This window comes from Hippoglossus stenolepis, chromosome 2 (genome assembly GCF_022539355.2).
Source record: "Hippoglossus stenolepis isolate QCI-W04-F060 chromosome 2, HSTE1.2, whole genome shotgun sequence".
NCBI lineage: Eukaryota > Metazoa > Chordata > Actinopteri > Pleuronectiformes > Pleuronectidae > Hippoglossus > Hippoglossus stenolepis.
This window is the reverse complement of record NC_061484.1, coordinates 11160398-11432905: the sequence shown is the minus strand read 5'-3', so window position 1 is coordinate 11432905 and position 272508 is coordinate 11160398. Positions and strand designations below refer to the sequence as shown.

The following is a 272508-nucleotide window of genomic DNA, read 5'->3' as shown; positions in this document are numbered from 1 at the left end:
CACACACACACACACACACACACACACACACATATACACACACTCGTGCAAACACAAACAGAGAACAGGCTGGTTTGATTTAGTTTTTGCGGTCCCCTCCCGGAGCAGCCTCAGACAGGCAGAGAGGACCAGAGCGCAGTGAACTCAAGTCTAGCCAGAGCTCGGTTGTCTCTGCTATGCTTCAAGTCGAAACTCTCCAAATTGGGTTTAATCTGTGTTTTGCTTTGGCAATTATCGACCCGCAGAGCTGCATGGCAAATGGGGATGAATGAGCTTTAGATGGGCCCGGTTGAGAGGGAGGTCACAGGGTGATTAATGGCGATCGGTTGAATCTATGAATCGGCCGGTGAAGACGTAGCAGGGGATGACTTATCAGCTAATTCGCATTTGAAGCAAAATGCAGAAGGTGATGCAGCAGAAATGCAGTTTGAGTGATGGAAACTCTGAGAAAACAAAAAGAAAATAATGTCAAACTTTTACTCCGACCAAAGTTAAATTTACCAAAGAGTTTTCACATTTATTTGTGAAACAACATGGTTTGTATATGTATCCAGACATGAGGTCTGGTTTGTGTGTCATGTAACACCAGAGTTGTGGTATAAGTGTTTTTATGAAGATGAATATACTGTCTGTGAGCACACTGCTAATCAACATCATCACTTTTTATTGCAGTATGTTGACATCATGGTGACGGGAGTGCAAAAACATTTCTATAGCTTTGAGGAATTTCTTTTTATTGAGTTGTTAGATGGCTCACATTGTTGTCTTTTCCAAATTTGGCTTAATATAACTTGATTTTACACATGGAAATCAGTTTACTCATCACGAGACATTTTAAAGGAATTAGAGAAGACGTGAATTGTTTTTCGTAACTTACTGCTTTGATCTATAAATCATTAGATAGTAGTGAGGACTGTTGATTCCCGTGTCCAAGCTGATGCCTTAAAATAGCTTTTCTTTGGGATAAACAGACTAAAACAAATATATTCAGTTTTTAATAAGATGTAGAAAAGCAGCAAATCCTCTCATTTGAGCCGCTGGAACTCTGGAAATATTTTGCATTTATTATCAATATATAGATTCTCTTTTCTGATAATATGGTTCTTGTTTTCTGATATTCAACTAAAACATTATTTTAATACTTCCACTACAAGATAATCAGTTATTTAATTGTATCTATTGTCTGTATTCCAGCTATTTGTGATGCCACCACTGTTCAAATATCAACATGAATTTTACTGATGAAAAATGATTGTCTGAAATAGAGGATTTGTCTAAATAACATAATTTATATATATATACACTACCGTTCAAAAGTTTGGGGTCACCCAGACAATTTCGTGTTTTCCATGAAAACTCACACTTTTATTTATCAAATGAGTTGCAAAATGTATAGAAAATATAGTCAAGACATTGACAAGGTTAGAAATAAGGATTTTTATTTGAAATATTAATTTTGTTCTTCAAACTTTGCTTTCGTCAAAGAATGCTCCATTTGCAGCAATTACAGCATTGCAGACCTTTGGCATTCTAGCTGTTAATTTGTTGAGGTAATCTGTAGAAATTTCACCCCACGCTTCCTGAAGCACCTCCCACAAGTTGGATTGGCTTGATGGGCACTTCTTGCGTACCATACGGTCAAGCTGCTCCCACAACAGCTCAATGGGGTTGAGATCTGGTGACTGCGCTGGCCACTCCATTACAGACAGCATACCAGCTGCCTGCTTCTTCCCTAAATAGTTCTTGCATAATTTAGGTGTGCTTTGGGTCATTGTCCTGTTGTAGGAGGAAATTGGCTCCAATCAAGCGCTGTCCACAGGGTATGGCATGGCGTTGCAAAATGGAGTGATAGCCTTCCTTATTTAAAATCCCTTTTACCTTGTACAAATCTCCCACTTCAAGCACCAAAGCAGCCCCAGACCATCACATTACCTCCACCATGCTTGACAGATGGCGTCAGGCACTCTTCCAGCATCTTTTCACCTGTTCTGCGTCTCACAAATGTTCTTCTGTGTGATCCAAACACCTCAAACTTTGATTCGTCTGTCCATAACACTTTTTCCAATCTTCCTCTGTCCAATGTCTGTGTTCTTTTGCCCATATCAATCTTTTCTTTTTATTGGCCAGTCTCAGATATGGCTTTTTTTGCCACTCTGCCTAGAAGGCCAGCATCCCGGAGTCGCCTCTTCACTGTAGACGTTGACACTGGCATTTTGCGGGTACCATTTAAAGAAGCTGCCAGTTGAGGACCTGTGAGGCGTCTATTTCTCAAACTAGAGACTCTAATATACTTGTCTTCTTGCTGAGTTGTGCACCGGGCCTCCCACTTCTCTTTCTACTCTGGTTAGAGCCCGTTTGTGCTGTTCTCTGAAGGGAGTAGTACACACCGTTGTAGGAAATTTTCAGTTTCTTCGCAATTTCTCGCATTGGAATAGCCTTCATTTCTAAGAACAAGAATAGACTGGCGAGTTTCACATGAAAGTTCTCTTTTTCTGGCCATTTTGAGAGTATAATCGAACCCACAAATGTGATGCTCCAGATACTCATAAAGATAAAGGAAGGCCAGTTTTATAGCTTCTCTCACCAGCAAAACAGTTTTCAGCTGTGCTAACATAATTGCACAAGGGTTTTCAAGGGTTTTCTAATCATCCATTAGTCTTCTAAGGCGATTAGCAAACACAATGTACCATTAGAACACTGGAGTGATAGTTGCTGGAAATGGGCCTCTATACACCTATGTAGATATTTCATTAAAAACCAGACGTTTCCACCTAGAATAGTCATTTACCACATTAACAATGTATAGAGTGTATTTCTGATTAATTTAATGTTATCTTCATTGAAAAAAACAGTGCTTTTCTTTGAAAAATAAGGAAATTTCCAAGTGACCCCAAACTTTTGAACGGTAGTGTATATATTTGACCAGTGACTATATTGTTAAGAGTATTGTTTATGTATTGTGAGTTTCTATTGTTTAGTTTCTATCGCACAGTTTAGAGAACATTTTGTTAGGCTTCATTATCAGTTCATCATCATCACATCTCCTGTTCTCTCATGTTCCCCTTTTCTCTCCTCTCTGACTGAAAATACACAACAATTGTTTGACTGTAGCATCCCCTAATAAAATAACAAATTAATAATATGACTATTTCTCTCCCTCCAAATATTGACCACTTGTCTGCTTCTAATGTGCTTTACAAACTGACACTAAACTCCTCAGCTAAACATTTGTGTTGAAACTGAAATTTAATCTTTCAAATGAATCAAGTTTCTCCTTCTTTTTCTTCCTGCCTGTTAATTCAAGAGCAGTTTTGAGGGATAAGACAAGTTTACCAGGTCCAATGAGCAGGGCGGGTGCAGCTGCAGATTCTGGGACCTCTGACAACATCTGACAACATCTCACAACCCCCAATGAGTTTCTAATCCTTGACATGTTCCAGGGACCCGGTCCAGGATCTGGGCTTTCCCAAAAAAAACAAAAAAAAAAGACATATATCATCATAACCCATAAAAAAGGAATCACTGAAAACCATCAATGATCATTTATTTGTTTTACTTTTTTTAATGTCACTGTTAATACTGGAATAGCTGCCATGTTAAAGAAAAATGCAGTTTCAAGCTTCTATGGCAGCTGTTGTGTAGCTCATATTGTTACACTCCCAGTTTCATGACATGTGTGACCAAACAAATTCTACCTTTCATTTACTCCGCAAATACATTCAGTGTAATTTAGTTTTTCTGTGCTAATTTGAATGCTAATCAGGTTACCCACTATATTGAATCTAATCTTCCTCTTTTGAATTGTGTATGTTTATCCGTCTACTTTACTAATGCAAAAAAGTCAAATGCAAGTGAAATTGAAACAGGCTCAACAAATATACAAATAAATCGTGAGCCCGACATTAAGGGCGCGACAAAAAGGTCAACTGAGTAGAAAGCAGCAGCTGGAGAAAACATCTGTTGTGTGAGGATTGATGCGACGACTCTAACAATGGTATCTAAGTGATTGATTAAATGATTAATTCATAAGACAAACATAACCAAACACATTTCAACAATGTTTTCTAAACAGTTTTCTTAAGTCTCGAGTTATGCTCTCATAATGATGTCACTTTCATCTGCAATGCTTTAATGCAGCCAACTGGAGAACTAGCAGCAGAACCAACTGTTAATCTCAACAAGTTAAATATATATAAATTAATATATATAATCCACATTTTTTTTGCTGATTGTCTTTAAATTAGTTTGCACTACATTCAGGTTTGAGCCCAAACATTTTTTAATTGTAAGACTTTTTAATAGTTTCTGTGTAAGTATGCAAATTCATTTTTACAATGTTTTAATTTTTCTGATTCGCCATCGCTGGGAACTTGTTGTCCTAAAGTGTTTTCACTTTTCCACAGTTACTTCCCGTAAAGACCTCAAAGGCAGTGCACGCTGTCTTCAACCTTTATTGGAGGTGCGTTTAAATCCCACAGATCCTGCATGTAATTGCTACAAGGAGCCTGACTTAAAGGTCTTTCCCCCACCTGCAGCTTGTATTAAAAGCTTTTCCCACATCAGCAGGTGGGTCCACTTCACCACACCACGTTCAGAAGTGGTTGCACTTTGGAGAACACATCATCGGTTGCACCTCTGCTCCACATTGTCATTATCATGTAGAACCTCTCCTAACAGGCAGGACTTTTTGCAGGATTAACTCAGCTGACAGATTCCCCAGATTCCCTCAGAGGGGGGACCCTGGGCCACTCGCTCACCGAGCCGATACTCAGCGAACCCCACTGAGATTCAGTTAAACCTGACACAGAGCTGCACCGATAACTCACACTGCGCGGGACAGTCGTGGTTTTCTGTTATTAGATGGCAACAGCTACTCCACTGGATCTTCTTACATGATTAACCATTTACGTTACTCTGCTTTATAAAGGCTAATGAAAATGTCACTGTTGATTAGAGGTGGCGTTCCACGTCTCTGGTTCTGGTTAAATGGTGGAGCAGTGAAGAAAAAAGGGAAATAAATTCCGTTTAAAGGTTATTGATATTTATAGGAATGTCTCTTGAGGAAGATTCTCCCGAGGTCGGTTAGTATAAGAATCCCGCTTAACCTCACCATAAAAAAAGATGTCATGTCATGTGCTCATTGCCTCACAGTGGCCTAATTCTTGACATGTTTTCACCCCTCACTTCATTTGACAGTGGCGGAGGAAACAATGGAATACTTTCAGGAGAACTCCATAAATTTGGAGACGATGATGAGCAACTGTCAACAAATAATGACAGTCGCTATTAAAAACCGGAGTGACCCGCTCGCCACAAGCCTCTCTCAGGGGGGACGAGGGGAAGCCAAGAATAAATTGCCTGTCTGTAGCCATTTGAATGCAACATTTAGCTGTGATTTATGTGAAGGCAGAAAAGCATTATGAGAAAACATTTTCCAAATGCAGCAGCTTGCAGCAATTTACATTATATGGGGGGAAAACCGCTGAAACAAATATTTGGCCTCCATAATGAAATGGATATATTTATACACACTGAATTGAGTCAAAGGCCCTGTAACGAACGCATGGCTTCACCAGAGGACCTCGCTGTGTTCTCGTAGTAAACATTTTACTGATGCTACAGGGGCTTCGAATGAAAGTTATTAAGGCCATAATTCTCCCAGCGGGGCCAAAAGATACAGAGATAATGGACATGAAGAGAGAGAGAGACAGAGGATACGCTGGAGGGAAATCAGCGTCGTGTTTGTATCTCAGACAGAAAGAGATTGTGAGATCTAGGATTTCTATTTCAATTAGTTCCAGTTAAAAGAGGTAAAGCTGAAATCGATTTGCTTTTGCTTGGCTAGATAGCTTGCCAACTGTGGCACACTTTAATCTCCCACGAGTTTCTTCTCTGCAACAAGGTGGATTAGGAAAATAATAAATATATATTTGCAGTATATTTCCCCAGAGGAACCTCGATAACAGAATATAAATAGTATATGTCACTTTGCGACATCCAGTATTCAACCATCTAGAGAAAAATCGAAACTTTCTAAAATGTTCAAAATTCTTATAGTAAAATATTGTACTACTATAATGCAAATTTTGATGTTTAAACATTCTTAATTTTCCTTTTCAAGAATTAAAAACCTACTTTTTATACTGTACCTTTTTCTAAAGGTGTCTTGTAAGCCTGTTTTAGGCTGGACACATAATGTGCATGACACGATATAAAAAAATCAATCAATCAATGAAAACCTACAAATGATAAAGTAAATGTATGAGCTGCATCCAGTATATTTAGTGTGAAGCTGCACTATTCAATATGTTTATAATGATGAAAATAAAGATTATGTGCAACATGAGTGATGTATGTGACAACTTAAATGTATAAGGCAGTTGCTGGGGACCTTTTCCAGAACATCTCTTGCCAGCCCCCTAGTAAAATGTCCAGAAAATGTAAGCCCATGTGAGAATACAGCAGGAAAATATCTGGAAAATGTTCAGTGAGCGAATGGGCGTGTTGATGCCGTTTCAAAAGCAAATGAAGCAAAACTAGAAATATACAAATATTTCAGGATTAAAAAAGGAAGTAAACAGGTAAACGACACAGACGATGATGTCATCTTAGGAACAGCAGGAAAACTTGTGCTTTACGTGCTGCCTCCCGCGTGCTCTAACCAGACGCCACCCCTCGCTTGATTGTGCTGGATATATTTTTGTGTGTTTTTTATATGCGAATGGGAAATGTCTAGACCCAATTTCATTCTGGCGTTCACGTCTGAAAGCAGCTTCAGTTGAGAGCAGCAAGTAGCTATTTTAATCAAGAACTGCTACATGAGCTGTTCTGCACCAAACAGAATTCACAGAAAGAGACCTGATTTAGTATGACATTCAAAAATTCTTGATTGTTGCTTTTTCCTTTTTTTTCAGATCAACATTTTCTGATGATGTTTTGGGGGCCCCAGCGTTTCTAGTAGTTTTTAGTCATGAAGTTTATTACAGATATAGATAAACATCAGTAGACACCAATGAGCCAGTTGCAGATGGTTAAAATAAGTGTAGCGCTATCTTATCCCCGTTTAGCACAAAATCTTACCTGAACTATTCCACACAAAAACTCACAAACTCTTGTTACGAGCATGCAGAGCTTCAGTTCCCTTCACACACACGCAGGGCAAGGAGACACAGATGCAACAGCCAAATTAATATGTCACAAAGAAAATATTTTAATGACTTACAAATGGGGGTGACTGCACACTGCCCTGTGCCATTTATTTACAGTGAGGCTGAGACTTACTGGCATGAGGCAGCACATACGGCAAATTCTTAGACATCTAAATTAGAGGGGGCCTGGAGTGTCGTGGCTTCAGATACATGTGTGTAACCCCTGTGGTCTCCAAACTCCCTCCTTCAAATTTGCGTCTTCCCTAATCAGTGCCAAATGGTGAGATTTTTTTTTTTCTCCTCTCCTTCCCAGCTCGGGCGTCATAGGCAGCTAGAGAGAGAGAATGAGAGGAAGGAAGTCATTGAATTCAATGAGAGCATTCCATTTTTATTTTTTACGGCCACCTCATATTCACTCATCCCCCCCCCACCCCCCCCATAAACGCAGCAGCTCTTACAATTACCGACGCTTTCATGTGTCCCAGTCAGCGGTCGGAGGGGAAGGAGGGCCAATTGCTTTTAATTAAGAGGTATTTGTTTGGGAGCTGTGGGGTGCTAAACTCCTCATGCACATGGCACTTTTTCTTTGTCATGTTAGAAGCGCTGCAGGGCAAAACATCTCCTGAGTGAAAAACTGACCAAAAAACACTGTACGCTCTTTGTTTTCTCAGAGATAAGAAGGACTGATTTTGGTCTGTGTTCCAAGAGAAACAGGTCAAGGTGCAGTGAGAAGGGAACGTGTTGGATGCAGGGTCTGTGCTGCCATTACTGCACTTTTAATCTCATTTGCACCTAATGCCACAGTAAAAGAATTCCACACTTCAGCCAGCATATGCTTGTGATTATTAATTAGTGTTTTTGCCTGCATTTTAGGTAATAATAGAGAACCAGTAAAACTGCGAGCCCTCCTACTCAAGGCAAATGCCTACAATTAAAGTTTACTATGTGTTTGTTTTTCAAAAGGCTTTTTAACGTTGGACTGATGCAACAGCTTGGCAGACGCAGAGGTTCTTCGTGCAAGATAAACAGAGCTGCAGCGAGGCCGACTTGAGGACGGTGTCAGGACCAATATCTTCCTCACTCTGTCAAGGTGAGCAAGAGGAGGGTAAGATTGTGTAAGAAATGTCAGTTTAGTTGTGGAAAAATCTCCTTGTTTATGAATCTTTTGTGTATATGATGTTTTTATAATCAGGCAGTTTCATGCGAGGCAGCTTCCTGCATCTTTTGAACGGGAAACACAATAACTCAATTAAATCAGGAATTAAACTTTCATATCAAGGATAAATAAATCTGCTAACAAGTCTGTCTCTGTCTGTGTGACCATCCGAAAACCATGAAAACACATCAGGGAGCTACTGTCACACTGGCTGACATGTTCTTTCATTGCACTGAACATGGACACTGTTCTCATGTAGCTGATCGACAGAGAAGACATCTAATGTGTGTGTGTGTGTGTGTGTGTGTGTCTGTGTGTGTGTGTGAGAGAGAGAGAGAGAGAGAGAATGAGAGAGAGAGACAGGACATATTAGGACCCTCGCACTGTCATTTGGTCGTGCTGACATGGCAGAAAACCGTCTGGGTCACAGAGTCAGCTGGCACCAGAGTTAATGGGCCTGGCCTCTGTGTGTGTGTCTGTGTGTGTGTGTGTGCGTGTGTGCGTGTGCGTGCGTGTGTGTGTGTGCGCGTGTGTGTGTATCTGTGAACACACTAATGGTTTTGTTGCATGCACATCTATTCAAATTAATCGGTGAGTGTGCAGGCAGATACACATTAGTGGTCCTGTGCATATGTTGTGTGTGTGTGCATGTGTGTGTGCGTGTAGTTGTCCCTCCCCTGCCCCCCAGCTTTGCTCTCCGTCCACAATGAACCTCGCTCTGAAACGTGGAGCCGCGTGATGACAGGCCGATCGCCGGGGGACAATGCACTGTAATTTGTGAGGGGCCTTGCCACGAGAGGAATGATGGGTAATTAAGAGGAAGACACTGAGAGACACGGTGGGGACTTGGTGACAGGCGACAGGTCATTGGCTGTGTGCACTGACAAGCCAACAAACCCCTCTCTGGTTCTCCCATTCCAGGCTGGTCCCCCGCACTGCTGCATTCAAAAACACACACACACACACGCATGCACATGCACGCAGGCACACGCACACGCACACACACACACACACACACTTGCACACACACAAATAGTTTATAGCAACTATGTTCACAGTTTTGGCTCTAATAGTTCTGATAAAATTGGACAAACTACATCACGGTGACAATACTTTGTAACAATAATTTACAGAATGTACATGAAAAGTAATTAATAGTCCTGAATGCACAGAGAAAACTGTTGTGTCAATTCTGCAGACACTGAAGGTCCAAGCTGAATAAGGATGGTGGTCTGTGATGGATGTTCACAGTTATTGCAATAATTCTACAGTTCAGTATTATTTTATCTTAATAGATTTAACAAATCTCAAACATCTGATTGTCCGACATGTTCATTTGCTCATCTGAGGTCTGTTTCTTTTAGCGCTGCTGCCACTGGGAGATCTTAGCAATAGACTTGTTAAGCACAATGTTAATATTACAAATAGAACTGATGATAGATAGACATTTTAACGGAACAAGAAAAAAATGCCCTATCTTACAATGTTAAAGAAAGGGAACAAATTCCTGAATCCACCTGCTTATCCGGATCCACACCACCAAAAAAACAACATACAAATGGCCAGGGGTGAAAACATAACCCCCTTGATGGAGGTATTTACTCTTCAATATGTCAATTTTTATGTTGAATCATCAAAATATTATTGCATAATGCAATAGATAACTGAAGAAAATATGTTTTTGCATCTGGAAATAATTGAAACATACTCAGTTGTCACTTTTTTAGGTCTATATAACAAACACAGACTAATTTAACAGCCCTTCAATAAATTTTAACATCTGCAAAATTCAGTCTTATTGAAACAGTTTTGAAGAGGTGTTCATTCATTGACCATTTTGTGGCCGTGTTGCAGACTGTCATGCATCGTACTGAGGACTGTTTCTTTGTCTTCCCCATTTCAGAGTAGCTATTTGTACATAATAAACTAGTAATTGTGTGTGACTGTTGTCAACAGTTACAAGAAAAAATGTAAATTAAACTCAGGAAATATTTTTTCTTGTAAATTTCTTTATGGAAATATCTTTACAAAAATCAACACATCATTGTGTGTTAGTACTAAACAGTACACTACAGTAATTTATTGTAAACATCACTGTCGACTCCCTAACTTTGTCCACACTGTGTCTGTCTGTATGTGGGACTATGGCCACAAAAGAGGCTTTTGTATGAGGCTGGATGATGGACATATTAAAAGAGAAGAGGCCTTGTGTTACCTGCACCCTTCTGATAAATACACACCCATCTTTTTAACAAACCAGGTAACGGTGAGGTGAGTGGACGGTCACTGGACAGTGTCGAACAAGATGGTAAATGTCTATCACCTGTCTCCAGGGAAAAAATGTGTGTGTGTGTGTGTGCATGTAAATACATTGCAATATGAACCCACTGAATGCAAAAATGAATAAATATGATATAAAAAAGAGAAAAAGGAGATTTGCTTATATTAAGAACAATAGTTGGCATGTACAACTTGTCTTGTAGCATCATTATATGATCAGATTAATATCTTCCGTGATGAATTTCTGGTTTTAAAATTGTTGGAGTAAAATGTGAGTTTACAAAAAAATCATCACATCATCCAGAATTAGTCAGAAATGTAACAAATTTGATTTGAGTTGTATATTCTCTTTTAAAATCATCTTGTTGTATTTATATCTTATGTTTGTTTGATTTTTATCTTAAAGCAATTTTGTATGTGTATCAGAAGAATGCAGCGTTTGCACAGAGAAGCCTGTGGTTGAAATCCAATACATATGAAGAGAGGCATTTAGCCTTCCAGAAAATCTCAAACATTTTCTCGTTTTCATTTGCATTTCTTTTCCTCCTCTCTGAACCTTTTCATCTTATGGAGGTTTCACCGCATTACTACAGGGACCTTCCACCGCAGGACCAAATCCTCAAGGTGTACAGTACACAGGCTCCGTTCCCACAGACCCCCAAAAACCCATATCAGCCCCTGTCTGCACATCTCTCCCTTACATCTCCCTGGCAGCCTGTAAATCACCAAAGCTCACTCCCGGCCCCATTAAATAAATGTGCTGGGGTCGCTGACTAATTGATAGCGTTACAATCTGAACTGGTTCATAGTGGCGCTAAATTGAAAACATCGGGGGAGGAAGACAGGGGGATGTTGGTAGTAAAGAGAGGGAGGAAAGAGGCCTTTGAGGAGACAGACAGATCAAGGGGGGGCTGTGTGTGTTGGGGGAGGCCTGGGGAGGGAGAGGAAGAAGTTTTGATGATAGAGGCAGGAGAGGAGAAGGAGGAGGAGGAGAGGAAAAGACAGAGTGAAGAGGATGCCGATGGGAGAAAAGGGAGGAAAGGCTGAGGAGGAATTTCAAGGAGAAACACAGAGATAGAGTGAAAAAGAGGTAGGAGAGGGAGGTGCGGCAGTATGAAGGTGATAGAGAGGGAAAGAGAGTCAGACTAGTGTAGTGTAGTTTATGTGTGAAAACTACATTTCAGCTGTAATTTTCAGATGTTTTTTTTCTAGATTTCTGTGAACAAAGAATCCCCAATACACTGAAAACGTCATCTCTTCTTTTTCGACCTCATTGAGTCAGTTTGGAGGGTTTTTTTCTGTTCTTGGACAACTGAACATGAAAAAAAGATAAAGAGTTAGCCATATGTAAACAAGGACAAGTTGTCCAAACTAAACCATGGCAGTTCCTTCCAAAACTGTTATGGCATTTGCAGTAATTACTTATGATATTGTTTTGTGATCACTATGCTTACATTTGGTTCAGTTTAGGCCCAAAAAACACTGGTCAAACCCGGCCAAGGGAAAACCTTGTCAAACAGTATTTTATTTGAATATGTGCAGAGACACTGATCAAACCGATATTTTATGATTGTGAAAGTAATTGACAAATGAGTACAGGTTAATGACTGTTAAATTACCTTTACTGTTACACGGTCATATCAGAACAGACTTACAGGGGACCATGACCCTGTGGGGATACTGTCATTATTTATTGTTGGAAAGTAAATTAGATGAGGACAAAACAACTGAAAGGAGACATAAAATAACTACAAAGAGACAAAACTACAGTTAGGGGGGGGGGGTCTTGCTCCCTTATAGAAGGTACTGGGTTGTGTATTGGCAAGCTGAGAATACCTCTGTCAGCTGAATTATGTACATACCTTTTACTGCTGGTCCTATTACTGTGTTTCATTATTTTGTAATAGCTAATTTCTACATATTAACTACTTTTTACAGTGGAGCCTGTGATGCATGAATCTCCACTTAGTAAGAACTTATGTTATAACTATTGTACGTCTGGTGCAGCCGGCTCTTGTTTCCCATGTCCACGAACTAAAATGCGATGCTTGTGTTTCCTGATTCATGCACATTGGCGAGACAATTGTATTAAATGCTTAATTCCTAGGTTAGAATAACATCAGGTTAGTGGAGGGGGAGATGAAAAGATGCATTTTAAGTATAAAGTGGATAAACTCCTGGAGGATATAGGCAGAGAGAGAGAGAGCGCTGGATCCAGGGGGGAGGAGAAGAGGGAGGCGCGGGAGGAGAAAGGGGGAGGTTTGCCTTTGATCTCACTGCATGTCTGCCATGCTGTTTTCCTTCAAGGCTTCCTGGTAAGTTTCAGTAGACACCAGTGGGTTCACTCTCGGGGATCGGACGCTAATGGATCAGTTAAAGGGCCTATTCTTTATGGCTGGGCTAAGTGTTATCATCTGGGGTTAAAGACACTGACCATGGAGCAAACTCCTGCCAGATAGCAGCTCCTCTGGGGGATTACAGTAGGCCCTTTGCCAAAGTAAGGAGCCAATTGAGGGAAAGTGGTTCCCATTCTTTTTTTTTTGTTTTGGTTCACTTATCTCACTTAAACATCTCTCTCTTCTATCTCATTTTTTCTCTTTCTCTCTTTCTCTCTCTCTCGCTTCATCTCTTTGTTTCTCTCTCTTGTTCTATCTGCAGACGCACGTCAGGGAATACCTTTCTAAAGCTGCTGGAGACCATTTGTCAGTTGTGCGAGACAGAAAGTTGACGATGGATTCCAGAGGTTGAGGTGACCCCTTTCATACGGCAGTTTATCCGTGGGACCTGTCAGGGCCGACTGCCTCAAATAGGACGCAGGGCCCGTCAGATAAGGATCACAGAGACAGAGACATGCCTCCTAAAGTGATCATTCTCCGCCTGTGTTTTTGTTTAACGAGTTGGATTGACAACTCATAGACTCCCTCTAATTGAATGTGATAGATCCCGTCATTAAGTTAATTGGCAGCTGGTTTTGATCAGGACCTGTCACACTCACTCAGAGATTTTATGGCATCATTTTTTGCAGTCGAACTGGGAAAGCTCAGTGAATAACTGGTCTGTGAGAGCGGACCGGACCTCTCAGTCGCGACTTTTCATCACATCGTGTTCGCAGCACGTGTCGGCCCAACGTGTCGCTGTTGGCGCGAAGGTGACACGGATCAGTGAGTCAGGTTCAGGCCTTTTACAGCTCCTGTTAACTTAATGTGTTAGTTTAGCAAACCTTGTCCATATTTTTCCAATTAACTTTGGTATTATCTTTAATTATTCACTTAAAAAGAAATCAACCAATTGAATATCATGTGACAAGACTGGTGAGATGTAATTTATTGTCAGTAATTCAACAAAAAAGCAACAACAATCAAGCATGATGCACTGTATTTTATTTCTCTATAGACCTACAGTCAGTCCCATCTTCATACATACATAAAGACAGACAGATGTTTGTGGAGTAGGTGCCTTTATCATCTTTAGGTTATTTTTTTTATGTTTGCAAAATACTCAATACATTTATAGATCCATGTACCTGGTGAACAAAATACCACTCACCAATTGCAAATATAAAACAGACTCAAGACCTCTTGGCAGTAGACAAAGTATCAAGCGAAGGACACATTGTTAACATTGACCTTTTTCATAGTATTTGTTGACTGTAGCAAAAACACATTAAGAACAGACACTATAATCACTCTCTTTGAAAATTTGTCTTGGTCCAAACACTTTTCAAAAAAGAAGAAAAACACATTTTATTGTTGAATCGTGTGTTGTAATTACTAGTAACCCTAACAACAACTACTACTCTATAAAATAAATAGTCCCCATGTAAATAGTTGACATTGAGTTCTGTTGATTATCCAGAGAAATGAGCAGACAGTTTCTGGAAAGAAATGAAAAAATGCAACTCTTAGAACTTTAAGAGAATTCTTTTATCATAGCTGTGTTCATCTCTATTTTATTGGGATGCGAAAACACCAGACCAAACACTAGTGGCACAGGAAAGACAAACTATCTCCACACACACACACACACATGCACACACACATACACACACACACGTGCACACATTATTATGATTGGTTGCATTTCATCTCACACTGGCTTACTTCTTACCACCATGTCTGTACTTGTCAATGAGAGAGCGTTGCCGTGTGAACCTGAGAAGGTCTGTACATTACACCAAAACGTCTCAGTCAGGTAGATGACGGGACCTGTCGTAAAATAGCCAATAACACGTGTTTCAAATTGGCCATTGGTTATAGATTGGTTTACAAGGCTGGCTGGTTATCGGCCCAGTGGCATTTCCCCGCGTTGATAAAGCACCAGGGAGCTGTGGGTCAATTACTTTGCCACAGCAGAAATTCCTGCAGACGGCCAATTAAAGCTGTGGGCCTGTAGTCATGAAGCAGCCTCTTCCTGTTGATGGCTCACGCAGTTATTCTGAGCCCCGGGCAGCTCCTCGCTCTGCTGGTGTAAAACCTTATTCTAAGTCTTGAGCTATTATGAGAGCGCTTTAGGATGTTTCCATAGTTAGCTGAAATGACTTTGAAAAAAAGTCAAAGCGTGTGTATTTGTGAGTGGCTTGCACGCGGGTTATTCGGTACAGCGCGGCGATTGAGTTTCTAATTTGCAGCTTTTAAGTCGCCGTAAAGCATATGCAAAAAGATAAACACAGCATATGAAAGAAAATAAACAAAGTCAAAAAGGGTTAAAATGAGTTTGTCTGTTCAAAGGAGCGATCCACGCAGCGATGATTGGGGTGTGGGCCAAGGTGGTGCCAAGCGTAGACAAAAGACGACAGGAGATGATTGCAGGGAATCGGTTTTCCACTCTGCTCTGCCTGCCTTGTCACAATAGGCTCTTCTGCGACGAGGAGGATCAACTTTTATCTTTTTCCCTGCACTTCTTCGTCGGCAAGCCAAAACAAAAAAAAAGTTTGCCCGCTGTCACAAGCTTTTATTATGAAGTCTTTTGTTCATGTACGGCTGCAAATTGTTGTTTTTCTGACGTGACTCAAACGGAGCAGAACAGTAAACACTGGTCCATTGTGGGAAGTCGACAGAGGTTTGGAGATCATGTCTTTATGAAGGGCAGCAGCTGAGTCATACGTGTGTGTGTGTGTGTGTGTGTCAGAGTATATTGTACAAGTAGGCATTGAGCTCTTGTTCTGTAATTTTTTACTTTAATCATCAAAATCAAATCAAAATCAATGTTTACAAATAAGTAATACTTATGTAACGGTGCATTTTTTAACGTGAGGTTGACATTTTGATAAAAACTCAGTCACAACCATCACACACATCCATTCGGCACACAGTGTAAACCTTCAGCGATGAACCTGCACTTAGTCACAACCGTATAATTTGATCAGACTCGCACACCTACGAGGGGCCGCGCCTGTGTCTGTCTGTGTGCCAGGGGCCTCAAATAAAAGAGAGCTGCGTGGTCTGCGGGAACGCTATCATCCCTGCAGCTATACCACTACATGCACAACCACTTATGATCACTTATAACAAATCTATAGACACTACGGGTGTCAGCTGATCCTCGCCAACAGGCACGAGAAGCGGCACCCCGGGAGAATCCCCCCTTTAAAACACAATTATCCCGCGGAGCCGGTGTCGTTTCAAAGGCCAACGGTAGAAGATGTTGGCCCCCGATAAGGGACACATGTGTTCCATCACACTTAATTGAAGCAGGGTTCCTGAAAGAGAAACAGCCCCGGAGCATTATGACAAAACAAACAGATTTAAGGACATAACAACTGTATTTGTAATAGGAACGTTTTTCATGGTGCATGGAAATTGCTGTTCTGTGAAGCGTATTTCTTTTTTAAAGGAGCTTTTCTCCAGGACAAGCACATGTATACAAAACTATTTCTTCTCCCCCCTTGTTTTTTTTTACTGGACATCATTTTGTCTTGGAGAGCACACCATGACGATAGGTTTCCAAACCTTCCCAAATTTGATTACAGGTCTACAAAAACCTCAAACAATGCCGTGGCAAGCATGTCACTTATGGTCCCAAGCCAAAGTCTGTCTCTAAGAGTCTTTTTTTTTCTTTTCTTTCCTTCTCTTCTATTTATTTTCATCCTTATGATCTGAAGTTACGAATAAAGACTTAAGTCATGTGTTTTAAGAGGAAACACGCAGAACAAATTTACAGTAAAAAAAAAAAAAGAGCTGGGCTGCACGGAGGAAAAATCCTGATATAAACAAAAAAGCTGAATATAGTGGCTTTAATTTTGGATAAAGTTACTGAAATCCCTGTTGGGCAATTACATCATGTTTTTCTTGTTTAGATCCACATTTGAAAGTTCACATTTAGTAATCACGTGACAGAAGGAAAGTGAGAAAAGAAAGACTCAGCAATGTGGAGTCAATGTTGTTATTCTGCTTTTATATGTAAAGAACACAGAAGCCTCCTGGATGTGGATTCATATCCCTGCTCCCAGTCGGTTCCCATGATCTGTAGGATGTATTTAGCATTTGCAATTTCTCATTTATGGGGATATTATTACCTCCCTGGCACCGTGCCCCGCTTTTGGAATCCCCTCGCTTTAATGTTAAATCATGTGGACATTAAAGTCTTTCCCTGACTTACAAGACATGACATCTCTGGAAACATACAACCCAGGTCAAAGATGGAGCTCGTTAAAGGATTGCACACAACCACAAATTCACAGAGAGAGAAAAAGGGGATAAAAGAGGAAAAAAATGTTTAGTTAACTCCGACTTCAGCCGTCGGGGGGAAAGCTTGGCTTTGTAACTGGCCGCTTAAGATGAGAGACAAAGACAGTTCTGTGCAGTCTACTCAATAAGGCTCCCCCCCTCGTCTTACTCGGTTTATCACAGGAAAATTATATTTGTTATCGAAAATGGCTTTTAACAAGCACCGCAAGCAACAAGGGGATATGACTGTAAGGAGATAAAACTGCTGTACTTTTCCCTCTCTGATTCTAAATTAAGGCCATGTTTTTACAAAAAGGTCAGATATGATTAAAAGCTGCTGCAGCTCACAAACAGTTTTCCTCTGTTTTTACCCCTGGCACCTAACTGATGCAACATCAGCTATTCTCTCTTTTTTATCAAGCGTATCATCTCTTTTACCTCATCTCTTTGGTATTCATAATCCACCTTCAATTGCATGAAATACAGCAAAGTAAAACACTCATAACACACACGACTCTGCCGCTGGTTCTCAGCTTCAGAGTACAAAGAAATCTCAAATTGACTCGGCGTTGTCTTCGCATGTGTCGACAGCCAACAGCCAGCCAGGCGTAACTACAGCTAACTATTGTCTCATTAACTGCAGTTTGTATCCAATTAAAGTGAGCCAGGGAGACACTTAATGACCCCACAGACGAGCAAATTACAGAGTTAATACTGCGATCTTTAATTAGACTTTACTGGCTGCCGTCGGATTCGGAAAAGTTATTTTAAAGTCTTATATTTTTCCAACAGAAATCCAATAGGCCGGGCTGTAGCTGCATGAGACAAGTTTACACATCACCATAACTGGTCAATAATCCCCTTCGCTTCATTTGGAACGCTGTTTTTTTTTTTTTTTTACTGACTCTCTGCTAAATTGCCCAACATCATGATGCAATTTGGGTTTTTTAATCACCGTTTTAGCAGTTACAGTGCGGCTGTCCGATTTCCTGCAACAAAAGTGTGTAGCGCCATTAGCGCGAGTAATTCCCCACAGCAGGCCTCCAGTTGTGCATGTGATCGGACGAGAGGAAAACAACAGGCTTCACCATGGAAAACCTGAGCTAATGTCCTTGATTGTCCCACCTTGTTGTGGTTGTTTTCTGGGGCAATTACATTCTTGAGACATTATGGGAGAGAAATGCCCGCAGATGGGTTATAATCCCTTGGCCCTGTTGCTCTGTGGAGTGTGTGTGTGTGTGTGTGTGTGTGTGTGTGTGTGTGTGCAGGCTCATGCAGAATTTCAGGTGTGTTTAGCGTTATAAGAGCTCATATGGAGCACTGAAACATGTGACAGTCCCTTAAGATTTCCTAAATGGGTCTGGAGGAGTGCTGGAAAGTTATTTCAAGGTCATCGTTGAGTCATGCAGCTGATGAGAGACTGCTGGGGAGTGTGGTGCAGATAGTTTGCTACCGTGTCATCGTTACATTAAGAGATGTCAAGGCTGCAGCTTTTTAACTGCCTGCACAAAGAATCCCCTATTCTCTCTGTGCTGGGCTGCACGAGTCATTTTGTGGACAACCACGCACCTATAGTAAAGTGTATTTTTACACGTGCCGCAGTGCCATATGCCTGACTACATGGAGGCTAACCTCACAGTTTTGGCCCGCTGCACATTTCAGTCCGACGCAGAAGTCAAACAAGCAAAGCCACGCAGCGGGTCGGATATTGAAAACGGTGCACTTACAGAGTGAAAAGCAAAACAGAGAGAATTCTTGTCCTGTTTTAAACTTTGTCTTATATAAACGTAGCGGGGCCGGGGTGATATCTGATAAAATAGATCAAAATTACATTATTGGCTTTTATAGCCCACTGAAAACATAGCCCAAAGGTATGCTATTTGGCAGAGAGCAGCTCGTAATATGTCTAAGAATTGTTACCATCTGGCTTGACTGCAGGGAATGCTACTCTCTTAAAAACCTCAAAGTCAAAATGATACAAGGAAAACGCGGCATTCATAAGCAGGTTGGCTTTTTATGGACGCCTGTCCACATCGATTTGGCTCCACGACGTCTTGAAGACAACGTTTAGGAGCAATCTTTTTTTCTTTCTACACACTATGGCGTCCAAATACAATCTTATATACGTTCTTTGGGAAATGTGCTTTTCTTGTTCTAAAAAGTGACTTCCAGCCTTTCAGTCACAGACATAAAGTAGAAAGCAAAGGTCTGGTATCGGTGTTAAATACATCTGGTTGGTTTCATCAGCGCAACCTTCCAAGAACACAAACATACAATATGCAACATCCGTCTGTCTGACAGGGAAATGTTATCCCCTGACATTTTAACCCCCTTTTTTCACTTTCCTTCACTCTTCTAATCGCACTCCTGTACACAGTTTCAGCCTCCATTACCTTATTATGAGATTACTATGTCAATGTGCTCAGAATTGTGACAATTACAGTAAGTGGTGGAGTAATTTTCAGCATTAAATGGGCTCTTTGTGTACCATGTTGCTGTTTATTTCCGTGGCCTGTCATAGGTTGAAAGAGGGCGTCCTGGCAACGAGTCAGATACATTCTCATATGTATTACGAGATAAGCAGGTATATAGATACATGTGTATATAAACAGCAGTATATATATGTACAAGTCAAGGTGGAGTTTTTTAATATGACATGCTGCGATGGAGAAGGGATCATCCCTGCGTGTGTGCATGTGTGTGTGTGTGCGCGTGTGTGTGTGTGTGTGTGTGTGTGTGTGAGAGAGAGAGAGCACTGAGGCCTGTGGCATATGAAACATGAGTCCCTGTTTAGCAGTGTGAACCATGGGGAGAGGGAAGGGGAGGCTGTTTTCTCAATGCCTCCTTGACCTGTCACTATTGATGATGTGTGTATGTGTGCATGTGTGTGTACGTGCGTGTAAGTGTGTGTGCGTGTGTGTGCATGCGAGTGTGTGAGAATCCAGCAGACATCTACAGGGGGACAGGCACCCCCTCCGCCCTCCTCCCCTCCCCTGCTGCCGATATCCTCTCATGCCACCATCACCATCACCCCCCTCCCTCCCCCACCTCCCTGCCTCCTCTCCTCCCCTCTCCTGGCGCCCCGGTATGAGAGAGAAAGCTGTTGTTAATAAAAAGTTTTCAAAGAATGGGATGAAAAGGGAGGTGAAATTGAGCGGCCCTGGCCATATTATTTCTTCTCCGTATGGGAGCTGGCCTCTCGCGGTCCCTCCGACGCTCTCGGACCGGGAGGGGGTCGCTGGCTCGGTGACCATTACTGCCCCGGGGCCAAAGCAAATGATTTGCCTCTCTGAGGCTTCAAAGGGGAGCAATTACACTTAAGTAACCAAATGAATAGATAGCCCAGCTTGGCAGCAGTTTGGGGGAAACAGTGGAGGCCTTTGAGGGAAGAGGCACCACACCTCAGGAGTAATATGTAACAGCTCACATCACAGAGAGAGAAAAAAGAGAGAAGAAGAAAATAAACAAGAGCGTATTCTGCCACTGATTTCAGAGGAAGAAAGGTGCTGAAACATGCCCAAACCAAAACAACAACATCATTCAGAGCGGTTTACAGATCCAACCCATAGTTTCCAAAGTAATTGTGGCCTTATAGAAATACACCCTCAACCACTGGCTACTTTGGCCAGCCTATCACATAAACACAAACTGTGTACAGCAATATAGCATGACAAATTTGAAAGAAATTACAAAAAGTGTGTATTTAATTGTGCTCCTGTTTTTCCACAAATTTGCTTTTTGTTTATTGCAGATACGCCTCAGAAAATGTATCGTCTCTCCTGCCACAAAATGTGAGGCTTGTGTTTATTTGTGGATATTGTAATAACTGTATACACAAATTAAAAAAAACAACTAAATATGTGAACATCTTGCTTCCAAATGAGCTTTAGACAACGTTGCCCAAACAAGATATAAATCACGCCGACGCCAAATTGAACTGCGTGTGTAACACAATGAATAACGTTATTTGCAATCTTGAGGAGCATGAATTGCACTTCTGTGAGTGGCACACACATTAAGTCAGCCTCTCCCCACTGATAAAAGACTTGAAAAAGGCCCTATTGAGTGAAGTGGAGACTGGGAGTTTGGTAGGGGAGCTCACCTGTGGAGAGGAGTCTATAGCTGCATAGAAGGCCCAACAGCTGCCAGGGTTGTAAGTCTAGGCACCTAGCGGAGCCGCAGAATGGAAAATGCAAGGCGCTCTTTCAGTGCACTGCCACTTAGTAACAGAAGGCATGTGCCAAACTTGCAGAATGAGAATGAAAACTCCCCCTTCGGAGTTCACTAAATATCAGCAGCGACTCTTCCCCCTCCCCTCTTGTGCCCCCTCCTCTCTTTCTCTTTTCTTCTTCTCCTTTAGTCTATTATAATTCCTCCATAAAAGAACAATAGGTGACTGAAAGACCCCCAAACCACAGAGATATACCAACAATCGGCAGGGAGAAGGGAGAAGGGGGGGACTCGGCTGAAGTGTGGAAGCCATCAATTACTGAGGGCCTAAAGTTAACATCCCAGCAGGATATGTGCATTAGAATGCAGATATGGGCAGGCTATGGGCAACAGATGCCTAGCGGAGCGGTCAAAAGAGCACGTCGAGCTTGTGAGAGGACATATGCAATGTGGGAGACTCACGCTGCCGCAGCCTCGCCTCGCCACCTACAGAAGAATAGAAAATTAAATTGAATGATGATTGTAGTAGCGGCACAAAAGGGCCATTGTGTGGAGCTAACTGGAATTATGGGTTTGAAATGTGACAAACAACTGACATGTCACATAATGGGTGCCAATGCTCGTGGCTGTGGTGCAGACACATCAGCAGTGAGATTGCCATGGATCTGCAGGTCCACCGCCGCAACAAGTGGCCCTGTCGGCTCCGGCCGGCTCAAAAACCCACCGCGATTCCTCCACATGCACGGCCCTAACAGGATTTTCCCCCTCTCACGGCATCCCTCCATTCTGGCCGCTCAGCAAGACTCAACCCTCTGGGCTTCCTTGCGCTGCTAATTTACACTACAGCCTGCAGGCTACCTTCACAGTCAGAACACTGCAATTGTATTTTCAGGCTCATTAAGCAATGGCACAAAAAGGGGAGCTCTTACCCCCCATCTACTTTCCCGTCCACGCTCTGTTCAGCAGGAGAGAAAGGCGAGCACAAGAGGAGATAAAAGGTGGGATAGTGAAATGGAGCAAAGTGCTAAATTACAGTTGTGAGGCTCTATCAGGTTGTCTGTGTTTACTACATCAGTTTGTTTGGGAGCCGGTGGAGGAGGAGGTGGAGGAGGAGGAGAGCCTGCACAGTCCCTGCACTCACTCTTCTGAGAACCAATCCGGCTGCTCGGTCGCAGCCCTATTCAGGATCGACCCATGCTTGTTTATTTGAAAGAGACCCCGCTTTTTTAACTTCCCACCCTCTCCATTGTTCGACCTCTCATGGGGAGAACTTTGAAATTGTAATCTCAGGACATTCAAACACGCACATTTGTTCTGACCTCTGGTGCATGCAATAACATTATTGCTATGGGACAAGCACTGCCAGTTTGGGTCCATACAGTGCCTTGTGAGATGTATGTGACGAGTTAGACTTAGAAATGAGGCCTGAAACTAATGACTTATATTTGTTGACATAAAAATAATTAGAGGAAGTTGTGGTCTGAGCAAATTTAAACTCCATGTGCTCCAGATATGGGAGTCCTGTAACAAATAACATCACTTGATTGGATTTTTCAGACGTGCTTTGTAGCTGGAACCAATTCTCGAAGGAAAAATAAACCAATTCTGACTCTCGTATATTTAAATGTGCGTGGGAGAGCAGGATTTAGTCTTGTAATACAAGTTTATCATGTGGAACTAGTTTTTTGTCATTTGATGCTGATGATTATTGTTTTCGTGTATTTTCTGTGGCAAATCTTAAAATCTTAAAATCACTAATGTATGAGTCACTCAGTGGAATCTGATAATGTGAATACTTTAAATATGCCTGCACTCAACCATGAAGAGTCAATGATCATCTCAGTTATAGTCTCATTAAAGGTGATGATTAAATAACACAAAATAAGAAAATTGGCTGCAAAATTTTCAATTTTTCCTCAAATAGTTTAAATACACCTTAATATATATTTTATGATGTGAAAAAAGCACAGATTTCATATAATGCCTAGCAAATTGCTGTAATTTATATTGCTGGGATTTGAAGCCAGCAGTAAAAAGAAAATTGAAAATTGATGCTGCTGCGTTGGGTTTACTTTTTTTTTTTCTTCTCAAGTACACTGTATCAGGGCTTTGGCTGCAAAGAGCGTATGAGATTGCGGTGACATTCTTCGGTTTGTGAATGAGACCACAGAGTAGCCACACAAAGTTCCTCATCCCCAGCCCTCAACCCTAACTCGCCCACTCGCATTGTCTCTAGACTTTCCTCAAGAATGTGGATTTCTATGGCCGACGGCGAGCCAGACGGGATTGCCAATTGCATTGTCACCTCTCGTGGTTTTTTCCTCTGAACGATTTCTGTTGGCAAGCAGAGTTCAGGAGGAACATCTGTTTTTGAAGACGCTTTAAGAGGGTAACACTGTTGAAGATACTTTTTTTTTATTTACGTGGCCACCAGTGTATAAGCAATCATCGATTTCAGTCTGAAATGCAAATTCAACCACCACAGACAAATTAAATAAACTCTTGTTGTGTTTAGGTTTGAGTTTAAAAAAAAACAGCAGCTGTGAGGCCGCAGGACACTCCGTCCTCTGATTGCTTTTTTACACGATCCAAAGGCGAAGCCATGATGAAGGCAATTCGCTTCAGCGTGGCAGGAATATTTCCCTCATTACCCGGCGATCCAACACTGAGCACTCTGATGCCACAAGAGGAAGTGGCTTTGGCAGAAAATGTCAAACCAGCGTTTAAGTGCCGGATTGAAGCCAGTCTGATGTGGATTGGATCAACTTGTTAAGTCAAATGAAAGGTCAAAGATATTTTTCCACAGCGCTGCGGCAACCCAAAGAGCTGCTATTTAAACTGCTGTTAGATGGAGAGTGCCAGTCACCTTATGGGAGGAAAGGTGAACGACTAGAGGTGTAGACAGAAGCAGAACATTTCAATAATAAGCATTAAGATGGAAATTTGACTGCTTCTAAAATTTCCTGCAGAAATGTTGAAGCCTTCAGCAACTTAACCAGAAGTTTGGAGCCTCCCTCTGCTGATTTCAGGGAGAGCAAAGTGAGAGCGACATGTGGGGATGTTACTGAGAATACTACACTTGTCCCTACCTTCTCTGGGCTCATGTCATGTCAGCAAAGTGTCCATCTCACTGAGGCCTATTGCCACAGGTCTTTGTGCCGCTGTCGACACATCTCACAGGGATTGGGTTCCACAGCGCGCTCGCTTCCCCCAAATGATGTGTTTGTTTGTCAGAGGGCCTCGCTACAGCGGGCAATTCACACACTGTTGATGGAAGGCGGACACCGGCTCACCCCTGGACTCCCACAAAGTCCGAATTCATCAGCCGTCGCACCTGAAGAGCACAGAGCCTGGACTCGCTCAGAGATGGACTGGATCATCCTCGGACCTGGGAAACAAACGTGACAGAAGAACCATCTTAATGACAAAAGCATGAAATTGTCGTCTCTCATAGCTTGTCGTGCCGCCACTTGGCTCTTGCACTTTATGAACTGTCTAAGTGGTTTCATCGATGCATGAGAGTATTGGCCCCCTGCACATGCATGTGAGAAAGTTTTCATTTCTGGTGCCAGCGGAGGGGAATGTACTTCCCAGCTCGCTCGCACTGACCTTGAAGGACAGATCTGCTTTCAAACTCACTAACACCTTCTGACACAGTTCACTCGCCTGCATGCTGTTACAGAAATGTCTTTTGGGGTAGGGGTGAGGGGGCCCGAAGCTAAATACACTGGCCCAAACACCAGGGGAGGAGAGGTAACTGTACTTGTGTAGATTTATCTGTCCGTGTACCTGTATCGGATGAATGTCCGTGAGTCAGTGCACTCCACAGGGCTGACTCTCATCCCCCCTTTCTTTTGCACAACACTATGGAGATGAGATAGAGGGAAGGGGTACACGATCACTGGGATTTAAACCCAAACCAGCTGGGTGACGAGAGGCCCCCGCTGCGTGAGGGCCGGCTTTGTCGGATAGGAAATGAAGGAGCGGGCTCCACATCAGGATTCAGTCAAGCTGAATCATCAGCCAAACGTTTTGCCTCGTACTTGATGAGATGTAAACGTTTTTTTGCACCTGAGAGCTGTCAAGAAGCCAACCATCACTGATCACAATAAACAAAAGTTTCAAGTCAGTCGAACAATTTGATGTTTTATTATGAAACAGCTGCTAAATTGAGTAATTCGGGTGCTTGGTTGTAAGATGCTGCTGGATAGGGCTGTTAAACCTGACCAATTACTTGTGGTTCCTAGTCTAACAGGTTAATTATTCATTGTTTCACCCAATGACGCAATTAAGCATGAGGGGGGCTAATAAAGTAATTTGGTGGCATAAAAGTGGGGATGTTTGGTTCTCGGACTGATGAACATTGGATTATGTTTATGGTAGACTTTATTTTTACAAAACACATATGATCAGCTGATAAAATATGATTATTTATTATGAACATATATCCAATGGTATGTAAATTCAGCTTCAGCGTCTGCAATGGTTTATGGTTAGGTTAATTATTTATGTTCAGATTATCCAGAATGTAGTCTAACAAATATGATAATGTGACACTGAATGGAGCCATTCAGCAGAATTTTTTTATTTTAAAACTGGGACTATAATTTGATTAGAAATGCACTTTTGCTTTTGTTTTACTCAAAGTAAATTTATAATCCAAGATATTTAAACTGTAAAAGACTAATTTTACAAAGTGTTAATTGTGACAATCAGTCAATGGTAATTGTCTTGAAAAGTAACTTGTAGTCATTAAGTTAAAGTTCCTGAGAACAATAATGACAAAAACAACATGATTCTATTTCTCTCAGATAAATTCTCCTCACCTGAATTATTTCCAGACATAAACCTGTTTTCCTCCTTTGACTCCATGATGCTATTTAGCTTGTTTAATCATCTCTGTGGATGTTGTCCTTTTAATGAAAACATGTCAGGAGGAGTTAGATTGACTGGTGTGTTTGAGCCTGCAGACATGAAACAGTTAACTGTCAGCAGCTCCCTCACATGCAGCTCCACGCAGTGGACTATGAAATATTCGGAGGACAATTGGTTAAGTGGAGTTAACCGTTGCCTTTTTCTCCCCGAGGTATCTTCCTTTTTGATCCCGCCGAGCCTGGCGCCTCGCAAAACACAACTTGTCTGGCTTATTAAATAGTATGACCTGGAGAAAGAGAAAACGCCTGTTGCTTCTCAACCGAGGCCATTGTGAGGCGAGAAGAGCCTCTGACAGGCCTTAAATTGCAGTAATGCTGTGTGACCAACAGTCATACCTAATCAATTTCTATCCTGCCTGCGCACGTTTTCTTGTTTCATTTCATCTTCAGATCACTTATTCGACTCATGCGGCCTGTTTTTTTTAATTTTTACAATTCGATTCCCACTTTATTTTTACCTTCATCCTAAATGAGCGTTCTTCCCTGTCTTCTTTGATAAAGATATCACTCTGATATCGTCGTGACTCTTTAGTTCCTGCAGGTTTACAGTAGGTGAATAATTCAGCCAATAGTAGCTTAAGGATGGAGTGGCCAGCTAATGGATGTAAATGGTCAAGAGAATCCTCCCCACTGGTTAATTGCGCTAAAATTGGTCTAAGCTACTTTGTGAGGGGCATCATTAGCCCCGCGCCGCATGGGGTCTGTATGATTAACTTCTCCTTCCTTTCAAAGGCCTCTTGATGTTCCCTTCGAAGGCAGCAGGCCAATCAAAACCGCGCTCGCAGACGTCACGAGGCCAACCTGACGCGCTGATTGGTGGGAGCGGGGACGGAGGACAGCCCCTGTCGTTTTATAGACGACCCCGTCCGGCGCGTTAAAGCTACCGGGCACCGCTGACAGCGCGCAGAGACGCACACCTATTGGACACTGTTACACCTCAGCGTATCCCATATTCTTCCTGAACGGGCCACACGGACGTGCATGGCCCCATCCCCTTGCTCAGCGATGAATCCTGCGCAGGGGTCGCCGTCCCAGGACGCCAAACAGCTCCATCCGAAAGAGGAGACGGACACCGAGGGAGAGGAGCCGCAGCCCAAAGACATGACCACCGAGAAAGGATACAAACAGCAGCGGAGCAGCCTCCCGTTCAGCGTCGAGTCGCTGATTTCCAAGAAGCCCACCTGTCGGACTTCTTATCCCCCCTCAGATTTAGCGCTGGTCCTCCCCAAGCCCGCGGCGGGGCAGTTCTCTCCAAGGACTTTTTACGCGGAGAGCAAAGTGGCCGCGGAGAGCTCGCAGGGTGTTTCGAGTAGCTCCAGCGAAGACAGCCCGCAGTTCTGTGAGAAAGATCAGAGCACTTGGTACCAGCCGTCCTCCTTTTCTACACCTCCTCGTAAGTCCGTCCCTCCGCTGATGCCGGAGTTCACCGAGCTCCCAAACAAGGGCGCACAGCGTTCATCCGTCATTTTTACTGTCAGTTACAGAGGCTGCGAGAGTATCAACATGTTTTGATGCTGTATGATCACAAAACTATAATTTCCCCGTTGTGTCACGGTAACGTTAGTGTTAATGTCTCAAAGACTACGTGTATATTTTATAGAGAATTGTGCCACTCTGCGCGTAAAAATAATATTTGGATGCAGCAACTGTTGTTTTTTTGCCAGACATTTTTTTACCTTGTATTTTAGTTTATATTTTTCTTCTACTAATAATAAATGAAAGAAAAATAATAAAAGCATGTGATGATGATTGCGTTTTACGCAGTGGCACAGCAAATATACAGTAGGAGATTTTGTCAACAAAAATACAGTTACGCCTATTTATTGTTACTGAGTCGTGTTTGTGTTTACGTCTAATCTTTAAGGCTCATTACCAAGTTTAAATTGAGTCTGACCTTTTATTTTCTCTGTATTTTCCCCTCTAACAGGCAGCACAAGTCCACCTCCGTGTACTTTAAGGAAACACAAAAACAACAGGAAACCTCGGACACCCTTCACTACCTCCCAGCTGCTGGCGCTGGAGCGCAAGTTTCGCCAGAAACAGTACCTCTCCATCGCCGAGCGAGCCGAGTTCTCTAACTCACTCAACCTGACGGAGACTCAGGTGAAAATCTGGTTCCAAAACAGGAGGGCCAAGGCCAAGAGACTGCAGGAGGCCGAGCTGGAAAAGTATAAACTGGCCTCCAAGCCCGTGCTGCCCGCCTTCGCTCTGCCGTTCCCCATCGGTGCGCACATGGGCTCTCCAACGTGGGGCCCGTCGAACGCCTTCCATAGGCCCAGTCTGCCGGTCCCAGGACTGTTCAGTGGACCCGTCACTTATGGGATGTACTATTTGTCTTAGTTATCCTTTGTGTGTGCGTGCGTGAGTGTGTGTGTGGTTTTAAGAGAAAAACAAGTCTTCTGGTTGCAATACGCGCATGAGGATGGTGCGTCCTTAACACGTTGGAAATTTATATTTTATATTTGGAGTTTAAAGAAACATTTTCTAACATGCAGCATTGAAGACCATCCCAGTCTTGCGCACGTTTTGACATATACAACAAGTGTGTGCGTAATCGAACTGAGTGCGTTCACTTGCTCTGCGCATTTTGTGTCAAGTGCTGTGGCTTGAGGATCCACAGGCCTTTTCAGGCAATATTCCAAATGTAAATGTCAGGTTTTTAAACGACATGCCTTAAACGTCTCATTCCAGTCCCTTCACTTCAGCAGTGTGTGAAAGTGGATATTGAAAGTGTGATCAAACATGGAGGCAGTATTCTGCTCAAAAGTACTTAAATGGTGTCAGTGCCTTAAGACCAGTGTATCACTTGAAGTTTTCCCTGCTCATTCAGCACTGACTGTTTTCTGTCCACGCACAGTTGCTGTTTGAATGTCTGTATCTCCAGTGGTTCCTGTCACAGTTTCTACACAGGGCTATTTTATAAACTTGGAGCAAAATTATATTTTAGAAAAAAAGACGTGTATTAGATATTTTTTTTACCCTCAACGAGGCCTTTACGGGAGAGATCATAGATTTTCTTTGGGGAATGTTGCTGTAAATGTAAATAAAAGTGTGTAGTGTTCATAAAGCCCTGCAGCCTCGCTTCAAGAGCGGCAGGAAAAGTGGTATTTATTGAATATCTTTGTATCTGTACTGTGTACATACATCATTCTATATAAATGTTCAGTTACTTGTAAAGACTGATCTTAGAAAATAAACATTATACAAGGTCTGAAAGTTTCTCTGTTTTTCATATATGAATAATAAACTAATCTTTTTTAAGCCTATGGAAAGGAGTCTGGAAGTTTGTAGAACGTACTTCTCCAAGAAATATGACCTAGATTACTTTTAAAAAGTTGAGAATATAAACAATAAAAACTGGCAAAAATAAACTACTTTAGGCTAGATAATTGTAACCTGCAGACAATTGTATGGAAGTTTAGACAAAGTACTTCTCCAAGAAACATAGATTACATTCAAAAAGTGGAGAATATAAACAATTAAAAACTGGCATATATACCTAAGGCTAGATCATTGTAATCTGCAGACAATTGTTCTCTTGTTTGTTTTTATGTATTTAGTATGCCAAAGGAAATTATATTTCCTTGGTAAGCATGCCACAAAACTCAACCACTGTTGCCAAAAACCTCTGGGTCTGACCTGCTTTTACTTGACTGTTGTAATTATCTGATTCCAACATTGCCCAGCGATTGTGTAATTTTTTCAAATAATAAGTGCTCGTTTCTGCACGGGGTTAATAATCAATTTTCTTAAATACTTGGATGATTTTTGTGGAAAAGTAGAACTCAGTCAGACACTACAAGGGAATTTCAGGAAACTGCAGGTTTTGACACATTCTGCATATCCTCCTACGCACAGCGCACATTTTTCTACATTTCAACACCGTAACTGAAAATGCATTTTAATCCAACACAGTGTCTTGTGCTGAAAACCAACGCAAACATGTGTTTTCCTAGTGAACAAAACGCAAAGGTTGTAAAACGAAAACTTGAGCACACACACGTGCACGTCTACTTACTGTTCAGTTAATAAAATTCAAAAACAATCATCTTATTTCAACTATGACAAGCCACATAATAAAACTGGATGCGTACCAAGGCTATATTTACAGTAGATAATGCCAAAACGCATGGGGCTGAATACCGTTTCAGAAATAACTTTAGACGAGCACAAATCAACAGCTCGATAAATCTGGGCGAAATAACTGTTGACGGCCCTGACGATTTTTAAAGCGATGTATTTTATTGTTTCTAAATAACCGTCTACACGTGATTGTGTTGATCCCTTTTTATTTGTGTGTTAGGTTGAATATTAGTTTTAATAAACCATTATTGGATTAAATTTGGACAATTTTAATGCGACTGCATCATTATCATTTTCATTTCATTTCCCCAATTAAAGCAAACCGTTATGGAGATCCTTTTTCATCACCCAAACAGGATTTATAGTTAGTTTTCTGTATGCATTTACATCATTATTTCCTAACAAAGCAGTCAGATACAGATAAAGACCTATAGTGAGACACGCGGAGCAGATATAAAGTAGAAGATTAGAAGAAACACGTTGTCTAGTGTGTAACGTCAGCGCAGCTCGTTGTAGGTTCTCTTTCTGTCCTGCAGAGGGCAGTGGCGAGACTCGCTGCTGCTCCGGGCGCTGACGAAGAAAAGGCACTTCCGGTGTTCCGTTCTGTCAGACATCACTTGGTGCAGCGAGGTGAGTGCGCTACCGCAGCGGTTTATTGAATGAAAGGTTGTTCGCTGGCAGCAGCTGAGATGAGGATTTGTTCGCCCTGCTCATTTATACATGTGAACGAGGTAGAAATGTGACCTATCTGTTGACGCGGCGTCACGACTTGCAGAGAGACTTCTCTGACCTTGGCTAGCAAGCTAACGGAGCTAGCCGCCGTTAGCAGGCTTTGCCGAGGTCCTGAGTTGAACAAAATGTCAAGGACCCTGCGTCATTGGTTACTTTAAGACAAATTAGCTTCATTACGATGTTTTCTCCTCACATAGTTGTTAACAAGGATTTAGCCACTGCAGTCAGACCGTCGTATTAGCTCTAAATGTGAAGAAGCGCCTGCGCTGTTTCAATGTTCGCTTTAACGCACTACATATATACTATCATATCACGACCCAAATCCTAAAGTCATCCATTACAAGTTGAGTGAGTTACTACATTGAACAATGACAACTCAGAGTGGATTAAATTGGACATGGACGTGTTTGTCTTTCTCGAACTATACTAACTAACAAGGTTAACTTTAGGCCTCAGTGTTTTACAAAATGCAATCATGTACTTACTGTAAATTAAGGACATTCTCTTGGTTATGTGCATTTAAATATTGTGTCCCTGCACATTACGTCACAGTATTAACAACACAACAAAACAATCACCATTATTACACCTGTTTCACATGCACATATGGTCAGTGAAATGCAGAAGTGGCTACATTGGGAACATGCATTGTGATTTAGGTTCATGATTTCCTCCTCCCAGTTAATGTGAATGCAGTTTAATGCAGCAGTCAATAAATCACCTTTCTGGAGATTAGGGTTCAAATAATCTAGTCAAGTGGACCTTGAGTTTAGAGGTCTTTTCTAAATTCTAAACCTTGTGCATGCATGTGTGTAACCTGGCAATATATTCATCGTCTACTTGTCAGCCAAATGTAAGCTCAATGTTTTTATTTATTTGGGTGTTTAATTTCTGGACTAAACACAATTTTCTTCTGCCTTTCCTCGCAGACAGTTAGGATGGCAGGTCGTCGCGTAGCCCTCAAGGCCCTTGACTGGGTGGCTTTTGCCGAGCGGGTTCCACCCAACCAGAGGGGCATGTTCAATGCACTGAAGACTCGCAGTGATGCCATCGCTGCCAAGTTAGTTATACACACCATCTTTATTTAATGAAGAAATTAATCTTTTAGCATTATGTTGATTTACTTTCAGTAGTGCAATTTTTATACCAGTAATTTATTAATATGGTCTTCTTTCTGGTAAATAAGATGACATTCATCTAAAAAGTTGTATATAAAGCCTGATGAGAGAATGGTGCAGTACAGGGCTTCCGAGCTAGTTACTGTTGCTCACCTGTCTGAGAGGCTTTGCAAGATCCTGTTAGGGAATCACAACACTATCTGCACATGAGAATTTCAGTGCAGATGTTATTCTTTTGTATTTCCACATTTTGTCAGCTTTTAATGTTGTTAGTTTGCTTGAACATTTTTAGGTAGTAGTTTGACCAAATTGAAGTGCCCAATCTGCAGAGACTAAAATCTGCAGACACTGATAATGTAGTCTGCCTGTCAGTATTTTACCCCCTCTTTTATGCCTTGTATAAGACCCATACTATCAGCAACTGAATAGGGTTATTAGGGCGTGTCCTTGAAAATATATAATCTTTTTTCCTACACACACTTATCTCTTGCTATTAAGTTTCGCCCTTCAGTCTATCCTCCTCCTTTTTTTATTTTTTAAACCATCATATCAACTTATGAACACATTTACTCAGTCTAGATTTATTAACTCCATTTTCTCTCCCTATATCAGACTAACTTCCCTACCTGAGACTGCTGCAGTCATTGACTGGAGTTTCTACAAGGGTGCTGTGGCCAGAGCTGGGATGGTTGATGAGTTTGAGAAGAAGGTGAGCTCAACATTAAGAGGAACATTGTGAAAGTAGCCAGACAGGCATTGGTTCAGAAGCCCACTTCTGACATGACATAGCAACTTTTACTTCGATGAGTGTTGGCATATTCTTGAGCTGGCAAGCGGTTGCTCTCAGACTTTTCAAAATAATGGAATAACATTCCTCAGTCCAACTCTACAGTAAATATAATGGAACCTCCTGGAGTTCATTGTAGATGTCCGAATCTAACAGATCTCATCGAAATTCTTGTCATATTAGAACTCAGGATATAACTTTGAGGTTGTCATTGCTAGTAATGTCCTCTGGTATCAATCTACAAGACATAGGATTCCCTCTGCAACAGTAATATATCTTCCGTAGATATTTCATAGTTTTATTATTTGTTGGTTTGCCTGTCAGTGGTAACTCATGTTTTTTTTCTTACACGCAGTTCAGTGCCCTTCAGATCCCAGAGCCTGTTGACACACAGACTAGTACCATCAACGCACAGGAGGCTGAGTCTGTAAGTGATGACCTCAAACAGATCTATTCATTTCCTGAATTTTAATTTTAACCAATGAGAATACAATAAATTGCCAAGACAATTGGTCTTGGTCTGCACAATAAATAGAAATACAAAACTGCAGAACTGTAAATGTTCATAAATTCTCCCAAGAGCCCGGCTGATTTCAGTTTGTTTGCAGATATAGAAACTTTTACAGTACAAACAATATGTGCATTTGTAGATTTTGAATATTTTATTCATTTAAGTTTATATATATATATTTATTTTCCATAGATTTATATTCATTTATTACAGGGTTTATGGTTAAACTGTAAAATATCAAGTCTCAATTACGTTTTCTTCTCATAAGGGTTTGATAACGATTTCTTAGGCATCATTAAAAAATTTTTTTATAGTTATCATTATCAGAAATTCTTACCCCAATATGGATATTTGCATCATCTCCCAAAAATCCATATCAGTTGGGCTCTACTCCAAAAAACAAAATGTACCCAACACTATAAGTCATTCAGAATACACTAAATAGAGACAGAAATTATACTACTGAAAAAAACATACTGTAGTGATATGAACTGCTGCTGTCGTTGTTTTTCCTACCTAATTATCTCACTTTTCTCTAACAGGGCAAAAGTGCCTCCGCCTATGTGGAGGGATCGAAGGCCCGCATCACTCAGTATGAGCATGAGGTGAGATTGTAAAAGCATTAGTTGCTAAATTAGTTCATTAAGACTTTAAGGAAATTTACATTAAAGAACACGCTGGTCTTTGATTCTCATCCTGTTCTTTTTCCTGTGTTTTCAGTTGAATAAGTTTAAGAACATGATCCCCTTCGATCAGATGACCATTGACGACCTCAATGACACCTTCCCTGAGACCAAGTTGGACAAGGCCAAACATCCCTACTGGCCCCACAAGCCCATTTCTGAACTGTAATCCAATTACTGGGCCCTCACCTCACAATAAAGTTTATGTATTTTAAAGCGGAATGTTTGATGACTTCATTATTTTATAAAAAATGTGAACAGAATGTGTGCATCCAAGTAATAGTGGGGGTGTGATATTGTAGGTAGTGCCCACGAGGGGGCAGTATTGGAATAGTTTTATTTGAAGGGTAAACTTTGGAGGGTAATCCTGAACTTTTTAAAATAACTTCATATTTCTACAGTTCTGACTCACTTTTATTATTATCTACGCTTCCTGGTTATCTGTAACCACTGGAGGGTGGAATCTGATGCTGATGTGTTACTGTGGACATTCACTACGTCCTTCCTGATTAAATTAGCAGCAGTTTACAGATACAGACGAGCACAGAGATGAGAATAATGGAGATGACGTAATTATCTTACTGTATTAATGATAAATCTTCAATCACACGTTCACATACGAAATGTTTATCCGCCGGCATTTACAGGCTAACACATGTCAATCATTTCTCTTATCCAATCACGTCTCTACTGGTTCTCCCCCACCGCCCCATCGACTATTTATTTACATGAAGTGGGCGGGATATCAAGCCCCGTCCCCGGACCTGCTGTTCTCATTGGCCCAGCCCAGCAGCGTCTCGGGCGTTGATTGGTTTAAATTCCGGTGGAAATAAAAGCAGGAGGATCTTCCTGACAGATGAATTCCGTTCTATGTTATTTGACAGTCGCTGACGATTGACGAGTCCATCAGCTCAGGTAAACGTCTTTTTTATAAATAACGCGTTCATCGTTTACCCTCATATTTCCAGTGTTGTGTGTTGTGGCGCACGGACCCGGAGCTGTACGGAGGTTTCCCCCGCGGGGCTTGTGATTAAAGCGGCGTTGGAAGCAGGAGCTGTCCGCTCCCTGTGTGTGTGTGTGTCAATAACCGTAGAGGAGCTCAGTGCTCTTGCGGAGGTCAAACACAGAAAACAAGACCATTAGAAGCCATCGTTTGTTGAGACATTTGTGACGTGTTGTTGTTTTCACTCCCATATGCACGATGGTCAACACAGGAAACCGCCGTTCACCGCCTCGACAGCTAGCTAACATCAGCGGCAGCGTTAGCCGGCAGCTGAGGTTGCGTTATGGATGAGATAGTGAGCCAGGCAGCCTCTTTCCTGGATGGTGGAAAGATGTTTCACGGTAAACCACGAGAATTTAACCCCAAAACTCATTAATATCACCAGAAACCTTTCATATTCCTCTAAGTGGAGGTTTCACATCGCCCTGAGTCTAAACAACTGTGTTTATGTTGGTCAACCACCCGTATTGTTAATGTTTTATGTTGCTGTTAGCTAACAGTTCTCCTCTGCTTCCAAACTCCCTCCAGGGGAATTCATTCACTCTGTTTCGTTACAAGTTGTACGTGTTTTTTGTCGCTCTGTTGACAACACAAACAAACAAACATGCCAGGGGATGTAGGAGAAGTCAGTAAGGCAACACCTGGGTGCAAAACATGCAAAACTATTTTGGCTGGAGCGAAACCTGAGCTGATGTCCCCTTGGTCAGTGCCCTGCTGCTGGTTCCTTCAGGGCTTATAATATTACATCTGGATTTCTTTTTTGAAAGTCGAATTACTCAAACCTCAAGAGCTGTTTCTGTAAAAGCGAGTGAGAAGTGAAACCCATTAGTATGGCTTGAATTCAGGGGTCAAAGGTCACTGGTTGGCCTGTGGCTATTTCTCTGTAGTCGTCTTTTAAATCAGTATAAATATGACTGTCAAACATCCTACAACCAATCTTGATATATATTCAAACCCTTTATATAAAAGTGTATCGTTTACAGCCTATGATTCACCCACATTGTTTGGCCTAGTAACCCCACGGACTGGAGTGTGCATTGTGTCAGGTGAAAACAGACATGTCTGTGTTAGTAGTCAGGCCAGGTCTGCCCCTGGACAGTGGAGTCAACACTGGCTTGATTGTAAGTAGAGAACAATGGGAGCAGGCCTGCACCGAGGGAGGCACTGCTCCAAGGCTCGATGTTGGCTACTGTCTCATCTCCCGAGGGACGGACAGGCCAGTGCTGTTCTTAAAAGGGCTATTACCACACACAAGGCTGAGAGACCTCTCTCTCTGAGGCAACTTGTGGCAACACGTTTTGACACATGATGGTGGATCCTGATAGTCGTGGTGGATCATGATGATGTATTGTGGTGGTGGCAGCTGATCGTGGACTACGATTACAACAAGACTGCTTTACACCTACACCTACTCACATACTCTACCATTACTGACAATAACTCCTCAATTCATGTGTCATTGCTGCTCCCGTCATCTCTATCAGACATTTTGTTATGTATAAATGCTTTAATAACTGACACACTTTCCATTATGTTACAAACTGTTTCTTCTAATCAATTTGGTAAATCCCTTGTTTTGTTGATGTGTTCAGTTACATGCGGCATCTTTTGCACTTCGGCCCGTCCTGCAGGACAGGGATCCCTCCCATGTGGCTCTCTCTGAGGTTTCTACGTTTTTCCCCGGTTGATAGGTTTTCTTTTGGTAGTTTTTCCTCACTCTTGTTGAGGGTTAAGGACAAAGGATCTCACACCTTGTTAAGCCCTATGAGACAAATTGTGATTTGGGAATATGGGCTATACAAATATAATTTGATTGATTGATTGATTGACTTCTTGATCAACTTCCTTGTCTGGAATAATGAAAGTTCTGTCACAGAGGCTGCTGCACAGGAGACAGTCTACAGGGATGTTGTACAGCACCAGGGGCAATAATAACTGTCCCATCCGCAAATCCACAAGAGAGGATCAATATCTGAACAGGAAGAGAAAAATGACTCGCAAATGATGGCTGGCTAATTTGTCAAATATGTAGCTGGTGTTGATTTGCTACTCCACAAAGATTGGCATATAATAACAAATTTACATCAATTGACAACTGAATAATAATGATGTTTAAACATTTATTTCACATTTTCTGGAAAGAATGTATAACCTCTTATGGTGTATGAATACGAAGAGAACTGAGTCACATGATATAGTTTTACTAGGCACATCATTTAGTGTATTAAAATCTTATAAATAAAGATAACATAGGCTAAATCAATGCCAAAGATTTTCTTTTGCTACATTATGGTCCTGAAACAATGTGTCCCTTAGGGTTACTTCATGTAACATGACACTCCATCCTCAGCCTCTCACTGATTGAATTTGATCCATGCAGCAGCTCAGCCACTCCCTCCCGGTCACTGACGTTAAGCAGGAAATACATTAGACCCAAGATGCAGCTGATGTCAGTCTGTGTTGTTACCTTAAATACGGTCAGGACAATATTACTGAATCATTGTAGAGGTCAACACGGTTGGCACAAATGTAGTGGATGTTATTTCTGCCAAAACAATCAGAGATTAGACAACAGAGAAATAATTTAGAAGTATTTTGATCATTAATCATTCATTTCAGTTATTCATCATGCATAAATATTGTTATCATCAAACACTCTCAGGTTCCAGCTTCTTTTACAAGCTAATTTGCTGCGTCTCTTTGTTTCATATCACTGTAAACTGGATCTCTTCAGGTTAAATTCAGGTAAAACAAGACATTTGATATTTAAAGACTTCACCAAGGTCTCTTTTAAAGTTGTAATTGACACAGTTTAAACAATTTTTTAATTAGTCAATCATTAATTGACTAAATGATAAAGAATTGAACAAGATATGTCAAATTAAATGAAAATGAAAATAATGAATTACTGCTGCAACAAGACGTTATTTGCACTATGATTAATAGGGTGAATTATTAAAAGATTCGAAGCATTAGCATTAGTTTTGCAACTTATATCAAACGATCAATTTATGATCAACGGAGTAAATAAGCTTTGAGTCAATTATGTATCATTTAATTAACAACCAAATAATTTCAGCTCTAGTTACAGTCCAGTCCGATCATGACAATAATAATATATTAATAATAATTATAATAATAATAAACACTTTTGTGTAATAAGTAGATTTCTATTCAAGAATATTAATTAGAGTGGATTCATTCTTAAATGAGGCCATCAATCTTTGTATGTTACCTCTTCATGTGTCAGTGTTGATATTTGTACATTCAAATATGTTTCCAGGGAACAGAACAGTACGCCTAGTTATAGTCCATCCAAAGTCTTTTCACTAATGGTTGTGAAGTTATATCAGCCATGAGATATTTGGTTGTTCATACAGCTCTTTTGCTTGTGCAGAGGAACTACTTTGTATTCCCCCCAGCAAACACAGTCCATGTTGTCAGGCAGCTTGTTTTCCCTCCAGCCTCACTCTGCTAGAGTTGTCAAAGCGAGCTAACCTAGCATAGCTGTTTATCTGACCATAGACAGTGAATGGAGCTTGGTATCCTGGCTGCAGCTCACACGCCTGTGTCAGCTGAATCAGTGTGCACAGGCAGATGTGGGCAGGGAGGTGGTATGCAGCCGGCCTGGATGAACTTTAGGAGTAACTGCTTTAGTGCAGTACTTGATCATGCAGCCATCAACGGATTCTGGTTATACTGGGCCGCTCCCAGTAAAATTTACATGATTATATGATTGTAAAATAGGTTAAAAGTTACACTATTTAGTATTATTTGTGTTGTTGCAAGGACGGTGTTTAGAGAAGTGGTTGAAGAGAAGGATTTCGAAATCTTTTGTGTGGTAAATTACACAAAAATAAAAATAGTTTCTCAAAGGGTCTGGCAGTGCAGGTTCCTTTTTTTTAAAAAAAAAAAAAAAACTAAATGTTTTGGTCTTTTACAGCTTCCATGCATAGTCATCACAGTGTATGTTGGCAAAAACAGAAACTACACATAATAACAAACAAATATGAACTGACACGGTCAGTGACTTAAAATTTTCTGTCTGAAAGCTTTTCATCATATTGGGTTTCCTTAAATTGTCCGTCTTAATCCCCAGTCGAAGCGTCACCAATCTGTGGGGACAAGATCATCCCACAGGGAGGTTAACAGAGAGGGATGGATAAAAGAGGGGAAGGGGTGACCATCTGGACGGGTTTTTATCTGTTGTGTTTGTGATGGATGCAAAAGCCTGGACCAGTTGCCTTGGCAGAAGAGATGAAAAAGTATTATCATGGAATTGGTGAAATGTGCTCATACACACATTGAAATAATTTCATATCTTTTTCTAATCGTTGTTATTTTCTGTGTATTATTATTATTATTATTATTATTATTATCATTATTATTATTATTATAATCTCCTGTGTTGCATTTGAGTATATGCAGTGTCTCCATGCATAAATGAAATAAATAGAAATGAGTAAGAAGATGCTGAGACTACCACGACTGATATAATTGGATATAAAATATAGGAGTCTTGTACAGGAGAGTATCTACATCATTCATTGAAGTCAAAATTAACTTTGATCAAGTTTTCTTGTGCAATCTTAAAAACCAAAATACATTAACACAGACTGAAAAATCTCGGCAGTGCAGGCTCTGTCTTTGGTTTTCCAGTGTGGTGCTCAAACATGTTTGAGCACCACAGTCGTCACTCATCAGTTAAAGGAGAGATTAAGGGCTGTTACAAGCAGACAGTAAAGAATGCAAACACTTTAGTCAGGGACTTTCAAACCGTCTGCCTCAAGGTGAGGGCCTGCAGATGTTGGGCAGCAGCCACAAACAAACTCTCCTGACTGAGGTGTGAGACAGTGTTTAATAATGTTGAGTTCCTCAGGAAGGGGACATCTTTCAGCAGATGCAGATGAAAAGTCAGGAAAAAAGATTTTCTATACCTTTTGTGTTTGTGCATGATTGAACTTCAGAGGGTTTTCACCTGTAAGACGCTCTTTGGAAAGCTGACGTTTTTAGTTGTTATAGTAGGTGAAGCACAGATGTTGTAATACATTTAAACTGTCTGTAATGTATTTAAATAAACATGAACTATACAAGGGTCCTGAGAGCCATCATTGATTCTATTATTTATTTATACCTGTGCTTTCCCTGATGAGTGTGCATATCTGTCTGTGTTTCCAGTGGCCGTTGATGGACCATCCCTATGAAGAAACAGGGTTACAATGGGACAGAGTACCTCAGAACAAGAGGTCCAAGGCCACACCCCCGAGGTTGGTTTGTTCTCTGTTTCCATTTGCATCATGGTAAAACACACGAGGAACACCTAAGTATACAAGTACAGTAAATGTATAGTGTTCATGACTCATAACTGTGAAACACTTAAATAGATATGAGGGTCTAAAAATATAGATCCACTCTATTGTTTTTTTTCTGATGTGACATAACCTATAATTTCCTAAATGACAATGTCCTCATATGATTAGCAGCATGTGAAAGTTGTTTTTGACATGAAGAGTGTAGTTCTGATTGTTTAGTTTTTTTATTTTGCAGACTTTTGCACACTAATTTCTGTGCGCACACATGCTGCCTGCACTCACCATCTGCCAGCCCCATTGTCAATATCCCCAGTGTCCATCTTAGGCGTTTTACTGCTAAATAACCCTCAGCTACTCACACGCAAATCAATAACCTCTGATAACAGACATGCAATCCCATTGGCTGCTCAGCCAGAACACTAAAAACCTTTTACTCGTGCTCTGACAATACTGCGTCTGATGGCTATATAGGTTGTGAAGAACACACACACACACACACACACACACACACACACACACACACACACACACACACACACACACACACACACACACACACACACACACACACACACACACACACACACACACACACACACACACACACACACACACACAGTAAAACAAACAAGCTTATCTTGACCACAGGATCTTTACAATCCCTGCAAGGACAGTGTTGGTTTCCCCTAATCTGCTGTGTAACTATGTACTCTCTGATCTTGAACATGTGTACCCTCTTTCTTTCTTTCTTTCTTTTTTGGTGCATAGCTGCATACTCTGCACAAAGTCCAACTGTCTCAACAGCTTAAGTTAGAAGTCAAGGGAGCTGTTTCTGCTGAACTCCAGACCAGACTAGCCTGACGTTTTTTTTGCCAGAGCATCGTCTCTTTTTTTTCAGGCAGAGTTTGCATGTGCAAACATTAAGAATGAATTATTTTCAGTATCATCTTCATTCTTAGGATCTGTTGCAGCAAAATGAACTTGCCCCCCGCAGCTAACACTCATCCGATTGCTACATTTCTTTCGATAAATATCAGGCAACATTTCTCTTACGTGCGCTTTTTTCTTGCCTTTTCAGCGTTACATCTGGAATCCTGACTCTATGTGTTATACTCTTTCTAATTGCAAATCAAAGCCTGAGACACATAGTTGGATGACAAATGTAAGGGCATGAATGTGGGGAAGGTCAGAAAATGTACTACATCTTTATTTCTTTCTCTTCTTGCTTCGCGGGCACTGATGGCAGTCATGCCTCCAGGGCAAAGCCCTTATTCCCACATTCCATTACACTCCAGTGAAATTGAAGCCTTCAGGCCCAGCCTTACGCAGCATTTCAGTTTGGATAAACTGTATGAGGTCGCAGCCATGGAGTAAGCTTTGAAGCACTTACCATGCTAGCTGCAGGAGTTGTGAAATAGTTGCTCAGATTAAAAACTTGTCTCTTTATTTCTCTGTTACATTAGGTCGGGTTTAATGACATCAAGCCATTGGTGGAGGAGGAACTACAGACGAGCATGGTGAGTGTGCAATGAGCCTTCATTGAGAAAACGTCTTTTCAGTTTCATTCTGCTGCTGTTAAGTCATTCTAGCAGGAAATGATGTCACCACCACACGTTTCACAGCGTAAGTTAGAAAATGAGAAAATACATTTTGTTCACAGAGTAAAAGCAGGCAGGCAAAAAAGCATAGTTATAGCACAGGTATAGTTCTGCAGCCAGTACAGGCCATTACATTTAGTTTTTCATGCACCCTTTGACCCTGTACACTCATCAGCTCCCCTCCTTCTTTCTTCTTTTCTCATCAGATGATGGGGATGGTGATTGGTGCAGGCATCGCCATCGTTCTCATCGCCATCCTCATCTTCTTCATCCTGCGGAGGATCCAGCTTCGGAGTCAGTTACTGCTAAGAGGCATTTTTCAACATGTGCTTGGAAAATATAATGATAGTCATAAAAAATGGTAACGTGCTTATTTGTGATATTTATATTCATTCACAGATCGAGAAGCTCAGGAGGCTCCAAAATACCGCTTCCGCAAGAGGGACAAAGTCATGTTCTACGGACGAAAGATGTTGCGTAAAGTGAGTGTTGATTGACCCAATAGCCAGTATGCTGAGAGTAATTATGGGCTGGCTCTGACTCACAGTGAGTCATGTGTCATATCTACTTTTCCAAGATAGTACGTAATGCTGCAATTACACCATTGGAGTAATACTCAAACCAGTATGTTTCCCAACAGGTCTCCCAGTCTACCTCTTCCCTGGTGGGTACATCCTCTTCCTCTCGGCCGCGCCTCAAGAAGAAGCAGAAAATGCTCAATATTGCCAAAAAGTAAATCGGAATTCTCCTTCTCAACAGCCTCCATTACTCTCCTAACCATAATGAGTCGTGAGCACTCTGTCCCTTGTCGTCATATCTTACTGTCTCTGTGACTCTCACTTGTGCAGGATCCTGCGCTTTAAGAAGGAGGTGCCCATCCTTCAGGCTAAGGAGCCCCCTCCCTCAGTGCTGGAGGCGGACCTCACAGAATTTGATGTGGCCAACTCCCACCTCCCTTCCGAGGTGCTCTACATGCTCAAAAATGTCCGGTAGGTTCATTCTCTGTCTGATGTTTGTGTAATTGTGTTATCATGTACAGTAGCCTACATCCTTTGGGGCATCTGTAGCTCAGGAGGTAGAGAGGGTCCAGATGGTTGGTGGTTCGATCGCTCACTCTTCCAATCTGTATTCTGAAGTGTCCTTGTGCAAGATACTGATCCCCAAATTTTCCCTAACAGCTGTGCCGACATTGTATGAGCAGTGCGATAATAAAATGCTGTATGAATGTGCGTGTGAATGGGTGAATGCGACTTGTACTTTAAAGCACTCGAGTGGTCGATAAGACTGGAAAAGGTCTATATAAATACAATTCATTCACAGTGTATTTACAGTGTATAGAGCAGTTCTCAAAAGGCCCAAATATGTCCGTACATTGATTATTGATGTGCATGAGTAATACAACTTTGCATTGCTCCTACACACATACCTTTTTAGAGGTGAGCTTCCTCTGAGAAGCTGTACTTATACACTCATCTTTTGATTATTGATGATTGAAACCCATAGAGGTTAGCTGTGCAGTGCTGACAAACCAAGTGTGTACAGTGCTGTTGTGTGTTCACCTAACCACCATAACCTCTCCTCTGTTGACCTTTACTGCAGTGTGCTGGGTCACTTTGAGAAGCCCCTCTTCCTGGAGCTGTGTAAACACATGGTGTTTCTGCAGTTCCAACAAGGGGAGTACGTCTTCAGGCCAGGCCAGCCTGACAGCAGCATCTACGTGGTGCAGGACGGAAAACTAGAATTGTGCCTTACTGGGACGGTACGTCATGCATTTAGCATTTAACACTTGTTCTTGTATTTTAGGATTATGTGGTCTAGTAAGTTACACATACACACATACTGAACTTAATGCTCACAAATCTACAAACAGGCTTTACTATGGGAATTCAGGCTTTACCTACTCATTAGCATCTATTAACATCTGACTCAGATAATCTCATTAGGGAAGCAGGGGACAAATAATGACAAATAAGTTTGGTACAGCCAGTTTCATTGAGACTTTGACGTTTTACTGAGACTCAAACAAGTCTCACAGAGGATGTTTGTTCTCACAGAAATTTCAGTTCAAACTTTATCTGTAAAGATGAGTGTAGCTGCTCAAGTTCTAAGAAAAACATCTGACCACAAGACAGTTTCTTTTGCTTGATATGTGCGCTGCTGCTTCTCTCTGTCCTGTAGGATGGCAAAGAGAGTGTGGTGAAGGAGGTTTTCCCAGGAGACAGCGTCCACAGCCTCCTCAGCATCCTGGATGTCATCACAGTACGTTACACGCACTTCTCTCTACACAGACGAGGATGCTGCTTCAAACCTGTGTGCGCATGTTTCCCCCACAGACAGCCCATATACACTGTATATTATTCAAACACCTTGAGAAATGAGGTGTGGCTGCTGGGCCCCATTACTTCCAGTCACAAATTCATTGTTACTCATGTCATTCACATTCACCAGCTGACTCATCAAATCTTCTCTACTGGCTTACACATGAGTCATAAATCGATTGGATTTAGTTAGATTTCAGTGATTCAGTGTGAAATGAGGAGGGGGTAATGATGAATGATTCAGATTTTGTCCATAAAAAACATACAAATATTTTAAATCTTTAGGAAATATCAAATGTGTGGTATGTATGTGTGCAGGGCCACCAGAAGCCTTACAAAACGGTGTCAGCACGGGTCGCAGAGGTTTCCACTGTTCTCCGTTTACCTGTAGAGGCCTTCCTCGCTATATTTGCGAAGTACCCTGAGAGCCTCGTGCGAGTAGTACAGGTGAGTTGTGTGTGTGTTATCTGTTTTTGTTTCTATCTATCTGAACTGATGAAAGACATTAAGCTTAATTTAAAATGAAATATAACTTTTCTTCTGTTGCGTCTGTTCAGATTATCATGGTTCGTCTCCAAAGAGTAACAGTCCTAGCACTGCACAACTATCTGGGACTCACCAATGAGCTCTTCAGCCATGTAAGCTTAGCGCACACACACACACACACACACACACACACACACACACACACACACACACACACACACACACACACACACACACACACACACACACACACACACACACACTCTCATGGTCCTGTGCAAACATCTGTGTGTAATGTGTTTTAGTATTTATCAGACATCTGCACCTTTAGCCCAGCTCACATACTGAGCTGTACTGTACTTGCTCATAAACAAACTATGTTCCTCACACTAATCACACTACTCACCGCTTGCACTCATTTTATAGGAAATGCATCCCTCACGTCTGCCACCTCCGTCACCCCACCCAACTCGCACCAGTCCCATCCGCCATGGCAAGCGCTTTGGCAGCCTGACAGTGCCTGAGGAGCAAAGAGAAGCTGCCATTAGAGGAGAAGCTGCAGGTCAGGAAAAAAAACTGAAAGACTTTAAATCAATGAAATGCCACTTAAGTAATTCTGACTTCACTGTTGGGTGTCTCTATAAATGTTATGGTCTTGACCTATTATGTTATGATTTGGCGCTTAAAATGGAACTGAATTGAAAACCTTTTATTTTAGTTCATTCATTTATTGCCATGGATTTTTGTGAAGCACTTTGTAACCTTGTTTAGATAAGTGCTATACAAATAAAGTTATTATAATTATTAGTATTATTTTCCTAAGAGTTAGTTCTAAGTTTGTTGCTTGCTAAATTCCTCATATTTCACTCATTTACAGGAGGAGAACAGGGGAAGGATGGAGCAACAGTGCCAACTCTTAGCAGGACCATCTCCATGCCTGTGGACATCGCTGGTGAGGGTTTTCTCTCCTGTTAAGTTTCCTTAATGCTATTTAGTTTTACCAATTATGATTAAAGAATGCTAGCTGAATGTTGTCTCTGCAGGTATGCAGAAAAGTCTGAGGTCAGACTTTGACATGGCGTACGAAAGGGGACGGATCTCAGTCTCTGCAGAGGATGGCAACACTCCTCCCACCTTTACTCGGGTCAGTAATCTGGAGATGAGGTCGACTTTATTGACACCCTTAAGCCATTTTCAGACATCACCTTCGGTAAAATGCGGAGAATTGACTACGTAGTTTACCCAGAGTTTACCTTTCCCACATGCACAACACAGCAGGAGGTTCTCTGCAAAGACGCGTCCACAACAGCAACAAATCCTCTGCATTATTTAGGCGAGACATGGAGCAGCCGGGTGCAGCAGACAGAGGTAGGAAGTGACGTATTAACTCCGCTGCCAAGATCACATGATCTTCTTGACAACACAGACCAACTCTCTTGACATCTTCGTCTGCGTCTTCTATGTGTGTGTCACCGCGTTTTCAACCGGAGATATTTCTTTTCTTTTATGTTTTTTTGTTTTTGTGTTTAAAGCCCCCCCACACACACACACACACACACACACACACACACACACACCCCACCACACTGCCGCAGTGAATCCACAGGGGGTTTCCCTGCTGTGTTCTCACCTTAACTTCTCCTGAATTTCTACAAACATTATACTAGGGGGCCAGGTGGAGAAAGTCCACAGAAACAGAGGAGTGTCTCACTCGGACATTTGCTTTCACACATGCACCCCCTGTGAATAAAATACGGAGGGATTGCAGAGTTCAGTGCATATCTGAAAGCAGCTTTACATAGATGTGATAATTGCAGCAGTCACAGCAATTGCAACATAGATTAAATGTTTTCCACAGAGCATGAGCAACAACAAAGTAATCCAGTATATAAAGTACCTTTTAAATATGTAAAAATATGTGTCCTCTTTTCTTGTCTTGTTGACTATCAGTGATTATCTGTTAAAAAATATTTGCATTGTTCCAAAACACCCTTTGTGAGACTGACAGCAACAATTCTTAGTTGATTGTCTCATCATGCCAATTTGTCTTTTTCAGAGGCTGACGTCCTGTTTTACAATAACACTGTTTTCTTATATATACAAATGTATGTTGTTACAGTCTGTGTCCCAGGAACAGCGGGAGAGGAGGGTGACAGTAGATGAAGTTCCCTCAGGGATCTACCTGTATCCAGAAGAAGATCCGGGAGTGGACAATATTTTCACACCTTTAGCCAGTCGATCAAGTGCTGCTCTGTTTGAGGAAGCTCAGAAAGAGGTCCTCAAGCTCATGAAGATTGAGGTTTGTTAAATTAGGTTTTTTCTCTCAAACTGTGTTTTCTGATCGTTTGTAATGGTGTCAACTGACACAGTGTGTATAATATGACACAAAGTCTTAAACTTTGAACAAAAAAAGGAAGAAAATAAAGACATGCACTTAAAAGAACAAAAGTAGTGTTCACATCAGACAAAGATATATCAATAAAAGTAATTTACGGGACTCCACAGTCAGAGTTGAGATATCGTTAGGCTTTGTTTTTACAAAATCACTTGGACACGGAGCAGTTATATACCATATCTGACTGTACATTGTGCTGATGCCTGTTTAGATAGTGTTGCTTTCACTCGTGTTGGCTGTATTGAATTCTAGTGTGACAAATGTTTTTATCATACCTTTTTTCATATTATCATGTTTTCAATCAGGGTCAAAACAGGTTACACTGCAGTATAAACTGCACTGACCAAATTCTAGTGGATTAAGAAATAATAACAGGCTCATCACGTTATTCTTTCTTTGCATGAATGAACACATTGTCACAAATCTCCCTGGAGCATCTGTTAAGCGATTATGATGTGGAAAGGAGGTCAGACAGCGGGTCTTCTCTACAGGAGCCGGACTGTGTGTAAATGATGAGGGGGAGAGGGCTGCAGTGTCACGTCACAGTGTCTCACAGGCTGAGACACGAGTTACACCTATGTGTTTGGTAATATATAGGAGAAAGAAAATAATAGAACATGCATGCTAATTATTCTAACAATAATACTTCAAAATCCAGACTCATGACGGCAAACCTGAGTTCATTTCAACGTGATACCACTGTGGTGACAAATGAAACTCATTAAATGCTTCTGTGCTATACATGAAGTCATAGTGGGATCCAACGTAATACATGCATGTCGTAAACCCTTGGTTTGTGCTCTTAGAAGACATTGCTTCATGTTTCAAAACATCTTGATGTCGTAACTAGATCAAACCATGCTAAATGTTGCAGAACTGTCTTCATGCAAATGCAAACAAAGGAGCATGAAAACCTTTCCCTCACTTTGTTTCTCTACTTTGCCTGTGATCTCTTAACACTTAACTCTGTCTTCTCAGGACCCTTCTTTGTTAAATGGGAGAGTGACTCTGCACCATGCAAAAGCTGGAGCTGTCTTAGCCAGACAGGGAGACCAGGTACTTAACACACAGGACCCGTACGACCCCTTGAATACTGCCCCCTTTTGGCTGTATATTGCTTTACAAAGGCAGATGCAGTAACCCCGGACTCAGTGAAAAAGGGTTTAACATTGTCAGACTATAAAACTGTGTAACAGATCAAAGATTGTAATGAATTTGATTTAATTATAGGCTCATTAATTCACCCCTGAAAATCCCTGCCAGACAATCGAAATAGTACAATCAGATACTGCTCTCTGGCTTTTGATCATTACATACTCCAACAGGAAAATACAGTATCATACACAAATAAAAAAGAATACAAATAAATAATAAAGATAATACTTTGCGCTATTGTGACCATTTTCAGTTCAAAGCTAGTATTCATAAACTATATCAATTTACTTGGTCTCTGTCAGTATTTTCTTAATTCCTACTGTATTTTGTATGTTTAATATATTCTTATCCTCCTCTGTGTTTGCTTTCTCTCCTTCTTCCCCTTTTTGCTGCTCAAGGACGCGAGTCTGCACTTTGTCCTGTCAGGCTGTCTGCACGTCTACCAGCGGATGATCAACAAGCAGGAGGCTGTGTGCTTGTTTGTGACCCACCCGGGGGAGATGGTGGGCCAACTGGCCGTGCTCACCGGAGAACCCCTCATCTTCACCATCAAGGCTGTCAGAGACTGCACTTACCTCAAGATTTCAAAATCGGATTTCTACGAGTAAGACGATCATCTTTAATGTGGAAGAAACAAGAATGACAAATATTTATATGTAATTAGTCATATAACCGAGTTTAATATCATATATATAAGCTGTCATTAAGGCAATGGTGTCCCATTTCATTTCCTACAATGCAAATACACATTCATCCAAAGTCTTTCTGCTTACTATACGGACTCATGAATTGTAGTTTTGCATTAAAACATCTGCTGGTTAACAATGTAAGTATTACATCTCCAGTGTTACTCATGTCTGTGCCTGTGCTGTGTGTTGCCACCTGCAGGATCATGAGGGAACAGCCCAGCGTTGTGCTGAGTGCAGCCCACACAGTCGCCATTCGCATGTCTCCTTTTGTCAGGCAGATGGACTTTGCTATTGACTGGATGGCTGTGGAGGCCGGCAGAGCCCTCTACAGGTACTCTACTTAAGATTTTGTATTAAAAAAAAAATATGAGGACTAATTTTGCTTGTTTGCACAAACTATATTTACCTCAACATTACAGTATTTGTTATTTACTCATTTTGTATTATTGACTGTGAATATGTAATATTTACTGAGATGCCTGTGTTCACAGACAGGACGACCGATCAGACTGCACCTATATCGTTCTCAATGGACGTCTGCGTTCAGTCATCCGTAAAGCAAATGGCAAGAAAGAACTAGTTGGGGAATACGGCAGAGGAGACCTCATTGGAGTGGTGAGAACAAGTGATAAGCTGTATTCAGACATGAACTCCAGAAAATGTCTTGACAAGTGGGTCTGAGTCAGATGTGTTAACAACAACAGGAGAATGTCCAAAGCAATCAGGTGAGGCGTGGCGTCTGGTTAGAGCACGTAGGAGGCAGGACAGGACAAATCAATTTTGCTGTGGAAATCTTGTATTTATGCGTGAAGCACATAGACACCAGGGTCGGTTCTTATCATCAAATTCTCTTGAATCATGTTGTCTTTCGAAGTTGACATCATCGTTTGTGACTTTTATGAGGCACCACACTTTCATCCTTAGATGTTTGTATTCTTTTTAGTTTTTTCAGTTTGCGTCCGTCTAGAAATATTATCAACTGGCAGGGAACTCTCTGGACATTTTCCTATTGAATATCATTTTTTTTCCTCCAAAAATATGTCCACATTTTAGTGCATGTCTGCAAGCAGCATACATCTTATTTTAACAGTGTGTGAAAGATACCACGGCTATTATTAATAGTGAAATTTAGCTGAGAATCATGGGCTTTTACTGCAGTTTTTGTTTCTCAATGATCATAATGCAATATGAGGTTTGGACAGATTTTTTAAGGTGTCATTTTAATACTAAATTGGTTGAATTGATAATTTATTTTATATTTCATTAACTTTGATATCGTGGAATTGATCACCGTTCATCTTTCTGCTATCATTTTTTTTTTTTTTTAAACAGTGTCTTGTTTTGTTCTTCTTCATACTTCAGGTGGAGGCGTTGACCAGGCAGCCAAGAGCCACCACTGTCCATGCTGTGAGAGACACGGAGCTGGTCAAGCTGCCTGAGGGAACACTGAACAACATCAAAAGACGATATCCACAGGTTTGCGACTTCATCAGTGAAAACTTTTTGTCTGGTTGAGGTTTTGTGTACTAATGAAATTAAACTGATGCTTGTTGTCTCTGTTGTAGGTCGTGACAAGGTTGATCCACTTACTAGGCCAGAAGATCCTGGGGAATCTGCAGCAGGGCCGCGGGCCGTTCTCAGGTGAGCACAGATTTCTGTCGCTTATATTTCAGTGAGGTGCAGTATGACATCAGTGTAGGTCTGAAAGGAACCTAAAGCGAGGGGAATGAGGTGTGACACCGTGAGCACAGTGGCTATTTGACTATTAACTGTTATATGTAGACTGTAGGCTATTTGAAAGGTAGAAAGAAAGAAGTTAATGAGCCAAATGCAAATATTCATGTAGGTTAAAGATGTGTAGCTACACACTGTGCTCTTTTTCTCAGCAGCCTCAGCAGCATTTTTACGTGAAAATTTATGAGGGGTGACTCCTGAGTTTTCTATAAGCGCTGGTTCCTGGCCAAACAGCTGACTACCCAATAAAGTATTTGACCTTTTAGTACATTAATTTGACAATTATTAGAACATTAACTAATGACACAACACCATAAGAATTGCATTGACAGTGCATTAAATAGGCTCTAAAACACCAGTGGCAGCAACTTGAGGATTGTGTAGTCAATTAAAAGCACTGCGATCTTTAGATACGTTTATGGGTTTGATGACAGAACAGATGATCTTTATTTGCATTGTTCTTTTCTGTCTAGTAACAGGTCTCTGTCACATATGGACAATACAGAATATGCCTGTCGCATACTTTAATTTTACAATTTAAGATCTCCCAGAACTCTTCTGTATGTTTTGCCACTGTCTGATTATGCAAACATAACCAAATCATGTTTTAAAAGTGAAGTATGATATAATGGAACTTACTGCTATAATGAACTGTATATGATTAAGTGTATATGTTTTTCCACATCATATATTTTACCAATGCTTTAATTATTGTGTGAAGTTAAAGTTTGTTTTGCTGGCTACTTTTTGCTACTGCCTGGTTGCTCCATATATTCATGTAAGGTACCTGTGATTGCACAGTGGAACATTTTCCAATGCCAAACAAGTTAAATCGTCTTTACATTCTTGACATGCAAAAGTTATCTATAATACATTTTTGAGGTGATAATGATTTTAATTTGCACAGTAACAACTCCATGTCTTTGTCTGTCCGACCTAATGCATTTCTCACACACTGTGTTTGTGCTTCCCAGGCTCAGCTCTGAGTCTGCCCAGTATGACAACTAGTGCAGACGTAACCAACCCTGCCAGCAACCTCTCCACTGTGGCTGTGCTGCCTGTGTGTGATGAGGTGCCCATCAACGCGTTCAACCTGGAGCTCAGCCATGCCCTCAGTGCCATTGGTGGGTATTTATCTCGTCACAGCCTGGTTATAACAGAAGTACATGTACAACTGCTAGTAGAAGATGCATTAGTGTGTCTTTTACATTATTAACTGTTTCTTGTATTTACACATTTTGCACTGCCTCTGTCGGACATTTTCAGGGCCCACTCTGCTGTTAACCAGTGAAATTATCAGAGAACGTTTGGGAGCTTCTGCTTTGGACAGGTCAGTGTGACAATCACTCCTATCCTTTCAATTCTCAGACTCATCAACCATCATCATAAAAGTTTCCCATCTGTGACTTTTTTCCCCTCTTTTCTTTACCCAAAGTTTATTTTTATTGATCATTATCATTTCCACTCATTCTGTCTGTATCTAATTATCTTCTCAGTCAGTGTACGTGTATGTTGTGGTGAATTAAAAGGCCTTTTCTGTGTCCTTGTTTCTAATGTCCTCTCTGTCCATCAGTATCCACGAGTACCGTCTGTCCGGCTGGCTGGCCCAGCAGGAGGACATCAATCGGATCGTCCTGTACCAGACTGACAACACCATGACACCATGGACGCAGCGCTGCATCCGCCAGGCTGACTGTATCCTCATTGTTGGCCTGGGGGACCAGGAACCTGCCCTGGGACAGGTGTGTGTGTGTCATAGCAATGGGGAAATACAATACCAGTACAATAATTTCCCTGTCTTCATCTCTCTTCCTATTCATCTCTTGTCTGTCAGTTGGAGCAGATGCTGGAGAACACAGCAGTCCGTGCTCTGAAGCAGCTGATCCTGCTGCACAAAGAGGACGGGCCGGGCCCCTCGAGGACGGTGGAGTGGCTCAACATGCGTAGCTGGTGCTCTGGGCATCTTCACCTCAAGTGTCCTCGTAGGGTCTTCTCCAGACGCAGCCCCAGCAAACTGGTATTAAACCAAACTGCACAGTCATGTGTAGCTGTGTTTTTAACAAATATCTATCAAGTGTAGGAATATACTAAATATATAGGGTACTATGTTATGCTATACTTGCTATGCTAAACCTCTGTTTATTAATTTTGATGGAAAGTTAACGAGTTCCATGTGCATAATATTTCTGCAGAGGGATGTTTACGAGAAGGTGTTTGAGAAAACGGCAGACAGGCACAGTGATTTCTCTCGGCTGGCCCGAGTCCTGACTGGAAACAGCATCGCCCTGGTGCTGGGAGGAGGTGGAGCCAGGTGAGAACAGTTTACCACAAGTTGCCATAGAGACATGTAGAGTGCACTTTGTGTTTTGAGTTCAGTATTTTAAAATATTGTGATAGCAATATCGAATAAACACCTAATGTGAATATTAATGTCTCAGCCACCCTAAGAACCCCTTCAGTTTTCCATTATATACATTAATACAGATTTCTTGTGTGTTAAACACCTGTCTTATCACTCACATTTACAAAATAAAAAGATGAGCAAGAACACCAAGTCATTTTTTTAACCTCTGCGTATGTATCATGCACAGTTTGTGTCACTATCCTGGTATCTAACATGTTTGTTTTTCCCCGTGCAGAGGCTGCTCTCACGTTGGTGTTATCAAAGCTATGGAGGAAGCGGGGATTCCTATTGACATAGTGGGTGGGACCTCTATCGGCTCATTTATTGGTGCACTGTACGCTGAGGAGAGGAGTGCTGTCAGAACCAAACAGAGAGCAAGAGAGTGGTCCAAGGTACAAAACGCAGCTCTGGTCATTATTCAGTCATTTTAAGATGGCTGGTGAACTTTGCTCCTAGATGAAAACAGAAAGACAAACCTTATGACATGAAAAGAATTACCAATAATAAACAAGACCCATTTTCCTTCCTTTATTAGGCAATGAACTCTGTTTTTAAAACAGTCCTGGACCTGACCTACCCCATCACCTCCATGTTCTCTGGCTCTGCATTCAACACCAGCATCTATAAAGTGTTCCATGACAAACAAGCTGAGGTGGGGGTCAAATATACACTTTTTACACGGAATTGATTTACCACTGCAGGAGGTCTTGTCATTGGGAAATGAATAAAACAATTAAAATATGTCTTTCTCCCCAGGACCTGTGGCTGCCATACTTCAATGTCACCACTGACATCACTGCCTCCGCCATGCGTGTTCATCAGGATGGTGAGTGACAGCTGAGCGAACTGCAGTGGCTGCCATCCTGCTCTATTACAACACCATTTTGATACACTTTCATTTTTTAGATAAGCTCAAGACGGTAGTTTTGCACTTTGCTTTATTGTTATAGTACTTTATACTACAGAACGACCAGGATTATTTTCTATCTGTAGCACACATACATACACATGCACAATTTGCACGAGTTATTGCTTACGTCTTTCTTAGCCTTTAACACAACTCAATCCAATAATACTGCTCTGAATGAGGGAGAACTAATGTGGCATAATCATCAAAACAGGTTTCAAAAGTACTTAAACATTGAGTAATGCTTGCAGCAGCAGTCAGAAATAAAATGGCACATTTAGTAAAACTATCAACTATGTGTATATATATATAATGATTTTTTTTTGCACTCAGTCAACTGTCAGAAGTAACTTGATGTGCTGTTATATCTCGTATTCTGTATACGACAAGTCTATGAATTTTGTAATAGGAGCCACACAAACACTTAACTGGCTTATGCATCTTCTAGAGTTAGTACACTGAATGGATTCAGATTAATGCTTCAAGGCTGAATTGAACGTGATGTGTTCTGAAACTGCCGTTGAATATAACACTTAGAGCAAATGGTACTTTAGTCACTATGACTCTAGTTGTGGTGGTTTGATAGTGTCCACTCCAGCTGGAGAACCCTGTGGGTCCTGCTGCAAGTAGAGAAGTTGAAGCTTCACAAAAACAACAAGTATAATTTAATCTTAAACATGAGGCAGGAAACTGAAGCCGATCACATCACATCACATTATAGATGGCTGGCAAACAAGAGTATGTAAGTGAACAGTTAATAGGACCAAAATAAGTTTGAATGACCTGCCTGCATACATCAAAGCAATCAAAGCCAATTGAATTGCTCCACTTTACTTGCAAACCACCTATTTGCGTTCACAAACATTGCAGTTTCAATATTGCATTTCAATATAGTCTGGAGTCTGCTGCACTGCAAGTGCTTGTCTTTATTTACTGATACAGGGGTAAATGTGTTTTGTTTGACTTGCAAAAAAGTGCACCATCAATAACATTAGCTGAAACAAGTGGTCGGAAATGACCCCCCCACGAACCCTACGAATCCAGCGAGCCATTTTAAATGCAGTTTAACTTCATACGATACTCAGTGTAATGCTATCATTTCATTTACAGTGTTGTGCATTAAATGAAGACATAACTGGTGTTATTGTTAAATTTTATTTGACTATCATAGAGGCTTCTGAGTGGATTTGAGGGTTTACGGGTCTGACAGGTTTAGTTTGCATCTTGGCATGTGTACGAACTAACTGCTGGAGCAAAACCTTTCTCTCTCATGATTCCTATCATTTTCCTCAGTTTCTTCTTTCTTTTTCTTTCTTTCTTTCGTAAAATATCTTTCTGACTTCATCTATGTATTAATTCTATTAAATTCCTCCTTTACTTCCTTCTGACTTCTTCATCTTCACAAGCTAAATTGATAAAGCTGTAGCATTTTTGTCTGTAGTATTTGTGTTTTAAACTTATTAGGTTATATCATCATCTGACCACAGAGCTCTCTATCTATAGTTTACTGCGTAGACAAAATAACCGTAAAGTAGTCGCTGACCCCAAACTGCTGACTCCCCCTCCCCTGTCCATGTCAACATGTAGGATCCAGAACACTGCACCCCGCCTCCTCCCTCCTTGCTCTTTAATTACATCCCATGTTGCTTCCTTCACCTCCATTCTGTGCTTCCGGTAGTTTCTCTGGTCTGTGTTTGTCAAACATCACTAGTGTGGTACGACTCTCAACATGTCGCTCTGGCTTCAACGTAAACATGTGCCATTTTGATGAGAGAACAGGTACACAGTGTCATGTTACATCTTTTGGCTTCATCCACAGAGAGAGACTATACCAAGACAGAGACATTGAAACATGTAAAACCATTTAAAAAAAATTTTGTTTGGCGAATTCAGTTTGAGACCAAACAGTATTTCTCTATCTCTCTCCTTCTTTCTCTCTACTTGTCTTTCTTCCACTTTCCACTTGCTTGTTAAACCAGTCATCTAACAGCGCTAATATACTTTTAATACCCTTAATCAACACATCAAATGAACTTTGCATCACTGTTTTCAGGATATGAAGTTAATTGGGACACATCTGTTATAATTCATTCAACATACTTGTTATATGTAGCATTGATTGTATATTTATATCTCTTTATTTTTATCACAGTCACAGGATTATATTGGGTTCCTCTATATGAAAACGGCCTTGTACTAGAATTTTGGCTAGAAACCATAGACATAAGTTATTCTGTCAACATTGTTTTCCTCTTCCTCTCTGCCTTGCTCTTGGCAGCTTCTTGCACTCTTCCTCTCCTTGTTGCAATTATTTCTTCCTCTTTCTCTCCTCTACCCTCTCGTTTTCTGCATTCTTCCTCAACGCTTCTCTCTCTGTTATTGTCGCTCTCTTTTTCCATCTGTGACATGGAGCCCGGCCCATATTTGATGTGTTCCTCCTTCTCCATCTCCATTTCCTGACAGGTTGCGTCTGGCGCTATGTTAGAGCCAGCGCCTCCTACACCCCCTATTTACCTCCCCTGTGCGACCCCAAGGATGGCCACTTGCTTGTGGATGGTTGCTATGTTAACAATGTCCCAGGTCAGATTTTTAAACACCCACTCACCGGAACCTCCCCATCCCTAAGTCGACAGTCAACCTTTTGGCTCCCCTCCTCCTCTGTCTTCTCCTCTCACTAACTATCCTGACCAGATGGACATCGGGAGCCCATGGTTTGGAAGGAAAGACAAATTCCAATATATGAGGATCTGATCTGAATCAACACACAAATCATTGTTGGACCAAAAATATTCTTCATTAATTAATATCTTCATCTATGATTTCAGTGCAAAAACAGACAAAAACACAGTTAATTAGCAAAAATCCCAGAAAATAAAGCCCAGATTTAAAGGCCTAAGCTTTTATTTGAATATCTTCCTCTACATATTGACCAATAGGACATATTCTCTCTCCCATTGGCTTTGTTATTCACATGCACAACACACTTTCTCCAGATGACTTAGCCCTAACTCTGAATATAACTGCTGACCTTCATTTCTGTGAGGTGTTTCCAATGAATATCTGGACATCTACGGGTCATAGAGAGATCCATGGTGTTCTGTTTTTTTTAAGGACCTCTGTTTCTAGCCAAAATGTCCCTTCTTTAGATCTTTTGTTTACAAACAGACAGGCATTTGCTTGCTGTAAAGCTCTGTTTAGCTGATGCAAATCAGACTTGACTTGTTTGGATTTGGTTGGAATTTCAATGTGAGATCTTGTGCACGAGCTCAACAGCTCAGGAAGTTCATCAGTTCAGGAAGTGAAAATCCCATTTCATTATCTGAATAGAGACTTTCAGTGCTCCTGTAGTTGCCAAGTCGGTATGATATCAACTGCATTTTAAGAAAAAATTGTTTTCATTCGTGATTTCAGGAAGCACTATACTACCCACAATCATCAGTAATAGCAATGATTGGTGGAGGTCACTACTATTTTAACTGCATAACATGTTGCTATCGGATCGTTTAGCATTATGTTATGTTTACCACAGAGCAACCATGACTTCCCTTGGCTGCATTTAGGAACGAAGTACTGTAGCTTGTCAATGACGACATTATTGTTACACTACTACAGTAGGTTAGGAGATTATACACTGTATGAAATCCTATATACATACATACAAGACACTAATATATTGCAATACTACATTCTACTACTTAAATTCAAGCACTGGATGTCGAGGGATAATTTACAATGGATGTGTAGTTCCTTCCCTCTTAAAAACGTTTTGGGGACTGTAGATCCAATCTTTAATGGTCACGATTCATCTTGTAGCTGGTCGGCCTGGTTCCAAGCTCCAAGCTGTTTTCATTACACTCTAGAGGCAGCACAGTCTGTTTTGGATGATACTTCCTGGAGATAGTGAAGGGCTACACCATGTCACCATCACATCTGCCTGTTGTTGATGCTGTTGTAGTGAACATGGTGCGATTAAGTGAGCGCAAACCTTTTTTTGCTCTGGACTGAAGTGCAGCTTGTTTGACAATGTCTTTGTGAAGTTTCATTTCAGTCATCCCTACCAACAGGATCATGTTCAGTCTCTCCTACACAGCCCCTGTCCTTCCCCTGGCTTTGCTTGCTTTTATGTGCATACAGTGAGCCTATCTATATATTTCTTATCAATATACCATATATTGATGGCATATATTACCCTTTATTTATATTTATATTTTTTATTTTTTATTTAGGGATATGTGTTCTGGATCCTGCTGTTGTCCATCGTAGCCCCCTGTCAAAACCGAATAAAGCCTTTAAGTTAAATGTAGGGCAAAGAAATGGAAATAGGCAGTAGTATTTCCTCGACAACCTTATTCCAGTAGAATAATTCTACGTCAGTATTTACTCCACACACAGTTGCACCCCTTTCTTTTCTCTGCGGTGCTCCTTATCCTTCCAACCCATGCAGCGCCCAGCCTGCTCATGCCCCCTGCTGGCCCCGAATGTACTGCAGGACTGAGCAGGCTTGGCGCTTCCCTGCCATGTTCATGGTGACAACTGCTCCAAACATTGTCACAACACCGGCTGCTGCTCCTTCTCTTGACACAGTGGCCACTTTAAGCCACTGAATCTGATTGGTCTCTGTATCTGTGGATTCTGCAGAAACACAGGAGAATTCATTTGATTACATGCCTCAAAGCGCTGTTGTTGGGACATAGTTTGGAGATTCAAACAGCCTTGCTCTGCTCTGTGATGGTTGCCGTCTACTTACTTACCTTCTGCACAGGTCACAGGCTCTCTGTGCGAGGTAATGAGGTTTGCAGTGGTGCACAACAGAGTCTAAAGGTGAGCAGAGCCACAGTCCTACAAGCCTTTGCAGGGACCTGCTACCTTCTTTTAGCCAGCCTGGCCCAGCTGGCACTGGGATTGTGGTCTGTCAACACTAACTTAATAACATGTAGCAAACAATATTGAGCTGTTATCCCCCCTCCCCTTCCTCCTCCCTCCCTTCCTCCCTCCCCTCCCTGGTGTACCAGGCTCTCTGTGGCGCTATGTGCGGGCGAGCATGACCCTCTCAGGGTACCTGCCGCCTCTCTGCGACCCCAAAGATGGCAACTTGCTAATGGACGGTGGCTACATCAACAATCTGCCAGGCAAGTAGAGGTGGTACCCCCCCTCACCCCCTCCATCAATATACTATACAATCCTTAAGTGTCCACCTGACTCCTGTCCCCCAGAGGAGAGGGGCGGTGGAGCGGGGGATAAGGACAATTTTTAGGAGGGGTTTTAGATAAGATGGAAGTAATGATAGGTCGGGTAAGTATATATTCCTAATACTGGTGGAGGAAGGTCTGAGTTTTCCCCGACTGAAGATAAAGCTGGTTCAGATCATGAATTAATCAATTAATCTGCTGAGACATATTAATCAAATTGAAATAACATTATGATTATTATTATTATTATTAGAAGGGGAAAAGTCAGCATCCTGGCAATAATTCATGGTTGTAGGTTTTTAAAAATATTAAACACCGAAAGAATAAAATAAAACACTGCATATGGGGGATTTATTTGTCTTTCAAACAGCCTGGCGTCAGATACGTGTGAAATTTAAATTGGGGTTAGGGGGTTTCCTCTCGTATCACATTTGAACCTTGACGTGATGTTTTTTTTTTTCACAATAAACTATAGATTTTTAGAAAACGTTTAGAATTTTTGAGACACATGACACCAGTCTGCTTTGAGGTTAAAGTTCCCCTCATACTGAAATGAGCACTTATTGTGTCGGGCTGAGTGATAATTCGATGTTACCATTTATCGACTTTTAGCAGAATTATGTTTTGATTTTCTCATCATCATATAATTTCTGTTTTCCAAACGAATTGTTCGAAAGCAAGCTGTAATTTAAATATCCCCAAAACGAGTCGTTAAAGTTTACATACAATGAGTTTGGTCTGGTGTAACCTGCAAACATGTCCCATATTCTGATACATTTATTTGTCAATATCCCATAATATCTTAATTAACATTGTGATGAATGATTTCATCCTTATTGCCCAGCTCTACATCATTGTTATGCTGAAGCTCAGTTCTGAAATCAGTGTTTGCCTCTATAACCAGAGAGGACTGATGATTGCAGGCTGTTTTGAAAGAGGAGAGGGGAAGTGTTTTTGTCTGTGAACCATTATATACATCTACATTACCTGAAAGTATTTTTGAAGGATTTGCTGCAAACTGAATTTGAACATCTTTGTAATGTTTATGCAAAATAACAGTTACGTGAGATGAATTATATTTTGGTTTTCATTATGATGTGCAGACAAAACTCCCCTGAATGTCTGTGTGTGTATTCCTGATAAACATTGTTCTCTGTCCTGATGAAACAAAGCCATATTTCACCAAACTCTGTGCTGGGATATTGTAATTCTATGTTCGGTATGAGGATTGTGTCTCATTATCTCCTGAGCTGTACACGTCTCAGAGGTTTGTGAAATATGGTTCTTTCTGGGCCCAAAGATTGATCCAGGGAAAGGGAGCCTTGTAAAATCAGCATTCTTCATTTCTGAGGTTTGTTGCTGGGCTGTTTGTGCTTCATCAGCTTCATCTATAGTTGTTCTTGGCTCGCTGGATCAGTGCTTTGGGCCTGTGGGATGTCTTCCCATTTCTGACTTTGAATAGTCTCAGCACCACAAAAATGCTCACTGCCCCGAGGCTCTTTTTAACGCTAACAAGTCAGTGAGCGATATTATGACGTCAGGCCCTGTGCTTGTTGGCCAGAAAAACTTTACATTTATGTATATATTTTTAATTCCAGTACTCTCTGACACAAATTTACTATAAATGCCCTGAAGTGTCTGACAAGTTAAAAAAGTGATGTTTTTGTGTTGCTAGTCTGTTTGAACACTGTGGCTCTTTAAGTAAAGTGTTAAAGAAAGTGAGATGAGAAGTCGTTGTCTGACCATCTCTGCTGCTGGATTTTTTTTTTCGTGCTGTGTTTGTGTGTCTGTGCACGTGTGTGTGTGTGTGTGTGTGTGTGTGTGAATTTTGGTGTATATGCTACGCGCCAAACAGCGGACATTGCGAGGAACATGGGTGCCAGAACAGTCATTGCCATTGACGTGGGAAGCCAAGATGAGACTGACCTCTGTAACTATGGCGACAGCCTGTCCGGCTGGTGGTTGCTGTGGAAACGGATCAATCCCTGGGCAGAGAAAGTAAAGGTACAGTACTGGTGGGGTGCACAAAGCACTGGTCATTTTGATGACTCAGCAAGATGATAACTACAGAGTGCTCCATTTGAGTCTTTAACCGCTCTGACCGTTTCCTGTGGTGCCAATAGTGAATTTAGTTTTCCACTTCCATTTCTGCAGGTGCCAGACATGGCAGAGATCCAGTCTCGGCTGGCGTATGTGTCCTGTGTGCGACAGTTAGAGGTGGTGAAGAAGAGTGCCTACTGCGAGTACATCAGACCGCCCATCGACCGCTTCAAGACCATGGACTTTGGAAAATTTGATGAGATCTATGTGAGTTACATTCTAAATATGGCCTTAAGATTAATTTTGTTCATTAATTCACTCATTTATTTGAGTATGTTGGCAGTCAGTATTGACTATTGATTTCTGACACAATCATTATCTGCTGAGGGCTCCACATAGTGCATAAGATTACACACTGATACAATTCGGACACTCAATTTAAAAGAGTGGAGACTAAATGCAGTGCAAGTATATGTTGACTCAAAACACTTGAAATCATCTTTTACCCCAGGATGTGGGCTTCCAGCATGGCAAGCTGGTGTTCACTGGCTGGGCCCGAGGGGACATCATCGAGAACATGCTGAAGGACCACCGCTCAGCGGACTACAACAATAGCAAGAGAACTGACGTGAGACAAGCACACACACACACACACACACACTTATACCATAAATTACTAAGTACATAAATGTTTATACATAATAATATACACATTTCTTGCCTCGCAGTCCTGCACGTGCCCAGGAGCTGACTTCACTGACCTTGCAGAAATTGTGTCCAGGATAGAGCCGGTCCAAAGCTATGTAGCTGCAGATGGTGAGGAATCAGTTCCTTTTATTGTGGTTAAAATGTTTCTTCTCATTATTTCAGTCGACACTGGATTACTCTTAACACAAATTATTGGTCATAAGTACACATCGTGTAAGTAAGTCCCTGTTGCAGCTGTCTCCCTCTCTAGATGTGAACTTCTCCTTCAAAATCATGTTGGATTTAATACGTGTTATAAATAAGGGGTCATGTCTTTCACCTGGTTTGTTTTATTGAAATGTTGGAGGTGATGTCGCCAATATATTTTAGTCACTCAGACCCACAGTAAATCCTATGCGTAACAGCTCCCCTTAATCTTTCCATTCAGCAGAGGAGTCGGACTGTCTGACGGAGTACGAGGAAGACGGGATGGACACGGTGAGAGAGGAGGAGGGTGAGGAAGAGGAGGAAGAGGCAGAGGACCTTGACGACCACTCCCCTGGAGAGTGGGGGCAGAATGGAGTCTTCCAGACTGTAAGTGCTCACAAAAGGGAGTTTATTTTGACTCAGTCCCACCTACACTACCATCACTGTTGCAGTTCATATTTACCACAGCAGGGAGGTAGAGCAGGTGGTCCACTAAAGAGAAGGCTGGTGTTTCAACCTCTGAGTTCCTCAAATCTGCATGCTGAAGTGTCCTGGGGCAAGAACTGAATCCTGAATTGCCTCCATCAGCCGTGCCAGTAGTGTGTGTCTGGTGTGTGATAGAAAAAGTAGGAATGTGTTAATGTGTGTTAATGGATGAATGTTTCTTGCGCTGTAAAGTGCTTTGAGTTGTAGATAAAAGTCCACTTACCAGCTGGAAATGACTTAGCTCTTAAGAATGAAAGCCTTACACTTTTGACCGTCTGTTTTGCTCTGCAGGATGAGGAGAAATCTGTGAGGCAACGCAGGAAGCTCACCAGTGACACCTCTGAAGTGTCAGACTGCTGACAGAGGGCCGCTGAGAAGTAGACGGAGTTTAACCAAGGACAAGGGACAAATCACAGGCTCATGAATCGTCAAGGCCACAGGACGTTGCTCCTGCAACTTCTGAAACTCTGAACTACTGTTTTTGTTATTCTGTAGAGGATCCCAGTGGATTCTCTAAACTGTTGAACCTTAATTTCATCAAGTCTGGGATTGGCATCATCTGTCGCATTCTGACCACCGGGTCAGAAAGTTCATCCAAATGAGAAAGGTTGTCGCCACTCTGCGTTTTTCTCATCACTTCTACATCAACCAGACCTGTTGCCAGAATCCCTGCCTGCCAAAACGTGAACTCCCACAGCGACCAACTCAACCAATCCACTTCCAGTTCCCCACTTCAAATCGCCTGCATGTTCCATCTGCATCTCTGAATCGTCATGTGCATCTCTGTACGTACAGCTGTGTTGCACTTGATGGATTTCATGGTCCATTCATTTCTAGTGTGGGGTGTGTGTGTACTGCTTGTGTGTTAGAATGACTGGTACACAAACAAAGCTGTGATTTGCGGAAAATACTAGCAGGGCACTGAAAAGAAAAGTAAGAAACTCGTGCAGTTGAACTGTAGTTAGTAAGTTAGGTAAGTTTAGCGGGGAGTTTAGTAGGGGAAATTATAGGAGGAACAGTTCTCCATGTAGACACCAGAGTAGAGTTTAATATGAATGTACAGAGGCTGGACCAGTGTTTGGAAGCAGGACAAGGGGTTGATTCATATTTAAAGAGAAAGATGTTTTAATTTAATTTGTAGAAAGTTTTGAAAAGTGGGTTTATGAAAATAAAGAGATAGAGGTGTGCAGACTAGAAAAGAGACGGACCAGTGATTTCTACTGTAAAATGTGGCGAGAATGTGAGACACGGCGTCTGTGTGCTTGAAATCGTATGTTTCTGCTGTTTGAGATGATGCCAGATAAAGACGATGCCTTTTTGACCAGTGTTCGATGAACTGTGACTGCGGAGAAGAGGGCGATCATTCGACCAACACGACACGCCACCGGCTTCCGCTCGCACAAGGTCACACGTACAGAGCTCCTGTGTGACGAAGAAATGACAATCTCCAAAACCACTGCAAGAGATTCTTGTCATCTTGACGTGGATACGCAGAATTCTCGAGTGATCCTAAACTCCAAATGGACTGGACTTCACCTCATGTAATTATAAAAACACTTCATTAATAGGGACCTAATGTAGAAATTGTAACAAGATTATATAATATTATTCACAGTGTTAATATTAATATATGTATATGAAGTGGACATTTGTAAATCGAGGCTTTGCTGCAAAACAAGGGAACCTAATAAAAAAAAAAGGTTTCCTCTCAGAAAATCCATTCTGTTTTTATGGATGGTCACCAGATCAGCTTTGTGCTTTTCATTTATAAATCTCACCTACTGGCTTTTAAAAGATGATTTTCTTTTTTTTTTTAGATTTGGGGGTGGGGGGCTCTCCTATTTCAATTAACCTGGCTTTAGCTGTTTTGCACTGAAACATTTGAAGTATTCCTTGCTCAGAAGATGTTTGGTTTAGCAATTGCCATCCAACTTGATATGCCAAGGGAATCTAAAAGAAAAGTGATGCTAATGTAACATGCATATTGGAAAATAAATATGATATGCATCATGTTTTGTAGCGTTATCTGTTATTGTTTGTAGATGTCAAAGTTGGCCCCCGTGCTTGGTTCTCAGGAGCAAAGTCGCTATTTGCTCAGCTGGTGTTTGCTTTTCCAGCATGAATATGTTCAAAGCACGTGCAAACTGAAAAATGAGAGAGAGAGAGAGAGAGAGAGAGAGAGAGAGAGAGAGAGAGAGAGAGAGAGAGAGAGAGAGAGAGAGAGAGAGAGAGAGAGAGAGAGAGAGAGAGGAGAGAGAGAGAGAGAGAGAGAGAGAGAGAGAGAGAGAGAGAGAGAACAAATGCTCCAAAAAAACATCAAAACAAACCATATTCAATCAAAAATACGACCAAAAACCAGCTGATCGTTTTCCACAGAACATAAAACTTGTTTGAGGCACCACATCTTCTCAAAATCTTCTACATTGTTTGTCAAAATAAAGAAAGTGAAATCAGTTTTCAGTCTTGTCTTTAACATTCGTCTGAAAATGCACATCACGTCTACATCGAGTGAGTCTCCAAGTTTGTTTCTCCTGCAGAGATAGATCGCCATCTTTGCTTGACCCAAAACAAAGTTCAAGAGTTGACATTTTATCATATTTTTTCTGTTGTACTTGTAACCCAGGATGAACATTTGATTTGAAAAAACTTCATCAAACAAAGCAAATCCGTTACATTACGTCACGTCGCGTTGCGTTACTTTACGTGACGTTACATTACGTTAGGTTACGTTACGTGACGTTACATTACTTTACATTACTTTATGTTGCGTGACGTTACTTTATGTTAGGTTACGTCACGTCACTTTACATTACGTTACGTCATGTCACATCACGTTACGTTGCATTGCGTTACATTACGTTACGTTACGTTAGGTTACGTTACTTTACATTAGGTTACGTCGCTCGCCACTTTACGTTGCGTTACTTTACATAACGTCACGCTATGTTACTTTACGCGTTACATTACTTTACGTTGCGTGACGTTACTTTACGTTAGGTTACGTCGCGTCACTTTACGTTGCGTTACTTTACATAACGTCACGTTGCGTTACTTTACGTGACGTTACATTACGTGACGTTACATTACTTTACGTTGCGTGACGTTACTTTATGTTAGGTTACATCACGTCACGTCACGTTGCGTTACTTTACGTGACGTTACATTACTTTACGTTGCGTGACGTTACTTTATGTTAGGTTACATCACGTCACATCACGTCGCGTTACTTTACATTACGTTACGTTAGGTTACATTACGTTGCGTTACTTTACGTGACGTTACGTTGCGTGACGTTACTTTATGTTAGGTTACGTCACGTCACGTTACTTTACATTACGTCATGTCACATCACGTTACGTTGCGTTACATTACGTTAGGTTACGTTAGGTTAGGTTACGTTAGGTTACGTTACTTTACGTTAGGTTACGTCGCGTCGCGTCACTTTACGTTGCGTTACTTTACATAACGTCACGTCACGTTGCGTTACTTTACGTGACGTTACATTACTTTACGTTGCGTGACGTTACTTTATGTTAGGTTACGTCACGTCACTTTACATTACGTTACGTCATGTCACATCACGCTACGCTGCTATGCTACGTTACGTTAGGTTACGTTACTTTACGTTAGGTTACGTCGCATCACTTTACGTTGCGTTACTTTACATAACGTCACGTTACTTTACATAACGTCACGTTACTTTACGTGACGTTACATTACTTTACGTTGCGTGACGTTACTTTATGTAAGGTTACATCACATCACGTCGCGTTACTTTACATTACGTTACGTCACGTCACGTTACGTTACATTACGTTGCGTTACTTTACGTGACGTTACATTACTTTACGTTGCGTGACGTTACTTTATGTTAGGTTACGTCACGTCACGTTACTTTACATTACGTCATGTCACATCACGTTGCGTTACATTACGTTACGTTACGTTAGGTTAGGTTAGGTTACGTTAGGTTACGTTACTTTACGTTAGGTTACGTCGCGTCGCGTCACTTTACGTTGCGTTACTTTACATAACGTCACGTTGCTACTTTACGTGACGTTACATTACTTTACGTTGCGTGACGTTACTTTATGTTAGGTTACGTCACGTCACTTTACATTACGTTACGTCATGTCACATCACGTTACGTTGCATTGCGTTACGTTAGGTTACGTTACTTTACGTTAGGTTACGTCGCATCACTTTACGTTGCGTTACTTTACATAACGTCACGTTACTTTACATAACGCCACGAAGTAACGTGACGCTATGTAGTTACATTACTTTACGCTATGCGACGTTACTTTATGTAAGGTTACATCACGTCACATCACGTCGCGTTACTTTACATTACGTTACGTCACGTCACGTTACGTTACATTACGTTGCGTTACTTTACGTGACGTTACATTACTTTACATTACTTTACGTTGCGTGACGTTACTTTATGTTAGGTCACGTCACGTCACGTTACTTAACATTACGTTACGTCATGTCACATCACGTTACGTTGCATTGCGTTACATTACGTTACGTTACGTTACTTTACGTTAGGTTACGTCGCGTCACTTTACGTTGCGTTACTTTACATAACGTCACGTTGCGTTACTTTACGTGACGTGACTTTATGTTAGGTTACGTCATGTCACATCATGTTGCGCATTTACATTTCGCTACGTTAGCTACGCTATGTTACTTTACGTGACATTACGCGGACGTTACATCACGTCACATCACGTTACGTTGCATTGCGTTACATTACGTTACGTTGCGTTACGTTAGGTTAGGTTACTTTACATAACGTTACGTTACGTCAGGGTCACGTTACGTTGCGTTACTTTACGTGACGTTACTTTACGTGACGTGATGTTACGTTGCGTTACTTTACGTGACGTTACTTTACGTGACGTTACTTTACGTGACGTTAGGTTACGTTACATTACGTCACGTCACATCACGTTACGTTGCATTGCGTTACGTTACTTTACGTTACGTCGCGTCACTTTACGTTGCGTTACTTTACATAACGTCACGTCACGTTACTTTACGTGACGTTACTTTATGTTAGGTTACGTCACGTCACGTCATGTTGCGTTACTTTACATTTCGTTACGTTACGTTGCGTTACTTTACATAACGTCACGTCACGTTGCTTTACATAACGTTACAGGTACAGCTCAATCATCTTGATTTGACTCATCAAACTTTAACGCCACGTCACCGTCAAACCGCGTGATAAAATCAAATATACCGAGGTAGTTTACATCTCCATCTTGTTGAGATGACACTCATTTCAATATGAAGTTGATCTGATGAAAGCCCTACGACAAGTTCGTCAAAGTAAAAATGTGGAAAATGGCCAATATGGCCACTAAAGTCAAAATGGTGGGCTTCCTGTTTGTTCTACTTTATTGTTTGTTATGAGAAGACACATGTGCCTAACTAATTTTTTGTACATGTCCGCCGGGGCTGCCCTTTAGGGGGTGCTACTCAGTTATTTTGCCACGCCCATTCCTTAAAACCATATGAATGTCTGCAGGGGGGGGCTGTTGCTACACAAATGTACATTGAGGGAGATAGACCCATGAACACGGAAGTTACAGCAATTTCGTGTGTCACAGCGAGTCGATGAACTTTAACGCCATGCCATTAATATGGTGTTTGACGAAAAGTCACAGTAATCTTATGCCTTCATTATCAATGTCTTGAGACCCTTTTGACATAGGTTTGACATGGCTGCGGTCAGTAGATGAGGAGGAATACTTCCAAGTGTAAGACATGCAAAAAACAAGACATTTCCTGTTGCCACCAGGGGGCGCTGTGTTTTTAAGTCATGATTTCTGTGTAGATGTCATCAGGCCGGGACTTTTGTCTTACATGTCTAGTTTGGACTCGATTCGACCAAATATGTCTGAGATACAGAACCTCGTGTTTTGATGGCGTGTAATTAAAACTTTGACGCCACGCCACGGTCACACCGTGTGACGAAAAATCGATCTTTGAGGTAGTTTTCATCTCCATCTTGTTGTGATGACATGCATCTCCATATGAAGTTGATCTGATGAAAGCCCTGGGACAAGTACATCAAAGTAAAAATGTGGAAAATGGCCAATATGGCCACTAAAGTCAAAATGGCGGGCCTCCTGTTGCTTTTTCCCCATTGCACCTCTGACCTTTTTTGTTTGTCTTGTCATGATACACCTGGGCTACGATTTTTGTGAAGATCGGTGAAAGCTAACTGAGGGGCTTTTCCTTAGATGGCACTGTTGAGCCATTTTTCACGCTCATTTCAAATTACTCCAGAATACAATTAGTTTTTGGGGTTTTGAATTCCCTGCAAACTTTGGTAACAATTTGAGCATGTCTAGGCCCCGAAAAAGCCCCAAAAGGGAAATACAAATCCTTCGAAATACAATAGGGCCTTCCACCGGAGGTGCTCGGGCCCTAACAAGAAGAAGAATAAGAAGTATAAATCTAGTGTCAGTTTTTACTCATATGATTTTAGTAAATCCAATTAAAGTCAAGTTTGGGTTGGTTGGTTTGTAAGATTACACAAAAGAACGAGACATATTTACTTACTTATATTTATTTTTTAGTGGTACAGGTCGGGAGACCCTATTAAATGTTGGTGTGGATCCAGGAATATTTTTGTATTATATTCTTTTCCATTGTGAGACATTTTCACTGATTTCCCAGGGAACAACTAATGGGTCTTGATGAAAAGATTAGACACATTCAGGGAACTGAAATCTATGCGACTTGTTTGGAGTTGGGCCTCAGCGGAGGTTTGTGCCATTTTAGTTTTAGCTGGTAACATTTTTTTTTTCATTCTGTTATGTTGGTCGCCCTGCTTTTGATGATGCACATGTCATTTTTTTAATCTAGTCTCTGAAAATGGTTTTATCACTATGAAAAAAAAAAGTCTCCTTTTGACTGTTTAAACTAAACATATTGAAGTTTACAAAGTGTTTTGCGTCAAGGTTTATACGAGAATAAGATTCTCCTCCACAGTCAGCATACGTTAGCTCCACTTCACATCTTTAATTGTGTGTTTCAAAAGAAAAATGTTCAACAAAATGAAACGTCACAAGGACAATACTGAGATTTTTAAACCGACAATTTGTGTTTTCTCTGAATTGGAATTCATCCAGAAATCAAACTGTGACAGATCATATCAGTTGGTCTGACTGAATTTCATGAATAATGAGTGAACATGAAAGATTCCCACAGATAACATGGAGGCCATTTCGAGAAATTCCTTAACTTTCGACAGACTCATGAAGCCATTTGAAGTCATGGCTTGTGTCAATAATCCGTCTTGATTATATCATAAATATAATGTCTACTATCACTGTTATTATTGACTTGACTGTATCTCAGTGACTCTCTGAACCTGCAGATAAGACCAGTGCACCTGACTATGACTCCATTTTTATTCCATTACATTAACAACTTTCACATGATCCATGATATTTTTGACATCCTCACAAACCCTGCACACACTGTCTATTTCTATCAGTGAACAGACTCCAGAGAAATGTCACGGAACAAATCTACTTTGTTCAATCTATCAATACTTTGTTTGTTCGATAATTCAAGCTCTCGGCTAATTTAAGCAGCACTCTAACATAAGAAGGACTTTAGACAGCACTCAACAACAAAGAAAACCAGGCAGGACCGAGGGGTTTACTTTAAAACGTGTTAAGTAAACTCCTCACATGTGCAGCTCTGAAGGCTGAGAAAAAAGCAGATGGATGTTTCTGTAAAACGTGAATGTTCACAGCTGCATTCCAACCTGAAGCTGAAGTGGAATTTGCATGCTATGTCCCCTTTAACTGAAGGAAAGTTTCATGTAGAATAATGCTACATGCAAAGCAAATCAATTTGTTAATTAATTGTTCATAAAATATCTCCATATAATTAAATTGGAAGAAGATGGAGCATTTTGGGTCATGCTCCATCCCTCCACTAAATTTCATGGAAATTGTTTGAGTAGTTTTTGCATAATGCTGCTAAGAAACAACTCTTGGTGGAGGTAAAGGGTCATAAGGGCATTTTAAACAAAAGTGACTATAGTGCATCTACCATCTATTCACATTTTCAGAACATATTAAAAGTTAAATATATACATGTGGATTATTTTTGACCAAAAGTATTCATTTAAAAACAAAGGCTAATATAAAATCAGCGTTAGGCACAGCATCTAAAAATGCTTGCTCAGGGTAAAGGGCAAACATAACCATCTCCATAAAATCTGACGAGCTTAAACATAAAAACTAACATGTGATGGATTGCATAATCTTATCATATGTCAAACCAATTTCTACATAGGAGGGCGGTTCAATATTTGGTAGTGTTTGCCCTCACTGGGGGGGGGAGTCAGAAAAATGCAGAGGTGGGTGTGGTGTGAGCTCAGCCAGCTGTGAGCAGGTATATCTGCAGGTCTGAGTCCTTCCCTGGAACCAAAGCGCTCACAGCTTCTCCTCCTGCAGGCTCCTGCACCTCCTCATCATGAACTTCCTCAGCGTGCTGTCCTGCCTCGGCCTGCTGCTGGCAGCTGCCGTCGCCCAAGACCCAAAACCCTGCTGTGAGTATAAGGAAAACTCAGTGTATAGTTTTACATCATATCCTCGCCTTGTGTGAAACTGAATTTAAAAAAGCGAATTTAAAAGTTTGACTGTTGCTGCAGGGATGAGGAATAATAGAAATGTGTCCATAAGAGAGAAATAAAGTGTTTATAAGAGAGGAGGGGGAGGACAGTTTGTTATTATACTTTTTTTTTTCTTTGTGGATGAATTAATGATTGTAGATTTTACAGGTAAGTGTTGATTTGGAATTAAAAGTAAAATCTACATCTTTTCCAATTACTTAATGTATACATAATCCTTCAATTAACCAGGTTAAAGTGTCATTGAAATTAGAAGTTAGCCAAGAAGGCAGCAAAACTTTGCTACAGCCGTAAACACAATACAAACAGACAAAGACAGCTGCCATACACTACATACACAACTCAGGTAAACTCTTTCAAACAGATTTCGATACAAAGTTTAGACACACCCACAGTGATCATAAGAGCTACTTTCTCCATCCTTTAAAATGGACTTGAATTCCCTAATGACATAAGAATAACATAAAGAGAAAGTCTTCAGCGTTTTGATTCAGAAAACATTTTACCAGACGTGTGATGACAGGAGAGAGTGAAGGAAAGATTGAGCATCAGTCAGATCATTCCAGGAGGAGGGAGCAGCATATTTAAACTCTTTTTTGTCAAAAGTTGTGTTCTAACTCTGGGGACCAGCATCTGAAGCACATTGTGAGTGCGCAGGTCATGTTGATTTTGTTATATGAGCCTTAAGCTAGAATTTAAGGAAACCTAATTCAAGGTGTATGGCAAGAAGTTGATATACATTTTCTTCTTCTGTCTTATATGAAATCACCAAATGTACACATTTTTTAATAATTCAATGATTTCCTCATCCACAGTTTCTCCACCGCTGATGAGTGGAGGCTTCTCTGTGGTGAGTCACTGACCTGTCTCACTTCTGGGTGGAGCCATGTCCACGTATCGTCTTTCTCTTCACTCTTCGTCTCTTTGTCTCTATTTTTCAGATGAGTGGCAACGGCAACTTCATGACAACAGGAACAATCAGCTTCGATGCTTATGGTCAGAGGATGCGGGTTAGAAACTATGTGATGAACGGGAATCAGACCTATGGTGTGGACCAGCTCATGCTTTTCAACCAGGTATTTAATCCTGAATAAATGACACACTCAGTGGACTTTGTGTTTTTCCACCTTTGCTGTGAGACTGAAAGAAAATTGAAATGTTCATCTGTTACCAAGACTTAACTGGTACATATATATGTCCCATGAGCTGAGAAGCACCTCCCACATTTCCCAGCATCCCCTCTTTCATTCTCTGCTTCTGGAATACACTCCCATAACCACAAATGATGGTCTCTACTCAAATCTTAGTTTCTTAGCAGTGCACACACTGATGCCAATGTGGTGCTACACGCTTAACCGTTTTGTGCAAAGTATTTTCTACATTGTTTCCCAGCACATCAGATTAAAAGAAAATTACACCAAGGCATGGCTGCAACTAACTAATAGTAGTATTAGTATCAATGTATCCACTGGATTATTTACTTGTTTAGCCTAAAGATAAACAAAAAGTGAAATGTGCCCCATGTAATTGTATTTTTCAAATCACTTGTTTGTGTGACCAACATTAATAACTTTGCATTGATATGAGAGAATACCTGTGAATTCAAATTCAAAACAAGCAATTCAATAATTAATTATCAATATTGTTTCCAGTTAATTTACTCCCCTGATTAATCAACCGGTTCTTTCAGAAACAGCATAGTATAGCATAGAATTAGAAAACACAACATACCAAACAAGCTTTTTGTCTCATGTACACTCTACATGTCCCCAGTTTATCTCAAAGTATGACAATAATACTGATTATAATAATTCTGCATTCAATCAGTTATTGTCAATTAATAATAACAAATAATCATTTTAATTTTGAAAATAAATGGAAACAATAAATGAAAACTACTACAACCACTAACAGATTCTTGCAGAAAGCTTTGTTCAGTGCTCAGCAAATGAAACACAACGAAGACAACACAATACTAAAGACAAAAACCGTACACATGGAAAGTAAAAGTGTTACTGTTCATTCAAACATTTTTTTTATCCAGCAGGCAACAAAGATGGGAAGATCTGAGCATTCATTTCCCGTCTTTATCCTTTCAGAAAATCTATTACGAGATAGACTGGAGCAAAATGTCATGCAAGAAGATGATGCTGGATGACGCCTTCATTCCCATGCACGTGCCCTCTGATGCTAAACTCATGGGTCAGGTATTCCTGGGCTCCTCCTCCTCCTGGGGAATGGGTGTGCTGGTCAACAGTTGGTATGGAAGCCTGCCCAACCACGGTAAGAGGCACCATTGAATCCTATATAAAGAAATCTGTCCCTGTTTTGACATACATGTATCTGGGTTGGTGCTGTTGGACTCATCGGCCCCTGATGCTGAACCTCTGCACTACCAGCGACCAAACTCTGGACTCATGAATTGTACCAGCTGAGATCAGAAATCCCTTCTTAAAACATTGTAAAAACAAAGACAAAAGCTTCAATCTCTGGATGAATTTGAATTATTTTAGGATTTTCATATCATTTTAATGTTGTTTTGTTTTTGCTTTATACTATTTTAAAGATCTTAGTAACTTTATTAAGGAAACTGCTGTACAATTAAAATATATTATTATCTTTAAAATAAAAAGATCTTGACTGTAGCTGATGACAACAAATCCAGCCTTTAACATACTGTCCCACATGATGATGCCACAACTGAAAGCTATAAATTCAGACTGGGTCATAATCTAGAAGTCCAACATGTGTGTAACTATCCCTTGCTTGATCAGCGTTTCCCAACCTGAACCAGTATGACAAATACCTTCCACTCGGAACACAGCCCAGATGATCCCTGGAGGCTGAGCCGAGAGACAAAGCCTGCTGACAATTAGTAAATTGGTTTGGCTGCTCATTAAATTACAATTTCTCATGTCCTTTTTCAACTTGTTAAGTAATGACACCTCGGAAGGTGCTGGGCTTAGTAACGGAGCAAATAATGCCACTTATTTCCACTTCTGCTGAATAATTAGTAAACATTTATGAGTTGTAACTTCTTTTTCGATGTTGGTTGCCCAACATCAGCTCATAACATTATACAACATTGTAATATAAGAGACACAAAACTCTGAATTTATGAAATCAAACTAAAACTTTCTGAACTAGTTGATGTAAGAAAGGGGAAAAAACAGTGAGGAACAATTATGAAGCTTGTTTTGAACAAAACCTTTTTTTTTTGTATTCTTGTGAAGCTAAGAAAAGAGCAAATTCATATTTCTATGAAAATAAATTACATCACATATAACTTCTTGCCCTTAGGCCAGTATTCCACTGTCTTCACTGAGATTGGCTGCATCCCAATGGTCTACAACGCCTACACTCCAGCATCTGGATGGATCATCATCAGGTGAGAACGTCCACTGACAAACCACAGGAGCGAATACTTAACATCACCATTCAACACAATGCTAATGTTCATATTAACACTTTTCTGTCATGACCTTTGACACTCACCCTTTAGCAGCATTCCTTTAAAAACTAAATATTTAATTCCAAGCATTAAATATACAATATTAATATATAATGTATTTACTGAGCAAATTTAAAGTGATTTGCAGAGAAATAAGAATTATAATCAGATTTAAATAATTTGAAATTAAAAATCGATGATGAATGGAGATCTAATCGTGAATATTTTAAAAACAAACAGAATGAACAACATGTAAACAGTTCCACAATTTGTGATCACACACACAAATAATAAATCTGTCCTTGAACCTCAATTCAAAACGTCAATGTTGCAACATGATACACACTGTGCTGTTTGCAGTCTGCAATCCAGAAATGTCCCTTCCTGCATGTAGTTGATCTGAGACTTTTAACATGAAACTTGAACTCTGTGGTATTGGCCACATCAAACATCATTCAGTCATCTGTCTCACAAAGTTAAACTCTTGTTCATCTTTCAGCACCTTCAACTGGGTCGTGGGCAACACTAATCCCCAGGATTACGTCCCACCTTTCATCTGCGCTAGGGCTAAACTGGAGGAGACGGAGACACCACATACCATCTTCACTGCCTTGGAGTCTCTGGCCATGAAAACCAAGAAAGAGGAGTAAACATGTGGAGCAGCTCACCATGAATAATCACTAATACTGCTCCTAGAGCTAAACTTTAACCAAATGATCCAGTAATCATTAAAAAGAATATAAAGCAAATTGGATTGAAATGATTTCGAAGGTTGCTTTAGCCTGCTGAGCTGCTTTATAGCCACTGGTTGAACAACTACTCATATGTCTATTACACTCTAGACATGTCAAACAACAATGTTTGTATTGACAGAGAGAGAACCTCAATAAAAATCTATAAAAGCATTGAATGGTCCTGTACGTCTGTGGCATTTGAATGAATGAATGAATACGTCAGCAGTAATAACAGGAAAAACAAATGCAACTTAGAACAAATAGAACCAGAATAGAACTTGAATGCACCTCCACCAATTCATCTATTTCCTATGGAAGAATCATTCCACCAGGAATGGGACAAATTATTAAAAGTTAGGACCTTCTCTTCAGAGTTAACTTTTTCAAACCAGACCACAGAAATACTGTTTACAACAGTTTTAGTGTCGCTACACAACATTTCCCCTGACACACTTACAGTGCAGACAAATGTGTGAGACTAAACTTTATGTAGAATACTATGAAGCATGTCTATTTAATCTGACAAAAACATACATTTTAAAGTCACACAAAACTGATAGACGGATGGTTAGATAGACAGACAGACAGACAGACAGACAGACAGATAGATAGATAACTTCTCATTGAGAATTTACTGTAAATATGTACCATACATGTTAGGGTTGCTCATCAGACTTGCTGCTGTGTAATTTAAATGGCTGTTTATGTCTGTTTAAATCCTCCTGTGGCAAAGTGCAGTACTAATTGTCCTACAGCAGATGGCAGCAGCACAACTCTTACTTCATCAGTTCCCACTTTGATTTATGCCTCAAACAAAACTTGTCCTGCATTTTAAGTTAATCTGGAAACAATGTACTTAGTATATCAGTTACTTGAGTAAACTGCACAGCAATGCGTTGTAAAATCAACCCTTAACCACATTTATACACATCTATTCGCAGTATATATAAAAAGTAATATTGGTTTATCACATGCAATAACTCAGTATAATGTAGTTTTAGGTAGAGAATAGGACAATTTTATAGGGAGTTGTGTAAAATAAATATACTGCTTATGGTATTTATTATAACATATATGAACTATTATTTATGAATATTTCCTCACTGAAAGTCATTAGATGCACCTGAAAGCTCAGGTTGAATTCCAAAGTAGTTTTTCTAAGTAATATTTTGTGAATCAACATGCCATCATGAGTTGTTGTTTGTTTTCTGACACACCCAGGATTTGTTCAGGTGTGTCATCATATCATTATATGATTACAGCTATGTTACACTGTGTTCTCAGTCATTCAACAGTTTGAACACTGCCCATGCTTTAGTTTTATTTAAGCAAATATGTGATTTGCTGAAGAAAATAAAATGACAGCAGGATGATTGCAGATGCTGCTGAGCCTGTGTCCTCAGATGAAACCTCAGTTTGCCTGCAGTGACAGTTCCCCGCTGTCAAATTAGACACTTTACTCATCTAAATTTATAAATAACCATTTAAAAGTAAAATTTTCTTTGTTGTTCCATCTAAAATTAATTTGAGAACGGTGACTGAAATCACTCTTCTGTGTCACGGCTGACTTACCCACTGAGCATCAATAATAAGAGCATCCCACTTTATCATCAGAGGTTCTTCACACTTGTTTCTCCTTCGGGGATATGAGTCATTGTTTTTTAAAGATGAATGTCAAGGTGTTTGGAGGTGGCTACCTAAGCCCACAGTCAAAGATTATTCATCTGTCCTGTGTGATTAAAGAGATGAGGGACCGTTATGGGCGCTTTATTGGCAATAGCCTAGCTAGTCCTTCCAATTATCAGTCTAAATGATTTTCTGAGCATGCTGGGACTTTGGCGTACCTGCGCAGTGAGAGACGGGGCCCAACTGTTAAGCCCCTGTGGTGATAAGGAAATTACATTGTTAAAGTCAGTTGTACCCTCCAATTTCACCAGATTTAACTGAGCCTAAATGTGAAAGTAGAAGATGCTGTATGTAGATTTGTTAATTTTGTGCCTGACTGCCGGTCAATGACAAAGTCAGCAGAAAGTCGAGGCAATTTCAAACCCTGTTGCCTTAAAAATTGTCAGCAGTCAGATCCAGCACTTAGTGAGCTGTGTATTGTTGACAACCACAGCGAGAAAGATTTCAACCATACTGTAATGTCCTTTTGCCAAATATTCCTGAAATTTGTTGTGAAATAATGGGACAGAAATCCCATAATCCCATTTTGTTTGGTGATCATCCTCACCTTCCCTCTAGAACATGTCCTCATGTCCCCACATGACCGCCATCAACGTTCCTCTAGCACCTAGCATCATGGCGCACTTTTGTTTCGTCCCAAACAATCTAGACAATCAAAAGAATTAAATTGTTCTGTTCATCAATTAAAACTTTTGAACAATGGAGTGAAAAGACATGACTAATCACACAAGTTCCTCACGCACCTGAAAAAAAGTCAAAGCAAAGGCTCTTCCTAGAATGTATTTGCGGCCTTGTAATTGCAATCTCAGTTAGCATTGCAGTTTATTTATTCGTAGCTGAGTGTGTTAGCATGAAATAGGTTTTGGCCAAAACCTGTCATCAGATATTCTAGGACTTGGAAACAGGGCCGTGTTGCTAGCTTGGCTAAAAATGTCTACTTCCATTATCCACTTAACTGAGGGAACCTATAGGCCTATGCAACATCATTGTTCTGACCTGCCTGTATAAACGACTTCATCATCTATCTGTTTGAATGACTCAATAAGACCTAATTCTATACTACAGTATAATACAGAGTCTTTCTGAAACAGTATTCAAATTAATTCAGTTCTTAACAGATGCTGCAGTTTTGATTCAAACCTCAGAGAATTAATTAGTTGACTCTCTATTCATTTGGTGCAAATCAGTCTTATGCGACTGGAGTGTGAGGGTAAATCCAAGCAGAAACGTCCATATGTAAATTAATGAAACATTGTCATCAGGCTGTTTTAGTGACTTATTGAAAAGCCTGTGCATTTCCTCCATTAGAGCTCTGTAAAAGGGACAAAATCAACAGTGACAGCAGTTGGCAAAGGCAGCTGGGTTTAGCTTCGGAATTACGTAGGTGCGGTGATGGTGATCGTGAAAGTTTTTCCATCACAGAGTATTTGGCCGTTACATTACAGAAACATGTCATCTTTCGGCTGCGGTTCATGATGGATGATCCTCGAACACCGGCGTGAAATAGTGAGCGCACAGAGAAGCTTTTGCAGCTTGACGCCAACAACCAAACTGTGCATAGTTCCAGCAGTGCATGTTGGATTCAGACACTTCAGACAGTCTTTCTTTTCAAACCTGAATGTGTCTCATGTTGATGTTCCTTCAAAACTCCTCATTGCACAACACAGCTTAGTTAAACATTTCAGCCACAAACCCACAGTGCTATGAGATTTTAATATATTTGGATAATCCCTCAATATTACAAAACTCTGTCACATGAACCTGTCCCTTCATAATAACCTTGATTTGTTATTTTACTCTTAACTTTTCTGTTCTGAGCGGCATGCAGCAGGGAAGACAAAGCACATCAGTGAATGCACGAACCCACTCATTCACCCACCACACACACAAACCTCCTTTATTACTACACGGTGTACTTATTGAGTGCTCGTTCTGCCTGATCAAAGAGCCCTAATTACACGCATTAGTGGGTAATGACTCCAGTTGGTGGGCACTACAAATAAGACTCATATGTACAAGGCTGCAGATTGCGTGAATGTGGGTGTGTGTGTGTGTTTGCGTTTGGAAGCTGAACTGCTGTGTATATTGCAGCTTGTGTGCGCACGTGATGCAGCTGCTCTCTGTGCACCCAGAACAGTATTAGTCACTGTGCGTCCACCCTTCAGAGGGTCGGCCAGCAATTATCCTCTTTTCACTGACGAGAGAGGCGCCCCCCATCCATGGTTTCTCTCTCTCTCTCTCTCTCTCTCTCTCTCTCTCTCTCTCTCTCTCTCTCTCTCTCTCTCTCTCTCTCTCTCTCTCTCTCTCTCTCTCTCTCTCTCTCTCTCTCTCTCTCTCTCTCTCTCTCTCTCTCTCTCTCTCTCCTTCATCCCTTTGTTTCTCACAGTATATGTCTGATGAAAAAGAGCATGAGGAACCTTTTATAAATTTTTGTTTGTGGGGTTAGGATACGTCTTTACTTTTTATGCACCTGCAAGAATATATTTTGTTAGTAGCATTTGTTTACTTTAACTCTATTGAAATGATACAAGGTCGGGCACTTCAATTTTACAAAATCTGCCCAAAAGCAACCCTGATGCTCACTAAATAAAACATTCTGTCCTTTTTTTAAATGTATTTCTGCACAAGACTTAGAGCACCCTGGAGTTATGAAGTTATGAATAGTTGCTACATTTAATGATGAACTTCGGAGGTGTTGGTAAGTAGATTCTCTTGCCTTTGGACAGAGCCAGACCTTCTGTGTCTCCTGTCATTATGCGGACACAGAAACATTTCATGATTATGAAGAGGTGGAGGGATGAGCAGCAAAGGCCACTCACTCTGTAACACTTATGGTAAAGTAAACAACTGCTGCCACTTGCCGTCCCACTTAACGCTGTGAATTTGTACATTGTTTTGTGAGGGGGGGGGGTGAAAAGAAAAGCAGAAGTTAATGGGCAGTCACGCACTTTATGACTTTGCTCAGTGGCTCGCTCTGCGACACACGCTTGTTTAAACAGGCTCACACATATTGGCGCAGCATATGGCCATGAATATGTTTATGTACATAGAAGGGCAGAATCTCAGGCATACACACACCAACCTGACATATACAGTGTCTGCTGTCTGGGAAAAAGGTAAAGAACATCCTCATACATGATTTGCATCCCATGAACACTTACGTAAGGAGCTGGTGAAACAGGGACACGATGTATTGGTCGTACACTTCAGGAGTGACCGGAAGTGAAAAATGAGTTGTGAATCACACGAGGGAAGATTGGACCGCACAAATCGAGGACACCAAGCCATTAGCTGTTGTTGATTTCCAACATATGTCGCAGTTAATTAGCCGGGTTCCTACTGGCTGACAAAGGTACAAAACGTCCAAACAGCCCCCAAGAGGAAACATATTGCTCGCCTCTACAATTATCCAACAAAATCTCCACACATGGGTTCCCCATCTGAGCCTGTTCACTTCCCACAGAGAGTGACTTTTAGCAAAATGTTAAACGGGATTAAAAACAGCTTTTCCAAAACTCTATGATTAAATTTAGCCTCAGGCAAAACATGTTGTCAGAGGGTGTTAATCTAATTACATGCCTGTTTTTTAGGTCTGCCTCCCAGTGTGAACCAGAAGCTGAGAGTAGGAATTGGGGTAAACCAGCTCTGCAAGTACATTTGTTTCCTCTTATTTTTTCATGATCAAAAATATTGTTTTTATTTGTAAACTCAATTTAAGTCAGCTCTTTGTCACAAAAGTATGTGTATGTGTTCAAATTGTTATTTCTGTACAAGAACCACAACAAACTTCTGTATTAAGTGGTAATAAAATACAGTGGTTCTCAAACGCTTTGGTGTGTGACTTGTGTAAAACCAAAGCAAAGTCTACTTGTGATGTTTTATGTCTTCATCGTGGGTGAAAAAAGGTCGTTGACGAGTATTTCTCATCAAAATCTCCGGGAACAAAATTAAGGCTAAGAGTCTACAGCAACGGCAGCAGCGGCATAAGGACGTACTTGAAGCAACCCAATGTAAAGATTGCTGATGGGCACACTACAGGAAGGAGCCATGTTTCGCATTTTTATCAGTGTTGTGAATACAAGATGCGTTTTCAGCCTCTCCATGGACAGGAGGACACAAAAGCATTTGTTAGCAAGCTGACGGAAAACGAACCTGCAGCCTTAGAAGCCAAAGAACAAGTGTGTGTTGTCTGAAAATGTGGAGTGACGTTACAGGTTTTTAAACAAATATGATGCTTAGTTTGATTTGTCGTGAGTTCGAAGATGAGAACTAATGAAACAAAAGAATACAAAAGGGGGCGATGCATACCCTGTGCATGTGCTGTATGTAGGTTAATGTAAATACCCTATTCTATTTATTATAATTGTCCTACGAGAGTTTCATGAAGACACTAAATGTTTTTACACAAACATCAAGATCTCTTTTTCTCCGTTGCTCCAGTCTCATTAGATTCAATAAAATCCCTCAAATTACACAGTCCTAAATATCAGACCACTTAACATGGGGGATCCATGAATTATTGCCTGGGAAATTGGTGAAAACATAAAAAAATGCCTCATCAATGTCGAAAGACTAGCAACCGTTTCTGGGGGTCAGGTCATGTTAAATCTGGCTTGTTCTCATTTGCAGCCTGATTTTTTATTTCAGGACTTTATGGACCCTGACCTGTCTCTTCTCGTTAACACATCTAAAGACATGCCAGCACCATCAGCTGGCCCCAAAATGAATAGTCTAATTGGTTTGTGTGGAGGAGTTGCAGCAGACGGTGTCCTCGGCAGCCATCGCTACAAAAAGAGAGGCAAATGTGTAATTACTGAGGCACACTGCATGTCAGGAGAGGTCTACTCTAATCTACTCTAATTCTCTAAGCACTTGTGTCACTGTGTGTATGTGCAAGTGTAAGGGCATAATAGCCATGGAAATTAAAAAACAACTCTACTGCTGACTCTAATACGCAGCCCCACATGCAGGGGAATGCAGAGGGTTTCAACTTTGACAACCTAAACATTAGGAATTTAACAGATTTTTTCCACTTGTTAAAAGCCCATGTTGGTATTTAAACATCAGCGTTTTTTCCCCCTCTAGCTCCCAAAAGGTCACACAGCTGCAACGTCGTTCCCAGAGTCATTTGAATTGAACTCACTCTTGACAAGCCACCTTACAGCAACCTTTGTGGGTGATTTTGAGACTATATCATTTGTAACGTGAGGTTCCTTTTCACTCTCTTCTCTCATATTTACCTCATTTACACCTGGCATTAAAATGCAGATGTACATGCATTGCCAAGCCAAACACAATAACTAAATTGGCAACTAGATTGGCACTAAAAGACGATTACCTCCGCCAAGGCCCAACAGTCCCCTTATGAAACCACATTTAAATTCACTACATCCAAATTTTTATTTGGATCAGTGTCAAATTTCACAAACTTATAAATAGCAGTTGATATCTTAATATCCCAGATTTCATCAATTATTCTCTGGGAAATCAATGAAAATGTTGCACAATGCCCTATCTCTCAATGTCAAAGAAAAAAACTCCTGGACACTTCTTTCCTGATCCATCCTTCTTCCACCAAGATTCGTGGTAATCCACCCTGTAGTTTTTGCATAATCCTGCTAACAAACAAACAAACAAACAAACAAACGCAAACAAAGACATGATCTCTTTGGTGGATGTAACTACAACATCATATACACTATCATAAGAGTCCGCTGATGAAATCACATTTAAATTCACCAGATCCAACATTTTATTTTTATTTCCACATTTTTATTTGGAACTGCGCCAAATTGCACACACTCATAAATATTATCCAACGGTTATCCAAAACCTTTGTCCGCACCAACATTTAACGGCGTCTTCCCTGACCTATACTGCATCCTTCCACCAAGATACTGAGTAGTTTTTGCGAAATCTGCTTACAACCAAACAAATGCAGATGAAAACATAACTCCCTTGGCGGAGGTTGCAAACCAGCAGCCTGGCAGCTTGCAGCCTTTGGGTGGTAAACATGTGAAGTAGTCCTCTCCTCAGTCCTCAACTAGTGGCGTCATTCAACACTCTTCTATATTCAATAAGGACGAGTGCAATCGAGAAGCAAGCAAATAAATTAGCTCCAGGGTTGGCTGCAGTCTTCTTCTCTTCCTCTCTCTACATACATCTTCTAAGTGTTGTTTTATGTTTGGACCCACACTAACGAGAGCAGGATGTGACCAGAGCTGGATGGATGCAGATTGAATGCCAATGTGGACACTAGACACGTATTAATTGCAGGTGTAAATTTACCAAATACAACTGCTGCTGTTTTATTGCTTCCAAAGAAACATTCTTCAGCAGCACTACCTGTGATAACAAGGACAGGAAAGACTCAGTGTTCAATGTGACGCTCACTGTTGACCGTCCGTCATAAATGAACACGCTGTTCAGATGTTTGTGATCCTTGACGTGACGCTCTGAAGCTCGACATTAACCCGTGTGGTTCGTGGTTCACACGCTGTGCAGTTTCTGTTGATATACTATACCAGGGGTCGGCAACCTTTTTGGCAATAAGTGCCAATGTAAAATTTTCTTGTGAATTAGTGTGCCATCAACATTTTTTTATATTAAGTCTTATTATTGAACCACATTAACATGTCATTTTATTCCATCCATATTGGCTATATATAGAACAACACTTTAAAGAAACATGTTTATCTCATTATGGTTGCAATAATAAGTTTGTCATTAACCCCACCAACCACACTCATATTTAGAATTGCAAAAGCTTGCTTCAAAGACTTTGAGAGAGTTGGCTTCTCATACCTGGACACTGCGCGTTTGATTGATTCTCCCTTGTCTGCCTGATCTTTGAAACTTCTTTCGAGCCATGTTTCAAAGTTTCGCTTAACACTGGACGTTCGGCACACAACCTTTTCAAAACATAACGTGCACACAGCATGGTCCTTATGAAAAACAAAGCCACAGTCTTCTGCCCATGAGGGCGGAAATGCCCGTGCCTTCAGTTTTTTTAGCTAGCAGCATGCCATCACCAATACACCTGAACGGCTTCACTGAGATTCATGTGGGGAAATGCGAGCTGCGCTAGCTGGGAGGCTCCTTCTTCTTATTATTTAATGGCGATTGGCATCGAGCCTATGGCGCATTACTGGCACCTAGTGGCTGGGAGGTGTTAACATCAATCAAGCTAAATAATACAGGCTGCGTGACGGCAAAACCTTTGAACATTTCTTTAACAAGTGTGCCAATGATTATGGCGCCGCGTGCCATCATTGGCACACGTGCCTTAGGTTGCCGACCCCTGTACTATACTATATATATATTTTTTTTTTTCGTCCGTCTGTCCGTATTATATTTTGTTTTTTCGGACAGACAGACAGACGGATTTTATTTTTTTATATTTTTTTTCGTCCGTCTGTCTGTCCGTATAATTATTTTTTTTTTTCGGACGGACAGACAGACAGATTAAATTTTTTTATATTTTTTTTCGTCCGTCTGTCTGTCCGTATAATTTTTTGTTTTTTCGGACGGACAGACAGACAGATTTAATTTTTTAATATTTTTTCGTCCGTCTGTCTGTCCGGAATTTTTTTTTGTGGACGGACAGACGGACGGACGTCTGTCTGTCTGTCTGTATTTTTTTATTTTTTCGGACGGAAAGACAGACGGATTAAATTTTTTTTTAAAATTTCGTCCGTCTGTCTGTCCGTCTTATTTTTTATTTTTTTTGGACTGACAGACGGACGGACGTTTGTCTGTCTGTCCGTATTATTATTTATTTTTTGCGGACGGACAGACAGACGGATTTTTATTTTTTCTATTTTTTTTCGTCCGTCTGTCTGTCTGTCTGTATTTTTCGGACGGACAGACAGATGGATTTTATTTTTAATTTTTTTTTCGTCCGTCTGTCTGTCCGTATTTATTTGAATCTTTTTAAATTTTTTTATTCTTTTTTGGGACGGACAGACAGACGGACGAACATCTGTCTGTCTGTCTGTATTATTGTGAAGTATTTAACCTCCACTCCGCTGTTAGGTGGATTTCTGAAGATGGATAAAAATGTAATTGCCGGGAATCTTGTGTGAGAAAGGTAGTTTATCACAGCAAACATAATGCTGGATTTTATTGTCTTGCTGGGCTTGTAAAATCAGACTTGTAAATTCTTCACTGTCATGCAACAGCAATGGAAACAATGGATAATGATAAATCGTTTTTAATGGGTGGTGTGAAATATTCTCAATTTCTTGCTGTTAAACAAACAAGGAAAAGCCAACTTTAAAGGGGACATAGCATGCCCATTTTACCACAAGTTGATATGGTTCCTTGGGGTCTTAATGAAATGTCTGTAACATACTTCAAAATACCACAAGTATCATTTTAAAACAGCACTTACTCCTGTATAAAACAGCCCACAGAGTGACTTGTTTGAGTGCCTGTTCCTTTAAATGCAATGAGCCAGCTCCCCTCCCCTTCTCCCCCATGATTTTAAATGCAACGATATAAATTACATATTTTATATGATATAAATTATCAAATATGCATCCCATACTTTGTATTCCCTTCTGTTGTCCTGGAGTTTTAATTTTCCCAATCACATAATTAATGTCCCCTCTGCCCATCCACTACATAAGCACACAAGCAGACAGACAGAGAGAGAAAGAGAGTGTGGGGCTATGAAGACCATCATTTACCCCCGAACCCCGACATTCAACGGGTACAACAACAAGCGGAGAAAGCAGAATCGCGGGCTGACCTTATATATACAGTCTATAGGGCTGACCAGCGCGGAGAAATGCTCGTCCCGTGTGAACAGCCAGGCGGCTGCGTGCTTGACAATGGCGCTGCGCTGCGCGGCGTGGCGCTTCCGCGTCCGGTGTTAACCCCGCGTAACGAGTGTGGGGGGGCGGGGGGATGAGGTGGGGGGTGGGCCAAGGCCATGTAGGGAGACTTCCAGTGTATTGTGACGACACAATACACAGGAAGCTCATTCCAGTCACTCAAGCATGACGTTTCTGACTTAGAGGAACCATAACAAAACGCGCAAGTGTTTTTTTCCCAGAGTTTTTGGGTTGGTAGACATGCCAGATACCCAAATTAACATGTAGAAGCACTAACAAAGTGGAATTTTCATGATATGTCCCCTTTAAAGGTCTAACACTATGGGTTCTTCATAATCATCAAATCATATTTCAACATTTCACATGTCCTCATTGATTTTTGCCTATAAGAAAGAAACAGGGTTGGAGAACGTATATGTTTCTATATATATCTTTTATCTCAGCTGCCCAGATGGTATCTTGACCTTCAGTGAAGGCCCCTGGTCCAAACTAAAAACACCCACCATATCCGCGTGAATTATACAAACACCCAACAACACATGATGGAAGATATAATGGACCCAGCCCATCAACAACCCGCTGTTATCCACTCGTTAGTCCTCACATATCTGTTTTAAGTTCTGTTTTTCATGTGTATGTTTCTCCCTGTGCATGCAGCTGCTGAAATAGCCCATTGAGTGGATTTGTAATGGGGGGCGAGGTTAAGAACGGGTGGCCTCCATTACCTGCGTTGCTTCTGCTATGCTCATGTTCTCCACTGATGTGACGCATTTTTAACGTACATCCATTATGTGCTGCGCGGAAAGGAGGTGAGGGTTGAACGAGACCCTCATCAGCTGGTTTTCCGGACGACCCTTGCTCACCGTCTTCTAATATGTTGCCACGGTCTCCTAGCCGTCCTTTGCAAGTGTTTGTGAGATCCACAGTGTGCTGGTTCATTTCATATGTGCATTAGTTTGCATGATTCATACATGAGTCATCACAATTATCTCCTGGTGGAGTGGCTGCAAAGTCATTACCTGGGCCATGTCATGTGTATGCAGTTTAGTTGTTATCGGGTCAAAATGCAGATAGTGATGGCATCATAATGACAGTATTTCTACATCCTGCACTAAATTAAAACAAATGTTTATTTAAACATGTTTATTTACATTTAAAAACATGACTGTTACAAAGTTTGCACCCGAGGTGGATCCTCCATGACAGTGAAAGTCAGTAGCAACACTTCATGACAAATCAGATTAAGTCCTGCATTCACATTTTTATTTTAAAGATATAATATGTAACAGTTCTTCAATAAAATGTCCAAAAACATCTAGACCTATATTTGTTGACTTGTGTGTTTGCATTATCCAAAATTTCTCCAACAAACCCAGAGATATTAACAATTTTTTTTCAATGTCACGGGATGCTTAATTTTGGTCGCCTCTTAATTGCATCATATCCACTTTACCCGCGATGAAGGAAAAATACAGTGCTAGCCAATTTGCTGTTTTTCTTTCCACTGTTTGTATTGGTCAGCCGTAGTGGATCACGATGAGTCACTGCCGTTTGAGTCAACTTTAAAACATTACCTCATACGTGAACATATTTTGCGCCAGGTGAATCCCTCCAGGTGCATTGAATCAGTAATGTTGGCAAAGACAACAACTCCCATGATCCCACGCAACTTCACGGCGTCATCAAACTAAGTCTTTTGTTATTGTTTTGATTCAGAGACCCTCCAGTGGCCGAAGTTACACATATTGTACATTTCAATTAAAGTATTAAATTAAAAATGTATTTATATGATCAGAAGTAAAAGCACTCCATATGCAGAATGTGGCCTCTAAAGGTTCAGTGTGTAAGATTTAGGTGAAAGGGATCTATTGGCAGAAACTGAATATAAAATAATCCTAAACGTGTGTTTCATCTAAATAGAACAGATTGTAGTTTTCTTTACTCTAGAATGGGTCCTTTATATTTAAATACTTCATATATACATCAGGAGTGGGTCCTCTCTACGGAGGCCGCCATGTTTTTTACAGTCGTCCAAACTGGACAAACTAAACACCTTTTGAGTTTTTATGAGAACTAATGGATACCACAGGTTCTCTTTCATGTTTGGAAGGGGAGGGCGAGGTGAGGGGTTATCAGCTGCAATGCGCAACATCACCACTAGATGTACCTACATTCTACACACTGAACCTTTAAGAGCATAAAATAATAGTGATAGCATTATAAATTATTTTGAAGGATATTTATAAATGCTTTAATAATAAGACAATAATATATTGTGCGTTTGTTTGCTTACGTATTTAACAATGTTTGGACAGAGTGGTGGGTACGGGAAATAATTAAACCGTAGACCTTGTGTGACCTTATGTGCATCATGACACCCACACGGACACATTTGTACTGCATGCAAATTAAGCTGTGATTCCATCCTTTTATTGACGTTGTATACAATTGCAGTGCCTCCGAAATTCACTCTGATTTCCGTCTGAACACACAGTAAAACAGGTGTAATTGTGCCCGAGCTACTTCTTGAAATTAAATGGAAAAGGGCAACACCAATGTGTGCACTCCTGCCCGGTGCGATCATGATGAGAAGAGAGGAAGGCTGAGAATCCTGTCGCAGAATGTACACAGGAGTCTGAAAACAATTTCTCGCCCACTTAGTTTTTTAAAAACACAATACAAGCAGACCTCCTCCTAAGAATAAGAGTCCATCAGGAAGTTAAATACAATCCCCAAGCTCAAGCAAATCCCAACTCCTTCACAAATAATCATACTAAAAATCTCATCACTGCACACACACACACACTGACAGAAGGACGACTGACACTCTGCAGATGGCGTCCGGTCGTGCAGCAGAGCAACATCCATATGCAGGGTATAAGCAGCCAAACCTGGCAGAGCTCTGAAGGTCTGCAGCCAGCTGACTAACATTTACAGGGAAATCACCCACCTGCACCCACAATCCAGCCACAGATGGTGCAGAGTCTCTGTCGGGAGAAATCAGAGAGGATGTGACCACTGATTCTTTCTGCAGCCGCGTGTTTGCCAACAGTAGGGTTAGCTTTAGGGTCAGGGAAGAGAGGGGTCGGAGGTGACAGATGATTATGATGGAGTTGGAGTGTTTTCTTCCCAGGGACCCAGGCGCCTTGTGAACTGTTGCCTGTCAAGATGTTTTAAGTGATATAAATGAAAATGAAAACTATAATCAGAAGATGAAGGACTGTTGCCTTGAAATTTGTTTTAACAACAAAGAAATTCAACTTTTCACCAATCAGATGCAGCGAGAAATGCGTTCTAAATTCTCCAGCCAGTTTTATCTCATCACTGCCAAAATGGTTTCAAGGTAGAAGGCAAACATTACCTAACACAGACACACCGCTCTCTGCCAAGGTTACAAGTGTACTCACAGACTGTCAGTGACGTACGCCAGTAAATAGTGTGTGCTTCTTGTTATATTACTGTTTTTGTGTTTTTCCTTCAGTCAGTTCAGATACATACAAACAACGTTTTAGAAATCGAATCAGGGACGATTGCTGTGTTTCTGTTATATCATCATTTTAAAAAACATTCTGTATTTTCTAAAACAGCCAGACACTGTGGTTTTTAGCAACGGTTGCACACATGTGGGAAAATGGTGCCTTAATTGAGGATTATTTTCATCCAGATATTATTACACACTTTATGTGCTGGTGTAGCCTCTGGAATTACTTCCATGTTCTGCTTCTTTTGATTTGCATCCAGTGAAAATGCAAAGTGAAAATCAAGGGATTGAAGGTTGTGTTAAAGGTTCCATATGTGAAGCATCTGAGTTTCATGTAGGAGAACAGACCTTTAATATACATTTGCATTATTAACCAGAACCATGATCTTGTGTCTTGATAAAGTATTTGAGTCACCTAAACTTAACTTGACCCGAAATACATGTTAATGTATTATAACTTGTGAAATGTTGAAAAACAGCTTGTTTCACAATGTTAAAGAAAATTATTAAAAAAAAATATTGTCTCCGCCCCCTGATCTCGATCCGAACCACAATTTAATGGGTTCGTCATTGGGTTGTGCCCCACTTCTCCATTAAATGGTAGTTTTTAATTGGCACTTAGTAGAATATACCTCCACCAAGGCCAAACAGTCCCCTCATGAAACCCCATTAGTTTTGGGGATTTTTATTCAGCTCTAAATTGCACACACTTATAAATATCATTCCCTTGTATATGGAAGGTTTTTTAAATAAGATCCATGAATTATTCTCTGAGAAAATAAGGGAAACACAGAAAAATGCCGCAATTTTAATGACAGTGATAAAATAAAAATCCTGGATCTGCCTTTGTCCAGATCATCTCAAAAATGTAATATTCTTCTTCTTTCTTTGTCCATGTTTCATTCTTCCACCATGTTTTGTGGAGATCCCAGTAAACACTTTTGTGTAAGCCTGCTTACAAACAAACATACAAACGGACAAGGGTGAAAACATAATCTCCTTGGTGGAGGTAACTATTGTGTATTGTCCAATACTGATGTTCTTGCATAGCAATAGAGCTGGTGAGTGGGTATTTAGGACGCTGTATAAGGGATTTACTGTTTCTAATAGTTTTATACAGCAGAGATATTTGATAAACCAGGTTTTGGCTGCACATGTTATCTTTGTTACTAAAATCAGTGAATTATTGGCTTTAGTCTTTTCGTGGTATTTCTCGAGATTAAGAAAGGTATCTCCAACCTTAGGCTTAAATGCCACTGCAAACATCCAGTGAACGTCTGCACTAAGCCTTAGTCCATAAATCAACTTTAGTAGGAAAGATCATTACAGGAAGAATTAAAACGTGTGCTCACATATGATTGGCAGCTTTTAGTGTCTGTCACAGTGACTAATACAACCTCAGCACATCCAAATAAGCTTCAAATTAGATTTATTTACTATGGACCGACCAATACAGCAATTAATTGTCCAGCTGCTTGTTTAAGCCTTTTATCTGTGTGACTGACTGTGGCCATTTGTCATTGTTGATCCACTGAGACGAAAAAACAACACACAAAATTACTGTTGCTAAATCCTTTCTTTCAAAGTGTACTTCTTTGTCTTGTCAACCACAGGTGAACTTTCCTACTATACAAATGGTTCAGGCCTCCGCTGGTCAATGCTACCCACGGTCCCCTGAATATAAATAAGATGAATAAAGGACATTGTTAATTTAGGTAATGACGTAAAACTAGCTTCATTTTATCTGTGTAGCTCTCAGGAAAGTTTTTACAAGAATGAAGTTGTAAAAATACGAGAATAAAGTCATGAATTTAGGCTATGTGTCATGTGTTAGAGGAGGAATATCAGAGGATCAGCCTGTCGCCTGCATTACAAAGAGGAATGTGAAGCATCTTGTTAAGTTTAGATTTCACGAATAATGAAATGCTTCATCTTTTGTCTCCTCAGCATCACTTTATCATAAGAATCAGGACTTTTAACAGATTGTGGAAAAAACTGTGTCTATTATCTCGATCAACACAGATTTGGAGGAAGTTGTTTGAGTGGGAGGAATGTTTGGTAGAGGTCGTGATGATGATGGTTACATCTGCATGTTATTCATAGTTTTGTAATTTCTCAAGAAACAATAAAATTGGTTTAAGATTTTGGAACTCTAGCGAGCCCAGGTTCCCCTTGCTGATTTTTCTCTATTCTCAAGATATTACAACTTTTTTCTCTATAAATTACAACTTTATTGTAACATTACAACATTATTCTCGAAATCTCCCCAAAAACTACTTTAATATGGCCCTAGTACTTTGTAGCAAATTTGTTCAAATCATGATGATGATGATGATGATGATGATGATGATGATGATAATGATGATGATGATGATGATGATGGTAACAGCATTACTTTCTGTCATGTTTCATGATGGTGATCATGAAAAGGTGAAATGTTCTTTTTTCACAAACCACAGAAACAGCACCTTTTCAATAGCTTTTCAAGACTATGGACCAAAGGGAAACACGGTGCTGTGAATGCCCACATCTAATGTCACATTGTAAAAATAATTTGTTGTATATGTGCTTTATACCGATTTCTCTTGCACTGGGTTGGCAGTGTTTTTGCAACAATTCAACATAATCAAACAATTTGTTGTGTTTAATCAATCACATTCAACCACATATTCCAGGTTAGTTGGGGGACACTTGCCTGACTTATATCAAAATATATATGGCTTTACAATTTACAACTATTGGACTGGACTATTTCTAAGAGAAGGCAAATGTCCAACTGAGAAAGTATTGACGTTGTTGGATTATTAAAGCGTAATGATCGCACTTTCATCATCACCTTTTTCATTCAGTTCATATCAGATGAAAATGCTGGTTTGATCTAACTGGTTGTTGTTGTTGACTTCAGTGTGTGTTTGTTTCTCTAACTTGGTGGCTGTTATTGAACTCTGCTTGCAGTCATCCAGAACAGCCAACATATTGGCTCTTTAAAGGGTGAGGAATGTAGATATTGCTGTATAGTTAAATAATGGCATTCGTTAGGAGCTTTCCGAGGCCTCAGGCTGCCACATCAAACTGCATAAAGTCAATTTGAACCTCTCCTGCATGGTCGAAACTTCACTCGGGCATGTTTGATTTTTCGAAGGAGCGCAAAATATGTCATTGATGTGTGGGTTCTTTCTCAGCTATTCCTACCTGGAAATTGGAGCATGTTTTTGGAGCAAATATATCTGTCTAATCATCACTCATCATCATCCACAGCATCGAAATAGGAATAAACCCAGAGGATCAAAAATCCCTCTCCTGTCCCTCCACAACCTCAGATTTCAAGTGTCGGTAGCCAGGCAACCAACAGCAACATGATTACCATTCATGTGGTAAAACCACTTACTTTTACAGAACTACTATTTCTCTCGCTGGCCCGACTCGCTCAGCGCCCAAACATAAATGCTGAGGTTGAACAACGAGGCTGTCACTGTGGGAGAACAATGGTAAATACAATTTTCTTCTTCCGATACTCAATGATTTTTTTCTTGTATATATTAAACTGGGAAATGGAGAATGTTTTTACATTAATATGTGTTTGTTACGTCTATTGATTGTTATTTGGCCACGGTAGCTATGACCTTGTCTAACTTGATTGTGTTCATAGCAGCAATTACAGGAAGTCCTTTACTCTGTTAATAATGAGAACAATTCCTGGTGTAATAAACCTAATTGAAAATAAATTGTCCCCTTTCAAAACAAATTCAGTAAAAGAGATTTATATTCAGTGAAATATTTATTCGGTTCATTTATATTCATGCAAGTGCTTCCTCTGATTTCTCTGTTTTCATATTTACACTTGCTCTGAGCAAATTTGATCATTTTTCTCTTTCATCACGGTGGTTTCATTTGGTTCAGTGTGTTTAATTTTACAAATTGCACAAGTTACATCGTTGCTGATTATTTTTTTCCAGAGCGGTTTTTAAGATCGTTAATTTTCCTCCCAGGCAGCCGTTTCCCTTTTTATTTCAGTAAGCAATAAGAAAAATCCCCCTGCAAAGATTCAAAAACTTTCCTGAGATCATTTTAATATATTTATTACTTTTATTTTTGTCAAAGTTTTCTTCGTTACATGAGGAGCCTGCCGCTGTTGCAAGAATAGACCATTTTCAGAAATGAGTGTTTTATTAAGTGGACGTACGGATACATCACCACGGTCATCCCCCCAGGGCCTTCATTTTTGTGCCATAGTTGCATTATCATCATGTGATACTGCAGCTGCAAGGATGGATTGATTTTCTTAAATTCGTCCTGTTCACATGTTTAAGGACACCATGACATCTGAGGGTTGAGCGCGAGCAGCTGAAAAGCGAAAGCACACCGTGACCAAATACACAACGTCTATCAGCCTGCCTTTTGTAGATTTTATTCGATGGCACTATCATTCTTCAGTACAATACTGTTTGGCAGACGAAGGTTTGAAATCAAACATTCCTTGAATGCACCACGGATGCTTTGACAGTCTCTGCTCAAAGTTTTATGTTTTCTAGAAAGAGAGAGCCAGAATAATTAGTGTTTTTCCATGTGTGATGAAAATGGTACCACTTTCTGATAAGGCATCATTTCTTTAGGCTTTATAAGCTGCATGAATAAACCATTTAACAGTGGTTTTATTTTTGGTGAATTATTGATTTACTCAAGCCTAATAAATCAGTTGTAAGCCAACATAAGCATGACACTTACCTTGTCTTCATGGCTAGCATTAGGGAGTTACAACAGTCCCCACAATGGACTGTTGTAACTGTGCTGCAAAAACTGGTCACGTGATCATAAATATGGATAAATCATTAATAAAGACTGCAGTTGTAGATGTTGTTTCTAATTAGATTCTGATTCAGATGTGTTGCACCCCTCAAATGGTCAAAAAGTCAAAACCAGGTAATCCAAGAGTTGTTATTAATAATTATAATAATAATTGTATATACTTAATAAATTGGTTTATAAAAGATAGCCATTGACAGAAATATGAATTACATACTATAAACTCTTAATCTGTTTAATCAGAATTTGCTAACACTATAACCACAGGGTGTCTGTCCATACGTACATTAGTACGTACTTCCAATAACTCAAGAACGCAGAGAGGGAATTTCTACAAATTTGGTACAAACTTTCATTTGGATTAACGGATTTGAATTAAGAGGTCAAGGTCACTGTCGTCTTACAAAACCCCCTTTTTCCCTTTTGCCTTGTGAACTTGTTTTCTTAAGAACACCACAAGAGTATCCTTCCAAATTCAGCATTTATCTTCTCTTGCTCTCACAGATTAATTGATAGATAGATTTGGGCGGTCAAATGTCAAAGGTCAGAGTGGCCTCACAAAACATGGCCTTTTAATCATATCTCTACTCTGCTTTTCTAAAACGTCTTCAAAATTTGACCAGTTGTCACTGTTAAAGATTTACCAATTTTATTTCACTGTTCAAAAGTCAAAGGTCACAGTGACCATATATTAATGTGACTGCAATATATCACTGACACCTGGAGGGACTGAAACTGACCTGGTAGGTGGAGACATACAACAGCAGGGTGGTAATTCTACTTGTACCTTGAAGCTATAACTTCTCCTCTGCTGAAATATTGTTTTCTGACTGTTCATGCAGAACTTATAACTATATTTGTATTTGTTGTCCAGTAGAGTTTCCAGGATTCACTGAAAGAGCTTAACATTAATATCAGGATGTCCCATGGCTACTATAGGAATTAAGTGACTTTACTGTGTGACCTCCTCCCTCTACTGTACCTTTGTCTCCGTTCAGGGAGCTAATTGGGCTGTAAAGTTGACTCAAGTGGTGAAGCTCAAATAGAATTAGCCCCGTTCTGCCTCATTTGTCAGAGGCAGAATAATCCAGGGTCCCGTGTCTCCACCTCGCTCTGTGGGCCGACATTCCCTGCTCAAACAGCTGTGGGTAAACACGGAGGAGGCAGAAGCACAAACTCCTCCTACAACAACATCTTTCAGATGTTCAGTACCCTGCAGGCCGAGCTGCTCAGGTAACAGAGCTACTGGGTTAAAACCAGCACCTTCAGAGTCTCAATTATTTATTCTTTGTAATGTTGGTTGAACAGAATATCAATATCTGGCCAAAATAATCTGTTCACTCTGTCCTCTAAAAAAGATGTTTGAGCCATGACATCGAGTCCATAACATACAAAACAGTCATATTTCACAATGATCTGTCCCTGGAATTCATTCGTCGCACAAGGACAATTTTTTAGGAATTTAATTAGTGGGTTCAAATATTTTGAAGAAAGGTACTAAATATGATTATCTATCACAAAAGGCATACAACTGCTTTCCATTCACTTCGCTCAGCTTTTAGCTGGTTCACAATAAGCCAATACAAGTTAAATGCAATGCAATCATCAGCTGAGTAGAAGGGGTCCATGCATGAAGTATAATTCATCTGTATTTGTTCATGCTGCACAATGAAAAATGTTGATGGACATGATCTTATTGTTCAATATCTGATGCTGTCTAAACACTGTTAACGATTGCCTGTGCTGTCGGTGTATGGAATGAAGATGAGACAATTCAGCGTAACACAAAGTCTGATTGTTTTTCACCATTATCCAACTTGAACAATGGTAACTGAACAAGGAAATAAAGAAATGCAGACAGAGATGACTCACCTTCAAAGCTTTTAGACAGCATCGACAATAAGAGCACACCCATCAACAGTCATTTATATCTTCATTAAAGACCATACAATTAGGCAATACCCCCCCAAAGGGAAATTTTTTCATATATGACGTACATAACTGCAGGTCTTTTTACCTCATACACCAGCACACTGTGTTCTTTCAGGCTGAGATTATTACAGATCATTTTACTATTATTATTATGATTGATGTAGAAATGTGCAGGCAGTGATTTATTGCTGTAACATTTACAATTTCTTTTTTTAAATTCAGTTGAAAAGAAATATAAAGCAGCAAATAATGGACACACAATTATATATGAAGTACAAAATATCTCAAAATTGTGATCACTAAGTACAGCATGAGAGTAAGTGCACTTGCGTTCCACCAATTAATTATTTGCATAGAGGAGTTTCAGAGTGTTCTTCCATTTACACATCAGATAAACACGGTTAAGTGTGATGCCGTAATGTAGATTTAGATGTTTTCACAGGTTTCTACTGAATAAAGACAGTCATGTTTGTTCAGTCAGACTCGGTGTCCTTCTGGATCCGACTCCCGCTCAAGCTGAAATGAAGCGATGTCTCTGAGGACTCATTATACTTCACACTGACGGTTCTTCTCATCGCTTTCCTGGGACTTTTTTTTTTAAATCTGCTGTGCAGTCTAGCATTTTCTTACGACGTTGCCGATTTCACGGCCACGTCTCCCTTTCTGTATCCATTTTATTTTATTTCTCATCTGCACTAGCACTAGGTCATTTTAAAAAAAAAGAAAAGAAAATGAAAACAACACCAATACTCCACATTCTCTGCCTCGTTCTTCTGGGAATGCTCAGATCTTGGTTTGGGGAAAGAGATGAGGCACTGTGCGTTTGTGCGAGTCTGGAGGAACTGCCTCGTGGTGACACTGAGTGGGAGCAGGTTGTACTGTGTGGTGGAGTATTTGTAGGAAACACTATCCTGGAACATGAGGAGGAGGAAGAGGAGCGAGGGAAGGACAGAGGAGGCAGTACAAAGGTAAATAACGCTGGCCCATGTAATGAAGTGCAGGCTGAGCATAGACATCCTAAATTTCCCATTGATTTGGACACATCAGGCGGAGCTGGAACACTTCTGTCAAATCTGCAGGAACAATGATGAAACGTTTTGATTAAGTTTGCTACAACAACAGATTTTTTTCCCCTCTGGTTCATTGAGTCTCCGGGTTTAATAAAACCGGACAAATGTCACAGGGTAATGTGTCTGAATGAGACATCTGCTTTGTAAATCATTAACAATATTCCTTCTGCTCCAGTTTTCTTGAATACACTGTATTTCTACTATATCAATTCATCACACAATCACTGTACAACATGATAGGAGAAAAAACACAGCGAGAGTGTCGGAGACATTGTCTGTACCCTCCCAAACATTAATAACCTTTTGCATTGACACGGTCCCCGTTGTTCCAGTGGCTCTGTGGCCCTTGTTTACCATTTCACACCATTAATCTTGCTCTGTTTACTCTGGTTAAAATCACTCACCCAGACACCTGTGGGGAGGGTTTAATGACAGATCCCGTGGCGAGACTTGTGGGGTCAGCTGAGGTGGTTGATGGCCAACTAATGTGGTCACCATTATCCCACAGGGGTTGCCTCCATTTTCCTTTTTTTCTATCAAATTCTGACTCTGGTTGTGTCTGAAGTCACTCACTAATCACTATATAGTGCATTGTAGCGTCCAAAACTGTATTTTTCTTTTTCCGATGAGCTCACCATGTAGTGCTCTATATAGTCATCACTATATAGTGAAGTAGGGAATAGTGGTGATTTTGGAAACAGCCTCTGTGTGTGTGTGTCTCTTTTCTCATTTGTATTTGGCTTGTTTCCTTCAACCTGCAGCTTTTTCTCTTTCTTTTTTTTTCAAACAGGACACTGCCAGTATTCCTCTCTCTCTTGGTTTCTCTCGCTCTCTTCATCTCTATCTTTCTCTCTCATCCACACATTTTTCTTCCACCTCCATCTCCCCTCATCCACCCTCCCTCACACACACAGGTTCAAACTATTCATCTTGCCTGATGTCCTCTCAAGCTTTTGACACTTTTGCCAAGAGTATAGAAATTATACCTGATGGCAAAGTGAAAATGCTTTCCTCACTCTCTCTTCTTTCTCTGTTCCTTTCATGCTCTCCCACTCTCGACAATTCTTTTTCATTTGCTTGCTCTCCACATCCTCCTCCTAGTAGATGGTTCCCTGAAAAACTGTGACCCATTTTCCCCAAATCAAATTTTTCTAAATCAGGCGTTTCTCTGTCAAGAGCTCTCAAGAGGCAAACTGTGGGGAGCAGAATTCATCTCTTCTTGTTGAGTTGAAGACTTGTGTTAAGTTGTGGAACAGGTAAAGCAGTTTTGTATACATTTTTTCTTTTTTATCGTGGATCGTCATTGTGGCGGCTACTATCATTTGCAATACCTTTTTCATACAATCATCAGACCTTTTCTTTTGTATAAATAAATAAACATAGATACACCTCACCACTTATTTTTAAGACGCCATCTTTTCACATAAAGGTTGTAAATATTGTTATTTTGTTGACGTGCTCTGCTACTCGTGGCATCTGTTGCACTTCTCTGTCAAGTCTCTGTCCTAAGAGAGGGATCCCTCACATGTGGCTCTTTCTGGTTTTCTTCCTTGTTAATCAGGTCTTTCCTTACTCTTGTTGAGGGTTAAGGAGAAAGGAGGTCGCACCAACGAGACAAAGGTCGCATCATGATGTGACATCACAATGATGCGGAAGTAGTAGGTGTTTCAGGAGCTCCAGACGCAGTTACCCCCGATTCTCTCTATGGCATTAAAGCCATGAAACAGGGAGCTTAAAGAGACTATAGCGTTCTCTATAAACTATATCAAAGTCAATCTCAAGCCTTTCACATTACACAGTCACCTGATACATTGTTGATTTAAAATATCAATTAGTGCGGCTTTACATTTTTACATTTCCACTTGTTAATCACGGCAAGGTACAGGCTATAGATCACTTTGAGCTTATTTTAGGATTCTTATGAAAGTACAAACCCAAAAGGAATTCAGGATCTACTGGTACAAAGTAAGAACATGATTAAATAAAAGGAAGACTCAAATGAAAACCCACTTTGAAAACATGTGTTTATGCATATTCCTCTGGAGCTGCGTCATGTCGTCATGATTGTAAATTAAACATTTCCCTTCCTCCTCACACCGCGACAAAAGCAATCAAGAGGGCTTCATTGCCTGGAGGTGGGAGGAGACGGAGGAGGATGGCGATATATGAAAGTTCATTGTCAAGCTCCCTCTCATTTATCCCTTAAAAGTGCAACATTGTCATGGAAACCACCTCCGATAACTGTAGCAAGGGAGGTATGGAAATACTCCCGGCAGAGGCTCAGAGTAAAAGTCTCTTTGTGCACACACTTGGAGACTTATTTTGATTCATCGGAGTGTTAACGCCATTCTTTATTCCTGCAAATTAAATTTTCCTGCTGTGACAGAGACGGGTAGAGATAGACTGTTCGTTTTTGCCTGAGCCGCATTTAAGCAGGGAGCCGCACAGCAAACAGGAGAGAGGCAGTTTGGGGAATGGGTTTGTCTGCGGCGCCCGACCGTTTCAGAGTAAATATAAGTGTGTGAGACAGATGGGATCAGAGCGGCGAGTTTTCATCCGGCAGCACATCTCAGCCTCTGCTTTCAAAGGTTAACAACGTTATAGATGAGTTTGGCATGAACTCATATATGCATCATTGGATCTGACACACGTGAGTGTCAGACTCGTGAAATCTCACGATTATCCCATATTTACAGCCAATTACCCCCTGACCTCTTTAAAGGACCCTTTATGAATGCACATCCATCATGTCCCCTCAGTTTCCTGAACTGCCCGTTTTTAATTTGCATGATGATTCCATGTTAGAGTACATGTGAGCAAGAACATTATAGGCTTGAAGAGGATATCCATACTTCATACGTGCACCAAGTCATCGCTGTTAGTCACGGAGTACCTCTTCAACATGCAAATGACGGCTGAAAATAGCAAAGGGGCCAAGTCTTCCTTGCAAAGTTGTGGAAGGAGGAAAAAAGTGGTGTGACGTTTTCTAGTCATGGTAGTAGCATGGCTTTAGGGACAGTATAACTCAGGGGATTGATTCCTAACAGACATTCATGGTTTCCAGAGAATGTATCCAAGTGACTTCGTTGGTACCCTGCATTTTACTCCAGCACCATCATGAGGTTGTCATTTAGCTCAACAGATCCATCCATCAATCCACTATCTATCACATCACAGGGGGAGCTGGAGCCAATCTTAGCTGACAGTGGGCATCGGGTGGGGAACACTCTGGACAGGTCGCTAGAGTATCACAGAGATAGAGTTGTGAATTATGGCTCTTTGAAGGGAGCCAGATCTTATGGCTCCGGTGCTTTCTGAGAGCCTCGTTGTTTGGATCAGATCAAACTCGATATCCCACCAATGTAATTCCTTCTTGCACGTGTGGTTTAGCAGGACTAAATTACTGGTATTGCCAGACCTAATGTCAATAATCTGCATTGTAAACAACACACTAGGTGACGCCATGTCGCTTTGTCAGTGAATTTACTTTACTTTGAATGTATTAAATGTGTTATGCAAATAAAGTTGCATGTCTTGAATGCAATTCATGCACGAGTGTGTGTTTGACTGTGGGTGCGGCTGAGCCACATACACACGCACACACTCAGAGAAGACACGAAGAGGAAGCATGTGCTTCAGCAGTATTCAAGCAGAAACAAGGAGACTAATGTCAGCCAGATAACTAGTTATCATTTCATGCAAACTCTGCAATTTAAAAAGTTTAAGGTTATTTAAAAGTTTCCTTATAGCAGGCAACCCCCGACACTGGAGCACAGCCTGAATGAAAGTTTAATCTCTCAAAACCAGCTCACAAATTAAAAGCCATCATGGTAGTGATCACAACCACTCGCTGGTTATGTTAAATGACTTCAAATACACAATAAACAATCCTGAGAGGAACAATGTGGCATTATTACTGGGCAGGGGCTTACTCTGATATCAATGGATGAAGGGCGAGAAGTTCCCCCTCCCCCCCACCCTTCTCGTAGAGGGGAATTGTTCTCACTATTCATGTAAAAGGGAGCAGCGTCACTGGTGGGGATTTTATTCATTAAGGCCAGGCGGTGGAAGAAATGTGGGCACACTGATAAAAAAAGAACGGCTCTCAGACAAGTACGACTCGGCTCCCTTAGTTCATATCAAAGAGCTGTTGAAAAGCATCTGATTGTTCGTGAAAGGCACAACAATACACAAGGATATAGCTCATAGCTTTGGTACAAACATTAATGTTCCCTTCAGTATGAATAGTAATCAACCAACATTTTAATTTAGTCTTGTGCTTTGGTTTATGACCAAATGCCTCAAGTGAATTTTAATAGTTTGTCTGTTTCTGACATTCAGATACAAACATAACAAACTGTGTCTCATCCTCAACCAGAATAATTCAAAACACCTGCAATACTACAGGCACTCCTAAGGGTTAATGCATTTTTTACTGGCAGACGCTATTTGCGCCTCGGAGTCTATGGTTTATAGCCAACAATGCTTTTAGCACCTTATGATAGACAGCCAGTGTGACTGTTTACACCCAGGTTACAGTCTCTCCTGGACCACGACAATGAGTCACATGGGGGGATGTTCTTTCAGGAAAGTGGTTAATGTCGTGTAAGGGTTTATTTAACCTCACCAAGTAGTTCTGGTGCCTAGTGCTGGCCAAACTGTGACTGATAACTGAATATAATAAAAACAAATGGAAAATAAAAAGTTTACATCAACTTTCGATTGACAGTCCTGTGTCTGACCCATTCCTCCACCACAGTCTCTCTCCTATGCAGACTTTGTTCCTCCTCAGTCTACCTCACCTGAACGTCTATCTAAATATATCTCCCTGTGACGATCCTCAGCCGGGTGTAAATAGACACTGTTCCTTTCTTCTTTTCTTATTGGGGGCAGCATTACAAGTAAACAGCTGGGGCCTGTAGATCTAAAACAACGAACTGAAAGATGCTCGGCAGACTTGGAGGGAACTGCACTCCGGTGGTGAATCGTGTGGTTCACAACCACTTTGCCATCATGCATAATTTGATCCCTTATTAAGACATTCATTTGGATTATTGCAGCTGTAATGTCGTACGGGAATAAATATGCAATGAAGAGAGCTCCTGGCTGAACACACTGAGACAAACTCGAGACAGTAAATCATCTAGATGAAGTAAGAAAGGTCTTAAATTTGCAAAGTTTGTGCTGAGCACATTGAGCTCTACAGGCTAATGTGAATTTCATAGCTGTTAGGATTAGATAAGATCATCTGTCATCTGTCATGATCATCAATCATCCAACTGCTCTGTTATATTTATGGATTATACTGTTGTATTAACCCACTTACAAAACCAGCAACACATATTTAATATGTGATCAGAGGTCATTTCTTGAATAATAAGTTCTGCTTGGATATGCAGATGTTTTTGATCATACTTTGAAAATGTTATAATTTATAAAGCTGATTAATTGTAATAGTCTTAAAGGGGACATAGCATGCAAATTCCACTTTGTTAGTGCTTCTACAGGTTAATGTGGGTATCTGGCATGTCTACCAACCCAAAAACTCTGGGGAAAAAACACTCGCGCGTTTTGTTATAGTTCCTCTAAGTCAGAAACGTCATGCTTGAGCGACTCGACTGCGCTTCCTGGGTATTGTGTCGTAACAATACACTGGAAGTCTCCTACATGGTCTTGGCCCACCCCCGTCCCGTCCCCCACACTCGTTACTCCGGGTTTACACGGAGGCTGCGAGGCAGCGCAGCGCCGTTCCCAAGCACGCAGCCGGGCTGTTCATACGGGACGAGCATTTCTCCGCTGGTCAGCCCGCGATTCACTCACATGTGGCATTTGTGTGGATCGTTGGGACTGGGAGGCTGCAGCAGCTGCTCGGGAGCGACCGATCGCTCTCCCGTGCGTGAGCTGGAATTTGTGTCAGCGCCACACAGCCAACAGTGTGGAGGACTTCCGCAGTGTTCAGCGCTACTGTAACCCCGAACTCCGACATTCAACGGGTACAACAACAAGCGGAGAAAGCAGAATCGCGGGCTGACCTTATATGTACAGTCTATGGGGCTGACCAGCGCGAGAAATGCTCGTCCCGTGTGAACAGCCAGGCGGCTTTGAGAACGGCGCTGCGCTGCTCGCAGCGGTCTTCCACACTGCCAGCTGTGTGGAAGACTTCCGCAGTGTTCAGCTCTACTGTATGCCGGGTTACAGTAGTTCCGCCGGGTTACAGTAGTTCCGCCGGGTTACAGTAGTTACGCCGGGGTACACCGGACGCGGAAGTGCCGCTGCGAGGCAGCGCAGCGCCGTTCTCCAGCACGCAGCCGCCTGGCTGTTCACACGGGACGAGCATTTCTCCGCGCTGGTCAGCCCCATAGACTGTACATATAAGGTCAGCCCGCGATTCTGCTTTCTCCGCTTGTTGTTGTACCCGTTGAATGTCGGGGTTCGGGGGTAAATGATGGTCTTCATAGCCCCCACCTCTCTTTCTCTCTCTGTCTGTCTGCTTGTGTGCTTGTAGTGGATGGGCAGAGGGGACATTTAATTATGTGATTGGGAAAATTAAAACTCCAGGACAACAAGGGAATACAAAGTATGGGATGCATATTTGATAATTTATATCATATAAAATATGTAATTTATATCGTTTAAAATCATGGGGGGAGAGGGGGGAGGGGGGAGCTGGCTCATTAGCATTTAAAGGAACAGGCAGTCAAAACAGGTCGCTCTGTGGAGGGCTGTTTTATACAGGGTAAAAAGGGTGCTGTTTTAAATGATCCTTGTGGTATTTTGACCAAAGTATGTTACAGACATTTCATTAAGACCCCAAGGAACCATATCAACTTGTGGTAAAATGGGCATGCTATGTCCCCTTTAAAGGTTCAGCGTGAAGGATTTTGTGACATCTAGCATCGACTTCCCTTCCCCTTATCTTTCCTTTCCAAGTGTGTAGGAGAACCTAAGGTCGTCTTCAGCAAACTACCTCTCTTGAGCGAGCGTTCGGTTGGTCAGTTCTGGGCTACTGGAGAAACAGGAAGGTCCAACATGGAACACTGCGCGGAGGATTCCCCTTCCCCTTAAATCCTACACACTGGACCTTTACGTATCCATGTGAATATTGACCTGGGAGCCGAGGTGTCAGCTGCTGAAGATGATTGTGACACTGCTCATCTCTTATTACTGCTCCGTGTCAGTGAGACGACTCCTGATGGGAGTTTAATCCAGTGCATCTGAGAACAAATGTTTTGATGTTCTGCCAATGTTTTTTTGACACTTTGTAATTCAGTCAATGTTCTCCCCCATGTTCACCGTAGGTGAATGAAAAATTCATGAGCTGTTCAAGTGAACTCAATAGCCCTGATAAGTGATGACAGAGAAAAACAAAAGCGTTCAACAAAAATTCTAAGATGCAATAAAATTATTCATACTTCTATTTCATACCATACAAAGTTCCAGAACATTGGCCTGGGATTTTAAAAAAACTACAACACTGAAGCATGAGGAGTGTTTGAAAAACATTACGCGTCATTATCTCGAGTGTCATCATCATCATGCACAAATGTAGAGAGAAGAATGCATTGCATACTAAAAAGAAGAGATAGGACACAGAAGTAAACTACTTCTTCATCCAAACAATCCACCTCCACACAGATGTAAATCTATAACATCTATACTTATGCCACATGAGTGCATACCCAAAAGTGTATGTTTTTATATATGAGTGTATGTGACATTAGAGGTGGAGCAAACATACAAATATTTATTTTTCATAGATATCTGGTGTCTGAACAGCATATTTCATCGAATTATGATTATTGGAAAACATTTTATGCAACAGCTGTATGGCAACTGATGCTGTGCAGTTTATATGATACAAAAATCACATTACATACATTGGTTTCTTGTAGTTTCTTCAAATGCTTCATATCATTTTATTATGTACAACCTAAGCTAAAAGGTTATATAAGTCAATAAACCATACTACATGACATTAAAAACGGTTTCAAATGATTTCTATGTATAGAAACATAACCGTAATATTCATTAGCACTCCATAAGTCATTTGAACTTGTGTGCACTTTTTAGTTTTTGAGATATGCCCATTTTTCTCTGCTCCTCTGCCACCACTACGCATTATCAACACATTTCACCATGCATAATGAAATGTGATGACATCATCAGCAGCATACATCATCAGAAGCGTACACAAGTGTATGAATGACTATGGTGGTTTTAATTTTTAAACAATTTGAACATAATCATGCAAACAACAATCTCCCACGGCCGCTTTGGGGCAGCCCACAGGACGTTCCTTTTCAGAGAAAGTCTAACTTCCCAAGGATTTATTGCCATGTATAAAATTATGTATACTGTCTTCTCTTTTATATACAACTGAATAAAGGTTCACTACCCTTAAGGTGGAAAAACAGGAAAAATACAGAATTATGTTCTGTATTTCAGAATATCCTTCCACTTATTTTACTACGTCTAGTGTGTTTGCATAATAGGACTGATGTTATTAGTGTGTGGACAGAGAAAGAAAATATTCTGCATGCATGCGTTTCAGTGTGTTGTCAGTGGTTTGGATGTTGTAGGATGTTCATAACATTAGGGTGATTTTCCTGCACTCCATGTCTTCTATTTGAAAGCCTCTTTCTACTCTGATTTGCAGATGGAGCCTCCATCCTGCATGTCTGATTACGCTGCTTGTTGAAACAGTCTGCAGACTTTTCATTTTCAGATCCACTTTGGTGACTTCTCCAAAAAATTATCGAGCTACAGTCTTGACTTGTGGATAAACAAAGATGACGACAGCTGTGGCCTCAAAATGCATCAAATACATGAAAATAAAAAATGTATGGAAGAAAAGTGAGAGGAGGCATATTTTATTCACTTCAGTAAAAAAATCTACTGTTTTGAATCAACAGATTTAAAGTTTGGTGGCATCGATATGATTGGCTCATTGAGATCATGGAAAAATGTCATTGAATTACCGTAATCACCCAACACCCAAGGGCTGATTAGAAGAGGCAGGGGAGAGAATTGTGAATGAATGAAACATGGAAGAGTCTTCCTGTAGAACTAAAGCCAAGCTTCATAAAGATGTCAGGTATGTTACTGAAAGACACAAGTGTTCTAAAATGTCTCAAAGCCAAACCAAATTAAAACTGGATCAAACAACACAGAAGGGACATGTTTGCATCAACACTCTCAAAGTAAAAGTTCGAGCTTCTCTTCGGATTTTGAGGACATCATCATCAGTTCACAACAACAGCTGATTTTTTTTTTCTCAAGTGAATGCAAATGCTTCCGTAGCGACTCGCATGACGACAACTGCAGTTTTCATTAACAAACAACGTACAGTAAGTTTCCGTCTACTAATAATTTACACTAAAACCCAACAAAAATCAAATGACTAAAACTTTGACTAAATCTAACACATTTTTTGTCAAAAGACTCAACAGAAAACTTTAATCAAACTCGGCTGCCAAAAATAACACTAGAAAGTTTTCTCAAACTTCCTCCGAAGTCCACTTCCATCAAAGCTTTCCAAACAAAACTTGTTCCATCTCAGGATCATTAGTCCGGACACGTTCTTTGTATCCTCTCCCTGAGCAACCCACAGTTCACAATAACCCTGTACATCTCTCCTCTGATACTCACCTCTGAGAAACTCAAAGCTTCTTACAACACAACAAGCTCATAATATAGTGATGGGTAGGATTTGGTGTCCTGCAGAGCTGACAGAGAGAGAGAGTAGAGCCACCCGGCAACGAGTGAGGGACCTGCATCCCAATATTTTACGTTTCTAGGTTCATGAAACCATGATGAACCTTCTTTTTCTCTCACCTTCTTTTCTAGTCTCTGTGATCCCTCTGCTCCTCTGATCTGCTCCTCCCTCCTCTCTGAGATCGAATACAGGCGTTCCTGGCAGACCCGTGGCACTGACCCACTCCCTAGTCACAATGGAGTTCGCCACCATCCTGATTAAAATCATAAAAGAATACATAAAATGCCATTTGGCCTTTCTTAAAGAAATAAAACCCTTGGTTATATGTGTTTATCATGCCTTTATTCACAACGTCATACTTTTCGTGGCGCCATATACTGTAGGTCGTGTTTCTAGTGGAATCTGGGTCATATCTAATCACGAATGACAACATGAAAGTGTCAACGTCTATTAAGAAATGTTCAGGTTTTACAGGCAGTTAACCTTCTGGAAAGGAAGACAGACAGAGAGGCAGAGATCAGCCAACACAAGTGATGAAGAGGAAGTTCCTGCCAAAGTACAAGGGTAGACGTATTGACATAATTAAAAGGCACTTGGTGGATGTCTCCTGTCTCGCTGCCAACAATCCACAGCAAGGCCATATTGGACATATCGAGCGCCACTGGAGCCAAATCTGATCAAATACAGACTTGTGGAATTTCTGCCAGACACGTATTTGATAGAGAAACATGCAGCATTAACTGTGCCCTCCAATCAACAATCATGTTTGAGTGATTCAACGTATGGAGGAGCAAATAAAGGGCAGACTGATGGAACTCATTCTGAATACTGCTGCGGAAAATGTCTCCCTGGGTAATTTAATCATTACTGCTGCTTAACAACACAACGTTCCACATGCTGAGACGTAACACAAACGTCAGTGACACAGCTGGGCAGTTGTGACGGACAAGTTTCCGAGAGCATCACGGAGACACAAATAGATTTTGGTCATTAAAGCTGCATTAATCAATCTCTCGCCTCCATGTCAGAAACACAGATATTTACCTTATAACTAATGTGTTGGCAAACAATTTGGTCATGCAGCAGAAACGAAGCAATTTTATCATCCCAGCAGAAATGTATTTCTGGCCACCTGACGAATGTGAGTTCAATATTCATGTAGCTGTTGTTTGGTCTCTCCCAGTTCCCAAACATTACTTTGCATTAAATTTCATCTCATTGGCCACAAACCAGTGAAATCAAATAAAGCAAGTAATGACTGCAGCCTCCTCACTGGGAAAAGCAATCTGCAAAAAACTGTCGGACTGTGACTGTTTATATTCCCTCATTCAAATTCAAAGTTTCTTCCTCCAATGTTTTGTAAGCTCACTGATGCGGCTCTCGTCTTGTTTTTAGAAAACTCAAAAAAAACCACTAAGAGAAATATAAATTTGAGAGACGGACAGATCACGGATCATGTATGGTGCTGTATGAAATCAATTAGCATGTGATTAGGATGTGAAACCCCTCAAAATAAAAATGCGACATGACATTATGTGAAATGAGCATGCTAACGCTAGCGTGCAAGTGATCAGAACCTCGTTTGTTGACCAAATGGCACATATTACTATCTTGATAAGGCGTCCTTCAAATAACAGTGAAATCCAGTTTTTTTTAAGACGCTTTCCGCCGCCTCAAGCAACATATTCTCATGAAGCGGTTCGGCAACAATGTGCCTGACCACACCTAATTTAGACCAACACACCCATGGGTGCTCACGAGTACATTATATATACAACTGTGTCGGTCTGAAATTGACAGAGACTTGTTTAATGTTTGGAGCGGCTTTGTGCTCAGTGTAAGATGCCGTCTTGTTTTATGTTTAGCATATATGCCGTCTGTTTTCCTAACAGTTCAACTATGACAACTACACACAGTATGCTGTGCTGAGGCTTTTTTTTTTAATGTTTTTGTTTGCTGTGCTGATTTGAAATAATCGTGCCCTGCAGCTGTACAGATTATATTCATCTCTGAAGTTTAATTCTTGATGTATGACTATTGTGCAGAGCAGAGATTATTTTAAATAATAAGTAAAATTCAGACCATAGCTTGTGCCCCTTTTCTGCCTCATTTTTCAGCCGTGACGAGAAATCGTTTAGCGATTTTAGAAATGTGAGTTTTGTGTGATTGAAACATTCAAACCAGGACCGTCTCCCTCTCCTGTGGAACATGTGCAGGAACATGCTGCTTCTTCCTTGGATCGCTGTGCAACACTACAAGAGCTCCGAGAAATACATGATGCATCATGTCCGATGATCACATCTTTCTGTGCGCTGTCAGGCTTCGACAGTAGCTGGGCAGGAATTGTAGCAGAAAAAGGAGCATTTGTGTGGGTGGAGACATCTGGAGTCAAGGGGCAGATGTATAACCAACATTTGTTGTCAGTGTAAAAACATTTGAAAAAACGTTCAGGCATACAGGCAAGGAGATTGGTAAAAAAAAGTTGTAAATCACATAAAAGACCGATAAAACACCCTGCAGAGGAAGACGAGGGGCCGGGGAGCAAAACAAGCAGCAGATGAAGCAGCGAGGCTAACAACTGGAAAAAAGAGATGGTCGATCAGCAGCAAACGCACAAGCAGAACAAGACCACAGAATGAAAGGAGCAGCACAAGACGTCTCCCACAAGTACGAATAATCTGAGAAGCCGTTTTACACCTAAGGGGGAAAAATGTTTGTTTATGACATACGGAGAGCAGCAGGAGCAAACAGAGCCGGCACACAGTGAAACACATGAGCACTGAAGCATTCATCACTAATTACACCTGCTTAGCATTACACACAGTTGTTGCAGGGATTTCAGCTGCTGTTTTGATAGTGTGGAAGTTTTTCTCCCTCTTAGTTTTTAGAACAGATTGGTACAGTGCATCAGTGTCAGGGCTTCGATGATTACGTTGAGGTGGAAGTCAAATTAATTTCCCCAGTGAATCACAGCTATACAGAAGCTATTCGCTCATATCTGCTCACCCCTGTAGCCCGTATGAATCACTCTGGCGTTGATTAAAAATGACTTCTTCCTGCTTCCATTCGTCAAATATTTACGTCCTTTTTCTGCGATTAGTGTTTTCAAAGCGCTACATCTCTGCTCTCTTAATGCGGCCGCTGCCGTTTAAAACGATTCGAGGGGCAGGTTTATTACTCGAAAGGCAGACTTTGATTTCACATAAAAGCGAACAAAAGCAGACGTCTCATTTCAGCCAATGACCATCCGCATTAACTGCTTTAAAGTCCCTGATGGATTTTGTCGGCTGTAACTAGTCAAGGAGGTTGTGTTTTAACCTGTGACTGTTTATTCCCCGAAGGATTAAGGAAATTCTTCTAAATCGATCTAAACTGAATTTGGATAAGGCATGAACCAAAGAAGAACACTGTGGGGTGGACCCAGATAATTTATTATAAATAAGATTGTTTTCCTTTAAGTCTGATCTATGTTTTTTTAATAGACCTTGGTGGAGGTCTGCACTGGACCCTACTAGTAAAAGCAGAGTTCACAGAGTGTCCATCTGGCTCATTTCAACTAAATCTGCAGTATATCAATGTATCTGAGAAATGTAAATTTATTTTGATTAACTCTGGATCAGAGGTCATCCGCCTCCACAACCACCTCTGAACGTGGTCTGAGTAATTGGATTCTCAGAACGCATTTGGGTGCAGCAGGCAACTCTCTACAAACAACCTATCAACACTCCAATGTAAACCACAAAAGGCTGGGTAGCTACCGGTAGCTTAGCTATGATTGGCCGTTCATTTAGTGGATGGCCATTTGGAGATCAGTACTACCGTTTATAAAAGCCAAAGTAAAATTTTACAAGATAATGAGATCGTAGTTTTCTCATGACAACTCCTCTTGAAGCATCAAGCTTTAACCTGAGCCTCTCCATTGCCTCAGCCCAGCGTCTGATAGTGACATATCAACTCTGAGGCTTCCCCTGGCTGCCTCACATAACCACAGCTGCCTTCTTAGCCAAGCGGAGCAGATACCCAGCTCCCTGTTGTCTTCGCATTAATTAATTGCGCTAAATGTCAGTTGCTGCTGGCAAGAGTGCAGGGGATTAAAGACAGCCATCATTTAGCAGGTCGTGATTTTGATAATGGCAATTAGCCCACAAGCTGCACGCCGGAGATATTCCCAGAGCTGAGTTTCGCAAGCGGTAGAAGAAGAGGAGCAAGAAGCAGAGGAAGAGAGAGCATCACCGCAACACTCACCGAATAGAGACGGATACAGGTGAACCACGAGGCGTCGTCATCATCTCCCGGAGAGCTTTAAAAAGAACATTTAGAAAAGTGAATATTTATGAAAAAAAGGCCAACACATTGTAATTCAAAAGCGCTTATGGAAGATTAAAGCTGGGACATGACCTTTGTAAACTTTGTTAAAGTTAAACTTGGATGAAAGAAGCTTGTATCTGATGAAAGCCCAGTTTTCATACGAAGTCCAATAAAAAAGTGCGCTTTCATTGGTTTCAAATCATCCGGCAGTTTCAGAAGCCATTAACCAGTCACAATAAAACCCTGCGGTGCTGAATGTCAGAGCATAATTGATTCATTTCTATGCTTAAATAATAACAGTCGTTCCCTGAAAAGACTTGATATGTCAATAACAGGCTTTCCCCTCTCTCCTCCTTTGAATATTCATCTCAGTTGCTCTGATTATGTGCCCACTGGCCGCTATGATTCACATGCATATGAGCGATGGAGAGTGCAGATAAACCCTCTAATGAATGAGACACTCGGCAGCTGACAAACAGCAGTCTTCACAGCTCAGGGCTTATTGGGGTTCGACCTCTTTGAATGGCTCAGAGAAAACTTTACTTTCATGTGTGAGGTGCTCAGCACAGACTAAATTCTAGGGTATTAGTTTTACTCATCCTCACAGAAGCGGCGGGCTGCTGCTGTCTGCCTGTCAGGTGAAAAGCCTTCACCTCCCACAGCCATTTTCTCCGGCTTCGAACAGCTACGTGCTCATATTGATGTATGGCTGAAATTTCACTGTGACATTTACAGTCTCCCACACAGAGGCAGTAATATTGACATTCTGTGTCGGGTACGAGAATGTGTCAGCTATAGCGTGATGTACAGTGTTAAAAGGATGATGGAAAAGATTTCATTTGTCAGTTATTGTGTGTCACGCAGGCCCCCGGCCCACAAAAAGTTCCCCAGCACACAAGAGAAAAGGGAGAGAGACAAAAAAAAAAAGGGGTTTCGTAGTAGTGGTACAATCAGACGTTGTTTGTACAGGATGTTTCTTGACATTTTAAAATGTTATATGTTAATTTTCTTCAGCAGGCTTTTAGTCACATTGTGTGGAAAGTCTTTTCCTAGTTTTGTTGGTTCCCATTAAGTGTCCTTTTCACTTAACTTCATGAACACAAAGATTTTCTGTTGCATAAGTACAACCCTAAAGTAATTTCAAATTTAAACAAGGTCAAGAAATATTCATATGAACAGGCGTGTTGCAGCTGTTCTACCGACCAGATCCATTTACCTCTGCCAAGGTAACCAGTCTGTCTGTTTGTTTGCTTGTAAGCAAGATTACACAAAAACAACAGAACGGATTTCCAGTAAAGTAGGTGGAAGGATGTGGCAGCGGATTTATCACTTTCTTTAACATCGTTAGATACGGTGTGTTTCAACATTTGCACTGTTTTTCCCTGGAATATATCTTAGATCTCGATTAAAAATTTAAAATCTGCCACATTTAGAGAACTGATATCTATGTGTGTGAAATTTGGTGCAGCTTGATTGAAGGGGACTGTTGGGCCTTGGCTGAGTGCTATTCTGTTTAAAATACAATTAAATTATCAATTTCATTGTATTGACTATCTGGTCTGTTAGAAATGAAAGTAGTTATGTATTTATCAATATAGTGAAGAGTCAGATTATTGGATATTGTGTCCAAATGGTAAGTATCCCAGTGTAATTTATATATGTAGAGGAATGGGATCGTAAACAAGAAGCTGACTATCATAGAATTCATGGAGGGCAGGACACAGCCTTTAATATTTCAGTTTGCTTCATCTGGAAATCATTTGACCCAACATGAACGATTATAGCTTAATGTGAAGTTACATCAGGGAATCACTGCAGGGAGGTTGAGAGAACCTTTGGTCCCTGGAAACCCAGTACTGTACTGACTCACCTGCACATGTGAGAAATGTCTCTATAAATTAAATAAGTAGTATAACACACATACACATGTATCAAGCTTAGAAACACTACTTTAAAATCGAATTAAATAAACAGAAAATATCTCAAATTAACAAAAACTGTTCATGTACAAACAACCAAACCTCATCATCATCACACACAGTCCATGTAAATGACTCCAGCTCAGAACTGTCACACTGTCTTGATGGTTTGTTTACCCACCTCCACCTGTGTGGTTCAGCTTTTATGCTCTATACAAGGACAATCTGCCGTCTGACCAAAGTCTAACGCACGTACACCAACGAGCCATAAAAGGGAATCTGGAGGGTCCAAACAAAACCTATCACCATGTCATAAACAGCAGTAAACAAACACTGTCCTCAGTTAATTTCCATTATCGTCCTGAGATCGTCTGAGGGTAAAACACCAGCTGAGTGGATGACTCACAAATGACAGAGAACAGAGGGTTTCTTCTAATCAGCCTCATAGAAACAGTTTATGATCTATTTCAGAGGCTTTTTTCCATCTGAGCGTCCATTTTCTGGTGCCTGTTACCCAGAAGTCCCAGAACGTGTGTTACTACAAACACACGATTTGTATGAACCTGTTGTGGATTCAGCTCATATACAACCAACCCTAAACCAAATAGCGCTCATTGGGCGATGGACAGGGAGGAAACCACTACTGGGGAAAAAGGCACAAAAAGAAATAATTATGTTTGTAAAAAATGTTTTTTATTAAACAGTAGACCATTTTAAAATGCAGTTTAAAAATAAATGAATAACTTTATTCATAAATGAAGACAGATTTTAATCAGGCAAGGGCAAATTTGTTTTACCCGGAGCTTCTCAGAGTATTTTCTCTTCCCCTTCTCCAATCAGCCTTTCCACGACACTTGGGCCTTGGGCTGGTTAAACAAGGCAAAGCAACACAAGTTAGTCAAGGGACGAAGCAAGCTCTCTGATTGGTTTAAGAGCTGAGCCCCCTCCTACATTAGCTTTGTCTCTTTTTCACTTCCAATTAGTGATACATTCATGAAAGGCTTTCTCTTTACTGTTGTGGGGACTGATGTAACCAACGTAGAGTTCGTTGGAAGGGCAGAGCATCGGGTTTTAATATATGCAATGACCATGAGGTCTTAAGTAAACCATAGAGGTGTGTCTATCAAGCTGTGGTGCTGCTCTGCTGCCTCTTCTGGAGGCACTGAGGGAAAGATGAAATCAGAAGATCAGAGGGGTCTCTTCAGCAGGAGAAAGAGCCAAAGCTCACACCCTACAGCACAAATATTTGAAAAGGAAAAGATGGGCTGTTTGAAATTGTCCAGCAATGAGTCCTGACTTAAATCGGAAGAGTGGACCTACCAGCATTCAAGTGCAACAGGCTGCTTGGCCACAAGAAACATGGCTACTTTCTGCAACAAATATAGTGAAGGGAGCAGATAACTGTATCCATGTTTATCTTGTGCTCGTATTATTTCAGTAAAATGCAGTAACAAGTAACAATTTCGGTCAATTCATATTTATTTCTGGAGATATTTAAATTTCTCCAGAAATTTAAAATAATATAATTAAAGATTGTTGAGAAGTAAAATATTAAATAAACATTGAATGACGGCTACTAACACCAATGTGAATGCGTTCGATACGTAATTTTTCTAATTAAAGAGATTTTAGTGTTTTAGATCCTGTGTCTTTTATTCTTTCTTAAAGTCAGTTTTGACTCGATCTCCCTCAACAGTGGTTCAATGTTAAGATGGGTTTCAAACAACATTCAGACCTTTATGCTGGGAAAGTAAGAGATGAGAAAATAGAGATCTGAAGTCTGTTCAGAATAAGTTGTTGAAGCATTTCCTCTGCTCCATTTAAATGAAACCTATATAGCTATGAATAAATATTAGAGGGGCTTCAGCTCATGACCTTTACTTTCATAAATGGCTCTGGTGTTAACCTTCAGGGATAATAACCCTAAAATGGCAGGATTATGATAATGTTTTTTTATACATATCTATATTTATATCTTCTATAGGATGGTAGGTTTATGATTTGACTGTTTTTAAAGGCAGAATTTTTTTCTGGTTTTTCTTTCTATAATAAACCAAGATCAGACATTTTGGCCCATTTTCTATAATTTCTTTTGTTACATTCAGTATCAACATGTTTGCCCTTTGCATATATTTAACATTTCCTGATTACAGGAAGTATAATATAATCCAAATGACATCATCTTATGAATGTATTTGCTGTTATAAATTAGTTGTATAAACTTAATTGTTTGTCATTATTCACAGAAGCTATTGTTATCGTGATTTTCTGTGAAACCGACAACTGCCATCTCCTCGTTTCTGTTAAATCTCATTGTTCTTCTAAATCTCAGCTATTAATACATCATTCCACTGGGATCCATGCTCTCTTAATAATCATCAAACTTCTTCTCTTTTCAGAAGAAAATAGAAGGAGTCTGCTTTTGTCTCTGCAGCTTTCAGCCCACATATCAAAGAGCAACCCTTTAATCTCCAACCTATTCAATCTTCTTTCAGAGCCCACCTCTCCACTGAAACTACACCTGCTAAAGTGGTACATGATCTCCTACTTTCTATGGAATCAGGTTTGCTTCTCTGACTCAGTCTCGCTGCAGCTTTTGAAACCATTGATCACAACATATTTCTGGAGAGATTGGAAAAGCAATTTCTGGTTATTGTCTAAATTATCTGAAAGAACATAGTGCGTTTCCTACAATGATGATAAATACATTCTGATGTGAAATGTGCAGTACCCCGGGCTTTTTTCTTCAGATTGTCTCCCTTTATATTTCACTGTTAGGCTGATGCTAATCCTCTGTATCTTAAAGCCGACGACTCTACGCAAATGATCAAATTAGAGAACTTCATGTTTACTGGGAAAAGGTGGGTGTCAAAAAGATGTCCTGCTAAATTCTGAAAACTGAGATGCTGGTCATTGTTCTGGCTCAATGCAGACTTCAGCTGGAGCAAAAAACATTAACCCTTAACAGGTTGTGATTTCTCATGCCCTGTCCACACTGGGGAGAGATATTTTCCTCTGCGGTTGGGCCTCTCGTCTATAGAGTTTAACAAACACCATCCAAAGTGCATATTCTCTGATTTCTGTGTGTACATCCAAAACTGAGTGTTTGGAAAACGATGACATCACAGCTTACTTCCCACATGGCCACAGTGTAATGAGCATGCGCCAGAAACAACAACAACAACGTCTATATATGTTTCTCTACGCTTTGTTAGCACTTCTAGGTCTAATTACAGGTTTGCAGCTTACTGCACCTTACTACGGACGTTCGCCTCGCCCATACTCTGACCACAGCGTTCTTCTTTGACAAATTGTTGATGTAGACTTTATCGCCACCTACAGGTCCGGCATGCTTGTGTAAGCATTTCAAGTTGTTTTTGATTATTCTGGGAAAGAGATATTTTGTAAAACGAAGGTTGTGTGGAGGGAGATAATATCTGTTCATTAAAATATCAGCAGGACAAAACTTCAGAGACCGACAGCCAGAACCTTCGAGACACATTACGCTCTGTTTCCACCAACATATCGAAGACATCCCCAAGACATTATCAACTGGCACATTGTAAATTAGCCAACTAGCTTGTCTGTGGTGGATGCTGAGACTCCATGTTTTTGTGTCATTCTAATTGGGTAATTGTAATGTTTTGTTTTCAGGTCTGACACAGGTTGTCTGCTCGTTTTACTCTTCCTCTTCTCCTACCTGTCCTCTCTTTTCAGTCAGGCTCTCTGACGACAATCGTCCGTCCTGGGACCTCTCTCCCACTCCTGTTTCTCTGTGCGTCATGTTACCTGATTTTGGGATCTGGATCTCTGTCCTCCAGGAATACAAGCCTCCTCCTCGTCTCCCTCTTCCTAGATGTGTGAATGATGTGCATGATTTGTAATACTAGTAATAAAATTTGAATTAACGCGACAATTTATTTTCAGTTTTACAGAAAAACAAAAAGCTGTGAAGCTGTGCTCAGAGTAAAAAACACCCTGTTACTCTTCTAGGATTAATACGTCACAATCTTTTTCTTTGTTGCCCTCCATTTCATTTTCATTTCTCAGTCTCAACAAAAAAGCCATACATTTATAAAATGGCCTCTCATCCCATTAAAAGGGGGAAACGATCTGTGTAAAGCTGTGGGAGGATCGGTTTCCTCTCGTTCTGGCTCCATCTCTGTGCATCATGACAACTTTTCCATTTAAAAGCAAAGCATTGGAGTGATTCATCCGGCTGTTGCTTTTTTTACATAACAAGGTGTTTTATTAGTATTTCCTCTGTGCACACTGCGGAGATTAAGTGAGGTCGGGGTGGTGGGGGGCTGCTAAAGCTGGGAGCAATCACTAACTAAAAATCTCCCATGGGAGGGGTTGAATGAAACACAACACATCAAGTGGCAAGCGGATATTGCAAAGGCCAAAGTATTACAAGATGAACCCATTTCTGCAAATTAGATATTTACTCATCTTTGAGAGAGAAACGGAAGCGGGCGGAGAGGTAGGGGCTGATGTAATGTGGATTCACAGCACAGAGCAGACAGTGTTTAACGATAATGTCTAAATTCAGAACAGACTGGGGTTTGGGTTGCTCTAGACAACAGAGTTTTTGTGGCCCAAAAACATGAAAACCATAACCAACAAATTATTGCCATCAATAAAAGTACAGAGACCATTTTCTTGTGTTTGGAGAACGAAATGACGGCACAAGATGTTCATGCCAGCTCAGAAAACACAGCAGAGTTGCATTCACTTTGTTTTATCATGTAACAGCCACAATATGAAGGAGAAGAACATTGTGAGAAACCTAGGATCTTAAAATTGGACAATTCAACTGGATGCTACAGTCCACTTAATAAGATTCACAAAAGTAATACAACTTTAACATTTTTATGTGAGGTGGGTGCAGCTCTGTTACTTTTGTCAACAGTTTTATTTTTGACAGACAGTGAGTTCAGTGACTATGACCCAGAAGTCCTACACTTGCATCTCAAAACCACAGTCTGTGGATTCATGGCGGACCAGAGGACACCCAGCAAAATGCAAACAGAAAGCAAAATAACTGCTGCGTATAAGACTGTGCAAAATCCAGAGCAAAGTGAGAAGTGTGAGTTGTAGTTTCAGTAAAAATGAAAGGAAGCATTGTATGTCCATCTCAAGGGAAAAAGCTTCAGTTGCTACATTTTCTTTCTGTACAAATCAGATGCAAATAAGATGTTTTGACAAATTAGTGACAGTTAACTTGCCAAACAGATATTTGACAACCAAATCCAGAGATTATATATATCTTCCACCTGGCTAAAAACCTAAAGTAATATTTAATGTAATACAATTATATTCAATTTGTGTATGTTGTGTGTAACAGAGCCACTTTTTGCCCCAGGAATTGGGAGAGACGAAAATAGAGCTCAAATAAAGACTGAACATTTGGACTAGGTGTACACCTCCAAATCAGGACATGACATTAATTCCTGTGTGGAAATCACGTGTTTTTGACACCATCGTCAGCCCTGATCTTCAAAAGCTCTCAAATCTGGTTGACCTTCCAAGCTGACATCTTTTGGAGCGTGTTGTAAGTGAATGGCCCCTGTTTTTCATCGTAAGATATTCATATTCTTTTTGTTTTTTTCTTTTTCTTTTTGTGTGTGTCTCTCCCGGATTAGAAACATCATCAGGAAAAGGAAATGTTTTTTATGCAGCAACTGACTCTGACATTTGCATTCAGAATTAAGAGCAAGTCTGAAAGCAGCTGCAGAGCAGATTAGAAATTTTATAAAATGTAAAGTTGTACGAAAAGTACAGTTTCAAAATAGTTTTCATGCGTAAATGTAGATACTAGCCAAGCAGCTGCAGCTTATCTATTTTATATTTAAGTGAAGAAAGAAACAGAAATGAATCACGTCCTCTCATTTTAAGCGTTAAGTATGCAAAAGTTTGCTTTTAACCAAGGCCCTCGGTACAGCTGCTGCAGTTCATCTGCACACCTCTGCTCAAATCCCTCCCCTGCCAGTTATTATTCCTTTAATAGAATTTCAGCGTGCAGAGTGAAAGTGCACGTTGCATGAATACTCAATTTTGTACTTCAGTGATTTTCTTCACACACACTTCATGGAGTCATGTATAACAGCACTAATAACCTTAGGCGAAAAGCACACAAAAGTATTAAAAAATATTAAAAACCATTGGATGAACAGTGAAATTAAACAACCTTAAAAAGAAAATTTGTTTTTTTGAAGCAGGACTTTTGTTATAGATTCAGATACACACACTGTCACACTGACAGGAAAACACTCCTTTACATCAATGCAAACATCCATATTCACTCCAATATATATGCACTCACACACACACACACACGCTTCCTGTTAGTGTCAGTGATGAGGCCCACCACCAAGGACCGACCTTCCTCAGAGTAAACACAGCAATTTCACGCCTGCAGGCTGAGACCGAAGAAGATACCACCACACTCTGAAACTGCTGTGTCCACCCATGTTCATTTGCTTTTTGTTTTCAACTAATATCCCCGGTTTACTGTGACGCGTCGCAATATTAATTGTAATGTTTGTGAATGTTCCTGTCGGTGCTGCATTTCCCCAGCGTCACATCAGAATGAAAAGTGAAAGTTCATCATCACCCCCTGCAAAATAAATCTGTAATCGGAGTAGAGATGCAGCACCTTTGGAAGGCCCCGAGAAATTACGCACAAGGTCCCTGCAATTCAATCCCCCTCTGGTAATAATATAATTCCAGTCCACCGAAATGCACCAGCCATTACCTGTCTGCTGCCGTACGTATGGGAGACAGGGGTTGAGGTTGTGTGTGTGTGTGTGTGCGTGTGCATGTGCGAGAGAGCGAGTAGAGGACGGACTCCAAAAATCATAGGCAGTTTTCTGCTTATCTCCAGGCAGCAGTCACATCCCTCGGCCTTGTGTCTGTCTTGTTGTTTTCATATTTCTGCTGCAAGTTCCCACTTAGTGAAACGGTCACAGGGGAGGAGAGGTCACCAGATGGAAGCGGAGGAATAGGAGGAGGCGAAAGGAAAGGAAAAATGAAAAGGATAGGTGAAAGGATAGGAAATGAGAGAGGAAAAGAGAGGGCACAGGAAAAGGAATGGGGGAAAGAAAAGAGGAAAGGTAGAAAGGGAAGAAAGGGAGGAGGGGAAAGGATAAAAGGAAAGGAAACAGAAAGGAAGGAGTGAAGAGATAGGGGGAAATGATAGGAGGGTAGCAAATAACTGGAGAGAAGAGGAGAAGAGTAGAGATAAGTTTAAAGGAAATAAGATAGAAAGGAAATAAGCTGTGAAAATATGCATAGAGAAGGAGAGGAGGAAAGGAACACGGAAGAGGGGAGGTTGGGAATTAAGATGGAAAGAAGAGGAAAGCAAAGGAGCAGAATAGAAAAGGAAGTGAAGGACCAGAGTGATGAGAAGAGGAGGAAACAGTGGGCAGGAGAAGATTAAATGAAAGGTGAGAAGAGAAAAATTAGAAAGGAGGAAAAACGAAGAGTAGAGATAAGGCTAAAGGAAAAAAGATGGAAAGAAAAGAGGATGAGAAAAGGCAGAGGGAAGGTGAAGAGAAAAGAAGAGGGCTGTTGACATGTTAGTGAAACGCGAGAAGAAATTAGAAAGGAGGAAAGGAGAATTAAGGAGATAGACAAGTAAAGGACAAGGAGAGGAAAGGAAAGAAGACAAGACGGGGAAGAGGGGAGATGGAGGTGGGGCCTGTACCGGAATAAGTTTGACTGTTTACCACTTAATCCCATGAGGAGAGTTCAAACCCTGTGAGAACTGACTACTGTTGAACCCTGAACAGATTCCATGTGGAGACACACACACACACAAACACAACTCAGCAGGATGCTAAGTGTTGAGGACTAATACACAGCACTTCGCCACCTGCTCAGTCAAAGTCCATTGTGACAGCAGAGTCGTTCAGTGTGTTCACAGACAGTTTTATCGCTGTCAGGAACTTGATGATGAATAATGATGACTGACGGCCAGAATATAAACATCCGCTCCCTGGTAGAGTTGTGACCGTTTAATCAAGCGGGATCAGAGTTTCTGAACCGTTTCCCATGTGTTTGTAGGGTAAGAGCCTAATATCCCATAATTCTTGGCTGAAAAAGAGCTGAAATCAAGTCTCTGATGTGTTTCTATTTCTCCTGCATGTTATGGGAGATTGATGTCTGTATTTCCCTCACATAACTCCCCCATGGCCTGAGCAAATCCCCCAGAAACAAACATATCCCAAAGAACATGAGGAGGAGACAGCAAGCGACCACGCCAGATGTTGTCCTCCCCCGAAAAGCTTCTTTTTTTTCCCTTTCAGAACCAACGCCGACTAGTTTTTTCATGCACAATTGAATCTCAAATGATTATCCCATCAGTATTCACAGCCAGGCCCTTTTCCCTGCTGCCGTCTACCTCTCCGCTGCCCATGCGGAGCCGTCTCTTTCTGTCTCATTTTTCACATTCTGCATCTCTTCTTCAGCCCACCTCCGACGTCCCTCTGAAAGGCCTCGGTAAATTGAAGTATGAGGGAATTGGATTAAATTAAAAGCAGGCGTCTCATATGAAATCTGTGCTCGTGTGCGTCGAGTATATTTTCTACAAAAATACATCCACATGGGATGAGAAGGGAGGAGGCAGCTGGGGGAGAGGTTAAAGGGGAAATACCTTGAGGAGCAGCTGAAATGTGGAGCTTTCAGCAGCAGAGTTTTCTGTATTTAACTAACTACTGAGATCAAAATATGTGGCAGACGGACTCCTACACATAAAGACAAACGTTTGTACTTCAATCTTAATGAGGACACTCATCGTCTAACCCTAAAACCGGGTCTTAACCCTCAAACAGCCCTTTGAAAAAGTGTGGGCCGACCAAAGTGTCCCAACTTTCCAAAAAAGTCCTCAGTCTGGAGGTTGTATGCTTCAAAGGGTCCCCACAAAGGTATAAGTACACACACACACACACACACACACCATGACATGGATGGATTGACAATCACACACGACACTGGGTTGTCATTAACGAAACTGTGAGAAAATAATCTGGCTCCATGCAGACTGCAGAGTAGTTTCAAGGCCGACCTTTGTTGGGAAGAGATGCTGTGAGCAGAGTTTCTGCTCAACAAAAACTTAAGCAGAGGCTTCATACACTTACATTTCTCAGGTATTGTTAGGATTGGGTATTGTTTGGGTGTTTTTCTACACCGAGTCGATATTGTTAAAGCTGTCAAAAAAAAGCCCAAAACAACAGTCGTCGATAAAAACGGCAAATTGGAGAATGAAAATTAACATAACTGGCAACAGATTAAAGTCTAGTTAAATATACAAATGTAAATAAGTGAAAAACTCTTAAAAGCCAAGTACAGTAATTTCACATTTACAGTTTCAGAACTTAATACAACAAAACACTCCAAACTCATCATGAATTGTCTCTTCACCACCGGGGCCAGGCACGTCCACACTGCCGGCTGGTGTGCTTGACATGGGCTCACACAAACAGTACAACATGGAGCATCCCTCTGCTTTTGTGCTTTGCCAGGTGCTTCATTTAGTTTGTTGTGTTCCTTTCTTCCCTCTTCTTCTCCTCTCAGTTTATAAGTGGATCGCACACAACAAGGTGCAAACTGCCACCAACTCCACACACTGTTGCTCCCAGGACCCAGCAGAAGGTTCCTGGCTCTCGACTGCCCACCCAGTGTCCCAATTCTTTCACGTGAAACACAGCCACACTTTCAGCCGTTTAGGCAGTTTGTTGTTCGCGTAGACGCCAGATTGAAGTACTGTGGGCTAACTTAACATGATGAAGGAGCCATGTACAGAGTGTAGATAAGTGTAATGTTAACTAGATGTGCAGTGATGTTTATGTTGCATGTAAGCACAACAACTATTCCAGGACAGAGCTCAGGCCCCAAAACGGGACATTGAAAGGGCCCAACTCTTGGTATTGTTGTGTCAAAGCATAAATAATGAGGTTAGAAGATTATTGTTTAATAATAGTCCCTCTTTTTGTATTTTTGTCACAATGCTTTATGTTTACTTCACAAATAACGACCTACTATTAATAGCCTGCAATTGAATGCAATCTAATGTGCTGCAACAAACCCGTGTTATCACCTTATGTGATGGAACAATGCCGACACGGTCGCAAAGTCCAGCTGTAGCTGCCACTTTCCCCCCCTTGATCCAACAAGCAATATTTGTCTCCCACCTGATTTCTGTTGAGCAATTATGTTTCACGTTTCGCGGGGGGGGATGTGCTGCAGGAGAGAGGGAAAGAAAAGGAGGTAAAAAAACAGAACAGGCATTGTGTGTTAAAGTAGGTAATGAAGTGAGGAAGCAACGAACAATATTAATTATGTATCCATTCACACAGAACACAGAATTTACATATATGCGCCCCCAGCCCCAGAACAACGCACCAAACCCCGTCGATAACTCCCCTCCCTCGAGCCTGTCCCTCCAGGATTGGAGTGCAGCAGAGTCTTATTTCACACACGGAGGGCTATCATAAAATAATAATAGATGAATAAATAGTGAGAGAAATAACACAGACAAAGCCTCTCCTGAGTATTCAGCCATCAGTCCTTGAAGTGGCTTCCAGAATATACTAGATGTAGCAGGTCCAAGGAATACAATCATGATATAATCGAGGAATGAAGCCTATATATGATGAACAGTTTTATCTTTATCAGATCAGTCACATTGTTGAAAAATCTGTTTTAGTAGTTTGCTTTTACATGCAGCACAGGTTTATCACATTTGACAATTTTTGACTGTAACTTTCTTTATTGTTTGTTGCAAACAAACAAAAAAACACAACCTTCATTTTGCAAAGAATTTCTCATCCAGACAAGAAGACACAAATGACTATAAAGGCTCAAACAAGGATGCCAGGCCAAGCAATTAAGTTTTCATCAACAATCTGTCAAATACCAGAAGCGAGCGCTGTGGTCTGAGAAACACTGGGTGAGGCAGACGCCTGTAAATTCCGGTAAAGTGGTTCAGTGATACTAAATCTAAAACAAACAACCTCCTTGCTACACTAACAAAGAGAGCTGACCTCTTTGGGTCCATTTGAGGCGAAGCAGTATGCGAAGCTGGTGCAGCAGCCTGAATCGTACTTCCTTTTCTCGATGAATATGTTTAAGTGCTAGTACCATATCCCCGTCTCTACATGTTCATCTCTCTTCCCTAAGGTCATGACTCCATATTCGCAGGAATGCTTCATTAACTTTACTGGCCGTGTAAAGAACCTCTGAGCATTGTCTGACTATAAACCTGTTGCTATACATTTTATAGATTAACGACTCAGTTGCGGATATTTTTGAAGATCAAATTTATGTCCTGTTAAATTCTTAAATTTTTAACTTGAATGAACCCATAAAATGTGTTTGAGTTGGTTTATATTTCACCCTTAAAAGCTCAAATTACATCATCCTTCGAATGAGTCGTCCAAAATTTTAAAGACCTGCAGTTCGCCACAGAAAAAACCCCTGATATCCATTATTCCTGGAGGGAAATCTGTTTGGAGTGTTTTAATGACTGAACATCAACTGCCCCCTCCCCACATTTCTTAATCAAACCACAAGTCTTTAGTGTGGTGCATTATTCTCTTTGCAATCTCAGATTCCTTCTGCTTCAAAACAAACAGGAGATTATACTTGTAATGGTTTATCCAGAATGTTTCTACTTTCTTACCACTCATTTAGCCACTCTGGAACATTATGTACCAAAACTACCAGCCATGGGAAATGAGACACAAGCTGATTTAAAGATATAATATGGAACAATTCTTCATTAAAATGTCGATAAACATCTAGACGTATGTTATGTATTTGGTTGACTTGTGTACTCTCTTTGTCCAAAATGTTTTCAAACATTGTTCAAACCCAGGGAAATCCCCAATTTGTTTTCAAGGTAATGGAACATATATTTTAGTTATCTTTTAATTTGCATCATATCTGTTTTAGCCATGGCTTTGTCATAATTACAACTTTGCAAATTTGAGTTGTAGTCTCTTACGGTACCAAATAAATGGAAGAGAGAGGATTGGGATCATATAGAATTAACAGAACAGACTCAGTACAATACTCATCTAGATCGGAGTGACTCTTCCTATTGAAAGTAGTAGAGGCCCAAGTCATTATGGATGTGGGTACCATAAATATTGGTGTGGGTCTTAAAGGTTTCCACTAATGATTAAATCGCAAACCGGCCGCGTGCTCTTGCCCAGTGCCATAGTTCCGGCTATGAACCCTGTTTGGTCATTATTGAAAATATGAAGGATGGTTATCTCTAAAGGCCAGCTAGTTGGTATAGGACAAACATTGGTTCCCTGGTTTATCCTTCCCAAGCATCAGGCTGATGTTTGCTTCTGTAAGTGTTTTGGGAAGAGACAATCACTCAAGGGACATGATGAGAGAGAGGTTTCATTATCAAGGTTTTCAATATTCAGAGTTCACACAGTAATGAGCTGAGGCTTTTCCTGATTTTGAGACACAGACAGCTTCACCGTCTTTCATGTTATTTTGACGTGTCCCCTGCCAGCTGCAGCTTTTGTAGTTTTCACTGACTTTCTGAGAATCCGGCCTCCTCATCCCTAAATACTTTAACATTCATACAGTTTTTGTTGCGAGAATCTTATAAATCTTGCTCTGCCTTTAAAGTGAGCAGTGAACCACATGTCCGGAGTTGGGGCCAGAGTTGTTTTTAAATTAGTCTCGGTTGGCTTCTGCTTATGTGCCCTTTCACATTCAGAGGCCTATTAAAGAAAACAGGCAGAACAAACTGTGAACCTGACCCTGAACTCTCAGTGGATGAACCCTGAGCTGAGAAACTCCAGAACAACTGATCTGAGTTTGTTCAATAAACTCTGGGTATGTTTACTTTAAATCAAGTGTGGGCCTGGTGAATGAAAAAAGCCATCATCAAAGAAGCTCTGATATATTGTGATTCACCTTGGTGATGGGTAAAGAGCAGAGTGTACATTTTAATTCAGGAAGCTGGAAAGATTGAGTGACACTGAACATTTATCTCTGTAAATATTACAACAGCAGCTGTAAAATTAGGAGAAAATAGACAATAAGTTAACACCATTACATTGTATTACCATAGTCCATTAGAATACATTATTTAGCAGACTTTAATTTCCTTAATGGATGCTAAGTGCTGACATCCTGTTCAGTAGATTCAAATTTATGCAGCTGGAACCTCAAACAGATAAATCATAAATTTACGGATCTATCATTGTAACCTCACAGTCAGTAACAGACTAATGATTTAGTGAGTTGCAGTTTAAAGTCAGGATAAAACTGCATGAGTGTAAAATTTCAGATGTTTATTTTACATTTAAAAATATAGCTCAACATTTAATGACCATCTTAAAGACCATCGACAGAAATAATGCTAAAACAAGACTCTATGCAGGCTTTGTTCAAAACCACACTTGAAAGTCTGAACCAAGGTCTTTGTTACATCATTTACAGCAGACTAAAACATTTTGTTTGACATATGCATGTCCTGTCATCATCGTCTGTGTGGGCTGCATCTACCTGAACTTGACTTAACATTGATTGGTTTGTAGACGGACGGACGTCACATGTTGATGTGCTGTCAGTTCAGAAGGTATTCATTCATTTCAATTGAATGGAGAAAATATTAATTTTGTTTTGTTGCCACAGTAATATCATAGCTGCTTCCGCTTCTTTTTCTTCATCTATGTTTAATGCTGTCTCAATTTCTTACAATTGTTCAGAAAGTCCAAATATAAAAGTGTTTTCACACTGCAAGTGAACCAAACCATGGTTCAGTTTGGTTTGCACCGAGACTGAACTTGTGATCGGACTAAACCATGAGTCCGGATCAGGGTCCGGGGGACTTTTCAGATCGGTTATTTTGGTCCAGACTAAACGGAAAAGTCTGAATATCAGGACCAAACAAGGCAGGTGTGAAACTCACCCTTAAAGCACATGTTATCTAGCTTCTCAAGTCTTTTCAGCTTCACTATCATCTTCACTGTATCAACTGTTGTTCAAGCCTGTTTAATAAGAACATTGAATTATTTTCAGACACAAGCAAAGTCATAGCACAACTGTGGTAGTAATGTTCTTTTCAAGAGTCTTACTTGCGGTGCTGGAAGCAATTTTTAAAAGCGGTTTGCCGCAGAAGTGTTCCCAGAGAATCACACCGACATCTAATCACATTTATGTCAATTTGGACAGATTCAGACGTGAAAGTCGTTTTTATTTATTTATAGGCTACAAACCCGTACTGCCTCAGCCGCTCCACTGTTTTATGTACACACTACTTGGCTGCCGCTGCCTTCTGATTTGCCGGGAGCGTTCCACAGAGAATACCGGTGGTTTTCTTCCTTTTGTATTTGCTGGCCACATAACCCAATTCAGCTGTAAATATGGGCTATCATGTCCATTTTCCATACCTGGGCCACAAACTAATTTACCAGTGGCAGTGATATGAAAGATGAGCCTTTTGTCTCAGGGAAAATGGGATTATTCCCATCGGAGGAAGGAGGCAGAATCACATCAGCTTCGAGGGAGTAAGGGGGCTGCTACATGAGAAGATGACAGTCTGAATGCAGTTTGGGTGAGAGTGAGTATACACAGGGTTTAGCAGCTTTAAGGATCTTGTCATGCAATTAGAGCTTGTACATGAGATGGACTCTGTGTTACCCCCCAAAGTGGCCAGTGTACTCACTGTCTCTCTCCATCTCTTACTGAGACACGACTCACACCTGCTGCCGGCAAACCTCAGACTCTAATCTCAATTAGCCGTTTGTTTGCACAAATTCAGATCATCATCCGGTGTTACCCTGTTACTATCTTGTCCTTTCCACTGTCTCCTTTTCATCAGTAATATATTTCCACTAACACCTCCATCCATCCACCCATCGCTCATAAAGCAAATGGAATCTGTCACGATAACACCCACGTGTCCGATCATATTCTGGATTCATGCTCACCGACACACCCCTTCCAGTATTTTCCACGAAACTGATAATAACCTGTAACCGATTTACTTTTCCGATTTGCGCGCTGCCAGTGCTGCTTTTATTTCTAGTGAAAGGATAAAACTCGACATAAAAAAGCATGCTTCTGAATTATTCATATTTACCAGGTGCTGACGTGGCCACTATTGTACTGGTGTTGTATTTATAATAAGCACCTATGCAGAAACATGGCTCGGGTGTTAGGGGGGGGGATGATACGTGGACGGATGAGAGGTGGGTGTATCGTTGAGATAATGAGGGGACTCGTTCACCTGACATGAAATGACACGTTGGATTGTTTCTACAAGTGAGCATAATTACATTCTTATAATGTGCTGTTTCAATGAAGATTACCACTCAAATTAAGATTGCAGCTCGGATAAAGATGCAGGAGGGAGTCCATGAGAAAACTCTGGCTGCTGCCTGTCAGAGGAAAACCACGAGAAGATTGTAGCAGAGGAAGAAAGCACAGAGAGCCTGTTACAGAGCTGAGAGCTGTATAGGGAACCTAATATTGTCACTCTTTGTTTTGTAAAGCTTATCTAAAGTGAGGGTCAAAGGATTCAAAAGCATCAGAATTTGTGGTTTGACATTTTTGGCTGAGGATGGATGGACACCATAATATCATATTACTGAAGAGCCACAGAGGAAATACTCTCGGACGCTGGGAACAAAAGATGCTTGACAGAGCTTATGGGGTTACAGTACATAAGGCCTTCAGTCTGTGGAGTCTTCAAGATTTACAACCTCAGTTTGAACAATGAACAAGGGACAAACAATGAAGAATAAAAGTGATTGTACAAAACAATCGCTGCTATGGCAACTTTTGTCAGCCTGTTTTTTTATGCTTCTATACAATCATGAGTGGCTGCACCGTCGAGGCCCTCAGACTTTCTTACTATGAATGATGTAGTAAGAACTCACAACCTCCTACAAAGGTGAAGGAGGTTTCATCAGAGATTCCTGTCGTCAGCTGTACACCACAGCCTCTCATGCAGCTCTATATATCAGATAACTGGAAACCATTCACAACTCCAGTCAATTTAGATTCTCCAATTAACCAAACCCCAATATGAATGTATTTGGACCCATAGAAAACCCATGTATACAAGAGGGGAACACCCAACTCCACTCAGAAAGACCCCAGTAAAACCAGGACTCGAACCAAGAACCTTCTTGCTGTGAGGCGACAGTCACTGTCGGACTGGCCTCGGGTGACCCAGTTGCTCTGTGGGCCACTAACACCCTTGTTTGTGTTTTTTTTTTTGCTTGAGCAGCCTACAGATGCATCGCCAGCCCAATTTGATTTGGCACCAGCCCACACCCTGTATGGCCACGCTTTCTCATTCCCCATAAATGGGCTGATATCATACAAGACTGAGTAGTGTTACCGTAGCTGGTTGCTCTGTGGACGTCCTGTCCGGACGGCCCGTCCCCACACACTGCACCATTCATGCAAATATTTATTTTCAAATCTATACCAGGTTGCATTGGCTCACTTTTCAGTTGTATTTAAATAAGGACACCTACATTTTTATGTTACAGTCCAAAATCGGAGAAGTATAAGAAAGTGTGTTTGCAGATGTCACAATTAAACAGGACACCATCTGACGTATATAAATATAAATAATTGTAAACACTGATCAACAACATGTACTATAACTACTGCTACTACTCTACACTTGCATTGCATTCTCTCAATCTCTCCACACCGGCACACATTGTTGTAATGAGCTGCAGAGCTCTGAAAAAACAGAAAATCCAATACAAATATTTAAAGCACATCAGATTTACCGTGCTGGAGTTTATGGACATTTGTGATCACACAGAACAAATGTGTGACAGATCAAATAGTAAAAGGTCTTTAGCCTTTTTTCCCCATTTGGTTGTATACACTGTGCAGTTTACATACAACAACTCACTGGAGATCTGGAAGCTGGAGTTCATTTTTAGTTGCATGCCCTTTAAATGCACTGGTGTATAATTGCTTGTTATGGTCTATTTGAATCTGAATGGCGTGAAGTTGTGGCTCTGCACAGAAAATGCTGCTTATTTGTGTTAATCAATAAGCAGAAATGACTTTCTGTTCCCAGTGTTCATTAGATTCTCCTTATGAAGGAATCTGCACACAGCAGACATCACAAGGTTAAGACATGTTAATCAACACTCCACCAAACTGTGACTTGTGGTTGGATCATATTATCACATTGAGTTTTAAAACAAAAATAAATACTTTAGCAATGGTCATGTGATTAAAAGCTAAAAAAAAAAAATTTAAAAAAAAAATTAAGTCACATGCTTCCAGAGAAGTCTGTTTACTGGCACACACAAATACCAACGCACAGACATTACACAGGCCGGTTTTTAATAGGTTTTATGAATATAAACATCAAAAACAGATTACATTTGTTTTGTCTCTTTAAAAAAACAAAAAATCATGACAAACACAACAAACTGTTATTCATGAACCATCTGCTTTCACACAATCACCATTATTAAAACCGCAGCGATGTGACAGTGTGCTCAGGTATAATCTCCTCCTAAACGCCCACCGGCCCGTCCGTCAGCACACACTAGACCATCATTACAGACACTACAGCAGCCCACTTCTGCTGCCCTCTGTGCCTTACGCTCACTTAGCTGTTCCCATGTCACCCAACAGGTATTCTTCTCTGCTGTCCGACAAACAAACTCTGAAGACGGACAGAAAAGTCTGTGGCTTTTATCTGTGATCATTAGAGAGCCGCACGGCTGCTGGAGGCTGGAAATGTGTAGGAAGGTCCCTTTAATCATCCACCTCCGATTAACGCGCCATCATAATACTCACGGTGCCAAAACACCAGCGGGGATGTGTCAGCTGGTTGACTCATGAATGATATGTGACAGGCACGTGCTGTGTGTCCATTAGGGTGATTGGCTCTTTAACAGGATGCAGTATTGGGACAGATAATCTGCATTAATGTGGTGCTGTAAAGATTATGTAGTTGACAACTATAGATTTGGTTGTTTATTCTGTCGATGCGTTTTGATTCAGCATAGCTTTTCTATGTGTGCTGGGAAAACCATGTTACTCCATCGTTCCTTTTTGTTTTTCACGTGAACTGAAGAATTCAAAGAAAATTGGGAACTTCTCATTAATGTGACCATTGTGCTTCTGACTTTATATTTACTGAATAGAGATTTATATCTGAGGCAACATGTGACCGGGTCACCCTGCAGATTCACGTACACCAGTCTATGACGTACATCCAGTATTAAGATAATAAGAAGCAAGAACTAAATTTCAGTCGGCTAAGATCGGGCTGTAAACTACACTTAGGAGTGTCTAGGCAACCACATACTGTCATCATTCATCACTAATGCAGTCACAGCAACACACACGCACACGCACACATGCGCACGCGCACGCACATGCAGGAAAAAGCTGACCCACTCATGAAAACCATGAAAACCATGAAGGGAGACTTATCCTCCTCAGTCCACAGACACTTAGCTCCACTGAATAAGTTAAAGTAAAAAGGAACTAAAGAGCTATACCCTATTTACCATGTCGTTAAAATGCTGTATAGTGTTTTATGATGGTAACAAAAAGCTGTTTTCTAAAATTGGAATGTCACTCAGCAGAGTTAATAACTCTGCCAAGGCCCAACAGTCGCCTAAAATTCAATCAAGCCTCACCAAATTGCACACACACATAAATATCAGTCCCCTAAAAAGTCAGATTTTTTCATCAAGATTCAAACATTAATTAATCAATGAAAAATTGACACATCACATCCTTCCACCAAGTTTCCTATTCAGTAGTATTTGTGCAATGCCGCTAAATATCAGACAACAAACAAAGAAACATGGATGAAAACATAACGTCCTTGGCGGAGGTGAATATGACAAACAACACTGGGTAAGAGCAGCAGCAGACAGGGGCCGAGTAAGTTACTCAATAAATAACAGTGGTTCAGTCTGTCCTCACTAACATGGTGAAAAAATACTCACTTAAATACTCTGGTAAGGAAGCTAAACCAGTGACCCCAGTTAGTTACTTCATCATAATTCAGCTTTAACTTGATATAAACCAAGTGTGGGGCTCCATACCTGTGCAGTTTGAATGAGGGGAACTACAGCCTCAGAACATGGCAGCAGAAAGAGGAAGTCAGGAAGCAGGTGTCTTAAAGGGATAGTTCACCTAAAAAATGAAAATTCACTCATTATCTACTCACCACTATGCCGATGTAGGGACGGGTGGAAGTGTTTAACTCCACAAAACACTTCTGGAGTCTCAGGGGTAAACAGCGATGCAGCCAAATCCAATCCAATTTAAGTAAATGGTGACTACTTCTTCAAATGTAAAAAAACAACCGAAAAAAAACCAAATGTCCTCTGTTATCCTCCTCCGGAGCCGCGTTCACTTATGGATCACAGAGGACATTTAGGCTAAAACACGATGTAAATCACCTAATTTCGAGTTGAATTTGAATGTCAGGGCTTACAGACACTTGGATGACACCACAGGAGCAGGATGGAGGCATTTTATGTGTTTTTTATGTGTTGTTTTTTATATTGGAAGAATTGGTCTCCATTTACTTCATTTGTATTGAATTTAGCTGCAACGCTGTTTACTTCTCAAACTCCAAAAGTGTTTTGTGGACTCAAACACTTCACCCACCCCTCCATCGGCATTGTGGTGAGTGGATAATGGGGGAATTTTAATTTTGGGGTTAACTATCCCCTTTAAATATCACTGGTCCTTCTTGGTGGGAGAGGAGGAGCTAGTGAAAGGCCACGATGAAAAGCTTTAAGGGTAAAGGAGATCAGGGCTGCGGTCGGAAAGTCCATTAGCTCAGGAAGGTTCCAAACTGAGTGACTAGACTGTCACTCAGTTTCCGTTTGTTTTGTTTTCATTTTTAATAAAAATATTTTTTTTTGTATCAGGAAACTTTTCTTGAATTGTTGGTGTACAGCAGTTTATCTTCTGTGATAAATAAAGTTGTCGTGTATAAGTGGAGTTGGATTTTCTTCTCACCGCAGTTCTCTTTTTCTAACTCTAAGCCATATTTTAATGCTGTTGTTTGAAAGGCTGCATGTGAACCAGGGGCGTGCGTCATTGTTACTTTCAAAGTTGTTTAAATGGCCCTAGAGTTCAAGACTGTTTCTTGGTTATCTCGCATTCAATGCAAATTTCCAATCCAGTTTGCAAACCAAACATATTTCAGGTACAAAATTGTTCATTTGGTAAATCAAGCTCCTGCTGCTCCAGCTCCCAAATGTTTATACATGCAAGACACTGGAACATCCAGACCTGCGCCATCTTCTTTCTTCGGCCACAGCAAATTACCTCGCAGGTCTAATAATCATGTGCCATAATGCTGTGTGGTCTCTGGGATGATGGGAGCTGATTGCTCTCAATCATAATGAGCTCATGGAAAATAGATTTGTCTAGACAAATTATTTTCAAGGGAAATATCCATTGCCCGGCATTGTTTTGCATTTCCAATCAGACCCAGAGGCCTGACAGCTAATCAGTCCGCAGTTAATAAGGCCGAGACTCTGTTTTAAATGAGACCTCTGAAACACTTTTAGGAGTCCACTGTAAAGAGGAGCCATCAAACAATGAGCCGGCTGTTAGAAAATATATCCCTAGTTCCATAATATGTCCTCGGTGGTGTAGAGTAGTGTTTAGATTGCAAATACAGACGTCCTGTGAAAGTGCTAGATTGAAGACGGCAAATAAAAGTGGGAGAAAACAACAGTGAGTCATCAGTAACACAGTGGGTAATTATGTATTCTGCAGCCACCTCAAATAGGCGGATGTCACTGTGGTAAAAAAAAAAACTGTGCAGGTTGTAATATGTGGGTGCCTCAGTCAATATTCATCGTCATGGTGACCTTTTCACCCCGGCCACCTACAGTTACAGATGCACAAAGCAGACACACCCATGACACTCCCACGTCCATATGTAAAAACAACCCCCACACACTCAAACACACTTACAGAAACAAACACTTGAATGCGAGGCAGTCGAGTCAAATGCAACTTCATTTTTCCTGTTGGATTTTGGCTGCTTCTGACATTTTGTCCCTGTCTGTGTGAATGGTAGCTGCACTTAGCCGCCATGCTTCGCCTTTTGGAGATGGATGTGCACTCTAACCTGATGATCCATGCCCCGATTCCCAGAGGCGAAGTGTGTGTGTGTGTGTCTGTTTGTGTGTGCTTTTGTGTGTGTGTGGGTGTGTGTGCGAGGGGGGTCTGCTGACTTCAACAGCTGGCTTCTTCCAATAGGCTGTCAGCAAGCACATCCGCCTAATGATATCACTGCTGCTTGTTGATGTGTGAGATAGAGAGAGGGAGGAGGACAAAACAAGACAAACATAAACATATTTATCAGTTCACGTCCACTGAAAAACCCTGTCACAGTTCATATTTGTTTAAGTCTGTCTTAGGCTACGTCCACACTAATATCTTTTTACTTTAAAACATCCAGACAAGCATTCAATCTTCATCCATACTAACACCTGGCTGAAAATGTATATCACATGACCATTAGCATGCACTGATCATGCACAGCATGGTGGTAAAAGGGAGCCTATTTGCAGTTGGTTGCTAAGATACAGAAAGTACAAGCCACGAGGATCAAGGCAAGGGGCGAAAAGCAAGAGCAGGGTTTCCTTTTCTTGGACCAACATTGAAGTGAAACTGAAATTATGAGTACATTTTAAATGTTCATTGTTTTCAAAACGCTCAGTGTCTGCCTGTCCAGACTTCATCACAACCCCGGAGTTGACAAGGGGCCAGTAGAATGTGGTCCTTTTGCTGAAAAAAAGTCCAAGAGCAAAAACACAAGTGTGCAAGTACACGGTTTGAGCACAAGCAGAGCAAATCTAAACACAAGTGTTACAAAATCTGAGCGTGAAATCAAGAAATCCTGCTCTTAAACTGAAAGACCAACCTTTTGAATACAGATAGGGAAAAAAAACCAAAACAGAAGCATTTCCAGAAGTCTCTGAAGTAGCGTGGACGCCAGGTGAAAACATAGCCAAAGACTAAACGTATACATATAAGTGTAGAAGCAACCTCAAAGCAATCACTGCAGAAAATACCCGTTACAATAGAGTGGCATTTGGAAGAAGAGATTATTTTATTTTACGACAAAGATGGAGAGAAAGAAGGATCAGACCGACCAGTAACTGGTCCGATGTAATTCAAAATATGTGGGTATTATATCATTACAGACGTTGAAATGGCAGGTTTGTAGGCAAAGGTATCAATTTTAAAGGCTTCACTTTTGTTGATGTTTCTCAGAGGGGGTCTCATGTTTGAATTTTTAACTCGACCAAGGACGTTATGTTTTCACGTCTGTTTGTAGGTTTCTTAGCAGAATTATGCAAAAACTACTGAATGGATTTCCATGAAACTGGGTGGAAGGATGTGACATGGGCGAAACCGTGGATCCAGGACTTTCTGTCTTTTTTCCCACAATTTCATAAATATCCCAGAGAATTTGAATAAACCTGGATGAAAAAAACTATCATTCTTCCACAGTGGCGGAGGAATGCGCTCTACTGTGCCATTCGGGTTTGTTGAGAAATCTTGGAATTTTTTTTGACAACCTCTCGCAGTCTCCCACGAAACGTCTCCTCTAATTGCAGCTGAATATGGGGCATCAGCACGACTCCAGCAATCCCGTGTGTCCACAGGGAGCTCCCCCTCCGTGTGTTTATATGTGCTGCAAATACAGACGCACATTCTCACACACATCCACTCCCCTCTTTTCTCACAGGCTCGCCACACTTACACATTTTGTAAACGTGCAGGGAAACACTCCGCCAGCTGAATGCGAGCGCACACCACGGCTCCGCTGGACGGGCTGCTGAAACTCCCAGAAGAGCCATTTAGCTTTCTGAGGATAGCACTGCTCGGCTGTCGTCCTGACTGTCAAAAGGAATCCATTTACTTACACTTAGTCCACTGGGAAAAAAGCTGTATCCTCTGTATTCACCACACAGATTCACCACTCCCTTGCTCTATTTACTCAGTCTCCTCAGAGTTGATATAGCGAGGGCGGGAGTATAAGACGGGCAGAGAGACCAGTCAATCAGGTTCTGGTTTGACGAGCTCCATGTCTTTACTTAATGAAGCATACTGTGATAACACAAAACGGCAAATGAACCGTTACGTCTCCACTTCTCGTGCCTCGCATAACAACTGTATTCATCATTCGTTGTTGATTCATGACCTGACCGTAAAATCTGTGCGCAAAAACACACACATGAAAGAAAACAAAACAAAATGATTTTATATCCCAGATAATCTCCGTCTAATCAGCAGCGTGATTAAAGAGCATTTGAAGATGTTCCATTCAGGCTCATTAGGAGCTAAACTCCTTGTTAATCTCCTGCAAAGGTCACATTTAACAGACCATTGAAATGACAGCTGAAGGCCTGACTCCGCTCTCAAATCCCAACCACTGCACACGAGGACCAGTGTGTTCGTCCTCCTCATCCACCTTTTCACTTCTTCACATGGACCCCAACAGCTTTTCATTAGTCTGAGGGAACTCACCCTAAACACTTGTTCATGTTCTGAGAGCAAATTCCCATTCAAGTGTTTTATATAATTCAGTTCATTTCAATTTTATTTGGGCCCTTCGCCCTTCTGTCCTTTTCTCTCTGTGTGTGTGTGTGTGTGTGTGTGTGTGTGTGTGTGTGTGTGTGTGTGTGTGTGTGTGTGTGTGTGTGTGTGACTACAAACAATGTTACAGGCAAAAAGCTTTAGCTGGCTTTGGAGTACTGGGACCAGTTAATGTAATGGGTTTTATTCTTGAAAGAGCCATCATCACCATCATCATCACTTTCATCATCATCCTCAAAATAGAGACAAATATTGAGACAGTTCATTTTGTACAACATACTGTCGTTAAAAATACAACACATATCACTTTGTTGGTTTTATAAAAATAAAAATAACATTTAAATAAAAGCATTTAAATGGAAGCTGTGGGTGGTGGACGCTGCATGTAAAGATCGTCCTGGGAAAGCCTTTTCAAGCAGTTACACCTATAGAGCGTTCATGAGTCAGTGATCTATGTACAATATACTTTATCATTAATGTACAACATGGTAACAAAAAGAGGTATGTACACAAAGATGGAGTCCGTCATACGTATCTTCTCGTGTCCCTCTTGCACAGTATCTTTTTGAACGACCTCCTAAAGTCATTGTTGAAGATGGTGTAGATGATGGGATTCAGCGCGCTGTTGCAATAACCGAACCAGAAGAAGAACTTAAACAGGGTGTCAGGCACGGGGCAGGACTCGCACAACGTCATCAGCATGTAGGTAAAGAAGAAGGGAAACCAGCAGATGACAAACACTCCAATGACCACGGCTAGGACGAAGGTGAACCGTTTCTCCCGGTTCTGGCGGCCCTTCCAGCGGCTGCCTTTGGTGCTCTGCCTCCGCTTTGGGACATTGTCCTCCTCACCTGGTTTGATTTGGCTCAGTTTGGTTTTCCCCTTGGCCGATTTCTTTTTGATTGAGCAGGGATTCTTAACTTTGTGGTCAGACGACGACGACTCCTCAATGTCCACCCCATTCACGTCTCCTTTCTCCTCGTCTGGCCCTTCTTCTCCTTCCACTCCCTCCTTCAGCTCGATGTCCCTCTTGCCATTTAGGTTTTCGTGGCAGAGGTGGTCCTCAGCTCCTACGCCGTTCTCCTTTGGGTTGACAGCAGCGATGGTGGCCATTTTCAGCATCACCTTCCGCTTCCTGTCTCCTGGAGGCGCCCGCGTCCGCTTCTTGGCGATCTGGTAGATCCGCACGTAGACCAGCACCATGATGACGCAAGGGAGGAAGAAGGAGCCGATGCAGGAGGAGATGACGTACCACTTATCATTGTTTATCTTACACACAGGGTCCTCCTCCCTGTTTTCTTTCTCCATGGTGATGAGTGGCGGGAAAGAGATAACCGCTGCAATGACCCACACGATGAAGATGATGCACTTGATGCGGCGCGGCGTCCTCTTTAGGTTGTACTCGATGGCCTGTGTGATGGACCAGTAGCGATCTAAGCTGATGGCACAGAGGTGGGCGATAGAGGCAGTGCAGAACAGAACATCGAGTGCCAGATAGATTTCGCACCACACCTCGCCAAAGTACCAGTATCCCATGAGCTCATTGGCCAAGGAGAAGGGCATCACGAGGGTGGCCACCAAAATGTCCGCTGACGCCAGGGACACCAGGAACAAGTTCTGCGGAGCCCTAAGGGCCCGGCTTGTAAACACAGCTATGACCACCAGCACATTACCGAACACTGTGAGCAGGATCATCATCCCCACCAGCACGGTGAGCGGCAGGGACATGTGGAGTTTGTACCGGGCCACCTCTGGAAGAGTCTGGTTGGTGTCGTTGATAAACTCCATCGGAGCAGGTCGGCCCACTTCTTATAAGTGAGTTCAGCTGAGGTTAATAAAATATCATCCACCAGGAAGGACAGAGCTCGTAGCTCAGAGCCGCAGCAGAGAGAGGAAGCGACTGAATCACTCCTGTGAGGCTTCTCTGGCTGGATGTTTCTCTTTCATCGTGCACTGCTGGCTCCACAAGGAGAAGCTCTAATTATTTATCAGTCTGTCAGGAAACAAAAGCCAAAAATCAGATCTTTCAACATACTTACACTTTCTACAACCAATTAGAACAAGTCATTTATTACAGGAGCTCCCTCCCTTCACCAACACTGAGAGAGAATAAGCCTTATAAAGTGTGAGTTGATCTTACCTGAGGCAACAAGCGTCGACGCAGCCTCTCCAGTGCCAGAGACGCACGGGCATTAAGACGCAGAGAGTGGGTAAGTTCTTTACGCAGATCCAGACGCGGAGCGGATCCATGGGGCAGATGAGGCGTCAAGTCTTCCCCCGGTGTCTCACCCGCTCTCCCCCCGCACTGTGATCCCTGCGCTGCATCTACAGCCGCTGCTCGGCGGCGGAGCTAATAGAGCGATAATCATGTTATCCCGGGCGCTGCCGTGCTGCCTCTGTCTGTGTGTGCGCGTCTGTGCGTGTGGAGCGAGTCTCTCTCCTTCACCAGTGCGCGCCACTCCCTCTCTTTATAGCCCGCACGCTGCAAAAAGTGTCCCGCGCACCGGGTCACTGTGCGTCCACGGGGTGTCAACATGCGGGTCTGACATAACACGGTGCGTAATAACGCACAGAATGACTGGAGGGGGAGCAGCGGAGGAAAATGACATGGATAAATAAAATGTTTATCTAGAAAGCACATGTTGTGCACTGCGAGGTGCTAAAAACAACACAGAGACCAAAATGTACATCAAGATGGTATGACCTTAGATTTCGTAAAATAGTTTAGTTAAAGGCTCTCGTGAGTTTAAAAAAGTTTTCTGGATTTAAAAGCTGCAAAATGGGGAGAAGAAATAACAGAGAGAGGAGAAGAAATTGATCATCATAAGTCTGTTTAATTTATATTTAATGATGTATTTAATTTAATAAATGGAAATGAAATGAAATGTGTTTGCATGTGCAATACTGACATAAACGATAAGGATTATATGTAAGTTTCCATAAAATAGTTACTTTTTGACAGTATCAGTTTTCATTAAAGTGATAATATCTGAGCTCATATTTGTTGTTAAAGTGTTTAGTTTTATTTGTTATTGTAGTCTCTGTTCAGTTCTGTCTTAGTCCCTTGGTCCATGGTCAAAGTGAATAATTTCACCACAGAGAGATAATGAGATGATGGGGGGGAAGTTTGTTTCTAAACAGAGGTCATTTCAAGTGCAGCAGAGTCACAGGGAAAATAGAATCAGTGACAGTCAGTGAGGTGAATAACAGAGCAGTAGAGAAATTCATCAATTAAAGGTGCAACAGCACTCCTTTCAGTTTTTCCCCTTTTTTTTAAATGTTATCTCTACATTTTCTGCTTTTGTATTTGTTTGGGGTTTTTTTCCAATAAAGATTATATCAGCTTATCAAATGATATCAAGAGTTTTGATATTGATTGTCCAGTTATCAGTCAGTTGCCTCACATTGTGTTCACTTCCATCCTTAAGCCTGATTGTTGGTTTCATAGCAAATATTAAAAGATGAAGAAATTAATTAATATCTAATCTCTACTCTACATTCCCTTTGACTTAATCCTGCCTTCAGTTTTACTGAAACTTAAAACTGGATTCATATCAGAAACATTCCATCTACTTTTAGTCTATTGCCTGACTTAATGTGGACATATTACTTAAAGAGTAGTGTGTTGGGGGGTGCAGACACTTTTTGCAGTGCAGCAGCTGGACTCGGTTGCTAAGCAGCAGCCATCAGAGCCACACCACGTGGATATCAGCAGAGGCGTTTTTATTACTTTGTCCAAACTTAATGTATTGATCCTCCTCTCACACCTCGTGTGCAGAGGGAGAGGGAGTCCCCCCCCGTCAGGAGCAGACCTCAGCTCCATCACGTTTACTCTCCTTACATAATTAAGACGTGTCATGTAATAGAAGACATAAAGAGTTTAAGTAAGCTGATTAGCTGTCATTTCCACGAGCTGATGAAGTGATTACGTTTGATATGACTGAAATGTAATTAACCAGCTGTAAGAGGGACAATGTGCAGGAGATGTATGCTTATATAAAACTGAGAGTATCACAGAGTGTAAAACAAAGTCAATATTTAATGGTTTTATTAGACTAGTCATGATACATGGCAAAGTTTTGCGTACCATCATTTAACTGCTCTAGCTTGTGGCCAATTTCACTTAGAAATCACAATCATACTCCAGTGCCCTGCCCTTTTATGGCCGTACACCACTGATGGATATTTCGCATCATTTCGGCAAACCGACGAAAAGTCAAAAGGACATTTCTTCAGATTTCGTCCATCAGGGGATTCATCATTTCCCAAACTCACAGAGTCTTCCAGGAACCGGGGCCCCAGCTCCACCACAAAGGCTCCGGCTCTGGCTCTCACAGCTTAATGTATTGTTTGTGTTCGTCGTCTGTGGTGAAGTTAAAACTCACTGTGGGAGGTTTGGTCTTGGAGGAGGACATTTCTCAGACATTGTGGAGGGACACAGAGTACACTCCTCGTCCTCGGTGTGTGCTGGACCTAACTGGATGGAAGTGATTCTGACTCTGTGATGATGTTCACTCTAGTGTCCGCCACTCTCACACACATGGTTTGGGTTTGTAACTGATACATGTCCTACATTTAGAGGTGACTCGGTGGTGTTTGGTGTCTGTGTTTGCCCTAATGACTTTGAGATTAAAAATTCTGTCTGGGTTTAATTATGAATCTTTAATACTACAATTACTATGTTCAGCCGTCAGTATTTTTGAATTGATAACGAGAATTGAGAAGTAAATGTGTCTTTTAGATCATGTGAAATCTCTATTAACTCACACTATAGGTCTGTAATTTCCAAACTAGTCCAAGATGTCCCCTTTATAAAGATGGTGTTCAAGTATTTGATTCCAGTTAATCTTCTAGTCAGACAAGATGTTAGGTCAATATGTAAAAACCTTCAATTGGGAAATAACGAAATCCAACTCAAATGAGGAATAAATCCCAATAGATTTATATTTACTTTGTCTTTACCGATAATTTCAGACCTTTGGACCATGTATATATTTCCCTAGAAATTTTCTTTATAATAATTAATTTTTTATCTGATTTTAAGATTATTTGCTGGTTCCAGTGAGGAGCAGCTGAGGTCACAAACCTGTAAGTATATGTGGGTGTGCGCGCGTGCGTTCGTATGTGTCTGTCTTGTATAGTAAACACCAACTCCTCTTCCTCCTCTTGTCGCTTGTTGATGCACGAGGCCTGAGACAAAAGCGCGAGGATACAGTGACACCTGTCGTCTCCTGCAGGAGCCTCCCAGCTGCACGAGCACGAGCACGAGAGACAGCGTGGGAGGGAGGAGAAAACCAAACCTGGTGTTTACAGAGAGATGTGATGAGGATGAGGATGAGGAGGTCACTGATCTCTGGGTTCTCTCTCTTCTTCTGGGACCTAGTTTACACAGGGGGTTTTGTAGAGGAGTCAACAACTCTACAAATCAGTGAAACAAGACAAACACTAGTTCATTTTACTCACATTAAATGGAAAATTAAAAACAAATCAGAAGTGTTCAGTGTTCTATGAGGCGGCAAAACTCAGTATTAGAGAAATGGACTAAAGGCAGCTTCAACCTTTCAATACTAATGATATTTTAATTCTCCAGCAGGGGGCGGTGTTGCACTGGAGCAGAACCACAGCTCAGGACACTGCTGAGAAATAATGTTAAAAATAAATACGCTAAGAAATTGATGTATTTAAAATACACCTGAGGCCTACTGCCCCTTAAACTGTTTGTCATTACATATTCTGTATTGATCAAGTGATATAAGTGAGAGCAAATAAATCATGGAATACTAGATCAATAAATGGAGCAGGGTTATTGACACACTGTGAGATGATGTACGAAAATATGACCAATCTGTGATAAGGTTTAAAGACAAAGTGCAGAAACACACGTTCCTTTTTCATTTCAAATCACACCTTCAAAATAGCTATATTTATTGAGCTGTAAAATATACGAGGGACATGTTGGACAGACAGAACAGGAGCCGTCTCTATTTCTCCATGTGATCCCCAGCAGTGTTTGCAGGTTTATTCCCTGAAGGATATTTTCGTAACTGCACAGGAAAAAAACAATGTTTCACACCAATATTTCAGAGAGCAGATGCAGAGAAGAACACGTTTAGCTCTATTTTAACAAAAGCATATTTTGAGGTATGTTCTTTAGATTTTCAGCCTCGTTTGTGTTTTACAGTTGAAATCCCTCTGAAACAAACCATAATGATAATTAGAAACAATTTTTCTATGTATTTATTGTTATAGAATATTTATCGATGTGTAAATTTCCTCTCGGTTTCTGTTTCAATGCTCCAAGGTTTTTGTTTTGTTTATTTTGTATATTTTTCTATGATGGCAATGCTACAAGAAATTTAAAATTGCAATATAAAGTTGAGACCATTTATAAGAATAATGAAGCATACTTTTTTTTTTGGAATATCAGAATACTTTACCAAAAATAAAACTGAAAAAAAATGTATACGTATCATTCAACCCTTGGAAGTTGAATATCATCTTTACTAATAATTATAATCTATGATAAAATGTGAATTCCTTTTGTTTTAAACAACCAAAACAAAAATACATAGTCTCTTATGCACTTAGGTCAGTATTGAGGTTTCCATAGTAACAGAGATGTTTGGTGAAACTGAATTATCACACACACACACACACACACACACACACACACACACACACACACACACACACACACACACACACACACACACACACACACACACACACACACACACACACACACACACACACACACACACACACGATAAATTTGTAAATATTTATCAGTTTATTACAGTTAAAAAGATGTATGTACATACAGAACATCACCAAACATGGTCATTTTCACTCAGCTGCAAAGTAGCTCTCTGCAGCCAGTTGGTTTCAGGGTAACTGTCTTACAATGGGGCGGCATTGATAAAGTTTGTCATTTACAACCAAGCACACAAATCAGTGGATGTTTTATCTCCTCCATTTGCCAAATAATACTTTGTAAAGGCATAAAACCAAAAGTCAAAACAACAGAAGGATGCTTCATAAACAAACTGTTAATTGAATTTGCTGGTCCGAATCCAAGCTCCTGCTGCCAACCTGCAGCTCTGTACAGTATGTACACAGGTAGAAACACGTCACACTGGATCTTGGTCACTGTGGTTAGCAATGGAGACTCACATAGAGGTAGTCATGTCTGCATCTGCTCGTCCAAGAGACAACTGACCCAAAAACTCTGCTTCAATCCGTGGACCCAGATCCCTTTACGGACATTAAAGGAAGAAATAAAAAGGAAAAAGCGAATGATTATCTGTCAGTGTTGATTAAATCAAACGGTCATAAAGGTTCTGCTTGGTGCGCGTAAAGGCAGTCAAGTACATGTGTGGAGATAGTATAGAGGTGTGTGAGCTCTTGAGTCGGTGTGGGTGGGATTTAGGGTTTCAGGTATGGGAACGCAGTGGGTAACCCCAGGCGGCTCCTCATTAAAGGGCTATTCCACCAAAACTGGCTCATTTTAATTGGGGAGAAGTTGACATTTATGTAGTTATGTGCTCTCAAGATGTTTTTTTAACAATTTCAGACAATTAAAAGTTGATGTCGCATAATTTAATGTCCCCTGATCTCATGACTTGAATCTGATATGACTCAAAGAAAAACAATTTAAAAAAGCTAAATATCTTGGTGATTTCTGTCAAAAAAGGATCTGCTTTAGCAGAAAAACAATGCAAGTCAGTTTTAGTGGAATTCCCCTTTAATGCCAAAGACAAGTGAGACGCAAGCTAATGCACATCCACTTGGTAGCATAATGGCATCATCTTCCATTGCACTATTTGTCTTTTTTTGTAAAACTCATCACATTACAGATTTTTGTAATACTGAGTCTACCGTTTACTGTACAGAGTAAAAGGAAAAAATAAGACAGAAATAAACTCAATCCAAATTTACATTGTAACGGCCAGTTGCTTGTCATCGAGTACAGTCAGTGGCCATAGTCACAAGAAATAGCCAAACAAACACATAGAAAAGACCATTAAGGCTGCTTGTCAATGTAGATTAAGTAGGAGAAGCATTGCCACACAATGCTTCAACACCCTTTGCAATATACAAAAAGGGAGCGTTTGCAGAAACACCAAATAGCCACTAAATCCAAGTCCTTTATGCAAAAACGCCTGATTCTGACCCAGACAAAATCATGTCAAAGATGTGTTCAACATGCTTGGTTCCTGTACAAAACAACCAGGCAGGAAAAAGACAAGTTGTACGATCCAGAGGGAGGAAAAAAAAGAAGAAAGCTTAAGGTGCAAAATTACTTTGATTCTGTGATGCTCGCCATGGCCTTAAAGTCACAGACGATAGAAAAATAAACACCAACGATTATTCAGGATGCACCAGTGCGCAATACATAGTCATCACTTTGATCCAACAGGTCACACCTTCAACTGAACGGCCCAGTCGCTGTTCTCCACCCCCTCCACAGCACGTTTTTACTACATTCCAGGATCTGATAAATGCTCTCCGGGCGCTTAGCCCTGTTCAGTTTCTGCCTTTAACCCCCCCTCCATCATCATCATCATCATCATCATCATCCTCATCCTCCTCTGCGTCTTCATACACTGGCATTCTCAACCTCACAGGATGGCACATGATAAAAGTATAAACAGAGACTGAATGTAAAAATGGGTCACAGCACTCTCGCTGCACACCTAATGCACATCTCACCCTTGAGTACTCATTGAAGGCATTTTCACACAATTGTTTACAGCTAAAAGTAAATCAAATACACAAAAGAAACTTCAAAAGCTTTTATATAAAACCCAGGAATGCAATGCCTCCGGTGTGTTGTTGAGCATGAACACAGAAAAAGCCCTTTTTACAATTTTTTTTGTCTTTTACCGACAGTCTTGTACTGTAACTGCGTTAAGCCCAAATATGCACCTTGTTGTGTCGTCTTATCGTTGTCTCCGAACGATTTGATCTGTGTGAAAACCACCGGGCGAAATCGAGAAAGAAAAAAAAAGGTCAGTGGATTCATTCCTCGTCAGGGGTTTTATGTTTTCCAAATGAAAGTCTGCATCAGTGTTGGGGTGGATGGTTTCCCACCTCCTGCTCTCCCCCAGTCCCCCCCCCGCCCTGTCTCATACAGCATAAGTCCACAAACAAGCAGCAATATGTTCTGCTGGTAAATTAGAAGCAGCGGTACATGGTTTCCCACCAGCCATACCCGACCCCACACAGAGGTGAGTCGTGGTGCGCTCATCGCTCAGGCCTCCCGTGCAGGAGACCGGGCCAACACACACACACACACACACACACACACACACACACACACACACACACACACACACACACACACACACACACACACACACACACACACACACACACACACACACACACACACACACACACACACACACACACACACACACACACACAGCTGCAAGGGAAAAAAGTAGACCCACACATCTCAATGCAAAAACAGAACCATGATTGAATATAGTCAGGATGCAACACATTTTTAAGAAGAAAATAAAAATGTTTGGTTTGATTACCTTTTGTTGGGACTTTTAATGTACAGTCACTTGAAATAATACTAACTGAATACACTAAATAAACAATACAATAAACAATTAAACGTAAATTGATTTCAAATTATCTGAACTGCGATAAGCCGTTTCACTTGCAATAGAGAAAGCAGGATATGGGAATTTGGAACCATATCATATCCACACAGACCCTTTTACAGTTTGACAGGATAAAACTTCCCCCAAAGAAAATTATTATATTCTGTCCCGAGAAACTCAACATTAATATTTAAATTGATACAAATTTACATGATAAACCGTTACCAAATAAAATACTTCATGAAACAAAAAAATGCCCCCATTCTAAATAACCAATGAGCGGCTACTGTGTTTTTGCCAAAATATAGAGGGTGCCAATGTCTTTTTGAAAAAAAAAAAAAAAGTGCATGAGCAGCAGCATTGCCAGGACAGTGTGGGACAAATATGAGATATAAAAAAAAAAAAAAAAAAAAAACTATTAAAATCAAGGGAATATTTTCTATCATGTCATTAAGATTCTTGGGGAGACCCGGTTTTAAAAAATGTTTAAGGTACTAACAAAAAAAGAATTGTCAAGAAGAATTTACCTGTCAATGTTTTATTATGAAACCTTGATTGAAGCTCTGATACACTCACCGTGCGCTTCAAACCAGATAACGTTTGATATGTTGGTCAACTGGATTACAGCTCTGCAGCCCAACACTGAAGATAATGTAAAACAAGTAAACGGAACTAAAAACTGCACTCAAGGCAACAACCAGGATTTGTATACATATATAAAAGCGTCTCCGAGCACTTACCCCATCACCTACGCATGTTTGACTTGTTTCCAACACCATGTTGTCACACAGACGGAGGGGTCACAGCGCCGCCCGTTCAAGTCCAACCTACTTTTTTTTTTCTCTCCTCCCCAAGCATGTATGATTGGCATTTCTCATATGTATACATTACTAGCTTAATGCTGAACAACTACTGCTGCTATTTGTTAAAAAGATGTCCAATCACCCTATTTTACATCTGATATCGCCTGTTTGAACAGATTAATGCAACAGCAAAAAGAAACATCGAAAAATAAAAGTAAAAACAGCAGTAATAAAAAAAATATTGAAATAATTTATATCTTTGTATTCTCATGGACAATTGTGTTTAGACATGAACCACTGGATCACTCTAAACATAGGCACAGTTTTTAAAAAGAAAACATAAAAGATTTTAAAAAATGAAAATGAAAATAAGAAATTAACACACCATCATTAGACCTTTGTTCTCTATGGTCAAGAAGCAATTAACATAAGTTATCTCGAGGAAGATGATAAAAAAAAAGGAATATCAAAAGAAAATATAACAAGATGACAGTTAAAATTACGGCAGCAGCAGTAAATGTGAAGTTCAAAAGACTTTTTTTGTTTGTTTTTGCATACAATTGTATCCTTGCTCACATAATAGATGCTTGTAATTACTGTAAATACATTGGCAATGGGAGCATGGTTTATATGGTTAAAAGACTTGCCACTTAGCTCACAGTTACTCAATATATATAATTTTATAGATCTTCAGTTTTGGCAAAGAGATGGAAATATTTTTCCTCTTGTATGATTCGGAATGAAAGATGAGCAGGGGGGGGTGGCTGGGGTCCTAAAATGACTGTGATAAACTCTGGAGGAACACATGAGTCAAGTCTCCAAAGATTCACCTCGTTTCTGCCTGAGGATGGAGAAAGAAATGTTTTCCTCTTCTTCCTCCTCCTCCTTTCGCTTCCCCTCTCGACGCTGATTGTGGCGAGTCTGTTTTCTTTACAGTGTATGATACACGTAATGGGGAGGCGCCAGGCGAGAGGGTGCAGAGCAACTGAAGGGTTTGGGGGATAAGTGGGACTGGGATTGAGCTGCTCTTGGCTCAGACCATGGCACGGTACGGTCCCTGCATCTTGAGGAACTGGATGATGAAGGAGGGGCCTCCCGCCACGATCTGCGGAGGCAGGTGGCTGAGGGGACAGTTCTCGATGCTCATGATGGACAGCTTGCTGCAGAGGGCCAGCTCGAACGGGAGGCTGTGCAGGTTGGGGTTGTCGTTGAGGTACAGTTCCTCCAGGTTCTCCAGTGTACCTGAGGATAGACGGCAGGCAGTGTTAAGATATAAACTATCATCCAGGGAAACAGTCTGAAACATACAGCCTCCAGACGGCATGAATAAAGTAGAATGACACTCAGTAGATCACATACCTCAGCCAAGGCCCAACAGTCCCCTTAATTTCATTTAAGGTGGACCACATTGTACACACTCATAGATACACTATAAGTACAAAAGTATTGGGACAGACCTCTATCATTGAATTCAGGGCCATTGGTTGGACTGGGCCCCTTTGATCCAGTGAAGGGAAATCTTAATGCTTCAGCTTACCAAGACATTTTGGACAATTATATGCTTCCAACTTTGTGATAACAGTTTGGGGAAGGCCCTGTTTTGTTTCAGCATGACTCTGCTGCAGTGCACAAAGCAAGGTCCATAGAGGCATGGTTGGGCGAGTTTGGTGTGGAAGAAGTTGACTGGCCCGCACAGAGCACTGACCTCAACCCCATCCAACATGTCTATGGATTTAGAATGGAATGTCATAAAAGCTCTGGTAGGTGTAATGTGTAGGTGTCTCAATACCTTTGTCAATATAGTGTATCAGTTCCCTAAATGTCCCAGATATATATTTCATCAAGATCCATTAATTGTTCCCTGTGAAAATGTTTGATTAAGATTTACATAATTCTGAGAGAAATCAACAGAAATGTTGAAAATGTTTTTTTCTTGCAAAGTTAAAAAGGAGATATTAAAATAGGATTTTTGGGAACAAGAAAGTGCCTCTTACTACTACTCTACTGTTACAGTCACACCACATGTTTTGATGCATCACAACAGAAGTTATAATACTACTTTAAAATAGAAATATATCTTAATACATACATCAAAGAAATGATGATACTCAGGTCTGAAAAAAAAAAGTCACTATTGATTATTTTCTTTGGTTTATTATTTAATCTATGATAGGATTTTAAAAAACTGAAATAAAATGACCATGATTCTTTGGACACAAGTTGACGTATCCAAATTCCTCATCATATCTGACCGTCAGTCAAAAATATTTAGGATTTTTCCTTTTAAACTGATTAAAATTAGTATAATTGACAATCAGAATAGCCTGGGGTTGATTGACAAACCATTCCAGCTCCAATCTACTAAAATTGTTGGATCAATTATTTGTCCTACCCCTGGCTGCGTGGATGAGATCTTAAAGACAGATGAACAACACGCAACCAGTACAAAGTTCTGGGTCCAGTGTGAATACTCTAAAAATACAACCACCTTCAGCTCCTTCCGCCAGCCTTTTTAAGCTGCATCTAAACTTTTGACCTCAGCAGTAAACAGCCTAACCAGGTTGGACCAATCACTCAGAGGAAAGTAGAGGTGGGACATACTGTCGACTGCTAAGCTCTTAAATCCTTATGGATAAGTTTAGCTTTTATTGGTGAACAACGTTACAGTTAAAATAAAAAATGCTACGGTGTATTTATGTTTTTGGAGAATACGATTTTCTTAAATGTTTATAACAAATACTAATAATGTGTGTTAACAGGCGAGTAAACTTTGGCAAAAGAAGAATTATGGAAAATTATTTTATTTTGCTTCCTTTTCAAGCATACAGTATTTCTTCTATATGAGAGCAACTGAATACTTTAAAAGAATATTGAAAAAGAATTGTGTTTAGTTTAAATTGAACAAGAGTTTTAAATTAATTATAATTTTTGACAGAATTCTGTGCCAAAAGTCACAATTGTGTTTTTAGAGCTAAGTTGCAGAATTTTCCAATTCCCACCAATCTCCCAGAAGTTGAATCAAGTTCATACACAGTTGTGATCAGCTCTGGTTCCCTACCACCACTTAAAGACACTGCTATTGTGTGAAGCAGTGAGGAGTAAAGTAATATTTTTCAAGCCCCGAACATGTAGAGGAAGAAATTAGTATTTACCAATCTCCTCGGGAAGGTGTTGCAGCAGGTTCTCTCCCAAACCCAGGTGAGTCAGGTTGGTGAGGTGGCCGATGCCTCTGGGTAACGTAGTCAGCTGATTATTTGTCAACACCAATTTCTAATGAAAGAGTGAGAACACAGGATGTTGAGTGAGAAAATTAATCAAGTAAATTCACAGGCAAAAATAAATAAAACCTTTGTTGAAACAAGACAGACATTTACCACTAACTGTTAAACAGAGTGGACATTAAAATGATCGCTTAGATTGTCAAGATATTCAAACCATTTATCGTTGACTAAGATACAAAATCACTGACCATTCCTCATATCTAATGGCCAGGAACTTCTTCCATGAAGCTTAAATAATTGTAAATACACAGAGGAATAAAGCTTTACATTTTAACTTGATTTAGTGACACTTCACAACTTTGAGTATATCTCCAACCTGTAACCTATAAGGATTATGTATTATTTAAATTTGACTGATATCTAATCCGATGTTTACTGTTTCAGGGTCTCATTTGTTCTTGGATGAAAGTCTTGGACTGTTTTTGGAGTAAGAAAATAACCGGGGAAAAAAAAACTCATCTGCTTTGTCTTTTATGATATCACCACTGGGAGTTATTGACATCCGAATTGTCCAAATCCACTAACAGGTGTCTCAGTCCTAAGCTTTGACTTGAAAATAGGCCTTATGTAAATGTAAATGTAATAAGAAGCAACAAAGACTGGAGCAGTGAGAAGTAAAGGTGGATACAAATAAAAGACATCATTAGTTGTTGGCTACATATGAAAATCTGATTCTACGAAAAACAAAAGTGAAATATTCTGTAAAAAACAATTACTAAGCGCCAAAGGAGAGAAGTAGAAAAACTTACCTGTAAATCTTTAAGATAAGCGATTTCATTCGGCAGAGATTCCAACTTGTTTTCCTCCAAGTCGAGCTCTCGTAGCTTCCTCAAATTTCCAATACTATGTGGTAACTTCTTGAGAAGATTATTGGACAATATTAACACCTGTGAAGACAATGACGTTTGTGTATTTATTGTTTTTTACATCTTGGGAACAACACTGAACAGAGATTTCTTTCCTCTATCGTGCAAGATGCAACACCGGAAAGACAGCAAAGTTCCTGGCACATTGGTTTTCAAAACATTTGTGGTGTTGAGCACGACTCACTGAGGGAAAAGACTGAAAGGCAAACTCTGTGTCTGGCAATGGGAAAGGAGCATTTTTTAGCTGGTTTACCTGCATTTAAAATCCCATGTATACCTGCTGATTGTTGGTGTAAAAGGAGGTATTATATATCTACAGGTTTGAGGAAACAGGTCTGTGCGATAGTAGCTTTTAACCAAACCCAAAACCTATTGGCATGAGTCAGTATCCATGTTTATAACATCAGCGAACGTCCCCAAGATGAGGGATGAAATGTGTTAAGATAATGGCTCTTTCACCTCTATTCAAATTCTTAGCACAAAATATACAATTTATCTAGCGAGACTTTCAACCTCTTCATTGAGGTAGCTAAATCCCTACTCTACACTGTGTGTGTACGCGAGGCTCACCTCTAGAGAGACGAGACCACAGACGTCCTCAGGGATCTTTGTCAGCTGATTCGTGGCCAGGTTGAGCTCAACCATGCTCGTCCATGTGCCAAAGTCCAGTGGCAGAGATGTTAACTGGTTGTCCTGGGGAAGACAATGAAATACCTTTATAAGCAAAATAACTGACATTTTCACAGGGACCATGCTGTGTGAGAGGCTGAGCAGAGCAGTGCACTATGTCAGCTATGTTACTTTGTGCTACAATAAATGGAGATATAAATCCAAACTACAGCCAGGGTGGAAATACAACAAGTAAGGAGTTAAGGACTTTTGAATGTCTGTACTGGTTGCACACCAACACAGACTTTGATGGAGGCGCTGTTATGAGCAAAAGTCAACAGTAGTTCTCTCAATGCAGTTTCACTGTTAGTATTTAATGTACATCAGGAGCTTCAGATTCCTGTGTGCTACATTTAAATGCTGTCTTTTATTTCGGAATGTCCATCATGTCTCATAATGACAATGATAATTTAGCCTAACCAGCTGCTTTTAAAAATGTATGAACAGCTTAACTTTTTAATAAATAAATGAAGATGCATCATCGGACTGTTTTCGGTTTAGGCGTTTTACATCCACCTTTACAGTGCCAGCTCAGTTATATTAGAAATTGATCCAAGACCAACAAGACAGTGGATTTATCACCTCAGATTTAAATTTATCAGAAAATATGATTTGTTAAGGATTTAAAAATTCTATATTTCTAATAATTTTACTTTTTGACACAGAGGTTAAATTCATAGGCCTTTTCACTAAAGATAGTTTGACATGTCACAGTAGGAAAACACAGATGTAGAAATAAATCAATATATTCATGGTTATTTTCAATTTAGATGCTACAGTTTCGGGATCCTGTTATTGTCCTCACTGTCAGAGTGCCATGACGTACTGGGACATTGATAAAAATGTCCTACTATGAAAAGTCAAAATGTCCGGAGTGAGAGTTTTACTGTCTTGCGATACTGTGATAATACTTGATTTTGATGAAGAATAAATCACACAACAGACAGTGTAAAGGGGGTCATGCATCAATCTATCTTATGGAGATAAATATGCACACGTTCATACCTTCATGTTAAGCTTGCTTAACACTTTGGCCCTGGAGAAGATACCAAAAGGTATCTTATTGATTCTGTTGTGCTCCATGTTGAGGGAGTAGATGGTGGAGAACTGGGATGGTCCACCCACAGGGTAAGACTGGAAGCAGTTCCTCGCCAGTGTTAGACTCGTCAGGTTGACCAAACTTGAAAGCAGGCCCTGGTCAAGTACAGAAACAGAGGCATTATTGAGACAATATAAGAAGAGGACTATATCACTATAGGCTGTGATTATTACACTGGATGCATTAGTAACCATAAACCACACCCATGGTTAACAACAAGCATTCAAGACAGCCCTTTCTGTAAAACTGTTTCTGCACAGTCCTTGGTGCAAAAATATATTTAAAGGACTGTGTGTTGTGGTGTACCAATGCATAAATTAATTTAAAAAACATACATTTCAATGCATTTGGGAGCACAGGTACAGCAGGGGTTGAAGTTCCAAAATGAATTTTATGTTTGTCAATTTGTTTTTCCATTTTTCAAACGCAGAAATAAAAAAAGATATTAGCTAAAAAACTAAGTAAGCTTGGAACTAATTGTTATTTCTATTTTTCAGTATCATTCTGCAATCATATTTGAGATTAAATTCCAAGTTCTACTTACCTCTGGCAACACTGAAATGTTGTTGTTTTCAAGGTTTAGCTCCTCCAGTTCTCGACATTTGGCTAATGATCTGGGGATGGCTGATAATCTATTGTATCTCAGACCCAAGCGATTTATGCTGGCCAGATTCCCTGAGACAACACAAAAAACCTTGCTGTTACATTTTTACATTTGTAACTTTTATAAAACTCTAGTAGGAGTCAGACTGGTACAATTAAACAAAAATAATGCCTTAATGCCTGAGTCAGTGAGTCATACTGAGTTCAGTTACCTATAGTCTCTGGTAGGTCCAAGAGCTCATTGTGCTGCAGGTCGAGGTTGGTTATCTGTGTGCAATTCCCAATCTCTTTCGGTAAGTGTTCCAACTGGTTATGGGCAACATCTAGAGTAATAAGGCTGCAAAGCTCCCCTGCAGAAAGAAGCAAACAAAACTCAGATGTTTAATTACTTTGAGATGAAAGTGCTTTCAGTAACCCAGCCTCAGTACAAAGGACCAACAACTTTTCAGAACTTTTTTCATTCCTGATTCAGAAAATCTAAATATTCAATATTCACAGCATCTTGTCAAAGACAAATTTCTCTTGGTGGTATCTTTGCAGAGTTTTATAACCAGAACATTCTCTTACAGTAAAATTAGACAGTGTACAATATACTTGATCCAGCTGGATCCATAGTATGTGAATTACTGATATTACATTGATGACCTTATAAGCACAATATGATTTGCACTGCACAATAACTTGTGGTTACCGTGAAGAATGGTTGGCTTCTTGATCCACCTACATATATTTTGTACCATCTTTACACATTGGTCTTACTCACCGATCTCTGCAGGCAGCTGTTTAATCTTGTTCTCTCTGATGCTGAGCATAGTGAGCTTGGACAGGTTTCTGATGTCCTTCTCTACTGTTGTGATGCGGTTGAAGCGCAGGTACAGCGTGGCGAGAGACATCAGCCGGTAGACGACAGCCGGTATCTCTCTCAGCTTGTTGTGCCGCAGGTCGAGCATTCGAAGCATCTTAAGGGAGTCCAGGGAGTCGGGTAAACTGGTCAGGGAGTTCTCACTCAGGGCCAGTGTGACCAAGCCTGATAGGCAACCCACCTCAGCTGGCAGGCTCTGCAGCTTGTTGCTGTATAAGTAGAGTTCAGCGAGCTGCGTCAACTCCTTGATGGAAGTGGGTAGCATATGAATGGACCGTTTAGATAGGTCCAGTCTCATTGAGTTCTCCTCCCTGCACTTGTTAAGTTCTTTGATCACCTCGGCATTACTGGACTTCTTGCGAGTACCTGCTGCCGGGTTTGGCCGCTTTATCGTATTGTCAACTGAGAAGGCAACACCCGGTGTTGAACTGCTGGTGTCCTTCTTTCCTTCTTTGGCATCTTTCCCTTTGGTCTTCGATTCTTTGCCTCCATCCTTGACCAAACCGGCCAGAGCCTTGGTCTCCTTTTCCCTTTCTTTCCCTGCTGGACCACCTTTGGGGTCCTTTTCTTTTGAATCTTTTTCTTTGCCTAAAGTACTACTCATGTCGACGTTATCGGGCCCCTTGCAGAGTTGCTCATGGGAGTCTCTTCTGTCAGGTTACTTATTTGGGAAAAAAGGGACACACACAGCCAAGGAGGCCTTTAAAGAAAACATCCCTGTGCAGGCCCACACATTTATGATTATCCTTGAAATAAAGGCCCAGTGATCCAAGGGTTTTTGGATACTTTTATATTTTGTTGTTTTGTTAAAATGCCATGGAAGAAAAAATCCTTTTAAGTAGCAGGATTGTGACATCCATGGTCCACATGCTTAAGTTTTTGAACTGCATACAATCTCAGGACCTTCAGACAGAAGTTCTTTCAGGCTGCAAAGGTCATCAAAGTTGTTTTTTTTTAATCCCTCGAAGATTTGCTGTTGGGGAGGGAAAAAAGAAATATAATTTTCACACACAAAAATTCTCAGTATTATTAATTTCAACAGTTGACTGGTCCGTCTGAAAGTTTCTGATCTTAAAAGTCCAATTCAATTTCAATACTTCGTTTGTTTGTTCTGGTGGGCAGCATTCACAAATTCCTCACTTCACCCTGTCAAATAACTGGCGCTGCACACTGAGAACAATGGGTGAGTGAGCTCCAACAGAAGTAAGCAATTTAAAAAACTTAAGACCATGACATGTCGCAGAAGGCAATGTATGTGGGAACATGCGGTGGGCAGCTTCCTTGTTTTACGTGTGTTTCAGTGACATTTTGCAGGGAAACCACACCTCTAATAAACTGCTGTTAGTTGAAAACTTGTATTGTTCTAGAAAGACAGAGGGCCTAAAAAGAGACACTCAGAGCTTTCCTGCCACTACAAATCCATACAGAAAACCCCTCTTGGAACAGAAATCGTGCATTTTCCATAGGAAACAATGCAAAAGAACACCAATATATTTGAACGATCGATTATGGGAACAAATTTTAAGGAGGGCCTGGTGTGTGCTAAAAGTGAAATGTAAGCTGCATGTAAAATAACCAAACAGAAACCAACAAATGAAAAAGGAGCCTTGATAATATTCTTCCTTAAAGGCTAAGACATGAAACACTTCTAACAGGTTTGGTGGGTTGTTCATACAATGAGTTAAGCAGTACTGCGTGTGCCAGTCCACACAAATTTGCTGAATGTACTGAGCATAACCTCACTCCAACTTGCTCCTACTAAACAAACATGCCCAAGCGGGTGTTGACATTACTTTAAGCTTTCAAGCCCCACCTAGACCATGCATTCAGCTATTTAGCATTCACCTATAAAGTCTGAAATGCAACAATCACACTGCAAATTGACATCTCAAAAAGGCAGCCAGATGAAACAAACAACCCTTTAGATGACGAACTGAGCCAGAATGTCTCTGTTTAGCCTCCACTTCTGTTGTACCTCAGTGACTGTGTAATGCTCTCTAGAACTAGTACAAGCTAAGCTGTGGTGAAAAAGAGAGGCAGGTTTGGCTGAGGATCAGAGCTAAGTGAAAAGGTTAGGACTGCTGAGAGTAATCTTTAGAAGTGGCCTTCAAAGCATGAAGTCCCCACAACAACAGGTCATATGACCTTTTGGTTGAAAAAAATGTTGGGTCAACAGCAGCACCCCATGCATGATAGAAAGCCTACTAGTGTGTTCTGTAAATAAAAGAAAATGTATCCACTGTTCTTTCAAATCATAAATAAGGAGATGCAAGTCTAATACAGGCTAGAATAGGCATAGCCACGTACAAAATAATCATTAACATAAAATGAGAATAGCCAGGCCAGCCTCATTGCTGGGCCAATCCAAACTGTGCAGGCAACTTCCTTTTATGGTTGTACTCTCCATGTGCCTGGCCTGATCTCTGTTTATAACAAACTGAATGTAAATGGTATCTGTATAAATTCATCCCTGTATTTCACAACTAACTTTTTATCTTCAACCTAATAAAAGAACAAATGAGACCAGAGGGAAAAGTTGAAGATCAAACTGAGCAAGTTCAGTTCTTACATAATTCTTATGAACATACTTTTGGTTTTCATGTTATTCTTGATATTTTACCAACGATAACAAGCTTTGTAGGCCCTGCAATAACCCTTTGTATTTGTTTGTCCAGATCATGCAGATGCATCTAATGCAACTTTCAAATGAATGCAGTGGTTTCTGAAAACAAAAAGAAAGAAAAAAGGAAAGCAGGGAAGGTTTAGTCTTCAGCAGACCAAAAAAGCAAGAGTGAGAGGAAAAGAATAAACTATGGGTAATAATTATGTTAGAAAACCACAGAACAAGGAATTCATGAGATTCAGTGACTTATCCCATACATGACAAGCTTAAGAAAGGGCTCACTAGTTGTTCATGAATGTAATGACTGGATTGCATCAACACGCGAACCCCAATGGTTATACAGAGATGTAAATAACTTGTTGTGCACGAAATGTTAGAATAAATTTGTAGCCATATTAAATGTCTTTAATTAAATGTCAAAAAGTGCACCACTGATGGGCAGACTCTGTTTAAAGGTCCTCACATCTGTCTACCGTACAGGTGTGAGGGAATCAATTTACAGGCGTCATTGGAAATAGCTATCGACAGACAGGTCAGTTCTGACAAAACTTTTTTGTGACTTACATTGAGTTAGCAGGACTCATTCAGTAGATGCAAATAATATGAATCCTGACTCGTATACAGCTTTGAAGAAAATCTAATGCAGGAGACTAATGAATTTTCCATTAAGGATATCTTGAAACCATCTGATGCCAGTGCATTAGACCCAAGTAGAACAGTCTAATGTTCTCCAGTTTGTGTTGATCCATTACAATGGATTCTGGATCAAAGTAGAAACGCAACAATGTTGAGAATACAACACAGCACGTTTGTGTGAAGCAAATATAAAAATGTGTGATATAAAAATAACACTACAGATTCAGGAAATGACTAAAATCCAGCTCATGTTGCTGCTTGACAGTTTGTTACTGCTCAAGAATCAACAACAACAAGGACTGACCATGGCCTGTTAATGTTAAAGGTTAATGTTTGAGACTAAACAGCCTGACATAGGTGAGGTGGCAGCTCCCAGCTGCTAAACAGCACAGCACCGGACGAAGCTAGCTTCATGGCTACGTGAGCCAGTGACAAATCCTTGAAAACAGATTAAACGACCAAAAGGGTGAATGTTCGAAAAGTCAGGTCACCTTCCGAGACGAATCAACCAACCTAATACCGAGGAAAACACAGCAAGGCTGCCGATGCTGTGCAGTCACTGGTTAGCCTACATTGACGCGGACAGTGCTACATGATAAGGTTTGACCGTTAACCCAGCATCTACTAGATAACTAATGGTCGTTAGCTAACTCCCGCTGGATGAAAATATCGAATATTAGCAAAGTCAGCCTTGAAGCTGAAACAAGGGGAATGTCTCCGTCTAATATCCCCAGCCCGAGAAGAGAGAAACACACAAGCTATTCCTGCTAACCACTGACAACAAGGCAGGAAATAAAAGCAGCTAAGCTAAACGTCAACAGCAAAGCAAACGTCAGTTGTGCCAGACTGCTAACTTGCTAACGTCAGCTAGCGGACAAGTTAGCACCGCCGGCTAACAAGATTTCAGCGAGAGGACTCACATCACGGTCCGGGAGGGGAGATAAATCAAACAGCTGTGATTGTGCGTGGGAGACGGTGCCGTGGGAGTGGAGGTTTCCCCCTGACACGTTTACTTCCACCCAGCGGTGAGATTTGTCTTTCAGCACGGCTAACTGTGCGAGTGTAGGCCCGAGCAGAGCGGCAGTCGGACCGAGCCGTCGGCCGTGAGTGCGACCGAGGAGGGGGAAGCCTCTGCTGCAGCCAGCTGAGCGCAAACGGGCAGGAGACACCGGAGGAGCCCAGCCCGGCGCAGGCGCTACGTATCCCGGCAGAGCGGCCACCGAGCGCAGCCTGGGTGCCACTAACTGTACCGGGGTGTCCGAGCGGTGTTTGCGTGGTGAACATTAGCGGAGGAAAAAAAGAAAACACAGTGAAAAACAGCGGCCATTCCGAAGCTGAACAAAAGAGTGCGTTCGTACTCGCCACCGCGAAATGACACTTTATGCGTTTCACACGCGCCGCAACGAGAGGCTGACTGCGTGCGTGAGCTGCGGGGAGGTGCGTGACCATGCCACGGGGGGCGGGCGGGGTCGGAGGCGACATAGCGTCCACTACTAATGTGATAATAAAAGTGTTTTACCTTCAGAGGTGTGACTCCGCCATCCTCGCTGCTTCCTCCTCTTTCCTACACTGCTGCTCGCTCCGCTCCCTCCCCTCACACCAAACTGCGTCATTCGCACGCCTAGCCCCTGTTATCACGAGACTTAGGAACGAGACTTCTACACATAAACAAAAAGACTGTGTTTGAGAGAGTGTTTGAGAGAGAGAGAGAGAGAGTGTGTGTGTGTGTGTGTGTGTGTGTTTGTGCTTCAGCAGATTTCTTTGTAACCTCAGGACCTCACTTTGTGACCCACTTTTAATCAATCAATCAAGTGTTATTTCTATAGGCCATATTCACAAATCAGTATTTGTCTCATAGGGCTTAACAAGGTGTGACATCCTGCGTCCTTATCCCTCAACTAGGGTAAGGAAAAACGACCCCAAAAAACCTATAAAGAGAGGAAATAGACGTAGAAACCTCAGAGAGAGCCACATGTGAGGGATCCGTCTCCCAGGACGCACAGGAGTGCAACAGATGATGTGTGTAACTGAGCACATCGAAAAAATAACAGTATTTACAACATTTATTAGAATTAACAATTTGTAGCATAATGGAGAAGTGTGTAAATGTTTTTAATATTAATATTATATTATAATAATAATAAGTATTTTAATGAGCTGTTTGAGGATTAACACTTGCTCTTAAGAGTTAGGGTTAGGTCAGGTCAGGCATTTAGTTTTGATGGTTCAGGTAAGTGATAAGATGTGAATTTTGGTTAGTGTTATAGGCATTAACAGGTCCCGGTTAAGTCTACTAAGGTTTTTGGTTAGGCTGTGTACAATGAATGGAAGTCACTGGTCATTCAGGTCATAGTATCTTCACAAGTTGTGCAAGTGGACGTCGGAGACTGGCAACTCAAGCGAGTCCAATTGCTTATGTACACATGTGCAACCTCTGAAGAACTCAATGGATAATCCGATGTGTGTGTGTGTGTGTGTGTGTGTGTGTGTGTGTGTGTGTGTGTGTGTGTGTGTGTGTGTGTGTGTGTGTGTGTGTGTGTGTGTGTGTGTGTGGTCCCGTTATTACGAATGTTGTGGGGACCTAAATCTCTTCACATTATAAGGACTTGTATTCCTTATGGGGACAGAAAGTAAGTCCCCATAAAGCAAAGATATGTTTCAGGGGTAAATCTCTAGGAAATCAATGTAAATCAATGTAGTATGTGTGGTCCATGTATTACCCATGTTGTGGGATCCTACATCTGTTTACACAGTCACGTTATGGGGATTTGACTTCCTTTCCCTGGTAGTGACTATGGTTAAGTTTCCAGTAAGACTCCAGGAAATCTATGTGACGTAAGTTAAAGGTTCAGTGTGTAGAATTTAGTGACATCTAGTGGTAAAGTTGCATGTTGCAACACCTCACCTCACCCTCCCCTTCCAAACATGAAAGAGAACCTGACTGTAAAAAATATGGTGAACTCCGTACAGAGGACCCTCTCCTGATGTATATATGAAGTATTTCAATATAAAGGAACCATTCTAGGGTAAAGAAAACAACAACGCACACACCAGTGAACACATCACTAGGATTATTTTATATTCAATAGATCTCTTTCACCTAAATCTTACACACTGAGACACAAGGAGACACAACAGTGGGCGTTTGTGCACGAATATGGATATATGTGTGTGTGTGTGTGTGTGTGTGTGTGTGTGTGTGTGTGTGTGTGTGTGAGAGAGAGTTTATTTACTTACATACCAATTCAAACTCCTAGATAAGTGTACAATGGTTGAAGAAAGTATGATAAGTGTTAAACAGTGTATTTCCTGCTGTATTTGTCTGTATTCACATAAAGAGTATTACTAGGACAGTCCTCCAAAGCTCCTACTTTAAGCAGATGAATTTGTGTCTGAGCTCTGCAGGTGTCAGTGGGTGAAGGAAGAGGAAGGTCACGTGACTCTCGCGGACTCGTTGGCTTGACAACCGCTGTTGATCCTCGGCCGGTGCTAAAGGTGCGTCACTAAATGTTGTTCTGTGTTGTGTTATCCGCGGAGTTTTTGATTTAACGTGGTCAGACACGAGGGGGAGAACACGTCGCAGTGTGCGGATAGAGGCGGTGACTCCATCTGACCGCGGAAAGGTGCCGTCTCTTTAGCAGGGCCCACGTAGCTAGCCGATGTTTGCTCTTGCATGCTAACCCATGCTAACCCATGCTAACCCTCAGGCGGATGAGATAGATCGAAAAGGTTCGCGATGGTAGATTCGGTCATTAGAGAAGTGACGCTGATTGAGAACTGAACACAATGAAAACGTGAACAAATCCGACACACTGCAAAAGCTGCATTTCACACGTTGCCACAGAATGAGCTAATGCTAACTTATATTTCCCCTCAGGAGGATCTGGTGTTATCAGTGGTGGATGTTATTGAATGACGCCTGACTGCAAATCCAGAGTTTAATATAATTTCTTCTGTATCACTGAAACTCCAGTGTTATCGCTCTGCATGTAAATATGTTCCTCACAAAGCTCGTGGCACAGATTATTTATTGTGACTGATTCATGCGTCACATCTCACCTGTTATGATCAGCTGAGAAAACACCTATTATTCATTGGCAGCAGCTATTTTCTTTCTGATCCCACAGCGTCATCGTTTTGAAGCTTTTCTTTCTTTCTGCGTTTTGCATTCGTATTCATGAATCTGTGCTGAATTCAATTTAGTTAAATGAAGTCAACTAATATATATTTACCTTTCAGCAGGCACTTTGGAGACACAATGCCAGAAGTCAAGTCCATATTCAGAGAAGTTCTGCCTAAACAAGGTTTGTGCCGAAGCCATTAGCTCTTTGGCAGCAGTGGTTTCAAACAAAAGGCTGTTTGTGGAGCCTGATACAACATGTGAACTGTTCAGAAATCTGCAAAAGCTTGCAAAATCAGTCAGTGGGTGCTCTGTGCTGTGTGCTCCCCCTCTGCAGTCCCTTGTGCAGCGCAGCATCATTGACTTTGTCGCAATATAAAGCTGGATAATAATGGATTTCTAGAGTAATGGCTTTGAATGTGTACCGGCTGTTCAGAGGCAGAGCAGCAGAGGTCTAAACTGTCCACATGTTTCATGCAGGGAGACTGACCCCAGTGCAACATGCATTTAAAAACTGGCATGTGATGGGCCACAACTTAGAGCCTACAAATATAACATGCATACAGATTTTTATTTTGATCTAAAACTAGTCGCACACTATGTCAGTGCCCTAAACATGTCTGATTTGTTTTTCATAAAGATCCATGAATTATTCTCTGATAAATCAATCAAAATGTGGAAAAAAGTCCTATCTTGCACTGTTAAAATTAAAGATGTTCCTGGATCCACACCAAAATATGATGGGTTCTTTCCTGATCCGTACCACATCTTTCCACCAAGTTTCGTGGTAATCGGTCCTGTAGTTTTTGTGTAATCCTGTTAACTACCAGACAAAAAAACTGAAAACATCCCCTCCTTGGTAGAAGTAAAAAATAGCAACACTGCACCTCAGTTTCCTCATTTATCTTCACATTTAAACCTAGATCAGTTGACGTAATGTGAGAATTATGGTTGAGGTTAAGGGATTCTTCTTTCTTTACATCCACAGGGCAGCTTTCCATGGAAGACGTCCCTACCATGATTCTCTGTAAGCCAAAGCTGCTCCCACTCAAATCCGTCACCCTGGAGAAACTGGAGAAGATGCAGATGGAGGCTCAAGAGGCCGTCAAACAGCAGGAGCTGTCGATGAAGGAGCAGCCACAGTAGACGCCCTATGGAGGACTTGCCACAGCATGAAGCGGCCAGACTGGTTGAACATTCCTTTAGATGGAGGGCAGTGTCTTCAAGCACTAATAGATTAAGTATTTTTATGGACAGTGACATGCAACATGAAGAGCTTGATGTTTGGAGCTGAGCGGTGAAGTGGTGAGAGTAGTCAACGTAAGCTTCATCACTACACACCTCTTCTTAGTGCTCATGATTTAATGCATGTAATCAATAATCATTACGTTTATGGCACGCCAGTTAAATTCAATATGGTTGGTCGCAGAGACATTTGCAACTGTATTGTTCCTGTAATTTGACCTTAATTCATACAACACAATGTTACCCACCTCCTGATGAATGTAGGGTAGAATGAATGTGTTAGAGACAAGAGTTTAGTTCCAACATGTGGTTGGTTGCGTGTGTTAATATTGTGACATTCACAAAAGCAGTCTTGGATTATTTAATAGTGGTTTAATGAACAAACAAGAAGAAATACGCAGTACATTTCACAAACCAGTATTCCTGATATATAAAAATAAACACTCTCAACACCACTTTGTGAAGTTACCCGACTGGTATTTGTTTTTTGTTAAGTCCTAAACCTTCAGAAATGATATCTTTGTGTGATATTAAAGGGTATACAGACGAAAAAGAGACAAGCACAGCATAGAAGGAGCAGCTAGTTAGGGAGCCAGTATTATACCAAACTCACAACCTTTATTTTTTTTTTCAAAACCCTTTGTAAAGCTCTTGACACAAAGCAGTCATCTCTGTACAAACACTGCGTTCTAGAAAACACAGGAGTGGCAGTGAAATCAAGAAAATACTGTACAAAACAACATGGAATGATGGACACTGAGAGGTGTGGCACTTCAAGGGTTAGCTTATGTAAATGTTTATATTGAAAAACCTTGGAGAAAGTCATCTTCAGTCTTAATGGGAAAGTGCAGATTTTTATTTTTTTTTAGCCCACCTCAGTTTCAAAAATGTAGATTCTTTTGACTGTTAGAAGGAGAAATATTGTACCCAACTATCTTGAAAAATACGTCAGTAAAAAAGTAGCTTCTTCCTCTTGTGGCACATATAGTAAAAAGGGCGCCTCAGTAGCTTTCAAGTTTGACGACACCACCGTCCCCCTCGCTGACGAATCTCTTCCGGCCTCTGAACGAGAGACAGATCACATAATGAAGACCTTCCTTCAGAGGTCAAATGAAGGTGCGTGTCTGAGAGAGCCAGGGCACTTACCGACAGGGACAGAGATCTCTTAACTTTACATCAATGACTCCCATACTGAGGCTCATATCCACAAATTGCTCCAGTACGAAGTACGCACGAGGGACATCGATGTTGATTTCAGCAATGTCCATGTAAATTCTTTCATAGCCCTGTGAAAGAAAAAAAAATGGATAAGAAACAATCTCAAAGACAAACAAATGGTGAAGTAAAACATTTGAACACCAGGTGGCAGCATACCCTTCTCATTTGGTCCACAGTGATGATGGAGGAAGCGGAGAGTGACTTCAGTAGCTGCAGAACCATTTTGGAAGTCTTCTCTCCTTTGGACTCCAGAACCATCACTACAGCCTGAGGGAAGAGGCAGCCATATTTACAGCCTTGTATTAGCACTAACAGCTTTCTATAGTGGCTACAGCATATTTTTCAGGTTGAAAAAAGGTTTTACTCTACTTCTTTACCATCCTGTACACCTGTAGTGCCTCACAGTATTTACCTCATACACAAACTCATGGTGGAAATGTGGCACCTCCAGATCCCTCAGGCATCTCTCAGCCTCCTTACTGTCTCCAGACAGAATGTACTCCTTCAGCAGCAGGTTCATCTGGATGAGGAGAGATTCAATGACCATTATTAACCTGTGGTGTTTCATTTTCTTATAGCTACAAAAAGAGTTTTAGGCAACAAACATCTTTGGGAATTGTTGGGAGAAACAACAGATGGATTTTACAATTACTAACAGAGGACATTACTATTATCATTATTAAGAGGAGTCTAATCTACAAGAAACTATTTACCTCTTTGATGAGCTGTGTGACAGGTCTCTGGCCCCCACCTGACCCCCACTGGTTGTCGATGCGAAGCCCACCCATACTCATCTTCAGCAGCACGGCAGCCCGGTCCAGTGCCGCCCTGAGAGATAAAAAACAAAAAACAGGCATGATTTGGGGGTTTAGGTTGTCACACTGCAACACTAACTTTTATTTACATGCAAGTTCAGTTAAGATTCTCCTGCTGTGTCATGCCTTCCTCACTGAAGTCTCAAAGAGTAGTTTTTTATAGTAAAAACTAAAATATGTACTTGTTTCGTCTCACTCAGACTTTTTTACTATGAATGACGTCTTTGTTGTGGATATTGTTCCTCATCTCACATTCAACTCAGTACTATATATATATATATAGTAAGCTTCCACTTATAATTACTGACTGAATCCCCTCTTATCATTAGCAGTGATTCTAATCTCTTGCACACACACCCTGACATAAAAACGGAGCATGACACAGGAAGTGACATGTTTTTAAAAAAAGTTCATGATAGAACATAAAAGACAGGAAACTCTAATCACAAGCAGCAGAGCTTTGCTTACAGTCACATACCGTGTGTATTCACTGTCAACTTTGCCCTTGTAACCTTCAATGTAGCCCTTGGACAATATTTGGTCGCTAACAGCACGAGCAATAAACCGACCCACCAACTGGAGGAGAAACACAAAAGAGGAACAAAATGTAAAACAAACAAATTACACAGCACCACATTGTGCTGAACAGTTTGATAGACACTCCATCCACCGGTGTTCTCATTAGACCTGTGGTTCTGTCCACTGAAATCAGAGGGGGTTTGGGAGTCAACAAGTTGTTTGTAGGGTTTGATGTTTTTTTGCTTTCATTTTTATTTTTGAAATCTGGTAATTTGTGTAGATTTTCTATATTATGAAAAGTGAAAATCAGATTTAACAAAACAATGATTATTTTACTTTCATTACTTCGAGGAACAGCCTACTCTTGCAGCAGGAAACAATAGCAGTGATGAGGAGACATTAATTTAAACTAATTTAATTTAAACATTTCTTTAAAAATGTTTAATTTTAGGACAAAAAACTTGCTGCATCACTGCTTTTACACATTACAGGGTCAAAGTTACGAAACTCTTTCAGTTTGAAAAAACCAGAGGCCATGAAAATACTGACCCGACAGGCCGTGGCCTCAGGGGCACGTGCACGAGTTTGTTTACAGTAGTTTGAGTGCATGATTTAGAGAAAACTAAAGAGCTGGCTTTGCTCTTCTGGCCTCCACAAAGCCTGCGCTCATCACCGATCATTGTTTCTGCACAGACAACAAGCAGCTCCATCTCATCTGATCTGTGGCTCTGACTAGACTGGCAGGCATAAGAGGAGAAAGAGAGCAGAGAGTGTGTGTGTGTGTCTGGGAAACAGAGAGAGTGAAAGGGTGAAGCGAAGTAGGTGGGGGCAGGGCAGAGTCATAATGCCCCTTTATCTGTGGGACAGAAATGACCAGTGAGACTGAATGAGACAGTGAAAGGAGGGGTTGTGTGTGTGTGTGTGTGTGTGTGTGTGTGTGATGACCAATAACCCTTTGAGCTTCCTTTGCTGAGCTTGCATTTTGTGAGAACAGGCAGACAATGGCCAGAGATCTCATGTCTGTGCAGACTGAAAAGGGAAGAGCTCAAATACACACACACACTTGTCTCTCTATAGTTGTGAGGACCCTCATCGGTATAATGCCTTTCCTAGCCCCTTACTCTAACCTTAACCATCACAACTAAATGCCTAACCCAGCCCAATTCTATCCCTAAAACCAAGTCTTAACCCTCAAACAGCCCTTGGAATTTGTAAGGACCAGCCAAAATGTCCTCACAATTATGGTATTGAACCAAAATTAGGACACACACACACACACACACACACACACACACACACACACACACACACACACACACACACACACACACACACACACACACACACACACACACACACACACACACACACACACACACACACACACACACACACACACACACACACACACACACACACACACACACACTGTGTAGAAAACTCAAACACCACAAACAGAAACTATACTTTCAGGTGAAGAGTCTTTTGGTTCTGCAGATCAGTTTGTCTACATGTTCTAGATGGAAACAAAAGTTTCTTACAGGTTCTTTTCAATCTCCAGAATTTTCACTATTATCTGGAGTTCTGAAAGCAACTTATGATTTAAGGTCATTTTAAAATCTATATTGATAACTTTAACACCCTTTCATTCATTAAGCTGGAAACTGGGCTACAGGTGCACACATACACACACTCTCATCTCCACTCACATGTGGGGCTCCGGGGGTGTCCAGGACCAAGTCGGGCAGCTCTCGGAGAAGTTTGTCGAAGGAGTTTTCCACGTCGCCATGTGACAGAACTGGTCCACATAAGTCGGCCAACAACCTGGAGGTGAGCTCCCGTTGGCTGGCTTTGGCCTCCAGGGCCAGCGACACAGCCAACGAGGGCACCTCACTGCACATGGGCCCCAGGTTCAGTTCTGCAAGTAGCTCCTGGACATGGAGAGAAGCGTTAACTTGTCACAGGTCCGTGCAAGTGCACCGTCTTTTAATGTTACTTTTTACAGCTCTTTGTAAAAATGTGTTGCGACACATAAGCACATCCACTGTCAGTCAGGCATGATGTCGGGACACTTACAGCCACTTCATTTGTGTCCCCATGTTCAAAGTACTCCTGCACTATGGGGGCGACAGTCTTCTCAAAGTCCCTCTCTTGCAGTGGAGGGACCACAGTCTCATACACACAGTTTTCCTGTCAAAACACAATCACAATTAGTCTCCCATACGACAATAATATGACATTTTTCTAATTGTATCCACTGCATAAATTATCGAAACTGTACATTAGGATCAAATTTATTTACAGTACATGTTATCATCTACACAACATAAAGTCCTTAACATGTAACATAAGATCCAAATGAGAGATGAGTTTAATGGACGCCTGCGCACTGGATTTTACATGTGATCATTCGACACTGGTGTTGTTACCTGAGCTTCGTCATAATTGGGGTCTTTCGCATTCACCTGCTCCAGCTCATAAACTTCACCAGATCGGCCCCAGACACCTTTTCCTCCAGCACCACCTGCGGCAGCAACAATGTTAGACATGATATCTGACAGCATGACAAGCCATTGTGTAAAAACAATATGGCCGTGTCCTTTTGAAAATATTTACTGGCCCACATATCCTGGATACCTGAAACATGAGTTGTCTTGTTTGAAAAAAAAAAATAATAAATAAAAGTTAAGTAAATTATAATACTTGTGTGGTCAATGTTAAAGCATTCTCAATGGGTGTTGATGTTGAGTGTTGCACAGCATAATGTCATGTACCAAACAGAAAGATTGTGCTGGTCTCATTAAATGTTTTTATTATTTATAAGATGATCATAGATGTGTTAATGATCTACTAGTGAAACGTATCATTCACAATCACATTTGTTTAGTTTTATTAATCGATAGGCCCGGACCATAAATCCGGATCGTTGCTGTCACTGTAACGACAACGTCCTGGCTGTGTGCGCCTCGTGTTGTGTGTGTCAGGTGAACTGTGTGCACACAAATTATTGGACCTTTTCTCAGTGTGCTTATGGGAAATGTGAATCAACCGAACACAAAGTAAACCTAATTAATTAGAAAAAATACAACAACAATTTTTCTACCTGATTTCCTATTTCCCAACGGAATTTCTTTTTAAGCTTTGAGTTAGATTCAGAAAGGTCTTGTCCAGTGGTCAAAACAGTAATAACACAGTTGTTATAATAATGTTACTAATGTTCCATGGATCATTAACTTTGGGTGATGTTTACCATTTCTCATGTTAAATTTTTACCCAGAGGAGGAAAAACATACACACATAATCCCTGTATTTGGGGAGGTGACACCTCAGTGATGCATGTTATACAAACAAACATCTGCTGGCTCTGAGGCAAAGCCCCAACAGATTGCAGACAGTTTAAGAAGCCCAATTCCAAAAGCAGCTTGTGCAACATGCTTTAAACCCCCATTAGTCCCACACAGTATGTCACATTTATCGTGCCACTATATTTAGCGCAGCCCTCATCGGTTGTGGGAACCACCTGTCCTACTTCTGCAGTTGTCTTTCAAAACCTGCCATGCATGGAGGACAGCACGCAGCTAATGTTACACTGGGCACCACTGACGGTGCAGTTTTGTTATGTAACCACAAAAAAAAAAACAGACACAGGCACAGGGCCAAGAGAAAACACACTTGCTCCAGTTTTACTGCCCATGAGAAGAGCAAAGTGAACATACTGTACTGCAAGGACATGTGTACTCTTCCACCACTGAAGGAAGATCTGCAGTGAGATGTTACATTCTGATCTACTTGTGCATCTCTGGTGTGTATTCATGTTGTATACAACAGACAGTTGGGAGCAGGATGACAGCAGATTACAGGATCTATCTTAAGGCTTGAAATATAAATGGGATAAGGAATCACAGTAAGCCATTATGCAACATTTTCAGCTGAATGCCTGATGCTATAAAAAGTGGCGTCACGTACACTGACAAATGTCTCACACAAGATCATGTAACTTCAGCAGACAACAAATCAAATCCAAACACATAACTGGACCTCCAGCAACAACTACATTACCTTAAATTAATAACTGCCTTTATGTATCTGTAGGTAAGTGTGGTAATAAGTCACATCGTATACATTGGTAAAATATCACTTACACAAGCAACTTCTGTTCCACATTTATTTAACCTCTCATGGAAATTTCCACAAAAGCCTGGCCAGGCAAATGGCAAGAAGAAAAAACCCTGAGGCTCTTTAAATGGGTGCGAGCTGCTCCAGATCACACAGCGATTTGTTTACAAGGTAATTGGTTTATGGCTCAGAGATGGAAAACCACCAGACGAAGACAACTGTGGGTCACACAGTGATGAGGGTCTTTTCCCCTTTGAAGCACCCCCCCAAGGTAATGACCAGCAAGAAAAACATTACCCTTTGAGATTCCAGGGAAACTGAAACATCTGATGTATTTGGTGTCATATTGTTGCACGATCGTACCTTTCTTTGGCAGGCCTCTGCCCTTTCCCAGTCTGGATTTCCTGTCCAGCAGCTTGCTCTTGGGGCTGGTGGGAGCCGCAGAGGATCCCCTGACCACGTCCCCATTGTCGCTGAGTGAGTCTCCTCGGCCAGAGTCCCTGGAGGAGTTCTTCCTCAGCCTCCGCTTGGCCTTCGCCTTGAGTCGGGCCTCCTGGATGCTGTTGCTTGACGACAACAGCCAGTTGCCGTTGATCTCACTGCTGGCGATTTTGTTGGAGACAGCCGGCCCGCCGTTGTCTTCGTCACCAGATAAGAAGGAGTCACTCAGGTCCCCGGCCTCTGTTGGATTACAAGCAAAAAAGATATGGCAGAAAGTTAATGTTTGCATGTGTTAAATTGACAAACAGCAAATGAGCAGCTCTTGGAGCATTCATACTTGTGTGGGGGGCCACGTTCAATTTCTGTCTGCAGTCACTGATGCAGGATGATCAGCAGAAGGAAATCAAGGCTGTATGCAGGATCACTAAACCCACAGGAAGTAATGAACCACATCCGCGTAAAAAAAACAGTCCCGGTGCCTCACATCGCATTGAGCTCATGGAGCATTTGAATCTCTGTCACTGACACACACACACACACACACACACACACACACACACACACACACACACACACACACACTCTCTCTTACTCACCGACGGGGTTTGCGTTCAGCCAGGCCTCACAGTCAGCTGCCATGTTTGTGCAGAAGGAAATAAGAGTTTGCAGAAACACAAAGAGAGAGAAACCTGCGGCGTGGAAGAGGAGACGGGACATCAATGATCAGACATGCGTTAATAACAACAAGTCCAGACATGCTGCGACGCAACACGCTCCCCATCCCCCCCATTCATTCATAAGTCACACTGTTGACAAACAATGGCTGACGCTGCGTTAGCTCCAATGCTCAGTGTCAGAAAGGAAGGAGCTGCGTCACAAGGCCAAACTCCACGATTTAACTGCGACAACACGAGTGATGATCGTGTGCACGAACAGAACCTGCACTTTACACTTAGTTTGTCTCCATCACACACTCGGTAACTACACAACACGTCAATGAAAAGGAGAAATAACACTACACACAGCGCGTAAGCTCGGTCAACAACTGTCCGGCTACGTCGATTAAATCCGTCAACTGCGTAACAACACGGTGAGAATAGGATCGTGTGGATGAAAAGAGTCGTAGTGAGATTCACTGACCGTCTGTTGCGCTCGAGCTGCGACCACCGACTCACACTTGTGTTGTTTGATCGACCCAGCAACTCGCACACGCAGCTCCGTGTTTTTCTTCTCTGATTGGCTGGAGGGGGCGTAGGTTTTTAAACCACGGGCCAATGACAACGCCACACGGGATTTTCCTTTTGGTATTTTCTGTGTTGGCTGTGAGCGGCTGCCCCCTGTCGTTACTACTGCAGAACTGCACTCATTATTATGGGAGATTACTGCAGCTACAACATGGTTGTTCATTGATGACAATAACAACAACAATAATATTAACAATAATAATAATAATGATGATAGTAATAATGATAATAATAATAATCAGTATACTTTAATAAAGAGATGGTAGTTTATGTCAGTATATTTGTGTTTAGTTTATTATAAGGGTTACTGCTTAAATACTACTATAATAACAACAACAACAGAAATAAACTAATAATAACAATAATAATAATAATAATAATAATAATAATAATACTTGTGTGGTCAATGTGCAAATGCAGTTCAGTCAGTATAGTTGAATAAAGAGATGGTAGTATATGCCAGTATGTTTATGTTTAGTTTATTACTAATTTTACTGCTTCAATACTACTACTAAAAATAACATTATTATTATTATTATTATTATTATTATTATTATCATCATTATTATTATATAACAGCAACAGTTCCAAAAAAATATTATTATATGATAGTAAATATGAACAATTATTAAGAATCATGTATCTTCATTAAACTGCAATACCTTTTATGTTCCATATGTGCAATTCAATGCATACATAGGGTGTTTTATATTATATTTGGATTATATATTATATTATTTATTTTACATTTGTTACATATGTCCTTCTGTCTCTATTGCATAGTTACTTATTCATTACTTTAAAAGATGCCTCTATTTTGATTGTGCTCTCTGCTGCTGTTACACAGCAAATGTCCCCGTTGTGGGACTAATAATGGATTATCTCTTCTTTACACTAAATGTTTGAAAATAAAAATTGTACACAATTTTTTACAAAGAAAACACACCTCAATGTCAATTGTCCATTCAAACAAAAACATCCAAACTAAGTTATAGATTCATTTACATGTTAATTTTTTTTTTCTTTTGCCTCAACACTTGGGGGCGCTCTTTTACAACAGTCCCAGAATAAGTCAAATGTCCTAAATGAAATAAGCCTGTGTAGAAAATGGACGGTGTTTTGTGCAATGTCATTGGGGGTGTTCATGACCGTATAACCATTTAACCACTTTCATACACACTAAGTTTGATATGAATACAAAGTCACAATGCTAGAAATAAAGAAATACCTTTGGAAACCAGTTCCAGGCTCTATTGTGTGAATTTACACTCGTTGAAATATTGATGAGGCACCTGAAACATTTGAAACATTTATTGAAGTTGTTTTCCTCATCAAAAAAAGTCACATGAAAAATCATATGAAAACAGCATCAACACTGATGTCACAGGATTATGGTTCACAGTATACAAAAACAGAGTCTGGCTTGATAATACTGCATGTTTAACTCTGATAAATTAAACACATGGTCCAGCTTAAGGTCTCCAGTATTTAAGGCATTATCGCGTTGGCAGGTATGACTGCGATTGTTTAATGAATTAAATCCAACATTTAACCTTAAGAAAATAAAGATCTTTGCTTAGTTACTTTATTCTTAGTTGAAATTATTTACATTTTTACCTGACAGACAATGCAGTGCACAAAAAGGCACATGGTGGTAATAGTAAGAAAAACTGCAAGCGCATTTAAAGCCCCAGATATAAATTAAAATTAAAATCTTTAACACACTGAAATACAACAAACCTGAGAATCTGCCTCAGCTTTTAAACTGAGTGAAAAACGTTTCAATGTCGATCATTTCATTTTAGAGCTGTAAGTTTGTCATTGTTACAAAGACAATGTACAGACCAAATTCAAAATCTCATTAGAATTCAACCACATTTAAATGGAGTAATATGAGCCCATACTAAAGAAATCTGTCTTCTTATTAATCACATTGTTGCAAATACATTTCAATTCCAAAAAGAACAAATCAATTCACACACAATCCAATAAAATAAACTGTAATAAAATTGTAAACCAAAAAAAACAAACAAAACCAACAACCAAAAAAAAACTATACATTTTAGGTACGTACAAAATTGATAGCATCCATAACTGGGATTGTCAATGCAATCATCCCTCTCACCAAAATACCCAAAACCAGTGCAACTGTCCACATACTCTATTTTCATTGTATCATATTATCTGTGCTGTAGCTGGTCAGAGCCAGGCACAGACAGCTCACACACACACACACACACACACACACACGCAAATCTTTACTCCGCTGTTCGCTGTACAAGAGGTGAGAGGTCAAGCTGATGTCACTTTGCAGCTGTGGGTCCAGAAAGTGCATCCGACAGACTTTCCACCGCCAGCTGGGATAGATATTTCTGGGGAAGAGAGAAGAGTAAAAATCTACAATCCAAAATACGTTGAAATATTTATAACATGACATATATAACAAAACCAGTAAATAAAACATATTAAAAGTGTTATACATATACAAATATATTTTGAAAAGATTTTCAACAAATACAATTGTGAAGTGACGAATTAAAGTTAAATTTGTGTATTGCTTTATGCATAACATTCGATATCAGCAAATACCAGCTTTGTCCAAATATCAGCATTAGTCTGAAAAAAACCCCCACGTCTACCAGCCAGAGTCTAAATATTGTTATTTTTTTGCATAATATGTTAAAAACAGTAGCTGATTTGTTAAAAACAAAGCATTAATTATCATATTTGATTTTTAAAACTATTACCAGAGGCATTGTAAAATGTTAAATAAGACAAAATGTCACTAACATAATAAATATCTAACAAATTATACTTGTTATTACTTCTTTTAAAAATCAGAAAGAAATCCACAACCGCAAATTATATTGAGTGTTGAGGTTCAGCTATGTATATAAATCAGTAAATATGGCCGTAAGATGACTAAAGTAAAACTGTAAAACAACAGGACACATACAGACGCGGAGGCTTTGACAGACAGAACAACTGTTAAAAACTAAAACTGTTTTCTTCTTGGAACGTAATCCATCAAATGTGAGGGAATCGCTGCTCCTCTGCTTTGCCTCAGCTGTGCTGTCGGGGAAGAGAAACGCAAGACGGCCCGCTGCTGAACAGCCGATATTCAGAAACCTAATACAGTCACAGGCACGGATGGATCCGTATTGTGTTCGCCCATATGACTGCAATCAAGTGTTTTTGTTTTGGATAAATCTGTCTTCTTTTTTTTGTTTATGTTTTACTGCTCTTTGAGATGCATTTTACATATAAAGGTGCTCTATAAATAAAAATTACTGCTGATATTATTATTATTACTCTATAAAATGTCTGGGGGGAAAAGTAAAAATAAAATCCAGAGCAACAAGATGATGTTTTTAAATAGTTTTGTCCAACAACAATACACAGCATGAAGACATTGCATTTAAAGCCATGAACATTTAAAAAATGTACAAATTTACAGTAATTAGAACTGATGACGTTAATCAATTATCAAAATTAATATCATACAAAAAAACTCAAAATGTTCTGAAAATTGAGTCGTCAACAATCAAACTAGTTATTTTAGCAATATTGTTCATTTTGCCAAATTAAAATAATAACAGTTGAGTGTATAAGAGTATAGAGTGTTTCAATAAAAAACTATTTTTGAGAACAGAATAATTTCTGATTTTAATACTATTTTCAGAGCCGATATTAAAACATTTCTCAGGCTAAATAAACATATACACCTGAACACTGTTGTACGATGCTAAACTAAACAATCTTCAGTAGGCTATTACAAACCTATTTAAAATTAAATTGATATCAAATTAAAATGCAGAAACGGACAGAAATTTGAGATTTGATTTGACATTTCGATCTACACTTATATATTAGAATAAGTATTTGCTTAATGCAAACACTGTATTTAATCAAAACAAGTCAAATTCATCCCAAAAATAGGACAAATATTTGAGGAGAGACTGAAAGAAAAACTTGCATGTGTTGAATGTGCTGAATATGAAACACACATTACTCATCGACCCACAAACAGGTGGTGTAATCTCTTAAATCTTGCTACCAGAACACAATGACTGTTAACCAGCGGAGCTTTCAGTACAGACCAGTGCACAGACAGATAGATTTGAACTTTGACACTAAACTCACTGGTTTAAAAGCAGTGACATCAAATACACACAGAGCGCATATCCATTCTTCAGACACAGCATTACTGAGGGTTGGTTCATATATGCTCATATAATTGTGAGAGGAAGGACTGAAGTCGAGGTTAGTGTCGTATCACTGTGCAGTGTGTACCTGTAGGTTCCTGTAGTGCACAGTGCTGCGGCAGTGGCTCGTCTTTGCATTCTCCTCACTGGTATAGAACAATCCACACAGTTTGCAGTAGAAGCCCGTTCTTGGTACGATGAACTCCACTCCTGTGCGACAGCGAACACAACGGTTAGAATTTATTTCAAGAAATCAGTACAACAGATGAGGATTCTCACGAATGGTCTGTCCAACAAATAATACACCGGCCAATATTGGAACCTGTGAGTTTGAAAAAATGTTTTACACCAAATCCAAGTTTGTAAAGCAAAAGCAAGTATTTTAATTTATTCTTTATTCTTTTTTCCTCATTCACTCATATTTTTCGTCCTTCCTATTTATTTAAATTACAACCTGTCTCTACCACTGGTCAGATGAATAATGTAACCTCTCTACACAAACACAACATTGGGGCAATGTGACTAATTTGGGTCTTCTCTTCTCTTATCGGATCATATCTTTTCTTATTGTAATGTATCTTTTCATATCTTATCTTATCATATATCGTATCTTATCGTACTGTATGACAATCTTAAGTGATAATTAAAAAAATAAAATAATCGACAACAACCATATGACCCTTCAGTTTTTTATGTATCTCAGCAACAGTGTCGATTGGACGCAGTTCGCTCTGGACACACACACTCACTCTTGGGACGTGATACAACAGAAATAGCCGCACAGCTCATGGCACACACAGCTCTGGAGTCTGTGCTGTGGTCTATTGTTGCCACACTGCATCAGAGCTTATGTAAGTCTCCATGCAGCCGGCCCAGCCCAGACAGGCCCTGTCATTCCAGCACCAATGATAATATAAATACTCGTCTCTCTGGGGTTCGTTTCACAACCTGCTCACAGAAATAGGTCAGCAAGTGGCCAAGCAATGTCAATGTCAATTAGAGTGCTAATGCAACAGGTTGTCAGTGCACCCATTAATGGTGCACATGATAACACTGGACTGAGACCACAGGCTCAAGACTCCATGAACTTCCTGGTCTTTGATTAAATATAGAAAGAGTTCGCTGGAACGAATCCAGCAACAGACACATGATTCAATTTTTATAATTTTTTCTACTGCAATTATCTGTTTCATGTAAGATGATATTAGCTGACAAAATAAGAACCATCGTAACTGTGCTTTAAAATCTTGCATCATGTATGATTTTATCTTTTCTCTCACTCATTCATCATGCTAATAAAATGTGTTAGACTGACCTAGAGGGATGCTGTGTTCACTGACAGCTTTGTCTTGCTCAGGAGTCGGCGAACAGGCCTCAATCTCTGTGAAAGACATATCAATTATAATTATAACCTTAGAAATTGTACATACTTTTACCTGATAATATAATATGTGTAGCAAAATTACAAGCACACCATACAAAGCTGCAGAAAAAACATCGTCATCAGTTTGCAATAGTTATCCATGTAAGTGGTGTATACACAATGTTATATTGCTCTATCAAAAGCTAGTGTCCATGGTGCTCTAGGGTTTAGGGCTGCACACAAAATAAACGTTATCAGTTATCAGAGAAGATGACTTTGCTCAACAGATATAGAAAAGGAATCCCATTTTACAAAGTAGAGTTCAAGTGGAATTCCCATCAAAAGAAACGCCAGTGGTGTGTCAGCACGTCTAAAGCAACGATATGTTTTATCAGCATCGACTCCAACCTCAGTTTGTGCGTCTCTATCCTCAGAGCCAGCTGTCTGTCAGCAGCACAGCCCCCGAGCAGAGAGACAGGGGCTGAACAGACTGTCTGCAGCTGGACTGACGTCACGTCATGATGTCACAAACATCATCCATTCACCGAAACGCTATAAGCGAGGTCAAGTGATGGGAAGGGTGCAGGACATTTGACTTCTGCTCTCTAGTTAGGAGTTTTTAGGTATCTGTTTTATGCATTCACCACAAAGACAATTTTTAAAAGACCAATATTTCATATAAGAAAAGGTTCCCACATAAATTAGGAATATATATGAATAATACAGCTCTGTTTACATTTATCTGCAGTTGGGAATGTGACCTGTCAAAGGTTGTAACCGCCTCTTGCACAAGGTCAGCTGGGGTTGGCTCCTCAAAGGATAAGATCTATAGATAATACATAGATGTACGGATGGATGTTTATATTTATGGAGATTTTATTTTATTTTATTCCATCTTAATTTTGTATTATCTATTAGACTGGTGGTGATGACGGGGGCCTTGATTAATCAATATTGACTTAATTGATAAGTTCAGATTTGTTTAAATCGGCATGCAAGAGGAAAAACATCGATTTGAAGGCATTAGCTTCTGAGACGGTGTGAACTGCTTAATTTGATATAAGAGAAGTATGAGACAAACACTGACGGACATAAAAAAACTGCTTTCTGAAGGATGTTTGTGCAATGGACCATCCTGAGAGGAAATCAATATATTTTATGTGAGTATATGACTTGTCATATGGACAGTACCTTTTTTCAGAATGCCATCCTTGAGTTGTGCCCCGTTGGTGATTGTTTCCATGACCTCTTCTACTTCCTGAGTCTTTCTGTCCTCTAGTACTGTAACATGATTTTCCATTGGCTCTTCTAAAGGCTCACTGTTGGTTACTTTATCCTCTAAATGCGTCACTTCCAGTGCGGCTTTGAACTCCTCACTGGGGAAGTCACTCAGGTTAGTGACCGGCAGTTCAGGAGCCACTTGACTGAGTTTCTCTTCTTCAGGACTGACTTCAGCTAAAACCCTCTCTAGCTTCTCAGTAACAGGTGTTTCTGCCTGGTCTCCAGCATCAACACAAGACTTTTCCTGGTTCTTGTTCGTCTCCTGCACCTCCAAGGAAGGGGTAGGTGCTGGCTGTGACGTGTGCTGCATTACTGCGTCTTCCTGTGCTGTCTCTTTGGGGCAGGATGCATCTTCTTCCAACTCAGGAAGGTCTGGTTCAATAATGGAATCATCTTCTCCTCCCACTTCATCAACAGTGACCAGTTCCTCCATGTTCTTAGGATACCAACACTCCTCATCAGTGTCAGCTCCACTTTCCCTCTCCTTCTCCTGGGAAAATGAACCAAGAGAAGAGCCGTTAAGAAGGTTTACAGAGCTTATCTGTGAGGTTAAATAAAGTTGTGAAGGTTTGAATGTGTTGTTCAGATCTAAATGCTCACTCACAGTGTCTTTGTCTTTATTAGATTCCACAGCAGCCTCTTTTGGTTTACTGCTTTGCTGAGGTGAAACAGATTTTTCTTTCAACTGGCGATCCTGAGAGAAGAATTGACTTAGTTATTAGAAGAGTGTGTCACATTAAGCAGTGTCACATAAATAATGTATATTTACCAAAGGTACTCACAGTGTTTTCAGAAGTATTTTCTCTCTCGTGTTTTTCTGCAGTGTGCCTCCTACTTGTCTTTTTGCTGTGGCTCCTGCCGGGGGAACTATGCCTCTTTTCTTCTGGTGTTCGGCAAAGTGGCTCCTCACTCATCTCAAACTCATTATGCCTCGACCTGCTGTGGTAGTCACCACAATCCCTCCTCTTTGACTTTGTGTCATGCCTTTGGTACGGAGGTCTGGGCGGCTTGTCAGATTTGTACGCCTGTTCTTTCATGTAGAAGTCGTCCTCCATATTCCTGTAAGAGTTGAAGGACCCGCCTTGAGGGCTGCCTCGTGGGTGCCAGTCTCTGTTGCCCCTCATCCCTTCACCTCCGCCACCTCCTCCTCGCTCATCTGCAGATCTGGAGCTCATATGATCCATGGGTTTCTGGTAGGCCTTACGACGGTCTGCCGCGCGTCCATTAGGCCTATCGTCATCCACGCTTCCCCCATTCCTCCATGGGTCATCCCTCTCCCTTTCGTCCTCACTCCTCCTTATGTGTGATGACCACTCCCAAGAGCCCCGGCAGGGGCCAAGGCCATTACTGCTTCTCTCCGGACCCCTGCCTGCTGCTGCCTGAGGGCTGGGGGCTGAGCTGCAGGATGTAAAACTGGGGCTGTGGGAATGAGGACTCAGAGAGCGGGTGATAGGGCTGCGGGAGCGTGGTCTCTCTGGCATGTACCTGCAGGAAGATGAAAGGTAGATTACATAGTGGAATTGGAAATCCCACTGATTCGACACAAGTAATGATTTGTGTCATTTTCACTGAACTGGATTTTCATTTTTCTTTCCTCTTAAAGGGGACATATCATGCAAATTCCACTTTGTTAGTGCTTCTACAGGTTAATGTGGGTATCTGGCATGTCTACCAACCCAAAAACTCTGGAAAAAAACACTTGCGCATTTGTTATGGTTCCTCTAAGTCAGAAACGTCATGCTTGAGTGACTGGAATGAGCTTCCTGTGTATTGTGTCGTAACAATACACTGGAAGTCTCCCTACATGGCCTTGGCCCACCCCCCACCTCATCCCCCCCACCTCTCTTTCTCTCTCTGTCTGTCTGCTTGTGTGCTTGTAGTGGATGGGCAGATGGGGACATTTAATTATGTGATTGGGAAAATTAAAACTCCAGGACAACAGAAGGGGAATACAAAGTATGGGATGCATATTTGATAATTTATATCATATAAAATATGTAATTTATATCGTTTAAAATCATGGGGGGAGAGGGGGGAGCTGGCTCATTAGCATTTAAAGGAACAGGCACTCAAAACAGGTCACTCTGTGGAGGGCTGTTTTAGACAGGGTAAAAAGGGTGCTGTTTTAAATGATCCTTGTGGTATTTTGACCAAAGTATGTTACAGACATTTCATTAAGACCCCAAGGAACCATATCAACTTGTGGTAAAATGGGCATACAATGTCCCCTTTAATGGTTTTAAGAATAGAGCTACAGAAAAACCAACAATTTGAGACTGAAAAGTGAATAGAAGTTTGGCTTACTGCTCAAGTTCTTGCATCTCATCCCTTTCCCTCTGAGAGGTGATATCATGGATGATCGTCTGAACATCTTTACCTGGTTTCTAAACAGAAAACATCTATTAAGTTATCAGCTAAAACAGTGCCACTAAAACAATAACCTGCTGTTCCCTTTGAGCCTTACCTTGAGCTGAAGCTCCTTGTACCTCTTTGACATTCGTATGAGAAGTTTCTGATCGCTAATCGTAGCTGGAGTAAGTTGGTAGTACTGAACCATGGCCTGAGCTGCTTCAATATACGCCATCTCCAGAAACGCCTGATGGGAGAACAGTTATTTGTTGTAAATACATAATCCCCTCCTGACACATATACGGTCTTTCTTGCAATGCATACAACATATGGATGAAAAACCACAGGGTATCAAATCACCAATAACTACACCCTGTAACCTATACTATAATTTTAGTGGGAGTGCCTTCAATGTGAAAGGGCTGGTTTTAATGGTGTAGTTCAGTTCTGATGAATGTAACCAGAGAGCCTGAGTGACACATCACATACTGGTAGTTAAACCGCCAGCAAGTTATGACAAAGTACATGATACCTCATAACAGTCACAGCTGAAAAAGTTGTAGATAGTCGTTAAAATACATGTTGATAATTCACACGTTCTTTCCAAGGGGAAATATTCCCAGCATTAGATTACATCAGGATGAAGATAATGTCTTGATGTAATCAAATTAATCCTCCTGTCCAAGTTTTATACAGCTAACATGAATTAAACCTGCTGTAACATATTATATTTGGTCACTAGGAGGCAGCAGAAACAAGTCGTGAAGAGAGCGTTGACATTAAACAGCTGTAGCAAAAATGTTAGCAAATCTCCTCAGGATTCTGGCTCTAATTACAAGTGACTTGTTTTGTCATTTGATAGATAAATATCATAGCTATAGTAGAATCATCAATTTATAAATGCATGTTTATGGGTCGGATTTTAAATGCTCCCATTGGTGGTCAAAGCCCTCTGACTTCTTGTGGAAAGCCTGGCAAGTGTAAGTAAGAAGATGGCGGTGACCTTTGACCCTACATTTAGCTTATTTTAATGCTTGGTGTTTCAGCCGAGTACCAAACACTTCACATGTACTGTAAAACATTTCTAATGTGCAACCAAGGGAGAACATTTCAAAATGTCTCCAGAATGTATTGACAAACAACAATGTTATTTTAGAATGAAGGACTAGATGGTGACTATCCCTTGTACGTTTGAAGGTCTTTTATTGTACCTGATGGGTGGAGCGCATCAGGATGTAGTTGGTGACTTTGCCAAATGGTAGCCCGAGGTTGATGACATCATTCTCTGTGCAGCTGCCTTCAGGGAGGTTGCAGATGTGAACGACTCGCCCTACGGTTTCTTTTCTGGGTGGAAATGGCTGCAAGAAAATAAGTACAAACTTTGAGTAACCATGAATATTGCAGGATGTATAACTTGTACATATTTATAAACACATAAAACAGCTGAGCTGCTGTGTGCACTCACTACAGCTGTTATCTTACAAGAAATCTAGTTGGAGTGTGGGTCACCTTTTCTCTTTGTACATGGGTAAAGATATACCATGTAACTACAAAAGCTGTGGAGTTATTGACATAACTGTAATTATGTAAAGATAGGTTTAACCCTGACTGTTAACAAAAAATATAATACCAACAATGTTTACATGATCTTTTGACAATCAGTTTAGCACATCAGAGTGAAACACCCTGCAGGCACAGGACACTAGTCTGTCTAACATCGGTGTAACACTATCAGACAGGATGCCATGTCACTTTCCCTCCTTGATACAGCCCACGTCATTGCATCTATTAATATTCCATTGGCTGAGTTGCAGAAGTGATAATGAAAGTTTTCTTGTTGGATTTAGAGACTTGTCAGATGACTGGCCCCACACACATTTGAGACAAGTCCTCCCGGTCTGCCAAGTACAGTGACCTGCATTGCTCAACATCCATCTTTCTCCCCCTTTTTTATTGTAAAGAAGAATTAATACACGGGTCAAATTTAAGATAATCTGTTGTTCTAACTTGAAAATACAAGTGTATTATAACACAGATATATGGACAGAGACAATTCTTGGTAAAGCTTACATGCAGTCACCAAAAACCTTGAAGAACAAGCTGAAAAACATCTCAGTATTTCACTATAGGGCAGGCAACAGATAATAAAAGTCTACATAAGCATTGTTCATCTTATCCTAATGCAGGGACACAATGGCAACTCCAATTCTAAATATAAAACATCCTAATTCCTGCAGAATTAGTTAACCACCTGTGAAAAATCTATTTGTCAGCCATAATAAAGGATGCATGAGGTCACAAATTCCCTGACAGCACTTTTATTGTGATGATGAGCTAAATTACCAACTTCTAATGCTTTCATCTTTCCCATTAGCCTCCCGGAAACTTTACCTACAACATGAACCACCCTAAAAACACACCATCTGTCTATCTGCTGTGTATTCATTATCGAATTAGCTGCTGCACATACTATCTGATACCTTGTGTTTCTTTGACATCACTGCAGAGAGTGGTTGTAAATTCAGCTCATTATATCACGGAGTCTGATTTCTGCTGCCATTATGCTGCAGCTGCACTTTTCCCAGAGCCCCTCCTCCTCTTCCTGCTCCTCGGGCTGACAGACCTGACGGACAGTCCCATGTGCAGGGCAGACTGTGGCTCCTAATTCCACCTTGGAACCAGCAGCCAGGGGCTTTGTTTTTACAGAGAATTTGTTCAGGGAAAACCCAACCCTAACTAACACTTCACACTGGGTCCAATAGCCATGGAGTGTAAGACGTAGAAAGGGCAGGAGGAGGCTTGAATATGCATGTTGAAACATAATCAGAGGGACCTGTATCAGTATTCAAAGAGTACATGAAGCACTAATTACAAATAATCTATAAACAGCATCTGATTCTATGTCACAAGATCCCAATTTATAACTTGAAACGAAACAGTAAAGTGATTAATGAATGCGGTGAATGTTCGTTAGACTCTAACAAATCAGATGTGCTGGATTTTGAACAGTTATCTCATGTAAAACAAGAGACCTGGATGATCTCACTGTGGATGAGCCAGATTCCTGGCTATGCCACAACCTAATGGTTTCTGAGTTGACGTTAAGAGCTTTAGATGCAACCGTGATAATTCTACTAACATCTCTGTGCCACTGGCACCACCAGAATACACGAAGGTCAACACAGGTCGGCCTCAATAAACAGATCCAGGAATAGGCTGTTTATGCCTGTGGAATATTAGAAAGAACAACCGTCTTGTTCACTGCTCGCTGTGTTCACTAATGTCTGAGCTATAAAATGTTGTCTGTGCCTGAAAGCCCCGGCACTTTAAGCAAAGCGCTGATATCGCTGCGAGGTTGGCTCAGGCTTTCAACAGTAGCTGTTTCTTGTGTCCGCAGAGCAGGAGTGCAGAGTTATGCTATGTCACGGTGTAATCACAAGTGTGTGGAGTCACGACACACACGGCCAGTGCCTCCATAGAAATGGTCAGATGGGATTTTCAATATGAGGAAAAACTTTGATTAAATGGACATTTTCAGGTCATAGAATTAGTCTAATAATGAAAAACTACAGGAGGAAATACATATGAGAAAGTCGGATTTTTAATTCATATTGAAGCCAACTTCCTTGGTCAACTCCAAATTACCATCAGAAAATATTTTAATTAAACAGGGAATTATATGACTCAAATATATCTTATATAATTAAACCTATCTACGATTATTGCAGTTTCTCATGAATGTAGCTTTATCACTAAATTTGACTTTTTAATTTTCATTCTTTATATATAAGTCATAATTTATTTTAAAAATGTACAGTGGCATTTTTCGGCCTTTAATGCATTTCTTACTTATCAGACCATTTACACCCTGAGACCACAGCCTACAGTCAACAGGGTAAAGTAATGACTTTACCAGCCACAGTGTGTTCCACCATATGTGTTGTTACTGAAAACCTCACACTCTCAACAACATGACCTGGAGAACTGGGGCCAAATGGTGTAAAGAATAACAACCATTTCACATGGTGCTTTCCTGTTTCCACTGACAGCACGTTGACTGACATCAACTCTGAGGCTGTGACTGTTTATTTGTACAAATCAGTGTCTGTGTTGGAGGATCCAAGAAGGTGGTCAGTTGGGTTTCACAGTTTTACCCCACGTTCCTACACAGAGTGCTCACACGCCGATTCCTCAGATCATTTTACCAGTCTCTCAACAGTCCTGAAACTTTACACCGCGGCCGGGTGTGTAACTCAGGGGTCTTTGGGTCTGATCTCCGTACAGCAGTTAGCTGTAATCCTGTGTTTATCTGCGTCTGAGTTCTGTTTTCACATGAAGCTACTGGGTTACTGACACTAACAGTCTGCACTCCAGAGTAAGGAACACTTGTGTTTGAATAATCATACTCATGTGTACTGTTTGTGCTTTGACTTGTGTGTGTGTGAGCTACTTGATGTTGTTATTTTTCATTATTGAAATTTATGTGAAAATCTACTTTACTAAATAAGTTTTCTTTTAGTTTAATTTCTACGGTAAATTTTTATAATTGTTATAATGTGTCTAACTTAATTTTCATGTTGTACGTACACAAATACAACACAACTACAGTTCACAAATTGTCCCTATTTGTGTTTGTGGTTTGTGTGCTCTGCGCAACACAGGGATTTGAAACAATAAAACCCACCTGTTCTGCTTAGACAGGTGTGTGTTTATAGCAACTAACATTAGCTCATGTAGCACCGCCTGTAAATATTTTTCCACTGATACAATAAAACTGTTGTCAAAAACCAAGCATGACTGTCTCATCCCCAAGAAGGCTCCTGTTAAATAAAGTAGGTTCCTCTGACAATGATGAAAAGAAAAAATGCTTGATATAAAAAAATCTGCGTCACAAATCAACATTTGTTGGAAGAACTGAATTAATTTACACAACATGGCCTCAGAATCTGTTACAGCCCCTTGTTGATCATGCAGATCTTAATCACATTTCTTTATGTGGCCTGAATTGTTGTGTATGTTTTCATTTCACATATTTCACATCATAAATTCCCCCTTTTTTTATTAATATTGTTTAGTTTTTTTGCTTTTTCCAATTTTCTTATTTTACCATAAAAACATTATCAACAGTTTAAACTATTTATTCACTTTTTAAGTTCAGTGTTTTTACATTTTAAAAATGCACAGCATTGCATGAATATATGAATAGTATACATTATGCCTTAAGTTTAAGAACTGCTGTGAGTTTTGTTAGAATTAAATCAAATTAGTTACTTCAATTGATACCTTCAAATTAAAATCTTAATTATTTGTGTTGTTAATCTTAGTTTTGTTAATATCTATTTTACATTTCTCCACATGCCTAAAATGACTTTGCAGTGTCTTTGCAGTTGTATCCTATAACAAATGAAACAAATAGTTTATTACTACTTAATATGGTGAAATTAAATAAACCATAAACCATTTCAGATAGCATTGCAGTTACATGTGTATGATGCAGCTGGACCATGGCCCTGAGCTACATGAAACTTCTTCTGTTCTGAAAGGCAGAAAATTAAAGACATAACTGAGTTGTGTCTGGTCTAAACAAACTTCTACAGTAGGATGCACCTAAAAATGTGAACATGGATGTTAAAACTGTTAATGCAATTAACTAAAAGGACAAAAAAGTTCACTGTTAGACAACCTTTTCCTCAATATAGAAGCTCTTCTCGTATATATAGACATTTTATCACCTCAATTGGATCCAGGGGCTGGTTAATCATGAAGTGGCAAATATCTCGACACCAAGTTTCTAGCCAATACTTAACGACACCGTTTTATTTTCTAGTTCAGTGGAAAAGAGATGTGAAGCCCAGACTCACTGCTGGGCCCCGGCAGCTGTCAACTAGTGGATCTGGGTCCATTTATTTTATACAAAACTAATTTAGCTTGTTCCTGCTACAGAGCAAATATACATTGAAGAATTTAAGTATATAGAGGGCAAATACAGTGGAAACTTAATTACTTATTATCTAAATAAACATAATAGTCTGACCTTTAGTGAAAAGAATACTTAATACTTACAACTGTCCAGTGCTCTTACATTACAAGAGACATTGAGTGGAACATTATTAATGACTCTTTCATTAAGCAGGACATAATCAAAATACAACCGTATCCATGTCAGAGTGTGACAGATGTTCCTTTACAACTGACATTTTCAGAACTTGATTTAAAAACGTGATTTACATGCCAAGGTCAGCCTCTAATGATTCTGAGAAAAATAATCCAAACATTTGTCTGACCTTTGACTCGGGCTGGTGCGAGGCAAATCCTGAGTCTGACATGGGATAAGTCTTCATGGCTGCAGCTGGCAAGTAGGATGCACTGGCTCCTGAGGATACATCTGTGGAAAGAATTAGACATTTGGATTTGAAATTGCCGTCATGCAGTCAAACTAATGGGGCGGGGTGATTACATAAATTGACTTCCATGAAATTAAAATATTTCCAACAAAATGTCTCATTCAAAAGTATTCGTTTTTTCACCGGGTTGAAAGAAAAGGGCTCAATACATGCATCTGTGCTGAGAACGGACATCGGAGAAGTGTAATGATACTGTATTGTGATATGAATGTACGCTCAGTTTCTCAGTTATAATCTATTGCTTGTTCCAGCAGTGGTTCGGTGTTTACAATAGACAATTTGAAAACAAATTTTAAAGTCGAATTTAGGATGCTTCCATAAGTTTATTTAGAGTTCAAATCTAAAGACAATATTTTCTTAACTTACAATAATCTGAATGCACTGTGATTAAAATGGTGTGTCTTCAAGTTTTCTGTAAAATGGACCATTCTGTTATGCACATAAACCTTGCACGCTGAGTCCAATGAATTTCATTTTTATTTTTGTTCTGAAAATTCCCAGTAGGAGATGAAATGGTCGAGCAGTGAGGATGATTTTGTGGCGCTCACACTTCTTAAAAAAAAACATCCAATACTGAAACGCTGTCAGGAACAATAAACGGCCTCAAACAAATCTCTGGATCAGCTTTGACAGATGCGAAAACAAGCAAATCGAACCTGTTCTGAAAAATATAATGACTCAGACCCGATTTGCAACTATGATTGACTCGTGGGGCCATATTTATTTTCAAGCAATAAACATGCAACAATTTTGGAGAAAAAATACGGACATGGTGTGCAAATACCTTAACAGTCCTGACTTATTAGCTCAAAAGAAAAAACTTCTTATTTACAGCAATTCTGCACCAAGCTTTCTAAACACTAAATACTTAACATAAAGGCAAAGAACCAATACAATTTTACATATCTTACCAGAGTAAACAATCTTACCAGAGTAGACAATCTTTCCAACTCCATGAAAACATTGAATAAAAGAGGTGACAAGTAAAAGGCCCCCCACTGGTCGTGCGTCTAATATATCATTATACGTAAGGGAATACTTATGGGATATGCAATACAGTGGAATGATACTATGGCTTTGATAGAGAACAGGTGCTCCGTATTTTATGTTACGGAAGTCATTCGATTTGTCCGTTTGGAGCAATAACATGTGCACCAAAAGTCATAAATGCCAAGTTTGATTTGTGGTCGCTATATTTTGGATTCCAAACAATTTATTCTAACATTATAAATCAATGTATCAAACTACACTGTGTGGAGTTATAAAAATAAGCTGCCTCATTCTCTCGCGCCACTCTATATATACTCCCCCACCACCCTTCTATCACTCCGTTCCACATATTCCAGCAATCATAAAAACCTCACGCGAACATCACCGGTGAAAAAAAAGGGAACAGTCGGCTGGTCGGTGGGTGATCCTACCTTGACTTGAGGCAGAGTAGACCATGGAGTTCGTCCCTCCGGGGTTCAGAGCTCCATCAGAAGGCCTGCCGGCACTGTAGTGAACAGCTCCAGCTGATACCACGGTGGAGCTGCAACAATCAGAGAAGGCTGATTTTAGCTGCCTCTCCCCTGCCTTGCTCGCTCATATCTTGTGACAGAGCTGATATTCATAGAAACATTAAGACAGCTGTTTATAGAGCGAGGAAAAAGAAAATAAAATGCTTCCAATTCTCAAGAAAAAGTTGTCCTGAAATGATGGATGGACTGCACAACTGGTTAGGTGCTGGATTACCAAACCATGGTCTGGGATAAAAATAAAAGCAAACATTTACTTGCATTTTTTTCTACAAAACCAGAACAAAGTAGCTTGGGGAATATCTGAAGTAGTCTCTCAGAAGTAAATTGTCATGGAAGAGCAACCATTGTAATCACAGCCTACTCCTGTGAATCAAAGAGTTGCAAATGTCTCACCATTCATTTGAGTACAATGTTCGATTCTGCAGGTGTAGTTTTCCCTTCACGTGCTGGTCCCAGTCCTAGAAAGACACACACACACAAACCGTCCCAACACGGACTCAATCAACACTCTGGAAGCTCAGAACATGCGCTCCCATGTGCTTGTACAAGCTCATCGCTGAGAGCAATTAAAGAAACAACATTACAGGGGCTGCCCTTCAAAATAAAACATTTAGCTATCATCAGTTATCAGGCTGAAAGGACATCTTTTAGGTTTTTGAAAATCTTGTTACCATGTGAAATATGGTCATGATTTAATATATACTTAAAAGTTCAACCTTAATCTTGAAATCTCAAATTTATTCTTGACATTTTTACTTAATTCTTGTTATGTAAAATGAAAAGAAAAAGGTCTCCCATGATTTAGTTCAATTGTTTCTCATTTGGACTTTTTCTTAACATTTCAACTTTATTCTCAAAATGCTTAAAACACTTTTCACTTGTGCTTGGCCTGAATATTTTTCCATAGCTCACTGTATGTATAGATATATATATAGATATGTATAGAAGTGAGCAAGAGCATCTGAGTTTGTCTCATTTTACTAAACAAAAGTTGCTCTAATGACATAAATAATCTGCAAAAAGCCAGAGAGATAGACATAGACAGTTTTTTAAATAATAATAATAATTTTATTTGCGTATTTTATTTAGAGAAAACTACTTAGGTTGCCGTATTTTTTAATTCTCAATTGTTTATGTTAAATAATGAGCTGACAAATGTAACACTAATTGTGTTTTGGCTCTGTTGTACAAAACAAGCATGTATTTAGGTTTCAACCGATCACTTAACTCACCTTAAGGTTGTAGACCTTCTTGTCACAGATGCTACACTGATGTGGCAGTTGAGTGGGCGTGACTGCGTGGTAGTCATTGACCTGATAAGGTTGAAGTTTCCTGGTACCTGAGGACAAGGTTTCCTCGTTTCCGTGCAGGGTCTGGTAGCCCCCAAATCCCTGCATGCCACTTAAAGCCAGAGAGGAAACCCCACTAGTGTGATTGAACTTGGGGTCAGAGGTTGGCTCCTCTGGGTTGTACAGTTCAGTTCGGGAGCGAATCGGCTGCCCGGCTGATGTCCACACGTTGGCGGCATTGGAAACCATATCCCCCTTTCCAGTGTGATTGAAGCCAGCAGGGCTTTTCCATTGCTCCTTATGCCCAGTGGAGTTATAAACATGCATGTTCTGATCAACAGCTTGTTGTCCCTGCATATCCTGCCTATAGAAATCGCTCTGAAAACCTACATTGTTCATGTTTTTAGCCTGAGTGTTAATCACTGTGAACTGTCCATCACCAGCAGTGGCTGATGCTGCAGACGTCCCTCCAACTTGGTTATACTGAAGACGCCTGTCAGTATCAGATGGGTAAGCTGACCCTGTCTTTTTACCGTACTCCACACCCTGCTGGCCCACTGTCCCCCCCCCACCAGGATGGTTCAGTCTCACACTCTCTGGATTTTGGTGGAACCCCCCAGCCACCAAGGCCCCCAAGGCTGAATTTGAAGAGGGGAAACCTAGCACCCCTGTGGGGAAGGCACCCTGCTGATTCCCAACCATAGCTGAAGTCCGTAGCTGATTGAAAAGCGGTTGGGACATGGCGACATTGGAGAGAACCTGATTGAGAAGAGCGGCGGCAGTGGCTGTATTCCCCCCCTGAGCCAGTTTAAGGCGCTGGAGGGTGAGCTGAGCCTGGAGCTGAGCGAGCTGGAGGCTGGCTGGAGTCAGGAGGAGCTGCTGGTTATACTGCTGGGGCCCCGTGGGCACACAGCCTGGAAATTGACCACCCACCTGAAGGCCTTTCTTATCGGTGGGGTCCACAGGTACCACACTGAGGCTGTAAGAACAAAAAACATCTGTCATTCTCTAGAAGTGGGATTCAGGCACTTTCAACAGACACAGAAACATCAGTCAGATCAGGTGGCTGATGGAGTCTGCAGACGGTCGTACCGGCTGCATGAATCCAGCCAATGGTGCTGGAGGAAACATGAATTCATAGAAAATACCAGAAGGAACCAGTGAGAAAAAGGATATGAAAGCGTTGATTAAGGAGAAGGAGCAGGCGTCCATTAGACTTTTAAACACTTATACTGCCTACAAAGAGAATTAGTTGAAGGGGACTGTGACCAGCTTTTGATTTTCAATTACAAGGTAAGAAAACTGGTATGGACAACAATACATGGCCATTATTGTGAATGTTATATGAATCTCAATTGTCACTTGTGTATGAAGCAACAACATTTTTCCTTCACATTAATCCCATTGTTCTTCTTGAAGTTCACTCACACCACTTTCAACAATTTTTGACCGGTAATGGAAAAATAGAGGCCCTGCAAACAGTTGTAGCATGTCACTGACTGTCTCACAGGTGTCTTTGGTGGAGAAAGTGTTTGTTCATTATCAAACTATCCATTATTCACACATACGGTCAATTTAGAACCTCAAATCAACCTAACCCCAATCGGCATGTGTTTGGAGTGTGGGATGAAGACAGAGTACCCAGAGAAAACCCACGAAAACACGGGGAGAACATGCAAACTTCACCACTGCAACAACGTGCCGCTCTTTATTCTTTATGCAAACACACTTTAAATGTTTGTATAATATTATAAAAACATTAAACCACATGTATACTGTGGAAAAGGATTGTGGAGCACAGAAGACTGCTGACTAGCCGTCACCTGCAGCTATCAATCAATCATCAATCAATCATTAAAATTTTATGCAAAAAAATTTAAAAAATAACAAGGGGGTAAAAACCTAGAAACCTCAGAGAGAGGTGAGGGATCCCTCCTGCTGGATGGACAGAAATGCAATAGATGCAAAGAAGACATCAACAAAATAACAATATTTACAACACTGATTAGAAGACACAGTTTTCAACATGGAGAAGTGTGTCAATGTTTAAAGTGTTTTACACAAGAAATGTCTGATATAAATGAAGGGAGCAGCAATCACAATCGAAATGGAGGAGTTATTGTCAGATATGGTAGAATATGTGAGTAAGCATATTGTATATCAGGCAGTCTTGTTGTAATCATGGACCATGATGTGTTAAAGGGGACATAGCATGCAAATTCCACTTTGTTAGTGCTTCTACAGGTTAATGTGGGTATCTGGCATGTCTACCAACCCAAAAACTCTGGGAAAAAAACACTCGCGCGTGTTGTTATGGTTCCTCTAAGTCAGAAACGTCATGCTTGAGTGACTCGATTGAGCTTCCTGGGTTTTGTGTCGTAACAAGGCACTGGAAGTCTCCCTACATGGCCTTGCCCCCCCCGTCCCCCGACACTCGTTACGCCGGGTTTACACCGGACGCAGCGAGGCAGCGCAGCACCGTTCCCAAGCGCGCAGCCGCCTGGCTGTTCACACGGGACAAGCATTTCTCCGCTGGTCAGCCCGCGATTCACTCACATGTGGCATTTGTCTGGATCGTTGGGACTGGGAGGCTGCAGCAGTTGCTCGGGCGCGACCGCTCGCTCTCCCATGCATGAGCTGGAATTTGTTTCAACGCCACACAGCCAGTAGTGTGGAAGACTTCCGCAGTGTTCAGAACTACTGTAACACTGGCACAAACACACAGAGCCCCCCACTCGTTACGCCGGGTTTACACCGGACACGGAAGCGCCGCTGCGAGGCAGCGCAGCGCCGTTCTCCAGCGCGCAGCCGCCTGGCTGTTCACACGGGACGAGCATTTCTCCGCGCTGGTCAGCCCCATAGACTGTATATATAAGGTCAGCCCGCGATTCTGCTTTCTCCGCTTGTTGTTGTACCCGTTGAATGTCGGGGTTCGGGGGTAAATGATGGTCTTCATAGCCCCCCACCTCTCTTTCTCTCTCTGTCTGTCTGCTTGTGTGCTTGTAGTGGATGGGCAGAGGGGGACATTTAATTATGTGATTGGGAAAATTAAAACTCCAGGACAACAGAAGGGGAATACAAAGTATGGGATGCATATTTGATAATTTATATCATATAAAATATGTAATTTATATCGTTTAAAATCATGGGGGGAGAGGGGGGAGGGGGGAGCTGGCTCATTAGCATTTAAAGGAACAGGCACTCAAAACAGGTCACTCTGTGGAGGGCTGTTTTATACAGGGTAAAAAGGGTGCTGTTTTATATGATCCTTGTGGTATTTTGACCAAAGTATGTTACAGACATTTCATTAAGACCCCAAGGAACCATATCAACTTGTGGTAAAATGGGCATGCTATGTCCCCTTTAAGTTATTTACGTTCATTTACCATAAAACTATACATAAAAATAATATATTAATGGTATTTTAAACAAAGATTTACACTGTTGACACAAGTTTCAGCTCCTTGTGGTCACACAACTGTTTTTGCAGCGAACAAGTCAAATCTTACAAGTGATCCACCGGCAGATGGCTCGCAGTTGGGCACAGCCATCAGTTGTCTGTCAGTGCTGCCGGTTTCAGGATAAACCAAAGGAAGTTGTCTGTGCCAAGACGTATTACACAAGTGTTTGCTGCTGATGAAGGTGTTCTCGAACCTTAAATGCATTTTGTTAAGTGTCACCAAATACATTTTGGTGGTATGGCTGATGAAAGTAGCAAGAGAAAAGGCAAATGTTCATGATTACCACTTCTATTGTACCCAGATTATTTTTATACTGTATAATTTCATGTTTTCTCTTTTCTACAGGAGTTGTACAAGTGTACGTAGGCAACTGGACTTCTTCAGTTCTTTGAATAACTTCTTAAGATACCATCACCTCGATGACTGAGAAACTTCACAGACATGTTTTCTATTTGTATTCACGATCAGGTAAGTCTATCAACCACATGAGCGTAAAGCCTAGGACTAAGTTTGAGGTAAACTAAACTGGGATGAGGTGAATATTCAGGGTATAACACATCTGTATGTCTCCTGGTTTCACAGAGATGATTATCCAGTTTACTGAGAAAGAAAATCCCATGTGAACCCCGAGAGAGACGTAGATCGTAGATATAAGCAGACGGCAGCCTCCGTGTACAAACTACGTTGTGTTTCCAGATTGGACAGACTCTATCTCTCCTCACTTCTTAAGTCTGACTACTTTTAACTCAGCAGAAACACAGAAATCAACACATAAAAAAACAAAACTCAACTCTATTCTCATGTGAGTGTTATGAAGGGTAAAAATATATTATTTTTGTACATCAAAACATTTACAAGTGCTCAGCAAACATGCTGATAGGTGACTTTTCAGATATTTCCCCCTATATTTTAAAAATGAAGCTTTTTTTCATCGTGGCATAAGTCAATTACTTTTGACCACTGATGAGAAGTCACAGCATCTCTACTGTGGGCAGGCGATGAAACATATGTTTAATTTATCTGATAAATGGGGAGGTTGAAATAAACAGTGGACAGCTGTACGATTCAAACATCCAAAGGCTACAGAGCCCAAGTGCCTGTTTTACTGCCAGTTAAATGTGTTCACCACCTTCATACAACACAAGCTGCTGTCATAGAGCCGCTTCCAACCACAGGACTCCCTGATGCTGTGACCCTGTTTGACTGGTCGGTCCTGTCCTCAATTTTTGATGAATGCTCTCTCACATGCTGTCTAAACTTAGTCCACTCAACTATTCATCACATCATCTATGTTAAGCAGCCAACACCACGCCTCCTATCTAGCTACTGCTGCGACTGACCCTGCTGAAAGGTGACGGGTCGATCAGATAATCCACAGTGAATTTTTATTGATCAGCAAATCATAATACTGACACATTAGAGTTATTTTAAAGCGATCCTTCATGTGGAAAGATGGGTTAGACAATGGGTCTTGGTCCTTCTTACAAATGAAGTTCAATTGAGATAAATATGAACTTATGCAACGGAATCATGCTTGAGATTATCACCTCCAGGCCTGTGTTCCTACTGACTCATTTATCATCATATCACAAGCATCACTCATGCTCCTACTGAGCTACAGTATAAATCTTCCCACGTGACACGTGGTCTGAAATTCAAACTCAATGAAACTACGTACGTTTGTTTTGAGCAGCTTCAGTTGATTCCTATGACTGACCTCTACCACATACGTGCTATTCTAAACATTAGCAGAATCAAATGATCCAACACTAAACTTGAGGTGACTAATAACGACTTACATCTTTATAACTTTCATATTTCATACTCTTTACTTGTCATTTTTAGAGTTATGGTTAACTAGTATTATTACATACTTGCAGCCAGGCTGCTAACCAGTCAAGACTTTAAGTGTAAACACAATTTGACTCACTTAGCTTCAGATAGCAAATTCATTTTGAACACTGCTGCTCTAAATTCTAAAAACAAAAAAAATATTTGAGGGCATCAGTGAAAATTAAATCTGCAGGATTATAAAGAAAATATGCTTTCTAATTTCTTATTTCATTAATTTTATAATTATTTAGATTTTTTCATCATTTTTTGCAACTGTTTACAATCAGTTTTTTCACAATTGTATCACTGTCACGCTGTTGTTTCACTAATTTCACACAGATAAAGTCATAACGCACACTGGATTAGAAAATAACTAATCTAATTTCATGCTTCAGTCACTAACCTGATACCTGTATAACTGTATACAAGCTTAATGCTTAAAATACATCAAAATGTATGTAATGTTATGTAAAAATGTTTCAAGTTACATTTAAAATGTCAATCCAAGTGTTTTGCACTGTAAGGGGCTGTATTAAAAAATAAATCAATAAAAATGAATATGAATTAAGGTAAAGGATCACATGGGTAATTTTGCACGGTCTGGGTTTTATGTACTGTATTTGTAATAAATACAATAGTTACAGGTTAAAACCGACCTATATGCTCATGCTTTATTCAGGTTTCACGTTACTAATAACACAGTAATGTTGGGCAATTGACCATCCATAGTTTTGCTGCTGAATGTACACACTCTTAAGTGAACAAGCACGTTGATGGAGATAGACTTACCCCGTTCCAACTTATGACTCAAAGCTATAAATACTAGAGTTGCCCTCGCCATCCCGAGACACTGTGTCCCTAATATACTAATATGGACTCTCGGGCAGCTGGCAGAGTGTGCTAGACACTTCAAACCGGTCTTGTGATGGCGACAGGGAATATAGGTGTCAAACTAAGTGCAACCAGGTGTATCAGGGAAGAAGAGTTTAAAAGAGTCACACAGGAGATCCTGTAGACAGGGATGACAAGAGAGAGAAACGTGCTAGTCTCACTCTGTTTTAAAAGAACCACGGCACCAGGAGACCTCACAGGACACACATAAGATGTGCTTTTACATTTTATATTTAATAATAATAAAACAAAAAAATATATTCACTAACGGAGCGTATCAGAAAGAGCGGCTGAGTGTGAGTAATTTGTATGAATGTAAGTTGTAACAAGCACAGAAATGAATGACATAATATTTCGGTACATAATTTGTTGTTCTTTCTGCTAAATGACAAATTGATAAACCCAGTGATTTACAAATTGGCTGAGATGGACTCTTCTTCAAACAGACCACAGATCTGCTGAATCAGGAGCTTTAACACCTCCGCCAAGGAAATTGTTTTCACTGTTTGTCAGCAGGATCATGCAAAAAAAACAACTGAACAGATTTCCACAAAACATATTGGATGGATGGGATACATGCCGAGACTGAACCCATTACATTTTGAAACGGCTCTGGATTCATGATTTTGTTTTTCATTTGTTTGACACAAATGTTTTTGAAATTTTAACTGATTTCACAGAGAATAATTCATGGATCTTGATGACAAAGATCCGGCACATTTAGGGGACTAATATTTAGTTTGTGCAATTCAATGTGGACCCAGACAAAAATCTGATCTAGTGAATTGAAATGTGGTTTAATAAGGGGACTGTTTGCACTCCACTTAGGGCCTTTATGGGTTGATATCTGCATCTGGGCAGAGAAGCAGGGCAGCAACAGTTATTTATGTATGATCTACTCTTTTTATCCCAACTAGGAATACATACAGCTTTTTGAAAACTAAAAAATTACCATCAATGACATGTCAAATGTTGAGCAACCAGAAAACACAGACTATACAATATTTTCTAATTATGCAAGTTTAGCTTTCTGTAGCAGATGAAAAGAAGCATTTGCTGAAGAATGGAACCTATTAGCAGTAATTATGAGCGGAAACAAGCTTATTTGAACATCTTCTGTACTAAAGAAGTGTCTAAAGGATCAACACAAAACCTAAATATACTTAACTCTTTGCAGATGCTACCAAATATCCATTTAAAAAAACATAAATTGTACCAGAGAGCTTGGATTGAGGTCTATTTATGTGTGCAAGCGTCACTACCACTGTTGCAGGACAAAGACAAAGAATATCAGAATATCAGAAAATGAGATCAGACTAAATCTTTTTTACGAGACCTATTTGTGGCTGTGATGCTCTGAACCATATTTTTACAAATATAACAGCAGTCTGTTTTTCATGCATTCCTACTCTTCATCATTGTACCTCAAAGTCTTATCATGGCAGAGCCTCGATGTCATCAGACAGTATTGGCTCATTCGCAAGAATAGCCACTGGTGCTCTTTTAAAAACTCATGCACCGTAACACAGTTTTGTGGTGTTTTACAATAAATAAGCAATAGGGCATATACACCACACATCACTTTTTAAAAGATAATAGCTAATCAGGCTTAGAAAAAAATTATAAGCCAAGTCAAAATATTTATAACAAAGCCTGTGTTTAAAAGTAATGTCTGACTCATATCTATTCATATTCTGGCTTTAATGTAGAGGACAGATGTCAATCAGTAGATTCTCCGACACAAGTGACACTTTGTTCTATCTGCATTGGTCCCTGTCTTCCTTCTTTGCCTCAAACACCACATTTATCTCACAGACCCTCAGATTATAAAGATAACCTGCACGACGTATTAGAGATACTGCACCGGAGCTCCGTTGTAGGACTACTGATCAGTTTGTGAAAACAACTTCCTATTATTTTCGGAACCTTTTTCAGCAAATGATCGATGAATATTTGAATCGACTTCCTCCTAACTTGCCCGTGAGTCAAGTGTTTGTCATCTAGCGTTAAGCCTGATGTCAGGTGTAAAGCCTGACGAGAAAGGGTGATAGTCCTAGTGTCCAACTTTAACCGTGTGAACGCATGCTTTCTTTTCCCGCTCAACAAAGTGCCCATCGTCCGCAAATCATTCATTATTATATATTTAAAAAACACTCTCCATTTTAACTTTAAATAAATGAAGTAAAACCACAAAATGTCATTTGTTAATATAATAAAGCATGAGAAGTATGTTTATATGGAAAAAAAATACTTTTTAGCATGAAGCCTTTTCATAAAATTCTACACCTTCATAACTCTACAATTAACTAGACAAGAGTTGCTAAAAATTGACAACAACTTGCATGATTAAGTTTGGAAGGTAAAATTTGTTAACTTTTTACTGAGTTAGTTAAAAAAAACAGTGTGAATGCTGACTTTACAGTTAAACATGCATTTACACAGAACTAAACTGAACTAAACGAACAGTCTAAAATATCAGCAATTCTCTGCAGACATTTTAAACAACATATATCTGGTGGCCCAACAGGACCTCTGAAGTAATCGGATAATACTTGTGGCAAACTGCATGAAATATGTTCAGGACAGCTTTGGATAACACACCTTCTGGTTTAAAAGTCCACGTCCAAGCTTCATCCAGGTCCATTGAATAGAAAACACTACATGGGTCCAAAGAGTCTCAACAGGGGAAGTAACAAATTAGAGGAGGGATTCAAATCCAGCTACAGAGCAGCCCTCCACTGAGTCCAATAAAACATCCAACATAGTGTCCCGCCACAGCGCCTCAGACAACCACAAATCCTGCGCCCAACACGGTGCAGCTGACCAGACTTACCACCACATTAACTACACTTCTACAGGCTTTATGTCGATAAGCGCACCTGGTGATAAAGGAAGGAACACACAAACCTTGAGAAGACAGCGGAGCAGCTGAGATCCAAGTTACACCTCTTACACTATCGCTCTGCACCACTTCTCTGACCTCCATCTGGCCAGCAGCTGAGATTGACATATGTCTCTGCCCTCTAACATGACGACTAATGCTGGCACATGTACACGACCATAACATCCCTGCCAGTGGTCCTTTCCCTATGTGAGTGACACTGTGTTAACCGGACGGGCAGAGGAGACACCATGTGATGAAAAGTCACAAGTGGTCGGCATGTGTGTGTGAGGACATGGTTAGACCAACACACACACTGTATGTATTTACAGCAGAGGCCTGCAAATACAGTAAGTACCTGCTTCAACTTCCACACAGGCAGTAGATTGGCCCCAGTAAAGATGAATATAGACAAGAATGTAAAGTCAGAAAACAACCATTAAACCAGACCATTAATAACGAATAATAAAATTTCACGGATGAAGCCTCATTTAGTCTCAGAGAGAGAATGTTTTTTTTCTGGATCGCAGTCTTGGCACAGATGTTTCTTTTCAGTGTGCCTGGTAATTGACAGGCAGAGCCCGAACGTAAAGTCTGCACTCATGTCTGTAAATGAGAAATACTGCCTGCAGCTTTGAGCATGGAGCAGTGTGGATTTAGAAGCTGAGCGAGAGTGTTTACTGAACATTTCCAAATGTTCATGCTGATATCCTTGTATTGGATTGTTTTATCTTGTCTGTGTGGACTTGGTCTATCTATTGCTCGTATTTCTTTAGTCCTCTGTTGAATGGTGCTTGGAGTATGTGGTGTTTTTGCATTGCGAAAATATGAAAACTAATAAAACTAAAGTAATAAAAAAGGAAGTGGCATTCATCTTTGTGGGTTAAACAACATTGAGGTTTTTTTTTACTTTACAAATGGTTGAATTACGATACATCCTCATACGTTATTTGCAGCTGCTATAATTTAACTTTTAAGTTGTGTTTCTTTTGGAGATTAAATGAAACAAAGAAAAAAAATACTTACTTACTACTTTGATAAACTATAAATAATAGTCAGACAAAACTTCAAATGGTACAATTTCTGAGTTGAATTATTTAAAGCAAAGGTAAACAATATGTTGACTCTTCTGTATGAATGACTTAACAAAATACTTCTTTAATGTTCATATGAATGTTGGACCACATTTAATATGTTTTTATATGAGAAGTTATTTTACATATCACAGGCTACACACTAGACAAACTGAAGCTATAAAAGGCTTTTTGTAGAACGCCTACAACATTTCTACTGAATATAATGATGTGAACAAATGTTTCTGATCTTAAGAGATGTTGTTTAAAGGAGCACAGCAAGCTTCAAATAAACTGCAACAACAGTAACTGCTGTTTTAACCCTTGGTTTGTGCTTGTTATGTCTCTTAATTACCTCCACTTTATAAAGGGATCGAGCAAATTTGTGTTCTTTCTTACATAAAGATTTTTTTTTTTTAACAACATGTAAATATATATGTTAATATAAGTAAGAATATGTATGTGTTATAATCAAAATCTGTTAATATGTAATAATTACACAAATATGTATGTAATTAATTTCTCTTTCCTGTTTTAATAGCACTTTATGAAGTTTGTCTGTTTGTTTGTCTACATTGTAGTTTGTTGAGGTGTGTGGCACAAAAAAAGTATGTACAGTAAAATACATGTAGCCTAAGCCTACAGTTTTATATTGTTTTTCTTTCCTGCTGTCTTCCAAAGAGCTGTAGATTCCTAGCAGCTGTAAATGTAAAACTTTATCTAAGCACATAAGCATTCAACTCCCAGGCAGGCATCACACTGACAGATTTACAATCAATCCATCTGTTCCTATCACACCCACACAGCACAGCTATAAGTCACTTTCTTATCCTGGGACACTAATGTAATTGCTATAGGATAATCCCCTGACTTTTAATATTATGATTATGATTATGATTATTATGATAATCATGATTATTAGTGTGCTCATTAATGCAGTGAACTAAATGTTTAGGAAACAACATATGGGTCAAATGTATGCTCCAATACTAACACCTAAGTTAAAACAACTCAAATGTATGAACAAGACTATAACAAGTCTATAATTATATGTATTTATGTATGCCAGGATATATAAATAAATTACAGAAATTAACACCGATAAGATTTGTGGTGATGATACTGTTTTGCCATATAGTATTAAAGTATATACATATTATTTTATTATAAGCCAGAAATCATAGATGTGGGAAAGTTAAACCTTTGAACTGTGCTGATTTGCTTCTATGAAGCTGTAGAAACTGCACTTAATGTTTTACTTTTTTTTTTTTAAATTTGTTAATTTGTTGTTGTTGTTTATCATATCAGCTGTTTCCTGTTTCCTCTTGGGTGGCTTGTGATCAAGAGAAGAGGAAAAGAGGCACACACGCACTATACACTACAGTGTGTGTGTGCCTCTTTTTCCATCGGCCACTAGGTGGTGCCACATATTGCCATAACGGGCCCCTCAGATCTTGTGTGTCGACCTTATATATACAGTCTATGGTGTCGACCTGCCATATGAGGGCACTGTTTTCATTTCAATCTCCAGGTCCTGCTGAAGTGGAGAAGAGTCACGATGTTCACATTTGAATAGAATGATCATATTTGTCACCTTTGGAATACAATAAAAGTGACTGAGGAAAACCTTTTTCAAGAGCTGGGTAAAACTTTACCTCACAGCCACGAAAACTTAACACTAAAGGCACACAGCAACAAATGTGGATCCTTTCATTCATACACACATGGACAGACATGCATGAACTTCAGAATACGTGACTCGAGACACTAATCAAAAGGAGACCATGAGACCCCTGACTCTCCCAATATGGCGTAAAGTGTTACTGACATTCCAGAGCCTTAATTTAACTTTTCGACAAATCAGACACGTATAGCCACGGCCTGCAAAGTCAACACATAGCCACCATCATGCCATGAGAGACGCTTGGGGCGAGGTATGGGTGAGGATGCGGGGTCAGCTTGCCTTGCTCCACATTTGGCATGGTTGGAAGGGGGGAGTGGTTCCTGATTTATGGCGTCCCAGCAATGGGTGTAATATCTTGGCCCCAGAGACATGGGGTCTGGCCCCTTACGACCCCCATAAGACTGTCCCGTCCACAGTAAAGCATCACTTGGATTCATGCCGTGTTTCTCTGAAGATGCTTGTAAAGTGGTCAGATTTATGTTTGGGGTAAACCACAGGGTTTTATGAAGTGGTATCAAAAGGGAAACTAAAGTTTGCGAGTTAACTATTATCACATTATGCCTGTGGTCATTTACTCTCAAATCATTCTGTGAGTTTGCAAGCCTGACGCTAAGTGACTGACTGAGTCGGACATAAACACACATCAGTCAGACAACTAAACCCTGAGAGGACTAAGCTGAAGAGATGTTTCTCTCCACTTCTGTCTCACATACACATATTAAATGTAGTTGATCTTGTTTCAACCGTAGGGGATGGTGTAGTTTTGGTTATTGGGGTCAAAGAGAAACGCACAGGTCAAAAGAAACCTTCTGACTTGACAGCTGCCTCCCAACTGTGGAACTTTAAGACCTTTCCTGCAAATATGTCCCCGAGCGGAAAACAGCAATTAGTCTTGAGAGCTCTGCTGACAAAGTGCCCACTAGAGGACTTCAGCGTGACACCTGTTTAAGGCATTTGTAAGGCGTTAAAATATCACTGGAAGCTTGGTGGCAAAGCTACGGAAGAGGATTAGAGACATGCAGGCATAATAAAAATAATTTTGTTTTGTTTTTTTTCTATTTCCATTTCGAGAATAAAGTTGAGATGTCGTTATATTTGACATCTAAATATAAAAAAAATACTAAACTAAATTAGAGGATGAATATACCTTTTTAAGTATATAAAAAGTTATTATCGTGAGAATCAAGTCATAATTTAATGAAAAAAGTCATTATGATCAGATTAACGAAAAAGAAAAAATTTGATGAAGAAAGCAGCAAGGAGAAAACATGCTCATCTGAGTTCCTCTACATCTGAAGACAAAATCTTAAACCAGATTCTTTGTTCCTTGAGAAACTACGAAACCCTTTTAATTAAAATGCGGGTGTAACCAACGTTTTATCAGTTTTACAGTCGACCACTACCAAACATTTCCTCCTCCATTAAAGAGGCAATTTCTTTCAAGTCTGTGTGGTTCTTTCTTCAGAATAGGCCCAGTTTCTAACACAATCTTTTCAAAGACCTGATACTTATGATCACGAGGAGCTGAAGAGCCAAAAAATGAAGTATTTTATTATAGATGAAACCTTAACAAAAGTATAATTTAACATTATGCTCCACATTCCTCATTTTTTAACGCAGGTGACAGGCTTGGCTTCTAATATTCCCCTCTACCATTACACATAGCCTAAAATTATGACTTTATTCCCATAAATTCACTTTTTCTCATAAAATTACGACTTTGTTCTTGAAGTCTCCCATTTCTTTCCCTTGAAGTGGCCCAAATTCTCTGTTGTAGAGAATAAAGTCGAAATGTCGAGAATAAAATCAAGACTGATGTTGCAATTTTAAGAATATATAAAAATAATAATATAAGCGTGAACAACTTCCTCTACAAAATCTTGTGTAGATGACTTCAGAATCAGTTTTAGTAACAAGGATATTTCTTTCTCTAACACAAACACAGTGTGGTAACCGGTATTTGAAGAGAGTGTGCTGAAAACGGTCTGTTAGGAAGGAGGTGGCTGCATCGGTGCTGAAGCTGAAATAGCTTGTAGTGGACAAATGCAAGATATACATACATCCTTGGAGTGTATGGTTACACCGAGGTTGTAACACTGTGGCGGCTTGCAAAGCTGTCAGTGGCTCATCTAACTGGATTTCATGGACCAGAGGGGTTGACTATATTCTCAACATTTCTGTTTAATTCTTAACTAAATAATAATTATATTAATTCTAATTTAATAATAGACTTACAAAATTAAAACAAGTCCTCCTCCTCTCGTTGTTTCTCTTCTGCATGGCCCTAATACTCCTCCATACAGAGATACAAAGACAATAAGGGGCATGGCTCAAAAAAGCTTTTGCAACGATCTTAAATATTTGTAGGATTCATATCTGGACTTCAAATGTTCATGATGCGCTTTTCTATAGTAAATAAGGAATGTTTTCAAATGTAAACCATAGATTCCAATTCTGACAGATTATCAACACTTGCTCCTCTTTTCTTATCAGGTGGTCTGTGGTCGCATTTGATGTAACAGTGGTGACAAGAGCTAGGAAAAGCCCCCATTTACCTGTGATCTTCTGACACTGAGTGTCAAACTGGGTGATGAGAGCTGGGGGCCAGGTGACTGAATCTCTGAACAGCTTGCTTGGACTTTGGACAGGGTGACATCAGAGATCCATCTGGCTTGTGAAGGACGGCGACCGCACAGGCTGCAGTGAAAGTCTAAAGTTACAGCAGCTAAGCTCCTGTCACAGTAGCCACAAGTTTGACAGAAAACCAGTCCCTGTCCCTTAATCCTCCAGTCAGACAAAAAAAGAAAAACTGAGAGACTATATTCGAGGGAGATTTACAGGAAATGGTGAACCCACATCAAGTAAAACAAATGAACGGAATTGTCCATGGCCAGATTGTTTCCCCTTGGCAAGATAAAGTTGTTTTAATTGGATTAGAGAAATATTTGTATTCTAGCAGAGAAGCGTCACAAGCCTCAGAGGTGAAGTAATACGAGGAGTGGGTTGGGATTGTGTTGGCTTTGACGACTGAGCCTGACCAGCCATTTTTCCTGCTGCTCTGAAATAGTTATTTATAGCTGCTGCCGGGTGTAGACAGTACATTTTTCACTGGCTGCTGCCGAGCTGCCCAGTGACAAATTAAAACTCAAAAAGTTTTCTTTGTGAATCCTGAACATTTAAACATTTCAAATGGAGTGTTGTGTATTGTAAAGCCTTACTGTACACGAGTGACTGTGGGGCACAGTAAGAAACACCTCACTGGAGTCTGTCCCAACATTGGTCAGCAACATCAGAGCTATATTAGTGTACAAGGTGACGTAGCAATGATTCCCACAACCCCTCCTTCCATAGTCCCCCCCCTCTCTCTCTGTCTGTTCTTACCTCACTCCCACCCTCCTCCACCTCTGTTCAAAGCAAGCATAGCATTTTGCCATCTGTCACTGCTGTCGTGTCTACAAATACCAATCAAACCCAGCAGTGTTTTACCACTCACTAACTTTCTAACCAATGGTAATGCAACTCCCTTTTCACCATCAATCATTATTTTATAATTACTGCATTGCCTTTGAGCAGTGCTTAGGCTAACTTTAGCTTACTGCTCTATTTTCATTATATTTCATATTTTAGAATTTGCTAAAATTCTGATACAGAAAATGCATTGCAAGTTAAAGACAGGCCCATCACCACTGCGACAGGTGGTCGTACATGAAGCAAAAATATCTACTAAATTCCCTGCAACAGCAATAAACATGTATTCTTATATAGTCAGTGTACTATAACCTAAATAAGAGTGCCTACGATCTAAAAGTAACGATTGTTTTAATATGACCCCCAGCCTCTACACACTTCCACCCCCTCATACTGTAAATTTTATTATAGTACGTCAATGGGCCTGAGCTATAATATAAGACCTGTGATGTCTTCCAGGGAGACATAAACTCACTCACGCAAAGCAAATTCTCCTTTTACACCAAGCATGTGATTGAAATTGATAGTGAACCAAGGCAAATGTGCACAAGATTCCCTGTGTGAAGGTGCCTGAACCAAATCGGACAGAGAAGAAAGCAGAGGAAGAGAAAAGGGCGACGGGGGGAAATATTTAAATATGATTTTTTAACATCTTTACATTTTTGCCAAAGAATCAATTTAGTGTGAGAAAAAGCATAGAAACAGCACACATGGGGCCTAATGTCACTTTTAAAAACAAATTTAAATGATAAGATTTTTGTATGACAGGTTAAAAAAATTAGAGCCAATGTCTATATAGGTTTACTGTGTTGAATTTACATTGGATCATTAGGGGACCTCTGGTTCAACACTCAGTTATATTACACCATGCATGTAGGTCTAAAGGTAGACAGAGAAGGGAGATTATGAAATAAATAACAAAACGCTACAGTGTGAGAATCTGTTGTTTTTTTGTGTGTGCGCACAATGTTAATTTCTGCTTAAATTCCAGTACTGACAACCGTTCAATTGAGATGGATTTCACTCAGAAGGTGTTGACAGTATTCAGTCATCTTTTAAAAACTATGCAAATTGATTAAGATGTGAATACGGTTGTCTCAAGTGTCTCAAAATACTGAAATACAGAACTGCACTATAACGATCACGTATTCAAAGTGAAGACAACAGATGGGTGAAATATTTAGGAGGAAAAACATACACACACAGGGTGGACGCAGTACAGGCCTGACAGAGACAGGGAGGCATCACAGGCTGCTCAAATAGCCATTAGTGCAAATCAGACCAAACAATGAAAGTGAGTAAAGTCAGAAACTTTTCCAACAGCTGCTCTGCAGGATCCTCAAAATGACCAATGAACAAAAGGGGAAAAAAGGAAAAGAGAAAGTCGTCCAGCACAACCCCAGTGTAAGTGAGAAATCCCCTTCAAAGCCGGTGGACAGAATGGGTTGGCTATGCCCCGGACAAACGACCATCAAGGGATTTCACTGTGGAGCTGGTTACTAAAACAATACACACACTCATAAAACACAAAAGATAAAAGTATTAATTTTGTGTTTCATCAGTTTAAAGCTGCAAATACAAAATTACAAATACAAATAGTTTCATGCTCATATAATTCTAATGAAACTAACAATTTACTAAAAATTGTCCACACGTCTGAGACGGAGGAAACCAGAGAGGGAGGGGGGAGGGAAACAAATTTCCGATCTGAAGAAAAATGACATGATGGGATTTGACTCATCTGTTTAGGAAGTGCTCATGTAGAAGCGATGTTTATATGTGCACTTTTACTAAGCTGTTACAAACATAAACCACTTCTTCAATCAGAAACAAATATAAAAAAGTAGACAAACATGTACAGTAGTAATGAAGCGTACTTGGGACATGCATAACAGGAAATAGAGAGCAGTTTCATGGAGACCACAATCACCACAAACAAAACAAATAAACAGAGTCGTATAAAAGTAAATCTCACAGATTTGCACAATATACAATTACACATACTGTGAGTAACATGGATATTTTGAAAGCAGATCTTACAACATGAGGGCGATGACGCCATAATCAGTAATAGTGAGTAATACCCTGTCGTTGTAGCTAAAATGTTAGTGTAAGTGGGGTTAACAGATATTAATGAGAAAAAATAAGTTTGTTAATTTGTCTTTCTACAAAAAATGAATAGAGATTGAGTCACAGACACAGAAAAATGACCAAAGAAATAAAATTAGTTACAAGGAAAGGCAAGGTCTAAGACTTTATGATTTAAAAAACTGTTAAGAAATGTAAACTAATTAGATTTTCACAGTGGAAAAAAAAAGTTTGAAATGTCTGAAGAAAATTACGTCTATATAGGGAAACTGGAAAATGTGCACACTGCAGGGAGGCAGGAAGGTTACTGCCCCCCTATCTCATTCGTGAGTCACTGACAGCTGTGTCTGAGCTGTTCCAGACCCACTCACAAAGTCATGACTGCAATCTTATTTATTTCATTCGCTCCATTCTCGCTCACTCTGTAGGTTAAAGCTAGAACAGATCATGTCACTCACAGAAACGTGGATTGGAGAGAACAGATTCATTTCAGCAGTGCAATTATAGCCATTTACTTAATGGCGGTCGTCTCTAAGGGGAAGTCAGAAGCCACCACCTCCCTAAAGTGTAATTGATTAGCTGGGAGGTTAATCAACAGGAAGCTCCTCGGTTTGGGGTTTGCCCTCACGCTGACAAACAGAAACTCACCAGACCCCCTCCCTCATCAAGTACTTTAGGTGGGCCATTAGCATGCCTGATTTATAATCTGTTTCTCAAACTGCCAGCAATGACAGCACTGCTCTATTATCTTCTCTGTTTCTATATACATCTGCACCTTTCACTGTCTCTTTTCCCGTTTAAAGTCCTCTTCTTCTTTTTCACCCCCCTCTGCCTTCCCACTTTCTCCAGCGAGCTACTTTAGCTGTTTCCCCCCATGAGACACATACACACAAAGATCTCTTCATTCATCCCCGCCTCTCGATGATAGCTGTAATGGAGAGGCTGATTGCAGAAGCCAGGAATAGAGGTTGATATAACATTGTTTCTACACTGGAGCCAGCACCATGATACAATGCTAAATGCAAAATTAGCTTTAGGATTTCAAGGTAAAATCTCATTGAACTCTTCTTCCAGGTGGAGCCAATGTAAAAACTGTTTATAATCATGTCAACACTAAATGAAAATGTCAAAGGCTAGAAGGCCTTTCGGAGAGTCCATACATGCACCAAGGCTAATACCCTTTCTCACTATGTCTAAGAAAGTGAAACAATCAGTTACCGCCCTGTGGTTGAATGTCTCCACCAACCAGCGTTTGTCACAGTGACCTGGACTTTTCACCTTTGACCACCAAATTCGAATCAGTTCATCCATTAGCCCAACTGAGCGTTTGTACCAAATCGCTCATGGCATTCTTGAGATATCATGTTCACAAGAATGGGAGGAATGGATGGACGGCCCAACATATGGACAGAAAACCTAATGCTTCCAGCCACTAGCATACAAATTCCTGGATCTGCACCAAAATATAATGGGCTCTTTTTGGGTCATGTCCCAACTAATACAATTTATTTCTATTTTATTATTATTGTTAATTAGCAAAGGTAAAAATTGTAGGTTTATCACCCAGCAACACTAGTGCACTTGTTTGTTGAACTTGCCAGTTTCTTGCTACATGACTGGGTGATGATACATCTGTCTGGTATGAACACCAGAGAGGACGAGTCCATCGTGCTTACTGAAAGTTAGAGGAACTGGAATCGGATTTGTTTTGACTAGATCCTCAGCCAAAATCTATCATCAAGAGAGATGAAAAACGAACCCGCACAACAAACTTTTCTGAGAAGCTGGACCAATGAGCAGGTGTGATCACACCTCTAGGCAGTCATCTGACCCGGTGTGGGTGAGATATACTGTATATGTGCACACAAATCATGTACAAGTGGGATGAGAAAATAAGAGATAATATTGAAAAAAGAACCAAGTGTAATAGACTGAAAGAGACAGAGAGAGTTACATAACATCAATGAGTCAAGTGTACAATAAAATGAAGAGGATGAGTCTTTAGTCATTAACCTACATGTTTGATAACTGAAAAACAAAAGTTTAAGAGTGCAAAACATTTTAATAATAATCACAACCCCACGTAAAGAGTGAGAAACAAAATCTCATTTACTTTGAGCCTCAAACTTGTTGTTACATCAACACACTGATGATGTCTGATGTAGTTTCCAACAGTTTTAACTGTTTTAACGTTACATAAGGTTTGTGCCGACAGAAAGTGCAGTGACTCACTCCAGACCCACAAACCTATTCATGACTCACCACTGCACCCAAAATAATCATCATCATAATCCCCGACAACAACAGAGCCTGTCCGCTCACAGAGCCGTCACAGTCGAACAAAAAGACTAAAAGTTTTCAAATTGCATTCACATATCGCTCAAGGTAATTTAGAAAACAACAGTTTTAGTTTAAAATATGAAAAAGCCATATGGACATCTCTGATTACTGACCGGCTACATGTAAATCTATATCATAACCTCACAGAACATAAACACGTTCTCTTATTTCCTTTTCAATTATCCCACTTTCTCACAAAAACACGGAATAATTTTCTGATGTAAAAACATCCGATGAAACATTCAACACACACAAAGATGCTATGCTGCTGCTACAGGGAGGCACAGTGAGATCACCTCAGTTTACTGACTTTGGAAACCGTATTCATAAACGACTGCCATTAAATCATCATTTACTATTATGGTGCATGGAGTTTGGCAAAGTGACGTGGGTTTTGATTACAGGAAAGCTAATACAGAGTGGGCTTGGTGACAGACTGAGTGCTTCTCACTGGTGGCAATGTTTTCTCTTGAGAGTCTCTTTTCCGATTGCCATCCCGCTCAGCCCATTTGAATCTAATCCGTGAATGTAAATGTGTTCTAAAGTTCTGTGGGATCCCGCTGGTGTAAAATCTGTGGCTAAAGTGTGAAATAGCTGAAGGGAAGTGAGGCTAGGTTGATGTGTAACTGTAGCTGCAGTGTTTCTTTAAAATAGAGTTCCTTTATTGCAGACCTTTCACTCCATGCAGCACCCAGGAGACATTACTTCTTACATAAAACTCTCCTCACCACAACTACTGACAGACATTGTAGATAATATAATCTATCATAGAAGTCTGCACCTATTTTCAGAGGGAGAGCTGAAGACACCCTGACACAACATGATAAGATAAGCTCAAATAGTCGTGCATGAAACAGCACTAAGCTAATCACAAGTAAGTAAAAGCAAAAATAATTAGATACAGCAGCTGGTTTTACTTGTGACTCCAGATGAGGCAAACAGTGTAGTTGGGAAAAAAAGAAGTGACAACACAAATTGTATTGTTTTGTTGATTTTGTACACCAGCACAGTGGAATTCAAATATAGCCTCACTATGAAGTTAAACCATAGACTGTTTATAAATATGTACAAGATGACAGTTCATCAAAAGCCAAGTCATTTGGATTGCCCCCTGGTGGCTGGCTGCAGTATAGGTCATAAACCCGTGTTATTGGATGGGACATGAACCAAACTATCCATCCCATCAATTCATTATCTATGCAAATGATTCTTGCTGTTTTGGGTTTATACCCTCATGGTTGAATGCACTTATTGGAAGTCGCTTTGTATAAAAGTGTCAGCTAAATGATATGTAATGTAATATACTGCTTATCCTGGGAGCTGGAGCCAATCACAGCTGACATAAACAGGGCCATGATACAGACAAATAACCATTCACACTCACATTCACACCTGCAGTCGCCCCAACCCCAATCTGCATGTGTGGGAGGAAATACCCTGAGAAAACCCACGCTGACACAAGGAGAACCTGCAAACTCCATACAGAAAAACCCCGGCCGAACCGGAAACCTTCCTGCTGTGAGGCGAGAGTGCTAATGACATGTTATTTTTTTCTATTACATTGGTTTTAATTACTCATTTGATGGTGAAACGTCATGATTGACAGCTGAGATTTGTGTGACTGACTCAATACACACTGTGGTCGCACCCCCACCCCAAGATGTTTTGGCTTTATTTATTTTTTTTTTTTTAAAGGCCCATTGCCTATTTTTATATACCGTATAGTCCATGGGTTACACTCTGAGCAGACACTTAGCTGTGTTTAAAACTTTAGACCCCTTTAATATACATTATATTTTGTCTTCCAATTTAATGTTAACATAAACAAAAATAAAATGTATAATAAATCATATTCAATCTTTATGGCCACAAATCCTTGTGGCCATAAAGACTGCATGACGTCACATATGATGCTCAACAAGCCCTGTCCTACATCCTCATTGTTGTTTGTCTCTGGGGCTTTTTGTCCCAAATTACTCCATTGTCTTTGTATTTATATGTTTCTGATCTTTGTCCTGGACTGACTGTCCTTAAATAAGGTCATGAGACCTACACTGAATCCACAAACATCCTTACACATGGGTAAGCATCCTTGGCTGAAAGTCGTTGAAACATGTTGCGTTTAATTTCAAATGCAATGCTCTGCTGTAAAATTTTGAATGAAACTTTTATCAATGTCCTAATATTTTCTGACTGGAAGGTGTGTAACACATAGACAGAGTCATGAACAAACAATCTCTCTTTTGTATCTTGACACAGGAAACAACAACCTGACTGTCAACAACTCCACACGTCAGCGGTCCTGTTCACCTCCTTCTCTTGTTGACAGAGACTGGTCACACAATAAAGACACAATGCTCCACAGTGGATATCAGACATTATTATCCGTTAGTTGAGCTGTAAATGTATTTATTAACCCCTAAATCGGACTAAGTTTTATTCCCAGTACACCTGCTGGTAAATGGAGGCGGGGATGGCGGGGATGGCTGGGTGACTGTTTGACGTGGGGATATGTCATATCTGATCATCGATACACTGTGCACCTGGTGCCTCTTCAGAAAGCATCTGCTCTGAATGTGCCAGGGTTTATACCTGCTGCCTCAGCCCGGCAGCTCAGAAATGAGAAAACCAATAGGAATGGTTCAAAGTGCAACATGAGCCAAGTCTATGTCTATCTTAATAGCACCACAAATCACAGAGTCTTTAAGCTGTCACTCATTGCAAAGTCAAATACATATACAAGTGTGAACAGTGTTGATTAGCCTCCAGTAATAAATGCATAATAAACACTGTGAAAACACTGACACAGTTAATTAGACTGAGTAGGACTGATGGTGGAAAAGGTCTTTCTTTGATGTAATAACACATCTATGTCCTCGTTAAAAACTGCTGACCTTAGACCCATAAATCTGGATCTGTATGACAAGGTAAGGCGATACATGTAAAAGCTCATTTTAGAACCTACATATTGCTTTACATACCCAAAAACAAACAAGTATGTGTCGTAAGACCTAAGTACTTCGTACACATAAGACATGTAAAACATTACACTGAATAATCACACAACATCCTTATATTATTACAGACAATATTTTTTTTGTGATAGTAATAAAACTTAATGGGGAAGAGCGTGTGTGTGTGTGTGTGTGTGTGTGTGTGTGTGTGTGTGTGTGTGTGTGTGTGCGTGTGTGTTCCTAATCTGTTAGCTAGCTACACTGTCCACTGACATTTCTACTTCCAGCTATTTCCTACTAAAAAAATTTAGCCCACGATGAAAGAGATGCCAAACTCTACTGTGCTGCATTCTTTACATTGTGTTTGCAAGATACACAAAAGGTAAACTATGAGGAAATATGCCAAAGGTAGCACAAATCGTGCAAGCCAACATGCGTGCTGACGGTAAATCAGCCATAGCAACTAGAATGGCACTCAGTAGAGCACATGCTTCATCCAAGGTCCCCCAGTCCCCTTATGAAACCACATTTAAATTCACTAGATCTACAGGTTACGACATTGCCTCATTTGCGGATGTAACTAACATTTCTTCCAAAGTAAACTCCTTAGGGTGAAAGCATAAGCTGTTATACTTAAAAGAACATGTGCTTACAACATTTGTGAAAATGCCACATTAATTATGTTGAACTGTGTCAAATGAATTTATTTTGTTTTATTTTTACAATGATTTGATAGTTGATCTACTTGTGGATAGAGCTACTCCAAAGAAAATATGTTCTGACGACCTTAACGAATAAAACATAATATTAAAAAGTTGACATATTCTGTGGACAAACTTGTTAAGCTTGTGGGAGGACCATACTACTAGGGTCAACTTCAATTTCACCCATACTCATGAACCATAAAAGCAAAAAAAATAAATCAAACAAGAATAATAACAGAATGAAAAGTGGGAGAAAGTCTTAAAGAGTGACGATGCTCAAAACAAACAGTGAACGGTCAGTAAAGAGTCTGTACGTCCCAGTGGAGTCATGACTGAATACCCTAATGGCACCATTAGGTGTGTTGTAAGGCATCTGTCCATATGAGGTGGGGAGTGGGAGGGAGACACAGCCTTGGCACTAAATTGCCACCAAGTTACATCACATTATAAAAGTTATGAGAAGGCTTGACATCATATTAGCCATTTAATTCAGCTAAATCCGGGACCAGCTGACTTATTCTCCTATGGGAGTATAATTAAAGGCTTAGTGAAAAGACAAACACAGAAATATCTCCCTGGTCCGCAGCGGTTAGCAAACACAATCAGACACTGTGACCCTGCCTACTGACGTCAGGGTGGGTGAATCACATTTCACTCACAGATCGTTTATCTGATGATTATGAATAATTATAGGAAGGTAATTATCACCCCTCGCCTCCCTTCTGCCATGGTGTTCCCTCCTGAGCTCTCTCTCTCTCTCTCTCTCTCTCTCTCTCTCTCTCTCTCTCTCTCTCTCTCTCTCTCTCTCTCTCTCTCTCTCTCTCGGCTCAGAGAGTGAGCCTGGCATCTCTGCTATTAGGGACCTATACATAGCCAGACCCCTGCTGATGAGACAGGGGGGCACTCGCTCATCCACACCCTGACAGTGATAGAATTCAAGCCCTAATTCAATAATCACTACCAGTCCAGCTTGTTTGATTTATGCAAACAACTATTTTCAAATCAAAGGACAAAGTTAGTCACCCCTTCACATAGGAGAGACGATATCTGCTGACATTGTGTGTCCATGTTTCAGTCTGCCTGCGCACATTCCTCTCTATACATTCTCCAAGGGGATTGTACTAAATTATCACCATGCAGTGACATAAATTCACTGTCAACAATACTTCGTGCCCCGATTAGTTTATGTGTTGCCTGCATTAGCATCCACAGACACACACTCATACACAGGTACACATGTATATGCATCACTAACAGATACAAATGGCAAATTCGTTTTTTAGGTTATTTGTTTAAATAAATGTATCAAAAATAATTATATGAATGTGTCAAATGTCTCCTCTGAGCCACCATACAAACAAAATCTCGGGGTGGTGGACAGGCAAGTAAGAATGTGTGGTAAAGTGACTAAACGCCATGGTGTCTGTCAAAAGTTTATGTTTTTATATGAAATATAATGGAAAGAAATAGATAACTAGAATGAAGACAAATACATTTTATTATCAGTTGGTATGGTCCTTTAATTGGTTTGTTAGCACACTATCTTTTACTGACCCTGTGTGCGTGTGTGCTGCACCTGTTTGTGACAGAGCACATTTGATTTCTTGTATTCCGGCCTTCTCACCATGTGGACGAAAGCAAGATGCCTTTGGGGTGAGCACACGTGTTGCAGCCTCCCCTGGCCTCAGCTGTCGGTGCCGGCCTAACAGAGCAAAGCAGTGTGGCTGCGAGGATCTTACGACAGGAGGTGGCTTTATGTCTAAACTAAACACCCCACTCTCCTACTGTTTAGCCTGCAGGGCAACATGCATTAAGTTCTGTCTCCTAATTCATTGCTTTGGCTTTAAAGCAGGCTGATATCAAAGCAGAGATTTGTATCTATTAATCAGGAACAACAGCAGGAGTCGATACTGACATTCGATACCAAGGAGGTTATGTTTTCTGTCTTTTAGCAGGATTACGTAAAAAACAGCAGAACTGATTTTCGTGGAACTTTGTGGAAGATCAGGGACCGAAGAAAAGCTCATTAACATTCAGAGCAGATTCGATAAACAGGGCGGGTCAAGTAACTTTCTTAAACATTGTAAAATGTTCATTTCAAAATAGTATCTTAATGAAAAAAATTGTACAGAGTGGTAATATCTGAACAGTTCATCAACTGTCTTCCATGCTGACATACACTGCTGAAACATTAACAGCAACACTGAATAAATTCAGCTGATTATTTTTAATTATCCCCAGATTTCAGTTGGAGCAACTAAACTAAGCTTTTACTGTTGTGATATATGTAGCACTTTGTTACAAGTACAAGTACAAGGCTCAGAATCAGCACATCATAAAAACATCCTGATTTTATTTTTATTTCGTTAGCGCAGTGTTAATGTGTCCCACATGAAAAATGTTCCTTTTAATTTGTTTATGTTGTTAACAATATTCTAAATTATAGTTTTCATATAGTCGTTTTCGGGGGGGCCGGGTGACAAAGTTTACTGTCCACATGGATCCTCTACTGAGTGAAAACAATGTCTGTAGGAGCTTCGTCACACTGGACTGGACTGTCAAAAGCAAGCAGTCTTTAACATAAGCTCTTCTCTCGATCTCTTGAACACATATAGATGTCTAATCAACAATGAGAAGCAGAGGCCTCCTACGTGTCCTTGTCAGAGGAAAATAGCTCAGCAGTGAAAGTAGAGACAAGATCTCAAACAGCATCTGACTCACTTGTGACTCATGAAACCAAATGAGGAGATTAATTATAGAGAATTCAAAGTGCCCACGTACCCGAGCCTACCTACACTACCTGATACTTCACAGTACCTGATCAACGAAAGAAAGCTAAAAACTCAGAAGGGCATATTTAACACAACCTGTTTCATTCCTACTAAATAGTTAAACTACTCTCTCACTGACAAATCTGCCTTTTTTTCTGGTTGAAGGTGGGAAAACAAGATTTCCATACAGTGTTTAAAAAAAATATATTTCTTCTACAAACGAAAAGAAAGAAAAGGGGGTTCGTGCCCAATAATGGGATAACTAAGCTACGATTACAGAACATCATGGAAAAACCTTGCATCCCCTTTTCATTATTGTCACAGGAAATTACATATTATCCATGCAGAATATAAAGTGTTACATTATAAATGTGATGTATCTGTCACTGACGACAACTGTTTGATGAACAAACAACACAAAACAACACAAAGCAGAGCTTAGTCTGAGCTACAGCAGAGTATCCCTGACTTCTGACTCAACAGCAGACAGTTATCTTTATTTTGTGTGTCACAAAAAGTGAAATGGTCCATCATTGGCAAAGTATTTATCTGTTCATGGGAGAGAACGGTTTGAAAAAATTATAACATTACATTATAATTATCAATATCATCACAATATCGTCTAAGTAAATTCAATCTATGTCAGTTCTCAATAATACAGCAACTAGAGATTCTGTCCCATTTCTGTCCATCAGTCATTCTATGAATGACATCTGGTCTCAGGAGCCTTGCATGAGTGAATTGATCGGTCCTCCCCAAAACATCTGTCAGAAAAATATGTATAAGATGTTGTTTTATTTTTCATTTTATAATTTAATTCTGTAAGGAAATAACTGACTAACTTCACAGTCGCTATGCGCACACATAGAGAATTTAAGATATTTACTATTATTGAGAAAATGTCACACTTGGATGTTTGTATCATTTATTAACAAGTCTAGCAGCCTGCACGGCAGTGCATTAACCTCCCTTCAAATTTAGATTGTTGTTCACACCAAGCTTACAAATTCTGCCAGCTCATATATTTAAGCGTCAATGACAGTGAAGGTACTGAGGACAATGCAACAGCCTCTCAAAGTTATCTGCAAATCTCACTGTAGATAAAACACAGAGGGGAATCTTTCTATTGTATCTGCTATCTTTTAATGTTAGTGCAGTGTATGAAGACATATAAGCCTCCTTAACTCTGTCCACTGTCATTGTTCCAGATATTTAGCCTCGCTAAGTCGACCAACTCAACGCCATGCGAACCTTTATGCACTATAAGACTCTGTGGTCCAGGATGAGAACCAGACAAATATCTGCAGCACAGTTGTTCATGTTTACTGATAAAATCTGTCATCACAAGGTTGAACAATATCCAGCAAAACAGTCAAATGGAAGTCAAATACAAAACTGACTAAAAACAGTTTTATGATCCAAAAAACAATGGAAGCTGCAGTAGGAAACATTTCAATACTTTAGCAGCTTGAATCCAGGATGTAATGGTGTTTTTATGAAAATGTTTTAAAGACTGTATGCTCTATGTTTTGAGAATATGTTTGAATTTTTTTGGCAATGGAATTAATCATAGTGTCCATGATGTTTTGATTTAACGGATTTGTTGAAGAGCTTAAAAAAAATAACACTTCAATCCACCATAAATATAATGCCGTATTGTGCAAAACAATTTTGGGCATCATGAATCAAAATGGCTAATATAGTTAACTAAGCTTTACATTACATTGTTTTTATATTACATTGATTTGAGCTTTTGTCTTATTTACAATAAGTGCATTCAAACTTTAGAGGAACAAAAACTAGAAGTCGCCCTAATTATTCCACATAAATGTGAAGTTAATCTTTAGCTGTTACACTGAATCACATTGAGTCATAGTACAGTGATAGTGAGTTTTATGTACCTCCACAAACTAGACATGTTTACGCTTTACACATGAACTTTATGCTGATTTAATGATCTGATTTAAGGGTACACCACAGACTTGACTTATGTCTCTGTCATGGGGGACGCCAAAATGGCCATGGCAACTATGAGGCCTCAGAGGTCCCTGTCTGGTGCCATGCAACTGTCAGCCGTTTAACATCAAGATTAGCCGCAGTTGCTGCCACGTGTCAACACAGCAATGAACACATGCTTAAGGTGCTGGTGGGGGAGGGAGATAGTTGTAAGACAACAGGAGGTGACACAAAATAAATACACAATGGCTGAAAGCAAATGGAAGACACCTATGAGTGAGGCCTGGTCCCAACCAATCCACTGCCACTCGTAGCTGTGCTGATACTGGCTGCTGCTGGAGAAGAGATAACATCTCGTCCCTGGGGCAGTGAGGATTTCATGTTAATACCACAAAGTCCCCCTAATGGTGTTTTAAAAATGGCAGCCACGCCGAGTGTTGTTTATACGATTCCTTTCCTTTTCATGCAACCGCTTGGGATAAACTATGAACAACTGTTGAGTGAAAGAAAAAAAAACATCAACATCCCTCTCTGAAATAACACAATTAAATACTCATGGCATTTATTTTGCTCAGCCTTGTTCAAACAAATGCCACAGGTTTCAAAGAAGACCCCTACTGTCACAGAGCTGTAAAGCCTGCTCACTAATCAATCGTCACATCTAAGTCCAGACAAGCATGTGGCCAGAGCCATGTGAAGTCCATCAAATTAGCTCTTTCTAATGGGAGAGGACTGAAACTCTCACCTTGCCAGTCAAATTGAGTTACCTATGGGGATATGTTCCAATATTTATAAAGACTTAACCACATACTTAGACAGACAGAGATAGAGGGGCAGACAGAGAGATCAATGTGGCCTCTTTCCGTTGTTTTTGTGATATGACCATAACACAAGTGTTATTTCATTTTTACACCTAGTTTTACAAAAGGAAAGCTTTACAACTTTACAGATTTACAGCAGAAGGCACGTTTTATTATACTGGGTGTCATGAAGGCAATATAACAACATTTGGTGCCTTCAGGTTAAGTCAATAAACGAAGCTGCAGCTTTCCGACAGTTCAAGAAGAGAAGAAACACGTACGCACAAATTAGGTTGAATTTTTGTCCCAAAACTACAATTGGGTGGGATTTACCATTCCTGTGACATTTCCACAAGTTAGTGTACTGATGAGGGGCTGCAGGGACTGTGGTCTGCTGAGACAACTTTCCCCTCTATGACATAGTGATATAGAGCCAGCAGGTGGGGACGAGCACTAAGACGTAAAGCAGGAAAACAAGGGAAAGTATGAACCCTAATGTGAAAATGATTAGGCAAAACATGTTAGCCATGCTTAACTAATCTCTCTGACCACAAATCTCTTGAAGTACTCATCACCGAACCAAATGAAAAGCAGGACTGTCAACCCACAACTCTGACCACCTGGATCCTTTAGTCGCATTACTCATCATACCACATGGCTCGGACTCGTCTTGCTCGCCTGTGTCCAATATAAGGCGCTACATTCACAAGATCAATAATCTTATGTTATTTTCTAGCTTTAACTTAACAGCTACCAGTGTTTATTTTTTCACAGATTTACACAGTGGTCCGTGTACTTAACAGCCACATGGACAAGAATGCATAATGCACCAAACCCACAATAACTATATAAAAAGTCTTAACACATCATTTTAGCCTTTGACCCTATTTGTTTTTTTGTTTTGTTTTTTAGCTAATTCACACCAGATTATTTCAGATCATCTGCATTATACTAATATTAATTCCACTCTAGCTGAGTAAAGTGGTATTTAAAAAACTGATTTGAAAAACAGGGAGATCTAGATATGTATAGATATATAGAACCTGATGTAACATATTCTTAACGCTTTATGTCTCGTATTCTGCATTGTACTCGCAAATCACTTCCTTTATGCAATTACACACATACAGAAATTAATACAACCGACCCCAGATGGCATCTTCAGAAAATGAAAACAAAGAACAGGTTTTATGACGCATTCCCTTAAGAGCAGAACAAAAGAAATTAAGACCCAACATTATCCTGTAACAGTATACAGTGAACGAAAAGACCTTGACAGGTGTTGAGAAGGTTCTCAATACACAGGAAGTCTGAGCCTAGTAATATTGGGAGACAAAAATGTAATTATTAAGTAAAAAGAAACGAACATATATAAGCTACTCCACTGCAGGTTAAATAAATGGTGTGATCACGTGCATGAATCCGTTTGTAATCGATTAGTTTATACATCATAATTTATCAAATCTAGAGGCTGTTGTTTGCTGTAGAGATTGTAAAACCCATGTGGCAAATTAGTTATTAATGATACTGAACTATATTTAAAAAACTGACTTGATTTACTATATTGTAAATCTACAATACTAGCCATGGAAAGCCAATGAATTAACTAGCGTGTAACTGTAACTTATAAGTAGCAGTAACAGTACAGTTAAAATGGAATCATTTTACCCACTTATGTATTTTGCCTTTAGCGGTTGTGTGTGAATGGACAAAAATATCTAACGGAAGAAATCTGATTAGCTAATACAATCTTTTTTTCAAAATCCTGCTGATACAGCAGTGCGTCCATAAGTTATTCATGATCTAAGTAAAGCAGCAGGTTTAAATCCATGTAGGGACTTTTACTTTGTTATTCAGCAAATAAAATTAAACATGCCACTAACACAACATACAGAAAATATACAATCACATTGTGATCTTATTCATTATCTTCTCTGTGTCTATGACAAATCCTTACTCAGTGCAGTTTGCTTAAAGTACACAGTTCATCACGCATCAGGACAGCAAGGGACGACACTGTCTTAAATACACTCAATCTGACATACTACAAATTACATGCATGGTCACATTGCCTTTTGCTAATGTTTAAATGAAAAATAATCAGTCCTCATCAAAAATAAACTCTTTAGAAAAAAGTAATAGTGCTTAAAAATTTGCTAAATACAATATAGAGCTCTGATTTTGCATTAGCATTTATGGCACTTTTTGATTTTGGATTATAGCTAAAATATGGGACATGAAATGTTTTGAGTATAAGTATTTTAAAACCTCACACCATGTTAAAGCGTTGACACACTTTCACAGCAAGAGGCCTAATGACTTTACCACATGCATTTTTGTCCAACATGAATTAATGCGGTCTTATATTGTACATAACGGAAACCATTATATGTAGTATATGTGCATGTGTATAACAAAGTTCAAACAACAAATAATAACACATTCATTTATGTACATTACTGTATGAAAATACCATTTATACCCCTATAGTGAAAGATGCTAAATGTGAGATAACATCGCAACAGGCAGTGAAATTAATTACATTTAATATAAAAAAGTTTTTGAGCAGTTTTGAACCCTTATATGCTGAGTGTGCTTGTTATTTTTTGTATCTTTTCATTAAAAGTAAAACATTAAAAAAGTTTTACACACTTGATTTACTACTCTTTCATATGTCTTTTTTTTTACTTTAACAATAGAGTCCAGTATGTTCAACTCCACAGTGCTGCATAAATACTCCGGTGCTTCACGGGAAGAATCAAAATACTTTGTTGTTGATAAAGACATCAAATTCAGACCAGACAGATTGCAGGACATTTCGTGCAGGTGGACATTCCAGTGCAGATGTAATTCATTGTCCATTAATACTCCCGACCAGCACAGCTACTCTAGAAATGTGTGTATTCATGAATGGCATCACTCAAATCCCTGTGGAACAAATTCATTTTTCATACAGCCATGTGAGCACACATGTGCCTGCCCTGCCCTGTACACAACACTGTACACAACTTCTGATTCTGTGTTGGACATAATTTCCTCTTACCTCTGCAAGAGTTCACCCGTTGTCTCAGGTGGATATCCGCCACTTTGTCCTTTTCCCAGCATTTTTGTATGGCCTTTCTTGAGAGTGTCAGTGCTACTTGTCCGATCCCAAGATTGCTGCATGGCAAAACAAACTCCCTAGCACCACCTGCAGCCTTCACACCCCGACCTCCAAAAAACACCCCCCTCAAAAATAACTACCACGATCCCAAGACAGCAAATCCTGATGAGGCAACTTTCTCTAGCCTGCTCTGGTTCTCTCTCCCCTCACTACATGGACAGATGACAGAAAGGCCAGCAGGCAGGAAGAGAGCGGCTGGTGAGCACTTCAGCAGGGGCTCTTCCTCAAAGCTACTCCGGATCGACAGCAACAAAGCCAGCAAAGCCCCTTTAGCCTCTCCGCTCCAGATCTCTGTCCCTGTCCACTACGCCATATACACTTCCAAGACTTTTCTCCACTTCCCCTTAGCTGTCCAGTGTCAAATCAAAGCAGAGTCTCTTCAAAGGGAAACAGGAGGTTGACTGAGGGAAGTTAAAGAGGGAATAAAAGAGAGGTGGGCTCAGGGGACGGCACGAGGGGGGTGAGTTGAAAGAGAACAACTGGGAGACCCAGTACGGGACAACTCCACACGGCACAACAACAGGGACAAGAGAGTCCCACCGGCCACTGTTGATTATCACCTCTAAAGTCACACACAAACACACCCACAGACACCCACAGACACACGCACCCTCGCATAGTCTGGCCAATGGCGGGATGCACTGGGGTTCTGGGAAAGCCATCAGTCACTCGGTAGGTATCTATATTAATTTAGCTGCTGAATCATTGGAGGAGTCCAGTCTCCAGCCACTGGAACACAGCGTTGGATTTTTCACATTTTGAAATAGTCTGGGGTTTCAAATCTGTGAGCCAAAAGGTAGGGCTGTTCGATAATAACTCAGTGAAAGGGGGGAGAACAGCACTGAGTGGTAGCACATCACTAATCCTTAATGGTACACAACACCTCAAAAAGGAAGAGACACAGTCTAGGTCATTTAGTAATTTGGTAGAGGGGGTAATATTGTGAATGGGAATCAAGACTGTATCTTAAGAATCAGCTGGAGAATCTTAGTTTTACTTTCTTCTGAAGGCTGAAAGAATATTACAGGAAACATGACTATTTCCAGAAACATATTAAAAGCAGTATAAACCATAATACTGTGCAACTACTTGCTTTGATTTAAGATTTGCAACAACCTAACATTTTAAATAGATAAATCATAGTAAGAATAGATAGATTATACACATTCATTTGTTCATAAAAAGGTGATTTGGCTAATTTGTTTTAACCTTGACATTACATTATATTACATATCATTAAGCTTTTATCCAAAGCAACCTACAATAAGTGCATTTAACCATAAAACTCAGAACAGCAAGAATCAAATAAGGACAAGCCAGAGACTAGGCTGTCAAACACACACACACACACACACACACACACACACACACACACACACACACACACACACACACACACACACACACACACACACACACACACACACACACACACACACACACACACACACACACACACACACACACACACACGGTTAATGAGTATGTTTCTAGCCTGCTAATAGCTAATGCCAGTTGATTTGGGGCAGATAAACACAGACTGCACACAGTCTCAGACAGGAACAAAGAGTGATCAAATTGGATCAAATGAGGCAAATACTTTTTAATTTGCATTCTGTCTGATCAAACATGACTGATAATTCTCAAAAGTGTGAGTAAGTTTTGACATATCATCACTAAGAGAAGGCTCAGTCATGCAACTCTCAACTGAAAAAGAATTTACCTGAGAATAAGGGTGCAAAGGGTGCAAACAAGTAGTCCTTTACTACTCCTGTACATTATTCAGTCTTGACCTTAATTATTCCTGCTCAGATCTCACAACAAGCTGCCTCCCAGCACTGAACAAGGAGCTGAATTATAAATGTGTTAATACAGAGGGTATCTGAACGGTTCCATACTGACAACAACCAGGAAACTCACTACGCATTGTGTGCGAGCGTGCATGCATATATCCATGTGACAAGTCTACATAACAATCCCCCCTCCCGAACGCTTATTTTTGGCCCTGGGAGAAAGCAGATACCACTGTAGCATGGAGGGGTTTCTATAATGGTGTATGCCTGGATGACTCAGTGTGAAGCATGGCAGTAACAGATATAGATTACAATTAAACCGTTTGTCCAGTGAATCCTTCAATCTTTTAAAACCATCAAACTCCACGTCTGCAACACAATAAAACACCCACACCGACGTTCAATAAAAATACAGTGTCACTTCTCTACTTAACAAAGGTAGAGACTTAATTCACTTAATTTAGAAATTCATGTTTGTAGACAATAAAATATAAAAATATTGGACACTATGTTAAATTTGCAGCAATTCAAAGAATGGAAAAAGACAACCATGTTAAAGAACGTTACAGTCATTCATCTGAGTGAGTCTCTATCAGTCTGTGCACAAACAATGTTCCTAATGTGTATGGTAGCTGTAGTCCATCAGAATACACATAAAGCCTCCTCACTGCTCTAAAACTGCGCTCTCAAACAACATTTCCCATGATTCACTGATGCAGTCCCACTAGCTAACATTAGCACAGTCATATGAACTAAGGACACGCTGCGAAGTGATCTGTCGTATCCAGTGTAGCCAGCTGTGGTTGGAAAGCCGAGTTAGTGGAAGTCATTTTTTGATGATGAGGAGTGGCAGCAGGAGGAAGGAATAACAGAGAACTAAACGATTACAAAAGTGAGTTAAGTCCGAGTCGCGGCTTCGCATTACTCAGAGCAAGTCAGGTCTCAAAGACTCAGCTCTCAATGGCAAAATAATCTGGATATGAAGATAGGGGAGCAAACAAGTGGTGGACCTTTACTTTTATGTATAACATTTGTTTTCAAATGTGTTTAAATTTGTTTCTTGTAACTTGTATACATCAACAGTACATGTTACTTTTGTTGTATTGTGTTTTTTACCTTTGTAATTATTTACTCTCACTCTATATATATATATATATATATATGGCAATTCATCTTTTGAAGAAATGTAATTTACTCAGAATACCAGAGTATACTACTTAATATCCAACCTTTCTAACAAAAAATAGGAATGAAAAACCCTACTAGCTAGACTTGGAGATTTTAATTGACAGGAGAAGTTGGATATGCTGATGAAATATATGAATGAATTTGACTGCTGAAATACTTTTAATTTCTGTTCTTATTTTTAATGTATTTTTGAAAATGATGACAAGCTAGGGCTGGGCAACAAAACAAAAACAATAATAATAGCAATGGCAACACGGGCAACACACAACAGCAGCTTGATCCTATAACAAAGTCTGATATATAGTGATATAATGGTTATGCATTGTGTAAGTGCAGTGAAGAGGTAAAACACATAATTGATCAACCTCAGATTTGTTAAATGTTTTGCTGTTTAGCAGGAGTTTGTCATTCTCTGCCCATAAAGAAGAATTTAAAACCACAACCTTCACTCAGGAGCAAAAATCAGTCTTTAAACATAAAAGAAACAATAATGTAACATTTCGTGATAGTTCTCAATATCGACTGATATGGAAATCTTTATTTTACTTTAATTGTATGTCATATTGCCCGGTCCTATGACAGAATTTAACGATCTGAGGCCAGAACTTTGTATTTGTAAGTGTGTCCGGATATAAGACTGCAGGTCATGTGTCCAACCTGGTATGTGCAGTATATCTTACCATGCATGCGGTCATTAAGAGGAAATTGAGAGGTATTTAGAGTGTTTCTAGTTTTACAGGGATAAAGGGAACACATTTTTGTCCTAATCTTGTTGGATGAATAATGTAATGGCAACACAAGTTCTCCATATCAGTATCACCATTATGTTTTGTGACAAAAAAATTCTGTGAAACAAAGAAACCAAAGCAAATCCATACGATTCGCCAAATGCTGAAACAAGACTGTGCGGAGTTAAGCACAGCTCCCTTTTCCCAGCGATCAGTTTTCCAGAAAATGCTCCCAGTGCAGCTGAGAGCGCCTCATGCAGCAGGGCGTTCCCATGAAGAGGGGAATGTTTATTTTGCAGAGGATTTAAGCTGACATGTGTGAAGCCATTTAGCAGACTTAGTCTGTTAATTAAAAGCCATCTAATTTTCTACCTTTAGCCTCATTACAGTGAGACCTCTATGAGAACTGAGCAGGCCACAGTATGCGACAAGCCAAAGCTCACAAATTCATTAACGTGCACATGCGACACACACATGCACAGTCAAGGTCAAACGTGGCTTTGGTCATTGCATGAGAAGATGGAAGCTATTTCAGCAGGCTGTGTGTGTAACATACCCCAATGTACAGAAGTGTTTATTAGGTTTTGGGTTGAATTGGATCTTTCATTGTATCAATTTTATATGAAAATTAAACAAAAACGTTTCTTTATAATTCATTTAAAAAAAATGAATTCATCTGAAGAAATGGAGATGAGTATTGAAAGTGTAACATGGAAATTAACAGCATTTAAATAGTCCCAGAAAGTAAGGGCATGCAGTTTTCAATTTAGGGTGTTTAAATCCAGAAGCTGCATGACATAAAAAGAAGCTTCACTTTTACCAATTTAAGAACTTGGCCAACCACACGCAGCACACACATATACACAGTCAAGAGGACAAAGACAGGAATCTACATTCAGAAATGTTCATCCACCATCACTACAAAAAGAGACTTTGACAAAAGTCGTTTACCGGGGAGCCACTGGTGCCCTTGTGGCTAACCCAGACATCAGAGAAGTTATGACCTGCCATCAGCATTTGGCCAAGGATCTAGAGAGCACATGACCTCATAAAACCAGCTTAAAAAAGGAATGAGGCACCAGCAATCACTGACAACAACAGCCTCTAAATTCCATTGTTCACGACGGGGCAGCAGTTGCATTTTTTTTACTGTCGAACTAAAATTACACAGTGACACGTGGCATACGGAATGACTATTGTCCAATTGTGTTACTGCTTTTATGAAGGGCAAACACAAAACGGTCTGCGTTAAACAGCCAAAAGTAGACGCGAGTTTGTAAACACTTGATGCTTTACTGACCTGAACAACACTGACACCAGCAGTGAAAACTGCATCAGATCCTGTGCAGATGGTTTTCACCCAAAACCTGACGAGCTTTGAACAGCTGAGAGGACGGAGTTTGTTAACACGCTCAAACTTTACAGACTTGAACTACACTTACAATACATTAACAAGCATATAACTAACTGAGGAGTCTTTAAAAACGTTCTCGTAAAGAAAAGAGATTAAATGGCCATACTAATTTTCTGATATTCAAAAGTACAGTGAGCTGACTGAGTCAATATCAGCTGAAATTGAAATTAGCATTTCAATCCACTGATTTGCCAGTTTATAAGATTCACCTATAAGCTAAAACTAAGGTAGGGTTATACATCAGTGATACATCAGTGGAGATTAAAATTTAAGGTTTTTAATTTAAAATGTTCAACTATTTGATAAATGGAGGATGTGGTTTGTTTAGCTCACTGATGTGAAATAAATGGATAAAATAATAAAACACCTGTGTGTATAACACAACACATGAAGTCAATGGACACCTTTCTATTGTCTTTAAAGATGTAAGTCCTTAGTGCAACATTTAAGAGTATTAATTAGCAAACTGTAACGTTTTACTATTGTCAATAAACGCATTACCTGTTTGTCAAAGGCTTCTAAAGTTACTGTAATGAAATACTTGGTGTTGGGTTGGTCCGAACAAAAGTCAAATGTGTTCAAAGCAATAAACAAAAAAGTGATGTTTGGAAAGTGATGATCAAAATCACAACTAACGCTTAGAACCAAAATGTAAATCATAGAATGAGCTGTCAAAATAACACATACCCATCTCCTCAGGCCTGGAGCTTGGTTCATCAGTGAAACCAGGGGCCAGGTCGGCTGGTGACCTTTGGTTCCATGGGGTCTGAGCCCGGGGCCTCCTGCAGGGCTCCAGGAGCTCAGCAGCAGGCCAGCGGGGGTTAATGTCTGTCCACCTGTCAGCAGATTGGTGTCAGCTACATAAACATCACTCTGAGAGCGTCTCTTCACACAAAGCTAATCACATGATTTAATTAAACTCTCGCTCGGGGTTTTGATTCATATTGTTTCATGTATACGCAAACAACCAGCTCTGCTCCCAGTAGAACTACACACACTCATTATGGACTGAACTGGAGGGAAATTGTATGATCCATTCACTGTACATATTCGCACACTGTACATATGATTTCTTGTTTTCACACTGTATATATTAGTTTTTATTCCATTCATTTATTTATATTTTTTGTATCCTTTCTTACACTTAAGTATTATTATCCTTACACTTATCCTTGCATGTTACTTATTATTACTTACTGATGCCTATTTTTGACTCTTGCTGCTGTAATATTTATTTTGTATACAAGTTTATCTCATTTATCGACCAAACAAATTTTTTTTTAATGAAAACACAAAATCTCAAATCTTGAATGAATATTGCAAGTTTCCCTAATGTGGGACTAATAAAGAAATATCTTATCTTATCTTATTTTATTATAATTGAAGTTAAACTTCATGCAAAAACAAATATAAAGCAGAGTTCTTGGAAGTTCATTCGATTAATTAAAGATTTCACCTCATCAATAACAGGCCTGTGAGGCTAATGTGGCTAACTAGCTAACTTCCTAGCTGACACACTCTTGGAAGATCATTAGCTAATGGAGGAGTTTACCAGGACTGTGAAGAGATGCTGTGGCTACTCAAGCTAACAGCTGATTATCTGCTTTAACTCAAGCAGGATAACTAGTTCGTAGTCACCAGTAAGTCACCACACAGACAAAGAGACATGTTGAATACAAAATCTAGCAAAGCTGCTAACTTCGCACTCTCCAGTTAGCATTAGCTGCTAATCCTTCACACACACACACCTGGCTACATGAGCCACCTGCATCTAGTCAAAACCAACATGGCTGAAAAAGAAGTTCAGCTGTTTATACATCACAACACACACATTAGACATGTTATCTGTCCTACCTGCTCCGAGGAGCATCTCCATGCAGCTCCCCTCGTGTTAGCATGATAGCACTAGCAAACCTTATAGGCCCTTTTTCCCTGAAGACATTTTAATGCGCTGTTTGTACTAGCATTAGCATTAGCGGCTAGTTCTCGTCACTATCTGACATCCAACATTAGCTAAGGCTAGCTTGCTACAACTAATGTAGGGGTTCAAACAGGAAATAAAAACATTGGTAAATAATATAGGAGACTTGTGGTACTATTATATTTTGAACAGTTGACAGAAAGAAGTCATAAGAAGAAGAAGAATAGTGATTATTATTATTATTATTATTAGTAGTAGTAGTAGTAGTAGTAGTAGTATTAGTATTATTGTTATTATTATTATTATTATTATAGAGCAACAAAACACAAAGTGCTTCCCAACATTTAAAGGTCAACATAAAACAAGGCCCTGTATATTACCTCTAGATCCTCAAAGTATGGAGTCATGTTATGAACTTACTTTTGATTTTATGCCTTTTGATACAAGAGTCATTTATGATTGCTCTAGTGTCTCATACAATTATTTATAATGTATTTTTTCATTTATACGTTTATTTCATTCATCGACCAAACAATTTAATAATTAAAATGCAAACACAAAATCCCCAAACTTCAGTGAAAAGGAGCAGGAAGAAGAATAATCTTATATAATCTTCCCCTCTCTCACAAGAAATGTATTAACAATTCAAATGATTCAATAAGATTTGAAATTAAAATAGCTGCAGGCCAACACAGCCCATCACATCCCTCTATTAGTTCCTAAGCTCACAAAATGATTTAACTGTCACAACAAAACAAAACAGAACAAGACTTAATCAACACATTTCATTGTATTTCCTCAACATACTGGCTTTAGTAGTTTTTCAAATATAATATTTGTTTTAGATTGTTTACTTTCTTTGTTGAGATTTTCCATAAACTGAACCCTTTCACTGAAATGAAATGTTCCATCAATTTGCTTCTGAATCTCTTTTTTTTTTTTTTAAGATATCTGTTCTTTATAAGTTATAATGACTTTCTCTTTCTCTGACAAGTCTTTGAATTGATCTAAACAAATGCGTTAATATTGAGTGGGATCAACATTATGTAAAGTTGTCAAACCACAGTGGACAGTCCACTGTGATAGGCCCGCTGTGGGCTCCGCTCTGCTGTGATTACAGAGATTTACAGTAATGAATACGATTATTTTCCCCCAGCACAAAAAAATGCTTATAAAATCATAACTGTCGTCAGTGAATCTTTGCTTGGCAGCGTGCAACGCATCCCTCATCACCACTTCCAGGCCCCAGCTCCGGCTTTTTAGACAGTAACATGAGGAACTTTAACACAGACCAGAATCACACGTCCGTAATCAACAGTGAGAGAAGCAGACAGATGACAGACGTAATGATCGGCTGACAAGCAGAATAACCAGATGGATATGGAGATGACTTTGGAGCAGCGGAGACAGATAGTCAACATGTCAGGCCTACGTAGCAGATGGACCACCATGAAGTGCAAGGCCAGAGTCAATGTGTTCTCAGGGCTTCCTCCTCCTCCTCCTCCTCCTCCTCTTCCTCCTCCTCCTCTTCCTCCTCCCATTCTCCACCACAGTTAATGAGCACCTGCTTGACAACAATTCAACTTGTTTAGACAGTTTTATGTTGTGTTTTATGATAATGAGCTTGACTTAGGGAGCCGGTATTATCTGTTCTCTGTACTGTACAGCACATCGGGCCTGGATGTCGAAGTGGGCAGAATTTCTACTCTGCCCACTCAATTAGTCAACTTTATCCTGTGCCCTTTGAATCTGCCAATCACGTTTGTTTAATTCGCCCCGTCAGAATTTCCTGATTTCTGAAAAAGCTTGGTTGAATTTCCTTTTGTGACGCAATAGCTCTATATTTATTTATTTAATTTTAACACTAACGTGTTTCCGACCACCTAAACATGGTCACATTGTCACATTGCATCCTGCTGATTGTTGTTCATCTTATCTTTACTTGTCTTGCTTTGCTGTAAAAGCACTTTGTAATCTCTGTTTTTAAAAAGTGCTATATGAATAAAGTTTATTATTATATTACTATAATTATATTCTTTAAAACCTGGAAACACAATCAACACTAAGTCCACTGTGTGAAAAAGTACCCACCCCGAATTTCTAATTGCCCCCTTAATCTGAGAAGTCTAGATCCGGGCCTGCTGCACATCCTGACAGGAGTGGGCAGAGAGGCGGGCGGGTGGCTGGAGTATCCAGCCACCGACAATTTACATATTATATACAGTCGTGACACCTACACAAGCAAAAACGGTCTGTGTAAAAGACAACAGTGCAATGTGATAGTGATTTCTTTTGTCTGAATCCAGCTCTACACCTTAGGGATGTGGTGGAACAGGAGATGAATGCAGCTGACAAATCTGCAGAAAAGGGAAAACCTGTTTTATTCTTATATTTCTTATATTCTCACCAGGTTAGAGACATATTTACTCTTTCAGTATCTGTAACACATAGATGGATGGAAGCACATGAAAGTCTGGGAATACAGCAGAGCAGATAGGCAGTGATATGGAGCGTCGCTCTTCCCCGAGCCTCATCATCTGTCAGCTGACTTGGGGACAGACAGCTGGGTGCGGGGTAGTTGATATATGACGGGCAGAGCAACAGATCTGCTCTCTGCTGGCAGGTCACAGAGGGATGAGGTGTGCTGTCAGTACCGCACCGGGCTGACGTGTTGGCACTCTGCTTTTTTTTTCTTTCAACCAGCTGACTGTGAGGACAGTGCAGGTCACATGTAATGAAATCAGACAATTATCAACTGTAAAGGTGGTACAACACATGATGTACATACCTGCACATATCACCCTCCTGCTTCTTTCTGTTTTTGCTGCTTGGTGCTTTAGCATCAAAATGTAGCTTATTACAGACTAGATACTTGAATCACTCTCCCCACAATGAACACGTGACTATGCTTTGCTCGGCCAGTTTCAAACACACATCTGGCATCAAATCAGTTGAAATTAAATATTATGTTTATCACCCATTATTTTATTATTTCATAAAAGATTCTTGAATTGCAGTACAACGTACTGACAACGTACTGACCGAGGTTTGTTTTCTTTATGTTTTTCTCTCTTTATTATCTTATTACTTGCACCAAGAACATTAGGTTTTCACCCCTGTATGTTTGTTTGTTATTCAGCGGGAGTCCACAAAAACTGCACAACAGATTTCCATGACACTTGGTGGAAAGATGACACATCGGACACCATGTAAATTTGTCATGGAACTAGACAAGGGGACATAATGTGATACTTAATAGGGGACAGAAGACAGTTAGTATTCATTTTTGTTCTCTCCAATATACAAATTGATCTGAGGTTGTAACCGTATATAATTTACCAACTCATCACAAATATGTCTCCAGAATATGACTGGAGATTATAAGCCCTGTATATTATCTGGAGAGCCTTAAAGTGTGGAGTCATGCTAAGAAATTACTTTTGATGTTATGCTTTTTGATATAAGCGTAATTCATTATTGATGCAATGTCTCGTAAAATTATATTTTCCTTAACATTGCAAAATATGGCACTACTTTAGGGGGCTGATATTCATGAGTGTGTGCAATTTGGTGCAGATCCAAATACAAATCTACATCTAGCAGATGTAAATATGGTTTCATAAGAGGACTGTTGAGCCTCGGTGGAGGCCATTTCATCACATGTAAACTGAAATCATTTTGAATTGCCTTGTTATTGAAAGGTGATCTACAAAGAAACTGTCAGACCTTCCTGTCTCTCTCCAATCTCTGTTAACAGGTGGATAAATTCAATTAAGGCTAATGAATAGTCATATTTGCATTATCGTATTTCAGGCAAATGATGCTCTCGCGCAGCACAACTCAGAGTGATTGACATTGTGTAATTTGCATCTGACAGATAATCAGGGATAAATAGGTGACATTTACAACATGTAAATTTGTGTTCCTCACACTACAAGTGTAAAAATGTAAATAAATGTTCCTTAAATACCAGAATATCGCCTGTGGGAGAGAAAACGTCGGTGGAACAACAGCTGAGAACTGGGATGGGGTGGAATGGGGGGTTGTTATTTCTATTTGCACTTCAGAAGTGTGAATTGTTTGTGGGAGAAGCTGAAGGAGAGCAGCACTGCAGAGGTGGTGTAATGTGGATCCTGACATACAGTAGAGAGCCTCGGAGTCTGAGGTAAAATGTCTTCATGGTTTGTTTTGGTTTCGCTCTCACTGTTCATCTGACACAAACTTCACACAAGAGCCACATCAACTCTAACCACAGAACATGGTGTCATAGAGTGAGGTATCATGCTCATGAAAACTCAGCTCTGGGTCCCTCTGCTTTCAAAGGTTAAAAGCAGCTGACGTAAGGTTCCATGTGAGACCTGCGGGCGGGGATGTTCTGGGGTCTGAGGTATTGCAATGAGCATCTACCAATCCAAGAAGGTCACGACCTTTCAGATACAGTACGTGTCAGTGCAAGGTGATGTTACACCAGAGCGACAGCTACGCCATGCAGGATCTCCCCTGGCACGCTGCATTTCAACAGGATCCCTGATATCAACAGAATATAACAGAGGTGTAAGGGCTGTGTAAGTTGTGCAGGATTGTGACCTTGATGCCAGATGGTTGATGATCTCGTGTCTACTGTGTGTATGTGCCGTGTGTAAAGCTGCCGTGGGAGCAGTTTCCTCCACTGGACATTTCAACACTAATTTTATATAATTTGTAGAATATAAAAATTAACAAAAAAAATCTAAAATTACAAAAAACATTTAGATACGATATAATAATGAAAACATATGATGCTCACTGAAGTTCGCCATGTTTGCTCTTAGTGAGAGCGGATTGGTTTCTCCATATTTTAAAGGACTTGACCCATTTAAGATCGTGCATGTTGTGATATGGCACAGATACAATTTATACAAATAAATGGGAACAAATAGAATTTAGTTGAAATTAACTTTTACCTTTTGGTGAATACCAAAATACGAATATTTATGAATCCATTGAAAGAGGTTTCCAAAATACCAGTTATTGAATTATATAAATCTTCTCCCTGTTTATCTATCATATCATATTATGTATGTTCAGTCACACACATTCTCCTCTATAATAACGCATTATCAAATTTCCTCAAAAGTTACATCCAACTCCAAACAGGCAGACCTGTGTAAATACTGCTTTAACCATGTGAGATGTCAGGTATCAGTTGCACAGCACCACCTAGTGGTCCATAAAATGTACACGTCGCATACAGCTGAAGCACACAACAGTTTTAAGTTTTTAAATCTTTTATTATTTTTGTGAGTTTTCCAGTTACATAAAAAAAGAAACAAAACACTTAAAAAAGCAGATTTGAACCTAGGTACAACATATGAGGAGTTTAATCCCAAACAATATATCCATTAAGAAAATAGGCTTACTGCTAAAGTTATGAGTCATTTGAACGCCACTGCATTACTTCTGGTTCTTTAAATATTAAGTCAGGAGGGTTTTGTACATTTTCAAAATTGATATCTGGTGGAATTAAACCTTTCACATATTTGAGTGACCTAAAAACAGGAAATCACACGGTACAGTAACAATCATTAAAAGGAACCAGAACCTGGAAACGTGTTAGCCATGTGGTTATGACAGATACATGTTAGCATTGAGTAAAAAGAGTATACAATACAGGAACCTCAGGGCAAACAGGTACTTTTTTTCTAAGGGTGTCAACAAATACCCAGAACAGCTTAAGACCCGCTCCCCTCCTCTGAGCTTCAAGATTTCTGATAAACTATCTCCATCTCAGTCGTATCAAAAGGGTTTTTATTATACATGGGATGACTCGTTTTCTGAAAAGGTCCTGAGGTTTCTTACCTGCAATGCTGAAAGAACATATAACCTCAGCTCAAGACTAGTGTTTGTTAGAAGAATCCATCAGACTAACACATGAGCTCTCCCCAGGACCTTAACACAGGTTTTAGCGTAAAATAACTACAATTATTGTATTTTCTGAATTCACACAGAGACACTGCAACAAAGGGAAATGTGAGAAAACAAATGCCTCATGGAGATTTTCTACAAAACCACATTCTCTTAAATTTGTACTTTAAACAATGAATAACAAAAACGTTGAGGTGAAGTTTTCTGAGTGTTGTCTCAACGACATTCCAATCCAATCCTCCCATTCAGAGAAAGTTTTTCTTCAACAGGAATATTAAAAGCTGGGGGATTGAGTAAGATATTTCTGTCTTTGGGCCCAGTTGTGAAAGGCTTGGAGCTACGCAGTGCACTGTACAGGTGGGGGGGGGGCGAGGAGGATGATGAAGAGATGAAGACCATTAACCATGGGTGGTGTCGTCCTCCACAAAGTCTTTGGCCTGCTCTGCTGTGATCACATCAATGTGACTCACCTAAATAACAAAAGAAACAAACTGTTAATGACCGAACAATATCTAAACTCTGGTCGCTCTGACTAAACACTGTTGACTTATTTTATGGAACATCAAAAATTCAAGAGGGAGTATTTTCATTTCAGCAGAAAACAAACCTGGTCTACATGAGGAAATGTTAAAGAGTGAATAGAGGAGAATGGACTGAAAACAACTAGGGATGCACAATTTATATCAATCCGATATATTATCGGCCCGATAACGGGAATTTTACATTATTATTTAATTATTGGAATAGGAAATTATAGTCGATAAAGCGTCCGATAAAGACAGCTCTCCTGGTCGCGCTCATGACGTCTATACCAGCGTGATTTGACATCGGAACGGAAAACTGCGTTGCTGTTGTGGAGGTCTTTCACACTTTCAATTCGATTGCAATTTGCAACATAAACTACAGGCTCTGAACTTCTTTTTAAGAAACGTTAAATTGTTATCGGTATCTGCCATGTGGAGCATGTAATTATCAGTCATCGTATCGGCCGAAAAAATCCATAACTACTACTGAAAACTGGGGTGGGTTTCAATCTGTTCACTGCCAAACTTAATTTACAGAAAACAATGACCTAACTGTTCACACTTGTTCATCCTCATCAATTCTTGCTCCTAATACCAGATTTATGTTTTGTTCTGAACCACCACTTATTCAGGGAGGCTGGAGAACATGTATTTAATGCCTTGCTCTGGAGTAAATCAGATGGTCAGAAGGTTAAACACATTAACCCTGAGGGCAGTCTCACAAATTAACCTGGTCCCGAACATCACAAAAATAATGGAGATCATTGTGGATCCAGGAAAACCACATGTTCTATTTCTCCACACAAATGCTGGGAAAAGTGTCAATGGTGAAATTCCTGGGAATCCTCACCACAATGAATGGTCCATTAACACCTCGCACTGGGCGATAAAGCTCAATATCAGCTTGTTCATACGTGGTATTAACATGCATGTTTGATCCAATCACAAGTGGGCAGATCTACATATGCCAGTTCACACTTGACAGTGGGATGCGTCTCACGTGACCACTTGTGATCGGATCTTTCCATCCCACTTAATATGCAAATAAGCACCTACATTACTGCTGCGTGCTAACACCTGATGTGTTGCTTTAGTCAGCCTGAATATACAGATGGGTATGTTTGTGTGTGAGAGTGAGTCAGAAAGAATGTGGCCATATGCGTCTCAGACCACCTCTACATGTGGTCTCAGTTATCACATCTCAAATGCTTCCTCAATGCATCTTGGGAATGTTAATGCCAGATTTGAGCAGGGCCTTTCAGAATGATAAATTGCTTTTTTCCCCCCAGAGCTGTTGCCCCCATCACCCACTCTCACACACCAATAGCTGTTGAGAACGGAAGACTGTTCATATTATAGAATTATTTTACAATTACCAAATCTCATCAAATAAAATTTAACTTGAACAACACTTGATAGTAGAAAATCTGCCCTCAAGCAGAAAACTCACCTTGTTTCTGAACTTCACACCGTAGAACTTGTCGGCGGACTCGAGCAGCTCAGGCCTGAAAGTGGTGGTGATGAACTGGGCGTGGCCGGCCAGTTCCACGATCATGTCTAAAATGGATACAAAATAAATAAGAGATCCGTCATTATTTTCTCAAAAAAGAAAAAATGATGACAACATTTTCTGTTATAGTCACTTGTGACAACATTTTAAAATAAAAATATAATGTATCCAAATCAAGTCCACCCCAAACTGCAGCCACGTTTTCCAAATCATCTGTAGGACATACGTTGATTTACTGTTGGTCTGTGGTATAGTTTATATTAAACTCTACACATTTCTATTTTGCTTGCTCCTCAGAGCAATTCATGTATATTAGAGATTCACCTGTGTCTTTACATATTTATATGCTACACTTTACCTGAGACAGCCTTTCTGTGCTGGGCGTCGAGGGCCTGGTCGATCTCGTCAAACAGGTAGAAAGGGGCGGGGTCACACTTCTGGATGGCAAATATCAGAGCCAGAGCCACCAGAGACTTCTGACCTCCAGACAGCTGCTGCATCTCTCTCATCTCACCCTGCTTCCCTGTGAACGACACCTACACATGACAGAGACAGAGATTAGATTAATTACAGCGAAACTTGCAAGAGAAAGAAACAGAAACACAAAGAAATGTTACTTTTGGTTAAATGACTTCATTATTATTAAATTCTCTGTTTTGGGGATTTGAAGTGATTAAATGCCTCTGTGCCTTTGTGAAAGCTTTGATAACGATTACGATGAATTCAGAGTACAGAGAATCTGGTATTGCTCGTTGTATTTCCACCTTCTCCAATACTCCAGAAATACACATTCACATGTTTCTAGATAAAACACTTAAGGAAACTCGGATGCACTGTGGAAACAGTGACACCAAATGTTCAGCCAGTGATGAAGAGAAGAAGAAATGGAGAAACTCTGATGATTATTCTAATGCTGACCAATCCTATGACTGAATGTGTTGTTTAAATAATGTGAATAACAGCGTAAAGACTCCAGGAAGTTTTTTCTCACCTTCTCTTATACATCTGTTAGTATGTGAATATATAGAAATGCATTTCTAAAATGTTCAGGACTTAAAAACTGAATCAAGAGGCGGTTATGATTTCAACACCTCCCCACTGATTAAAAAAAAATAATAATAATAATAATAATAATAAACATTCAGAAATCATTGTAAAGAACAAGTATTCTCAGACAAAAGATATTAAATAAATAACTGAAAAAAAGACTCATACCCTGATGCCGACTCCGGTGAACTGGTCCACTGATGGAACGCTGCTGTGTGAACCAGAGCCCCTCTCGCTGTCTCCACCGCCCTCACCCTCATCCTGAGACTGGCTGCCTTCAGCATCGCCCTTCTTCATCACCAGTGTAGCTTTTCCACCCGGCACCAGCTTCTGGAAAACTTCACTGAAGTTCTTTGACACCTATCGGAGAGAACCGTACCAAGAGGAGGAGGTACAAAGTGATTAGTCAGGTTAGATTAGAAAGTGTGACTCAAATACAGTATTTTAGATGAATATTACAATGTAAAAATCTGGCCTTACACTTGAATAATATAATATCTGAAATATTATTAGAAGGATGAATAGCTAGGTTAAATCATTGATTCTGCATTACACTGGTTTACAATTTCCTAGTTTAACTCTTAGGGTAATATTTACAGGTTTTCAAGCGAGGCCACACACACACACACACACACACACATTACATTTTGTCTGGTACCAATCAGACACAAAATGCTGTGGCTCCAAGATATTAACGTTTGACAAACTATCTCCCCTATGTCTCGCAAATCCAAGTCTGTCTTGTGGAATCCCCAGTTCCCACAAGCTGACGGATATCAGGCACCTTTACTCAGGCTCAGTAATGTCATGGATGCATGTCCCTGTGGACCCTTTGGACAGACTGTGACCTGCTGCCTACCTGTTTGAAGGTGAGCTGGATGGCCTCGTACTTTCGCAGCTCCAGGACGTTCATGAGCTCCATGATGGATTTGTGGCCACGTTCCAGCTCGTCTTGACGCTTGATCAGTTTTTCCTTCTGCTCAGAGAAGTTGACAAACTGGTCCAGAGCTTTCTTGTTGACGTGACTGTACTTTTTCAGCTCTGTGTTGCACTGCTCCAGTTTTCTGAACAACTGTGGAAAGGAAAAAAGGGAAGAATTCAATCACTGTGAGCTCCGGGGGAAGTCAGGCTGACCCTCTTTATCTTTAAAATTATCCAAACATGTTTATCTTCATTACGCTTGTTAATAATGTGACTTTTAATCAATCTTACGAAGAGTAGATACAATGATTTTAGATTGATTCCATTCTTATCCACATTAAGAACAGTCAATGGATGACCAACACACTGGCAATGAGGTTTTTAAATAATTATCCTGGTTAAATATAATAGAACTTACAAAAAACATTGATAAACGTTTAAAATAATTGATTTCTCATCAAAATATTTAATGTTTAAAAATAAAATCACACATAATTTTTCATTTATGTTGCTGTTACATATGCAGTGTTTGGCAGTTTCCTAAAAGTCATTAAATCAATCAATGCATTAGTGGAAAAGACCCCAAGTTCTTCCCTTTGAAAGCTGCCTCACATACAGAGCAGTGGCTGTAAACTTAACAACAAACAGATTCTTCTCTTAAAATGTCTTCAACCAAAAATTGAATGTGATGGAAGTAAAGACATGAGATAGAAACTGAGGGCAGCACAATGTCAGATAGTGTGATATCGTGATTTAGCTGACAGCGCTGTCAGCAGCCAGGCAGGAGAAACATTCAGGTAGATTTTACAACTGAGCAATAACCAAGACCACAACTTTTACGTTCTCTGACAGCGTTCTTCATCTGGGATGTGAAAACATCACATTTTGACAAAGATGTGCAGGAGCATGGTGCAAGGAGGCTTAACAGACTATGTATGTGGGAGAGTAAATTATACATCTGTCTTGTTTCAGGATAAGGTGTAATGAATCAAATAAAAATCCACAAAAGCTGAACTGAGTCGTGGGGCAGCTCGACTGTACTGCCAGCAAATACTGCTCAAATTATTAGTGGGGAAAAGATCAGTTGTTCAACAGATAATTAATTCATAGTTAACAAAAACTTCTTTTACCAATTTATTAATCGTCTGAGTGATTTCACAAATATATCATCAATGTCAGTTGAATATCTTTTTTAACTGCTGGTCAAAACATATTTTAAGATGTCATTGTTGGCTCTGGAATACCATGATGATTATTGTCTGATACTAGACATGACAACAAATCGATATCAGGAGAAATTAAATCAGTAATGTATTTGCTGCTCTACAATTTTCATGATAATTTAGAGCGAGCAAACTTCTGCCAACAAGTTTTACACCACTTGAGAGAAGTGAGCCTGTATTACTGCTAAGGGTGTTCCAATCTGGATTTTTGGGGTCTATGGCCCAGTTTATGCCTACTTAACATTCATCTTTGGTGATCCAAGGGACCATTTATGATGGAATTTCTCTTCCTCTATATGCAAATAAATACTACAGGGCTGAATCCTACTCAGAATTTTGGCAGTAAATGTCCATTATTACTGTCAAGATGTTCCTTTTTTTCAATTCAGCACCACATTAAACTCCTGTGTCTGTGTCACCTGTTTCACCTATGCTGTCAGCAGCTGCAGGAGTGACGCTGTGATGCTGAACTATATAAGCAGGATACACACTTTAACTTTCTCTGACTGTGTGGAAATCTGATGTTTTCACGTCACAGATAGATGACGAAGAAAGGCATTAATACCAGAGAAAGAAGAAATGTGTGTCCTGTTGGTTCTGCCAGGCTCTCACCCAGGAGACACACACAGAGGACCGCAGAAGAGGAGGTTATACAACCCGATCAGACAGACCACTCGTAATCAAATCCCCCACTCTATATGCAAATAAACAAGTACATCATCCCGTTTGCAAAAGACAAAATTAGTTTTAAAAAACAACGAAATGCGTTGCATTTTACCGACTGCAACACTACTGAGCAAACATTCTGTGAAAAACGCACAGAGAAAAGAAATAACTTCATGTATAAAGTATAACGTTCAGTGGCCGATCAATCGGAGCACCCTTAATTACTGCACGCATTGATACCATTAAGACATGTATTCATTATGCAACCATTATGCATTTCAGAGCATTTGAAAGTGCATTTCTACATTCTATTCATATCCGAAGATGACATGAGCTGATTAATCACTGGGTCAAATGTGACACATTCTCCAAACTCTCTGAATCACTAATGACCAGGGGACATGAGCAAGAACCATTGTTTCATGGTCCTCTCATCCACTTCTGCAATCAGTGGCACCATCTTGCCCCTGAGCAGCGTCTTGTGGAGAGAGATTAACTATGTGGAGTGTTTATGAGAAAGTGTGCAGCTATTTTCAGCATTTTCAAGGAGGGAATTTGACACACACACATTCAATGTACACACGCTCCGACACTTATGAAAGCTGCAGCTAAGTCCACTCAACATTCTGTGAGTCTGTGCTCCCAGTGGCAGTGGGCTGAAAATAACGCAGTGACAAACCCCTAACTAGTGTCTGAGTCACAGGTGAGTGGGTGGGAAGTGATGTGTTGGCCTTAGGGCATATTCCTAAGGAGACCCGGGTCTATCTGTGTGTATGTGAACTAAGTGTGACTGAGGTAAATAAAAGAAATCGATTTTCAGTATATGTACCTCGTTATTGTTGGTGCTGCTGTTGTTGTGACTTTAGAGTCCATGTGAAGTCAAACAGTTTATCTAGGGTCATGTCGATGTGGTAACACCAGGACGACAGCTTCAAGTTTACACAGTGGAAATCATAAGTGGTTTTCCAAGCTTCAGGCACTACAATCGTTTTCCTTCATAGCACTTAATGTTTTTATACCACACTGTTTTCCAATAATTACCAAGAATGTGGTGGCCGACCTTGATCTTACTAGGTTTCATAATGATCCAAACTTTTTTACAATTCTCAAAATGACATGAAATAACTTGGTGTTTTGTGCCGTTGCTCGACTGTATGTTGTTGAGCTGTCGCTCTCTTTTCCTCCCTCTCATAAACACATTGACCCATCTGTCATTGTCAGACTGGCCATTAGCAGCACGGGAGAAATCCAGCCTCTCTGGTGGGCCATCAAAAAATCGATAAAGTATTTACTATCCTCGGAAGGTAAACAGACCTTGGAAAAACACAGGTAGTTTTCTGCTTTCGCCTCAACATTCCCATGACAGAGTTCTGACCAAGCAGGGTCAGAACTCTATGTGTCATGGGAATGTAATAACACCTGTGTACCTGTCGATATTGGATATGGATATGCCTGACAGCGTACAGTGTTGTGACTGTGGGGGAATCATAATAATCAACCCTCAACCTTATTGAAATGCACCCTGAAGAGTTAGGGCACAGCAGACAGAAATGAGAAAATTGGACCTAAATTTATTCATGACACCAAAACATGACTCGTTAAGTTGGTCTGTGTCGGCTGAATTTCGACATAAGCATCTCTTTGCTAACACTTTAGTTTCTTCTGCCGCCCAAGAAGCACAAAACAGACTAAAATAATATGTTGCTGATATTCTGATCTGTAAAAGGAAATGATTTGGTCAATTAAACTGTAATATACACAGATCAGCCACATGATAAATAAAATATTCTGTAGGTTCCCCCTTGTACCTCAGCTCAGTAGTTTTAAATTAAAAGCACTCTGCAGAGAAGCATAATTGCAACTTCATGACACTGCAGCGGTGGGTCAATGCTGCAAACTCTATATAAAGGAATGACTGGATGCAAAATGTTATATAGATGGGACGTGTCAAATTAAAATCTCATCAGTACCCAACAAGACTTAACCCAGAGCATCGGTAGGTACGGACCACTGCATACTGGGAACACCTCACAATAACCTGCTGCTCATGTGACCCTTGTCAGACTCACTCAAATTCTCACACTTGCCCACTTAACCTGACCTGCTGCCTTTATATCCCACCGCCTGACAGGTTCCACTGTAAGGACATAATCAATATTGATCACTTCAACAGACAGCTTTAACGTTGTGGCCGATAGGTGTATAAATCCACATTGAACAACAACACAGAACCTCTGAACATTGCTGCTGGTGCTGGTCAAGACATTTAACTTAAAAGTGGGAGGCCAAGATGTATCATCATTAAGCACCGTCTATACCTGTTTGAGTGTGAGGGTCTGGTACTTCTCAAAGGCCTCTTGAGGAAGTGAACCAAGCTCTCTGATCTTCTTCATGCATTCCTCTTTCTTCTTGAGCAGCATGCCTTGTCTGTTGGTCATTTTCTCCAGCTCCTTGGTGTCATGGTTGATGGCATCATTCTGATCCTTCTCTATGTTCTTCCAGCGCTCCATGCTCTTTATGTGGTCCTTGATCTCTACCTCGGTCTTGTCAACAAGGACATCCAGATCTGGGGGAGACATCAGAGGAGGTTGGTGCAGTGCCATGTGTTTCAAACCAAATGAGATATTGGTGCACACATATAATGTAGAATATAATATAAAGTCCCTTGGACAAAAACGATTCATACTCAGAGAGGATTCAAAATTTTTTAAGAGTTAGTGAAATGTACTTAATTTTAACTCCTGAAAAAGATTTTCATATTTTCCACAGCCACAATTACTCCATTTGGCCAAATATCCTTCATCCACAACAGACTAATGCAGAGGCTATTACTCAAACTTTGTAAAGAGACAGAGACAAAAGAAAATCTTATTATTCACTGAGTCATAAATAGAAAACGTACATGTTGAGAGTTTAGAATTGAAGACTGAGACTGTGAATGTGTCTCTATTAAGTTAGTGGCAATGATTAAATATGAATCTGTGAAACTGTATTATATTCAGGGACAAGTACTTTCTGAGAACTGCAGTCTATCAAATCGAATTTGAGTCATAGCATCAGCAGAACAATTATATAACTGAGTGACCAGGCGCTGTGTGTGTGTGTGTGTGTGTGTGTGTGTGTGTGTGTGTGTGTGTGTGTGTGTGTGTGTGTGTGTGTGTGTGTGTGTGAAACAGAATTTAAGATTTTTTTCATAGATGATTCTGGTGCATGATGCAGTGAAGGTCAATGTAAATTGATCTGTTTTTTGAAAAACACTGCAAGACCTTGGTCAGACAACATTTTATAATTATCATTCTTCATATAGAAATGCCTCAATGGCCACTCTGTCCAACATTACATTACCTAGACTATGACAAATAGAGAAATAACAAAGACAGAAAATATGTTTTTATGTATAGGATTTTCTTAACATCACTGTGGTTTGATTGGTCAAACAAATCAAGTGGAAAGTGTTTCAGAGTTTAAATAAGAATCTCCACACATGCTTGGATATATTGTCATTTAGGTGAGGCATAGAAGTACAAATGGGAACTCACACTAACATGGGAATAAAGGTCCTGAGGAAGAAATGTGTGAATATTTTAACAGTTTTCCAGCTTGTGTAAATTTGACCAGTTAGGGTCAGTTGACTTCTTGACCACAAGAACAATTCTCAAAACACTACCACCGCCTCCCTGTTGCTTCTTTAGTACACCACAAACCTTCTGATCGGGCCAAAGTGTCTTTGACACGTTTGTTGATGCCGTCCAGCTCAGATGTTGTGGCTGTGAGCACTGTACCTCCCTCAGTCTCCCGCAGCTCATTCAGTTCCTGTGTCAATGAAAATTAGGCCACATAAAAAATATGGTCATGCAAATTCAAATAGCCCTCTTCTAATTTGTTTGAATGAAAACATTGACTGAACAGATTACATCACCAAAATCATCAAACTGCTGAAAAACAATATATATTAAACTTTCGCATTACACAAGTAATGATGCATCATTTATTAGATTAAGAATTTAAAAAGGGCAAAATAGTAGTTTTACATAAATCTTTCATCATGTAATAGAAGAAAATTTGGCATGAGCCGTACAATGAGATTTAAGACCGAATTCTAAAAAGTTTCAAGGGACAGCATACCTGCTCCACTTGGTCAAGACGTTTCCGTAAGTTCTCATTTAGATATGTTTCCACTCTGGTCATGATGCCCTCAAGCTTGATCCTCTCATTCAACAATTGTCTGTTGTCCTGTGGTTGGGCAAAGAGTTCAACACAAAAAGGTTAGACCCGTTAGGTTTTTGCTAGGTGGCGACAAATCAGCCAATGGTAGATATCCAAAAGCTCAAACTTTTCTCTTTCTCTGTGTATCACATCAGCGCTAGACACATGAGGAATGTTATTAAAACATTTATTCAAAGCCAATTTTGATAATATCTATCTTTGGCGTCTTAATGTAACAATGTGTCGCTAGAATAAAACTGTTGCTATTATCTGCTACATCTGTATTTATCTCTGAACTACAAATAAGGACACTCATAACTATAAAGTCTCAGCAGCATCCCGTGTATGCATTTATCTATGTCCACACACGTTTTTTTTTTTATATATAAGTAATTCAACAACCACCAGCACTGCAGCACCACACATGAAAAGCTCCATGTTGCAGGGGCGGAGCCGTTGCGCAACAATTGCGGGAAAAGCCGAGAGTTCACTGAGGTGAGAGATGAGAGCAGCTGGCAGCGGGAGAGAGAGAGGAGAGGACGACGCTGGATCACAGGAACATCCCACACACAGCTGCTGCCGGCTGCTCTCACCTCAATCAGGTCATTTGAATACACAAGCAGGAGGCAGCGAGGGAGGGGGAAAACAGCGAAACAACAAAATGTGGGTAACAGGCGTTTTCTTTGATCTAAATATAACTATGTCGATTCATCCACCACATGGTAGATGAATAAAAATCAAACTGTTAATTGTGCTTCAACACATAAATTAAGTAAAAGCTTTTTTCATGCAAATTTCAAAATCTAAATTAATACTTTAATCGTTGACAAGATACTGGGGAACATAATACACGTAATATAGTTACATAATAAAAATGTTAAGTAAACTAACTGGCCTTGAGTACATTTTAAATGAATAGTGGCTTTAAATCCATCCTCAATACAATTATATAATTAAGCAATAATAAATAATGTGTGGCTAAGTTTTAAGATAACATTCACACATTTTTTTAACCACCATCATCATTTTTTAATCCAAACATTAAAAGAGGATTAACTCTTGACGTTAATAATGACAGTGACCGTGTATATTAAATTACAAATGCACTGTGTACAGGGAATGGAAAACACTAATGCCTGAAAATAGCATAATGGATAATCTCTCTAAAAATAGATTTATAAATAATAAATATCAACGTGCACACAACAGGTGAAAACACACTCACATGTAGCCAGCCATATACTTGCTGGTTTTAAATGAATGGTGTTTACTGAGCAGTAACTCACTGTACTGGACCAGCTCGCCACAAACATGTTTCTCTTTTTTAACTTAATTCAATAAAAACCCATAATGCCAATCTGTGACTGTCAGTTATTTCAAAGCACGACAAAATGCCCATTCCCCGTCCTCCTCCTGACCTGCTGGAGCTGACGGATCTCATCATTGAGGTCATCGACACGCCTCTGGTCCTCCAGGCTGAGTTGAGAAAGCAGATCTGTGCCCAGCTCAGCCTTCAGTGACTCCCTGGTGGACTCCATGGCATGGAGACTGGCCTCCAGACTTTGGAGACTGCGTTGCTGAAGAAGATGTAAAACAAAAATAGACATCAGTGGATAGAACAGGCTGAACCTTGTGCTAAGATCATGCAAAACAATAAGTAATATTCACGTCAGTCACATCTTAATGATTATAACTCCTGGGCTTGTACACAAGTTTAAACTGTGATGTCAGTTTGTAATCACCTTGGGCATGAACGTTTTCTCCGACTGCTGCCTCTTCTCCTTCAGCATCTTCATCTCTGACAGAATACTGTCTCTAGACGCCTTAAACTTCCTCTGTTGTGTTTCAATCTGCTGCATCTGGTTCATCAGCTGGTCGATCTCGTTGTTGATGCGTGGAGGCAGCCATTAAGGAAATTTAATGCTAGTTTTGGGTGAACATTAAAATTTTTTCCCCCTAACAGTTATTCAGAAAAGTGAATTTTCAAGATGAAGACAGATTTTATCTTTTCACACGGCTTCAAGTTTTCCCAATTCAATGTAACCAGTGTCTACAGGACACAGCTGAACACATCACCTCTGTTATTCTGCCAAACTGTGTGGGTAGACAGTGTATTTTACCTGAGACAAGACCCACACTGATGAAGTTGTGCATACTCTAATTCCACTCAGGACAGAAAAGCATAACACACACACGCTATCTTTTGATGAGGCTGCTCTCATTAGCAAATAAAGCCATGGGACAGTGTGTCACCCTTTAGTGCAACTTAAAGGGTTTCAATAATGTGATTGGGCTTCCAAGGGAAGTCATCATTGACATCCAGAGGATTAAAGAGGCTGCATATACACATCATTAAGCTAATTTAACAGACAGGTCTATCAATCTTCCAGGACTGCGACACACCTCTGTTCCTTTGAGGATTAACTGACTCAATAAAACACTGAGGCCAATCAATCTGCTGATTTCAAAGGGCAACTGGAAGTCAGAGGACTGCTCTGCCTACTGCTCATGGAAGACGGAAAGAACCTTGATGGTTTAAGACCAATTGATCATTTTCATGAATGGGATCAGCTCACATCAGGCCACTACCAGCACAAAAAGACACCATTTTTATAAGAGAAACAAATGTTAATATCATTGACCACTTTGCCTCTTATAAATAAAATATACATCAGGTGAATTTCGCATTATAAATTTGATCATTTGTAGCAGTTGTGAGTCATCAAATCCAACGCCACTGCATGACCTCAATAGTTTCCCCCCAATATGGCAGTAATGGCTAAATGAAAATAGCCACTTAAAATAGAAGGGATTTACGAGGTGCATAATCACATGCTTATCGACAGGGTAGAGGTGCAGAGTGAAGTTTAATAATTGATCTGTTCACTGACTCACCACTGCTGTGGGGTGGAGGGGTTCATCAGTCATCCATTTCCCCGGCCTACTCACACATACACGTCATGGCCAGGTGCACAGATTAATCTACATACACACACATCAGTGTGAGTGAGAAGCTGCACAGAGTCACACAGGTGTGACAACACATAAGATAAACATACCGTGGCGGAAGTGACTATATCCATAAACATGTCGTATGTGCAAACACATCTGACTGTTTGCTTTCATGGGCTGTCAACCAGTGAGTCATGGACCCGGCCAATATGACCGAAATATAAACTAATCTCTCTTGACCTGCTTAGACCCTCTCATGCATTCAAGTCAGGAGACTGACTTGAATGCATGAGAGTCCACATTTAAAATACAGGCTCAGCCATATGACATCAAGTGATGACATTGATGAGAGCAGCACTTACTGCAAGTTCCTAGATGGAGTGGAAAGGTTCTCATTTTATGTACAATGGCACATGAATCACGGACAGAAGAGGACAATGTGAATGTGTTTTTATAGAATGAAGTTGTCAGTTTCTAAACACATTTAGTAACTAAATATTGACAATGTTTCCTCCTCTTTTGCTCAAAGACCAGGTGCAGAGTGCCAATGATACAGTTGTAACATTAGTATGAGCACAATTATATCACGCATGCTGTTTTAATTTGGTTTACTCCAGTTACCAGCGAGCTTAATTTTGACTTAAACTGCTGGCTGTCTGTAAAATATATAAAAATATGCAATTTAGCGACAAAAGAAGGATATTTCAATGGCAAAACTTACTTGTGAAAACATGTTGAAAATTGTATATATTATTTCACATGTTAGAGGAATCCGTGATTCCAACCTCAAAAAACAAAAACTAAATTCCTGGATATTTTTAATAAAAAAAGAGTTTAATAAACAGTGAGGCCAGTGGGCAGGTTATGTGATTGGTGTGTGGCTGAACACTTAAACACATGTAACCCCATCTATCGCAGCAAACCTTCTCTATGAGGAAAATATATATACTGATATATTGAAAGACAGATGGTGATGGTGAAACTTTTAAGGAAACTGCATGACTCACTTCAGTAAACACCTCGTTCAGGACTCAGCCAAGAGAAAGCGAATGAATAAAATCACTTTGATCCACAGTGAAATGTCCTGAGAAGACATCGTCAGTAATACTACAAAGATATCTGCAGCACAGCTGGCCATCAAGGCCCTTTTAAAAACTCCAATACAAATCTCACAATAAAATGAATTTACTTGTGCTCAAATCTCCCAGCAGAGAGCACATGGAGCTAACATTTCCTTGAGGACATCAATGATGTAAAATAACCCTGATGAGCAAACTAATTATGTTTTATGTAAAAGGATATGTTCAATGTTCCTGCGCAGGTTCTCATTGAGCTTGGCCTCCAGCTCACCCAACTCCTCCTCCGCCTTCCTCATGTCTTTCTGCAGCTCCAGACGAGACTTTCTGGTGTCGTAGTAGCCTCCTGTCAGCGCTCCACGGTGGCTAACCTGGTCACCTGGGGGGTCACAACAAAAGGATCAGGGCATTATGTCGTCTTGTTGACTGTTGCCAAGTAATGCACCACCCGTATACTGTAAAATACTGAACTAAAAACTAAAGGTTCCCCCCCGCTGCTACAGGAAATCCAAGGGGAAACACTGCTGTATGTAAAAGGCCACTGCAGCACTATCAGGCTAATGCAAGTCTAACATCAGTAGAGGGGCAGATGGTTTAACATGAAGCATGACTCAGACATGATGGGTAGTTACACACAGCTAATACTAAAAACATTTTTCACAGCCTGCAACTGCAGAGGCCATCTGGGAAAGAGGTTTGACTCAACAACATCAACTATTACAGAGTTCAAACTCAAGTTTAGCTACGTATTATTTTCGGATTAAAGACACGTGTCAAGATACTACAAATATTGCTGATGCAGTTAATGTATTGTGTTCTATGATTTAACAGATTCCCGCCAACTCAGTTTTAGTCTGAAACTCAAAAGTGTTATTTGTGAGAGTTGCAACTTCCATGTTCTAGTGTGACTGTACTGTCACTGGATTTTCAGCTTACCCTCCAGAGTAATACAGTCCATGGTGAACGCCCTGGCCAGCTGGGTGGAAACCTCCATGCTGCGACAAATCAGGGTCTTCCCAAACACATGCTTGAAGGCCTTGTCAAAGGTGGTGCTATAGCGCAGTTTGCTGATCATGGGAATGGCATCCTAAAAGGAACAAATAAAATATTGGTATAAGCAAATCATTGAATTAAAAGCGTCTTTTGAATGGTTAACAGTTGAATACACATTTGTTGTAATTGGTAAAATTGAGAACAAAGACCTACAGTAAATGCCTAAATTTACTGGCTAAAAAAGTAGCAGAAGCTATTTCTGCATGTCCCTTACATTGGTCTCTGGATAAGCTGTGTCCCTGACGTCCAGCTTGGTCAAGGGCAGGAATGTGACTTCTCCTGGCAGGTTCATTTTGTTGAACTCCATCAGAATTTTGGTGCTGACTTCATCAGTCTCCACAATGTGGTAGAACAATCTGTAAAACATGAGAGCAGGACGGTGGAAAAAGAGAAAAAGATTTATGAGTGAATAGGTTTGCCACAGTCACTAAATGACGATATAAATCCATAATTATAATCCCAAGGAATATATTATACTGACACATTAACACTAGATAATATTAACAACAGTTTGCTCCATATATCCACCGGACACATTTTTATTAGCATGAAGGAAGCGGAGTCACACGTCACAATTTATATATTGAGTGAATGCTTGAGGTTCAGCCACTGTCTGAATGAAAACTTAATAAATGTGAATAAGACTTTCAAACAAAAAGAGGGAAATTAATTTCTCTGGATAACTTTTGTTGAGTCACTTGAGTGAACTAAAAAAAACACATAGATCAAGTGTTTGTCTCATCCAGCTTTAAAGGATCAAGCATGCAATCCCAGTCTTAAAATGAGATAAACGCACATGTTGCATCCACTACTGGGGTAAAATCAGACTCCATGTGTTTTATTGCAAAATGTCAGTAAACTGAAAACATCAAAGTGAAAAAGAAAATAAAAACAGTCCTTACCTGGTACCAGCGGTCACCTCCACACAGGTATAGAAAGCAGGCTCACACTCAAAGTTATTCATGACTATGCCGTGGTAACCATTGATGACATGCTGGTTGATGCCTTTCCGACGGAAATGCTCAAGGACTTTGTTGATGCTGTCAATGCCGTTCAGAATGGACTAGAAAACGAGAACAATGAGAGCATGTTTTTGAATCCAATCAAAAATAGCTTAATTGAAACATTTCACACACTAAGCAGCAGAAAATACAGGAAAACATATAAACTTCTTTTTATAATCTTTGTTTGACTATCATTTTTTTTCAATCACAATAGCAGATATAATCTTTTTTTATTAAGTATACGTTTTACAGAAGGATTAGTAAACAGATCAAATGATGTGCTGTAAAGAATTGTTGAAACTTTCAAAACGGCATACTGAAGATCACAAAGATAAAGTGTGTTTCTACAAACTGCTCCCATTGCTTCAGTAGCTTGAATCGCAAGGTACAGACAACAACAAAAAAGAAAAAGAAATTAGCAATTTCTGGATATTGCACAACCCCATCAACTGTATGGCAGAGGATATTGAGTCCATCAAAGACTTGAGCCGGGATGAGTCACCCAGGACCAATGAAAAATAAATAAATGCAGGACATTTGTCCATAAAGCCACACACAGCCTCCCTTTCATGTCAGCCAGACATTATTCAAAAGTGATATTTGATTGATGTATCTGCCCAGAAGAAACGACTGGCAGTTACTGGATGAGGCCGAGAGCAGTGATTCATATGTAAATTCAGCAAGCTGTGATAAGGCAGATGAATGATTACATTTGATGCACCTCTCCTGACGACTGGCTGAATTACAAAGTGAGTCCATCGCAGTATTCCGGTGGGCTCATTTTGGAGAGTGAGGAACTTTTCACTTGGGGTCTGATTCATCTTTACTTTGCCCATTTCCTGTCTCACAGTACTTCACTAAGTAGGTCCATATGTGAGATTTTAATAGATGTGTAGCACAGCAGCTACAGGGAAGGTTAGTGTGCTTATTGTTCACCAGGGCTAGAGGAGGATAGCTGCACAAGATGATTTTAAGTACCATAGCAACTGTGCCTTTCCCAGTAGCATAATCTCCGTCATGACGAAGTAAACCCAGTAGAGTGGGTGGACCAATACCAACCAGTCCGCCATATTAGCTGCAGAAGGCTGCTGGGCCCTTGATTTGTTAACACTGGTTGATTGTGACAGGGCATCGCTTTTCTTTCAACCTTGTTGAAGTTGGGTCAGTGGTTGATGTCAGGATGTGCAGACAGGTTGGTGGTCCTGCCCAACACAGATTTGGGACTCTTGACCCTCTTTGGTCGTATATACTGGATACATGTTCAGTGGGTTATTACAATAATCAAACTACATTAACAGGCCAGGAGAACCACAGTCCTCAGCACAGCAGACAGCTTGTGTACCGTTTTTTTTCAGAGACAGCAACATGTTGGCATGCTATAGGGAAAGTGTTATGTGCAGTCTGTGAGACTTGCTCAGATGGTACCGATGTCAAGGTAATGAAGAGATAGCTATTCTCTTCTAAGCACATCTGATACATCTGACATATTTATACTTCTTTTAACCGTATGGCCCATTTGTTCTTCTTATTGTAGATAAAGGTTAACAGTTCACATCCCTAAGCAGCCCCTTTGGGAGACTGGTCTTATGACACCAGGTCTTTTAAACAATCTTCATCACTGAACAAAAATCTCCATCAACCAAGCTATTTGCATCACCACCCTCCTCCAAAGCTGTGAAGCTTGAGTAACCTTAAGCCATAAACATTGATAATAAGATCGACCAGCAGCAGCCACAACGGCTGGCACATGTGGCAAAGACCCCAATCTGGATGCCTCACAGTACGATATATGCTCAGCAATATCATGGACAACAGTCTGCTGGAGGGCAAAGGAAGGGCTACAATTAAAGGCAGTGTTTTTAAGGAGTTGCAAAATAAGACACCAGGATGTGGAAGACACTGCTGGTGACTGATACACCTGGAAGGAGCTGTTCTGGATGGGACTAACATGCTGGAAGAGGAAATGATAACCAGGAGAAAGCACAGGAGACAGGAACACACCCATAGATGCTGCTACCACAACACATACATACATGTCCCACCAGCAATAAAAGAACACCCTGATAAATGACAGAATCGGACGTCATCATCAGATTGGAAGATAATAACTAAGCTTTCAAGTAAGTGTGTCATCAATTTCACTTTCATTTGAGTCCAGACGGAGGCATTACATATCCTGTAGATGAGTTATGTAATTCAGTAAATACGCAGTCATGCACAGAGTAACCAACCTTGCCGGTGGCCGCTCGAAGGAGCTGCTGTTTCTTCTCCAGATCCTCGCGTTTGGCTGCCAGGGCCTGCTGCTCTGCGTTCTCCTCACGCCACAGGTAGCTGGACAAACACAGACAGTCACACACTGTTACACTTATGTCACCAGAAACACTGAAACCCAATTACATGACTACACGATGCTCACAGGAGCAGAAGAATAGTCAGCAAGGACAAACACACTAGAAACTAGGACACATTAATGAAATGACTGTGCTCTTTAAGAAGATTTTTGGTGTAAATATTTGTTGACAAAACCACTGACAACAAAATCCTAAATTAATAAAAGTCGTTTTTTGATATGGGAGGTAATTATATTTTTTCATTATAAGGAGTTATATAGTAATTTGAAATGTTGCTCATCTATTTGAGGGGTGAACTTTAAATGAAATATCAGCTGGTTCATCAAATCACACATTAAAATAATTTATATCAACTGAGACAGTGTACGATGAAACTCAACAAAAAAAAGACAATATGCCTGCTGCAATCATTCCTCCTGTTATTAACACACTCCTAAATGTGTCTGACATTAGCATATGACTTCCGCAGATGTTTTTTAAAATCAATTGATTCCATCATAGGTTCAAGTTACTGATCTCAGAATCGTGTAGACTGACCTTGATGCAATTGAGAAAGTGTTTTCTGGCTGAGCTGCAGTGAGCGATAACTAACACAGAAAGGGAATTTGGTCCCTAAATAGGGCTGGGCGACATGACTTCAAATCAATATCATGATTATTTCAAACATTTACCTTGATCACGATTAATGAACGATTATTTTATGTCTAATTACTCAGTGTAGGTCAACAAGCGACTCTGCTCACACGTCAAACTGATCTTTATAAAAAACCCGATGAATTCATATTTATGTTCCTGGATAAACGGGGCATCGCATCTTCTGCAGCAAAGAAGTTAAAACACTGTGCTGCGTCATAATCTTGCCCAGCCCCATCCATAAATGACTTTAACTTGACCCAGACTTACAATAACTTCAGTCAGACTCTTGGCACAAAATAAGCCTGTGGAGTTCGTCATTAACATTAAGAGCTTTAGGAGGGAATTTGTTGTTGGCCATTATCTGTAGGAGGAATGATTACAGCAAGCAAACACAGTCTCAACAGACACACAGTTGCAGGTGACAAATTAGGAACCCGTCCCTTATATTAAAATAATGAAACTGCCAAAACCATCTTCCTCTTGTTTCCATTAGGGTAATTTGTATTTGTTCATATTTTTAGATTATACACTGCCAATAGCTTGCAGCTGTGTGGTGTGCAGATTGTGCTCCTTCGATTAAAGCAGTCATTATGCTGCCTTTTCACCCACTAGAATAAAACAATAGATCACAGTGGACTGGAGGGTGCATGACAGATTAAATATGAAACAAACATGACAGTGCTCATCAATTTTGTTATTTCGTTATAATAATTGTCTGTTTTTAATTAACAAATGGACACTTGTCTGAAAATGCTGTTTGTCATGAATCAGGGGAGAATCGGTCTTGAATAAATTTTTTACTTCTAACCAACGATTCAATTCATCCAGGCTTAAAAACCTTTTGCATGTAAAAAAAACCCTCATTGTATTAGTGGACAGAGAAGGCCCAGTGACATTCAGAGTAGACAAAACCCTAATATGTAACTAAAGGTTGCAGACCGGAAACGATTGAACCTTTTAGCTTAATGCAAGATACAGGCAAGTCTCCAGTAAAGATTCATCTGAATGATGTGGTGCTGTATAACGAGACAATACAAATACAAATTATGAGCACAAGTCAGGGCTGAACTAAATTAATTCAAAGAGAAGGCAAGAGGGTAAAGACGAGGTTCTTACTTTCTTTCACTCTGCAGTTCATCTTTCCTGTTCTTCACCTCATAATACTTTTTGTCCAGCTCCTCCACACGGGTCTTCACCTCATTCAGATCTTGATCGAGTTTCTAAAGAGATAAGGTCAATGTAGGTCAGATTCTCGGTTAGGGGATATAAAAATAAGAAATCATGTCAAAAAGACTTGAATAAAGCAATTTCAAATATTACAATCAAAGATTTTAAAAAAACATAACAAAAGAAATGTTGAGAAAGAAGTGAACAAATAAGCACTTTTTAGTAGTAGCAATAATTGTAGGAGTTTTCTCATACTTCCTCTGAAGCTGATCCTAAAAATCAGTGTGAAAACCAAACTTTACGCTAAACTATAAATCTTCTTCCTGGAAAGTATATTCACAGTTTTGAATTTGCTTACATTGTATTGCTCCAGGTTCTTCTCCTTACTAGTCTCTGTGTCTTCCAGGTCTTTGTGAATCGCTGCAATCTGCCTCTTTTTATCATTTATGGCCTGGTCCAGCGACTTCAGCTCCTTCTTGATCCACTTGTCCCTCTCCTCCTTGGAGGTGAACTGGCTGCCACGTCCCTGCTTGGCATAGAGGTCTGTCCTCTCCTGAGTAGCCTGAGCCAGTCTGGAAGGAGACGGAAGACAGAAAGTTACGATTTTGTAAACTAACTACAAGGTCCCACAGGAAGACACATCAGTACATCAACAAAACAAAGATTTGAGGCAGTCAATGATACAAATTATTAAACATATTGTTTGACGTTTACCCCTAAAAATTGGGCACTGTGTTTAAAGCGATTAATCATTCACATAGCCCTAATAATATTGATATAAACCTATTCAAATTAAAGCTGAGACTTGGCACTTTAATGAACTATCCATTGTTTTATTTCAAATTTAATTATCTGAAGCTCAGAACCTGAAGACCAAGAAATGAGAAACAGTCCAAATATTCCCAGTCTTATATGTATTTCATGTGCATCCACCTCTTGAACTCTTGCCATCAAAGTGTATTCAAAATGTGATGACTGACTCATCGAGTTAAGCCTGGTCACCAACTGCTCGAGGGTTCGTAGCAGAGGATGAGTCATCCCTACCTGGAGATACCCCGCTCTTCTTTTTCCTTCACCATGTTGAATTTTGGCTCCGTCTCCTGCAGCTCTTTTTGCTTTTCCTCAATTTTCTCCAGCAGCTTCTGACGCTCCTTTAGCAGGCGTTTCTAGAGGAGCCAGAACATGACATTGTATAATGAATCTTCAAAATGTAGAACTTTGGAGGAGGAAGTATATGAAATGGATGAATTGTTTACAGTGGAAGGATGATAAGCTTATGTAAAAGCGGGATTGACACAGACTAAAAAGACATTCAAACAAAATAATTAGTCTAAAAGATTTCATTATTACCTCAATGCATCCATGTATATTTTCAGACTTTTTTTCCAAATTAATCAATTCCTAATGCATTTTATCTCAATGTTAAGTTCCTGCACAATGTGTATTGAATTTATATTTCTCAAAATAATTAGTTATAATAAATTATTTTTTGGCTGTAATATTCATTGGTAGATGCTAAAATTATGTGCACCCCTTCTGTTGATTTTTTTTGACTTCATAGTATTGGCCTGTATTTATTTTGAGTATATATAGTAAACATACACATGTATAAAGCAAAAGACCATTTATCTAATTCTCATTATTACAATTGATGCTGCTCGTAGTCTGCTGTCAAAACTAATGAAAACAAACAAAAACAAACTCGTTAGTTTTCCCGAAAATAACGAGTTCGGGAAAAAAGCATCAAAGAAGGCAAATAATTGGGTAAAACACATTAACCATACCGAGTATTCTGAAAGATTTATGATCATAGTTTTAACCTGGATCATGGAAACATCGGACCAGTCCACCGCCTGCTGCTTTTAAGATTTTTCTGTGTGGGTTTCTATGACGGTGTGTTGCCCTATCACAGGTATGAAAACCTCTACTTTTCTCTCTGCATGTCAAAGCCAACTCAAACCTGATAAAACCGGGACCATCAGCAGCTAGTGACGCAGTTCTGCTTCCCTTGCTTTTCATTTTGCTCCAATAACATTTGGCTGATGCTGTGCCAGCCGTAGCCAGGTGGGCTTAATCCAACCACCAGCCAGCATGCTGCCATGGACCCATAACAGTTCACACAGAGGCTGAGCCAATGAAGCCATTTGTATGATTATCATCTTCAGACTCACGTGCACACGAACATACACTGCACACTATGCCATACGGAGAGTTATCTGTGCCAGCTCTGTACACAAAACCTTGTGCCAGGAATGATGTATAGTGGAGCTTATGGCTAAAAGGTCTAATATGCAGCCTGGTGCTTCCTCAGTCCGCTCTATCTCTTATCCACAGTCCAGCAAATGTTCTGCTAAAAGACTAAAACTGCACATTACATCTATTTTATAAGGAAATTAGACTTTTAAATAAACACTTCACTATTTGGTGCTTTTTAATGCATTCATATATTTTAGCAAAGTTCAGCAAGAAATTAATCAGCGCTCATTTAGAAAATTCATCATTTACCAAGTACAAGTAACATCCGGTTATTCCGGATAAATGAAAAATTTAACTATTTTAATGACTGTATAATTAATTGATTAGTTAAAAAAAATTCCATAAATCACATCAATATATTAATGATGCTCTCAAAAGTTGACTATTTCCTTGCCTTCCATTAAAAATGAAGCAACTGTGAACATGAACTCCTCTTTCCACTTTCTAACATGGCAGAGTGGAGTATATGAAAAGAGAAAACCATCCCCGTCTACATAGAGTGATGATGCAGGGGATGGGGGGTTGGGGAGGGGGAGTGTTGCTGGTGCGGCATCACGTGTGCGGAGTGACGCAGATAGGAGGCTTCCGTACCCTCTGTTCGCTGTTGCCTGCCAGCTCGTCCTGCAGGTCCTTGGTCTTCAGCTCGAGTTTGGTCCTCTGCTTGATCTGCTCCTGGCGTTCGGCCGACAGCTGCTCTCTCTCCTCCTTCATGGCAGAGATCTTGGACTTCAGCTCCCTCACAACACGCTCCGTCTCCTACAGAAAAGGAGCCAAAATAATGAAACACGCCGTGAGACTTAATTCAAAGGAGTGTTAATACAACAACTTACTTCTTCTCCAGTGATTAAATGCCTAGTCATTTATTTACCAAAGACAGGTTCAGGAGAGATGAATGGATTAACAGATTTTGTTCATGTGAAGAGCAAAGCTAATTTTAACAAAATATGTCCCAATTTGTCTGTTTTTCAAATGTTAACTATTCTGGATGACATAAATACACAAATAAAATTCAACAATGTAATTTTGAATACTGCACTTTTCTACAAGCTGTTAAAGATAATACCCCTCACCTAACCACAGAGATGGATATAATTACTCAAAGGTGGAATTCTTTACCTCTACTTTGTCTCTAGCATCTTGCTGAGCATCACGCAGCTGTCGGGATTTGTCTCCACAGGTCTCCCTCTTGGAGGACAACTGCAAAAAACAACCAACAAACAGAATGTTAAAGAGGAAAACTTGGTATGGTAAACTGTACACAACTGAGCACAGACCTAAATCTTTGGTGTGCAGGCTATGGTGACTGATTTTATTAAATAATCTATTAAAATGGCTTAAATGAATGTGTGATACTTGACATGCTGGTGAAGTGGACAAAACAGCATTCATATCAAGATTCAGTGAAACAGCATTTTCTACTATATTGTAATATTCTGACTGGCTGCTAGTGGCGATTCCCGTTGTAACCATAGAGTGTTACCTCATCCAGTTTGGCGCGGGTTTCATTCAGTTCCTGGTTGTAGATGGTGTACTCCAGGGCCCTTCTCATCTTGTCCCACTTCTGGTACTGAGCCAGCTCCTCCTTCTCGTCCTCCAGGGTGTGCAGACGCTCCTCGATGTACTTCAGCAGTTCATTGATCTTCTCTCGTTTACCCTCTGGGGAACACACACACCAAGTTGTTTTTAAAACGGCAAACATAATTCTACTGAACCGACATTACTTCACGCTAGTAATGATTTATTGATGAATGCTGTTTACTTTTACAGTAACCATGTTGCCCATCATCATGCATGTTAATCATGAAATAAGTATTAAGAAAGTTAAATTGCATTTTTTTTTTTTAAATAAAGTCTCCAAATCTGCTTTTCATTCAAACTGCAGTGTGCACTTTTGTCTAAGGCTCAATTTGGCAACCAAAAACCCCATTTATGATTGAAAACGAATAGTTTAAAGTGGGGGAAGTTAAAACAATTATTTAGTAATGTCTAAGAAACAATGATGTTCCAAAGCTGTTACCTGTCTCCTTCATGAGAGAAATACTCTCCTCCTTGCGCTCATCGTACACCCGTGTCCCTGCCACCTCTCGCAGCAGCTTTAAACGCTGGGAATCCGGTGCCGTGGCCATTTGGTTGATCTGAATGAAACATGAAAATAATGCATAAGAAGAAATACCCTGCTGTTTGGTGTACCGTTTTATTAACTTAAGCAGATGACAATTTCTGATTATACATGGCAAGTCAAGACACCAGAACTTTTTCCAGCCCTGTTTGCATACTGTAATACATGACACAACACTGACACACTCATGTGTTGTGCGTGTGAGGTTGTCACCCACTCCATTCTCACCTTTCCCTGCTTGACGATGTAGTAGGGGTTACTGCGGGAGAAACCAGCACTCTCCAGAAGGTTCATGACATCATTCTTACTGCAACAATAACAGATGCCATCAAACAAGTGATTGCATGGGATCACAGTGTTGTAATTTCCGGTGATTACAGGGACACAAACAGTCACCACACAGCAATACTTACGTCACCATCTTCTTGTCTAAGAAGTATTGGTCCTTCTTGGCGCCAATGACACGGCGAAGGGAGACTTCCTCCTTGTCAATCTGGAAGAAGAGATATTTATCGTCGGTCAAGAAGGGAACAGCAGGATTGGCCAGTTGTGCCACAGTATTACCAGGCTGCATGATTACAGTTTAACCCCCAGTTAGAAACTCTTTGGATTTCTGGATTGGATCAACCACCCTGTCTTCATCGTCAGAATAATAAGCACTGTCTACTGGAGGTTGCATTATAATCACTGATCACAACAGTCATAGGAATACTGTTAAATATTATCAGAATAGCACAATATAGTGATGATACCACTTAGACCGGTGGCTTGAACTTAGGATGATGTTGAGGAAAGTTGCCTGACAAAAAGTGTCTAAATAAGTAAAGAATTACAGTTTTTCCTCTGATAATTCTTTTAAAAATAAATACTAAAATGTAATGACATGATTGTATAGATAGTATTTATGACATGCACACAGAAGATAGGGTTTTACTTCAGAGGCTTACTGCAATGTTAGAACAATATAAAGTTGGAAAGAATCTGTGTGTTCACAATTAATAGGATCAATACGAAAGTTTTGCCATTCCTACCGGCAGCCGGTTGTCAGAGTTGTCAAATATAATCTCCACAAAAGCAGAAATGACACGTGGACCAGTTCCCTCCTACAGTGACAGGGGAAGAAAACACAACATTGGCATGTTTATATTAACGGATTTACATGTTAAAATAAAGTTTTTCAAGCTGTTACAACACAAACTACATATTTCAACAAAAAAAACACATAATCCTATTAAGAATTGTATAATCCACCATTCATTAGGAGGTTACACAAGCTTTTGTTAACACGAGCATGCAAAACAAAAGACGTCTGTGCAAGCCCCATGTCACAGAGCCACTTTTACAAATTATGACTGACATTCGAGGTGTGTGCGATATTCGTCTGGACTTACATGGAGCAGGGCCAGACGCTGCTCAGGTCGTAGGTGGCTGAACTCATCACTGAGCACAAACTGAATGGCTATGAAAACAGAGACAGAGCAACAGTTTTAGAAAACAAACAAGAGAAAGTAGCAACGTTGGACTATTGAGTAGAAAATTGAGGCTCACATACCGTAGAAGAAGTTACTTTTTCCTGATCCATTCCTTCCAACTGTTACAAGAAAACACACAGAGAAGGACATTGAGATACATGTTCACAGACAACCCCGAGACAAGACTATTAACCAACAATTTAAGTCAAGCGCATTCAACAATATCTTATCTTGAGTAACTTGACAACACTTTAGGCTACATATCTCAGCCTCAAACTAATCCAGATGGTGAGTTAGAAGTGCAGGTGTTCATATACTCACCGATGACGTTGTGCTTTGGACTGAAGGGGTCCACCACAGTTTGGTCCCTGTAACTTCGGAACCCCTGGATGATGACCTACAGCAGAGCAAGCACAAAACATTGACTGTAACGTCCTTCTGTAAAGCATCGTTAAAACCACACGATGAAGCCAGGCATTGTTGAATGAAAAGTATTCCAGAAGCAGACCGGGGACCATCCCTGAATGCAGCAACACTACTACCTCGACCCTCTCGTTTATATTCAACTTGTAACCTGTGTGCTAGGCGCAGCAACACATGTATAATGATCGGGACACGGTTTACAGCAGGGCCTTGTCTGACGGTCGCTGTATGGGCTAGTTCTTTTTATCGTGGCGTTCACCGGTGTGCATGGTTGCTAGCTAAACCAACCACACACGAGGCCGCCATATTATCATCAAAGCTCGTGTTTAGCTAACTATTTGTGCTGAGTGTGGTTTTATATAACGTGTATGGGGCAGCGGGACGTATGCTAACTCCACATTAGCCCAGTAGCGTTAGCGTAGCATCTTATGAAGGGGGCGGGCAATTCAAGATTAATCCCGGTAGCCCTAGCTAGCATTAGCAAGCTAGCTGCTCAACCTTTATCTACCTCTGGTACGCTTTTACTTTGCCCTGCGCGGCAGTTAAAGTTAGACCGCGAGCAACCCCTTCTTATCCTGGGCACGGGCATTTAGCTGAATAACGTTACGCTCGCATATTTAACGTCAGACAGGTGACAGTCGGAAACACTAACAAGTACGATGCTAGCTTACCTGTTTGATGTACATGGCGGTCTGAGCAGGGCGTCTCCTCGGCTGAACTCGGAGTCAAACTCCACTCTCCGCTAAACTGGAGAAGCCGATAATTCACTGATCCAAAACTCAACGATATATTACAATTTGTTGCATGTGAAAATCGGTGAAACCCAGTGTGGCCGGGGAGAATAACATGGAAAATGGCGGCGGGGGCGGGATAGAGTGGAAGGTGCCATTATGTGAAAACGGGGTTGTAACAATAAACATATACCAAGTGTTTTGTGTCAGTAATTTAACTAAGGTAAGGTATGATTATGGAAAACGTCTAGTAGATTATTGTAGTACTGAAAACCACTATTTTTTGCGTAATTACACGTAAATAACACGTTTGATATTTACTATCCTCTCTGTTGGTAGAGTTGGTACAGTCCAGCTCTGCCATCTGAGCGCCAAACACAGAAAACAGTCGAAACTGAAGGATCTGCCTTCTAACTCTAAACTATTGATGATAGTAACTACCCAACAACATGGTTTATCACACATTTAGAGAATATAACTTAGATCTGTTCCCATTGGGAAGTTTTCTTTATCCATGGTTTATATTTCCAAAAAATAATACAAAATGCATGTTTTTATGTTTTGTATTTTGCATAGGTTGTACTGGGTTGCACTAACTTGACAAATATCCTGGGAACATACAGTCTGACTATAACTGTACATACAAGTGGCCGCCTATTTAAATCTGCTGTTAAAGGCCATAAGTCACTGCAGGTGTCACTGTTGTCTCTTCTTCTTGTATCCTGGCCTCTCCTGTTCCTCGGAGAGATGTACAACGTAGGCCTGAAGCTGTTATGGACACAGTTTTAGAAGGTAGTATTGATTTTTCCCCTGTCTTTCTGTTTACAGGAATAAATGTGCCAAACATTACATGGAATGAATCCACCTGCAATTCCATCAGACTTCTCAGCTGCATATTCACCTAGAATGCTGCAATGATGACTTGACAACAAGCAATTTTTGTGCTGAAAACATTTATTAAACACATACTCATATCCACATTATTGAAAAAGATCAGACAGACAGCAATTCTTCAAATAAATTAAATTCAAATGCATGACTTAATTTGTGAATAGGCAAATAAATCACAATAACAACCTAAGTCATGTATATTGCAGTTTATTAGTGTGCTGTGTTGTTTCATCTCTGCAGTTCAGAAGGAAGGGAAACGGCATCAATGGCTGCTGTAGGCCATTCACTTAGTAGGCTTTTTTCACACAAATACCCATTGTTAATGTCATAAGGAACAGTTCCTACTGTAACAAGTCAAAAAGTCTGCTGTGAAAAAGGCCTATAGGCCTCATGTCCCATAGACAGAACTCTATTATCTGACCTCAGTCTATCTACTGGTTTCAACACCAGGCACACAGAGAGCGATTCTTAAAACTTTTTCAAGTAAGACTACAAGCAGTCACAGTTCATTTTAAGGCAGTGCAGTTATTGGGCTCAGTTTGAACTGGTGGTGGACTGGGGACTGCAGGTAAGAGGTAGGGAGGGTGATCACGGATGGCTCAAAGTTTTTGGTGTTGAAGGTGGTGGTGAAGTCGTTGGCAAAAAAGGATGCAGACTCCGGGACGCAGGGTGTGGCTGGTTCAGGTGTGGCAGCGTGAGCCGGAGCCATGGAGAGGACCTCGGACTCAAACTGCAGCAGCTGACCCATGAAGCTAAAATTGGGTGAGATGACATCTCGGCGCTGCTTGATGATGTCAAAGGCCGCATCCAGTCGCAGCTGCTGCGTCCTCATGATGTAGGCCATGCAGATGGTAGGGGAGCGTGAGATGCCTGCTTCACAGTGGACAAGAACTTTCCCCCCTGATTGCTTTACGTGATCTGGAAGGAGAAGGGGACAATCAGCGTTAATGACAGTCTCATATAGAGACAGATCATTTTTTCTTCCTGTAACAAGCATCAAATGAATTATTGAAAAAACTGCTGGTGCAGATCAAAATATCAGCCATGGTTATTTTGTCGGGTTTTATTTTTGTTTTGTTAGTGTGCGTCTGTAATTTATAATTTTAAACTCAAGTGGTGATGGAGGTGTTACAATGAATCAAGAGGGAGTTTTGAACAGTGAATATTAACAAATGGAAGAATCCCATTATAACTATATAATTATTCCTGTATACCTTACTCCCACTCAATAATTAATGTGAACACCTTTTCACATCTTATCTACACACACACACACACACACACACACACACACGATATATAGACAAACAACAAATCAACCTTCTCAGAGAAACACTTCCTGATATACCAGTTCTGCACACAGACGCTCGTGAGTCACAGAGCGCAGCTGTACATGAGACTTTCTCTCTCCTACGCTGCTGTGGGGGCGCTGGGCGCTGCTGCAGAGTTCACTGTGGCACAGAGCTGTGAGTTCTAATTCAGAGCTGCTGCAGCACTCCTACACACTTATATGGATGTTCTAATGCCGACACACAAATCTACTTTCTGATTTCAAGATTTTGTAAATTCACAGAACTACCCCTTATTACACATGCTTTTTTCTGTGTCTCAAGTTTAGGATTGGTCTCCTGACATACACTTAGCTCCACAAAGCTACGGCACACACCTACACATTTATCTCTCACTCTCTCTCTCTATCACATTGAGGGTCACTTCTGTCTGGTCATGAGAGTCACTGGAGGGCGAACAATTCATATTTCTGACATCTCTGATCGCTGATTCCCCGCATGAATGAATTATGAATTTCCCATCTGCAGTGGCAGATGCAACAAGATGAAAGAGAGGTTAAAAAAATGGACTGACAGCAGCGGTGGGTGTTATAATGACCACCCTCGAGTCAAGTGATGCACCCTCATTGGCTGGAGATGTCATGACATGCTTCAGCTGCTGTTTTCATCCAGGGAGGTCAATAATATTTATTATCTCCTACCCGACTGTACATTTGTCACTAGGTCAGTAAGGGGTGTTGATTGGTGATTGATTTTCATTTGGGGACCAGCAGAAGCTCGATGAGAGCTTGTGTGCAGCACTTTTCTAATCACTCGGCATGGCCGACAAATTTCCGTGGCCCTCCTTGAAAGTAGGCTGAACCTGCCCCTTGAACAATTCGCTGCCTTATGTAATGGCCAGGCTCGCTCAAAATCAACCTGAAATAGGAAAAAAACAATGCACAAAACCAACAACAGCAGCCACCAAATACTGGTCAGCCAAGCTGCTCATGGGCAAGCTTTGTCCTTGGTTATGCCTGACTATAAATAGCTACCAGCACATTGTGTACATCTTTTGCTGCCGCTGCTGCTGCTATTATCCTGCACCCCTCTCCTCTCCTCTCCAACACACACATACATTGACACTCACACACACACACCCTCTTCCTCAGTGACACATTCATTGCCCTCTGACTGCCCTCTGGTAAATCAATGATTCCTACCTGTAAACAACCATCAACTGTGCTATTCTATTTGTGTCCGTCAACTAGCTTTTATCCTCCACCCAACCATCAAAACAACTCTGAGTGAGTGTGTGTGTGTGTGTGTCAGCCCCCAACCTCCTCTTCCCCGCTATTACTAACCACGGACAGCTCACCCAGTTGTCACACTGACTGACCACACCCGGCGGAGTAAGCCACTGAGATTAGGCCTGGGAGGCGATGACGGCATGGGAGCGTCTTTTTCAAGTTAAGACGGAAGGGAGGGAGGAAGGGGAAGGGGGTAGTGAGCAAATCCTGAATGAAAGCAGACTGGCTGGATATGTTGGCTGGTTGGATGTGGGGTGGAGGTGGGGGTGGTGGTGGTGTCGTGGCTGAAAGCAGGTGATCAAGTTAAACAGATTACGGCCTGGTTTCTTTTAGCCCTCTATTTGTGAATGGCAGCAGGCGAAGGCAGCGATGAAGGGGGTTTACATGAGGACGCATCTCCGAAATAAACATATCTATGTTTAGGTGTTTTCTCTGACTCTAGCTCTACTGTTTTTAGGCTCCTTGAGGGGATGTCCCACTATAAGTATAGTGAAGCTGAACTTCCAAGAAAGGACTTCATCTTGGCACTGGTGTATTTATTCACCTCTCTAGCTGCAGTGAGCTTGTTATGAATGTTGAGCTGAGTGAATCGGCTACTTTATAAGACGATAAAAGAGAAAGGACCGATCCTGACACAACATCAACCTTCAATCGGAAACCCTCATCAGGAAAATAATTAAAGCAGTATATCTGACATGCCCAAGGTTCATTTCCTTCAACTCACCGATAAACTCGATGGCCTCCTGGAAGTGGGAGCTGATGTCGGCCATGTGGCTGTCCTCCACGGGGATCCACTTGTAGTCGTAGTGGCCCTTGGTGGGCTGCAGGTCCCTGCGTGACACGTTGAGCAAGGCCGTGATGTGAAGGTCGCTGAGATAGTCCTGTCTGGAGGCGTGGTAGGCACTACCGAGGTAGAGGAAAGGCAGGATCTCTACAGGTGTACCCTGAGTGCGAAAGAGGGGGGAGAAAACAGAGACATGAGACGAGTGGATAAGGACCCATGCTCAATGCATCTCTGAGAAAAATGTACCCATAGTCTGAGTCACAACATCCACCTGCCAGCAGAACATTATGATCATCTGCAGACAAAGGGTACGTGGATACATGTCGATGGAGGAATTATGGAACTGTGACGTGGAGTAACCCAAAATATGTCAACCTCAGACACAATAAGTGTACTCTGAGATGTGAGGCAGCCACGCGCTTTCTATTTGGGCAGTGGAGGTTATAAAGGAAAGGTCAGGGATGAAAGAGTGTTTTCCTCTCTGGGGCGTCCTGGTGTCAGCTGGCCACCAGTGAGTGATCGCTCCCCCTTTTCGAGCCAAATATAAGACGGCTGGGAAGCGGCGAAGGTCAGAGAATATCATGTGTATGATGAGAAAATGTTTTGATGAGCTTGATGCCAAATATAAATCTCTCTAATGTCAGCAGGGCTGGGATGTAAGTCTGTTTTCGTTTTTATAGCTTTATGTACAGTTAAAAATAAAAATCTGAAAGAGGATGTGTGCACTGTGGCTGTGTGAGAGATTGGAAGAACAGAACAGTGAAGGGGTGTTTCCCTACCTGATCGTAATCTGGTTTGTGGTGAGAGAGCTTCTCGCTGTGGGTGTTGACTCTCTTCTCGGTTTCAGTTCCGCTCTGGTCGATGGTTTTCACCTCAGTGCAAAGTTCAGGGTATTGAGAGTGGAAGTTCTCGAATCCTCCTGAGCAAAAATAAAGGGGGAAAACACATGAGTGTAAGCTCAGAATAATACAATCTGCACCCCCTGACACACACATACACATGTTGTGAAATGGCAGCGTTTATGAAACAGTCTTAACAGCGGATTATAACCTTTATAACCTGATTATAAGCGCGTAATTATGGAGCCCGAGGCTGGAGGACCGGTAATCCTTTTAGGCCCACATCCTGAGGAGGACGCAGAGGTGACAGACGGACATGGGTGTGTTTCAACACATTATCACCCCGTCGAGGCACTCGTTTACCTTCGGCTCTGGTGGGGTTTCACTTTTATTTTATATTTTATTTCCCATCAATAAAAGATATGGCACCACCAATTCGCCTGCGTTTCTCGCGCACTGACTCATCCGCTCCGTTGACGCACACAAAACATCTATCTCCCCGAGTAGTGAGAGAACAACACAGGCGGCTCAAGAGGAGGAGGACAGTGGGAGAAAAACGACTTGGCTTTATATAACAGTGTATGTTTTTGAGAAAAGTAAGATTAAATTGAACACCTATGGACTAGTCCCAAATATAGCCGCTTAAAAAGGTGATAAATAAATAAATAAAAGTGGAAAACCATCGAAAACCGTGTCTATAATAACATGTTCATTTATATTAGAGCCTAAAATCAATATGACGTATAATATTAAACTACTAATAATGTATATACTTGATTTAATAGCCTAGATAGGTTATTTTAACCTCGTCAGCCAACAACACAAGCCATATAAAGACAAAATCAGTGAAGTTTCAGTCCAAAGTAACATTTTCATCATTAGCATTAAAATAAGCTCATAAAACGTTTGATAAAAAGGTATAAAGGTGATGTTTTAACCCGTCATGGTGGCTTTTATACAATATACTATGTTTTCAAAGTCAGGATTGTCTATAAAAGAGGAAGGAAGAAGAAAGAAAAGTACACAACAGATCAGATTTATCTCCTCTTTCTGGATTCAAACTCGTTTCCAAACAGCTCTCACCTTTCAGGAAACAGATGTTGGCTCCGCTCGCCAGATGCGAGAGCGTGTTTATCACCATTTGTGCTACACTGTCCTTTTTCAGTTTTTGCCAGTGGGACGTCCGGTCATCCACGGCTACGATCGCCGAGATGCTGCCCTCCCGCAGCCGGAAGAGCGCTCTCTCGTCCGGGATGACGAACTGCAGAGGCAGCGGTCCTCCCCGGGACCTCCGGACCACCACCGAGTTGAGGTTGACATTGACGGAGCCTCCGATGCTGGAGTTGGTGAAGGAGAAATACGGCCGGCAATCCACAATAAGGCAGCTCCCACTCTCCTTCCTGATCATCTTCCTCAGACGCCGGCAGTCGATGCTGGTCACCTTCATATTGTTATTGTTGTTATTATTATTATTGCCTAAAGAATCAAAGTAGATGGATACGGGCGAGTGCGGAGCCCCGTGCGAGTCTGTGCCTACATTTCCTCCGAGGGGATTCCGGCCCATCGGTTTTATGTGAATGGAACCTCCGGCGCGTGACGTCACGAACCACATATGGACACCGGCGAGGTGTGACACGACGGAGAAGGCCCGCCCCCAACGATGACTGGACCGAAACCACGCCTCCGTGCCTAGTGAAGAAAAAAAATAAAAATGACCACACTGCTGTGTGTGTTTGATTCAGACATTACTCATACACACAAACGCACACACACACACACACACACACACACACACACACACACACACACACGAAACCTGATAGTTTTTTTTCTTTGTTTGTTGTTGTGACTTCAGCTATAGGCTAATTCAATTTTTTCAACTATGCCATGAATCTCAATGCCTGAACATTTTTTTAATAATGTGTCGATGAAAACATCAAGACCAGAATGACGAATCTTTAGAGAGAGAAAAATATAATAGAGAGATACATGACCAATATGTCCAATAACACATGTAAATCCAAAAGGCCGATTTAACAGGAATATCAGATCCAGGCAATAACCTACATAATACTGGGCTGCCACAAACAATCTTTTCACTTATCTATCAATATGCTGATTGTTTCCTTGATTCATTTATTATTTGTCTGGTCTGAAAAAGAAAGAACAAAAAAAGACCCATGACCAACAATTCCAAAAGCCAAAGATAATTCATTTAGTTTTACATTTTCTTCAGCATCTCAGCTTCACAAATGTACTTGAATTATCAATCAATTATTAGGGTAAATTTGCTGATATTTTTTTCTGTACGTCAGCAAATTAAATAATGGATTAATAATTCAGGCAAAATAGTACAATTTGAGTTAGTTCATATACATAAACTCATGAAACACCACATAGCCTACACAAACATACTGTACAACAAAATATGAACAAACACACACACTTATAAATATTCCAGTTACTTTATTACCTATATTCTTATTATAGGATATTAGATTACTCATAATATACTGCAGGTCTGCAGAGACATAACATTTACAGTGATACAACAGCAAATGAGAAGAACCATATAACATATAATGACACTAGTTGCAAGTACCACACCCACTCTACTGTAAATCCCCAAATTGTTTGTTTAAGGCCACTCCTGAATAATCTACCATGTGCCGCTCAGCAATGAGGGGAATTTAAAGAGGACCTCAGTGTCTGGACAACATGCAGTGAGCTGACAAAAGTAAACTCCAACTTCCGCTTTGTCCCATGTATAGCCCAGTGAAGCAGCCACATATCCACCAGCATGTAAGACTAATGCCCCCAAATGAATTAACAGGCTTAAACGTCACACCTCCCTGCGCTCACATGACAGCCAATCAATCCTAACATGCAGCTTAGGCCTCTGTTGGATCCTGTGTGCATGCGTTATGGTTTGGATTTCAATGTGTGACCACTGAGTGTCGTCTGTGTAATCCAACTGAAGCCATTTTGGATTCACACTGTGTCATACTCGCTGTAAAGAACGCTGTGCTCGCATCTGACTAAGCAGTTATTCATGTAATAAATTATTTTCTTCAATCTGTAGAGAATTTTGATTAGGCAGTAGTTTGACATTTTGTGAAATACGTCTAAATTTTCTTTTAGAGTTTTTGAAGAGAAGCTTGGCATTAAACTCTCATATCTGTATGGTGAATATGAAGCTGCAGCATAAAGACTGGAAACACTGGGAAACAGTCATCAGGCTCTGTTCACAGATACCAACCTATTCCTTTAAAAATGTTTGAAGCAACAATTGCAACTGTTCCTGGAATGACTATTCCCCCCCCCCCGTGTGTAATAAACATTTTATTGAAAGTTTAAGCAGAGAAATAAAACTACAAGGAATCACTTGGATAGTGATAGGGAATAAATTAAACTTTAAAAGAGACCACCATACTGACACTAATCTCCAAAGATACGCACATCAGTCAAACAATCCAACACTGGACCACCAAGTCGACCATTAAGGGGCCCAACATAAACATGTATTGATGTATTGATTAAGCTCATTCAGTAGAGAGTATGTCACACTTCCGTAAGCAGCCACTGTGCCATTGTTGTAGATCATTCTTAAAAATGGGGCAAGCCTTTCTTCCTCCACTGTCTCAGTACAACAGCCAAACAGATGCTATAGTATCCGTATAGACACAGAAATCATGAAGACACTATACAAATACAAATACAATGAAAATAATTTAAAAAAATTAAATAATCTCTTCTTTTTGAGGGGGGGAGAAGCCAGATTCTGGTGGATGAGCCAAAGATAAACAAGGTAGATGGTTTTGCAAAGATTTGATTTTTGTTGTTTTGGACCTTTGCACAGAATCTGTTAGATATTATTCCAAGTGTCCTAAAGTGTTGGGCATGTCCAAATTGCTGTAAAGTGTAATACAGAGGCACAATCCCTTTCTTTCTCCAATAAGAACCTACTGGTATTTGGTTCCATTCATGTAATAGTTTTGGTATCTGATCACATCTCAGTGGATTGTGTTATTACATGTTAATGATCTCATCAGATAATAATTTGATGACTACTCTGAATCTTTGACTCACTACAAACTGTATGTATTGAAACCGTTTTTTTAGTTTCCCGCCCAGACTGTGAAAAATGTTCATGATTTAAACGCCAAACCATGCTTAGTGAATACACCGTGTAAACAAGAGGTCCTCTTTGGTCAAATGAATCCGACAGATATGAGTTACATCATGTTGTGTCTGCTGCACGAATGCGTGGGAATATGTAACGAGGGAAAAACAGAGACAGAAAGGGAAGAAGAGCGGCACGACACAACAGATATGTGACAAATGGTCAGACAGCGAGACAGACGCAGAGACAGCTCCAGTCACACACACACAGATGGGAGTACAACAGACCAAAAAGAAGAAAGACAGACAGACGGACAGACTGATGGAGGGATGGATGGATGGATGGATGGATGGATGGATGCTGGTGGAGGGATTAGAGGGACAGCAGGCAGCGTGCCATATGGTCCAGTCTAATCCGGGTTTGTGACATCATGGCTGATGGGTGGGGAGGCCCACCATCCATTTCCAAGCCCTCATTTCATTAAGGGGTTTGTTAGTGTCAGCTGTAGATAACAGCAGTGAACCCAGATGAGCCACATAAACAAGATGCATGTTGTACTGGCCTCTGACTCCGTCTTTCTCTTTTCCCTGTGTATGTCCTCTCTTCACCTCTCCTCTGCCCTCTTTCCTCGTCTACATGTACTTCCCTCCAGCCAC

At 40.4% G+C, this 272508-nt stretch overlaps 10 protein-coding genes across 21 annotated transcripts; 4 read left to right on the top strand and 6 right to left on the bottom strand.

Annotated features, from left to right (window-relative positions):
* The first annotated feature begins 27058 nt into the window (after positions 1 to 27058).
* Positions 27059 to 29555, top strand: LOC118122242 (homeobox protein MSH-C). The gene is made up of 2 exons (XM_035178847.2): positions 27059 to 27746; positions 28281 to 29555. The coding sequence occupies exons 1-2, from the start codon at positions 27335 to 27337 to the stop codon at positions 28691 to 28693; spliced, it is 825 nt and encodes a 274-aa protein (XP_035034738.1). The 5' UTR covers positions 27059 to 27334; the 3' UTR covers positions 28694 to 29555.
* A 1388-nt stretch (positions 29556 to 30943) lies between these two features.
* On the top strand, positions 30944 to 34489 carry atp5pd (ATP synthase peripheral stalk subunit d). The gene is made up of 6 exons (XM_035146493.1): positions 30944 to 31066; positions 32098 to 32228; positions 32899 to 32995; positions 33429 to 33500; positions 34127 to 34189; positions 34305 to 34489. The coding sequence occupies exons 2-6, from the start codon at positions 32107 to 32109 to the stop codon at positions 34434 to 34436; spliced, it is 486 nt and encodes a 161-aa protein (XP_035002384.1). The 5' UTR covers positions 30944 to 31066; positions 32098 to 32106; the 3' UTR covers positions 34437 to 34489.
* A 567-nt stretch (positions 34490 to 35056) lies between these two features.
* On the top strand, positions 35057 to 64889 carry pnpla6 (patatin-like phospholipase domain containing 6). Of its 10 annotated transcripts, none has more exons than XM_047342554.1 (38): positions 35057 to 35182; positions 40449 to 40537; positions 42046 to 42099; positions 42387 to 42474; positions 42580 to 42662; positions 42821 to 42912; positions 43029 to 43169; positions 43780 to 43939; positions 44359 to 44439; positions 44817 to 44945; positions 45056 to 45136; positions 45411 to 45546; positions 45862 to 45936; positions 46028 to 46128; positions 46263 to 46352; positions 47104 to 47283; positions 48358 to 48435; positions 48933 to 49138; positions 49423 to 49554; positions 49715 to 49838; positions 50586 to 50699; positions 50789 to 50864; positions 51932 to 52081; positions 52224 to 52287; positions 52531 to 52699; positions 52792 to 52974; positions 53147 to 53268; positions 53597 to 53753; positions 53897 to 54013; positions 54118 to 54187; positions 56732 to 56848; positions 59281 to 59397; positions 61313 to 61461; positions 61612 to 61764; positions 62009 to 62125; positions 62226 to 62313; positions 62633 to 62778; positions 63169 to 64889. In XM_047342554.1, the coding sequence occupies exons 2-38, from the start codon at positions 40490 to 40492 to the stop codon at positions 63235 to 63237; spliced, it is 4257 nt and encodes a 1418-aa protein (XP_047198510.1). In that variant the 5' UTR covers positions 35057 to 35182; positions 40449 to 40489; the 3' UTR covers positions 63238 to 64889. The 10 variants fall into 10 exon arrangements, with proteins under 10 accessions (XP_047198510.1, XP_047198507.1, XP_047198515.1 ...); XM_047342551.1 differs by having other exon boundaries at positions 46260 to 46352; positions 53150 to 53268; XM_047342559.1 differs by having other exon boundaries at positions 46260 to 46352; positions 62636 to 62778.
* A 6430-nt stretch (positions 64890 to 71319) lies between these two features.
* LOC118115896 (ependymin) lies at positions 71320 to 75750 on the top strand. The gene is made up of 6 exons (XM_035167106.2): positions 71320 to 71464; positions 72361 to 72395; positions 72487 to 72621; positions 73645 to 73828; positions 74846 to 74933; positions 75496 to 75750. Exons 1-6 carry the CDS (start codon positions 71389 to 71391, stop codon positions 75644 to 75646), a joined length of 669 nt encoding a protein of 222 aa, XP_035022997.2. The 5' UTR covers positions 71320 to 71388; the 3' UTR covers positions 75647 to 75750.
* Positions 75751 to 137178: 61428 nt separating this feature from the next.
* adra2a (adrenoceptor alpha 2A) lies at positions 137179 to 139567 on the bottom strand. The gene is made up of 2 exons (XM_035166380.2): positions 139238 to 139567; positions 137179 to 139090 (listed from the first exon to the last, which is right to left on the bottom strand). The coding sequence occupies exon 2, from the start codon at positions 138883 to 138885 to the stop codon at positions 137623 to 137625; it is 1263 nt and encodes a 420-aa protein (XP_035022271.1). The 5' UTR covers positions 138886 to 139090; positions 139238 to 139567; the 3' UTR covers positions 137179 to 137622.
* Positions 139568 to 148475: 8908 nt separating this feature from the next.
* shoc2 (SHOC2 leucine rich repeat scaffold protein) lies at positions 148476 to 159784 on the bottom strand. The gene is made up of 9 exons (XM_035168491.2): positions 159676 to 159784; positions 154799 to 155870; positions 154248 to 154385; positions 153977 to 154107; positions 153339 to 153527; positions 152235 to 152357; positions 151548 to 151685; positions 150670 to 150787; positions 148476 to 148759 (listed from the first exon to the last, which is right to left on the bottom strand). Exons 2-9 carry the CDS (start codon positions 155499 to 155501, stop codon positions 148551 to 148553), a joined length of 1749 nt encoding a protein of 582 aa, XP_035024382.1. The 5' UTR covers positions 155502 to 155870; positions 159676 to 159784; the 3' UTR covers positions 148476 to 148550.
* A 4094-nt stretch (positions 159785 to 163878) lies between these two features.
* On the bottom strand, positions 163879 to 171918 carry pdcd4b (programmed cell death 4b). Its single transcript, XM_035168503.2, has 12 exons — positions 171771 to 171918; positions 171227 to 171319; positions 170553 to 170870; positions 168503 to 168597; positions 168150 to 168263; positions 167783 to 168004; positions 166033 to 166130; positions 165453 to 165567; positions 165152 to 165259; positions 164896 to 165006; positions 164668 to 164807; positions 163879 to 164583 (listed from the first exon to the last, which is right to left on the bottom strand). The coding sequence occupies exons 2-12, from the start codon at positions 171267 to 171269 to the stop codon at positions 164523 to 164525; spliced, it is 1425 nt and encodes a 474-aa protein (XP_035024394.1). The 5' UTR covers positions 171270 to 171319; positions 171771 to 171918; the 3' UTR covers positions 163879 to 164522.
* A 1252-nt stretch (positions 171919 to 173170) lies between these two features.
* Positions 173171 to 222890, bottom strand: rbm20 (RNA binding motif protein 20). Of its 3 annotated transcripts, none has more exons than XM_035177217.2 (14): positions 222233 to 222890; positions 190229 to 191264; positions 189390 to 189454; positions 188898 to 189007; positions 187357 to 187457; positions 182284 to 182430; positions 181188 to 181319; positions 181028 to 181107; positions 179506 to 180208; positions 179328 to 179417; positions 178634 to 179213; positions 177395 to 177460; positions 176168 to 176289; positions 173171 to 174246 (listed from the first exon to the last, which is right to left on the bottom strand). In XM_035177217.2, the coding sequence occupies exons 1-14, from the start codon at positions 222352 to 222354 to the stop codon at positions 174178 to 174180; spliced, it is 3423 nt and encodes a 1140-aa protein (XP_035033108.1). In that variant the 5' UTR covers positions 222355 to 222890; the 3' UTR covers positions 173171 to 174177. The 3 variants fall into 3 exon arrangements, with proteins under 3 accessions (XP_035033108.1, XP_035033116.1, XP_035033124.1); XM_035177225.2 differs by lacking the exon at positions 222233 to 222890 and adding an exon at positions 199378 to 200340; XM_035177233.2 differs by lacking the exon at positions 222233 to 222890 and adding an exon at positions 199072 to 199368.
* Positions 222891 to 234645: 11755 nt separating this feature from the next.
* smc3 (structural maintenance of chromosomes 3) lies at positions 234646 to 262773 on the bottom strand. Its single transcript, XM_035174383.2, has 29 exons — positions 262578 to 262773; positions 261805 to 261880; positions 261564 to 261602; positions 261403 to 261470; positions 261043 to 261114; positions 260425 to 260504; positions 260240 to 260318; positions 259910 to 260027; positions 259373 to 259548; positions 259009 to 259089; positions 258484 to 258648; positions 256681 to 256802; positions 255995 to 256208; positions 255586 to 255689; positions 253714 to 253813; positions 251381 to 251541; positions 250693 to 250834; positions 250362 to 250512; positions 249652 to 249804; positions 247140 to 247291; positions 246816 to 246974; positions 245317 to 245424; positions 244896 to 245004; positions 243510 to 243757; positions 239241 to 239453; positions 238550 to 238741; positions 237693 to 237870; positions 237275 to 237381; positions 234646 to 235770 (listed from the first exon to the last, which is right to left on the bottom strand). The coding sequence occupies exons 1-29, from the start codon at positions 262590 to 262592 to the stop codon at positions 235699 to 235701; spliced, it is 3654 nt and encodes a 1217-aa protein (XP_035030274.1). The 5' UTR covers positions 262593 to 262773; the 3' UTR covers positions 234646 to 235698.
* Positions 262774 to 263573: 800 nt separating this feature from the next.
* On the bottom strand, positions 263574 to 269287 carry dusp5 (dual specificity phosphatase 5). The gene is made up of 4 exons (XM_035182018.2): positions 268813 to 269287; positions 267670 to 267809; positions 266831 to 267050; positions 263574 to 264446 (listed from the first exon to the last, which is right to left on the bottom strand). Exons 1-4 carry the CDS (start codon positions 269174 to 269176, stop codon positions 264040 to 264042), a joined length of 1131 nt encoding a protein of 376 aa, XP_035037909.1. The 5' UTR covers positions 269177 to 269287; the 3' UTR covers positions 263574 to 264039.
* Between the last annotated feature and the right edge of the window lie 3221 nt (positions 269288 to 272508).

Bases quoted from the DNA above. Each gene is read 5' to 3' on its own strand.
- LOC118122242 (XM_035178847.2), top strand. From the start codon at position 27,335: ATGGCCCCATCCCCTTGCTCAGCGATGAATCCTGCGCAGGGGTCGCCG. The intron at 27,747-28,280 runs GTAAGTCCGTCC...CCCCTCTAACAG, and splicing joins CTCCTTTTCTACACCTCCTC to GCAGCACAAGTCCACCTCCG.
- atp5pd (XM_035146493.1), top strand. From the start codon at position 32,107: ATGGCAGGTCGTCGCGTAGCCCTCAAGGCCCTTGACTGGGTGGCTTTT. The intron at 32,996-33,428 runs GTGAGCTCAACA...TCTTACACGCAG, and splicing joins TTGATGAGTTTGAGAAGAAG to TTCAGTGCCCTTCAGATCCC. The intron at 33,501-34,126 runs GTAAGTGATGAC...TTTCTCTAACAG, and splicing joins ACGCACAGGAGGCTGAGTCT to GGCAAAAGTGCCTCCGCCTA.
- pnpla6 (XM_035172841.2), top strand. From the start codon at position 40,490: ATGGGACAGAGTACCTCAGAACAAGAGGTCCAAGGCCACACCCCCGAG. The intron at 49,139-49,422 runs GTAAGACGATCA...TGCCACCTGCAG, and splicing joins TCAAAATCGGATTTCTACGA to GATCATGAGGGAACAGCCCA. The intron at 49,839-50,585 runs GTGAGAACAAGT...TTCATACTTCAG, and splicing joins GAGGAGACCTCATTGGAGTG to GTGGAGGCGTTGACCAGGCA.
- LOC118115896 (XM_035167106.2), top strand. From the start codon at position 71,389: ATGAACTTCCTCAGCGTGCTGTCCTGCCTCGGCCTGCTGCTGGCAGCT. The intron at 71,465-72,360 runs GTGAGTATAAGG...CCTCATCCACAG, and splicing joins CCAAGACCCAAAACCCTGCT to TTTCTCCACCGCTGATGAGT. The intron at 72,622-73,644 runs GTATTTAATCCT...TTATCCTTTCAG, and splicing joins AGCTCATGCTTTTCAACCAG to AAAATCTATTACGAGATAGA.
- adra2a (XM_035166380.2), bottom strand. From the start codon at position 138,885: ATGGAGTTTATCAACGACACCAACCAGACTCTTCCAGAGGTGGCCCGG.
- shoc2 (XM_035168491.2), bottom strand. From the start codon at position 155,501: ATGAGTAGTACTTTAGGCAAAGAAAAAGATTCAAAAGAAAAGGACCCC. The intron at 154,386-154,798 runs GTGAGTAAGACC...TTCTTTCTGCAG, and splicing joins ACAGCTGCCTGCAGAGATCG to GGGAGCTTTGCAGCCTTATT. The intron at 154,108-154,247 runs GTAACTGAACTC...GTGTTGTCTCAG, and splicing joins GGACCTACCAGAGACTATAG to GGAATCTGGCCAGCATAAAT.
- pdcd4b (XM_035168503.2), bottom strand. From the start codon at position 171,269: ATGGCAGCTGACTGTGAGGCCTGGCTGAACGCAAACCCCGTCG. The intron at 166,131-167,782 runs GTGAGTGGAGAT...TTTCTCCTCCAG, and splicing joins ACACCCCCGGAGCCCCACAT to TTGGTGGGTCGGTTTATTGC. The intron at 165,260-165,452 runs GTAAATAGTTTC...CTCCTCATCCAG, and splicing joins TCACACAGCTCATCAAAGAG to ATGAACCTGCTGCTGAAGGA.
- rbm20 (XM_035177217.2), bottom strand. From the start codon at position 222,354: ATGCAGCAATCTTGGGATCGGACAAGTAGCACTGACACTCTCAAGAAA. The intron at 187,458-188,897 runs GTAGGATCACCC...TTCTTTCCACAG, and splicing joins CTACTCTGCCTCAAGTCAAG to ATGTATCCTCAGGAGCCAGT. The intron at 180,209-181,027 runs GTAAGCCAAACT...ATCTTCCTGCAG, and splicing joins GAGATGCAAGAACTTGAGCA to GTACATGCCAGAGAGACCAC.
- smc3 (XM_035174383.2), bottom strand. The intron at 260,505-261,042 runs GTAGGAATGGCA...CTCTTCTTCCAG, and splicing joins ACTCTGACAACCGGCTGCCG to ATTGACAAGGAGGAAGTCTC. The intron at 249,805-250,361 runs GTAAGCTGAAAA...GTGACCCCCCAG, and splicing joins GGACTGTATTACTCTGGAGG to GTGACCAGGTTAGCCACCGT.
- dusp5 (XM_035182018.2), bottom strand. From the start codon at position 269,176: ATGAAGGTGACCAGCATCGACTGCCGGCGTCTGAGGAAGATGATCAGG. The intron at 267,051-267,669 runs GTAGGGAAACAC...TTTCGCACTCAG, and splicing joins ACAAACCAGATTACGATCAG to GGTACACCTGTAGAGATCCT. The intron at 264,447-266,830 runs GTGAGTTGAAGG...TTCTCCTTCCAG, and splicing joins GGAGGCCATCGAGTTTATCG to ATCACGTAAAGCAATCAGGG.